At 39.2% G+C, this 271,543-nt stretch overlaps 1 protein-coding gene, 1 non-coding gene and 2 pseudogenes across 4 annotated transcripts; 1 reads left to right on the top strand and 3 right to left on the bottom strand.

The window, feature by feature from the left end:
- Window positions 1-50,848: 50,848 nt before the first annotated feature.
- On the bottom strand, window positions 50,849-262,641 carry DOCK11 (dedicator of cytokinesis 11). Of its 3 annotated transcripts, XM_074323192.1 has the most exons (54): window positions 262,411-262,641; window positions 217,004-217,120; window positions 216,829-216,918; window positions 216,386-216,468; window positions 215,310-215,379; window positions 214,551-214,646; window positions 200,817-200,951; window positions 198,195-198,372; window positions 197,725-197,804; window positions 196,025-196,108; window positions 192,411-192,551; window positions 190,997-191,209; window positions 183,201-183,323; window positions 181,657-181,739; window positions 178,749-178,871; window positions 178,489-178,565; window positions 171,826-172,010; window positions 171,659-171,724; window positions 169,792-169,884; window positions 167,681-167,804; window positions 164,007-164,128; window positions 163,422-163,508; window positions 161,850-161,939; window positions 149,201-149,319; window positions 147,565-147,634; window positions 147,361-147,486; window positions 146,359-146,430; window positions 145,354-145,500; window positions 142,466-142,549; window positions 141,189-141,300; window positions 138,329-138,507; window positions 130,041-130,157; window positions 127,871-127,946; window positions 127,157-127,269; window positions 124,846-124,957; window positions 114,788-114,854; window positions 113,141-113,188; window positions 111,653-111,795; window positions 110,299-110,414; window positions 105,495-105,632; window positions 102,467-102,649; window positions 100,132-100,245; window positions 97,160-97,375; window positions 97,018-97,075; window positions 84,841-84,947; window positions 77,375-77,497; window positions 65,414-65,527; window positions 64,750-64,896; window positions 57,675-57,885; window positions 57,114-57,304; window positions 56,580-56,680; window positions 55,190-55,328; window positions 51,459-51,476; window positions 51,160-51,299 (listed from the first exon to the last, which is right to left on the bottom strand). In XM_074323192.1, the coding sequence occupies exons 1-53, from the start codon at window positions 262,510-262,512 to the stop codon at window positions 51,471-51,473; spliced, it is 6,111 nt and encodes a 2,036-aa protein (XP_074179293.1). In that variant the 5' UTR covers window positions 262,513-262,641; the 3' UTR covers window positions 51,160-51,299; window positions 51,459-51,470. The 3 variants fall into 3 exon arrangements, with proteins under 3 accessions (XP_019572594.2, XP_074179294.1, XP_074179293.1); XM_019717035.2 differs by lacking the exon at window positions 51,459-51,476 and having other exon boundaries at window positions 50,849-51,299; XM_074323193.1 differs by lacking the exons at window positions 51,459-51,476; window positions 200,817-200,951 and having other exon boundaries at window positions 50,849-51,299.
- Window positions 52,694-52,801, top strand: LOC141569839 (U6 spliceosomal RNA). Its single transcript, XR_012493619.1, has one exon. It is a non-coding gene; the product is annotated as a U6 spliceosomal RNA (small nuclear RNA).
- LOC109437658 (PC4 and SFRS1-interacting protein) lies at window positions 91,382-96,094 on the bottom strand (annotated as a pseudogene).
- LOC109437657 (SKA complex subunit 1) lies at window positions 119,102-120,947 on the bottom strand (annotated as a pseudogene).
- Window positions 262,642-271,543: the final 8,902 nt, after the last annotated feature.

The following is a 271,543-nucleotide window of genomic DNA, read 5'->3' as shown; positions in this document are numbered from 1 at the left end:
ACTTCCCTGGTCACGTCTCCTCTGACTCTGACCCTACTGTCTTCCCATTTAATTTATAAAAACCCTGTCATTAGATTGGACCTACCAGATAATCCATGATAATCTCCTCATCTCAAAACCCTTGATTAATCACATCTGCAAAGTCCCTTTTGCCACGTAAGAGAACATTCACAGTTGTCTGGGATTAGGGCATGGACATCGTGGGTGGGTGGGGCATCATTCTGTCACTACCCCCAAAAAAGTGTCTGTCTGGATGAATGATGACACCCAATAACTGAAGTGTATTTTGGTTGAATGAAACCAGTGTATACTCCTGAAATATGTTGCAAAGAATATAGCAATTAAAATGCTGATAATACACCTTGTCTAGACCTTCCCCAAAGGGCATGGGGATGTTTAACCTATCCAGAACTTGCTCTTGGAATTAAGGCCCTCAAATTCAATAAATAGTTATTGTCCTTCCACGAACTGTGGTAGACAGTCGTTAAAAGCTGCAACCAGTGTGAGGGGCTATCATAAAAGCAAGAACAAGGAACTCTGGGACACAAGGAAGGGGCACATTCTGGGAATGGAGGAGCAAGGCAGGCTTCCAGGAAGCAGGCCTGCCTGTGCTGAATCTTCGGACATTGAATCCTGCAGTTCAAGGTTCAGCATAAATCCTTGCCTGCATATATTATTGAACAAAATAATGTTTATGAAAACACTTTGTAAACTGTCAAAGCCTATCGAACTGACAGATTATTTCTCAGTTATCGTTTCTTATACTGTAATTTCTAAATCCCCCTGCAAACAGGACAGCCGCCACTCTGTAACTTAAGGCCTCCCTCCCCCATCACCACACACACGCACTTGTTGACATTTGCCATAAACATATAATAAGTTTATAATAATGTTTCCAAAATGATTATGTCATCTGCCTTTAAGAAGTCTCCAGTTGGAACAAGAGTCCTTGGGGACTGGCTGACTGCCATTGGGGGCACTGTCTGCATAGACTGAGCAAGTGCTTAATGAAAGAACAGTAATGGCAGCAAATGATTAGGAAAATAAGGGTCACAGGTTGTCGTTAGCTTCCAGCACGGACCCTGAGAATTTGAACATTGTGAACAAAAGGACAAAGGACGGCAGTGTGGCCATGATAGTTCTGGCCTGCTGTCTGTGAGTAAGACTGTTATAGTCAGTTCCACTTCCTCTCAACGCTAAACATAAAGCAACATTTTTTTAAAAATGTGAAGGGGGGTGAAGGTTAGGCATGCTGTTTCTTGGACATCAAACTTTTATTTGTAATTTCTGTGTACTTTTATTCAAAGAGCATCTTGGATGGAATTAGGCCACTGTCCTGGTCTGCAGGAAGATGAAGATAAATGGAAGGCTTTCCAGGAACTGCCATAAACACAGAGCTCTCATTTTGCCTTTGTGTAATCGAAGTCATGATGAGTCAACATCAAGTTTAGCTTTAACCCTTAATTCATTGAGCCCTGACAACTTGGGTGTGAGACTACCAATTCCCGTTCCTTTGCACTTTGTCCTGAGGTGGCTGGAGTTCTGGGCTGATCTGTCTACCTCAGCCACTCTAGGTGGCTTTTCCGACCCCCTCCCCGCCCTTTCTCACTAGGCTTTCTTCTTTTCTGTAAGTGAAGTTAGAAAAGGGAACAAACAAGAAAATATCTGGGAGGAGAGAATAATGTCTCTCTTTCCAAAGTCAGGTCTTCTTCCATCAGTTAGAAACACCCTCCTGTATTCATAAAGGGCACAGACACCAGCATAAACCACAGGCTTCCCTAAGAATTCTGGCTCCTAGGTAAGAATCCCACAAAGTGTCTCCTACCTTTTATTATGCAAAAACTGAACAGATCCTCACGGCCACTGCAAAGACAAAAAGGGAAGAAGCAAATAGGGAATTTCCCTCCTTCTGACACTAGAGCAATGGTTCTAATGGGGTGATTTTGCTTCCTCAGGGGGCATTGGGCAATGTCTGGAGATACTTTTGTCATGACTTTGGGTGGTGGGCGTGCTACTGACACCTCGTGTGTAGAGGCCAGGAATGCTGCTAAACATCCTACTATGCACAGGATAGTCCCCCACCACAAAGACTTATTCAACTCAAAATGACAACAGTGCCAAAGTTGAGAAATCCTGAGCTACTGTACTCTTTGTTATCTTTTGTACTTTGCCCCTACCCACCCATTGTTCTAATGCCCACTAAAAATTTGTGAGACATTAATTCTAAAGGTACTTATCTTTGACACCTCTTTTCCTTGTATCAAGTGCTCCTAGTTTCTCCACCCCACCATCTAGCCCTGCAGTCACTTACATCATAAGACATCTCTCAGATGTATTCTCTACCTTCTTCACTTCCACTGTTCAACTCAGGGCCTTTTCACCTTTCCCTTATAGTATCAAACTGGTTTTCAAATCCGCCCTCCCCAAAACAGATCTTCTCAATGTGCAAATCTGATCATTTCACTCCCAGCTTGTTTCTTAAGTGACACCCTTACCTCTCAAATGCCACAAAAGGAAATCCCACTCCTTTGTCTGCAGGATTGCTTCTTCATGACAGATTTCCCTAACTCTTCCCAGCTTCATCACCAGCCAGGCTACCCAAGTCACTCAGAACTCTCGCACTCCTAGCCGAATGGCCACCTTTCAGCTGAATGTCCCTTGTAGGCAATTTTGTTCGGCCCGCATCAAGTTTAACTTTATTTGGATTTAGATGACAAAAATGAAAAAAAGAAAAATCAGGAGATTTTGCATAACACCCCAGATTTCCAGCTTTTCCTAAGAAATCAGAAGTTCTGGTAACATTAGAACTGTATTCCAGTATACCAACAGTCAGCAGGTGCTAAACAGGGGTGGCCACCTTAGCTACAGGGCACGCGCTCCCTGGCCTGGCCTGCTCCCCACACTTACTACTTGCCTGGCCCCTGTTTATCACCTCTGATATTTTCTGACTCCAAACCTTTCCTCTTGCTGTTCTCTTTGCTCAGAAAGCTTTTCTGTTCCTCAAGTGTCACATGTTTTGGGCTTCTTTAACCCCCAAATGCAAAATTATTTACTCCTTCCTACATGTGTGCTCATGGCACTTGACAAATCCCTCTACCATAGCAAATAATACAGAGGTGTGTGTGCATATCTATTTCTGCCACTGGATTCAACCTCCTGGAGGCCAGAGACTCTGTTCAGAGTGACTCTAGGATTTCCACATAGGAGGAGCTTAGGGGCAGTCATCTAATTGGAAGGGACAACCACGGGCCTTGTCTTGAAGCCATGCATGTATAGCAAGCACACTGCTCTTACTTAGATTCTAAGTTCATTTGGGGCAGCTGGAGTGAAGATACCAAGTGGCACCACAGAGAAGATAAAGATGAAAGTCACATGGTCAGTGACATACCTTGCCTTCAATGTGCAGGCTTAATTAACTTAATTGAAGGTTCTTGTTCTTCAGCAAGTGGTGTTTCTACAAGTTTGGAAGGGTCACTCAAGGCAGTGCTGTTTGCTCAAGAGGTCTGTGACAGGACCCTTTGGGTTTAGCCTGAGGCAGAGTAGCGTGGTGCTGGGGTATCTGGGTCAGTGTTCTGAGCCCTATTGACCTCTAGGTCTCCAAACTTTACAGAGGTTATTAAATTGACTCTTAAATTCAACAAGGCACTCCTCTGCTCAGAACTCTCCAACACCCCCCAAGGCCCTACCCCTTTCCACCTCACTAATCTCTCCTTTCTGTTCTCCAGCTACACTGACCTCCTGGCCATTTGTCACAACAGCCTAGTACAGTCTTGCCCTGCCTATTTCCTTTGCTACTTGCTCCCCCCTCCAAAAGAGCCACAGATCTCACTCCCTCCCATCATTCAGATCTCTCATGGAGGCCGTCTTGGCCACTATATCAAAAATTGCAAGCCCCATCCACACTCACTCATTATCCCCCTTCCCGGGTGATTCCATCTCTCAGCATTCGAATGGAAGCTTCATAAGGGCAGGGATTTTTTTCTGATTTGTTTCCAGCTGTATCCCCAGCACTCAGAACTGTCCCTGATACATAGTATATACTCAATAGATACTTTAATTAATGAAGAAATCATACTTTGCTAGGTGCTATGAGGGATACCAACCAACCAACCAAAAGCAGCAGTTCTTGTTTCCCTTGGGAAACTTCCAATCTAAGTGTGAAAAGGTATATAAAGCAGTTAGAGAAAATGAAAAACAAAACAAAACAAAAAAAACCCAGAAACAATAAGAATGCTCATTTGTGATACAGGTTTCAGAGAAAGGTGAGACAGACCAGTGTGGTTGGAATTGCTTTTAAAGGCTTCTTGGAGTAGATGGAGTTAAACTAGACCTTGAAGGACGACCAAAACTGAAACAGAGAGAGGTGAGCAGTGAGCAGCAGTCAGTTTATGGCTAGATCTCAAGCAATAAGGAATCACAGCAGACTTTTATAAACAAGGTGGTGACATAATAAAAGTGGTATTTGGGAGATCTGGTTTCTAAGATGAATTACCAAGACTTCCTTAATTCTTGCCCAGTGGCAAGAAGGCTAGGGAAATACCCTTTGAGGTTTTGGCAATCGGCCTCCTAGACAGTGGTTTGCTGTTACCATCAGACCCCAGGGCTGTGATGCTGATTCTTCTCTGGGCCCGAGGACTTAGGGTGCTACTCTATAAAACAGCACACCCCTGCGGCCTGAGACCCCTACTCTCTCTTGCTCTCCTGAAAGCATTCAATATCCCCTGCAGTTGCTCTGTGGCCTCAGTCCCTTCAGGCTGAAAACCTTCCTCTCCAAAATTGGCCCTATTCTGCTTTCTGACACTTTGGTGTCTGAAAGAGGAAAGGGCCTCTGTGCATCAGTCAGGGCTCCCCTCTTTGGCTTCTGGTTGGAGTGCTGTCATTGCTGCCACTACCCCAGCACCTCAGCCAGGATACCATGACACCTTTTCACAACACCCTCTCCACCCTGGATCTACAGCCTTACATATGTAGGCCCTATCCTCTTTTCCCTTTCCCTGCCCAGTTGCACACTGTCAAGGGCAGCTTTTAACAGCCCTGTTAGTGCCACACCATTCAGCTTCCTCATGTCTCTCTTTCTTTCTCTCTCTCTCTCCCCACTTTCTCCCTCTCTCTCCCTCTTTTTCTCCCTCTCCCTCTCTCTCTTTCTTCCTCAGCCTCAAGACTCCTCAGTTTAAAGATTCAAATGTATCATTTGCATGTTAGTAGCCTACACCTCCTTGCCCTGAAAAGTCTCCATTGTTTGTCTTGAATGTGTAGGGTGATTAATATTTACATCTGAACATAGAAACCTCCAGTCAGTCTCTCTTGTCTCTTAGGTGGCCCCTCAATCCATAAAGCCTCTCTGAGGAAGGGGCTCTTTGCATAGCTGTGACCTTGCCCCAGGAATCAAAGCTCTAATTTGCACATCCCCAGAAGTCACTTTGCCTATCTGCCTGTTGCACAGTTCCCTCTGCAAGCAAGGAATTGAGGCCTCACTTGGTAAACACTGGGCTTGGGGGATAGTGAAGCAGCAAAACCTACTCCAGTTTAGTCCCTGAATTACCTCATCTCTCCCACAACCCTTCACCTGGATTGCCCTTTCTGGTTCTGTGCTACTTAGAGCAAGACAACTGCAGCCCGACTTCATTGGTAGCATCTCTCCTGCTGTGCTGTGCTGTGCTGTGTGCGCCCTGGACTAAGAACTAGAGGCCAGCCTCACCACTTCTCAGCCACAGCAGCAAAGGCTAGTCATTTAACCTCTCTGCAGCCTCAGTTTCCAGGATGGTACCAGTCCTCATGAATTGGATGAGCTCTGTTTTGTGGCACAGATTTTTGTAAATGTTCCATGAGTCTCTGAGGAAAATGTATATTCTCCAATTATTGCGCTCAATATTCTACATGTGTCCATTAAATCAAGTTTATGGATAGTGCTGGTCAAATCAGTATACTTGCTTATTTTGTTGTTGTTGTCTGTTGGACCTATTAGTTGCTGAGAGACATGTTAAAATCTCCCACTATGATACAATGATAATGGATTGGTCAAGTTCTCTTTATAATTCTGTGTGTGTGTGTGTGTGTGTGTGTGTGTGTGTGCGTGTGTATACATAGATGTACATACATATATATATATATATATATATATATATATATACATACACATATATATATATATATACATACATATATATATATACATACATATATATATATACATATATATATACATATATACATATATATATATATATATATATATATATACATACATACACATAGGTATATGTATATATGAGGTCTGATAATTAAGTTCACAAACTTGTTGCAACAATGTTGCTAACGTTTTTTTTGATATCACAGGGATAAACCAACTGGACAAACAGTTAACCAACTTTACTATTTGAAAGCGCTGAAAAGGATGTGTGAAAAAGTTGGATGACCTGAACTTTTCTCCAACAATTCATGGCTCTTGCATCACGACAATGCTCACATGGCACTGTCTTTGAGGGAATTTTTAGCCAGTAAACAAAATGGAACACCCTCCCTACTCACCTGATCTGGTCCCCAATGACTTCTTTTTTTGCCCAAAGATAAATGAAATATTGAAAGGGAGACATTTTGATGACATTCAGGACATCAAGGGTAATACGATGACAACTGTGATGGCCATTCCAGAAAAAGAGTTCCAAAATTACTTTGAAGGGTGCACTAGGTGCTGGCGTTGGTGGATAGCTTCCCAAGGGGAGTACTTCAAAGGTGACCTTAGTGATATTCAGCAATGAGGTATGTAGCACTTTTTCTAGGATGAGTTCGCGAACTTAATTGTCCGACCTCATATATGTGTGTGTTGGTGCCAAAAATGTCTACACATTTTGAGAAAGGAAAAAACTATATTAAAATTGTAATACTCAATATATACCAATAACAAAAGATGAATACAAGTCATGTTTGACTTCTAAAATTACAAAAGGTGCTCAAAGTGGTTACCATCAGCATCCAGACATTTCTGATTATGGTGAACTATTGCTTGAGCAACGTTGACCAAAGTGTCCACTTGTATACATTTTTTTTGGCATCCCAGGTATATGATTTTTGAGACTATTTCATCAGATGCATGCAAATCTAGAATTGTTACAGCTTCATAGTGAACCAAGTCATTTGTCATTATGAGGTAACTTTCATTAACCTAGTAATGCTTTGTGCCTTAACGTCTATTTATTTGAACTAATATTATTATAACTTCATAAGCTTTCTTGTCATTTGTATGTGCCTGGTGTGATTTCCCACATCCTTACTTTCCTGTCTTTACCATTATGTTTTAGATGTGCTCTTCTAAATAACATATAGTACAAATTTGTATTTTCTAGCTGCTAGGCAATCATTATATTTTAACTGGGGAGTTTAGTTTTAATATATTTATACTTATATCTGCCATCTGATTTTGTGCTTTCTACTTGTCCTATTTTTTTTATCCTCTCCACTCTTGACTTCTTTTAAATGTTGTGGGGAGTTTTGGGGTCTCTTTTCATTGCAAGAGCATTTTTGTCTTTTGTAAAATAGACATCACAATAGTGTCTATCACAGGGTTTGTTCTAAGGATTGAATGAGATGAAGAAACACATAAAATATGTATCCAGTGCCTAGGACATACTAAGCACTAATAAATGGGAACTGTTATTAGAAGTTCTAGGAGAATGACGTCATCAAAATGGTGGCGTGAGGTGAGCCTCTGTAAAGCTCCCTGGAATTTACAACGAATCGAACAACAGTAACTGCACAAAGGACTCCCTGCACAGCAGACAGGCAAGACGAAGAGGCCCACTATTGAATACACCTAAAGGTGGGCAAACTGCGCAAGCGGGGGGAGGACGGAAGGGAGAAGTACGGAGATGGAGGGGCGCTGGCGTAGGATGCAGACCTAGCTCAGTGCTTCGAGCTTGCTCCATCCCAGAACTACCGCAGCTGCGGGAGAGGGAAGAACTCGGACTGCTAGGGCTCCGCTTATGGCCCACAGGGCTGAGGGGGCAGCATGTAACACGCCTGAACCCAACGCTCACGGCAGAGACCTCGGAGAAAAGACTGAGGGAAGAAGGCTGAAAACGGTGGTTTAAGCGCTCGCTGCCGAGCAGAGAATGGAAGCCTCAGGCACTGAGACTAGCCGCCCCCTACCTACCCTCCCAGAGCTCACACCGCACCCAGCTTCCCGGTGCTAGAAACGGAACAGTAGCAGTGTCAAATCAAAAGAACAGAATATTTGCTGTTCTGAGAACTGTGGACCGCAGAGAGATGCGCAGCCCAACTAGTTCCGGCAAAGCGGGGGGGGAGTTGTGGAAGAAGGACTGGCTGTGGAGGTGGACGCTGCCATTGCTCTGGGCCACCTCTCACAACTCACCCCGTCCCTGGCCCCACCTATCTGGGAGGATGCCTGCAGGAGAAAACAGAACAGCTGAAACATACAAGCTCTGAATCTGGTGCAGGAAGACTTTTGGAACTTCAAAAGCTCTCCGCATACCCACACGGACACTGCGCCCTGTGACCCAGGCGAACTATTAACAGAGGAGAAGCCCGTCTCCCAGGGAATCCCCCCATTGTGTGAGAAGCTGGAATAGTGCAGAGAAAACATAGCACTACCGTGTGAGAGAGAAAAAAAAGGCTGCAGTCAGAGAGAAAATAAAACATTCTACCAACAAGTACTGGAAAACAAAAGAAAGACCTCTTCCTATCAACCTGTTGCAGAAGCCACTCCTGTAGATGTCTAGGAAGAGAAATAATAAATCAGTAATTGCCATGAATAACCAAGGCAACAAGACAGCTCAGAAAGAAAGTGAAAAGTCTCCAGAAAAGGAACTTAAAGATATGGAAATATGTGACTTAAATGGCAGAGAATTCAAGATTGCAGTTCTGAAAAAAACTCAACGAGATTCAAGAAAACACAGAAAGGCAGTTTAATGAACTCAGAAACACAATCAAAGAACAACATGAGCATTTTCTGAAAGAGATTGAAATTTTAAAAAAGAACAAAATAGAATTTCTGGAGATTAAGCACTCAATAGAAGAAATTAAGAATGAAATAGCCAGCTTAGGTAGTAGAGTTGACCAGATGGGGGAAAGAATCAGTGACATTGAAGATAGAAACCTGGAAATGACACGGATGGAAGAAGAAAGAGACTTGAGACTTAAAAGAAATGAAAGAACTCTACAAGAACTTTCTGACTCCATCAGAAAGAGCAATATAAGAATAATGGGCATACCAGAAGGAGAAGAAAGAGAGAAGGGAACAGAGAACATATTCAAACAAATTGTTGATGACAACTTCCCAAACTTGTGGACATAACTGGATCCTCGAATCCAAGAAGCAAATAGAACACCTAGTTACCGCAATCCCAACAGGCCTTCTCCAAGGCACATTGTATTGAAGCTGTCTAAAATCAACAACAAAGAAAGAATTCTCAAGGCAGCCAGGGAAAAGAAGACGGTGACTTACAAAGGAAAGCCCATTAGATTATCATCAGATTTTTCAGCAGAAACTCTACAAGCTAGGAGGGCATGGAACCAAATATTCAAACTATTGAAAGAGAGAAATTATGAGCCAAGAATATATATATCCAGCAAAGATATCCTTTAGATATGAAGGAGGAATAAAGACCTTTCCAGACATACAGAAGCTGAAGGAATTTTCTAATACACGACCTGCACTACAAGAAATACTAAAGGAGGCTATTCGACCACCATCTACAGGGACAATTTGTGGCAACCAAAACTCAAAAAGGGGGAGAGTAAAGGCCTGAACCGGAATATAGGAATGGAGAAAATAAGCGTGCTGAAGAAAATGGAATCCTCTAAATATCAAACTTACTTTTACATAAATTTAAGGGTAACCACTAAAAAAAAAAAAAAATCCAGTACTGAAATATATACTGTAATAAAAGAAGAAACAGAGGGAAACATCTTAGAATACCACCACACAAAAATAATAGACAACAACAAAAAGGCAAAGAAACAATGGAGACACAGCCTTACCAGAAAATTAAAGATAGAATGACAGGAAATCCTCACATGTCAATAATCACCCTAAAAGTAAATCGACTGAACTCACCAATAAAAAGGCACAGAGTAGCAGATTTGATCAAAAAACTAAACCCAACCATATGCTGTCTCCAAGAGACACATCTCAGCTACAAGGACAAGCATAGACTCAAAGTGAAAGGGTGGAAATTGACACTCCAAGCAAATGGTACCCAGAGAAAATCAGGTGTAGCCATAATGATATCAGATGAAACAGACTTCAAGGTGAAAAAGATAACAAGAGACAAAGATGGACATTTCATAATGGTGAAGGGGACTATACAACAAGAAGACATAACAGTCATCAATATTTATGCATCCAATCAGGGAGCACCGAAATATACCAAGCAACTACTAACAGAACTAAAGGGAGAAATTGACCAAAACACAATTATACTAGGGGACTTAAATACATCATTGACAGCTATGGATAGATCATCCAAACAGAAAATAAATAACGAAATAGTAGCCCTAAATGACACATTAGATGAAATGGACATAATTGACATTTATAGAGCACTTCATCCTAAAACATCAGACTATACATTCTTTTCTAGTGTACATGGAACATTCTCAAGGATAGACCATATATTGGGACATAAAATCAGCCTCAGCAAATTTAAGAAGATTGAAATCATACCAAGCATATTCTCTGATCACAAGGCTTTGAAATTGGATATCAACTGCAAAAAGAAAGCAGGAAGAAACACAAATACATGGAGACTAAACAACATACTTTTAAAGAAGGACTGGGTCAAAGAAGAAATTAGAGGAGAGATCAAAAGATACATAGAAACAAATGACAATGAAAATACATCTTACCAAAATTTTTGGGATGTAGCGAAAGCAGTTTTAAGAGCAAAATTTATATCATTACAGGCCTATCTCAAGAAACAAGAAAAATCCCAAATAAATAACCTCATGTTACACCTTAAAGAACTAGAAAAAGAAGAACAAGTGAACCCAAGATCAGCAGAAGAAAGGAAATAACAAAAATCAGAGCAGAACTAAATGAAATAGAGAACAAAAAGACAATAGAAAAAATGAATGTGACAAAGAGCTGGTTCTTTGAAAAGATTAACAAAATTGACAAACCCTTGGCTAGACTCACTAAGATAACAAGAGAGAAGACACTAATTAACAAAATCAGAAATTCAAACAGGTAAGTTATCACGGACACCACAGAAATATAAAAGATCATCCAAGAATTCTATGAAGGACTATATGCCAGAAAATTCAATAACCTAGAAGAAATGGCCAAGTTCTTAGAAACATATAGCCTTCCAAGGCTGAACCATGAAGAACTGGAACATCTAAACAGACCGATCACCAGTAACGAAATTGAATCAGTCATCCAAAACCTTCCCAAAAGCAAAAGTCCGGGACCAGATGGCTTCACTAGTGAATTCTACCAAACCTTCAAGAGGATCTAATACCAGTCCTGCTCGAACTCTTCCAAAAACTTGAAGAAGAGACAATACTCCCTAACTCATTTTATGAGGCCAACATTACCCTGATACCAAAACCTGGTAAGGACAGCACAAAAAAAGAAAACTACAGACCAATATCTCTGATGGATACAGATGCAAAAATCCTAAACAAAATTCTAGCAAATCGAATACAACAATGCATTAAAAGATTATTCATCACGACCAAGTGGGGTTCATCCCAGGGCACAAGGATGGTTCAACATCCAAATCCATCAATGTGATACATCACATAAACAAAATAAAGGACAAAAATCATATGATTATATCAATTGATGCAGAAAAAGCATTTGACAAGATACAACATCCATTTATGATTAAAACACTTAATAAAATAGGTATAGAAGGAAAATACCTTAACATAATAAAGGCCATATATGACAAGCCCTCAGCTAATCTCATAATTAATGGTGAAAAACTGAAGCCCTTTGCTCTACGTTCAGGAACACGACAGGGCTGTCCCATCACCTCTGCTTTTCAACATAGTGTTGGAAGTCCTTGCCAGAGCAATCAGGCAAGAGAAAGAAATAAAAGGCATCAAATTGGGAATGAAGAAGTTAAATTATCACTCTTTGCAGATGACATGATGCTATATATAGAAAACCCTAAAGACTCCACCAAAAAGCTATTAGAAACAATCAACGAATACAGTAAAGTTGCTGGCTACAAAATCAACGCACAAAAGTCCATTGCATTCCTATATACTAACAATGAAATCTCAGAAAAAGAAATACAAAAAACAATTCCTTTTGCAATTGCAGCAAAAGAATAAAATACCTAGGAATAAACTTAACCAAGGATGTGAAAGACCTATATGCTGAAAACTATAAGACATTTTGAAAGAAATTGAAGAAGACACCAAGAAATGGAAAGACATTCTGTGCTCATGGATTGGAAGAATCAACATAGTTAGAATGGCCATATTACCCAAAACAATATACAGATTTAATGCAATCCCCATCAAAATCTCAATGGCATTTTTTAAAGAAATAGAACAAAAAATCATCAGATTTATTTGGAACCACAAAAGACCCGGGATAGCCAAAGGAATCTTAAGAAAAAGAACAATACTGGAGGTATCACACTTCCTGACTTTAGCTTGTACTACAGGGCTACAATAATCAAAACAGCATGGTATTGGCAGAAAAGCAGACATATAGACCAAAGGAATAGAATTGAGAACCCAGAAATAAAACCACATAAATACGGACACATAATTTTTGACAAAGAAGCTAAAAACATACAATGGAGAAAAGACAGCCTCTTCAATAAATGGTGCTGGGAGAATTGGAAAAGAATGAAACTGGACTGCTATCTGTCACCATGTACCAAAATTAATTCAAAATGGATCAAAGACTTAAGCATAAGACCTGACACAATAAAGTGCATAGAAGAAAACATAGGTACTAAACTTATGGACCTTGGGTTCAAAGAGCATTTTATGAATTTGACTCCAAAGGCAATGGAAGTAAAAGCTAAAATAAACGAATGGGACTATATGAAACTTAAAAGCTTCTGCACAGCAAAAGAAACCATCGACAAAATAATGAGGCCCCCTACTGAATGGGAGAAGATTTTTGCAAACAGTGTCTCCGATAAGGGGCTAATATCCAAAATATTCTAGGAACTCATGAAACTCAACAATGAAAAAACAAACAACCCAATTGAACAATGGGCAGATGACCTGAAGAGTCATTTCTACAAATAGGAGATACAAATTGCAAACAGACATATGAAAAAATGCTCAACATCACTAATCATCAGAGAAATGCAAATAAAAACCACAGTGAGATATCACCTCACCCCAGTCAGAATGGCTATCATCAACAAGACAAATAGTAACAAGTGTTGGAGAGGCTGTGGAGAAAAAGCAACCCTCATACACTGTTGGTGGGAATGCAGACTGGTGCAGCCGCTATGGAAGGCAGTGTGTAGGTTCCTCAATAAATTACGAATAGAATTACCATATGACCCAGCAATCCCTCTCCTGGGTATCTACCCCAAAAATCTGAAAACACTTATCCATAAAGACACGTGTGCTCCAATGTTCATTGCAGCTTTGTTTACGGTGGCCAAGACATGGAAACAACCAAAACGTCCTTCGATAGATGAATGGATAAAGAAGTTGTGGTATATATACACAATGGAATACTATTCGGCTGTAAGAAAAGATGATATAGGAACATTTGTGACAACATGGATGGATCTTGATAGTATGATGCTAAGGGAAATAAGTCAGACAGAAAAAGCAGGGAACCATATGTTTTCACTGATATGTGGTATATAAACCAAAAGCAACAAAAGAAGAAGACAAACTAATCAGAAACAAAAACTCATAGACACAGACAATAGTTGAGTGGTTACCAGAGGGTAAGGGGGTGTTGGGGGTGGCAGATGAGGGTAAAGGGGATCAAATATATGGTGATGGAAAAAGAACTGTGTCTGGGTGCTGAAGACACAATGGGATTTATAGATGATGTAAAAAAAGTTGTACACCTGAAATCTATGTAATTTTACTAGCAATTGTCACCCCAATAAGTTTAAAAAAGAAAGAAGTTCTAGTACGCTTTTATCTTTAATGTTCCCTCATCTCTTGCAGTTCCGCTTCTGTTGTTCTCTTTTCTGCTGACATTGTCCCATTTGTTCACAGTCCTTTTTCTTTCATTTCTCCTTTACTGCCATTCAATTTCCTGTTTCCTCTTACCCTTTCATCTTCAGGCCAGTTACGTGTGCAAGCTGCAATGGTGAAACCTCTTGGGGAAGAGAGGGTGGAAGGGTTTGGTGGCATAGCAGGGGTCACTCTACAAGGTGACAAAGATACTGCCCAACATGCGGCCAACTCTGCATGTTACCCCCGGCTGATGAAATTGATTCAGCTGGGATCATTCGTTTTTGTGAAATGGGTGATAAGCCAGAGAACTCACCAGCTATGGTACAGTTTAATTCCTTAGCACCGTCGCCTATAGAATACAGCTGGATACTCACTGTTCCCTCTCAAGAAGGAATCATGCTGTGGGAGAGTAGGTGTCACCTCACTAGGAATTTGTGTATGTAGAAACCAGAGCCCGGAAAGAGGAACCGTTTGTGCTTGAACACATTGTGGTTAGAGGAAAATTTTGTCATCATTGTTGTGACAGAGCTACAACTAAATTTAGCAAGGTGTGTGTGTGTGTGTGTGTGTGGTGCTTGGAGAAAGCAACACAATATGTTTCCAAAAAGCAAAAAATCCCCAGAACAACAACAAAAATAAGTCCTCTTCTAATTTGGTATTTGATTACCATGGCGATTCCTTAGTCCAGTGACTTCAGATCTTTGCTTTTTCTGTGTCCTTTGTAGCATGATATTCTTTCAAGACAGATTGTGTCACTGAAGGAACATTGTCATGTGGTGGACTTTTGGGTGTTTTTCTGTCCTCTGGTGGTTTCCACACTTGGATTGAAATAAACAGAGGTGTTGAACTTCCATATTTCAAATGAGCCTCAATTGAATATGAGTGTCTAATCTTTTGATGGCAATTAATCATATACTTTTCTTCACAGTAAATTTTAAATAGATGTTATTGGTATTGTTTTAAATTTCTTTATTACAAAAGTGCAATTTCAACTTATAGTGTAGATAAAATGCAATACATTCTTGACTATTTGCATAGTACAATAACAAAATGACTTTCCATGATTCAAAAATTCTAAAATAACTGAACTATATGTAATGTATCTGTCTTCATTAAAGAGAATGCCAGCATGGAGACAGGAGCAATTTAATTTTTCTTAATACATGGAAAGGATATGGAGCAGAATGTAAGATAAACATATGCTGCATACAGGGTTGCAGAATGAAACAAATCTAAGAGGGGAGAGAGTTTTAGGAAAGAGTGGGAAAAGAAACAGAGGGGAGATGGATGAGGAGAGAGAGAGAGGTAGGAACTGGGAGACAGGGTCTTCCAAGTTTAGTAGTCAGATAAATATTTGATTTGAAGTGACTCTGAGGGGGTTTTACCTCTTCTAGTATGCTCTAGACCAGTGGCTCTCAATTTTATTTTATTTTATTTTTTAATTTCAGGTCCTTTTAAATTCTTAAAAATTATTGAGGACCCAAATCCTACTTTCTTCCCGTCTTTCCCACAGGTATTCATCCCAAGGACACCCCTTAGTTAACAGCCTGCATTCTAAACTCTGTCTCAGAGTTTCCATCCCAGGAACCTTACCTGTGATAAGTGCCTAGCACAGAGCCCACCATAGTTACGCTTAAAGCATTGAAGCACTAGTTTCCTCAGTTTAAGGTACAATTGACTTTACACAAACTGAATTTAATAACTTCTAGACATGTCGGGATTCTAGATTTTATAATCACATTCTTTCAATCTCTTAAGGTATTTATCAGATAATAGGATTTATTTTAAAATGAGTTATAATCATTAGGGAAATGCAAGTCAAAACCAATGAGATACCATTTCACACCAACTAGGATGGCTATAATCTTGAAAAACACAGAAACTAACAAGTATTACTGAGGATGTGAAGAAGATGGAACATTTGTGCTTTGATGATAGGGTGGAAGGGTTTGGTAGCATGATAGGAATGTAAATGGTACAGCCACTGTGGAAAACAGTTTGGCAGTTCCTCAGAAACTTAAACGTAGAAGTATCGGACGTCATAGAAATGGCGGCATGAGGTGAGCCTCTTGAAATCTCCCCTGGAATTTAAAACAAATTGAACAATTACAACTACACAAAGGACTCCCTGCACAGCAGAGAGGCAAGATGAACAGGCGCATTACTGAATTCACCTAAAGGTGGGCAAATTGCACGAGCAGGGGAGGAGGGAAGGGAGAAGTGCAGAGATGGGGCCACGTGGGCGCAGGACACAGACATATATATCTCAGGGCTCTGAGCAACATCCCAGAACTACCGCAGGTGTGGGACAGGGAAGAAATCAGACTCCTAGGGCTCCATTTATGGCCCACAGGGCTGAGGGGACAGCATATAACACTGCTGAACCCAACGCTCATGCAGAGACCTTGGAGCAAAGACTGAGGGAAGAAGGCTGAAAATGGTGGTTTAAGCCCTCACTGCCACAGAGAACGTAAGCCTTAGGTACTGAGATTAGCCCCGCCCCCACCTGCCCAGTGCTAGAAGCAGAACAGTAGCAGTTTCAGATAAAAAAAAAACAGAATATTTGCAGTTCTGAGAACTGTGGTCCGCAGACACAGATTTGCAGCCCAACTAGTTCCAGCAAAGGGGAAGGAACTGCGGAAGCAGGACTGGCTGCGGTGGTGGTCACCGTCATTGCACTGGGCCACCTCTCACAACCCACCCCGCCCCTGGCCCCACCTATCTGGGTGGATCCCTGCAGGAGTAAACAGAATATTGAAACACAAGGGCTCTGAATCTGGTGCAGGGAAGAGCTTCAGAAGCTCTCCGCTTCCCCACATGGATGCGGTGCCCTATGACCCAGGCAAACTGTTAACAGAGGAGAAGCCCGCCTTCCAGGGAATTGCCCCATGTGTGAGAAGCTGGAATAGTGCAGATAAACTATAACACTACAGTGTGAGACAGAAAAAAAGGCTGCAGTCAGAGAGAAAATAAAACATTCTACCAACATGTACTGGAAACAAAAGACAGACCTCTTCCTATCAACCTGTTGCAGAACGCACTCCTTTAGATGTCTAGGAAGAAGAATAATAAACCATTAATTCCCATGAATAACCAAGGCAACAAGACAGCTCAGAAAGGAAGTGAAAAGTCTCCAGAAAAGGAAATTAAAGATATGGAAATATGTGACTTAAATGACAGAGAATTCAAGATTGCAGTTCTAAAAAAACTCAACAAGATGCAAGAAAACACAGACAGGCAGTTTAATGAACTCAGAAACACAATCAAACAACAACATGAACATTTTACCAAAGAGATTGAAATTTTAAAAAAGAACGAAATCGAATTTCTGGGAATTGAGACCTCAATAGAAGAAACGAACAATGAAATAGCATGCTTAGGTAGTAAAGTTGACCAGATAGAGGAAAGAGTCAGTGACATTAAAGATAGAAATCTTTTTTTTAATTTATTTTTTTTTAATATATTAGGGTGACAATTGTTAGTAAAATTACATAGATTTCAGGTGTACAATTCTGTATTACATCATCTATAAATCCCATTGTGTGTTCACCACCCAGAGTCATTTCTCCTTCCATCACCATATATTTGATCCCCCTTACCCTCATCTCCCACCCCCCACCCCCCTTACCCTCTGATAACCACTAAACTATTGCCTGTGTCTATGAGTTTCTCTTTCTCATTTGTTTGTCTTGATCTTTTGTTGTTTTTGGTTTATGTATCACATATCAGTGAAATGACATGGTTCTCTGCTTTTTCTGTCTGACTTATTTCGCTCAGCATTACACTCTCAGGATCCATCCATGTTGTCACAAATGTTCCTATATCATCTTTTCTTACAGCCGAATAGTATTCCATTGTGTATATATACCACAACTTCTTTATCCATTCATCTATCGAAGGACATTTTGGTTGTTTCCATGTCTTGGCCACCGTAAACAAAGCTGCAGTGAACATTGGAGCACACGTGTCTTTATGGATAAATGTTTTCGTATTCTTTGGGTAGATACCCAGGAGAGGGATTGCTGGGTAATATGGTAATTCTATTCGTAATTTTTTGAGGAATCTCCACACTGCCTTCCATAATGGCTGCACCAGTTTGCATTCCCACCAACAGTGTATGAGGGTTCCTTTTTCTCCACAGCCTCTCCAACACTTGTTACTATTTGTCTTGTTGATGATAGCCATTCTGACTGGGGTGAGGTGATCAAAGATAGAAATCTTAAAATGAAACAGATGGAAGAAAGAAGAGACTGGAGACTTAAAAGAAATGAAAGAACTCTACAAGAACTTTCTGACTCCATCAGCAAGAGCAATATAAGAATAATGGGCATACCAGAAGGAGAAGAAAGAGAGAAGGGAACAGAGAGTATTTTCAAACAAATATTCGACGAGAATTTCCCAAACTTGTGGAAAGAACTGCATCCTCGAATCGAAGATGTAAATAGACCACCTAATTATGTGAACCCGAACAGGCCTTCTCCAAGGCACAATGTATTGAAGCTGTTTAAAATCAATAACAAAGAAAGAATCCTCAAAGCACCAGGGAAAAGAGGACGGTAACCTACAAAGGAAAGCCCATTAGATTACCATCAGACTTTTCAGCAGAAACTCTACAAGCCAGGAGGGAGTGGAACCAAATATTCAAACTATTGAAAGAGGGAAATTATGAGCCAAGAATAATATATGCAGCAAAGATATCCTTTAGGTATGAAGGAGGAATAAAGACCTTTCCAGGCCTACAGAAGCTGAGGAAATTTTCTAATACACAACCTGCGCTACAAGGAATGCTAAAGGCGGCTATTCGACCACCATCAACGGGGACATTTTGTGGCAACCAAAACATAAAAAGGGGTAGAGTAAAGACCTGAACCGGTATATGGGAATGGAGAAAGTAAGTGTGTTGAAGAAAATGGAATACTCTAAATGTCAAACTTTGTTTTACATAAACTTAAGTGTAACCTCTCAAAAAAACATCCAGAACTGAAATATATACTGTAATAAAAGAAGAAACAGAGGGAAACATCATAGAATACCACCACACAGAAATAATAGACAACAACAAAAAGGCAAAGAAACAATGGAGACACAGCCTTACCAGAAAACTAAAGATAGAATGACAGGAAATCCTCACATATCAATAATCACCCTAAATGTAAATGGACTGAACTCACCAATAAAAAGGCACAGAGTAGCAGATTGGATAAAAAAACTAAACCCAACCATATGCTGTCTCCAAGAGACACATCTCAGCTACAAGGACAAGCATAGACTCAAAGTGAAAGGGTGGAAATTGACACTCCAAGCAAATGGTACCCAGAGAAAATCAGGTGTAGCCATAATGATATCAGATGAAACAGACTTCAAGGTGAAAAAGATAACAAGAGACAAAGATGGACATTTCATAATGGTAAAGGGGCTTATACAACAAGAAGAAATAACAGTCATCAATATTTTTGCCCCCAATCAGGGAGCACCGAAATATACCAAGCAACTACTAACAGAACTAAAGGGAGAAATTGACCAAAACACAATTATACTAGGGGACTTAAATACATCATTGACAGCTATGGATAGATCATCCAAACAGAAAATAAATAACGAAATAGCAGCCCTAAATGACACATTAGATGAAATGGACATAATTGACATTTATAGAGCACTTCATCCTAAAACATCAGACTATACATTCTTTTCTAGTGTACATGGAACATTCTCAAGGATAGACCATATATTGGGACATAAAATCAGCCTCAGCAAATTTAAGAAGATTGAAATCATACCAAGCATATTCTCTGATCACAAGGCTTTGAAATTGGATATCAACTGCAAAAAGAAAGCAGGAAAAAACACAAATACATGGAGATTAAACAACATACTTTTAAAGAACAACTGGGTCAAAGAAGAAATTAGAGGAGAGATCAAAAGATACATAGAAACAAATGACAATGAAAATACATCCTACCAAAATTTTTGGGATGCAGCGAAAGCAGTTTTAAGAGGGAAATTTATATCATTACAGGCCTATCTCAAGAAACAAGAAAAATCCCAAATAAATAACCTCATGTTACACCTTAAAGAACTAGAAATGAAGAACAAGTGAAACCCAAGGTCAGCAGAAGAAAGGAAATAACAAAAATCAGAGCAGAACTAAATGAAATAGAGAACAAAAAGACAATAGAAAAAATTAATGTGACAAAGAGCTGGTTCTTTGAAAAGATTAACAAAATTGACAAACCCTTGGCTAGACTCACTAAGATAAAAAGAGAGAAGACACTAATTAACAAAATCAGAAATTAAAAAGGGGAAGTTATCACGGACACCACAGAAATTCAAAGGATCATCCAAGAACACTACGAAGGACTATATGCCACCAAATTCAATAACCTAGAAGAAATGAACAAGTTCTTAGAAACATATAGCCTTCCTAGGCTCAACCATGAAGAACTGGAAAATCTAAACAGACCGATCACCAGTAACAAAATTGAATCAGTCATCCAAAACCTTCCCGAAAGCAAAAGTCCGGGACCAGATGGCTTCACTAGTGAATTCTACCAAACTGTCAAAGAGGATATAATACCAATCCTGCTCAAACTCTTTCAAAAAATTGAAGAAGAGACAGTACTCCCTAACTCATTTTATGAGGCCAACATTACCCTGATACCAAAACCTGATAAGGACAACACAAAAAAGAAAACTACAGACCAATATCTCTGATGAATACAGATGCAAAAATCCTAAACAAAATTCTAGCAAATCGAATACAACAATGCATTAAAAAGATTATTCATCACGACCAAGTGGGGTTCATCCCAGGGGCACAAGGATGGTTCAACATCCACAAATCCATCAATGTGATACATCACATAAACAAAATAAAGGACAAAAATCATATGATTATATCAATTGATGCTGAAAAGCATTTGACAAGATACAACATCCATTTATGATTAAAACACTTAATAAAATAGGTATAGAAGGAAAATACCTTAACATAATAAAGGCCATATATGACAAGCCCTCAGCTAATCTCATAATTAATGGTGAAAAACTGAAGCCCTTTGCTCTACATTCAGGAACACAACAGGGCTGTCCCCTATCACCTCTGCTTTTCAACATAGTGTTGGAAGTCCTTGCCAGAGCAATCAGGCAAGAGAAAGAAATAAAAGGCATCCAAATTGGGAATGAAGAAGTTAAATTATCACTCTTTGCAGATGACATGATGCTATATATAGAAAACCCTAAAGACTCCACCAAAAAGTCATGAGAAACAATCAACGTATACAGTAAAGTTAATGGCTACAAAATCCATGTACAAAAGTCCACTGTATTCCTATACACTAACAATAAAATCTCAGAAAAAGAAATACAAAAAACTGTTCCTTTTGCAATTACAGCAAAAACAATAAAATACCTAGGAATAAACTTAACCAAGGATTTGTAGGACCTATATGCTGAAAACTATAAGACGTTTTTGAGAGAAATTGAAGAAGACAAAGAAATGGAAAGAGATTCCGTGCTCGTGGGTTGGAAGAATCAACATAGTCAAAATGGCCATATTACCCAAAGCAATATACAGATTTAATGCAATCCCCATCAAAATCCCAATGGCATTTTTTAAAGAAATAGAAAAAAAAAATCATCAGATTTGTTTGGAACCACAAAAGACCCTGAATAGCCAAAGCAATCTTAAGAAAAGAACAATACTGGAGGTATCACACTCCCTGACATTAGCTTGTACTACAGGGCTACAATAATCAAAACAGCATGGTATTGGCAGAAAAACAGACACATAGACCAATGGAATAGAATTGAGAACCCAGAAATGAAACCACATAAATATGGACAGAAAATTTTTGACAAAGAAGCAAAAAAACATACAATGGAGGAAAGACAGCCTCTTCAATAAATGGTGCTGGGAGAATTTGATAGCCACGTGCAAAAGAATGAAACTGGACTGCTATCTGTCACCATGTACCAAAATTAATTCAAAATGGATCAAAGACTTAAGCATAAGACCTGACACAATAAACTGCATAGAAGAAAACATAGGTACTAAACTTATGGACCTTGGGTTCAAAGAGCATTTTATGAATTTGACTCCAAAGGCAATGGAAGTAAAAGCTAAAATAAACGAATGGGACTATATGAAACTTAAAAGCTTCTGCACAGCAAAAGAAACCATCGACAAAATAAAGAGGCAACCAACTGAATGGGAGAAGATTTTTGCAAACAGTGCCTCCTATAAGGGGCTAATATCCAACATATACAAGGAACTCATGAAACTCAACAACAAAAAAAACAAACAACCCAATTGAAAAATACGCAGAGGACCTGAAGAGACATTTCTCCAAAGTGGACATACAAATGGCCAATAGAGATATGAAAAAATGCTCAACATCACTAATCATCAGAAAAATGCAAATAAACGCCACAATGAGGTATCACCTCACTCCAGTCAGAATGGCTATGATCAACGAGACAAATAGGAACAAGTGTTGGAGAGGCTGTGGAGAAAAAGGAACCCTCATACACTGTTGGTGGGAATGCAGACTGGTGCAGCCGCTATGAAAGGCAGTGTGTAGGTTCCTCCAAAAATTACGATAGAATTACCATATGACCCAGCAATGTTTCTCCTGGGTATATACCCAAAAAATCTGAAAACATTTATCCATAAAGACATATGTGCTCCAATATTCATTGCAGCTTTATTTGCGGTGGCCAAGACATGGGAACAACCAAAATGTCCTTCAATAGATGAATGGATAAAGAACTTGTTGTATGTATACACAATGGAATACTATTTGGTGGTAAGAAAAGGTGACATAGGACCATTTTTGACAACATGGATGGATCTTGAGATTGTAGTGCTAAGCGAAAAAGTCAGACTGAAAAATCAGAGAACCATATGATTTCACTGATTTGTGTTATATAAACCAAAATCCACAAAAGAACAAGACAATCAAATGAGAAACAAAAACTCATAGACACAGACAATAGTTTAGTGGTTATCTGAGGGTAAGGGGGGCGGTGTTGGTAGATGAGGTTAAAGGGGATCAAAGATAAGGTGATGGAAGGAGAACTGACTCTGGGTGGTGAATACACAATGTGATTTATAGATGATGTTATACAGAATTGTACACCTGAAATCTATGTAACTTTACTAAGAATTGTCACCCCAATGAACTTTAATTGAAAACAAAATTATCATATGATCCAGCAATTCTACTTCTAGGTATATATTCAAAAAAAGTGAAAGCAATGACTTGAATAGATATTTGTGCATCCTTGTTCATAGTAGCATTATTCAGAATAGCTAAACTGCAGAAGCAGCCGAAGTGTCCATTAATAAATGGACAAACAAAATATTGTATTTACATACAATGGAATACTATTCAGCCTTAAAAAGGAAGGAAATCCTATCACATGCTACAACATGGATGAACTTTGAAGACATTATGAAAGTGAAATAAGCAAGACCAAAAGACAAATACTGTATTATTCCTCTTATGTGAGGTGTCTGGAATAGTCAGTTTCATAGAGACAAGAAGTACAATGGCGGTCACCAACGGATGGGGAGAGTGGGAAATGGGGAGTTATTGCTTCATGCATACAGAGTTTCATTTAGGAATGATGAAATATTTCTGGACATGGATGGTGGCAATAGTTGCACAGCAATGTGAATGTACTTAATGCCACTGAACTGTACACTTAAAAATGGTTAAAATGGAAAATTTTTATGTTATGTATATTTTGCCACCACAAAAGAGTAAAACTTTTTTTAAAGTATAAATATGTCTGAAATATTGCAATACATTAATAAATTGGTTGCACAAAATAGTTAATGAATCATTCCTTTTTATTGCCAAGGAATAGTTCATTGTACGGGTATACCACCTTGAAAATACTATGCTAAATGAAAGAAGCTGGTCATCAGAGACCAAATATTGTCTGATTGCATTTATGTGAGATGCTCAGAAGAGGCAAGTCTACAGAGAGTGAAACTGATTTAATGGTTCCTTAGGGCTGGTATGAAAAGAGGAATGACTGCTAATGGTGCTAATGGACACGGTCTTTTTTGGAGGCGGCAAGGGCGGGTGATGGAAATATTTTAAATCGATTGTGGTGATGGTCATACAACTCAATGGATATACTGAAAATCATTGAATCACTCGAAATGAGTGAATTATATCTCAGTAAAGCTGTTGTTGACCAAAAGGTTAATGAAAACCAAAATAAAAGACTCTCTTGAGGAATATCCTTCCTGATTGACCTAGGAAATTTAACTTTTATGCCTTCGTGTGGAAAGGTTCATGGGTTTTCTTGCATTTCCTTTCAATCATTCAGTATATACTTATTGAAAACTTTCCATGGGCAAATAACAGTGTTGAAGTTATGTAGCAACCTACAAAAAATATTGTCTTAAAATACAGAGTCTGCCTTTCAGAAGCTTGCTCTCTGATTAAGGAGACAAGCCATACACACATGAAATTAGATTAATTAAGGCAATGCCATGTTGGAGGTCAATTATCAACTTGTGTTAATGATTCCACTTGCCACACACAACCAACCAAAAGTACTATTATTGTAACATTAATAATACTGAAAATAAGATTTCATAGTGGTTAAGAGCAAGGGCTCTGAAGCCAGACTGCCTGGTTTGAATCCTGGCTCCATCATTCCCTAGCTGTGTGACCTTGTGCAAGTTACTTCTCTGGGCCTCAGTTTCCTCGTTTTGAAAATGCGGTAGGCAACCTTTCATTTAGTCTCCTCTGCCAGTGGAGAGGCTTTTTTTTTTTTTTCTAATTTGCCGTTTCACTGAGGGAATATCTAATTAAGGGTCTGGGACTTACAGGAGGTTTTTGTCCCCAAGGCCTTGGCTCCCCTCTATGTATGTACATTGTCCTAATTATTATTAGGTTCAGCTGAGTGCAACAGGGCTCCAAACTAATAGTGGCATAAACAAGAGGAAAAAATTGTTGCACATAACCGTCCAGAGGAAGGCAGTTCAGGCTGGTATGGAGTGTTTGTCCCCACCACGCTCTCAGGCACTCAGGCTCTTTCTATCTTGTTGCTCCTCTCTATGTGATCCCTGTTTCTCAAGTCACCTCATGGTCCAAGACGGATGCTCCAGCTCTTACCTTCATTTTTATATTCCAGCCAGCAGGAAAGAGTAAGAAGGGGCATAACTGCTGAATTTGAAGGAGGATTCTCAGTAGCTTCCATACGACATTTGCTTTTATATCCCATTGGTCACAAGTTAGTCACGGTGGTCTTTATTTTGGGTGGCTGGCTATTTTTCCAACTAAAATATAGCAGTTCTGTTGCTATGGATATAGAGGAGAATGGATATTGGGGGTGACGAGTATTCTTGGCTGCAGTGATTAAATCTCAAATCAGTAGAACACAGGTTATTCGAATACCACTATAGATCTTAGTTCTCACATCCTTTCTGACACTTTATTTTTTTGCACTTTCAACTGTGCCTTTTAGCCATTCATTTAGTGTATTTTTATTGAGCATCTTCTATGGGCCAAGAACTGTTTTTGGAGCTGGGGTTATAGTGATGAACAAGACAAAGACCCTGCCCTCATGAAACTTACATTCTAGTTGAGGGAGACAAACCATAAACAAACCAGAAAATGCAATACTATAATGTCAGAGGGTGTTAATTGGTATAGAGAAAAATTAAGCAGGGTATAAGGGGATGGGGAGTGCTGGGAGTGAGGTGAGCAGTTATTATTTCAGGGAAGGCCTCTGTGATAAGGTGACATTGAATAGAAACTTGAATGAAATGAGGAAGAAAACTATGGTGTTATTTTGGACAAGAGCATTCCACAAGAGCATTACAAGAGCAGAGGTAAGAGCAAGTACAAATGCCCTGAGGTGGAAGTGGACACGGTGTGTTCAAGGAACAGCAAGGAGGCCTGTGTGGACTGGAGCAGAGCGGGAAGTGGAGAGGAATTGTAGCCGTACTCCACAGGTAACAAAGTGCCAGATCAGCCAGGGCTTTGTAGGCTTTTGCTTTTATTGGAGTGAGAAGAGAAGCCATTGGGAGGTTTGCATAGAGGCATGGCATGATTTGCCTTATGTTTTAAAAGGATCAATTCTGCTGTTGAGTTGAGAATAGACTCTAAAGTAGTAAACTGTGGATGAAGGGAGATAAGTTACAAAGCTATTGTGGTTGGCCAGGCAGTTTTCATCCCAAGTTATTTGGACTAGGATAGTAGTAATGGAGATGGTGAGAAAGGGTAAGATTAGAGGCATATTTTGAAGGTAACAGCCAAAAACAATTGCTGAAGGATTAGATGTAAGGTGTGGAGAGAAAGAGGGTCTGGGAAAAGAGCAAGTTTGGGGGATGGAAATTAAGAGTCCTCTTTGACCAGGTTAAATTTGAGATACGCAAGGGGAGAGGTCATTGTACAATTGGGCATAGGATTTTTGAGTAGAGAAATCTGGTTGGAGATACAAATTTGGATGCCATCAGCATATCCATGGCCAATAGGTTGGATGAATTCACCAGGAAAGGCAGCAAGGAGGCTGGTAGACTTGGCAACCTGGAGGATGAGGGCATTCTCTTCTGAGTCCCCCTGTTTTTTGTTTTTTGTTTTTGTTTCTTCAGTGAAATCAGAAGAAAGACCATTTGCTGACAGTGACATGGTGGTGAGGAAACTGGAGGCTTGAGGAAAGGGGAATGGTATGAAATAACCTATTTGTGATATAATATTTTATAAAATATTTCTAGGTGTTTGTATGGGAAGGATTTTTGCATTATCCAATGAGCAGTTAGCTATCATAGCTCACGTAAACAGTTGAAAGAATATTTGGTAACATATAAACACAGTCCCATCCATTTGCTACATATTGTCTATAGTAAAGGCAGACTTGAGTAGTTGCGACAGAGACAGAGAACACAGGAAGAGAAGCACGTTCCTAGGGAAGAGATGGGGGGCATGGTGATCGTGAGGTGCCTGTGGGTCCCCAAAGGGAGAAGCCCAGCAAGAAGCTCTAGAGCTCAGGAAAGAGGCTGGGCTAGAGAACGTGTTGGTGAATAGTGTTTGCTCTATGTAAAGCTTTAATTTCTTATAGAACCCTAAAGTTGTGGCACAAAATAGATGAAGACTAGAGAGAGGCTTCTAAGAATTTATTTGAGAAACTGGAGTTATGTTCAGTTTAGTCTCTAGTCTTACCAGAATGTAAGGCCTTTTCTTGTTTAGATTACAGCTAAACGGTGGGGAAAGGGCATAAGGGAATCTTTTGATTTTGTTGCTCTAGGTTGTGCTTAGACAGAGAGGAGAAAAACAAAACCAAAAAGGCAGTATTTTTTATTCCTGAATTCACATGGATTCCTTCTGAAAACAGTTGTTTTTCACAATACAAAAATAACATTTATTCCTCTGGACACCACTTATTTCATTGGTTTGAACCCTTTTGCCCAAGTCAAATGATCTTAGGAAGCTCTGATATCGTGTTTCCCCGAAAATAAGACTGGGTTTTATATTAAGTATTGCTCCAAAAGACACATTAGGGCTTATGTTCAGGGGATGTCATCCTGAAAAATCATGCTAGGGCTTATTTTCCAGTTAGGTCTTATTTCCGGGGTAACACGGTAACAGAGACAGAGTGGGGATTGCAAGGGACTAGGTGTGGCTGGAGGAGGCTGGGTACCATCCAGCAACTGCCTTCCAGTGTTGGTGAACTGAATTTTCCCTCCTCCTTCCTTCTTTCTTCCTCTTATTTTCCTGGATCTCTCTTCTTTCCCCCTTGATTCCTCTGTGTGGTGGTTAAGAGCATGCATTTTTACACCAGATTCTCATATAGATTTTTATATACACATGGATCTATTCTGTTACATTCTTCTGCCTATTTGTATATTAGTAAATGCCCAGGTTTTTTAAAAAATTTATTTTAAAGGAACCTTCACACAGTGTTGGTGGGAATGCAGACTGGTGCAGCTGCTCTGGAAGGCAGTGTGGAGGTTCCTCAAAAAATTATGAATAGAATTACCGTATGACCCAGCAATCCCTCTCCTGGGTATCTACCCAAAAAATCTGAAAACATTTATCCATAAAGACACGTGTGCTCCAATGTTCATTGCAGCTTTACTTACGGTGGCCAAGGCATGGAAACAACCAAGACTTAATTTGTTTAGAGCAGTTTATGGTTCGCAGCAAAATTGAGGGGTACAGTACAGAAATTTCCTCACACATACGCACAGCCTCCCCCACTACCAACATCTCCCACCACAGGGGTGCATTTGTTATGACTGATGAACCTACATTGACACATTGTAATCACCCAAAGTCCATAATTTATATTATGGTTCACTCTTGGTGTTTTACATTCTAGGGGTTTGGAGAAATCTATAATGACATGTATCCATCAGTATGGTATCATACAGAGCATTTTCACTGCCCTAAAAATCCTTTGTGCCCTACATAATCCTCCCTTCCCACCCCCAACTCTTGGAAACCACTGATCTTTTTCATGTCACCATAGTTTTGACTTTTCAAGAATGTCATATAGTTGAAATCAGACAGTATGCAGCCTTTCAGAATGGCTTTTTTCACTTAGTACTATGCATTTAAGGTTCTTTCATGTTTTTTCATAGCTTGACAGCTCATTTGTTTTTAGCACTGAGTATCAATATTCCGTTGTCTGGATGTACCACAGTTTCCCCATTCACCTATGGAAGGACATCTTGGTTGCTGCCAAAGTTTGGCAATGTTGAATAAAGCCGTTATAAACATCCTTGTGCAGGTTTTTGTATGGACATATGTTTTCAACTCCTTTGGGTAAATACCAAGGAGTGCAATCACTGGATCACATGGTGAGAGTATGCCGAGAAAGTGCCAGTCTGTCTTCCAAAGTGTCTGTGCCATTTTGCATTCTGACCAGCAATGAATGAGAGTTTCTGTTGCTCAACATCCTTTCCAGCATTTGGTGGTGTCTGTGTTCCAGATTTTGGCCATTCTAATAGCTGTGTACTGGTATCTCATGGTTGTTTTCATTTGCATTTTCCTGATGACATATGATGTGGAACATACTTGTAAATGCTGTTTTCTTTATTTGCAAATATTTTCTCTTAGTCTGTACCTTGTCTTCTCATTCTCTTGACATTGTCTTTCACAGAAGTTTTAAATTTTAATGAAGTTTAACTTATTATTTCTTTCAGGGATCTGTTTTGGGTGTTGTATCTAAAAAGGCATCACTATATCCAAAGTCATCTAGGTTTGCTCCTGTTATCTTCTAAGAGTTTCACAGTTTTGCAGTTTACATTTAGATTTGTGATACATTTTGAGTTAATTTTTGTGAAGAGTGTAAGGTATGAGTCTAGATTTATTTTTTTGCATGTGGATGTCCAGTTTTCCAGCATCACTTGTTGAAGAGACTACAGGGTGTGATCAAATGACATGGTGAATGTTTAAATTTAAAAAAAAATTATTACAGTAAAAGACATTGCCATTAATCCACTTCAAAATACTCCCCTTCAATTCGAACATGCTTATCCCATCATTTTTGCCACTTTCTGAAGCAGCTCTGGAAATCCTCTTTCATGAGTGTCTTTAGTTGTGCTGTCATGGCTGCTTCAATGTCCTGAGTCCATTCAATACATTTACCTTTCATGGTCATTTTGACTTTGGGGAAGAGCCAGAAGTCACACGGTGCCAAATCCCATGAATAAGGTGGATGAGGACACACCGTAATATTTTTGTTTGACAGAAATTGCAGTATACCAGAAGTGATATGTGACACGGAGCGTTGTCATGATGGAGGATGATTTATGGTACATTTTAAAACACACTTTCTCTCAAGCGTAGCTCACATCTGACTGACTGCACCAAACAAGTTGAAACTTGTCACACACTGTTACTAAGGTTCACGTGCTTCTGCCCATATTGAAGATCCCTCCCTTTTCATTGGATGTCACTCAGCAGCAGCATTCACTGTATTTTGTGATCACAATGGAAAGGTTCTGTGTCACACATCACATATGGCAATTTCTGTCAAATAAAGACATTATAGTGTGTCCTCAACCACTTTATTCACTAGATCTGGCACCGTGCGACTTCTGGCTCTTCCCCAAAGTCAAAATGACTGTGAAAGGTAAACTTTTTGAAATGATTCAGGACATCGAGGCAGCCACAACAGCACAACTAAAGACACTCATGAAAGAGGACTTCCAGAACTGCTTCAAAAAGTGCCAAGAACGATGGGATAAATGTGTTCAATATGAAGAGGAGTATTTTGAGGAGGATTAATGGCAATGTGTCTTTTACAGTAATAACTTTTTTTTTATTTAAACATTCACCATATTTTTGGATCATACCTCATATCTTTGCTCCATTGTATTGTCATTGCTCATTTGTCAAAGGTCAGTTGAGTATATTTATGTGGGTCTATTTCTGGGTCCTCTATTCTGTTCCATTGATCTATTTGTCTCTTTTTTCACCAATACCACACTGTCTTGGTTACCGTAGCTTCGTAGTAAGCCTGGAAGTTGGGTAGTGTCAGTCCTCCAACTTTGTTCTTCTGTAAATGCCCTTTCTTAAGTAGCTGTATCAGTCATTTTAATGTCTGCTAGGGCAAGCCTTTGTTTCTTAATCCTCCTGTGGGGACAGAGCCCCAGAAAGTAGTTTACAGGCTCTCGGCCTCACGTGGAGGAGTGCTGGCTCGGGTAGTAGATGGCCGTCAGCTGTGGCTGATTGGCCGTCAGCTGTAGCCAGTTAGCCAATTAGCCGCTAATATAACTGCTGCGGCTACGGAGGAGAGTGGAGGAGAGTGGAGGAGAGTGAAAGAGAGTCGTCGGTGGGTTGCAGACAAAACGGACAGCAGGTCGCACGTCCAGTGAACCCAGCCTCCAGTGAGACCGTAGTGGTATGACTCCCCTACCGATGGCTCCGTGGGTGTTCCTTTTTGGCCTCACCATATCCTGCGTTCTTGTATGGGGAGCGGGAGCAGAGACCCTGCAGGCCTCCCCGCACGACAAATGGCGCAGCGAGCAGGGTATGGCGGCGGCCAAGGCTCTCCGAGGGATGGTAGAGCAGTTTGTGCGTGTGAAAACGCAGTCTCAGGAAGTCCATGAGGAGCCGCACCAGAGAGGGGGAGCACAGTCTGCCTGGGAGAGACGTGACCCCTCGGTGAATTGGTGGTCCTCTCGAGCCTCCGGATGGCATGCCGCCCTGTTGGCCATAGTAGGCATTACCGGCTTTTTGGTGGGCGGCTGCTGTAGGCTCTGAGGGCTGTGGACATCTTACATCGAGGCCTCCACCCACTCAGACACCTGGCACGGTGAGCAAGATTCCGACCAGGTAGGAATGGCGTCTGACTCTGGGCAGGAGGATGTATGGCCCCCACACAGTGTGTGGTGTCCGGTGGCCACTGTTCTCAAGGGTTGGACCCCCAAGGAGGGGTGGGAGGACATGGACGGCTCTCCGGCCAGCGTGGAGAGGGCCCTGCAGGCTCTGGCTGAGCAGTTGCCAGAGGAGGAGAAGGCTACAGCCGGCCGTGTGGGCTGGATGTTCCTCAAGGCCTTGAGTCTCAACATGGAAAATGTGCTTAATGAAGTGGCCCGGGTGCCTGACCAGGTGTCCCGGTTGGAAGCGCTGGAAGCCCGGGTCCGCCTGTTAGAACAGGGGCCCCACAGTGGAGACTCTGAAGCAGAGGCGGAGGAAGCAAGTGGAGACAATGTAGCTCCCAACCCCCAAGCCCAACCCATCTTGAAGCAAAGGGTAAAACGTGAGCAACCTTTGGGCCCCGGGGGCATTGCTGCCGGCAACCCAGCTGTGACTGAGTTCACAACCTACACCCCATACACTCCCACTGAGTTGCAGGAGCTGGGGAGGCGGTACAGACAGCGCCCTGGAGAGCCAGTCTCGGCTTGGCTGTTACGTTTATGGGATGAGGGAGCAGACAGCATTCTCTGCTCCCCAGGCGAGATGGAAAAGCTAGCCTTCATGACAGTGCATCCGTCCCTGCGACAAAGGTTACAAAACTGCCATAGGTTGGCCAACAACCAGGGCAACCATTCTCTAATGGCGTGGCTCACGGCTGCGGTACGCACCGTATGGGAACAGGCTGGCGAGCTGCCAGACACTGTGAGTCAATGGCAGTCATATACAGAACTTACGCAAATAATCCGTGAAATGGGTATGAGACATGCTATTTTTAACCTCAACATGCAGGGCCCAGATGATGAGCTTTTTACTGCCAGCATGAGAGATCTGGTTTTGGACACTGCACCTGCAAGTTCTTTTGGATCCTTGGTTGCTATTCTTACACCGTATGTAGGGCGATGGATCCATGAAGTTACAACTGCCATGGCCACCCTAGGGGATGTTGAAAGCCAGAGGCGAAGGAAGTTAAGACAGGAGGTCCGCACAGTTGAGACCTGGAAGCCCAAACCAAAGGTAAAGGGGCGAGGTCGCGGGCCTCAGAGAGTAACACGCGCACAGATGTGGCGTGATCTCGTGGCAGCAGGGGTCGATAGGAAGAAAATAGACCGACAACCCAATGCACTCCTGCTTGAACTTTGGAAACAGTTGCGTCCGGAACAACAATTCCGGAGAAACATAAAGGAGGAGTCTGGGAAAGCGCGACCCGTGTCCCTCCAGGACTTCATGCAGCCGCTTGAGGCCGACTCCTTGCAGCTTGATTAGGGGTGGGGCCAAGGTACCCGGTCAGAGGGGACGAGCAGGGACCGGAGGCCCCACGTGGAACTGTCCATACATTGGTCCCTGTCTAATGTGCAGAGGGTTTTGGCTCTAGTTGACACTGGCGCTGACTGCAGTCTCGTTTATGGGAACCCAGAGCTGTTCCCCGGACCAGCAGTCTGCATTGATGGCTATGGGGGGAAAAACTGTGACTGTGAAAGCCGTTTCCTTACCACTGGGTATAGGAAGGCTCCCTCCTCGTACCTACAAGGTTTATGTCTCCCCCGTTCCGGAGTATATTCTAGGGGTGGACGTGCTACATGGCCTCAGCTTACAGACGTCGGTAGGAGAGTTCCGTCTCCGGATCCGGGTGGTGAAAGCGGTGACACGCGGGCATGCTCACCACCCTCCTCAAGTGTTGCCACAGCCCTGGCGCGTGGTTACAGTGCGACAGTACCGCCTGCCAGGAGGACAGGAGGAGATTGGTCGTACAATATTGGAATTGGAAAAGGCACATATTGTGAGGCCAATGCACAGTCCCTTTAACTCCCCAGTATGGCCTGTCAAGAAGCCAGATGGGACCTGGCGAATGACTGTGGACTATAGGGAGTTAAATAAGGTGACGCCACCCTTGCACGCTGCAGTGCCTTCAATTCATGATTTAATGGATCGTCTGACTGTCCGCCTGGGGACATATCACTATGTAGTGGACTTGGCCAATGCTTTTTTCTCCATTGACATTGCACCCGAGTGTCAAGAGCAGTTTGCTTTTACTTGGGATGGGCGTCAGTGGACTTTTCAAGTCCTTCTGCAAGGATACTTGCACAGCCCCACTATCTGCCACGGGCTTGTGGCCCAGGATTTGGTACAGTGGGATCACCCATCCTCTGTGGCCTTGTTTCATTATGTTGATGACATTCTGTTAACCTCAGATTCTCTTTCTGATTTAGAGCAAGCAGCTCCCTCTCTTCTCCGCCACCTGAAGTCATGCGGCTGGGCGGTGAATGAGGAAAAAGTCCAAGGCCCTGGCTTATCCGTCAAGTTTTTGGGTGTTGTGTGGTCGGGTAAGACAAAGGTTATACCTGAGACAATCATTGACAAAATACAAGCCTTTCCCCGGCCGACCAAGGTCTCCCAACTGCAGACGTATTTGGGTCTGCTAGGATATTGGCGGGCGTTTGTACCCCATTTAGCACAAATGGCAAGGCCCTTGTACAATATGATAAAAAAGGGGGCCTCATGGGATTGGACTGAGGCTATAGAGCAAGCCTTCATTGCCACAAAACGGGCAGTGCAGCAGGCACAGGCTCTGCAAGTAGTGGACCCAGGCCGCCCATTTGAACTTGATGTTCATGTAACCCAAGAGGGGTATGGATGGGGCCTCTGGCAACGGCAGGAGCGTCTCCGGTTGCCAGTGGGATTTTGGTCCCAATTATGGAAAGGAGCGGAGGTCCGCTACTCTCTAATAGAGAAACAGCTGGCTGCTGTGTATGCAGCCCTAGTGGCCACAGAAGCCATCACAGGAACGGCACGCGTGTTGGTTCGAACAACCTATCCTGTCCAGGGGTGGGTCCGTACATGGACCCAGGGACCCAAAACGGGGGTGGCACAGACCACCACCCTCGCCAAGTGGGGTGCCTACTTGGAGCAACGTAGCACCCTTAGTTCAAGCCCTTTGAGCACAGAGCTACAACAGGTCCTGGGGCCTGTGGAGCTTGTAGCCCAGGCTGAGCCAAGTGCTCTGCCTAGAGGGGAGGACTTGGAGCCCTCGCCCTACAAAGAAGGACAGTCCCCAGTACCTGAGGATGCCTGGTTTACCGATGGTTCTAGCCGAGGGGCTGCAGCTGTTTGGACGGCTATTGGTGTGCAGCCCAAAACAGACACCATTTGGTTTGATACTGGAATGGGCCAGAGTAGCCAGTGGGCTGAATTACGGGCTGTGTGGATGGTGATCAGCCATGAGCCTGGGCCCCTAGTTATTTGCACTGACAGCTGGGTGGTGTTCCGGGGCCTAACGCTGTGGCTGCCTACATGGAAACACCAAAACTGGTTGGTGGGACACCGTCCACTGTGGGGTCAAGCCATGTGGCAGGACCTCTGGGACCTAGGGCAGAAAAAGGAGGTGACCTTAATGCATGTCACAGGTCACTCCCCCTTAGTGTCCCCAGGTAATGATGAAGCAGACGCCCTAGCACGGGTACGATGGTTAGAGCGGGCTCCTGCCACTGATGTGGCCCATTGGCTGCATAGGAAATTACAGCACGCTGGAAGCCGAACCATGTGGCAGGTGAGCAGACGCTGGGGCCTGCCTTTGAAATGGCAGGAGATAGCAGATGCCTGCTATGACTGTGCCGTCTGTGCCCAGGACAGCCCCCAAAGGCGGAGGCTCCCCTGGGAGACACAGCAGATTACGCGAGGGAGGGTGCCCCTCACTCGCTGGCAAGTGGATTACATTGGACCCCTGCCTAAGGCCCGCAATGCGATATATGCATTTACAGCAGTGGACACTGCTACGGGGTTGATGTTTGCTTGGCCCTGTCCGGCTGCGGATCAGCGGCATACAGTGGTCGCCCTTACACGGCTGTGCGCCCTCTATGGGCGCCCCCAAGTCATTGAAAGTGACAGGGGTACCCATTTTACGGGGCAAGAAGTGCAGCGCTGGGCTGCCAGGATGGACGTGCAATGGTTGTTTCACACCCCGTACAATCCACAAGCAGCTGGCATGATTGAACGTTATAATGGTCTTTTGAAGCAAGGTCTCCGGGTGTCAAAACACCCTCCCACGATGCGTGACTGGGCCTCGCGTCTATGGGACGTCCTGAGAGTCCTGAATGAGAGACCACGGAAGGGAGGGCCCGCGCCAGTAGAAGCTCTGCTACATCGAACGGCCTCTCCCATTCAATTACAAGTTACCACCAGTGAGACTCTGTTAAAGCCAGGCTACGGCAGAAATGGGAACATATTGCTGCCAGCACCCACATGCTTGAAAGCAGGGAAACGGCAGCAATGGACTTGGCCCTGGCAGGTCAAAAGCCCCCACTGTCGGTGGTTGGGTCTGATAGCCCCGGTTTGACTCATGATTTGCAAGTGACGCCAGGGGTGGTGGCTGAGTGGCCACCTCAAGTGACTGTAGTATACAGAGGTCCCGATACCGGGATGATTTTGCGAGGAAACTATGTGCTCTCACTATGGCCTATTATGGGGTCCCCTGTTCTGTTACATGTTGAAACTATGCAAGGGACCCCAAGCACTGCCATAAAGGTCTGGTACCACAAACCGGGAAAGGTGCCAGTGGCAGCAACCCTCCTTTCCCAGGACAAGAAGCTGGCATGTATCCTCCCAGATGGAAGGGATTTGCCATTGTTGGTTCCTAAGACTACCGTTTCTTTTCGTCCGTAGGTGTCAGTAGGCTAATATGGCACAGGGACCCTCGTGGAAGATGCTTGTCACCTAGATTGTGAGGCGAGAACCTGTAGGGGTGGAGTGTGGGGACAGAGCCCCAGAAAGTAGTTTACAGGCTCTCGGCCTCACGTGGAGGAGTGCTGGCTCGGGTAGTAGATGGCCGTCAGCTGTGGCTGATTGGCCGTCAGCTGTAGCCAGTTAGCCAATTAGCCGCTAATATAACTGCTGCGGCTACGGAGGAGAGCCGAGGAGAGTGGAGGAGAGTGAAAGAGAGTCGTCGGTGGGTTGCAGACAAAACGGACAGCAGGTCGCACGTCCAGTGAACCCAGCCTCCAGTGAGACCGTAGTGGTATGACTCCCCTACCGATGGCTCCGTGGGTGTTCCTTTTTGGCCTCACCATATCCTGCGTTATGTGAGGAGCGGGACCAGAGACCCTGCAGGCCTCCCCGCACAACACCTCCTTTTTGGGCATTAGCTATTTTGACATCATTATGCTTTCTAAACTTTAGGATCATTTTGTCAAGTGACCCAGCAATCCCTCTCCTGGGTATCTACCCAAAAAATCTGAAAACATTTAGAGATAAAGACACGTGTGCTCCAATGTTCATTGCAGCTTTGTTTACGGTGGCCAAGACATGGAAACAACCAAAATGTCCTTCGATAGATGAATGGATAAAGAAGTTGTGGTACATATACACAATGGAATACTATTCGGCAGTGAGAAAAGATGATATAGGAACATTTGTGACAACATGGATGGATCTTGAGAGAGTAATGCTGAGCGAAACAAGTCAGACAGAAAAAGCAGAGAACCATGTGATTTCACTGATAGGTGGTATATAAACCAAAAACAACAAAAGAACAAGACAAACAAATGAGAAACAGAAACTCATAGACACGGACAATAGTTTAGTGGTTGCCAGAGGGTAAAGGGCGGGGAGGTGAGGGTAGGGGAGATCGAATATATGGTGATGGAAGGAGAACTGACTCTGGGTGATGAACACACGGTGGGATTTATAGATGATGTAATGCAGAGTTGTGCACCTGAAATCTATGTAATTTTACTAACAATTGTCATCCCAATAAATTTAATTTAAAAAAAAAATCACTTTGGGGTTTTGATTGGGGTGGCACTAAATTTGCAGATATTTAGAAGTCACATCTTTATAATTGTAATAAGGTATGTTTCTTCATTGATTCAGGACTTTATTTTTATGTCCTTTAATAGATTGTTTTCTTGACCTACTGCTTTTCCTTCAGGGCTAATATCTTAGAGGTCTTGGATTTTGTTTTAGTAAAGGTATTAGGTGGTACCAGCAATAGAATTGGAATAGTCTGGCCCAGTTAGCAAATTGGAAGATTGCTAGTAGTGAGAAAGAATTTACGAGAAAGTGGAAGTGATAGCTAAAGAAATCATGAAGCAGACCTTGAGCATCCTCAGGTATAACCAACCTGCAGACTAAGTGCTGAGTTAGAAATGAAGGTCAGGCAGACCACTACTGCTTGTGGTATGCAAGCATGCAAGGGGCAGATAGTTGCAATTGAAACATCCATTAGTAGGAAAGAGACATGTTCCAGTGGACTTATTGATGGGATGAACATCAAAAGGGTCCTTGAGGACAAACCATCTAACCATCTTATGGAGTAGCCATCCGGGAGTCCAGTGAGGCAGACAGTCCTTCCACAGCATGTCTCAACTTCTGCACTACTAACATTAGGGGTCAGGTAAATTTTTGTTGTGGGGGGCTGCCTGTGCATAGTAGGGTATTTTAGCAGCATCCCTGGTCTCTACCCACTAGATGCCAGTAGCTTCACCACTTCCCAGTTGTGATGACCAAAAATGTCTCCAGACATTGGCAAATGTCCCCTGGGGGAGCAAAATCATTCTCAGTGAAGAACCACTGCTCTCAGGGACCATGGAGCTTACAAATAACCAAAGTGAGCATGTGAGATCAGCTAGCAGGGTACCAGCGGTGAAGGTTAGGGTCTAGGCAATTCAGAGTCTTGGGCAATTGGCCTCTTGGAAAGAGGAAGTACAAGATACCCACTCCCACTGTACCACATCCTGGGAGAGGAGGCAGGATGGTAGGGTAGCTGACTTCCTAGGGCCATCCCAGCCTCAGCAGGAGGTGGAAGAAGCAGAGCAGGGCCAGAGACTGATTGGCTCATGGCCATCTGAAGGAGGGAGACTGAGGGCAGAGAGGTATCCGTCTCTGAGAAATATACCAGATTTTGAGTGGAGAGGGGGAAATTCTAGTTAATTCCACTTCAATACTTTTACTAGGAGGCTTGCCATATCCTGACTAAATGTCAGTTTCTTTGAGTTGCAGCAGCTGAAGAGACTTGTTGAAATGCCCTTAGGTGAGATGGGCTAGAGATATGCGTTGTGGTGGTGGAAATCGATTTATCCACAGTGGGCATTGGGACCCTTGTTGTTAACAGAATGCACAGCACAGGAGTATGGAGGTGCTCCTGGAGAGATAAAAGGACTGAGTGGGGGAGGGCATTGGGAGGTAGGGGCCAGTGCTTTACTAGACTGCAAGGAGGAGAAAGACAACTCTAAGCCCCATCACCTAAAGTGAGAATGAAATGTCTGTAAACAAGATTGGTTGGGCAAAGTTTCCCCTAAAGGGTTCTATAGCTACAGAGATATGGGCAGGAGATGGGGAAGGGGAACTCTGAAAAGCTTTCTGATCTATTGTAAGAGAGCTTGTGGGGGCGGAGCCCCAGAGAGTAATTTCCAGGCTCTCGGCCTCACATAGACAGGTGCCTGGCTCAGGTAGTAAATGGCCAACTGTGATTGCATGGCCATCAGCTGTGGCTAGTTGGCCGTCAGCTGTAACCAGTGAGCCATTGGCCACTAATATAACTGCTGTGGCTACGCTAGGAGAGAGGAGGAAGGGAGAAGAATGGAGGCTAGCAAGAAGATGGCGGCTGGGCTGGCAAACGTGGATGGCGGTTTGCGGACAGTGTGAATCCAGCCTCCAGTGAGAGTATAGTGCCGCCAGAGAGAATATAGTGGTATGACTCCCCTATCTATGGCTCCTTGTGTGTTCCTTTTTGGCCTCACCATATCCTGCGTTCTTGTATGGGGAGCGGGAGCAGAGACCCCGCAGGTCACCCTGCACGACAAATGGCGCAGCGAGCAGGGTCTCCCGCATGACAAATGGCGCAGCGAGCAGGGTCTCCCGCATTACAAATGGCGCAGCGAGCAGGGTATGGTGCCGGCCAAAGCTCTCCAAAGGACGGTGGAGCAGTTTGTGCATATGAACACTGAGTCTCTGGAAGACCAGGAGGAGCAGCTGCCGGAGAGCTGGACCCCCGTGGAGGGGTGGGAGGATGTGGACGGTTCTCCCACCAGCACAGGAAAAGCCATGCAGCTGCTGGAGAGATGGAGCCCCGTGGAGAGGTGGAAAGATGTGGACGGTTTCCCAACCAGCACAGGCCGGAGAAAGCGAAGGTCGTTGCAGCCCTGTGGGCCGGGGAAGATCCTGCTCAGGCAGCCCGGATGCAGGACTTGTAGTCCCAGGAGGTAACGCTTGCTGAGTCCTCTGTGGGAGATGAGGGTGAGGTCAAGGTCGTCCCTCACCCCCAGGACAGCCCTGGTGAATGACTATGGACTATGGGGAATTGCCTTCCATCCCTAATTTAATGGACCACTTGACTGTGTGTTTGGGAACTGTTGTTAGTGGAACTGGGGGATATTTGCTTTTGTCTCTTGACTGGCCACCATTGAGAATATGTAAGCACCTTGATTGTGAGTCGCTGTTGTTCCAGCAGGGTACCCTGAGAGGCACAGAGAGAGTGGCAGTGCGCTGAGAGGTCTGGCTGTGTCCAGGAAGTCTGGCTGAGCCCTGAAGATACCCTGGCTGTGCCCAGGAAGTCGGGCTGTTCCCAGAGAGAGTGGCAGTGCCCTGAGAGCCCTGGCTGTGTCCAGGAAGTTTGGCTGAGCCCTGAAGGTACCCTGGCTGTGCCCAGGAAGTCGGGCTGTTCCCAGAGAGAGTGGCAGTGCCCTGAGAAATCCTAGCTGTGCCCGGGGAAACTAGTGGTACCCTAAGAAGTCCAGGAAGTCTGGCTGTGCCCAGGAGTACTGGTGGTGCCCTGAGAAACCCTGGCTGTGTCCGGGAAGACAGGTGGTACCCTAAGAAGTCCAGGAAGTCTGGCAGTGCCCAGGAGTACTGGTGGTGCCCTGAGAAACCCTGGCTGTGTCCGGGAAGACAGGTGGTACCCTAAGAAGTCCAGGAAGTCTGGCTGTGCCCAGGAGTACTGGTGGTGCCCTGAGAAACCCTGGCTGTGTCCGGGAAGACAGGTGGTACCCTAAGAAGTCCAGGAAGTCTGGCAGTGCCCAGAAGCACTGGTGGTGCCCTGAGAAACCCTGGCTGTACCCAGAGAGCCTGGCTGTGTCCAGGATATTGCATTCACCCCCAGGCTCCTCGCACAGGTCCCCTCGCGGAAGACGCTTGTCGCGTAGATTGTGAGGCGAGAGCCTGTAGGGGTGGAGTGTGGGGGCAGAGCCCCAGAGAGTAGTTTCCAGGCTCTCGGCCTCACATAGACAGGTGCTGGCTCAGGTAGTAAATGGCCAACTGTGATTGCATGGCCATCAGCTGTGGCTAGTTGGCCGTCAGCTGTAACCAGTGAGCCATTGGCCACTAATATAACTGCTGTGGCTACGCTAGGAGAGAGGAGGAAGGGAGAAGAATGGAGGCTAGCAAGAAGATGGCGGCTGGGCTGGCAAACATGGATGGCGGTTTGCGGACAGTGTGAATCCAGCCTCCAGTGAGAGTATAGTGCCGCCAGAGATAATATAGTGGTATGACTCCCCTATCTATGGCTCCTTGTGTGTTCCTTTTTGGCCTCACCATATCCTGCGTTCTTGTATGGGGAGCGGGAGCAGAGACCCCGCAGGTCACCCTGCACGACAAATGGCGCAGCGAGCAGGGTCTCCCGCACGACAAATGGCGCAGCGAGCAGGGTCTCCCGCACGACAGAGCTATTGTGGGGACAGAGCCCCAGAGAGCTGTTTCCAGGCTCTCGGCCTCACATAGAAAGGTGTTGGCTCAGGTAGTAGATAGTCATCAGCTGTGACTAGTTGGACATCGGCTGTTACCAGTTAGCCATTAGCCACTGACAAAACTGCCGTGGCTAAGCTAACAAACTGTGGCGTGGTGGTGTGGTGTCCTGGCGTGGCGTAGTTGTGTCCGAGTGTGGATTGTGGATTGCAGAGAGGCGGATTGCAGCTAGCAAGTGAGTTTGGTTGGCAGAGACACGTGGATGGCAGGTTGCGGATCGTGTGGCTCCTGCTTCCTATGTCTCCAACCCAGCCGCCAGTGAGAATATAGTGGTATGATTCCCCTACCTATGGCTCCATGGGTGTTCCTTTTTGGCCTCACCATGTCCTGCGTTCTTATGTGGGGAGTGGGACTAGAGACCCCAGAAGAGATCCTGCCTGTCACCCTGCATGACAGCTATAAAATAGTTATCTGTGAGTGCTGACAGCAGAAATCCAAATGAGAGGTATAAATTAAACTCGGTTGAAGGAGGCTGTGTATATCAGAGACTCTATAGAGGGAATACAGAGGGAGCAAGTCCCACCATTTCAATCTCAAATCCAAAACCACTGTGTAATTTTGATAGTGGAAGGAAGTCGGAGGAGGTGCCGGTAAGCAGACAGACCCTACAGTTGAGGGGAGGGGCATAAGGGACCACTGGTCAATGCTCAGATGTGTATGGAACCTATGAAGATAAATAACTGGCTTCTGTTCAGGAAGACAGACACAGAAGCAGGGCTAATATTTAGCCAGGATGCACCAGTATGGCAGCACCGGTTCTTAACAGCTAGTATCTATGTATATTGGCTGGTGCTCATACCATAAAGAAAATACTGTTGCTCCATGAGGCCAAAGATCTCCATCATATGGTGAGATACAGTGAAGCCAGAGGTTATCTGTGGAATATCAAATGATAAAAATGGCCTGACCTCGACCCATCCATTTTCCCTCCTCCACTTATACCTGGAATGGTTGGATGGGTCCAGAGACATAGGTGTGGTGGCTGGCAAAATTCTGCCATATTTTGGGGTTACTTGTATATAGATGTTAACTACTATACAGATGTGCCAGGCATTGTTCACTATGTATTACATATTGAATTTTCACAATAATGTTAAGAAGCAGGTACAATTAATACCTCCACTTTCAGATGAGAAAATGAAGGCAGAGAGGTTAAATAATGTGCCCAAGGTACCACACTTTGATAAGTAACAGCTGGGATTCTCACCCATCCAGTCAGCTTCAGAATCTGTGCACTTAACTACTAGATGCTATATAGAATTAATGCCAAAACTCTCAAAATCAGAGTCATTAGAGAAAAGCCAAAGCCATCATGCCAATATTTGTTAGCTTAGGTTAGGCTATGTTAGGTTCGTTTTTTTATTCCCCTAATTTCCTAATCTTCTACATTTAGAGGAAGAGATGTGCTTCTATATTCATGAATGTTTATGAATGAACATCGTATGGGACCATTATAACTGGACCCTAAGGAGACATGTTCTTGACATAATTCATTATCAATGATCAGCATTCTCTTTGGGTTGATTGGCCATGTCTTTATCATCTCCACATCCTATAGAACTGTTCTTATGAAGAATATAGTCAGGACACACACACGCGATGGGGACCCTTAACTAGCTCACCCCTACCAAAAAGCCTCATCTAGAAGCACAGAGTTATCATGAAATACTCTGGGGGAGGGGGCATCATGGGGGTGGCAATTCAAAGAGAAATGAGAAACATCACAAGATGTTTAAATCAATGGGGATAGCTTTGGAATTTTCCATCCTGAAGATTCTTTCCAGGGCTAAAAGTCTGACTGAGTTTTGTTTCTATAACAAAAGTGGTGGTGGTGGTGGTAGATTACCTTATTTTCAAAAACGTTCTTTGTAAACATCCAAAATTATTTCCATGAAAATTGTTTCTCTTACATGTGACCTCAATTGTACTCAGCTGACCCTGTGACTACTTGGAGTTCTGGTGGAACAAAGTGCAACAAAGTTTCCTCCTGGAAGTCTTTCATTTTCATTGTATGAGGTGTGATAAAAAATACAGTGAATGTTTAAATAAAAAATTTATTACAGTAAAAGACACATTACCATTAATTCCCCTCAAAATACTCCCCCTTGCTTTGAACACACGTATCCCCTTGTTTTTGCCACTTTCTGAAGCAGTTCTGGAAGTCCTCTTTCATGAGTGTCTTTAATTGTACTGCAGTGGCTGCTTTGATGTCCTGAATCAATTCAAAAAGTTTACCTTTTGTGGTCATTTTGACTTTAGGGAAGAGCCAGCAGTCGCACGGTGCCAGATCCGGTCAATAAGGTGAATGAGGACACACCATAATGTCTTTAGTTGACAGAAATTGGTGTATACCAGAAGCGATGTTGGAGCATTGTCATGATGGAGGATGATTTACGGCACACTGTAAAACACACCTTCTCTCAAGTGTAGCTCACACCCAACTGACTGCACCAAACAAGTTGAAACTTGTCACACATCATTACTAAGGTTTGACACGCAGCTTCCTGTGTTGAATATCCCTGCCTTTCCATTGGATGGCACTTAGCAGCAACATTCACTGTATTGTTTAATCACACCTTGTACTTATTCTGATGGAGATATTTTTGTCAGTTGAGCACATTTTCCTCTCTCATCCTTTTATTTTCTGTGTCTAGCTTTAGTTTGGGATGAGGGAGGACCAAGTACTATTATTATGAAATTACAGTGGCTCTGGAGGCCTCGCAAATCCTGACTATGACACACAAGAATTCTGAAATAATTCACTGCAGGAATACTATAGGACTTGGTCAGCTTTGCATTGAACATAACTCCACATCTATATTGGCTCTGCTTTGCTTCTCAATATTAAATGTTCAAATATGTCAGTGCTAGGCACTATTATTTATATCCCTCAGAAACATATTTCTCTTCAAGGATGCAGCATTCAGAAGACTCAGTCCAGTGAGTGACAGAAAAAGACTTCCCTTGGATTATCTATGAGATTATAATAGTTTATCTGCAAATCTGCTCACTGAATACTGCCTCAATCATTCATATATCTGGCTCACAATGGGTAATCAACAAATGTGTGATGAATGGTCTACAATTCCCAGATTGCAGCCCTAACCTGCTCATGATAGCTCCCAGTAGTCTTCTATCAAAGCCACATGTGGTCAGTGTGCAGGATGAGTCAAGCCCTTAAAACTCAACTCTAGAAGACCTACTGAAGCAGTTATTACAAAATGCTATAATACACAAAGAACAAAACTTGTACATCAGAAACTGAAGTTGTCTGAAAAAGTTTTCTATTGGGGGAATGAAGCAAATTGAACCTAAGTTTTCTGGACAAAAAGAAAAGGCTGATTTACTCAGTTTGAGTCTAAGACCAAAGAATAAGTCTGAGAAAAACAAGATGTTACCTGATCTTATATGCACGCTATGATTATTTTTGCTTTGCATGTCCCTTGTAATAGTGATTGGTTTTAATGATCAGCTCATATAAAAATTAAAATGAAGAAGTACATTTTTTAACTCCATGTCAAAAATTCTGCCTAAGGTACTTCCTCAAGACACACACGTTACTTGCTACCCGTCCTTCAAGGCTCTGTTCATGCCCGTCTCCTCCACAAAGACTTTTTTGTTCTACACCTAGAAAGGCTCTGCCTACTCAGGCAGTTGTTATTACCACCAATTTCCTATTATCAGACCTCTTCGTATTATCTTCTTATATAACTAGGTCTTATCTCCCCCTCAACCACAATCTCTCTGAGGGCTGGAATATTGTGCACATTCCCTTGCACATAATAAAGGCTCCAGAAGTATCTGTCTAAACTGGCTTTATTTCCTTGAGACTACAAGCACTTATTCTGTGTCAGGCACTTTTAGGTTCCAGGGAAAAAGAGGTGCAAAAATAGACACAAACCCTACCGTTATGGAGCTTACCTTTTTAATTAAAACATGGAAGGGATGAACCTTTTTTTGGTCTCTCTAGAAAGTTGCAGCAGGAGACCATAGGAAATAGTATAAAATAGTTGAAAGCACTGTGGAGTGTGAGTCAGGATACCTTGATCTCATCTCTAATTTGATGTGTATCTTGAGCACATTTCTTAAACATTTGTCATCTGTTTCCCTGTATGCCATATAGGAATCATATGGTTACTGGGAAAACTGAATCAGAAAACAGATGCAAATCATGTTGGAGGGAACTTTCTCAACCTGATAAAAAGCATCTATGAAAAACCCACAGCTAACACCATACTTAAAGGTGAAAGACTGGAAGCCTTCTTCCGAAGATCAGTAACAAGACAAGGATGTCTGCTCTTACCACTGCTATTCAACATTCTACCGGAAGTTCTAGCCAGGTTCTAAGTAAGAAAATGAAATAAAAAGTATCAAGGTTGGAAATGAAGAAGTACTAAAACTATCTATTTTCAGATGACATGACCTTACTTAGAAAATGCTAAAGAATCCACCCCTACCCCCCGCCCCAACAAAACTACTAAAGCTAATAAGTGAATTCAGCAAGATTTCAGGATACAAGGTCAATAAGAAAAAAAAAGTTGTATTTCTATAAACTAACAATGGACAATCTGAAAATAAAATTAAAAAACAACACCATTTATGATAGCATTAAAAAGAAATTAAGGAATAAATTTAGCAAAGAAGTATAAGACTTGCACATGGAAAACAATAAAACATTGTTGAAAGAAATCAAAGACCTAAATAAAATTTTTAAAATCCTGCATTTGTGGGTTAGAACACTTAGTTTTGTTAAAATGGCAGTACTCCTCAATTTGAATTATTCACAGCAAATGCTACAAAAATCTCAGCTACCTTTTTTCCTGCAGAAATTGACAAGCTGAGTCTAAATTTTACATGGAAATGCAAGGAACCCAGAATATCCAAAACAATCTTGAAAAAGAGGAACAAAGTTGGAAGACTCATACTTCCTAATTTAAAAACTGACTACAAAGCTACAGTAATCAAGACTATGAGGTATTGGCATAAAGACAGACATATAAATCAATGGAATAGACTAAGAGTCCAGAAAAAATCCATGGTCAATTGATTTTTGATAAATGTGCCAAGACAATTCAATGGAAGAAAATAATCTTTTCAACAAATGGTGCTAAGACAACTGGATATCCACATGCAAAAGGATGAATTTTGAAACCCTACCTCACACCATATATAAAAATTAGCTTGAAATGGATCACAGATGTACAAATAAGAGTTACAACTATAAAACTTGAAGAAAACATAGGTGTAAATCTCCATGACCTTGGATTAAGCAATGTCTTCTTAAATACAACATCAAAGCACAAGCAACAAAAAAAAACAATTGGATTTCATCAAAATTGAAAACTTTTGTGAGCCTACCTGGTGGCTCAGGTGGTTGGAGCACCATGCTGGTTCGATTCCCATGTGGGCCAGTGCGCTGCACCCTCTACAGCTAAGACTGTGAACAATGGCTCTCCCTGGAGCTGGGCTGCCATGGGCTGCCAGGGGCTACCATGTGCTGCCAGGAGCGGCCGGTGGCCAGCGTGAGCGGCCGGTGGCCAGCGTGAGCGGCCGGCAGCTGGCGAGAACTGCCGTGAAGTGCTGTGAGTGGCCGACAGGTCCAACCAGCAACCGACTGCCTCAGCTGGGGGGAGCACAAGGCTCATAATACCAGCATGGGCCAGGGATCTGTGTCCTACATAGCTAGACTGAGAAACAATAGCTTAAACCGGAGTGTGGGGGTAGGCGGAAGGGGAAAATAACAACAACAACAACAACAAAAACTTGTGTTTCAAAGGACACTTACAAACTGAAACGGCAACCCATGGAACAGAAATATATGGAAATCATATATCTGATAAGAGACTTGCATCTAGAACAGATAAAGAACCATGAAAAGATAACCCAATTCTTAAAAAATCTGAATAAACGTATCTCCAAAGAAGATATAAAAATGGTCAATGAAGCACATGAAAGGATGCTCAGTATCATTAGCCATCAGCGAGATGCAAATGAAAACCACAATGATACTTCACACCCACTAGGAAGGTAATAATCAAAAAGGCAGATAGCAAGTGTTGTGGAGAATATTGAGAAATTGGAATCCTTATATACTACTGCTGGGAATGTAAAGTGGTGCAGTTGCTGTGGAAAATAGCCTGGCAGTTCTTCAAAAAGTTAAACATAGTTACCATGTGACCCAGTAATTCTACTCCTAGGTAATGCCCAAGAGAACTGAAAATATGTCTACAGAAAAACTTGTACCCAAGTGTTCATAGCAACTTTAATAATAGCCACAAAGTGGAAATAACCCAAATATCCATCAACTGATGAATTGATAAAATGGGGTGTATTATACAAAGGAATATTATTCAGTTGTAAAAAGGAATGAAGTACTGATACATGCTACAATATGGATAAACATTGAAAATATGCTAAATGAAAGAAGCCAGTCACAAAAGGCCACAAAATGTATGATTCCATTTACATGAAATGTCTACAATAGGCAGATTCACAGATACAGGAAAGTAGATTAATGGTTGTCAGGGGCTGGGAGGTAGTTGGTGGGGAATGGGGCGTGACTGCTAATATGTATGGGGTTACTTTTGGGGGTGATAAAAATATTGTAAAATTAATTGTGGTAATGGTTACACAACTCTGTGAATATACTATAAACCACTGAATTGTGCATTTTAAATGGGTAAATTGTATGGGGTGTGAATTATCTCAATAAAAATGCAAAACAAGAGAAAAAAAGCATGTTGGAAAAAGTTTTAAAATGTGTTTTGGTAACTGAAGTAGTGTACTGTTAGAAGACTGAGACTGAAGCTAGCCCACCATTTTGTGGACCAGAAGCCTGAAATATATCTCTGATTATTAATATTTTGAAGAGTTTGGAAATTCCTATTATTCCAATGCATTGCTTAGGTTCTTCATCTCAGATAAAACTAGTATTTATAATAAAAAGCTTGGGTTTTAATTATGCTGGCTTATTTAGTTTTTTAATTAAGCAGTGGGTCCATCTGTCGTTCTATGATACGTTGGTCAAGGTTCCAAGGCTGTTGCTACCACTGCCGCTTGCTATTTCATTTTTTAAAAATATGTTTACATTATTTATATAGGCAATCAAATCATATAAATATAGGTAATGATAACAATTCCATTGATAGACATGATGCAGTGGTGCAAGTGTTTACTAGGAAAATTTGCATGGAATTATTTTCTCTACGGGTTATCACTGTAGTGATAAACTAAGACTACCAGTGGTGACTTATTCATTTTACTATGTTCAAAGACTACCAAAACAATAGCTTCCAGGGGAAACTGGATTCAAGCTTAACTGCAAAATAATCAGTATAGCAGAAGTATATTCTCTGATGTGAATTAATTTGTGGAGGCCAAGTCACTTCATGAAATCAAACTGTATAAACAGCAATATATACCTAATATATACATTGTTTCAAAACACATTTACCATTCTCTAGTCTAGCCCACCTTGTTCTCTATAGCTTTCTGCTGTCACTCTGAAAGTTGGTGAAATAAATCTAGAGAAATTGTCCCATGACCTGGAGACGTCACTGGCCACAGGACACAAAATTATCTTTTCCCTTTTTCTTCATAGCCATCAGTAAGTCATGTCCAGTCTTTCCACATAGTATCTTTTTTGTTTTCATTTTTAGCTGTATTTTATTTAGCATTAGTAAATCTCAGTCTTACGTTTTCATTTGACACTACTGCAATACATATCCAGTTCAATGCTCAAATCACCTAATATCTCTTATATTTGTCCTTCTTCTCCATTCTCACTCACATGTAGGGTTTTGTGGATGCATAACTAGAATACTGCAGTAACTGATTGGTTTCCATATTTCCATCTCTCTGCCTCAAATACGTTTGGTAGCAATATAAAGGACTAAATCTCTAAAACTAACATTTAATCAAGTAATCTTTATTTAAAAACCTTGACTGGCTCCCCCATGTTTACTGAGTAAAGTCCAAATACTTAGCCTGGCATTCAAGGTCTTCCAAAATCTAGGGCCACGTTTTCTTTCTAGATTTATCCACCATTCCCTTGAACAACACTAGTTTTCTCACCATCCCCTGAACTTCTGCTAATTCTTTTTGTACCTTTGCTCATGATGTTCTTCCTGTGTGGAATCCCTTCTCATTTTGAAAGCCTGTTCAAGGCTTACTTTTGCCCATGAAACCATCCTTGAACATTGCAATTCACAGTGACCTCTCATTCCTTGAATGTGAGTAAGAGTTACGGACAGCGTTACTCATTTGGCAATGCTCATATGCAACTTTTCTTGTCTTATATTGTCAATTCTTGTACTATTTCATTTTGTGTATATCTTGCCTCCTCAACTAGATTGCAAGTTCCTTGAGGGCAGGGGCCATTTACTATACTTTAAATAATTACCCACAGTGTACAACACTATGCTTGGGGATATGACAGGGACTAATTATTGATAAAAGAGCACTACATTTTCCCCAAGATGCCTCATTTTCATATGGCAGCACTCACTCTATGTGATGGTTCCTTACACATCCATGCCAAATATAATCACTTTAAAGGTGAAACTAACTCTATAGGTTACTCCAAGATATTAAGGAATTACAAACTGCCTCTGAAATTTCTGAATCCCCTATTAAAAGACAAAATTAACCTTCAACAAATAATTTCACGCTCCCCTGAAAGCTCAAAGATGACATGCAAAGAAAAATGGCCAAGCCAGGAGTGTAATCTCTAAGATTTAGTTGATCACAAAGTATTTAAAAAGCCAGGGTTCCATGCAATCCATTTATATTTCAGTGTTTGTTTGGTTTTTTGTTTTTGTTTTTGGTCTGTAAAATAAGCTAAAATACATAAGAAAAATAAGTGAAACTTAAAAGTTTACATGAAAGGCAGCCAAAATTATCTGGATAATCCAAGCTAAAAAAGGTTTTCACATCTTGGGTTTCTCTTGAATTATTTAGGCAGTCTGAGATTTCTTCATTGTTAGAAATGTAATCCCTAGCTTGCAGTTGCTAAGCCTGTGGTGATTATCTATAGTGACCCAAGAAATACTGCAACCATCAAGTTCTATCAAAATGCTTGTTAACCTTGGAAACTGAAGAAAATAATCATTACGCATAGGCGCCTACCTCAGACTCTGTTCCTATAGCTTTCAAGTTGCATAGTATATACTGACTGCAAATTCTCAGAAACGTTCTGTTTGGCTTTATGGGTCGCCTCAGATGATAAAGCTCTGGCAATAGATGCTGCTTGCTAGGGAAACCTATGCCACATGTGAATCCTTTGTCTTGTATGTCAGAGGAGACCGACTTGATTACCTGACATCATCAGATCAAAACATGAAGGAACGGTAGGCTTGGTATTTCTACGTATAACCTTTCTTTGTGAAATTTTCCTTTTAAAATAATACTTTTGTTTCCTTTAGCCCAGCCTTGACTAAAGATTTCAAACTATCTCCTCAATCTGAAATATCCATGTTTTATGAAATTTGATCATTTTTACTCCAAGGATTAGTATGATAATGAATTGAGCTTTCTGTCAAGAAAAATGCTAAGTTCAAAGTATTATTTCCTTCACTTCTAATTACAAATAAGTTTTACCTTTTATTGTGTTCCATTAAACAATTTTACATAGTACCATTATTATTTTAAGCAATAATTAAGCAATGTTTTTTATCTCTACTTCTCAGTATATAGATTTACCTAAAAAAGTATAAACCAAGGACAGTGGTGCAATTTTACAGGCACTTCCAAGTTGCTTAAATATTTACAAATACATAAGCACCCTTTTTGAAAGCATTAAAATTTTGGTGTCAGGAGGAAACACTCCATGTATATCAAATCTTTGAATTTTAACATTTGCACAGCTCCAAATATTCCTGAGAAAGGTCAGTCTCGTCACTTCACATCTGCATGTCCTCATATTTCAGCAGAATATCTTGGGGAACCATAACCTCTGTCACTTGATGTACCACTAATTGCACAAAATACATGTAATGTGTTGCTCATCCAGGGAGAATGCATTGTGTCTTCTTGTAATATCTAAAACAAACAAATAGAAAATCTGCATGTTTATCATGAAGCAAAATAGCCACTGCCAAAAAAGTATGTGTATATGGAATTACAGGCATATTTCAATTCACCACTGACACTTAGCTATGTAAAATGACATAAAGCAGAAAGAGCAAAGAATAACATTACCGACTTAGGTCTTCAAAGCTGTATTACAAAGGCAGCATAGCAAAAAAGCAGAAAAGATCTGGTTACTCATTAAGAAAAATGAAAGACGGTAAAATGCAAAATTCAATAAAAAGTGACAGGTAATGCAATCTTTAAAATATTTTTTAACACTTTTTAACACATGGTCATAACAAGAGCTCTAAACAGTGGACTCTTTGAGTTTATGGACCATCTTCTAACACAGTGGTTCTCAGGATCACCTGTGGGGCTTTTCAAACATGCAGATACTTATGTGCCTTCTCTGGAGACTTGGGAAATAATATTAAATGAACAGAAAAGTCATAAGTGCATATTTCTAAAGATGCACTATAATTATATAAGCTAATTGATACAGAAGATTTTTATGGAAATGAAGAACTTCAAAAAATATATTTTATATCTCATAAGTATATAAACATATTAATACATTCATATTAGTATAGATATTTTTAAATTATCCATTTTGTGTGATCAAAAGCAACAGAGATCTTATGTTTGGATTAGATGGAAGAAAAGAACAGCATATAAATCACATCTAACCTCTTCATTATATAGTTCCAACTTAGGTCTCAAGCTTTCAATACTTGGTTCTCAAGTTAGCTCTGAAATTTCAGTATTAAGCCTGCGAATTGGTCTATGGTGGCAGTAATGCATCATATCATTTATGTTCCTATAAATCATGTTTTACATAAAGTACATAATAAATTTCCTCTTACAAAAACATCACTCATGCACGAATCTGAAAGCATACGATGTTTCCCCGAAAATAAGACCTAGCCAGGTAATCAGCTCTAATGCGTCTTTTGGAGCAAAAATTAATATAAGACTGGTATTATATTATATTTATTATTATATTATATTATATTATATTATATTATATTATATTATATTATATTATATTATATTATATTACATTACGTAAGGCCCATTCTTATATTATAGTAAAATAAGACCGGGTCTTATATTAATTTTTGCTCCAAAAGACGCATTAGAGCTGATTGTCTCGCTAGGTCTTATTTTCGGGGAAAACACAGTAGTAGGTTTAAGAGATGACTGATTGATTATTCACACCTGTCAGATGTGACAAATGAATAGGGTAAATCATTGTGAAGAAAATAAAACATATCAAAGAGACACAATGGCCACCACCAAATCTAAGAAACCTGTAATCAATAGTTGTAAGACAATATAAATCCCTGTTGAAAAGTCAAAAGCTTGTGCTCGCTTCGGCAGCACATATACTAAAATTAGAAGGATACAGAGAAGATTAGCATGGCCCCTGTACAAGAATGACACGCAAAAAGTCAAAAGCTTGAAGAAGTTTTAAAAAGGAGTGTATATTTTGGTATACTGTAACAGATTACATTGAAAAGAAATATCCAGGCCATATATTTTTGTTAAATAATCATTTATGGAGCTCAACAGAATAATCCATATTCTAGTACACACAGTTTATTTTATTTTGTATTATTATATTTTCCTTTGGGAAACAATGTGTCTCAATGTGTATGGCCACAAAAGCATTCTTTTTTATATGAGAATCTAATGGGAAATATTGATATATAAAAATTCACTATAAAGTCAACATTTGCCCAAAGTAAGGCACATCTGAAAATGATACATTATGACAGGAGAGGTTGCATAAATATAAACCAGTAGAAACTAATTTTTTTTGGTTAGCTAACAATATATAATACCAATGGTCTAAAATACTGGTCTCCACAACTAAATAAAATAGCCATGGTTTATGGGAATTAAATGAGACAGGTGGGATATATGAGAGCAGATTTGTAAAATCTATGCTTCAGAGAAAAAGAACTTTATAAAAATGACTGCTCTAAATATCCTAATCACAGTAATAGCAGTAAATTGAATAATCTGTTTTCAATTTGAATGATTTAGAGTTCATGCAGCTGGGTCATGCAGCTGCATGCAAATTAAATAATTTTAATATAGTACTCATTGGATTAAATGAAACGTGTAATTATTTTATATCTTTTGTGAAGGAGGAGCTTTTGCTGTTTTTTTCTATGGAAAAACAGAAACCCATAAACTTGCCAGTTTCTAGGAACGAATTATGTCATCTACTTGATAAAAGTATACCTCAGAACAGTGATGGTCCAGAAAGGTACACCCCACTGTACTAAGCTTGAGATAGACAATAAAGGAAGTGGAATGGTTCCCCACCTTCCTAGTCTCAACCACCTGACTGCTATGAGGAAACAAAAAGGGCCTCTGAAAACTGAGCAGCAAAGGGAGGCCTTGGAACAGTTTGAATGGGCTCACTCCTGAATGGGCTAATAGAAATAAAGACGGCAAAAAGAAGAAACAGAACTCTGATTCCAGACTCTTCAAGCCAACAAGAATCCCAGCCACAGAGAATGGGTGAGTAGGAGACTGGTCTGGCTGACTGGATTCTCCATACTAAGAGGACAACAGTTAGAAAATTTGACTCCTGATCACTCAATGCAGCCCTGAGCTAATTGTAACTAAATTTGCCATAGCTCTTTCTTAGAAAAAGCAGACAAAATAAATTCAGAGAGGTAGAATTTGATTCAAAGTCAACTAGTTCTTATTTCTCTAGAAAAACTCTTCACTTCTTTTCCCCATCATTACACTGCAGTTCTTTGGATGCTAACCACTGTTGACCTGTTTGTAAGTATACCCTTTGTGTGACAGCCTCACACAGGCAAGTGCCTTCAAGCAATCCCTGAAACACAGCAGGACAGATGAGGGTCTCATTTCTGGAGCCAGATTTAAGAATAAGAATGTGTTCTATAAAGGGTTGTAGTTATCCTCGTTTCTTTTAAGGAAACTTAATTTCTTAAAAATTGAGAGTTTGAAGAGTTTCTGAAGCAAATATTTATCTTATTGGGTATTTTCCTGAGTAAGGAAATGAAGGAGATTTTATCATAAGCTTAATACGCTCAGTCACTGAGGGACCTGACCATCATGCTGTGACTTTTACAAACGTGTTTAAGATGTTAAAATACTTAAGTGACACTCCATGTATAGCGTGGCTGTAAACACAAATTTCAAGACCACCAATATAGGAATGAAGTTTACCAGGATAATCCAGGAGTACAGCAGTTTTAAGGTAAGCAGGTATATAAAAGTCATAACTACTTAATAATGACATAATTTGGCCATAAGTGGTGAACAGGTCTTCAGTCTTCACTTCTATGTTTTTCAGGTTGTGTTTCACTAAGTTAGGTGTAATTGTTATTACCACTCAGTTATAGATTAAAATACTAAGGAGTTTTATGAGAATGGGAAGTTTTGCAGGCCGTATGGGTAGTAAAACAAGTCCCAAATTTTATAACTCACTCGGGATCTCACCAAAATGACAGTATCTAGTTTCTTAGGGATTTGGCTATTGAGCCAATCATTCCACTTCTTTAGGACCCTTCTTGAGATACTTTTATCCACGTTCACCGATCAACTCAGACTTGCTCAGCTAGTCTCTTCTAATGGCATTGTGGCACAAAGAGGATTATGATTTATTGCTGATAATTGCTTTAGCAATTGCCTCAGATGATTGCTTCAAATTTGATTTGCATTATGTCACTTAAATGATTAAAGATAATACAAACAAATTTTAAAATACAGACTGAATAATTTTAAGGTAATGCACTTCGAACTAATAGATTTTGCTAAGTGACACTTTAGGGACCCCAGATCAGATTTTCATTTTCAACCACCCTAATACTTGCCTGCTCATGGATAATGTCAGACAATTCTTTCACCATTTCTCTGAAGTTTGACTTTAGCCCTTCATGGTACTCAATTTGATCCTCTTTAATTAGTCGCTCATTTAGTTCAAGTGCAATGCTGCATGCTTGTATGAATTTCCTGTTGATGAAGATCAAAGATAAAGTTTCTGTTATTTACTCCCAGAAAGTCTCACTGACAATCAATTTGATATTCACTTTAACCATGGCTTACCTAGAAGGAAGATTAGAATCCTGTATTTTCTCACTGTGCCTTTGCTAATGCTACTCCGTAAGTCTGAAATACTTTTTCTTTTCTCTCATTTTCTTACCACCTTTAAAACCTGGCTCAAAACATACACCCCCTAGGAAGCCTACTTGCTCAGTCATTTACTTGATATTGTATCAGCTAAATTTGTGCTAACATTAATTTGTGCCTGTAGATAATGAGTCATTCATTCAAAAATAATTTATTTGGGGCTTACTATGTACCCAGCACAGTGAAGTATATGTCCTGGATTGGTAAGAGTAGGGACAGAAAGTTGATGACTTATCGTAAAAGTATTTTTTCCATTATTTCATGTGTTTATGTTTAATGTCCATAATTAGAATGTAGGTCTTAGGAGACAAAGTACCTCATGGCCCATTTGTTTTGTATCCCCATCATAGCAACTGGTAGAATCTTTTCGTACGTGCCAGGCCCTAATAAATATTGGTGAATGAATGACTACTGGTTACTCTGTAACCTGGAAGAGCTGATTAACACTTAGACAGGAAAAGTAAATGAAATAAGTCAGGAGCAAATGAGTGGATAAATTATAATCTTTCTCTTTAGTCTATTTTACTCGACTGTCTCTCATTCTGAATGTAAACTCTTTTTATATATTAAACAGATTTTTTTCTTTAATGCAAGACCATTCAGACGTGCCTTTAGTTACAGGGATGCTCACTCAAGACAAGCTGCCTAGGCTGGCAGAACCCAAGTGGAACTAAGGACACAGGACAGGAGCAAATCTCTCCAACCCTTCCAGTTCCACCTTTATTCCTACCCTAAACGGTCTGAAATGCTGTAACGTGAGGTCAGTTGGGCAAAGGAGGAAATCTCGTCACGAATTTAGGCTTGTGTTTGTGTCACAACATCCAAAGCAATGAAGTAAACTGGTATATTTCATCCCTTGGGTCACTAGGACATTGTCAATGAATGCCCTGCAGCAAGAAAGAGATTCGATGTTTCCTCACTAAAGTACTATTAGGAGGGCACTTAAATATTGTAAAAGAAAACAGAGAATATCCTTTTTTGGAGGGATATTTGGTGAATATTTTGGTTTCTTTTAAGAAAAAAATGGAGTGAAAGGACATACTCGGTCTGATCTGAAAATGACAAAGCACTTACCTGAACATGTCTTTCAACTCATTGACTTTTTTAGGTGGATACTTGCTAGCTTGACTGTCATTTAAGAAAGTCCTTGCATATGCCAATGGACCAGCATTTACCTAAATTACAAAAGGAGAAAAATGAGAGTTGGCAGAATATAATCAAAAAGTAATTTTTGCATTTCTCTTTAAAAAAAAAAACCAAATAGGTTAAAAATCTGCATCTGAGAAACATATTTACAATTCTTACTGTAAGTTTATTTGAAAAATGATTAACTAAAGCAAATAATCAGCAAAAATGATATTCTAATAACAATGATTTCTGATATGTAAATATGGAGCTTGGCTAGTCAGAGGGATTTATGTTCAAGTCCTCTGACATAACACAAAGTATATAGAAACTGAACAGAATTTCTTTATTGAGTTAATAAAAAATAATGCACAGGTTTTTGCAGTCAATAAGAGTATCACACAATTATAATTAATGCTGTGTCCTTAGGAAAGCAAGAGGAACATCAAGAAGCATTTAATACATGTACGGCAATCAACATACCTGCACTGAAACACAGCCCTGCAATTTAAGTTGGAGCTGAATCATGTCCACATCAGCAGAAGAGCAAAGCTTTTGCAGCTCTGCAGTTTTATCTTTTATTTCATCCGTAGCAACATCAATTGGCTTTAAATTAATCTGCTGTTCATAGTTTATAGGGATCCTCTTCTTCACATATGGAAACGAGTTCGAAGCTATTAAAATGTTAAGATTGATTTATTATCTTAAAAAATCATTTGTTCAAACAGCCAAATTAACAAAAAAAATCCATTGTGCTTAATTCTCCCCATGGTTTCTCTAGATAATAATTTAGGGCACCGTATTGCACCTTATGACTTCAGGATTGAAGGAGAAATTCTCTATGAAACATCTTGGAGCAATCACGAATTACATATGGGAAAACTATGGTTTATAACACAGCCATGTTTATGGAAGCTAGTGACTGAACAGCAGAACAATGAATGATTAAAATTTCAGTTACATTTTCGAGCTGGTCAGCTGCTATTTGTGTTTATCAAAAAAGATCAAGTCAAACAAGAAGTTATCATACAAAGTCCTACTTACTAGTCAAGATTGTACGGCGTTTGCACTGTTCTTCTATACAGCCTTGCTTTTTGCCTGATAATGTATAAGGAGCCTCAAAAACAAATTTGTTGATATTATGGTTTCTTTCAAACTCGGTCTTTCTTTCTGTGAGTTCTTTGTCATCAAAATAAGGCTTCACATATGTGACTTGGATATGAGCATATTTTGGATCAAGCTCTTTGGCATTTACCTATGAAGTAAGGAAGTTTTGTTTTTTATTCAGAGGAATGGAGAAGGGCGTACAAGTAAGCTGGTCTTTTGAGATCAACTGAGTAACACTGGCATCATGATTATGTTCCCAATGGAACAGAGACCGGAGGAGGTCTCTGTTCTTTTTTTTAAAAGGATCATTTCCTTCTATTATAAAGAAGTTATAGAAACTTATTTGGAGATTACAGAAAAGTAGGAATAAAAATCCTATTAAATGTAATCCTAACAGTCAGCAGTGATCATTACTCACATTTTCATATATTTCCTTCCAATCTTTTTTCTATGCACATATATTTACAAAACTGACATCATACTGAACACGGATTTGCAATCTGAATACTTAAAAATATATTAAATGAAAGGACAACAACTTGACTTGGAAAAGTCCCAGAAGTACACACTGTTCCCCAATAAAGTCCTGTTCCCCTTCCCCAATAAAAATCTTAATATATTAAAACGGTTAATTGTACATTTGAATTCCACCAAAATAGAGAGGATTCTGAGAAGATAGCAAGCACCAGAAATCTACCTTCCTACCTATACAACAGTTACACTGGCAGAATCTGTCTGATGTAACTATTTTGGAAGTGAAGAGTCTATTGAAGGCTTGCAACTTTCAGAGGAAGGCTTGGGCAGAAAATTGCACTTAATTTCCATTTTGGTCAGTTTTAGCCCTTGGCACAATGGCAGCTACCCATACCCTACCCTTCAGCCCCATATCAGGCAGCTGTGCACATGTACCCAGGAAAGCATTACTCACAATAGTGAAAACGTGGAAGCAACCAAAGTGCCCACTGACAGATGGATAAGCAAAATGTGGTGTATACATACAATGGGATATTACTCAGCCTTAGAAAGGAAGAATATTCTGCAGTGTGCTACAACATCAATGACCCCTGAAGACATTCTGCTAAGTGAAATAAGCCAGCCACAAAAAGACAAATCCTGTATGATTACATTTATATGAGTTATTTAGAGAAGTCAAAATCATAGAGACAAAGTAGAATGATGGTTGCCAGGGGATGAGGGGACGGGGGAATGAATTATTGTTTTCGTTTGTTTGTTTTAATAAACTTTATTGCGGTGACAATTGTTAGTAAAGTTACATAGATTTCAGGTGTACGATTCTGTATTACATCATCTATAAATCCCATTGTGTGTTCACCACCCAGAGTCAGTTCTCCTTCCATCACCATATATTCGATCTCCCCTACCCTCACCTCCCCCTCCCCTTACCCTCTGGCAACCACTAAACTATTGTCCGTGTCTATGAGTTTCTGTTTCTCATTTGTTTGTCTTGTTCTTTTGTTGTTTTTGGTTTATATACCACATATCAGTGAAATCACATGGTTCTCTGCTTTTTCTGTCTGACTTATTTCGCTTAGCATTATACTCTGAAGATCCATCCATGTTGTCACACATGTTCCTATATCATCTTTTCTTACCACCGAATAGTATTCCATTGTGTATATATACCACAACTTCTTCATCCATTCATCTATCGAAGGACATTTTGGTTGTTCCCATGTCTTGGCCACCATAAACAAAGCGGCAACGAACATTGGAGCACATGTGTCTATATGTATAAATGTTTTCAGATTTTTTGGGTACATACAAGGAGAGGGATTGCTGGGTCATATGGCAATTCTATTCGTAATTGTTTGACGAACCTCCACACTGCCTTCCATAACGGCTGCACCAGTCTGCATTCCCACCAACACTGTATGAGGGTTCCTTTTTCTCCACAGCCTCTCCAACACTCGTTACCATTTGTCTTGTTGACGATAGCCATTCTGACTGGGGTGAGGTGATATCTCATTGTGCTTTTTATTTGCATTTCTCTGATGATTAGTGATGTTGAGCATTTTTTCATATGTCTATTTGCCATTTGTATGTCCTCTTTGGAGAAATGTCTCTTCAGGTCCTCTGCCCATTTTTCAATGGGGTTGTTTGCTTTTTTGTTGTTGAGTTGCATGAGTTCCTTGTATATTTTGGATATCAGCCCCTTCTCTGAGGCACTGTTTGCAAAAATCTTCTCCCATTCAGTTGGTTGCCTCTTTATTTTGTCGATGGTTTCTTTTGCTGTGCAGAAGCTTTTAAGTTTCATATAGTCCCATTCATTTATTTTAGTTTTTACTTCCCTTGCCTTTGGGGTCAAATTCATGAAATGCTCTTCGAACCCAAGATCCATAAGTTTAGTACCTATGTTTTCTTCTATGAATTTGTGTCAGGTCTTTGATCCATTTTGAATTAACTTTGGTACATGGTGACAGATAGCAGTCCAGTTTCATTCTTTTGCACGTGGCTATCCAATTCTCCCAGCACCATTTATTGAAGGGGCTGTCTTTTCTCCATTGTATGTTTTTTGCTTCTTTGTCAAAAATTATCTGTCCATATTTATGTGGTTTTATTTCTGGTTCCCAATTCTATTCCATTGATCTATGTGTCTGTTTTTCTGCGAATACCATGCTGTTTTGATTATTGTTGCCCTGTAGTACAAGCTAGAGTCAGAGTGAGATACCTCCACCATTGTTCTTTTTTTTAAGATTGCTTTGGCCATTCGGGATCTTTTGTGGTTCCAAACAAATCTGATGATTTTTTGTTCTATTTCTTTAAAATATGCCATTGAGATTTTAATGGGGATTGCATCAAATCTGTATATTGCTTTGGGTAATATGGCCATTTTAACTATGTTGATTCTCCAATCCATGAGCACGGAATGTCTTTCCATTTCTTTGTGTCTTCTTCAATTTCTTTTTAAAATGTCTTATAGTTTTCAGCATATAGGTCTTTCACATACTTGGTTAAGTTTATTCCTAGGTATTTTATTCTTTTTGCTGCATTTGCAAAAGGAATTGTTTTTGTATTTCTTTTTCTGAGTTTTCATTGTTAGTATATAGGAATGCAATGGACTTTTGTACGTTGGTTTTGTAGCTGGCAACTTTACTGTATGCGTAAACTGTTTCTAATAGCTTTATGGTGAAGCCTTTAAGGTTTTCTATGGATAGCATCATGTCATCTGCAAAGAGTGACAATTTAATTTCTTCATTCCCAATTTGGATGCCTTTTATTTCTTTCTCTTGCCTGATTGCTCTGGCGAGGACTTCCAACACTGTGTTGAAAAGCAGAGGTGATAGGCTACAGCCATGTCATGTTCCCGAACATAGAGCAAAGGGCTTCAGTTTTTCACCAACAATTATGAGATTAGCTGAGGGTTTGTCATATATGGCCCTTATTATGTTAAGGTATTTTCCTTCTTAATGGCTATAAAGCTTCGATTTTACAAGACAAATAAGTTCTTAAGATGGGCATTGGTAATGACTGCACAACCATATGAAGTTAATATCACTGCAATGTACACTTAAAATAGTTAATATAGTAAATTTTTTATGTATTTTACCACCATAAAAATGTGGTTACTATAGTTCTATATTGTAGTCATCAACATGAATTTAATGGCTATGTGCATAAACATTATTTATTGGACCAATATCTCATTAATAGACTCAGGTTGTTTTCTAACTTTTTTTTAAATTAAAGTTTATTGGAGTGACAAGTGTTAGTAAAGTTACATAGATTTCAGATATACAATTCTGTATTACATCATCTATATATCACATTGTGTGTTCACCACCCAGAGTCAGTTCTCCTTCCATCACCATATTATTTGACCCCTTTTACCCTCATTTACCACCCCTCTCCCCGCCATCCTCTAGTAACCACTAAACTATTGTCTGTGTCTATATGTTTTTGTTTCTTCGTTTGTCTTGTTCCTTTGTTGTTTTCAGTTTTATATACCACATATCAGTGAGGTTATATGGTTCTTGACTTTTCCTGTCCTGTTTCCCTTAGCATTATAGTCTCAAGATCCATCATACGTATGAAAAAATGCTCAACATCACTAATCATCAGAGAAACGCAAATACAAACCACAGTGAGATATCACCTCACCCCAGTCAGAATGGCTATCATCAACAAGACAAATAATAACAAGTGTTGGAGAGGCTGTGGAGAAAGAGGAACCCTCATACACTGTTGGTGGGAATGCAGACTGGTGCAGCCGCTATGGTACACAGTGTGGAGGTGCCTCGAAAAATTTTCTAACTTTTTGCTCTTGCAAATAATGCTGCGATGAACATCCTTGCATTTAAAACTGTGCAATTTTTTTATGATTTATTTCTTAGGATAAATTGTTAGAAGTTTCTTAGTTAAGATATTTACATGGTCTTAAGGATTTTGATATATATTACCCAATTACTGTACAGAAAAGCTAACCAATTTGTATATCCACAAGCTGTGTTTGACACTGTAAGCGTGGGTACTCTTGACTGCATTATGGAGAAAGGGGACCTCATTACATGAAGAGCCTAAATTCCGTGTTAAGAAGCTATGCTGCTGGAGGGAAATCACAGAATTGTCCTTATTAGAGTTTCAGTTTGTGGGCTCTAACACATTCCTCTCCAGCAATCTGTCCATTAACTCCAGATGATGTCCAGGGCACTCTTTCACTGTTTAAGTCAACTAAAGTTGTACCTTGGATGTTGGTGACTTTGTCAGTATCTTTGCAACTTATGATAGTCAAACCCTTTTGTGTTTAGTGTAGGAAACAAAAAAAGTGAAAAAAACAAAACAAAACAAAATCTTCTTAAGAAACAGTCCCTGTATCCTTTATGTTTCTCCACGTATACAGGAAGACAGAAAGAGATAAAGTTTCTTAGCATCTTTTAATGTCTCCAAATCCATCCTATTTGTTCTTATATAAAAACCTAAAAGCCTATCTACAGAAACCTTAACCTTCTTTTCTCTCCCATCAGAAAAGCTAGATTTCTCCAGAGAGCACTCAGGAGATAGGAGGTAATTATCTGGCGAGATACATACGATAGAAAAATAAAAGTCAAGCCTGATTTTAGCTTTATAAACGTAAAATATGTATGTGGTAAATCATTCAAACAGTAGACAAGGGTATTTATGAAAAGTAAAAAGTTTCTTTTTTCCCATGTAAGTCCCTCTCATCAAGGGTAAGCATGGATAATAATTTTGTATGTATCATTCCAGGAATTTCCTACACATGTACAAGTGAGTATATGTGAATATCAGTTTTTACACAAATGTGATCATTCAGCCATACTGTCCCACACCTACTCTTTTTCTCTCAATACTATATCTTGTTAGATTTGTGTCAATATGTACCTATCTCAGTGTTTTTAACACCTAGGTTACTATATCCATTATAATATGAGTATGGGTAACATCACCATTTCTTTAGTCATATGGAAATTTAGACTGCTTTCAGGTTTTTGCTATATAAACTTTGCAACAATAAACACCTGTAAACATACATCTCTATGTGTGTACATGTACAAGATAAAATCTTAAATCTGAAACTGTTATGTCCAAGGACACACACAGTTTAAAATATTGGAATATATTATCGAAATGCTTTTTACATTGTCTGTGCCCTTAAGCAGATTTTGTTCTTTGGCAAGGTAAAAGACTGTTTTTATTTTTTACTTTCACACATTAAGAAATAAGGATGTGAAAAGTAGCAACTGCTTATTACATCTGTTGCGCCTGGGGAAAGACTAAAATATTGTGCACACAAATAATGTCAGGAGTCTAGCTGCCTGGTGGTGGTTTGTCACTAGTACATGTTGGCCAAGATTTCAGAGATAGAATAAAGTAGAAAACTGTATGTTGTTCAGCAAGCCTGGCTTTCCATTAAGTTTCCATTTACAGTATCAGTAGTGTGGCAGCAAGCCTAAGACTACCTGGGTACAAGGAGATAAAATCTTCTGGGGTCTTGATTCAATAAAAGAACACAAAATAGTAAAACTGGTAGTAGAAGTTAGGAAGGTTGTGCCAAAAATTGATAAATTTTGGACCGATCAGCAAATCTGTTTTTAAATGTCTAACATATACATACGTTCAAGATAAAACTATCTCCAAGAGACGTATGTCAGTCTACAATGAAGAGATCATTTTCACAGTAAACAACAGAGTCTTCACCATTGCCAGAAGCCTTTCCCTCGGGCAAAGCTGTTCAGTGCTTTGCACAGCACCATGCACATCATGGTGCACAGGAAATACTGCTGTGGCCTATAGATCGTAAGTGTATAGGTCCTTTCGACCTTAAAAATCAGTTCTCATCCTGGGTGCTTCCATGGCAACTAAGGATGGTCAGGCATTCCTACTGTGCTTTCCCCAAATTCTGCCTGTAGGGAATTATTTCCTAGCAAAGGGCCTCTCTTACTGGAAACTTTTTTATCCTGCCTTGGCAGGGCCTGGTGGGATAGATAACCTTTAGAGTAAGGCCCAAGGCATCTCTCCTACACCCACTTCATTGCAAATGTAAATACTGAACTAAGAATATCTTAGAATAAAATGTGTGCCCCAAGGTGATTTTAATCATACAGTATAAAACTGAGAATCGTGATGAACAACAGCATTCACAATAGCAGCTAACCTTTATTAAGCATGATGGCTTATATTATTATTAATGTTTTTTACGTACCAGGAACCCTATCACTTTCCATATATTAACTCATCTAATCCATATAAACTCCGTGAGGAAGGCACTATTATTATCTCCATTTAACTAATGAGAAAACAGGAGGCAGAGGGAGGTTCAGTAACTTCCCCCATGATCACAAAGCTAGCAAGTGACAGAGAATGGAGATGTGAATCCTACTCTCTCTGACTCCAAAGCCCCTGTCCTTTCTCTCACTATCTGGAAAAGCTCTATTTCCATGCTTCTCCTCCACGAGCTAATAAGGAAAAAATTCAGGAACAATGTACCATGCTTGGAACTAATAAGTAATGATTTCACAATGAAGGCTATAGTTACCTTGTCTGAATCCTGAATTATTTTGACATTCTCTGTACCAAATTTTTCACCATAAAGTTTAACAAGTCTCAGGGAAATCTCCGAGAGGCCGGTGAGCTTTGGCTCTTTGTAGATGTACTCCTTTCCATCCTCTTCTTCAAAAAAAGCCTATTGTAAAGTTAAACATACAATAATTTATAAATAGTATGACCAAATAGCATTTAAAGAAAATCTCAGTAGCTAGTAATAATGCATTTGAAATACATTTTAAATAATAGTACTAAGAGCCACATTTTAACTTCAGATAAATGAGAATTTTCAAATTCAGTCATATGAACATATTATTGGCCTGAAGATTTCCACACTAGATTTTTCTCATTCCCTACACACTTACCTGTTTTTTTTTATTTGAAAGCTTGGACTACTAGATATTAAATGTATACCTTTAGAAGTTTAACAGAAAGTGAAAGTGAGGGAAAATTTCAAATCTTCTATATTGTACTCTGACCTAATGGATTTAGATATGAGAATCAGTGAACTTTACACTTACAAAAGAGGCCTCCTGCTGTTGTGATAGGCACTCTAGACAGAATCTTAGAACCAGTAACTGCTGCTATAGTAATCTAATAATTCAAAGGTGAATGCTTAAAAAGAAAAATAACTTTATGAACTAAAGTATACTTACTTGGCCATAAAAAGCAACTCTGAAGAAAGTGCCTAAAAGTCTTTTTTTTGTGTGCATAACCTCCAGAATTTTTGTGTAAGCTCCATGAAGAGTTCTATAAACTTGAGTAAGTTTCTGAAAAATGAGAATATACAAATCAGCTTTGTCTATTAGCTCGTTATTAAATGTCTTTAAGGTAAAAGCACAGAGGAAAAAAAGCAACAATATTTCCTTTTCATAATGATTTTGGTGGGGGTCATTCACGCTCCCCTCCCGAAAAGTCCTCAACAACTTTAGGTCTAAGGATAGAGTTGAAATTGTTAAAAAATGCTGTACTTCTAAGTATCATGCTTTATTTCATGAATATCGCAATGGTAGTACAGACTTTGAAAATACTATATTATTGACTACTATTTTTGATATGCCTGAATTACTTTAACTGAACAGAAACAAAATGCTTTGCTTGAGCTCTTAGGTGGAGATGAGAATAAACAATTCATGCAAAAACTTTTGGAGATGAAAATAAAATGCAGATACAAAAGTAAGTAATAGTATGAGCCTCAGTGAGGACTGCTTTTATACAAGTTCACAGACGTGTTCAAAGAATAGATTCTTCTGCTCACCCAGAAAAGGAGAGGCACATTGTGCAAATAACATTATCAAGAATGTGAAATGGCAACATAAAGAATGGGAGAAAAATAATTGCAAATCACAGATCTGATAAAGGTTTCATATACAGAAAATACTTAGAACTTTCACAATTCAACAAAAAGACAAACGCCCAATTTTATTTTATTATTTAAAAAAATTATTAAAGTTTATTGGGGTAACAAATGTTCGTAAAGTTACATAGGTTTCAGGTGTACAATTCTGTAATACATCATCTATATATCACATTGTGTGTTCACCACCCAGAGTCAGTTCTCCTTCCATCACCATATATTTGACCCCTTTTGCCCTCTTCTACCATTCATTCCCCCTACTTCCTTACTCTCTGGTAACCACTAAACTATTGCTATGTCTATGAGTTTTTGTTTGTCTTGTTCCTTTGTTGTTTTCAGTTTTATATCCCACATGTAAGTGAAGTCATATGGTTCTTGACTTTTTCTGTCTGACTTATTTCACTTAGCATAACAATCTCAAGATCCATCCATGTTGTCGGAAATGGCACTATTTCATCTTTTCTTATGGTAGAGTAGTATTCCACTGTGTATATATACCACATCTTTTTTAATCTAATCATCTATCAAAGGTGACTTTGGTTGTGTCCATGTCTTGGCCACTATGAATAATGATGCAGTGAACACAGGGGTACATGTATCTTTACAGGTAAATGTTTTCAGATTTTTTGGGTAGATACCCAGGAGAGGGATTGCTAGGTCACGGAGCAATCCTATTGTTAGTATTTCAAGGAACCTCCATACTGTTTTCCATAGTGGGTATACCAATTTACATGCCTACCAACAGTGTATGAGTGTTCCTTGTCCTCCACAGCCTCTCCAACACCTGTTATTATCTATCGTGTTGATGACAGCCATTCTGACACGTGTGAGGTAATATCTTATTGTGGCTTGGGTTAGCATTTCCCTAATAGGTAGTGAAATTGAGTATCTTTTCATGTATCTGTTGGCCATTTGTACAAGTATGTCTTCTTGGGAGAGGTTTCTGTTCAAGTCCTCTGCCTATTTTTTAACTGGATTGTTTCTTTTGTTGTGGTTGTTGAGTTGTATGAGTTCTTTATATATTTTGGATAATTAGCCCTTAGCAGAGGTGTTCAAACAACCCAATTTGAAAAATGGGCAAATCAACAGGTACATGAAAAGATGCTCAACATCACTAATTATCAAGGAAATGCAAATCAAATCCACAATGAGATATCACCTCACACCTGTTAGAATGGCTATTATCAAAAAGACAGAAACACTGTTGGCAAGGATTTAGAGAAAGGGAACTCCTGTGCAGAAGTATAAATTGATGCAGTCACTATAGAAAACAGTATAGAGTCCTCAAAAAATTAAAAGTAGAACTACCAACTGATGCAGCAATTCCACTTCTTGGTATTTATCTGAAGAATACAAAAGAACACTAATTTGAAAAGTAATATGCACTCCCATGTTCACTGCAGCACCATTTACAATAGCCAAGACATGGAAACCTAAATGTCCATCGATGGATGAATGGATAAAGAGGTGGTACATATATACAATGGAATATTATTCAGCCATAAAAAAGAATGAAATCTTGCCATTTGTAACAACATGGATTGACCTTGAGGGCATTATGCTAAGTGAAATAAGTCAGAAAGATAAAGATAAATACCATATGGTCTCATTTACATGTGGAATCTAAAAAACAAAAAACCTGAGCTTATGGATATAGAGACCAGATTGGTGGTTGCCTGAAGCAGGGGGTGGGTGGTAGGCAAAATGGGTGAAGGGGTCAAAAGGTACAAATTCCAAGTTATAACATGAGTAAGTCATGGAGATGTAATGTACAGCAGGGTGACTATCATTAATACTGTATTGCATATTTGAAAGTAGCTAGAAGAGTGGATCTTGAAAATTCTTATGATAAGAAAAAGAATTTTGTAACTATGTATGATGATGGATGTTAACTGGACTTATTATGGTGATCATTTTCCAACACAAACATCGAATCATTATGTTGTACATCTGAAATTAACATGATGTTATGTCGATTTTACCTCAACAAATAAAAAATATATATAACAGAAAAAATATTGGCAAATATACAAATGGCCAACTAGTACATGACAAGATGTTCAAAATCATTGGTCATTAAGGAAATACAAGTCAAAACCACAATGTGATACCACTTCACATCCACTAGGATGGCTTCAATACGAAACCAAAAACAAGTGTTGGTCAGGATGTGGAATGTGTACATTGCTGGCAGGAAGCTAAAAGAAAAACAGTTTGGTGGTTACTCAAAAAGTTAAACACAGAGTTACCATATGGCCCAGCAATTCCACTCGTAGATATATCCCCAAGAGAAATGAATACATATGTCCACACAGAAACTTACACACAAATGCATACAACAGCACCATTCATAATAGCCAAAAGGTGAAAACAACCCAAATGTCTGTCACTGGATAAATGGATAAACAAATTGTGGCATATCCACACAATGGAATATCATTCAGCGACAAAAAGGAATGAAGTACTGATACATGCTACAACTTAGATGAACCTGTAAACATTATAATAATTGAAAAAAGCCAGACACAAAAGTTCACACCTTGTATTAATCCTTTTTTATGACATATCTAGAATAGACAAATCCATAGAGACAGAAAGCACATTAGTAGTTACTGGGAGATGGTGGGTGGGGTGGAGAGTGATTGCTTAATGGGTATGGGGTATTTTTACCAGTTGATAAAAACATTTTGAAACTAGAGAAAGGAGGTGGGTGCACAATGTCATGGATGCACTAAATGCCACTGAATTGTGCACTTTAAAATGGTTAACTGTATGTTATGTGAATTTCTCCTCAGTTCAAAAAGGGGGGGCATAGAGGAAGTTCTTTCACTAAAATCTTTCCGTATTATTTCCTGCAGTTGAACTGCATTTCAGGGAAATTTTCCTTACCTTTATGGCAGCCATTTCTGACACTTTTCAGCCCATCCGATAAAGATCCATTGAAAAATTATACATCGGCATCCTAGAAACAATTACTTCATCTCATGCAGAATGCTAGGAGATCTATGCAGACCCTACACCCCTATAAGGAAATAGGAGTAATTCCCCTATAGAAAATTTTGTTTCCTTTAATGTGTAGGGAAGATATATTTTCCTTTGTTCCCTAATAGTTGACTGAGTAGCAAAATGCTCCTTGGTTTATATACCACTTATCAGTGAAATCATATGGTTCTCTGCTTTTTCAGTCTGACTTATTTCACTTAGCACTATAATCTCAAGATCCATCCATGTTGTCACAAATGTTCCTGTATCATCTTTTTTTACCGCCAAATATTATTCCATTGTGTATATATACCACAACTTCTTTATCCTATATGTGGTATAAAAAACAAAAAAAACACAAGAACAAGACAAACAAATGAGAAACAAAAACTCATAGACACAATAGTTTCGTGGTTACCAGAGGGTAAGGGGGGCGGGGAGTGGGGGGTGGGAGATCGAATATATGGTGATGGAAAGAGAACTGACTCTGAGTGGTGAACACACAACGTGATTTATAGAGGATGTAACACAGAATTGTACACCTGAAATCTATGTAACTTTACTAACAATTGTCACCCCAATAAACTTTACTTAAAAAAATGCTCCTTGGGTTTCTAATAGCATGATCTGCAACCTAAGAGTAAGAAAGTGAAGGAGGAAAAATGGCAGCGTGAGGTGAGCCTCTGTAAAGCTCCCCTGGAATTTTTACCATGAATCAAACAACAAAAACTCCACAAAGGACTCCTTGCACAGCAGACAGGCAAGACGAAGAGGCCCACTACCGAAGTCACCTACAGGTGGGAGAATCGCACGACCAGGGGAGGAGGAGGGAAGGGAGAAGTGCGCGGAGACGGAGCCACGCAGGCGCAGGACGCAGACCTAGCTCAGTGCTCCGAGCTCGCTGCTTCCCGGAACTACCGCAGCTGCGGGAGAGGGAAGAACTCGAACTGCTAGGGCTCCGCTTATGGCCCACAGGGCTGAGGGGGCGCCATATACCACGGCTGAACCCAACGCTCACGCGGAGACCTCGGAGAAAGGACTGAGGGAAGAAGGCTGAAAATGATGGTTTAAGCCCTCACTGCCGAGCAGAGAACAGAAGCCTTAGGCACTGAGACTAGCCGCCCCCTCCCTCCCCTCCCAGAGCTCGCACTGCCCCCACCTGCCCGGTGCTAGAAGAGAAACAGTAGCAGTGTCAGATCAAAACAACAGAAAATTTGCTGTTCTGAGAACTGTGGGCCGCAGACACAGATTCGCAGCCCAACTAGTTCCGGCAAAGGGGAGGGAGCCGTGGAAGCAGGACCGGCTATGGTGGTGGTCACCGCCATTGCTCTGGGCCACCTCTCACAACTCACCTCGCCCCTGACCCCACCTATCTGGGCGTATCCCTGCAGGAGTAAACAGAACTGCTGAAACATAAGGGCTCTGAATCTGGAGCTGGAAGAGCTTTGGAACATCAAAAGCTCTCCGCATACCCACCGGGACACTGCGCCCTGTGACCTAGACGAACTACTAACAGAGGACAAACCCATCTCCCAGGGAATCCCCCCATTGGGTGAGAAGCTGGAACAGTGCAGAGAAAACATAGCATTACCATGTGGGAAAAGAAAAATAAGCTGCAGTTGGAGAAAAAATAAAACATTCTACCAACAAGTACTGCAAAACAAAAGAAAGACTGCTTCATATCAACCTGTTGCAGAAGCCACTCCTGTAGATGTCTAGGAAGAGAAATAGTAAATCAGTAATTGCCATGAATAACCAAGGAAACAAGATAGCTCAGAAAGAAAGTAAAAAATCTCCAGAGAAGGCAATTAAAGATACAGAAATATGTGACTTAAATGACAGAGAATTCAAGATTGCAGTTCTGAAAAAACTCAACGAGATACAAGAAAACACAGATAGGCAGTTAAATGAACTCAGAAACTCAATCAAAGAACAGCAGGAGCATTTTATGAAAGAGATTGAAATTTTAAAAAAGAACCAAACAGAATTTCTGGAGATTAAGAAGTCAATAGAAGAAATTAAGAATGAAATGACCACCTTAGGTAGTAGAGTTGACCAGATGGAGGAAACAATCAGTGACATTGAAGATAGAAACCTGGAAATGACACAGATGGAAGAAGAAAGAGACTTGAGACTTAAAAGAAATGAAAGAACTCTACAAGAACTTTCTGACTCCATCTGAAAGAGCAATATAAGAATAATGGGCATACCAGAAGGAGAAGAAAGAGACAAGGGAACAGAGAATATATTCAAACAAATTGTCGATGAGAACTTCCCAAATTTGTGGACAGAACTGGACCCTCGAATCCAAGAAGCAAATAGAACACCTAGTTACCTCAATCCCAACAGGCCTTCTCCAAGGCACATTGTATTGAAGCTGTCTAAAATCAACGACAAAGAAAGAATCCTCAAGGCAGCCAGGGAAAAGAAGACGGTAACTTACAAAGGAAAGCCCATTAGATTATCATCAGATTTTTCAGCAGAAACTCTACAAGCCAGGAGGGAGTGGAACCAAATATTCAAACTATTGAAAGAGAGAAATCATGAGCCAAGAATAATATATCCAGCAAAGATATCCTTTAGATATGAAGGAGGAATAAAGACCTTTCCAGACATACAGAAGCTGAGGGAATTTTCTAATACACGACCTGCACTACAAGAAATACTAAAGGAGGCTATTCGACCACCATCAACAGGGACAATTTGTGGCAACCAAAACATAAAAAGGGGGAGAGTAAAGGCCTGAACCGGAATATGGGAATGGAGAAAGTAAGCGTGCTGAAGAAAATGGAATACTCTAAATATCAAACTTTCTTTTACATAAACTTAAGGGTAACCACTCAAAAAAATCCAGAACTGAAATATATACTGAAATAAAAGAAGAAACAGAGGGAAACATCATAGAATACCACCACACAGAAATAATACACAACAACAAAAAGGCAAAGAAACAGTGGAGACAGCCTTACCAGACAACTAAAGATAGAATGACAGGAAATTCTCACATATCAATAATCACCCTAAATGTAAATGGACTGAACTCACCAATAAAAAGGCACAGAGTAGCAGATTGGATAAAAACTAAACCCAACCATATGCTGACTCCAAGAGACACATCTCAGCTACAAGGACAAGCATACACTCAAAGTGAAAGGGTGGAAATTGACACTCCAAGCAAATGGTACCCAGAGAAAATCAGGTGTAGCCATAATGATATCAGATGAAACAGACTTCAAGGTGAAAAAGATAACAAGAGACAAAGATGGACATTTCATAATGGTGAAAGGGACTGTACAACAAGAAGACATAACAGTCATCAACATTTATGCCCCCAATCAGGGAGCACCAAAATATACCAAGCAACTACTAACAGAACTAAAGGGAGAAATTGACCAAAACACAATTATACTAGGGTACTTAAATACATCATTGACAGCTATGGATTGATCATCCAAACAGAAAATAAATAACGAAATAGAAGCCCTAAATGACACGTTAAATGAAATGGACATAATTGACATTTATAGAGCACTTCATCCTAAAACATCAGACTATACATTCTTTTCTAGTGTACATGTAACATTCTCAAGGATAGACCATATATTGGGACATAAAATCAGTCTCAACAAATTTAAGAAGATTCAAATCATACCAAGCATATTCTCTGATCAAAAGGCTTTGAAATTGGATATCAACTGCAAAAAGAAAGCGGGAAAAAACACAAATACATGGAGATTAAACAACATACTTTTAAAGAAGGACTGGGTCAAAGAAGAAATTAGAGGAGAGATCAAAAGATACATAGAAACAAATGACAATGAAAATACATCCTACCAAAATTTTTGGGATGCAGCGAAAGCAGTTTTAAGAGGGAAATTTATCTCATTACAGGCCTATCTCAAGAAACAAGAAAACTCCCAAATAAATAACCTCATGTTACACCTTAAAGAACTAGAAAAAGAAGAACAAGTAAAACCCAAGGTCAGCAGAAGAAAGGAAATAACAAAAATTAGAGCAGAACTAAATGAAATAGAGAACAAAAAGACAATAGAAAAAATTAATGTGACAAAGAGCTGGTTCTTTGAAAAGATTAACAAAATTGACAAACCCTTGGCTAGACTCACTAAGATAAAAAGAGAGAAGACACTAATTAACAAAATCAGAAACGAAAAAGGGGAAGTTATCACGACACCACAGAAATACAAAGGATCATCCAAGAATACTATGAAGGACTATATGCCACCAAATTCAACAACCTAGAAGAAATGGACAAGTTCTTAGAAACATATAGCCTTCCAAGGCTGAACCATGAAGAACTGGAAAATCTAAACAGACCGATCACCAGTAACGAAATTGAATCAGTCATCCAAAACCTTCCCAAAAGCAAAAGTCCGGGACCAGATGGCTTCACTAGTGAATTCTACCAAACCTTCAAAGAGGATCTAATACCAATCCTGCACAAACTCTTCCAAAAAATTGAAGAAGAGACAGTACTCCCTAACTCATTTTATGAGGCCAACATTACCCTGATACCAAAACCTGGTAAGGACAGCACAAAAAAGAAAACTACAGACCAATATCTCTGATGAATACCGATGCAAAAATCCTAAATAAAATTCTAGCAAATCGAATACAACAATGCATTAAAAAGATTATTCATCACGACCAAGTGGGGTTCATCCCGGGGCACAAGGATGGTTCAACATCCGCAAATCCATCAATGTGATACATCACATAAACAAAATAAAGGACAAAAATCATATGATTATATCAATTGATGCAGAAAAAGCATTTGACAAGATACAACATCCATTTATGATAAAAACACTTAATAAAATAGATATAGAAGGAAAATACCTTAACATAATAAAGGCGATATGTGACAAGCCCTCTGCTAATCTCATAATTAATGGTGAAAAACTGAAGCCCTTTGCTCTACGTTCAGGAACACGACAGGGCTGTCCCCTATCTCCTCTGCTTTTCAACATAGTGTCGGAAGTCCTTGCCAGAGCAATCAGGCAAGAGAAAGAAATAAAAGGCATCCAAATTGGGAATGAAGAAGTTAAATTATCACTCTTTGCAGATGACATGATGCTATATATAGAAAACCCTAAAGACTCCACCAAAAAGCTATTAGAAACAATCAACGAATACAGTAAAGTTGCTGGCTACAAAATCAACGCACAAAAGTCCATTGCCTTCCTATATACTAACAATGAAATCTCAGAAAAGAAATACAAAAACAATTCCTTTTGCAATTGCAGCAAAAAGAATAAAATACCTAGGAATAAACTTAACCAAGGATGTGAAAGACCTATATGCTGAAAACTATAAGACATTTTTGAAAGAAATTGAAGAAGACACAAAGAAATGGAAAGACATTCCGTGCTCATGGATTGGAAGAATCAACATAGTTAAAATGGCCATATTACCCAAAGCAATATACAGATTCAATGCAATCCCCATCAAAATCCCAATGGCATATTTTAAAGAAATAGAACAAAAAATCATCAGATTTGTTTGGAACCACAAAAGACCCCCAATAGCCAAAGCAATCTTAAGAAAAAAGAACAATAATGGAGGTATCACACTTCCTGACTTTGGCTTGTACTACAGAGCTACAATAATCAAAACAGCATGGTATTGGCAGAAAAACAGACACATAGACCAATGGAATAGAATTGAGAACCCAGAAATAAAACCACATAAATATGGACAGATGATTTTTGACAAAGAAGCTAAAAACATACAATGGAGGAAAGACAGCCTCTTCAATAAATGGTGCTGGGAGAATTGGATAGCCTCGTGCAAAACATGAAACTGGACTGCTATTTGTCACCATGTACCAAAGTTAATTCAAAATGGATCAAAGACTTAAGCATAAGACCTGACACAATAAACTGCATAGAAGAAAACATAGGTACTAAACTTATGGACCTTGGGTTCAAAGAGCATTTTATGAATTTGACTCCAAAGGCAATGGAAGTAAAAGCTAAAATTAATGAATGGGACTATATGAAACTTAAAAGCTTCTGCACAGCATAGAAACCATCGACAAAATAAAGAGGCCACCAACTGAATGGGAGAAGATTTTTGCAAACAGTGCCTCCAAAAAGGAGCTAATATCCAGAAAATACAAGGAACTCATGCAACTCAACAACAAAAAAACAAACAACCCAATTGAAAAATGGGCAGAGGACTTGAAGAGACATTTCTCCAAAGAGGACATACAAATGGCAAATAGACATGAAAAAATGCTCAACATCGCTAATCATCAGAGAAACGCAAAGCAAACCCACAATGAGATATCACCTCACCCCAGTCAGAATGGCTGTCATCAACAAGACAAACAGTAACAAATGTTGGAGAGGCTGTGGAGATAAAGGAACCCTCATCCACTGTTGGTGGGAATGCAGACGGGTGCAGCCGTTATGGAAGGCAGTGTGGAGGTTCCTCAAAAAATTACGAATAGAATTGCCATATGACCCAGCAATCCTTCTCCTGGGTATCTACCCCCAAAATCTGAAAACATTTAGAGATAAAGACACATGTGCTCCAATGTTCATTGCAGCTTTGTTTACAGTGGCCAAGACATGGAAACAACCAAAATGTCCTTCGATAGATGAATGGATGAAGAAGTTGTGGTATATATACACAATGGAATACTATTCGGTGGTAAGAAAAGATGATATAGGAACATGTGTGACAACATGGATGGATCTTGAGAGTGTAATGCTGAGCGAAATAAGTCAGACAGAAAAAGCACAGAACCATGTGATTTCACTGATACGTGGTATATAAACCAAAAACAGTAAAAGAACAAGACAAAAAAATGAGAAACAGAAACTCATAGACACAGACAATAGTTTAGTGGTTACCAGAGGGTAAGGTGAGTGGGGGGTGGGAGATGAGGTTAAGGGGGATCAAATATATGGTGATGGAAGCAGAACTGACTCTGGGTGGTGAACCCACAATGGGATTTATAGATGATGTAATACAGAATTGTACACCTGAAATCTATGTAATTTTACTAACAATTGTCACCGCAATAAATTTAAAAAATAAATTTAAAGAGAAAAGAGTAAGAAAGTGGATATTTTGAAATCTTTTACAAAGGTTCTTCGAATATAGTGCTTTACTAGGAGGGGTAATGCCCATTCTTGGCTCACAGGCTATTCTTTGCCATCTATATGACCTAGAGTTATGTATTTAACTCTTGCTTATTAATATAATCACTTAAACTCCACTATGATTTTTCAGGCATGCCCTATATACACCAAAATTATGGCAAAGAGAGAAAGACCCAGAACGTAGGAAGGAAAAGTGAGTGATCTGAGCCAGTTTGGAGCAGAGATTAGAATACATCCAGATGATTTTAAGTACCTGTGTTTTCACTCTTGGAAACTTCTTCAACAATGAAAGACTACGTGCCATTTATTTTTCCTAACTATCCGCTATATTTAAGTATAAATTGCTTTGCTTTTTTTAAAAAAAATGGCTTAAAGCCTAAATCAACCCTTCCCAGCACAGTAGGGGTAGAAATTATAACATGGACTCAGAGACTCAAATATAAAAAATTCATGTTCAGTGCTTTTGACAACTGTTCATTATACTATCATTATTATTTATTAACTACCTTTTATCAACAGTTTTCTCTGGCAAACTAAACTGGAAAACCTCATAATAGGGCTATTACTAGTGCCTTATTACTTCCCCCACTGTCAGCTGCCAGCACTTTTAGTCTCCCACATCGAACTGCAAAGAATAGAATGAAGTCTATACCTCTTCTACATGGAAATTCAATAGCATTTTTTAGGGAAGGTTTAAAGAAGACAGCATTGATTTTTTTCTGTGTGCCCTGAGGGAAACTGAGGACATGACTAGACTAGAGAAAACCACTGGTATGATCTAAATTTCAATTTATATTTTGGATGTTTCACCCTTAATTTCTATTGAGAAATTATATGAATATAAAGTAGGATTCTAAGGATTGAACAGCATTTTTAAGGATTGTAACTTTCCAACTGGACAAATGTGTCAAAATGATATATGAGGTATTTATATTATATGATAAAATACCAATGTCATATAATTAACCATCTATTCTTCAGAGGTCACACAGTAGAGTGATAGTAACATAACCATATTACTACTTTTACTAAGACAAAAATAAAGTATTAAATCACAGATATGATAAAGGCTTAGTATCCAGAAAATATAAAGAACTCTCACAATTCAACAACAAATAGGCAATGATACAAATGTTTAAATTACCTACCTCAAACTCACGACGTTTCTCGTAAATTGGAATGATCAACTTGGAAATCTCAGAAATTACTTCGTAACGTTCTGCTTTCCATAAGCCATCCACACATTGTTCTAGCAACTCCAGCAAAACTTCCTGCATTAAGAGAAAAATGCAACCAGCAATTAGAAATCATTTTAGAGCTCTGGGCAAATAAATTGTGAACCATTTCAAACTAATAAAGAATAAACAGAATGTACTAATTTTAAAGAAATGCACAGGAGTATTCTTGTGTAACTACAGTTTCTAAATCAAATACTTGAAATATTTGAAACGGAAACCATTCTTAAAAATATGAAATTAGGGCAGTCAGTTGGTTCAATGGTTGGAGCGCAGTGCTCATAACACCAAGGTCACTGGTTCGAGTCCCACATGGGCCCAGTGAGCTGCGCCCTCCACAACTAGATTGAAAACAAAGACTTGACATGGAGCGGATGGATCCTGGAAAAACACACTTCCCCAATATTCCCCAATAAAGAAATTTAAAAAAATATATGAAATTAATGCTCACAATAATAAACTACATCCATTTATTTTGTTTATTCATATAATGAGGATGTTAACTATACTTACAAATGGTAATATATCGAGGATTACCTTTAAAAGGGAATAAGTTGTTTGTTCCAAACTGAGAATGTTTGAATGTCTACCAGTAAATTTCACTAAGCCCATAAATGTTCATTATTTTTTCTTTACATTGAAATTATAGTATATACATAATAAGAATCTTAAGAACATTTGACAACTTTTAAGCTGTTGCATTAGTGATTAGGTGTTTATTAAATGGATGTGATTTTGGTAAATAATGCTTCCTTCCTGACTGTTGGTTCTAAAATTAGTGACAATGATAGGATAATAGCTCAAGATAGAGATCTCTGACCTTGCCAGAATGATTAACAGCTGCTATAAAACAAACTATGTTGTGAACCATCATCTCATATTCTCAACAATGAAAAGATGAAGCCAATTACTAATGCAATCTGTAAGTCTTAAGAGTTTATTTCTACCTTAAAGAGAAACACTTCTGAGCTGTAGAACTGATTGTTAAATGGCTCTTCCTATATGTTCTGTAGGCAATTTTGAACTCATCTTCTTTCTAAACTAGCTCTTTCTTATGTTTCCTATCTGGCCAGTGGCAATACCCTACAAATCCTTAGCTAGAAAACTAAGAACAATTTTGACTCTCTTATGGGTTGAACTGTCCCTCAAAAAGTTGAAGCCTAACCCCCAGGACCTCAGAATGTGACCTTATTTGGAAATAGGGTCATTGCAGATGTAATTAGTTAAAGTGAAGTCATACTGGAGTAGAGTGGGTTCGTAATCCACCAAGACTGGTATCCTTAGAAGACAGAGTCATACAGGGATAATACCATGTGACTACAGAAGCAGAGATGGGAATAATGCAACTACAAGCCAAGGAATGCCAAAGAGCAACAGCCACAATCATCAGAAGAAAGGAAGAGGCAAGGAAGGATTCCACCCAGAGTCTCAGAGAGAGCATGGTCCTGATGACACCTTGATTTCAGGCCTCTAGACTGTAAAACTGTGAGATAATAAATTTCTATTGTTTTATGCCACCCAATTTGTGTACTTTGTTATGGCAGCCATAGGAAACTAACACACTCTCTTTCTTTACTCATCCTTTAATCAGTTCATCACCAAGTTCTAACAGTTTTACTTCTTAAAATTTCTTAAGTCTGGGCCTTCCTCTCCATCTCTACTCACATTGCTAAAGTTCAAGACCTTGTTATTTTTCCTAATTGATCTTCCTGCCTCCAGCCTTGGCACTTTCCAATCTATTCTCCACAAAGCTGCCAAAGAGTTCTGATTAAAATGCAAACCAGACCATGTCCCTCTCCCTCTCTTAAAATCTCACGATGGCTGCCCATCATTCATAGAACAAATGACAGGTTCTTTCATTTGGCATGTGAAGCTTGCAATAATCTGGTCAATACTTCTGTCTCATCACACCCAGCCTTTCACTTTATGCTCCAATAGCAGTGAATGACTAGCATTAATAGGTCCCCTGAAGCACCATGATGTTGTGTTAACTTGTGCCTTTGTTCATGCTGTACCCTCTTGTCTTTTAATCCCTTTCATTTGGTTAACCCCTTTTAAACAGCTTAGGTATCACCTCTTCCAGGCTCCTTCTCCTGATCAGCACAGAGCAGCAAAATACTAGACACCTTATTTCCTACTCTGATAATTCACTGAATGGATGTTTATCACTATACTTGCCCATTATGTATCTGACTTTCTAAATAAGGTGTAACTTCAAGAGTAGGGAACAATATCTTTATATTGGTGTCTTCACTTGTGCAGTGGCAGTGCATAGTAGATATTGATTACATGTTGCTACTTGAACAAATGATCTTATATTAATGTTTAATAGCTAAATTAAAATTTCCACCAACAGTGAGAAGAAAGAACTTCCAAGGAATTAAAAATCTGTTACAAAATAGTGAGGTTTGTCCCAGGAATATAAACTTGGTTTACAATTGGGAAAAATTCAATGTAATACACCACATAAATAGAATAAAAGAGAAAAATGATATCTCCAGCTATAGATGCAGAAAAAGCATTTGAAAAAACTCAACATCCCTTCATAATATTAAAAAAGAATTCTCAGGAAACAAGGAATAGAAGAGACCTTCCTCAATCTGATAAAGGTCATCTACTAAAAACCTACAGGCTGAATGAACACTCTTCTCCTAAGTTTGGAAAAAAGTCAAGAATGTCTGCTTTTACCAGTTCTATTCAATTTTTGTTGAAGGTCCTAGCAAGTGCAATACGGCAAGACAAAGACAGAAAAGGCATACAGATTGGCAAACACAAAACTGTCTTTCTGTGCGGATGACATGATTGTGTCATCCGCACAGAAAGACTAATAAGCAGATTTAGCAAGGTTGCAGATTATAAGATCAACATACACAAATCAATTGTATTTGTATACACTAGTAACAACAAACTTAAAAATAAAATAATAAATCAAGCAGTACTTTTTACAGTAGCATCAAAACATCAATTATCTAACAATAAATACAGCAAAAGACTTATATCCTGAAAATCTCGAAATATGACTGGGAGAAATTAAAGAAGACCCCAATAAATGTTCATTTATTGAAAGGCTCAAGGATGTTAAGTGCTTCATTCTCCATATAGTGATATATAAATTTAACAAAATCCCTAAAAAACTTCCAGCAGGCTATTTTGAGGAAATAGAAAAGATGACTAAAATTATATGGAAATTCAAAGGATGTAGAATAGCCAAAATGACTTTGAGAAAAACAAAGTTGGAGGGCTAACACTACCTGATTTTAAGACTTATAAAGAGGAAAAAAAAAAAAGACTTATAAAGATATAGTAATTAAGACAATGTAGTACTGGCATCCAGATGGACAAATAAATCAGTAGCACAGAACTGAGTCCAGAAATAGCCCACACATATATGAAGAACTGACATTTGAAGCCAAGGTGCCAAAGTAAGTCATTGGGGCAAAAGGAAAGTCAGATTTTTCACCAAATGGTATGGATCATCTAAATATCTGTCAGAAAAACATAAACCTTGACCTCTATCACATTCCATGCTCACAAATTAATTTTAATAGATTATAAAACTAAACGTAAAACTCAGAAACAAAGTTTATAGAAGAAAATATAAGACGATAGCTTCACCATTGTGAGGTAAGCAAAAAGTTCTTGGACCAGACACAAAAAAGAACAAACTATTAAATGGTAAATTGGACTTCATCAAAACCAAAACTTTCTTCTCAATCAGACTCAATTAAGAAAATGAATAAACAAATCAAAGACTGGTAAATAAATTTGCAGCACATTTATCTGACAAAGGACATTTATCCACAATATAGGAAGAACTTCCACAAATTAACAATTAAGAAAAATAAACAATGCAATTTTTAAAAATGGGCAAAAGACTTGAACAAACATTTCATAAAGGAAGATACATGAAAGGCAAAGGAGCACATAAAAAAGTACTCAACGTCATTAGTGAAATATAAATAAAAAACACAATGGGATACTAATTCATACCTAACAGAATGGCAAAAATTTAAAAAGACTAGCAACATCATATGTTGGTGAAGATGTGGAGCAACTGAAACTCATCCACTGCTGGTGGGAGTATAAAATGGTCCAACCACATTGAAAAATTCTTTGACAATTTCTTATAAAGTTAAATATATAACTTCCCTAGGATCCAGCAATGTCACTCCTAGGGATTTACCCAAGAAAAATAAAAGCATATGTCTACAAAAGGTCATAGATAAGAATGTATAAAGCAGCCTTATTCATAACAGCCCCAAACTGGAAACAATTCAAAATCCATCAACAGGAAAATGAATTAAAAATCATATATCAATACAATGGAATATTATCTAATAATTAAAAAGAACAAACTTTTGATATACTCAACATAGATGTATCTCAAAAACATTGGGTTAAGGAAAAGAAGCCAGACACAAAAGGGTACGTAATGAATGATTCCATTTTTATGACACCAAAATACAGGCAAAACCAATCTGTGATGATAGAAATCAGATAGTAGGGGTGTAGAGACTGACTGGCAATGGTCACAAGGAAACCTTCTGGGGGAATGGACGTGTTCTATTTCTTGTTTCTAGTGGTAAGTTACATGGGAGCATACAATTGTCAAACGTCATCAAATTGTTTCAGTTAAGATGTGTGCATATTATTGTATGTTAATTTTACTTTTAAAAACTCCTACAAATCAAAAGTCAAAAATACAGTTTTAAAAACAAACTAAATTTCATTATTGGTTTAACTAATGTATTTAAATACAATCACTAAATGGCCAACCATTTGTATTGTTCATTTCAATAAACTTTGGAAATCAATGTCATTTATTTTACCATTAGTTAGGGCATAAGGAAGAAGCCTTATTAAGTAAACTAAAACATAAAATGGTACTTTGTAGAACATGACTCCATCTGTATATGTCAAATAAAAAGGATGTATGAATTATTACTGTGGAACACAAAAGAGTTCTAACAAATGTGTTTACAAAGAACACTGCTTACAGTTCTTGACTAATAAGAAACATTACCACTCTCCCTGAGAATCTTAATAAGGGTCAGGCTTAAGGCCATTTCTATGAATGAGTTGAAGTGGCTTTTTGGAAGGCAAGATGTAACTTCGGTTGTGCTGATCCATTTATCTCCCATGAACTCCCATGAATCTTTCCACTGCCAAACATAAAAACTGGAAGTCAATGGGAAATCATCTAAGATCCAAAACGTGAATTAATGAAGATTTCACAAACAATGAATTGGGATTAAAATTCAAATACCTTGATTCTCTGTTATGATTAACTCAGCAAACATGTTTTAAATATCTACTCTTCTAGGTTCTAGGGCTAAAAGAAAACCTTACTGTCAAGTAGGTCTGTGATAAAGCCTGACATTTATGTAGTACTGAATGACTGATAAAGAGCCTTTTTATATTTATTGTGAAGTGACCAGGACAGTATGTCTTCATTTTACTGATGAGGAGAGAGACCCATATAGAAATAGTAGGTAAAGCTTCGAGGCATGTATCATGTTAGCTAAATGAACTAGAGCTAACTTGAGATTTGCTTGTATTTTAAAAAAACAATTCATAAAGTATTTATAAAGTGTGTCTCTATCTTTTTTAAAAAATTTATTGGGGTGACAATTGTTAGTAAAATTACATAGATTTCAGGTGTACAATTCTGTATTACATCATCTATAAATCCCATTGTGTGTTCTCCACCCAGAGTCAGTTCTCCTTCCATCACCATATATTTGATCCCCCTTACCCTCATCTCCCACCCCCCACCCCCCGCCCCCCTTACCCTCTGGTAACCACTAAACTATTGTCTGTGTCTATGAGTTTCTGTTTCTCATTTGTTTGTCTTGTTCTTTTGTTGTTTTTGGTTTATATCTGACTGATTCTTGTGTTTTTTAATACAACTTTAAAAGAACGTATTTCTGTGGGACCCCTTAAATCTCTCTGCTTTTGATGTTTGTTTGTTTCTTTTTTTCATCTTCCCATTCTTTAATTGGGAATTTCTCTATGGTTCAGTCCTTGGTTTTCACTTGCTGTATTATCTCCCATCCTCACTCTGCCTTGATTCTCACACAGATATGACTTCCAGATGTGGCATCTCCAACACTGATCTCTCTGCTTAGGTTCAGTTCTGAATTTCTAATGGCCTGATAGTTATTTCCATTTCAATAACCTTTTACTTCAAATTCAACACACATTAAAAACTGAATTCATTATCTTCCCTGTAAAATCATCTGTCATTTTTCTGTAATATCCACACCCCAAATCTCAAGAGTTCCTTTTGACTCTTCCCCTCTCATAGCCAGCAAGTCTTCCTCTTTTCTTCATAACGTTTCCTGAATCTGTTACTATCTGGGTTTTAGGCCCGGACTGCCTCATATCTGGACTCTTAGGGAAGCCCCCTCTCTAGAATCTGCCTACAGCCCCTATCCATCTACCTCCAATAAATATCCTACATTACCACCAAATTAACCTGTCCTCTTCCTTGCTTTCATCTTGTCATTATTCTGCTCAAAAACCTTTGACAGCAAATCAACATTCTACTGAATAAAGCCCAAACATTCATAGTTTCTCAAAATCAGACCTCAACTACTACTCTTCTCTATGTGAACTCACTGGTCTAGTCAAAAGGATCCACTCACTTGTGCCCCAAATGTGCCTTATTACTTTCCCACCTCTTAACTTTTGTCCCTGCTATTCTCCTTCTGTTAGAATGCGTTCAGGGTGTCCTCATTCTTCAAATCTCTCTCTAATCATACCTTCTCTGTTCTACCTCAGCTCAAAGGCATCTCTGTCACCTTTGACTTTACATGGAACATACTGTCTATATTATTGACATGGCACTGCCTTGCTTATTTCCATTTCGTGTAGGTATCTTATCTCTTCAGGTAGACATTGGAGGTCAGAGATCAGCTATATCTATTTGATAGCTCCTATATCACCACTTGTTCATAAGTCAGTGCTCAGTAAATATTTGTTGACTGAGTGACAACTGAAGCTGTTCGCTATCCATATGAAGTTTAGAGTAGAAATTTTCCATTTTTAAAATATTTGTATGCATACTCTGCTTAGCTGTTACTTGTTAACTGTATTTTTTATGGATATTTTCCCAAATTATGTTGACCCTAATCTGATTACTGGGATGATGATTTGAGAATGATAAATGTTGCATTTCTAAAATCATACAACAGTTCCAGAGATAGGGTTCCACATTCCAAATAGGAACATCTTTACCCAAGGTAGCTTTAATGCTTACATATCATCAACCCATAAGTTACCTTCCAAATTAGGTTAGCTGTAATATATTTTTTAATATAAATAAATTTTAAGAAGTTAAATTTATGTAACTGGCAATGGAGGCCCTGGAATCTTACTTCACTATAATGGACATCCATCATTCCAGCATCTTCTTTCATTGCTCCTTCTTCATCTATATTGGGAGTAATTTTCTTGAAGGCTGAACATCCATTAGGGAATAATTCTGTGTGAATAAAAAGCAGTGATGTAAATTTATTTTTTTTAAGTGTTTCGTATACAACAGATAGCCTTACAGGGATAGGTTACTTATAAAAATAAACACATATATTTGTAAGAATCAAAGTCATAAATTGCAGTTATAAAAAAAGAATTTAACAAATTATTTCCATCTACTAGATATTCTACCCGTCTTTTTCCCCCAAAATGAGCTCAACTTATTTACAAATAAGTCTCATTCTCATTCAAATAAGCATCATCTTTAATAGCTAGTACAGTAAATGTTTCCCTAGTGTGATCTAAAAATTGTTACAAACACTTTGATCCTACGTATGTTTATGGTCTCTCACCTAGACAAGGGGGGCACATACTTTTCAGGTAACCACTGAATGAGCTTTTGTTACCATCTCTAGTTCCTGAAGAATTAGGGTGAAAAAGTGGGTTGTTGGGGTAAGCATAGCCTAGGACTTGTAAGACAGGCAAAAAAATAAAACAGATGGTAGGCATGTAGCACCCTTGGAGAAACAGGATGGGGCACTGGAGGAACCAGAGCTTTTGGAGTTAGATGTACCCAGCTCTATCACTTATTATGTGATTTTTAGACATGTTTATCTCTCTAGCACTGTAAAAATCTTCATTATCTGTAAAATGGAGATAATAGCTACCTTATGAGAATTAAATGAAATGTAAACTCTTTACAGAACCTAGCACATAATAAGTGTGCAATGAATTATTATTACCAAACAAAGCTACCAATAAATAAACTAGCTTTCCCAAGATAGACTAAGATAATTGCTGCTAGCTGGTGCAGTAAGTGACTCTGAAGCTGGACCCCTGGGAGGTAGGAAGTGAACTCAAGCTGAGAACGGCTGCTGTAGGACTCTGGACCAAATTGTTACCGTGAAGCAAGAGACTGGGTATAGAAGACCACATAGCTGCCCTACAGGTTCTGGACAGGGGAACATGTCCAACTACTTCTGTTGTAGCTACCTTTACCCTTATGTAAGTAGGCTATAATTTTAGAGTTAAGGAAAATTCAGCCTCCTTATAAGAATCTGCTAGTCAGCGAAAGTGGCTGGTTACAAGGGAACAAATAGCTTTTGCAATCTATTGTTCTACAGTATCTCTAATAGTGATGCTTACAAATAATGACCTACTCACAACTAAATATCTGGTAAGCTCCCTGGAGTTAGAAGGTGGGGAAGGAAGAAGAAAAGTTCAAGAAAGCCAAACTGCATATTGAGGAGATTTCTCAGAATTCTGGTGGAAAAAGTTCATGTATCAGGGCTTAGATTTTGCCAATTCTTCTTGTCTAAATGAAAGCTAACTAGAAATTCATATTCTGGTAAGACGCTTGACAGAACATGAGTTATCAAATAAGCACCACATTTTAATAAGAGAGATTGAATTGTGGTGAGGAAAGACGGGGTTATTTTGAAGTATTTTGTCAAGAACAGAGAAACACATAGGGAGTGGTCAATGGATTTCCCTTAAGGCAGAAGGAGAGGCAGAAATGCAAATGAGATTCACATTGACCCACTGGACTTTAGAACTGTTTTTGATCAAGGAAATTAGGTAATAAAGAACACTGAAGAGAGAGCATGACACACTTCATTTCCAAAGATAAACATGCCTAAAAGGGTCTGTTATAGACTTCTGACAGTTCTATTCAAAGTACTGGGCCATGATAAGATAAGGAAGCTGCACCAGAATGTAAATCAATTCGTCAGTTCCTTCTTCAACAAAGTTTTTTTTTTTTTTTTTTTTTTAAAGTCAGCTGAACAAAACATTGTGCTCAGTGACACAGTTGATTTACATTCAGGATAATACTCCTTATCTTGTGGACAAGTAAACAGTTCTCCGATTGGCAGCTGATACACGGGCCACTCTTGAGTAATAGTGCATTAGGAGAACTTTTCAAAAATTAGTAGAAAACATCTCTATGAAGTCAAGAGCTAACTTGAGTGAAGAGATAAAGAATGTATCCCTTAACAGAGAAAAGGATCAATTCCTGAAGGCCTAGGCCTCTAGGTAAATGACTGGGGAAACAAATTCCTGTCTGCTGTGAGGAATTTTAAGTGATTCCCAAATCTAGGATTTTTCATTATTCTTTATTCAGTGATGTATGCAGATTGCTGTGATTTAGGGGAGGACAAAAAGAGGCACCTACGCTCCTATGCCTGTGATCAGATGAGGCTAAAGCATCTTGGGAGTCTTCTGGGGGGCATTTTAAGTAGAAGTAGGGTAACTATGTTTCTTCTCAGAAAGGTCAACACCTACTTTCGGAAGTTGTATCTGCATCACCTGGTACTGACTTCTAGTGTGGACTTTCAGCTTCAGAGTCCACTATTTTTGCTGCAGTATGTTATCTTGGTTCCTATGCCTGATGACATCTCTTTACCTGAGAAGTCTATATCCTCTTGTTTATCAACACCCACCAAACTATCCAATGATATGAGGAACATTTTGTTTGTTGGAGTCTTTAAAATACTTTGGGGAAAATTCTGATTCCCCTTTGTCCTGGAAAGATTTTCAAATGAAACAAGTTACTGAATCTAGAAGTGGCAAGTGTATATATCCCAACAGAGGGAGACATATATTTGAGGGGTCTCACATAATCCTATGTAACATTACATAAGGTGGTCTTGAGAGTCTGCTATCAACCTTTCTGGTATGTGACCTGGATTCCTGACCTCACCTTTCATAGCTGTAGCTTCTGTATTCCTGACTGCTGTCCTAGGGAAAGCAACATGCAAACTGTCTAAGTAGAGATCACTACGTTGAGCACAAATTATCCCATGAGAAAAGTGGGGAGGACTTTGGAGTATGGGGAAGCAATCCAACCTTCATAAAATAACACTGCTAGTCAGAAGAAGGGTTAAGAGGTAAGAATCCTGAGGGGAGGGCAAAAAGGAAGCAAGGTGTGATTGGAAAGGAACTGGGGGATAAAAATCTTTGTAGAACTTAAGCTATCAGATCCTGAGTACAAAGACTAGGGAATGGGATCATCATTACCCTACAAGGAATGAAAAGAACGAACTCTCTGAGAAAGGAAATTTCTTTTTCAGGGTTGATGAGGGCGCCCTACAGGCCTGAAGCTTTGCTGAACCTCAGGCGCTGTGTGGTGGTAGAAGAATGCAAAAAGTGACTCGTGTCATCCCTGGGGGAAAACAGCTGTGCCCTCTCTCAGGAAGAGAAGAGGGAGAGGTACATAAAGTGTAGCCTCCGGAGAATGAGATCTAGAACACTGTGAGGTTCTCAGACAAAAGATAAATACAGAAAATTTAGATGTTTATTTTATAATTTGGGGGGTGGGAGTAACTAACACCCAGTATCAGCACTTCGAGGTAACTTAGGTAGAAGGAAGAGAATAATAATCCTTTAAGGTCTCTCTGGTAGAAATAGCAAGAGCTCTGACTGCTTGATAGAAGTTTGAGGCTAGGGTAGAGGGCAGGGAGAACTGTACACCTCACTCCCCTTTCCCTTTCAGTTCAGTGCCTGAAACACGATAAAAGGGATCTAGAAATGGCCCCTCACTGGTGTTCTATAGCCACCCTTGGGGGCAGAGGACCAAACCCCCACCCAATGGAACTAACCATTTTTTTTCTTAAAAACTGCACACAAAAGAACAGCTGTCTCCGATGTGTGAACTAGTAAGTCAGTCATATTTCATTACATCATGATTTTTTAAAATGCTATATTATAGCTTTAAGAGAAATGGCATAGGACTTTAAGAAAACAAAATTTTTGGCAATTGATATGCAAGAGATTTATAACATATCTTAATTAACTCTTCTTCCCTTTTGTATTCATTACCAAAGGACACTTAATAATAGAAAACAAAGGGTTCCAGAATTGAATTATTTTTGTTAAATAAGTTTGTCTTGTGTTAAATAAGTTTTTCAGTTCTGCACTCAAATGTACCTAAAAAAAATTTTTCTCATTCTTTTCTTTTTAATTTTTTAAATTAGTTTCAGGTGTACAAAAACAATGTAATAGTTAGACATTTACACCCCTCACAAAGTGATAATCCCCTCCCCAATGTTCTACCCCTCTGACATTGTATATAGCTGTTACAGTTCCACTGACTCTATTCCCTATGCTGTACTCCACATCCTGTGACTATATATATATATATATATAGACAAAATTATAGTTGATATTCAATATTATTCAGCTTCAGCTTCAGGTGTACAGCACAATAGTCAGGCATCAAAGGTATTTCTATTTACTCTGTGAATATTGTCTTATCTAGATCATGGAGTTCTCAGATTGGATGACAGGTTAACAGATTGAGTTTTTAACTTGTTTTAAATTAGTAGTCTACTTTAGTATAACAATTATAGTTTAATCAGCTAATTAACAAAAGAAGGTATTTTGATAGAAATATTATTTAATCAAAACAAGTTTACATGTTGAAACTTACGGCTTAACTAGAATAACTGTCCAAATTTTAATTGTATTAAAGACCAAACAGAAACAACAGCAAGAGTTCCCTCAAAATAGTGAGTCCTATACCACATAAAAAAAAAACAAAGCAAAACAAAGAAATAGTGGGTCCTAGGTTCAATTATAAGGCCTTTCAAAAGCAAAACTCCAGTTATTTAAATCATTCGAACTTTTCATCTATAGATGAAAACAATTACCTGAGAGGTCACGACATATACGCATACTACACATCACATGCAAACACTGAAGTATTAAAATCCTTTTTCCCATATTCATAGTTTCAAAACATGACAAGTACCTTCTAGCTACTAAAAACTACCAACTGACCTAATCAAAATATCTTAGAAATGGTATCTGTTAAGGTACTCTTAAATTTTGTGTTAACCTTGGTTCACCCTAATTTAGTCCATATACATGAACATACAGACTATCAAAAAGTACTTCTTTACTTTGTCGACTGCCTCAGAGCACTGTTTCCACTTTTTATAATCCTGTCATGTGTGTGATACAGAAATATAAATTCCTTTCTAATACAGCCATATTTTCAAATAGACTAATTTCCTTACATAGCATTTTCTTTTATTTACTGCATAAGCATAATGGATTGTTTTCCAATTTTAAAAAAATACTATTTAGTGACTTTCTTAATGGGTGTGACTTTTTAAAATTTTCAGAAATGTCTCAAAAATAAGCTTTTATCATTTTCAGTTTCAGCTACTAGTGTCTGTAAAGGATCTTAGATAGCTGAACCCTAAAGACAGATCATTTCTATATACACCCATTCTGCTCTCTGCACTGAATTCCCAGCCACAAAATTAAATTACCTTCAAAAGTTAACATGAGTTTCGTACCTTGTAGAATTGTTATTAATAGTTCAGTGGCAGTTGGACATCTATGCCATACAAAAAGGCATACAGACCACACATTGTTGCAAATCAGTAGGACAATGTAGCACAATATAGACTGTGAGAGTGACTTTACATAGAAGGAGCGAATACTTGTATAGAAGTAACATTTTACCTACTGTAAAAATGCTAACTTCCACAAAACCTAAAAACAGTGAAAAGACAGTCTGGTAAATCCAAGATTTGTAAAAACTATGCATAAAACCCATGGTATTTGGGAAAAGAGGAAACGTTTGTACACGTAACAGTTCTAAAAATGTAACTTTTTTCCTAGAATCAATTACGCATTAATATACACACACTAATCGAAAATATATTGCAACCAATGTCTGCAAAAGCAGTTGAACATTTCCTAAATGGATATTCTTTCATATTTACTGTATAATATAGTTGTTAATACTGCATAAGCACTGTTTAATTACTTTTAAACAAAAATAAAGGAATTTTCTCCCACAAAACAAGTTTTAAATATCAAAACTTATGCTTATAAAATTTAAAACTTGCAAATGAAAACCATTACAAACTTCTCAAATGTTCCTTATATTCCAGGTATGTCAACCTACTCATCTAGCATAGAGTCCTTCAGAGATCCTTCAGTCTCTCTCTTCACTGGATGGCTTTTTCTTACCACTGGCCTCACCTGTGCTTTCCTCACTGCCATCTCCATTATGTTGTGGTTGATTACTGTCTTGAGCATCAGGTCCTCCATTTAGAGTCTTTGAACCTGTCTGTTCCTTTTTCAGCTTTTTGTTTGACCCTCTCTTCCCTTAATCTTTGGTTTTATTTGCTTTGTCATGCCATGCCATCTTTGTTCCATAAGATATTTATTTAGCATTTATGTGATTACAGAAATTTCCTTCACCAACCAAAAACATGTTCTTAAACTTGTTATACAACATTGTAGACTTCTCCATGATAATCTGACTCACTTTGAATTGCTGTATTTTTTTCAGTGTTGTAATCATCTCTGTGTGTTTCTGAGCTTGTTACCATGTGACCTGAAGTGAAGCAAGTTCATCCAACGCCTCAATACATCTGTTCACATCAAGATTATCAATTTTAAGTGAATTTTTAATTTCAGCATGTATTCGAGAATCCATTGATGTTTCTCGCTTCTTTTTTTTTTTTTTCTCTCTCTCGCTTCTTTACTTTCTTAACTTCTGGCTTCCTTCCATCATCTTATTCTGCTGCTCAGTTTCCATTTGTCCCTCTCGCTTCCATTTTCTATCTGCTGCTTCTTTCTCATGTTGGCCTCTTAGTATAGTCCTTCTATAAACAGTCTGAACATTTCTTCCACTTTTTCTTTTCTTTTCAACTTCTTGACCATCTCCTTCCTCTTCAGAATCAGAGGGTGATGTAACGCTTGTTTTAGCTAAAAAAAATTTTCAGTTCAACCTCTTTCTTCCCCTTTTTTGTCTGGCTCTTTTCTTGGCTTATCTTCTTCCTTCTGGCCTTCTTCATCATTTTTAAGCTGTTTTTTTTTTTTTTTTTTCCAGTTTTTTCCCCCCTCTTGCCCCTTTTTCTTACCTTTTGTCTTCCTCAGTTACTGTGTCACTCTCTGAAGGACAAGTCTGTTTTACCATTTGGAGTCTGTCTCTTGATTTTGGAATCCTTACTTCTGTAGTTGCCGGTCAGCCTCTTTTAGGACTCACTTTTAGATTAACAGATGCTGTTGCTGTCACACTACTCCTGCCTCTTCGGTTTCTACTTTCTGCCTTTCTCTTTCTCCTTCTCAAAAGAAGGTATTTTGGATTATCTGAATGATTGAATCCAAGGGGGAAAAACCCTGAGGATTTTCCTACTGCCACCAGTTTAGAATAAGGTTTTCTACTTTAACCAAGTACAATTTTCCAGGTTTAAAAATAAATGGAACTTATAAATAAATATGTAAACTTCTCTTAAATTTAACATTAATTTTTGTTTAAAATGCAAAATGTCAATTTTTCCTAACCAGAGAAAGCCTCTTTGATTTCTATGAAGGATAAAGTCTAAAAAATCTCAAAGGCATTATGAGATAAATATGTAAATAATTAGTTTAAATCACTATTTCCACTTGTTGAAACACGTTACATTATTTGGTGTTCAGGCTAGCTGCCTCAAGCTAACATCCAAAAAACCACAGCAATATGTAAATTCTATTTTAGTTGTTATTTTGTCTAATCCTGTAGTCATATATCTAAAGCTTAAAGATTGATAATGGAGATAAATAATTCTTGACTTTTGCTTAGCTTTAGGGTCTTTGCACTTGTGGAAAAATTCTAGGGAAATATTTTAATATTTTTAACTAAGTTCAATATCTAAAGGGTACTGTGGACATAAAACTCATATTTCAGATTTCCATTAATTAATTAGATTAGAAAATATTAACCTAATTTATCTGAAAGATAACAGTAAAAATTTATTTAACCGTATTTTGGGTTCTGGTATTTTTCAGTTTATTTGGAATTGCAGGTGTTCAATATTTAGTTTTACTGTAATATCAGAGGCAAGCCAGTAACGTACAAAAAAACCTCAAATGGGGCCTTCTTTTGATAATTAATCTTTTTCTCCCTTTTAAAACCACATAAGTACTAAAAGGAGAAAACTAGAGTATACCAATTTCAAACAAATGGATGGTTCAAAAGAATTTCAGTATCAAACAGAAAGTGTTAATTTAAAATATAAGTAAAATGAATCTACATTTTAGTCATGATACCATGTTTGGGTTAGAAAAAGATTCTTCACATGGGTGGAATTATACGAGGCAATCAGACACTGGGTCTTAGATGTGAAATAAAAGATATAACTTAATTGTAGGAATTCTGGAATTAAAAAACAAAATAATACAAACAGGGTTGTGTTCTCATAGCCAAAACCAGAGTGATATGACTCCTACTAGATGGCTTCATTTTGACCTAACATTACTCATTCAACCACCTTAAAGGAAGTAACTTGGCCATTATGATAGATAGTGGGAGATTTCCTTGCAATGTCCATTGCCAATCAATTTTTGATATATAACACTATAAGTTTAAGGTGTTGATTTGAACATATATATATGTATGTATATATATATATATATATATATATATATATATATATATATATACACACACACACACACACACACACATACATACATATATATATATTTATATTTATATATGGCAAAATTAATATAGTAGTGTTTCTCACTACACATGATTACCATTTGGGGGGGTTGAGAACATTTAAGATCTACTCTCCTAGCAACTTTCAAGTATGTAATACAGTATTGTTAACTATAATCACTGTGCTATATATTACGTCTCTAGAACTTTTTAATCTTTTAAGTGGAAGTTTGTGCCCTTTGAATAACATCTTATTTCCCCCAGCCCCTGGTAACCACCGTTCTACTTTGTTTTTACATGTTTTGCTTTCTTCAATTCCAAACATGTAAGTGAGATCATACAGTATGTGTCCTTCTCTGTCTGACTTACTTAGCATAATGCCCTCAAGGTCCATTCATATTGTCACAAATGGCAGATTTCCTCCTTTTTCGTGGCTGAATGATATTCTGTTGTATATATGCACCATGTCTTCTTTATCCAGTCATACAGATCATTTTCACATGTTCTCATGTTACTAATTAGCATCCTCTTATCTCAGCTTGAAGAACTTTTTTCAGCATTTCCTATGAGGCAGATCTAGTGGTAATGAACTCCTTCAGCTTTTTTTTGGGGGGGGAGGGGCTGGGAAAATTTTTATCTGTCCTTCATTTCTGGATAGAGTATTCTTGGCTGGCAGTTTTTTTTTTTTCTTTCAGCTCTTTGAATGCATCATCCCACTCTCTCCTGGCCTATAAGGTTTCTGCTGAGAAATCTGCTGATAGCCTTACGGGGTTTGCTTGTAAGTTACAGCTTCTTTTCTCTTACTGCCCTTAGGATTCTTTGTCTTTGATTGTTGACAGTTTCATTATAATGTGTCTTAGAGGAGATCTCTTTATGTTGAGTCTGTTTGGGGATCTCTGAGCTTCATGAACTTGGATATCCAAACCATTCCCCAGATTTGGGAGGTTCACAAGCCATTATTTATTTAAATATGCTTTCTGTTTCTCTCACTCTCTTTTGGGACTAGAATAATTTGTACATTGTTTCAATAGCATCACATAAGTCACATACGGGGTCGGACAATTAAATTTGCAAACTCATCCTAGAAAAAGTGCTACATACCTCATTGCTGAATATTACTATGGTCACCTTTGAAGTACTCCCCTTGGGAAGCTATGCACCGATGCCAGCACCTAGACCACCCTTCAAAGCAATTTTGGAACTCTTTTTCTGGAATGGCCATCAGAGCTGTCGTCATATTACCCTTGATGTCCTGAATGTCATCAAAATGTCTTCCTTTCAATATTTCCTTTATCTTTGGGTAAAGAAAGAAGTCATTGGGGGCTAGATCAGGTGAGTAGGGAGGGTGTTCCAATAGTTATTTGTTTACTGGCTAAAAACTCCCTCACAGACAGTGACATGTGAGCTAGTGCATTGTTGTGATGCAAGAGCCATGAATTGTTGGCGAAAAGTTTAGGTCATTTTCGTCTAACTTTTTCACGCAGCCCTTTCAGCACTTCCAAATAGTAAAGCTGGTTAACTATTTGTCCAGTTGGTACAAATTCATAATGAATAATCCCTCCGATATCAAAAAATGTTAGCAACATCATTGCAACAAGTTCGCAAATTTAATTGTCATACCTCGTAGGCATTCTTCACTCTTTTTCAGTCTTTTCTGTGTTCTCTGGATAATTTCAAAGGTCCTTTCTTCTAATGCACAGATGATCTCTTCTGCTTGATCCATTCTGCTGGTAATGCCCTCCATTGCAATTTTCACTTATTCATTGTATTCTTCAGCTCAAGTATTTGTTTTTTTCTATGATTTCTTTTTCTTTAACTTCATTTTGCTCGTGTATAGCTTCCCTGGTTTCATTAAATTGTCTTTCTATTTTATTGTAACTCATTGAACTTCCTTAAAAATAGTTATTTTGAATTCTTTATTAGGTAAATTACAGATCTCCATGTGTCTGAGGTTGATTACTGGAAGGTTATTGTGATCCTTTGGTGGTGTCAGGTTGCCTTCATTTTTCACATTCCTTGAAGTCTTGCATTGCTGTCTTCACATTTGAAGTAGCAATCTCTTCCAACCATCCCTACTCACTGACTTTGGGAGAAAAATACCTTCCATGTGCCCTGTTAGGGATTCTGAAGCTTTCATAGGCCTTCCAGGGATACATCTGCTCCACACTTCTTGTTCTCTCTTGTGGCAGAATTCTTACGCCTCTATGCCTTCTCTCTATTATGCAACACACCAGACCATAAGCTAACAGCCTCCCTTTCTTGCTTTCCCAAGGGTGATGCTAAAGCTCAAGTTTGTGTTCTCTTCCTGGCCCACAGATTCTGGCAGGTGAATTTCTGCACATGCTCACTAACCATCTAACAAAGCTTGCTCTCACAACCATCAGGAACATGCACAGGAAGCCAGCTACAGGATGGGGGAGTGTGGCTGAGGTGTGTGGAGCACTAGGGGTGTTTATGGGCCAGTTGGAGGGATCTGTGGGCTAAGTGTCCCTAGCACCTCGTTGGCAGGCTTCTTGACGGAGTCTACAATGCCATTAATAGTAGGATCCATGTCTGTTTAATGCCTTCTGAGAGTCCTACCTGCCACTTTCCCAGCCTCTTTCCGCCCCCCAGTCAGGAAGCTCACGACTCAGTACTCTGGATGGGGCAAGAGAGCAATGGGCCTTTTTGGCAACATCCTGTACAGCTGGGGAAGCCAGGTGCCCATTCATATGGTCTCACTTTCCTTGCAGAAGAAATCATGAGTGAGAAATTCTCTCTTGGCTCTGAGCTATGTATGCCACCTTGGGGAAGAGGTGACATGAGTAAAGTCAAACGGTTCCTCTTGCCCTCTCCAATGCATCTAAACTTGTATTTTTTTCTGCATCAGCATTCTGGAATTTCTCCACTGGACTCCTGGACTCCCATCAAGGTTCTCTTGCCCACAGGTGATTATCTAAGACTGTTCTTCAGGGATTCCTGGACTGCAGCTGAGAGGGGCTGGAGCCAGTTCATAGGCCACTGCAGAGTCCACAGCCAGGACCGAGGTCTGTCTGCCTCTTATCTGATGCACAGGTGGATGACATTCCTCCCAGGTCCCTTGGAATGTGGTGCTGGATTTCACAGCCCCCAAAAAGGTATTTTTGTCCATGGATAGATGCCAAATTGTTGTTGGGGGTGGGATACGAACAAGGGCTGTCTTATTTGGCCACCTTCCTGATGTGCTGACTCCCTTTAATACCAAGGTACCATTGCACTAAAATGGCTGTGGAGATATAATCTGTGGGCAGCTGCTGGTGAACTTGAGGCAGATGACAGGAAAGTAAGTGACTGGTATTATCCAGAACTTCTCATGAGCTCTGAGAAGAATTTAATCTGTGGCAGTCTTCCAGGGAGACAGTCTTGGAAAATAAACACTGGACATCAGGCCTGGCCCTGTGCTATTTAAATTATTCTTGTACTCTTAACGAAAGCAGAAGGCAAAATGAACTATCCAGTTTTTTTAGTAACAGCTTCTGTTTAACACTGAATGCGGCTAAAGGTGAACATATTTTTCAAAGCTCAATTATATCACATTTGCAGTTGCATACTACAAAGATAAAAACTATTGTGCTAACTGAAATTCTCCCCATCTCTAACAACAGAAATATCTTACTTTTTCGATGAAGAAACTCGGCAACCAAAGCTGCTACATGGACATAACACATTGCCACCTGAAAAAGGATGACAAAGAACTATAAGGATGTGTTCCAGCAGTTTGGTAGGGTTGTATTTAGAACAAAGCTTTAAGTAATCACCTCTGAAAAATCTCCATTTTTTACATGAATCTTGGCCATGCTATCAAGCCAGGTTTTCCTGAGCTCTGGGGTACTTGCATAGGACTTGGCTAAGCTATACTGGAGATCAATTAGCATCTCAGGGTCTTTCTCATGCTCCTTCATTTGTGCAGTGGCCATAAGAACGGTACGGATTCTCTTGGTCAAGTCTTTGACTTCTGTGGGAAAAGCAGTTGCCTAATTTCAAAACAAACAAAAGACATATTTATCAGTATCATCAAAGTGCTCTAAGCCTTGGCATTCAATCCTGGGAATACCCTGTTTCCCCCGAAAATAAGACCTAGCTGGACAATCAGCTCTAATCTGTCTTTTGGAGCAAAAATTAATATAAGCCCCAGTATTATGTTATATTATACTATACTACATATTATGTTCTATTATTTAAGTCCCAGTCTTATAGCAAAATAAGACTGGATATTATATTATATTATATTATATTACATTATATTATATAAGACCCAGTTCTATATTATAGTAAAATAAGACCGGGTCTTGTATTAATTTTTGCTCCAAAAGACGCATTAGAGCTGATTGTCTGGCTAGGTCTTATTTTCAGGGAAACACGGTAACATATGATTTTTTCCTCCTTGTTACTGTTCTTGGTATTTGGTTCTTAGTTCTTGGAATGTGGCATGTCTAAAGAGATTTAATTGTTTTTAAAATATACTACTAGCTCAGACTTCAAAGGCTCTAAACTTGATGGCAGTATATTCACAATATAGATAAGCACAGACTCTGGAGCCAGACTACCTGGCTTTGAGCCTCAGCTCCTCCACTGTGAATTCTATAGCCATGAGAGTCATCTATATTCACCTTATTGTGTAACTTTAGTTACAACAGTAACTAAAAATTGACAGCATAATATGTACCAAGCAGTGGTCTGGGTGCTTTACATGTTTTAATTTTTACAACAACCCTGTGAATTAAGTATATCATAATTCATTTTACCAACGGAATAGTGAGGCACATAGCAGTTAAGTAGCTTGGCCAAAGTCTCACAGTTGGTAAGTGGGAGAGACAGGATTTATGCACAGGTAGTATGGCTCCAGAGCTAATGATCTTAGCCACTCTTCCATACCGACAAGCAGACCTATCCCACCCACTGACTACCATATACAGAAGTGAAAACCATACTGCAAAAGTGTCCACTTATACAAATAAAAGAGGTTATGAATCACAGAACACTCTAAAGAGGTTATTAACCTCTCCCAAAGTGTTGGTTTATGTCCTCCAAAATCCCTAAGTTACAGTTTCCTCTTTATTCTGGCCATTAAGATAGTCCTATCACTTCCTCTTAACCCCACTGGAGTAATCACAATTACCTGTATGATTCAAAGAAGGTGAATAAGAGACAAGTGTAGGGGTTGACAGAGCTTTTCAATGTGACTATAACCAAATGTGGAGAAAATGGTTTACAGAAGTGCCTTCTTGATCCCTTTAAAAAGAATAATTATATACATAAAGCCCCTTCTTATACATTGAGAGATTCTGTTTATTGAGGGAAAGGCATATGTTGTAGCAGGGTTTATTGGTAGTAACTGCCTTGTCAGAATAAAACTGTCATTTCAGAAATGAGTCATGAAAATGATTTTCTTATCAAGGAGAGCCAAAACAGACTCCATTTATTTTGAAAAAGTTACTACTCCAACTTTTATATAACATGGGATTAAGGATGATAATAACTGGCAAAATAAACTCTTAGAATATGAATAAAAGATCCTAAATGACAGAGGTTGCTTTTGTACTCATGGGATTAGTTGGAACATATACTGATCTCCTGGGGAACCAGCAGAACTGGCTGGAAAGCAAACTTTCCCAGCCTGAGGACGGCTGGCACTACTCATGTTTTTTTCAGTCCAAGCAATGTTCCTGTGGGAATTTCTTTGTTTTTGTTTTTGCTACATGGAGTCTACACATTCCAAACATCAAGTATGCTATGACTGTGAGCTTTTTTTTCAGATTTTATACAATATTGTCAAATTATGCTGGAAGTTGACCTTTCCCAAGAATGGGGATAATTCCTCTGGGAGGAAAAGTCCACTATTGGCAAAGGATTCCTCTTCTTTTGTACACATGTAGCACTGAAGATCAGAACCTGCTCTCCATGCAACAAAACAACAAATGAATTTTGACAATGTTAGAGGTTTTAAGCAGAGAGGTAAGAAAGAAGAATGGTGATCTTTGGGTGTGCCAGTAAGTATCTAGAGCAGGGGTGTCCAAACTTTTTTCAACGTTTTTCACCAAGGGCCATATGCGGTAAAATACACAAACAGCCGGGCCACTCACTCAAGGTGAAGTACGTATTGCCTCACCTGGTTTATTTAAGTAAACTAAATATATTTTTGGAATTTGCTGCGGGCCAATTAGAAATGGATTGCGGGCCGCAGTTGGCCCATGGGCCGCAGTTTGAACACCCCTGATCTATGGCAACCCACAATTAGTTAACAGATGATTCTTCAAACTCAGAAAGCCATCAAATAATGAATCCCTTCTGGACCATTCCTCATCTGTTGGCAATAGAGCAGGCAGCTCTTAGCTGCTCTAAGAAGTGAAATTTTGTGAAATTTCAAATTCAGTGCTTAATTAACCAATATTATAAAATGGTAACAACTGCTAAGAAAGGATCCATTTATTTTCTGAGTAAGTTTAGAAATCAAGCCCAGAAAAAAACTTCAAATCCTACTAGCCATAACTGTGGATACACAGTAGAGTCAATCATCTAATATTAAATATCTGCTATGTACCAGGGCAGTGCTCTAGGTGCTAAGAGATACAGTGCTCTATAATAAGACAAAGTCTTGGCTCATGAAGCTTACATTCTATACACGCTATTCTATCAAAAGTTGTGAATCCAATGATAGTTTAATTTTAGGAGTGTAAACTTCCCTGACAGTGGAGGTAGTTGTAGTTTATTATTTGAAGTGAAAACATACCTTCATAGGTCTGTCACTATTTGCAAAATTATTGATAATGAATAAAGACTCCTGAAATCTCGAGCCTCCACTCAGCGCTACATCAGCGATTAGCTGGCTTACAGCAATTATTATCTGTGGAAAGAAGCAAACATTGTTTTTCAAATGTCTTTTGAACAAATGCTGTTCGTTTTCATCATTGTATAACCCCATAAGCACTCACATGAAATGAGTCTTTTAAAGATTCTACAGAGTTCAATCATAATCTATTTTCTTCAGACATGAGGGGTTTAAATTATTCTACTGAAATAACTTCTAAGGTCCCAATTTCAAATTTCATTGGGACATTTCCTGGATAGATGTGGAAGTTTTTTCAAAACTCACAGTACAGCTAGATCCAAAACTGTCTCATAATAATGAACTGAAACAACAGTGGTCAGCTCTCCATTCTGAATATGCTGCTAGGTAGTAGCTATAGTAATGTTGGGAACAAATGACATTTTCTTTGATGGTTTCTCATTCCTTTTCACTAGTCTACTTCAGTGTGCCAGACTCCCAACTCTAGTACCTCAGCTCCCTTCTTTGTTTCTGACTAGGACCTACCGGTTTAGACAGTATACATAATGGACTTTGACAGTTCTTTTTCATCTCTCAGGATCCCTTGGAGGAATGCCTAAATGATTCATGCTAAGGTGCTAATGGTTGGATGCTTTACCAGAGTCCTTGGGAAGCAGGATACTGTAGGAGCTATAAGTACAGGCTCTAGAATCAAACTGCCTCAGATTCAAATCTTGATTTTATCAATTCCTCACTGTGTGGCTTTGGAAAAGTTATTTCATTGACCCTTCTGTACTTCATTGTTATATGGGAATGATAATACCTGTTTTATAGAGCTGTGCTGAGGATCAAAGAGATTATAATCATAGCAATACTAGTTAATCCTTTATCAAGCTCTTACTATGTGCCAGACATGGTTCTAAGTCTTCACATTTATTAATTCATTTATATTTTAATAAAGGACTTGAGAGAACTGACCCTAATAGGAAATCTCAGGCATACTGGCACAATTGCAGAAATGTTTTGGAGGAAGATGGTAGTCAAGCGACACCTCATGTAAAGGTGAAGTGATATAAAAGCCCTAACATGTAATGCTGGCCCTCACATCCGAAGTAATTATATTGCAGATTTTTACAGGAAGAATATACTTTTATCGGAATTCCACATTACTGTTGACATTTCTAAAAATCTGCTTATGGCTGTTTCCTCATTTATAATCCAATCTCCAATAAACAACTCCAATGGGACAGACCATGGCAGTGAAGATATAAATATGACCAAGGATTTCCCATATTACAAAGAGGTCTTTTGAGCCAAGAGGTCCCAACTATGGTTCAGAGATATTTCATCAAATAAGCAGAAAAATATGCAGATGCTGAATAACAACTGTCATGTACTAAGTGTCTATTATGTGCTAGGCATTTTGCCTCACACTGCACACACTTTATTTTTATCCCTCATGATAACGCTGCAAGGTAAAATATGCTTGGCCTCATTTTACAGATGAGGCAAATGGTTAAGACAGATTTAGGGTTTTGCCTAGAGTCACACAGTAAATAACTAGCTGAGCTATAATTCAGCTTAAGCATGTCTGATTCTAAAGTTCATGCTTTCCACTACACCTTGAGGCTTCTCTCATTTTTCACTTACTGGGCATGCTAGAACACGAGAAACACAAACTGTATTATTACCTGTTATGGAATATTTAACAAGGGTTTTATTTGTTATTTAATCATCTCATTTAATCCTCGCAACAATCCTATGAAGTAGGTACAAATATTTACCACTATTTTACATATAAATGTAAACTATTTTACATATAAATAAACTGAATCACTGACAGACTAAGGAAGTAACTTGCTCAAGGTCACACACTGTGCGGTACTTCTGGAATCTGAACTAGAGTCTATGTTCTTAATACCTATATGCTAGAGCAGCACTGTCCAATAGAAATATGATGTGAGCCATGTATGTAATTTTAAATTGTCTAGTAGCCACATTAAAAAGACACAGGTGAATTTTAATATATTTTACTTAACCCAATATATCCAAAATGTCATTTCAACATATAGTCAACATAACACAATTGAGATATTTTACTTTTTTTGGTACTTAGGCTTTAAAAGCCAATGTGTATTCCATATTTATGGCATATCTCAATTTAGACTAGCTACATACATTTCAAGTGCTAAATGGCCACATGTGGCTAATAGCTATTGTATTGGACTGAGTAGTTCTGAATCTTGAACTAGAGGCTAAAGATTGAGTAGAAGAAAGGAGAGCTTTGATTTTCACTGACCTGCAGATGTGTCCTCAAAAAGGTTTTCCTTTTGGTATATTCAAAGTTGTTTCTCATCAGAAGATACAAAAGTGCAGATGCTTCATTCCTGGTTGAGCTAATCTTCGAGGTGCAGCACTTTAAAACCTCATAGCAAAATGCAGCACACATGTTTACCCTTCCTTTGAAAAAGGCTGAAGGAAACTAAAGAACAGGAAAAACATAAATAAGTATCTGAAAACCCAATCATAAAAATCAATCAACTATCAAATGCCTACTACATTCTCACCTAAACTATACTAGGTGCTTTGAGGATACGTAATGAACATAAGACTAGGGCTCTGCTCTACAGAATCTGAACTAGTTAAAAATGTAAAGGCAAGCATGTGTCAATGACAGAACAATTCAAGTCAGTATACAAATCACTACAAAAATGTGAGGTACTGACTATAAAAGCCATAGATCTGAGAAGAACTGATGATGGTCTGGAAAAGATGATAAGTAGGTTCTCCATAATATATATTAAGTTAATGAATGGCTGAAATGATAAATGATAAGACAGGTCTCAATTTGGGCCTTAAAAATGGGAAGGATAATCTGCATTACTTACTCTTCTGCTTTATATTTAAACAGTTCCTTATATTATTAACTTACAAATTCTGATTAAAAAATTATAATGGGAATCTATTAAGCAAGTAAACTTGATCTTTTAACAAAATGGGGTATAGATGAAGTGCACAGACACAAACATACACACCTGCATCCTCATAAAATAGTATTAAGATATATTTGATATGGGGGAAATAGTCAATATTATCGTGATAACTTTGTATGGTAACAGATAATTAATAGACTTACTGTGGTGATCATACCTAAGGAATGTAAATATCAAACACCATGTTGCACACCTGAAACTAATATAATATTGTATGTCAACTGTAATTTTTTTTTAAAGACACATTTTGGCATAGAAAAACAATACAAAGTGACTACCTAATCCTCAAAACAGCTAAGTAGCTGTTACTTTCAAAATGTATTCAGCTTTACTACAATGTCCCATGCATTGCTTGCTTGTCTAGGCAAGCAAGTAGTAAGCTGCTTCGGGGTACACAATAGATTTTTTTCCCCCCAGGGAGTGTGAAGCTAGAGGGCCAACCTTTTCAAAATAATTTCTTGGGAATCTTGAATTTAAACACATGTTATAGGAAGCTATCTTCCTTTTATCATCTTAACACCAGTGCAATGTTATACAGATAATGAATGTTTACTAAATGTGTTCTGATTGGCAATCAGGAAATTTCATCAACAGTTTCTCCGGATTAAACCAAATCTTGCTGGGCAAGATGTTCTAGTATGAAAGTAAAAGTACGTGGGAGGACATAGCTGTAATGTAGTTAATCCACTATAATAAGTCTTCTACCTACATCACTTCTCTGTGTGGGCAATGGCCAAAATCATCAATGACCTCCTGTCAATTCCAATGGACTCCCTTTCCCCCTTATCTTATTCGACTACTCTGTATCTCATAATGTTGACACTCTTTTCTCCTTTGGTGTCCATGATATCCTTCTTTTTTGTCTTTCTTCCTACTTCTGTGACTGTTCTCTCTCATCTCTACAGATTCCTCTTCCAACCCCATCCACGTTGTTTTCCTCCAACATACTGCTCTTGACCTTTTTGTTGTTATTGTTCTTCCTCTACATACTCTGCAGGGAAAATTAAACCACTTTCACGGCTTCAACTACCACTCATGTGCTGATGATCTCCCTAGTTCACTATGCTCCAGCTAGACTGGGCCTTTTAGTCCCCAGAATTTCAAGCTCTCTCCCACTCCAGGTCTTTCCATATGCCTGTGCTTCTTCTCCCCAGAGTGTTTGTCCTTGGGCTTTTCAAATGGCTGGCCCCTTTTCATATTTCAGGTTCTCATTTTAAAATTGACAAACCTATCTAAAGTAAGGAATCTCCCACAAATCATTCTCTATCTTAGCACCTTGGTTTCTTCCTAGAACTTGTCATAATTACTGTTTTATTTACTTGTTTATTTTCTCTCTCCCCCCTACTAGACTGAAAGCTTCATGAGGGCAGAAACTATGCTTTTTTTGTAGCTGTACCATTGTATCTCTAGGACAGTACTGGACAGAGAAGGTGTTCAATGAATGTAGTATGTATGAATGGATAGATGATGACTCCACATCTAGTTCTCTAAACCTGATCTCAAATCTAGCTCTATAACCCCTATCTCTCTCCAGAGCAAAGATCTCTATATTGAACTGCTAATCCCAGCAGCTCTAACTGGATGTCCTTTAGGCACCTTAAATTCAACAGAGCCACAAAACAGAACTCATTGATGTCTTTTTCCTACATTTCTCATCAGCCACCATACCCCACCATCCAATCAGTGAATTGATGAACAAAACATCTTGGTTTATTAAACGTTTTATTATGTTTAAAAGTTATCAAAAGCAGACCAGAAAGAAATCTTTGCTATCTGTTTTAGTCATATTTATTCCTAGAAGTCTAGCCTGAGGTGTTTGATTAGATGAGGTAAGTGCCCTGAAAATTTACAGCCCACAGATACAATTAGCATTGAAAGAAAGGGTTCATTTACTTGACTCTCTATTGAGTGTCTACCATTTGCAAGATATTACACAAGACTCTGGAATTATAAAACTTGGTCTCTTCTTTCAAAGTACTTATACATGAGTGCACTAACAGATTACGTATCTCCAAAATGATAGTACTTTAAAAAGAAGCAAAACAGAAGAAAAACTGGCAACGTTGGTAATTTGAAAATGGGACTCTTCAAAGGAGCCAACTGAAAAAGGAAGGAACGACAAGGTGAAATAAAAAGCACGTTCTGATTTTAGGGGATGCTTGGTCAGATCCTCTTTATGTATTTGGATATTCTGTATGTCTATTTCAAAAGTAGTACTAACTTAATGGCATCAATATCTGAGGTTTGTAGATATCATCACAATGATCCTCCTTCCCATCTTTACTTCTTGCCATGAAGTGAGCCCACTAGCAGTTATACAGCTTTTTTCCTTACCTTACTAATGAAAGCTCTCAGTGAGGCAAATACATGTTTCAGCGACACTTCAGATTGTCCATTCTTAAGAAAAGCAAGATGAATGTCGAATACTTTTTTCATTAATGGGTTGTGGCCATCGTTATTTAAAAGTTGGCTCTACAAAACGTGGAAAAAAAAAACATTTTATAGAAATAGTTTATGCCACCCATCCCCCAGAATGAGAGAACTGAATTTACCAATGCCTGTTTGTCAAACCTACTGTTTGAAAGTTTCATAAAAATAAAAAGTTTAATTTTAAAACATCTGTGCCATCTTTCAACTTGGAAATCTCAAAATGCTACATAAACTACATCTATACATCATTATATCATTTTAAACACATGAAAAAAATTATTTTTCCAATGTAACATACCAATATAGAACTAGTATGGAAAGAGTATTTTCTTCTAATCTAACCATATTACTTCTCTACTAAGAAATCAGTACATTTAAAATGGATACAAGGTAACCAGACTTTGTATTTACCTGAGGGAGACTAAATAATGTAAGAATTAAGGAAAATCCAATCCTATATTAAAAGGCTATTATCTAATTTACTTTTTAAAGTATGTTTAGTTAGTGTATGTTTAGCCACTGGGGACAAATTAAACCCACTATGAGTAGACACAATAACAGTTATCACAATTGAACAGACCATATAAATTATTTAAATGCTTCTTGTAAAGATAGACATAAAAGATTTCCAGTCAAGATGGCAGAGTAGGTAAATGCTGTGCTCACCTCTTCTCACAACCACATCAAAATTACAACTAAACTACAGAAAACTCATCATTGAGAATTACCTTAAGTCTGGCTGAACAGAAGTCCTACAACTAATGGCATACAGAAGAAGCAACGTCAAGACTGGTAGGAGGGGCAGAGACGTGGAATGGGCTGGTCCCGCACCCACGTGTGACCATTAAAAATTGGCAGGGTTATCTCAGCTGTGGAGGTTCCCCCCAGACGAGCGAGGGGTCCCAGCCCCACACCAGGGTCCCCAGCCCAGGTTTCCAGTGCTGGGAAGAGAAGTCTCCACAGCTTCTGGTCGTGCAAACCAGCAAAGATTGTGGCTGAGTGAGATGAGGGGACTGCAGTCCCAGCTGTTCATCTTAAAGGGACCACGCACAGGCATACTCACTGATGGACTCACTTGCTCTGAGCTCCAGTGCTGGGGCAGCAGCTTGAAAGATGCCAGGGTCTTACAGGGACTCTCTGAATTGTCTGAGTTATTTGGCTTCAGAGTGAGGGCTGGAGGGGCAGCTTTCTCCCAGACAGAAATGTTTGCAGAATCCATTGTTTCTTTGTTGAGCCCTCCCCCTTCCAGGTGTGCAGAAACAAGTGGCCACCATATCTGAGTCTCCATCAACCTGACTAACTTCAGGTTCATTCACGTTGCCATGGTAATTCCCCAACCCACCCAACTTGTGGTCTGACCAGTGTCGCTTCCAGTGGCCTTGGGCAGGACACAGGCTGCGGCTGAACTTGGCTTGCTGTGGGGCCCCTCCCAGGAGTAAGGTGGAGCATCACCCAGCTGCCTCCAAGGACAACATACCCAAAGGGCAGACTGGGCAGGCACCAGAACCTGCTAAAGCATACAATGCCCAAGATGTGGAGGCAGCCTGGCTGTCCATCAATGGATGACTGTATAAAAAAGAGGTGGTACATATGTACAATGCAATATTACTCAGCCTTTAAAAAAAATGAAATCTTGCCACCTGCAATAACATGGATGGACCTAGAGGGTACTGTGCCGAGTGGATTAAGTTGGACAGAGAAAGACAAACGTCATGCGATTTCACTTACATGTGGAATCTAAAGAACAAAATTAATGAACAAACAAAACAGAAACAAACTCACAGATACAGAGAACATTTTGATGGTTCCCAAATGTGAGCAAGGTTGGGGGATGGGTGAAAAAGAGGGAAGGGATTAAGGAGTACAAACTGGTTGTTACAAAGTAGTTGTGGGGATGTAGGGTATAGGTAAGGAATACAGTCAATAATATTGTAATAAAACTATGTATGGTGTCAGACTAGCCTGAGGTTTTTGATTAGATGAGGTAAATGGCCTGAAAATTTACAGCCCACAGATAACAATTAGCATTGAAAGGGTTCATTTATTTGACTCTGTATTGAGTGTCTATCATTTGCAAGATATTACACAAGACCCTGGAATTATAAAACTTGGTCTCTTCTTTCAAAGTGCTTATGCATTAGTACACTAACAGATTATATATCCTCGACATGATACCGTGTTTCCCTGAAAATAACACCTAGCTGGACAATCAACTATGGTGCGTCTTATATTAATTTTTGCTCCAAAAGACACATTAAAGCTGATTGTCCGGCTAGGTCTTATTTTTGGGGAAACACGGCAGTATTTTAAAAAGAAGCAAAACAGAAGAAAAACTGACAAAGTTGGTAATTTGAAAATGGTACTCTTCATAGGAGCCAACTGAAAAAGGAAGGAATGACAAGGTGAAATAAAAAGCATGTTCTGATTTTAGGGGATTCTTGGTATAACAACTATGTATGGTACTAGATTTATTGGGGTGATTAGTTCGTAAGTTATATAAACCTCTAATCACTATGTTGTACACCTGAAACTAATATAACATTGTATGTCAACTGTAATTGAAAAATTAAAAAAAAATATTTTAGAGAAGAAAACATTATCCGTCAGGAAAAGCTGTTTAAATAAACTTTAGACTGACATTTAAAAAGAGTCAGTTCTCCTTCCATTACCATATATTTGATTCCCCTTGCCCTCTTCTACCATCTCCCCTTCCCCCTTTCCCCGCTGGTAACCACTAAATTGTGGTCTGTGTCCATGAGTTTTTGTTCTTTATCTGCTTGTCTTGTTCCTTTGTTGCCTTCAGTTTTATATCCCACATATGAGTGAAGTCATATGGTTCTCGACTTTTTGTCTGACTTACTTTGCTCGGCACAATAATCTCAAGATCCATCCATGTTGTCACAAATGTTCCTATATCATCCTTTCTTACCACCGAATAGTATTCCATTGTGTATATATACCACATCTCCTTTATACAATCATCTATTGAAGGACACTTTGGTTGTTTCCATGTCTTGGCCACCATAAATAAAGCTGCAATGAAGAACTGACTCTGGGTGGTGAACACACAATGTGATATATAGATGATATAATACAGAATTGTACACTTGAAATCTATGTAGTTTTGTTGACCATTGTCATCCCAATAAATTTTAATTAAAAAATAATAAAAATAATAAAAAGAGAGAGAGACATAACAGAAATAACAAATTGTAGAGAAATATCTATTGGTTTGTCAACCTTTTTTTTAAAGCACTGGTTAACTTTTCCTATCCCTCAAGACACTAGCAGGTTACCACTGCTTAACCAAAACCAACAACAAAAAATACCCCAAAATAATATGCAAAGTTGTAACAGATCTAATAGTAACATCAACAACCAGAATCCCTGAATGGTTTCAGATTTTTATGGCTCTTTCCTTAGTCTACTTCCAAGCATGGTGCAGTGGTTAGAAGCATGGACTCTTGTGATAACTGGCCTAGATCTGAATCCTGATTCTGCACTGACCAGCTATGTGACATTAACCTCCCTGTTTCCTCATGTTAAAATGGGAATAATAGGACTAAAACTGAGTTCATATTTGTATTTTTAAGTTTACTGAGGTATAATTAACATGCCATAAATTTTACCTATTTTAAGTGTACTATTCAATATTTTTAAAATAAATTTACAGAGTTGTGCAATCATCACAATCCAATTTTAGAGCATTTCCATTACCTCAAAAACATCCTTGGTGCCCATTTGCAGTCACTTCCGTTTCTCTCCCTCACCCCAACAATGAAAAAACTGAGTTAATATTTGTAAAGTACTAAGGATAGTGCCTGACATCTACCGATAGGTATGTTTGTTAAATAAATAAGAAGTATCTGAATAGAAGGAAGAAATACGATGCAAGCCTTGAGAACAAATATCCTTCTTATTTATTGGCACAATGAGAAATGAATTTGGGTTACATTTTAATGAGAACTTAATACTTCATAAAGGAATTCTGAAGCCTATTTCTTATTAGTATCTAATTCAGTTTTCCCTTGTGAGCCTCTCTGAAAAAGCACAAAGGGAGGAGATTATGTGTGTAACTCAGGTGAAAGCAAGCAAGATTTTTCACTTTTGAGCTGTCCCACTAATGTTACACTACAGTGATACAGTTTGTACTTTTCAAAGCACTCTTAGGTCCATTACCCAGTTACTCTCTCAGCAACCCTGCAAGATCACTGCTTTTTGCCTTATCCTTTTTAATAACAGCAATGATGATTTGTACTGAGAAGCAAACATCTAAGGAAAAAACACTAAGTGCCTGACTGGGGAAGACAGCCAGCCTGTCTGGACTTCATCCAGCCTGAAAAGACACCTCATCATAACAGCCATTTGGGAACAATGATTCAATCATAATTTGGGCTAAAAATTTCTGGATATTTTAATAAAAGTATGAAAGAGAACTGTTTTTAAACACAAAAATAAAACAACAGAATGTAAGAGGTAGAAGGGAGCTTAAGGGAAAATTAGTCCAATCCCCTCACTTCCTGGTTATCGCAAGTGAGGCTCAGTAAATTCCCAAGGACACACAGTAGCCAAACTCAGTCCACCATCCAAGCTTCCTCACTGCTAATTTGGGGCTTTTTCACTACACTAAGCTTCATCTGATTAGTTACCTTTTGTATAATATTTTCTTTGCAATGAGGTCAAGTGAATTCTAAGTGTTCATTTTTACCTTGAAGCACTGGGTGAAAAACGATATGGTATCTAGTACTGTTAGAGAAACTTCAGTAGCAATATTGCCTTCAAGCAGTGCCTGATGGAAAATGTCTGCTTCAGTTGTTGTAGAACCTAGGATTTTAAAAAAAGGTAAATTAAAACTGCCTAACACAGCAATTCATGTAAGTTTTGAATGATTTTTCCCCAAAAAATCCAGAGACAAGCAAGAAGCAAGGAGGCTCTCAATACTTGCAGACCTAGTGAATTTCACTGTACTTATTCCTTAATCAACTATGGTCTTGGTTAATGAAGTCTACTAATTTTTACTTCAACTCTGTATCAACAGCTCTACAACACATAATTAGGTGCCCACCTCTTTAGAGACAAGATTTCAGTGATGGAATATGGTAATGTAACTAGGAAATAACATGTGAGGCATTTTAGGCCGTGCTACTAATTACGTGTGCAAAAATGAGAAACTCCTAGAAATTCGGCTACATTATACAAGGTGGTGCCCTATGGCCAGATATTTTCAATGATGCCAATGATATACGACTTGTTTCTAAATCAGAAGGAAAACAAAGCATGAGTCAACTGAAGGAAGTAGGTTTATTAAATTTTTACAAGTGAGAAGAGCAACGCTGAAGGCTGTTAAGATTTGCATATTTTTTAAAGGTCTTGAGTATATATGCTCAGAGCCCATCTGCTCAAGACGTGTTTTTATTATTACTTCTTATCACAAGGCCACTTTTGCTGGCCCTCTCCTGTGCAACCTCCAGAGGACTGCATGGAAATGAAAGTTTTCTTACTCTTTGACTTTTTATTAATATTTGCTTTTTAGAGGATAGCTTCCATTTATATAACTCTAGGTTCCCTAGCTGGGCAAGATTTCTCTCCTTGTCCTATTTGCCTTGTTAATACTTCAACCTGTGTGAAATATACCTTTGTCAAAATAGTATTGACAGTTCTTTATTTTTTGCAGTCAGTTCAGCATGTGTCAGTCCTTAAAATCACTGAATAATAACTCTAAACAAATGTATACAGTTTTATTAAGATGCTGTTATTTGCATTAAAGTTTAACAGTAGCAATGAAGGATATCTAACATAAATATGATGAGAACAATTCAGTGGGAAAAATTAATTTCTTTAATACTGAACTAAGAAAAAACCACCATTACCTGAAATTGCTGAAAAATCCATGCATGTTATATGATAATGTATGATGAAATGATTGTATACAAACACAGACACATATATAGATCTATGTATGCAAAATCATTTTCAATCGTTTTGCTTATTTTAGCCAGGTCTTTTAGCTTAGCATTACATATCTGTTTCAAATGGGTACCCTACACACATTTTTCACTTACTGTGATTAAGGGTAAACGAACTTTCCAGGCTACTAAGATGTTGAAGCCGGGCCTGCATTACTCCTGATCTGTTTCGAAGAGCTGGCATGGTTTGCGATTTTCGGTCTACTCCAAAGTGTTTTGACAGCCAGACATCATGTACCCTAAAATAAATTTTAAAGTTAGGAATTGGAGTGCTCTAATAACATCTCAATGTTAGATGTTTTTTCACTAAAAAAATGATTAGGTTTGCACATAAACACTATACTATGCTCAAGATTCTTCCAACTATTACTTGGCTTAAATGAGACATCACTGGATATTACATAGAGTTTTAATGTGTATTTTAAAAAGCTGATGCTATAAGAATATAATTAAGGAATATAGAGTTTATTTCCCTCCTTTTCCTCAAAAACATCAGAGTAAAGTGAACAACACTCTAATAAATATTCAGTCTTTTCTCAGGAGGTGAGGAAAGGCAAGACTCAGAAAACAGTGAGAGGGCTAATCAGAGTTGAAATGGGGTTGGGGGAGAATTCCCAGATGTTCAAGAATGAGTGCCAATCAAATGTTTCTGGACTTGAGCTAAACTTGGGACCATAAATTTTTACTCTGTAAACATGTCTATGTTAGGATTTACAAATTTTTCTTTGTTTTCATTTAATTTTAAGGTTCCACTAAAAAAAATTACAACTGGGTCATACAGGAACAAAGGAAGAAAAAGAGTCTTGTCTATTCTCTAGGAAACATAGTGGGAGGGTCAGCAGAATCTTAAGAGGTTAAGGATCATAGTGGCAGTTACCATGCCAGCTTCAAGTCATGGGGAAAGACAGTGTAAATCGTCACCTGAATTACCTAATATTAGGGATGTTCCTGAGACTCAGCAATTATAAACACCTTCTGAACAAGCCTCTTTAGTTTTTGGAAGTGACATGGAATTTAACTTTTAAAAAAGAGAACTCTATTTGAGTTCCTTTAATGACTAACTCTACCCCTAAAATATATCTCATTGAAATAAGCAAGTAATCTTTTCCTTAGGAACCCGCAAACATTTTTTAAAGTATTTATTTCACTAAGATTTAAATAGCAAAAAGAAAAGACAGATAATATATAATACATATCCCAATCACTGTTGGGGACTTCTGTTTACCTTAATAACTGAGATGTGTATTGGCAGGTTATAGATAAAAGTACAGACCTTATCGTTATCCTCACTTTATGGTTTCCTGCCTTCACCTGGATCTAGCCCTTTCTCACATCCTTCAGAAAAGATAGCATCTGTTCTAGGATTGGAACAGAAGCTCTGTGTATCAGGCTAACCATCACCCTTTCGAAAACTTAAATATATCAATTCACATTAGTTTAAACTTTGAGGTGAGACATAATAAATCATGGGTTGTCTTAACGTTAATTCAAAATGAATAATCTAGATTTTACATGGCATGATCAAGACTGCCCTCTGTTGGAGGAAAAGGGAAAAAGTGGAAATTGCAGTGCTATGGGAATTACCTTGCTATGTTTCTTTTCCCCATATATCTAAAGTGAAACAAACATACTCTAGAAAAAAAAACAAAAAACAGAACAACAGCATGTTAGTAAAGTATTGCCATTCTCTGCAATTTCACAAGTGATTTTGAAAAGTCATGTTTTACAAAGAATACCTATTTAAATCATATTACAACATACGTTTTGGTAGACAGAAATAAATATACACACAACTACTTGCAGGCTTATCATGTACCTTTCTATGTCTGCTACAATTACATCAACATCAAAAAGCCCCGTGTCTTCATATACAATTTTAACATGTTAAAATAAAACATGTCAATGAAAATCATCCTTTGTGCTCTTTAATTTATCATAGGAAAGGTCTCTAGTTTAGACATTAATACCTAAAAAAGGTTCTTAAGCCTAAAAATTGGGACACATACAAAAGTAGATAGGATAGCATACTAAACTCCCACGGACCCAGCACACACCAGCTTCAACAATTATCAACTCGTGGCCATTCTTGTTTAACCGCTTCCCTGAACAGGTCCCCTTCTCTCCCTCCACCTCCCATACCTCCTATATTTTTCGAAGTAAATCCCCAACATACGTAATACATTTTCATTAGTAAATATTTCAATATAATTAGTTTACTTTCTTTTTAATCTTAACTGTTGTTTTGTTTGCAGACACTTTCTGCAAAGTTTTGAAAGACTTTAATATTTATGCATTGATTATCCTCTGTGTTTTGGTAGACATGCACATACAATATCATATATATATACAATTTATTTGAAATTTTCGTAGATTTCATTCTAATTTTTCTTTGTTTTTAATAATGTAAAAATAGTTCAGCATACAATATAGAACTTCCCACCTCTACTTAGGAAAACAGACAAGATTTTCCCCCCAGTGCCTTGGACATTATCTATTATCTGTATCTCTATCTATATACCTGTATCTGTATACCTGTATCTGTATCTATTAGATACAGATACAGGTATATAGATATATATGCACTTAAGTGGGTAGAATTAGCTCTGCATAAGAGCTAATTCTAAGTTCCAATAATTTAAGCTGTCCCATTAAGCCAGCATCTGATCAAAATGAATGATTTAGGATAGCTGATGCTACTTCTCGTTTTCCAGGATCATAGAAAGACTCCTGCTGGGCTGTAAAGATGGTCTATTATTACCGTGTTTCCGTGAAAACAAGACCTAGCCGGACCATCAGCTCTAATGCATCTTTTGGAGCAAACATTAATATAAGACCCGATATTATATTACATTAGAGCCAGTATTATATTATATTATATTATATTATATTATATTATATTATATTATACCCGGTCTTATAGTAAAATATTAAGACTGGGTCATATATTAATTTTTGCTCCAAAAGACACATTAGAGCTGATGGTCTGGCTAGGTCTTATTTTCATGGAAACATGGTAGCTAGTGTTTTCACAAGTATTCCATCTCCATGTTTTCCTTGTATGTGTGAAGAACCTGTATTTCAGCCTCTACATTACCAAAAGAGTTTAACATTTCCTACATTATTAGCAAATAAGCTGTTGAAACCAGGACAAAAGGTAATATTTTATTATGTATAAAAATTAAGCTCCCCCAAATAAGGGGACAATTAAAAAAATAAATTAATATAACTTACTCCAGAAGTATGAGAATGTTTATGAGCTCCTGAGGAGAAACTTTATTCCAGTAAGTTAAGAGAGTATCTGAAAATAGAAAAATAAAGTGTTAGATCTTGAAAATAATTATAGCAAATAGCACTGTGAACTTTAAGCACAAATAACTTAGCTTCAACAATCATCAACTCATATCCAATTCTGTTTCATTTATATTCTCCTCTCCCCTCTCACTGCCCAGTACACACATTGTATTCTTCTGAATTAATCCCAAACATATCCTTCAATCTGTAATTATTTCAACTTCAACAATTATTTTTATTTATTTTGTAAATGTTCTTCTGTATAGCTTATCCCAATTTCATATCATCCCTGAAGATGAAGGAAGGGAAGCAGACCTGGAGTTTTTAATGAAATTCCTTTTTTTTTAATTTTTGCAGATATTTATTCAAATATAGCTCACATAAAATGCTGTATTAGCTTCAGGTGTACACCATAGTTATTCAACACTTATATACCTAAAGAAGTGATCACCATAGTCCAGCAACGATCTGACACAATACCACACTATTACAATATTATTGACTTTATTCCTCATGCTGTACATTATATCACCATGACTCATTTGTTTTATACCTGGAAATTTGAACCTTTATTCCCCTTTACCTTTTCCCCCTCTTTTTTAATTTTTCAATTACAGTTGACATTCAACATTGCATTAGTTTTAGGTGTACAGCATACTGGTTAGACATTTATATAATTTAAGAAGTGATCTCCCTGACTAGTCTAGTACCCACCTGGCACTACATAGTTATCACCATGTACACCAAGTCTGCCTTACTACACATTCAATGCAATACCCGCGAAGTCCATCCATGTTGTTGCAGATGGCAAGATTTCATTCTTTTTCTATGACTGGGTAATATTCCATTGCATATATGTAGTACCTCTTCTTTATCCATTCATCCATTCAGGGACAGCAGGGACACTTTCATATCTTGGCTATTGTAAATAATTCTGCAATGAACATATGGATGCATATGTCCCCTTGAAGTAGCGTTTTGGGGTTTTTTTAAGATAAATACACAGAAGTGGAATTAGTAGGTCCTTCTTTGTCTCTTGTTAAAGCCTTTGTTTTGATGTCTATTTTGTATGGTATAAATATTTTTTTTTGCTTGTTTCTATTTTCATGAAATATCTTTTTCCATCCCTTTCCTGTCGGTCTAAGTGTCTTTCAATCTGAAGTGAGTCTCTTGTAGGCAACATATGTGAGTCTTGTTTTCTTATCCATTCAGCCACCCTATGTCTTTTGATTGGAGCATTTAATCCATTTATACTTAAAATAATTGTTGACAGATATGTACTTATTGCCACTTTATTATTCATATTTTTATCTTTTTTTAATCTTAAAGCAGTCTGTCTTAAGATTTTTTTTTTTACTATTGGATTGGTGGCAATGAACTCCTTTAGGTTTTTCTTGTGTGGGAAGCTCTTTATCTGTCCTTCTATTCTAAATGATAGCTTTGCTGGGTTGAATAACCTTGGCTGTAGGTCCTTTCTTTTCATCACTTTGAATATTTCATGCCAACCCCTTCTTGCTTTCAAAGTTTCTGTTGAGAAATCAGCTCACAGTCTTATGGGAGCTCCCTTGTAGGTAACTGCTTCTCTCTTGCTGCTTTTAAGGTTGTCTTTGTCTTTAACCTTTGGCATTTTCATTATGATGTGTCTTGGTGTGGGGCCTCTTTGGGTGCATCTTGTTTGGGACTCTCTGTGTTTCCTGGGCTTGAATATAGGGAAGTTTTCTGTCATTATTTCTTCAAATAGGTTTTCAATTCCTTGCTCTCTCTCCTCTTCTAGTACCCCTATGATGTAAATGTTGATACACCTGATGTTGTCCTAGAGGACCCTTAATCTGTCCTCATTCTTTTGGATTCTTTCTTTTTGCTGTTCTAACTGGGTGTTTTCTGCTACCGTATCTTCTAAATGGCTGATTCAGTCTTCTGCTTCATCTAATCTACTGTTGATTCCCTCTAATGTATTCTTCATTTCAGTTATTGTATTCTTCATTTCTGACTGGTTCTTTTTTTTTAATGTTTTCTCTCTCCATTTTTATGTTTCATATCTCTTTGCTGAAGTTCTCCCTGAAATTACTGAGCATCCTTATAACCAGTGTTGGAACTCTGAGGCTGGTAGATTGCTTGTCTCCCTTTTGTTCACTTCTCTGGAGCTTTGTTTTCTTCTTTTATTTGGGACCTTTATCTTTGTCTCCATATTTTGGCTGTGTCCCTGAGTTTGTTTCTCTGTATTATGTAGGGCTGCTATGCCTCCCAGTCTTAGTAGAGCGGACTTATGTAGTAGGTGTGCTGTGGGGCCCAGTGGCATAGTCTCCCTGGTCACCTGAGCTGGGTGCTCCAAGTGAGTCCTTCTGTTGTAGCTGAGCCGTGGTTGCTGTTTGCATGTCAATGGGAGTGACTGACCCTTAGGCTGATTGGTTGTGAGGAGTGGCTGTGACTAAAGTGGAGTAGCAGGATTTCCTTTAGCAGGGCTCTGGTGCCTGCCCAGTTTGCCCTTTGGGTGTGATGTCCTTGGAGGCAGCCGGGTGATGCTCCAGCTTGGTCCAAAACTGGCCACCAGGCGTGCCAGCTCTAGGGCATCCTGGGAACGTACCTGCTGCAGGGCAAGTTCAGCCCCAGCCTGTCCCCTGCCCAGGGCCACTAGTATGAGCCACAAAGCAATCTGCAGATGGCCACCACCCACGCTGGACTTGGAGGTGACTCAAAGAAGCCAAGCTGCGAACCAAGGCTGGGTGCTGCTAGTGCCGGGTTTACAGCTGCTCAGCCAGAGGTATGGGACATGCTGGAGCCAGATGCTGCTTGTTTCAGCTTTGTGAACCTTTGAGAGATTGTAGGCAAGTCTGCAGCAGGAGCCAAGGCAGACAATTTTTATGGAAAAGCCAGGGGGAGCAGCTTGCGTGTGCCCAAAAGTTGGGTGGGGTCTCAGGGAGTCAGGGCCAAAGAACAGTGTTACACAGGTTGTTGGAGACTCAGATATGGCTCCCGCATGTGTCTCCACGCTAGGTGGGGGGAGGGCTCAACAAAGGAACAATGGTGCCTGCCAGCACTTCTGTTTGGAAAAAAGCTGCCCCTTCAGCCTTTACGCTGAAGCCAGACAATTCTGTTCCTCTCCTTACGGTCCTGGCACTTTCCAAGTTGCTGCCCCCGTGCTAGAGCTCAGCACAAGTGAGTCCATCAATGAGTAAGTCCATGTGCGGGCCCTGTAAGAGGAGCGCCTGGGACTCTAGCAGCCCTTTGTCTCACTCAGCCACAATCTCCACTGGTTTTCACAGACATAAATTTCTGGGGACTTCTCTCCAAGGCACTGAAACCCTGGTGTGAGACTGGGACCCCTCGCTCCACGGGGGTTAGGGGATCTCCACATCTGAGATATCCCTCCTGATTTTCAATTGTCACATGTGGGTGTGGGAACAACCCATTCCACATCTCTGCCCCTCCCACCAGTCTTGATGTGGCTTCTGTATGTCCTTAGTTGTAGGGTTTTGGTTCACCTAGACTTCAGGTGATTCTCAATGATGGCTGTTTTGTAATTCAGTTGTAATTTTGATGTGGTTGTGAGAGAAGGTAAGCATAGCATTTACCTACTCTGCCATCATGACCGGGAATCTGAACTTCCTAAAATTTTATGCAAGATGATGCATTTATGTGATTTTTTGGGGGGCTCAAGTGCCTTTACCTGCTACTCAAAGGGCTCTCTGAACCAAAAAGTTTGAGAACTGTAAACTTTAGCGGAAGAAACAAATAATTTTTTCCACTCTTTATATTTGGATTGTAAACTCTGACGTCCTGGTAACACACACACACACATGCACACACACCATTTCAGATACAAAAGTCCTTTAAATCTATCACATGTACTTCTCTTTCTACCTATTTCTTTCTTTCTTGTAAAATATATGTGCCTTATTTTAAAGAAGTTTTATTTTTACAAGAAACAATGACAACAAAGCTAAAGAAATCACATATAAAAAACTACATATAAGGGAACTATACAAATAGCCTCTATACCAGGGGTGTCCAAACTTTTTTCAATGTTTTTCACCAAGGGCCATATGTGGTAAAATACACAAACAGCCGGGCCAGTCGCTTGAGGTGAAGTACGTATCGCCTCATCTGGTTTGTTTAAGTAAACTAAATATATTTTTGGAATTTGCTGCGGGCCAATTAAAAATGGATTGCGGGCCACAGTTGGCCCGTGGGCCGCAGTTTGGACACCCCTACTCTATACCCTACTGTTGGCTGGTTCAAAAGCTCCCAAGGGCCTCAGATCATAATGTATCGGGTGAGTCCTCCTCCTTGGATCTCTGACAGCCTCCTGCAGTGTCACAAGATACTCAGTATCACATGAAACCTCTTGTCAACTTTCAAAAGTGTGAACTCCTTTATGTCAGCTTCCACTAAAAATTAATGAGCTTTGGTGTCCTTTGTTTCTTCATCAATAAATCTGTGATAGAGATTTCTGGCCACAGAACTTGTAATAGACTTTTTTGGTTCATGTAGTAGGATCTAATAATTACTAAGTACTGCCTTGTAGATTTCTTTAATAACATCATCAATTTGACAATAGGTTAAGTGAAATTTCATGTATGCAGGAATGCCATTAAACTTATCTGAAGTTATAAAATGCATTTCTTTAATATTTCTTTGTTTTTTAGCAGGCTTCTTTGTGCACACAGGTTCCTCAGCTTTGACTGTGTCTTCAGGGTCAAGAGCTGATACATTAACAAAGTTCTGGTTACTGTTACTTGAGGCAAATGGGGAGAAGTATTTTGAAATGTTCCACATCTTTACAATCTCCAAGACATTCACAGAATTCCAAGAATTATTTGGGAAATCCTTATTTTTAGTAAGGTTCAATTCTATTGCTCACCAGCATGTACAAAGAAATACCTGAGGAGCTCTGGAGTCCTTTATACTTGAGTGAACTGGTAGTTAGTTTGTTTATTTCAGTTACAGGTGAGATTTAGTATTATTTTATATTAGTGTTAGGTGTACAGCATAGTGTTTAGACCTTTATATAATTTATGCAGTGAGTCTCCCTGGATTATTCTAGTACACCCTTCACGGGATACCTAGTTGTTGCAACATTGAATGTATTCCCTATGCTGTACTTTACACCCCCATGACTATTTTGTAACTACCAATTTGTATTTCTTAATTAGTTCACCTTTTTCACCCTGCCCCAACCCCCTTCCCTCTTTGTTAGTTTGTTCTATATACTAAATTTCCAATTCCTAGTTTGTTCTTGATACTGAATTTCCAATTCCAATTTATTTAGAAGTTCATTTACTACAGTGATCTCATCTCCTCTTTTATTCAACATAGTATTCAGGGTAGGTTCCTGACCTTGTGAAGGTCTGGGAGCAAACAGCCCATTCAGAGCTGAGTTGCAAGCCACACAAACCCTGGAAGCCCTCCATGTGAGACGCGACTCCGGGAGCGAGATTCAAATTGCCTGGCAGGACTCACACCGCACAGGCACATTCTTTTTTACCTATTTCTTTATTTCCAACATACCTACCTATGAAGATTAAAGGGGAAAAAAAGGATATTGCGACCACTTAACTTTGTAGGTATCACGTAAGTAGGAAAATTCCCAAATTGCTAGCCTAGTGAGAACCTCCTGAAGATACCAATGGAGGACAAGGCAATGTGGCCCACATGGAGGGGGTCCGTAGGAGGGGTGTGTGTGAGAGTTTCGACTTTACTTCCAATTGTTTTTAAGACTATGAGTATGATGGTTTACAATGATTATAAAATACTGATCATCAAGAATAGAAAACGCTAGAATTGAGTCAAATTAAATTTGTTTAAACAAAAATAAAGCTAGCAGTGACTTCTGGTCTCCCCCCGCCTTCGGGTGCTTTTCTACTTAGAGAGGCCGGGTCTCCCAGAAGTCAGTGGGTTTCCGGCCTCTCGTCAAACGGGAGCTTGAAGGTGCCATCTTCCCTCCCGCACATGGGCTCCTCCTGCCAAAAGGTTGGAGCCTCCTTTCCACCCCAAATCCAGTATCTTCTATCCATTCGTCAGCCATCTGTGAGCCGTCCAACACCAGCCCAGTGCCGTGAGGCAGCTTCACAGAAGTCTGTAAAAGGGCTAAAGGGCACATCCCTGCCGCAGCACAATTCTAGTCAGCAGTTCTTCTGACTTTTTCACGGCAGTGGTGTTGTCAAGCCGCTGGCCTCACTCAACCTTGTCCAAATCTCCAGTGAGACATGATGCACGCAGGGAGCGTTGGTGGAGACAAGGGAGGTGATAAGAAACCTCCAAGAAGAGATAAACTGCAGTTAAGTGCATGTGACACACCCACTAATGATTTTCAAAATGCCTGGCTAACACTAAAGGAGCTCCACGACAAAGAGCTACACCATTTACAGGCAAAATTAACCAGTTTGAGGAAACAGCGATTGGCAGATGGAAGGTGGACAGGCTCCACAGCCAAAATTAAAGAGTTGACTGAGCAACTAAAAGTCCTCAGTGCCACCATTACTGAATTGCAAGATAAGTTACGCTCAAAAACATGTGAGCAGTGTACAGTGAATAAAACATACAGGAGTACACTACAGCAAGAATTTTATGATATTCAACAACAAAATCTTAAGTTAATTGCCGAGCTCACTGCAGAAAGGAATAAATTAAAAGAAGAAAATAAAATGCTTTCTGCAAAACTGAAATTGAATCAGCAACAGTTTCATCATTTTTCTGATAGTGATGATGTCTTCATTCCTTGTTCTCAAAGGACTATGCCAGTTTTTTCAATCATGGAGCCCGAGCAAGGATATCCGGCATATCTGCCTGTGCAATTGACAAAGCAATCAAATACTGAACAGATGAAATCTGGAGGAGAAAAGGAACAGCAAGAAAGTCCAAAGTTTCCAATTCCATTTCACAGTCAGGACCTCTTTGATGTGCCGCAGACCTCTTTTGAGAAGATTTCTCCTAATAGCAGTAAGCCTACCCCAGGAGGCATTTCCGACACAAAGGCATCTGCAAGTTTTCCCTTAATATCTGCACAAAGTCCTCAAAGGGAGCATGAATTTCAAGTTGTATCAAACCTTTCAGAAGACAAGCCTGGCCAGCCAAAAAGGAAACAGACCATCACACAGAAGACCTCCTCACAAAAGTCCGGAAGTCAGAAGGACTTCTCCTGGAGCCTTTCCAGTATTTCTACAGGAAAAAACCCAACTATTCAAGTAGTATCTGAAACTTCAGAGGAAAATATGCCTGATTATACTAGCTCATTTCCCTTTCATACAGAGAGAAAGGAAACACTCTCTTCAAATGTATTTCCTTTTGACTATACTTTAAGTGGGAAAAGAAGATCTTCAATTGGTATTCCTCGTTACAACACTGGGTTGAGAGATGGCAATATCCAGATACCTTCCAATGAACAATCGACTCTGAGGAAGACTACTAATGAATATACAGGTGCAGCAGGGTATGGTACTGATAAGCCTCAAGGTGATCCCCACCAGAGTCCTGTTTTTGGGTGTAGGATAAAGAGAAAAGCCAGGATGCAGTCAGAAAGAAGGAGGAAGTAGCTTTCCCTCACCCTCTTTCTTAAGGAAACTGCTTTTCTTCCACAAGAGGGCAGCCTTCCTGCCAACTGACACTATGTTTTGACACTACGTAACTGATAACCCCTGACTGATTCCATTTCACTGGACATGATAAACAAGATGCTAAGACCTTAAAAAAAAAAAGCTTGGCACGTGTATAAGACTTTGAAACAGTGAACTACTGCCAGTTAATAAAACACAGCTATAAAGAGAAAAGGAAATTCATTCTTCAAAATCCCTCTACTTCCAAATAAAAGTGTAGAGGTCTACCATCTTTTTGCTGAAATTAAGTTGCTACTGTTTTTGAACCAATAAAAAAGAAAGCCAAGATAAGACCTGAAAGGGGTGAACTTGTAAGAGTTCAACATTTAAATGCATATACAGTGACTAAAATAAAATATTTACTGGACAAGACAATTAGAATACATCCATTGACAAGGATCCAGAAGCCGACATTCTTCAGAATAAAATGAATATGACTTTACAGATACCATACAGCATGACTTTATATGTACAAAAGATAAAAAAGAGATGTGACATAGACTGTATACTAGTTATTTAAAATGTGCTTTTAAAAAGCAAAAGCAAAAGAAAGAAAAACCTAATTAACAAAGACCAAATATTTAACAACCAAGGTCAACGTTTAGAAGACAAGGAGGAACTATGAAGATTACAAGAAACAAAGCAGTCATGGTTTTACCCGTGACATTAAAGAAGCAGCCAGAGGTCACTGGTTATCACAGGATATGGTATGTGTGTGTGTGCTTGTGTGTGTGTACACATATATTTACGTGTACTGGAGTGGAAGACAGAACTAGTCAGCAATGCATCTCCCCTTCCTCCTTTCTTCTCTCCCTCCCACCCCAATCTTACTTTCCCTGGCAGCCAGAGGCTTGCCATTGGTTATCACAGTATAAGGAAGGTTGTGTGTGTGTGTGTGTACACACATGTATGCATGTGTACTGGAGTGGAAGACCGGAGAACCTGTCAGCAATGCATCTCCCCTTCCTACTTTCTTCTCTTCCCACACCTCAATCTTACTTTCTCTGAGCTGTGGTAGTATTCAACTATTTTATTTTCATGTGGCTATTGAGGCTTCTTTGTTTTAAACAAATTTATTGAGAAAATGTATGTACCATAAAACTCACCCATTTAAACGGTACAACAGTTTGTAGTATATTCAAAGAGTTGTAAAACCATCACCACAGTTTTAGAGTATCTTCATCACCCTAAGAAGAAACCCCATACCCATTAGCAGTCACTTTCCACTTTCCCCACTTTTCACCTTGTGGGAAGACAAAAACAGTGAGTTGCGGCTATAGTTGCTAACTAATCCATTATCTCCTGGAACAAAATACCACTGAGCTGAAAATAATCTCCCCTTTACTCATTTCTTTCCCAAAACTTGGAGGCCCATCACATAGCCTTAGTATACTCTTTGACTTTTGCTCTAAATCATACATTCTTAGAACTTAAAGATTATACTTATTTTGTTACTGTTTATTAATGTGCTTTAGAATTTATTCCTATCTAGCTATTGATTTGTCTTAATGTCTCTCTAGCTAGCAACTTGTTTTTATATCTTGCATTATTACAAAAAAGATTTAAAGTAATATTCACTAAAAATAGAAAATAAGTAAAAGATAACGATCAGAACCCAGGTGCTTTTATGTTCTTCATTCCTGCATATATATATATATATATTTTTTTTTTTTGAGTGAAAATATTCAGAAAAGGAGGAAAAGGGAGGGAATTGTGTAAGTAAATGTGGTATTTGGGAATAAGATAACTTTCTGATTTTACTTCCAGAGGACATGTAGTTTATGAAATCCTTTGGTTTTATTCTATCATATACTGTGAAGAGGAACTGGTAATACTAGTACGGTTATATTCTATCATATAATGTAAAGAGGGACTGGTAATACTACTAGTAAATATAATCACATACCAAGGGAAAAGAGCTTGAAGAAGAACCTGACGCCATACAGTGGTACAGCGAAGATAACAACGACATTCCTTACCCTCAAAGAACTCTTCCTGTCTTTTTGTTTGCTTCTGTTTTTCCAAATCCTGGGTTAAATAAAAGCTAAAGTATTAAATATTACTTCTGGTTATTGTTATTTCTTTCTGTTTACATTGGTCATTTAATGCATTATATGCTCTGCTCGAAAAAATGTTTAGCACTTCTAAAACTATTGGCTCATTTTGGGAATTAACTTTTAAATTTTTTAAAAAAGGTTATTTCAAAAAATCAAACCTATATGACCAAAATGAACCCATTTTAAGTTAAAATACAGGAACATTTTTAAGGTCAGATTCTTCAAAGATCTATTTCTAATGAGTATGTGTTCTATATACAGACGATGGTGAAATATTTATTGCATGAACATATGAGCCTGTGAGGGTGGATATCTAGTAGAGTCCAGGCTTAATGTGCTGGTAACTCACCTTCAGAAATCATTTTTACTATATACAGGTAGCACATCAAGAGGCTTCTGATTTCATACTGATCCAATCGGTTATACTGGGATATACTGCTCCTTGTAGAACTCTGTCGGGTCTGTAATATAAATACAGAAGTTTTGTAAACAATATTATCACTGTAGTTTCCCATAGCCTTTAACTCAATAACTATTTTTATGATTAGTCCTGTTTGGGAAAATTCTAAGCATAAATCCAAACTTTATATTACACTTCTAAGGCAATTTGTTGCTACGGAACCTAGTAATATTACTGGAAATTACCTTGGGTCTTCATCAAGATATAGCCATGAATACTGTGTTTCATTCCCATACGTCCTGTATTTTTGTAGTAAAAATTTTAACTAACATATGACTATTCCAGGGAAAAAATGTTTGAGGAGGAACTTAACTAAATTACGTGGAAGCATAAGAAACATTTTAAACTCTTTAATTTGAATCTTTCCTTGGAGTTTATTAAAATCCAAACTCCAAATAACAGGTCAGAAAATCTATCCTTAAAAAGGCTAAGGAAGGAGGGGGGCGTGGTAGAGGAGGGTAAAGAGAATCAAATATACAGTGATGGAAACAGAACTAACTCTGGGTGGTGAACACACAATGTGATATATAGATGATGTAACACAGAATTGTGCACCTGAAATCTATGTAACTTTACTAACAATTGTCACCCCAATAATCTTTAATAAAAAAAAAGGCTAAGGCTATTACAAGATCATTACACTAAGGAGGAACTAGTAACACTTCATGACTAGAGCGTGTACAAGTAGTGATGTTCCTATTATTTGATTATTTTTGTTAATCAGTTGTTAAGCATGACAAGATCTGACCTATTTGGGGATTTATATGAATAGAAGAATAACCTCCTAAAGAATTCACGCTTGTTAAAAACTAGTCCTCTGAGTTGAGCTAAACTGGGCTGGGGATCTACGTTTACTAAAGTAGTATTTACTAAGAAAGAACTTTCACTTGGAGCAAAACATGTAGGTTTTGAATGCCTGCTAGCTGTGTGACTACCGTATTTCCCTGAAAATAAGACCTACCCCGAAAATAAGCCCCAGTTAAGATCGTCAGCCAAACGGACGCATTTAGTACATTATGATGATGTTCCAGAAGAAGATGACATGACTGCATTTGAATAAATGTAGATTGTTGTACATGAAAAAATAAGACATCCCCTGAAAATATGCCCTAATGTGTCTTTTCAAGCAAAAATTAATATAAGACCCGGTCTTATTTCCGGGGAAACAAGGTACTAGCAAGTCATTTAACCTCTGTCCTTTACTTGTGTCACCTATGAATGTCTGTTGTCTTAATTCTAAATGGTGTGAAACAGAAACCTTTGTGAATAAATTACTATTTATCCAAAGGCTCAAGGATGTATAGTCCAGGGGTTCGCAAGGGGTGGTTCCCAACCAGCAGCATCAACATCACCTGGGACCTTAGAAATACAAATTAGCAGGCCTCATTCCAGACTCACTGAATCAGAAACTTGGGGGCCGAGGCCCAGTGTCTATTTTTATTAAGACCCCCAGGTGACTCGGATGCATACTAAGAGTACCATAATATTGGAGGAATAGTGCTGGAATTAGAAAATCTGGGTTCAGGTCTGGCCCCGCCAGAGCTGTGTGATTCTCCTAAGTCACAATCTTAGTTTCATTTGGAAACTGAGAGTTGAAATTTATTATTTTTATGTACCCTTCTAACTAATTTTATATGACTCTATGATTTTACTTGTACGTAGCAGCATGACAAGGCTTTACTGGTCTAAAATGAGGTTTCTCTGACTCAAGGCAGGCCTATCCCACAAACTTTAATGTTAGGCTTGAAAAAATGATGGAAGAGTTGAAGAATATATTCTGATGAAGTGATGCTGAGATCCTCAATTTGAGGACCTAAGTTTCTTTCTCCCAAGTTAATGTCATTACTTTATTACAAAAGAATGAAAGGCTGAATCAGTCCTCCCAGAAAGTTATGTGTTTTAAGTGAAAAGGTACATCAGATATTTAAAACTTTTCCTCTCTAGAATAGGTTGCAGTGCAGTGTGCTAGGGTTAAAGGAGGTATTGAGTTAGAGCTCTTACAGATGAATGTCTTTTGCCCTATAAACAGTTTAAGACATTCAGGTAGCAGTTGCCAGGATAGGAAGCAACTGCTAAAATATCCAAAAATTATGGAATGGTCTTTACAAATCCAGAGCAGAGAGCCTCTTATTTACATGAACAGAAAGAGTGTGGTAGCCTAACACATCCCTAGGGTTATCATATTTACTTAGGTTCTCACATTTTCACCAGTGCTGCCCTGATCTGGAAATCCTGTTGCTCCTTCTGGGATGAGGGAACCTCTTGAATCTTCTCTTTTAATTCCATGATGTCCATTTTGAAAAGACCCATAAGCTGGGGAAAAAAAGCCAAGTCCTTGTTAGCAATAGGAGGAACTGTCAAAAGTATCTTTTAAATAAGTACTGGGTCAACTGAAGTGAAGCTATATTTTAGGGATTAAATCTTGGTCATCTAAAATTGTGAAGTTTATATATTATATCAAAACATGTATAAGAAACCAAATGAAGAGTAAGCATTTTTTTTTTATTTTTTTTATTTTCTTTTTACCTCTTGAAACACTTTGTATGACACTACAAGAAATCTCTGGAAAGTCATCAAATAAAGCCACACAATTTGAGAGGTAACTTTACAGATAAGCAAACTTTGGCCCAGAAAAGGGAGGTGTCTTGTCCAAGACTGGAGACAGATAAAAGGATTACAAGCCAGTGTTTGTCTCATTATCCTCTACAATCTTAGTATACTAAACTACATTTTTAACAAGCTTAGACAAGAAAACCTAAGCAAAGAAATGTGGCTGTAAGTGTGAGTTAGATTTTAATTGGACTTTAGTAGAGATCATGCTATGTAGTTTCTATTATGAAATATTTCAAAAACTACAGAGGAAAGGGTACATTTCTAAACAGCCATGCAACATATCTTCACAGGACTTAATTACCTGTGTCTTTGTCAGTGCTCAGACTCCCTCTATTTGTAGGTGAAGTGAAGCCACATGCAAATTCATCCCTGGATGCCTGTAACACAATGTGATACCTCTGTGATTTAAACGAACTTGTGCACTAGGGTAAGAAATTGGAATTAACAGAATAAGATGTTATTCTGACTTTACACAAAGTTCACTGTGAAAGTCTAAATCAGGTATTAGTACTGGTATTTAGGTGACAAATTGTTAGGCACAGCCGGAGGAATGAATCGCAGGAGACCAAAAATTGGTCAATTAGAATTTATTTGGCATGTTTGAGCTGCGGGAGGTCAGACTAGAAAAGACCATAACCTCCCCGAGCAAAAAGGGATATGGAATTTTATAGGAGGGGGTAAACGAGGTTGTTCCCCCTTCAATGTTTCAGGGGGTTCTCGTTGCATTGTCTCTAGCAACCAAGGGTTTCAGGGCATGACCAAGCCCTCCGGCTCCACACCCTGACCCCCAGGCCTCCTTCCGGATGCCAAGGCTTGCCCAGACCCACTGATCACAAGCCCCTAGGAGACAAAGTACAAAGCAAGACAGGATACGATGGTTTCTACATTCCAGGTGGCTTCTCCAGGCCTAAGGCAAACACAAGCCAGCAGGTACAAAGCAAGACAAGATTGCTTTTAAGATAAGAAGATCCCTGTTCCTGGCCTAAGTATGGCCTAACACAAATCTTTATAAAATAGGTACTAGCAAAGCCTTGTAACCATGACCTCTGGCTAAGACATATAACTCTAGATGGCTGGTGAAAGCTGCAACTGGTGCAGTCTGGTTCAGTTCTCCTGCTTGGAACCAGGGGCAATGCTAGAAGGAGGGGTGTGACCAGAAGCCCTAGGTGAACTTGAGCTGCAAAAGAAAAACCAGAGAAGCAAAATATTTCCAAATATCACTGTCAAATGTCGTGGAACAAGTATATGCATGAGTTACTGTGTGAAGAAAGATCAGCCTGATACCCAAGCAGGTGATATAATCAGGAGCTACAGGCAGTCAAGTCATCAGGGAGGCTTAAAAGTATCTTTCTCAGGAACCTGAGAAAACATAAATCGGGGTAGGCTTGACAAATCGAGATGGGGGGATTTCCAAAGAAAGTTGTAAGGAACACAGTTTAACCTGCCACCCAACGAGGTGACATGGCTATTTAAAGTGTGAAGGTGGTTCTGGGCCATACAGAATGGAGGGGAGGTGGGGCAAATGTTAATAGTCCCACTGGGCAGACTATAAAGTGTACAGTTCTGAGCACCACATTTTAATATGGTGACTGGGAAAATGGAGCCAATCCAGAAGAGTAAAACCAAGAATGGAAAGGGTTTGGAATGACAAATGATGAAGAGGACATGGCTGGTCTGGAGAAAAATTTAGATGGCACATGTGTAAGGGGTATCATGTGGACGTGGGAATAGATTGTTCTGTGTACCCTCTCTAGAAGGCAAAACTAGGACAAGTAGATAGAAAACCTTTTAGGTCTAATGTGAGAAGGAACGTTTTCATTATTACAATGGCAAAAGCTTTTTGTTTTGTTTTGTTTTGTTTTGTTTGTTTGTTTGTTTGTTTTGCCAAATGGGAGACTGATCACCTACAAAGTTCCTCTCAACTCTAAGATTCTAAGCGGAGAAGAAGGCACAGACTGCTTGTGATGTGCTAAAAGCAAGTCATCAAGAAGTCTGAAAGGAGGTTGCCAAGGGAGGGGAGAAGCAGAGGCATACAGTTCAATCCCTGGTGCCTAACATTTTGGAGGTGAAGAATCTGTTGTTCAGTTTCCAAGTTAAATAAATATATGAAGACACAGAACAACAGCAAATCTTAAAACACTGGGTGCAAAGGACTCTGGGTCTTCTCTTGGACTTTGTCATTCAAAGTGTGGTCCTTGGACCAGAAGCAGCTCAGAGCTTGTCAGAAACGCATCATCTTAAGCTCCACCCAGGCCTGCTGAATTAGCATCTTTGTTTTAAAAATTTCCCCAGAGGATTCATATGTACATTAAAGTCTGAGAAGCACTGTTCTAGGAAAAAGTGTAAATGTACTCGTAAAAAGAAAGAAGAAAAAAAAAAAGAGTGAACCATTAAGATTGAGACCATACAGCATATGATCCCAATTTCAAATACATTTGATAAAACGCCCATAGAAATACATGACTACTTACAGAATTAGGTATGGCTGCACAAGAATACAAGTTATCACGTCCTGCTAATCGCTGTATATTTTCCAAAAGCAGTCCAACAAATGGGAGGTACAATTGTGCTATCTTGGCTTGCTGGTTCTGAAAAATAATTATCAAAAGCTTAATAGGTATAAAATATGTATCTATTACAAATCAAGTTGGCTCCATCTATCAGTTTAAAGACTAAAAGCGAGCAAATACCCATAACAAATTAGTGAAACATGAGTCTATTTATACTTATATTCTCAAAACTAATTACCACAGAACGTTCTTGGTATTTGGATTTATATACAATATGGAGTCAAATCCCATCCCTCAAACATAACTACATCAAGGAAAAAGCAAAAGTTTAGTTTTTTAAATAGCAGTAGACCTATAAAGCAGATCACATTAGTCCCATTCTTTAACTCCAGTGAGGGTTAAGTTTCATGACAGTGGGGATAGTGTCTATCTTAGTCACTGCTTCATCCCCAGTGCCACGACACAGAGCAGATGGCCAATATACATTAGCTGAATGAATGGAAGAAGTGAAAAAACAATAAATTACTCTATTCATTCAAAACCATTTTTTGCTTTGATTAAAGCTTCAATTAAAATAATGTGATCTTGGCCCCCTAAATCAATTATAAGACTTGGGAGACTTATAGGGAGATTGATATATTTATAAATATGTAAATAAAGCCAGCCACTAGCAGTCTTAACTAATGTGGTAACATGTAATTTATTTCTTGCGTTTAAGTCAATATCAACATTCATCTAAAAAGGCACATAAAAAACTACACTAAGTGGGAGTATGTTATTATAGTTATAATGTGACAAAAGCAATGCAAATTGCAGAAAGTAATAAATACATCTGAAAGCTAAGGAGTTTAGCAAAATTTGTAAGAAAAAATTGTAATTAAAGAAATATAACTAGATGTAGCTGGTACACATTTTCTATTTATTAAAGACAAGTGGGAATACTAAGAAAAATAATAAGATCCGTCTTCAAGTCAGCTTTCCAAGTGATTAGTATAAACAGCATAATTTTATTTAATTTGAATGTAAAAATAAAGGGATGAATTATTAATTATAAAACAATATGTTACTATATGTTAGAGATGCCCAAACAGCAACTAAAACTGTGGTCTTCACACACAGACCATGTGTAATATATGTAAGGTTTACAATCACACCTAACCTTTTCTCAACAAGAAGCAAAACTTCATATTACATATATTTTTATTAGTTTCAGGTGCACAAGACAAAGTAACACTTGGACGTTTATCATTTATATCCCTCACACTGTGTGAACCCCCCTCCCCCCATTCATAATCCCTCTGATATCGCACAGAGCCATTACATTTCCACTGTCTCTATTCCTAATACTGTACTCTGCTTCTTGTAAGTATATACATACATATATATACATATATATACATACATACATATATATGTATATATACATATAAAATTATATTTGGCATTCATTATTGTTCAGCTTCAGCTTCAGGTGTACACTGCAGTGATCAGGCATCTACATCATCCCTGAGGTGGTCTCCCTAATGAGACATGTATCCATCGGATACCCTACAAAATCTTTACAACATTATTGATTACATTCCCCAAATTAATTTTCAAAACCCCGTGGCCATCTTGTGGTTACTGACTGTTTTCTAATCCCCTCACCTTCCCCTTATCCCCAACCCGCCTCCCATCTAGCAACCCTCAGGTTTTCCTCTATGTCTCCAAACTGTTTCTGATTAGTTCATTCACTTATTCTTTTCTTTAGATTCCACATATAAGTGAGATCATATGGTATTTGTCTTTCTCTGTCTGACTTATTTCACTTAACATAATGTTCTCTAGGTCCATCCATGTTGTTGCAAATGGTAAGATTTCTTTCTTCTTTATGGCTGCGTAATACTCCATTGTATAAATGTACCACAGTTTCTTAATCCAGTCTTCTACCGATGGGCATTTCAGTTGTTTCCATGTCTTGGCTATTGTGTATAGTGCTGCAATAAACATAGGAGTGCATAAATTTTTTTGAAGTAGAGTTTTGGATTTCTCGGATAGATATCTAGGAGTGGAATTGCTGGATCATAAGGTAGTTCGATTTTCAGAATTTTGAGATACCTCCTTACTGTTTTCCATAGTGGCTGCACCAATCTGCAATCCCACCAACAGTGCACAAGCGTTCCCTTTTCTCCACATCCTCGCCAGCACTTGTTGTTTGTTGATTTATTGATGATAGCCATTTTGACTGGGGTGAGGTGGTATCTCATTGTGGTTTTTATTTGCATTTCTCTGATGGTTAGTGAGGTTGAGCATTTCTTCATATGTCTGTTTGCCATCTGTATGTCCTTTTTAGAAAAATGTCTCTTCATGTCCTCTGCCCATTTTTTAATTGGGTTGTTTGTTTTTTTGGAGTTGAGTTGAGTGAGTTTTTTTAATAAATTTGTGATATTAACCCTTATCAGATATATCATTGGCAAATATCTTTTCCCATTCAGTAGGATCCCTTTTTGTTTTATTGATGGTTTCCTTTGCTGTGAAAAAACTTTTTAGTTTGATGTAATCCCACATGTTTATTTTTTCTCTTACTTCCCTCGCGTGAGGGGATATATCAGTAAAAATCTTACTCCGGGTAATGTCTGTGAAGTTTCTTCCTATATTTTCTTCTAGGAATTTTATGGTTTCAGATCTTACATTTAAGTCTTTAAGCCATTTTGAATTTATTTTTGTATATGGTGTAAGGAGGTGGTCCAGCTTCATTTTTTTGCATGTGTCTGTCCAGGTTTCCCAGCACCATTTATTGAATAGACTGTCTTTACCCCACCGTACATTCTTGCTTCCATTGTCATAGATTAAATGGCCATATAGGCATGGATTTATTTCTGGACTCTCTATTCTGTTCCATTGATCTATGTGTCTGTTTTTATGCCAGTACCATGCTGTTTTGATTACTGTAGCCTTGTAGTATAATTTGATGTCAGGTATTGTTATACCTCCCACTTTGTTCTTATTTCTCAAGATTGCTGAGGCTATCCGGGGTCTTTTATGGTCCCATATAAATTTTAGGATTATATGTTCTATTTCTGTGAAAAACATCGTTGGTAGTTTGATAGGAATTGCATTGAATATGTATATTGCCTTAGGCAGTATGGACATTTTAACTATATTAATTCTTCCTATCCATGAACATGGTATGTGTTTCCATCTATTTGTATCTTCTTTCATTTCTTTCTTCAGTGTCTTATAATTTTCTGAGTACAGATCTTTTACTTCTTTGGTTAAATTTATTCCCAGGTATTTTATAGTCTTTGAAGCAATTGTAAATGGGATTGTTTTTTAATTTCTCCTTCTGATGTTTTATTATTGGTATATACAAATGCAACTGATTTCTGAATATTAATTTTGTATCCTGCTACTTTACTAAATTCATCTATCAGCTCTAATAGTTTCTTGGTGGAGTCTTTAGGGTTCTCTATATATAGTATCATGTCATCTGCATATAATGACAATTTTACTTCCTCCTTACCGATTTGGATGCCTTTTATTTCTTTTTCTTGTCTGATTGCTGTGGCTAGAACTTCCAGCACTATGTTGAATAGAAGTGGAGAAAGTGGGCAACCTTGCCTTGTTCCTGATCTTAAGGGAATGGTTTTAGCTTTTCCCCATTGAGTATGATGTTAGCTGTGGGTTTATCATATATGGCCTTTATTATGTTGAGATATGATCCTCTATTCCCACTTTCTTAAGGGTTTTTATCATAAATGGCTGCTGGATTTTATCAAATGCTTTTTCTGCATCTATTGATATGATCATGTGATTTTTATTTTTCATTTTGTTAATGTGGTGTATCACATTAATTGATTTTGGATGTTGAACCACCCTTGCATACCAGGGATGAATCCCACTTGATCATGGTGTATGATCTTTTTAATGTATTGCTGAATTCTGTTCGCTAATATTTTGTTGAGGATTTTTGCATCTATGTTCATTAGAGATATCGGCCTGTAGTTTTCTTTTTTGTGGTGTCTTTGTCTGATTTTGGGATCAGGGTGATAGTGGCTTCATAAAAAGTGTTTGGGAGTCTTCCTCCTTCTGGATTTTTGGAAGAGCTTGAGGAGAATAGGTGATAATTCTTTTTGAACGTTTTGTAAAATTCACCTGTAAAGCCATCTGGTCCAGGGCTTTTGTTTGTTGGGAGATTGTTGATTACTGATTCAATTTCCTGGTGGTAATCAGTCTATTCAGGTTTTCTGTTTCTTCTTGAGTTAGCCTTGGAAGGTTGTATGCCTCTAGAAAATTGTCCATTTCTTCCAGATTGTCAAATTTGTTGGCATATAGTTGCTCATAGTAATTTCTTAAAATTTTTTGTATTTCTGTGTCTGTTGTCACTTCTCTTTCATTTCTGATTTTATTAATTTGGGTCCTCTCTCTTTTTTTAATGAGTCTGGCTAAAGGTTTGTCAATTTTGTTTATCTTCTCTAAGAACCAACTCTTGGATTCATTGATCTTTTGTATTGTTTTTCTGGTTTCTATTTCATTTATTTCTGCTCTGATCTTTATTATCTCCTTCCTTGTACTCCTATTGGGCTTATTTTGCTGTTCCTTTTCCAGATCCCTTAAGTGTGAAGATAAACTGTTGATTAGTGATTGTTTCTTGTTTCTTTAGGTAGGCATGCAATACTATGAATTTTCCTCTTAGGACTGCTTTTGTGGCATCCCATAGATTTTGGTCGTCATGTTTTCATTTTTGTTTGTCTCGAGATGTCTTTTGATTTTTTCCTTGATCTCCTGGTTGACCCATTCATTATTTAGTAACATGTTATTCAGCCTCCATGAATTGGTGTGTCTTCCAATTTTTTTTTCCTGTAGTTCATTTCTAATTTCATAGCACTGTGGTCAGAGAAGACAATTGGTATGATTTCAATTTTCTTAAATTTATCAAGACTTGTTTTGTGGCCTAACATATGGTCTATCTTGGAAAATGTTCCATGGGTGCTTGAGAAGAATGTATTCTGCAGCTTTGGGGTGAAATGCTCTGAAAATATCGATTAAATCCAAGTGGTCCAATGTGTCATTTAAGGCTGTTGTTTCCATATTGATTTTCTGTCTGGAAGACCTGTCCCTTGTTGTCAGAGGTGTGTTGAAGTCCCCTACTATGATAGTGTTACTGTTGATCTCTGTCTTTATGTCAGTCAATATCTGTTTTATATATTTAGGTGCTCCTATGTTGGGTGCATAGATGTTTACTAGGGTTATGTCCTCTTGTTGGATCGATCCCTTTATTATTATATAGTGCCCATCTTTGTCTTTTAATATGTTCTTCATTTTAAAGTCTATTTTGTCAGATATAAGTATTGCAACTCCAGCTTTTTCTCATTTCCATTTGCATGAAATATCTTACTCCAACCCTTCACTTTCAGCCTGTGTGTGTCTTTTGATCTGAGGTGAGTCTCTTGTATACAGCATATACAAGGGTCTTGCTTTCTTATCCACTCAGCCACCCTATGTCTCTTGATTGGAGCATTTAATCCATTTACATTTAAAGTGATTATTGATAGGTACATAGTTATTGCCATTTTTAAATTTGTAGTTAGATTGTTTTCATCTTTCTTCTATTTACAGAAGTCCTTTTAGTATTTCTTGCAATGCTGGCTTGGTGGTAATAAATTCCTTTAGCTTATTCTTTTCTGGGAAGCTCTTTATCTCTCCATCAACTTTAAATGATAGCCTTGCTGGATAAAGCAATCTAGGTTGTAGGCCTTTGTTTTCCATCACTTTGAGTATCTCCTGCCACTCCCTCCTGGCCTTCAATGTTTCTGTAGAAAAGTCATTTGATAGTCTTATGGGAGTTCCCTTGTATGTAACCCTCTGTCTTTCTCTTGCTGCTTTTAGGATTCTCTCTTTGTCTTTAACCTTTGCCATTTTAACTATAATGTGTCTTGGTGTGGACCTGTTTGGGTTTATCCTGGTTGGAACTCTCTGCACTTCCTGGGCTTGTATGTTGGTTTCCTTCATCAGGTTAGGGAAGTTTTCGGACATTATTACTTCAAATATGTTCTCAATCCCTTGCTTCCTCTCTTCACCTTCTGGTATTCCTATGATGCATGTTGTTGTGCTTGATGTTATCCCAGAGGTCTCTTAAACCATCTTCATTGTTTTTATTCTTTTTCTTTCTGTTGTTCTGTTTGGGTGATCTCTGCTAACTTGTCTTCTAAGTCGCTGATTCGATCCTCTGCTTCATCTAACCTGCTGTTAATTCCTTCAAGTGAGTTCTTTATTTCAGTAATTGTGTTCTTTAGTTCTAACTGGTTGTTCATTATGATTTCTACATCCTTCTTTATGTCCTCTCTAAGCTCCTTAAACATTCTTATCATCAGTGTTCTGAACTCTGTCTCTGATAGGTTGGTTACCTCTGTTTCATTTGGTTCCATTTCTGGAGGTTTCTTCTGTTCTTTTATTTGGGACATGTTTCTTTGTTTCCCCATTCTGGCTGACTCTCTGTGTTTGCTTCGATGTATTAGGTAGATCCCCTAGAGTTCTTAGTTCTTGCTGGGTTATCTTATGTAGTATGTGTCCTTTATATTTTACTTGCACTACTTCGTTCTTCTCCCCTGCATGTGCTCCAAAAGTGACTCTTGTGTTGTGTATATTGTCCTGTTAAAGAAGATCTTTAATTGCTTTTCACTTGTGAGTAGGTGGGGTTAACTCCTAGGCTGACTAGTTGTGATACTTGGCTCTGCCCACTGCAGGGTGTTCTGCTGCGTGAGAGTTGACCACTTAGATGTGGTTTAGCCTCTATGTGCCTGTAAAGATTCCCCTCTGGGTGTGTCACTTGTAGGTCAAACCCGGTAGTACTCTGGTTTGGTCTGGAGTTGGCCTCTGGGTATTTTGAATCTTGTGCCTCTTAAGCTGGGCCCTGGTAGGGCAATATCAGAACAAAGCAAATCACCAAGCACAACAACAACAACAAGGAAAAAATCAAATACATTCACATGTAAAACAACCAACAACCCCCACTCAACACAGGCAAAGATATCAAATATATAAAGACAAAACAACACAAAACAAAACAAAAAGCAGCCCCAGTCCTGTCTTAAGCCCACCAAGTAATCTCCAGGTTGTCCTTTGCTGTACCAAAGAATCCTCTGTGTATTGTGCAGGCAGAGACAGTCACCTCGTGCCCAGAGTGATGTTGGGACTGCAGATTTAGATGCTTGGGCTGAAGGGTCTGGATGGTAGTTTCTACAAAATCAGTCCAGTTTCTGCCCTTGCCTGCACATATGTGCACTGAGAGTAGCACCAGCCCTTTGTCCAGTTCTCCTCAGTTCAGGGGCCAGTTTAAGTCTCTGGAAGGGCGGAGATAGGATTGGAAGCGGGGAGGGGGGAGGGGCCCAGATATGGAGTTTGTGTCCTTTGTCCAACCTAGAGCCCAACTGGCGGTCTCAGCTGAGATTATTGCCTCAAATTCTGGATATGCTGCCCCCTCGGCGGGAGAGATCAGCTGTGGGACCCAGGGAAACAGCCCACCTCCTGGCTTTTGTGTTCTCTGTTCCATCCTGGGATCCCCTGCGTCTCTGCAGCTGCGGATGCTGGCCGCATTTCCACCGCTGCAGGTGCGGCCGCATCTCCACTCTGCTCCCTTCCCTCTTGCCCTGCTCGCCCAATTTCCCATCTTCAAGTAATCCTTGCACGAGTCTCTTAGCTGTTCTGCGTGATGAGCAGAGAGTCCTTTGATGGGTTATAGATGTCCCGTTTGTGATAAGATCCGGAGGAGAACTCAAAAAGTGCACCCTGCTGCCGCCATTCCTATGACGTCACTCCTCATATTACATGTTTTTATATTTGACATATTAACATGTCTTTTTATTAATCACTTAATAGAATTTGTTTAGGGATATATACATATTTAAGGATATATATTAAGGTATATGTTTGAAAGAGTACACATGGCTACAGCTGTATGTGATTTTTAAAAATTTTAATCTGTTCATGTAACAAATCATGAAGCAGTTATGTTGTTCTTTATTTTTGTTTCTTTCTTTTTATCTTGTTTTTTTCCGCTTGTTGTTCTTTAAACGTGATCTGAGAAACCAGTGTTTTTCTTTAACAGTTAACTTAACAGTATTTTTGAAACCTAATTATTTGAAACAAAAAAACCTTATTTGCAAAAATTAGTTTTCAATGCTCATATTATATGCCTTACTGAAATCTCCATCTTTAATGTAAAATCTTAGTTACTAATGTGACATTGATGATTATATGGACATCCTTACCTTGTGCTGATATCTAGTGTCAAACGCATGTTTTATCAAAAGATTCTTTATGACAGAGATAGCTGTATATCTGATTTCATAATTGTCTTGAAGAGCAATGGAGGTTTCCCTCAGAAGTAGACCAACCAGGAAATGATGCTTGCAATACTCATCTGATAAACTGTATTCAAGATTTGAATCTGTAGTACAATGAAATTTAAAACCCATTAATAAAAATATTCAAAATTTACTTTAACATTAAATACTGTATTTATTATTTGGTAATATATAATCATGCTAGCAAGAGGTATACTTTTATTATTAATGAACGAGAACAATTTTTTATCATACAGAATGAGCATGCAAAATTTCACAAGACAGAAGCACTCATAATTAGGGCTAGATCATAGCCTTAATGATTATTTCAGTGGGTAGGATATTCCCTAGATTTTTTATTCCTAGATTCTTTTTTAACTCTTGGAAATATTAGGATAGAACCTAGAATGAAAGAATACTAAATTTAGCAATGTGTCAACACATTTCTTTATCATCTGAAGAGATTTAGTTATAACTACAAATTGGAGTAATTCTATATAACAATACTTGATTCACTTTTCTAATTATCCTGTAAAGTAGGGGAGAAACTAGACAACTGAATTATTCTAGCAGTACTAACTATTGACTGTTCTAGTAAACGTTACATATTGGCCTGAACAAAATGGGATATGAGAACAGTAGGAAAAACAGCCTCACCTCACTCCAATTATTACACAAACACAAATCTCTTATTTCATAAAATCACCACTTCAAACTATGTTTTTCACTCCCTTTTAGATCCTCCGTCCATTTTAATTCCCAGCTGCTAACATCCTAGTTGGGACCTCCCTTATAACTAACTACTCAGCAGGGATTGCAAACAAGTTCAGTAACTTCTACTGTAAACTTCTACTGTATTTCCTCTTGTCTACCCTTTAATTTAGTTCGATCATAAAGCCAAAGGATATGTTTTCTATTTCCTTTTTGGCCTCTATAGCACTTAAGATAATGCTACGTATTCAGTTAGGATTTCATAAATGTTGTGAGTAGTCAGATATAATCCTAAATCCTGATGATCTGTCCACAGCTTCTTTTCCCTGACTTCCTCATAGCTATCAATAAATACGGGGGAAGTATTTGATCTGTATGTTCAGAATCTAATAAGGGATGGTTGAATAAGGGTGCTTGAGTTTTTAAAGATTTTTCCTCCATTTTCACTGGCTGTAATTCAATCACTAAAACCACTGCTCAGCAGCTACTCTCCCAGAGACCAGGGCAGGTGCTTTTCTTCCTGTCATTGGTCATGTTCTTTTGTGAATCCCAGTCACTGTCTATGGACAGGAGCCAGTACTGACTAATCCAGGTGGCCTTAACTGGGGAGATTTTGCAATGGTAGTCAAGTTTTTTACTTTAGTGATTTAAATAAATCCAAGCAGATGGTTTCACCCACACCTTCAAAACTGTGGCCAAGCAGTCATGACAGAGATAGAGAGAAGTGAGACAAGCATGGGAGAGGATACACACTTAAAGAACAGCTACTCTCCAGCCCCATGCTGGCTTGAGCTGGAACTTGTTTCCTGAAGACAGTGTTTTAAAGTTGATTCCTCTAGCAATCAATGCTCAAGCTTATTGTAAAAGCAAAGAAATACACCGCCTCCTATGTTTTCTGGGTACATTAACTAAAGCCTCATTTTGACTAGAGAGGATTTGAAAAGTAAACATAGTCCCAGTCCACCTTAGCCATTCATCAAGTCAATTATTATTAAGAACAGCAAACTACTTTATAGTGAACCGAGTTAAACCTACCTACTGAAGTCAAACGGTCCACCGCAAATGAAAAAAAATCTAATTAATATATGAAAAGAAAAGGGACAAATAAAAAACACAGTAACATAAGAATAGTGCTACACAACAAAGCATTCAATAAAACTAGCAATGGAGATAACTGAAGGCATTTCACAAATTTAATACATGCATGCGACTATTTTACTCTGCCTCTATACTTTTTTTTTTATAATATTGCTCTTTATTTTTTAAAGATCTTATTGGGGGAGGGGAACAGGACTTTATTGGGGAACAGTGTGTACTTCCAGGCCTTTTTTCCAAGTCAAGTTGTTGTCTTTTCAGTCTTAGTTGTGGAGGGCACAGCTCATCTCCAAGTTCAGTTCCCATTTCTAGTTACAGGGAGCATAGCCCACCATCCCTTGCGGGACTCCAACCAGCAACCTTGTGGTTGAGAGGACGCACTCCAACCAACTGAGCCATCCCGGAGCTCAGCGGCAGCTCAGCTCAAGGTGCCGTGTTCAATCTTAGTTGCAGGGGGCGGAGCCCGCCATCCCTTGCAGGACTCGAGGAGTTGAACTGGCAACCTTGTGGTTGAGAGCCCACTGGCCCATGTGGGAATAGAACTGGCAGCCTTTGGAGTTAGGAGCATGCAGCTCTAACCGCCTGAGCCACCGGGCTGGCCCCTATACTTTTCTTTTGATGCTCCTTTGAGCAGAAATGCATCTATATGTGTGTTTTTTCAATTCGGTCTCATACAAAACTCCAAACACTACTAGAGAGAACAATTTTACAAGTATCTGACATCTGTGTTTAAGCAGTAACCTTTGTAACACACCCAATTTCTTCATACTATGAATACTATCACTGACACTATGAAGAAAATGCAGAATATTATTAATGAACCTATCTTCAGATAGTAACAGTTCTGAGGTTACCTTTAAATTGGCTGGTTTAACTAGAAAACATTATACTACACTAGCACTAGCAAAAGAGAGAGAGAGAGAGAGAGAGAGAGAGAGAGAGGATACAATTCCAAATGATGCAAAACACAAATACATACCTTGAACTCGCTGAAGTTTAGGTTTTGCAAATGCCATTGGCAAATTCAGAGGAATGTAATGTTCATGACTACAAATTGTCTGCAGGAATTCAAACTTATATTCAGCTAGAACCTAAGTGAAAAGAAATTATACATGAACTCATATTTAGTAGGCATTTAGCATTTTATGTTTAAATTAAATTTATTCGGGTGACAGTTGTTAGTATAATTACATAGGTTTCAAGTGCACAATTCTGTAATACATCATCTATATATCACATTGTGTGTTTACCACCCAGAGTCAGTTCTCCTTCCATCACCATATATTTGATCCCCTTTACCCTCATCTACCACCTCCCTTTCCCCCTTACCCTCTGGTAACCACTAAACTATTGTTTGTGTCTATGAGTTTTTGTTTCTTTGGCTTGTTCCTTTGTTGCTTTCAGTTTTATATCCCACATATGAGTGAAGTCATGGTTCTCGACTTTTGGCATTTACCATTTTAATAATTAAATACAGAGCATTAATTTTCAAACCAGAAGTGTTTAGTATTTGAAGGACACCTGCAGATGTGACCTGTGCAGGAAACAGTTAACATAGCAGGGCCCAACATTACTTTCCTTAAAAAGGCCGGTTTGCAAGGTTGGTCACTGGTTGACATTTGGGAAATTGGATTTTGAAATGTTCCCTACATGATAAGGATATACCTTCTGTGCCAGCCTGCTCAGACTATTTGCACAAACAATGCAATTTATGGTGAACATCTGCTTCCCTTTCCTTACCAAGACACTGGAATTTGGACCAGCCTCCAATACTTGACCAGCCCCAATAACAACTCTAAATCCCAGTCTCAAGTGGGCTTCACTGAACAGAAATATCGCATATGTGTGGCTGCATATGCACTGCTAGAGAGAAGGTGTGCTCTGTGTGACCCTTCACAGGAAGAGAGCATTCAGGAAGCCGAGACAAGGACTTCTAAAGACTCCATTTGAGTCTTTTCCCCTTACTAATCCAGCTGAGCATCCCTGCTGCATCACTATAATGGATCCTAGCCATGAGTACGACTATATGTTGAGTCCTATGGGTCTTTCTAGTGAACCGCCAAATACGTGGGTGGTCTTGGGGGATCCCCCCCAAACGCAAAACACTACGCAGTATTTCTTTTTTTGTGGTAAAACTACACTCAAAGTATCTAAATGAAAACAGCAGTTCCAAATCCTCTAGAGGACAATAAATGTCACCCTTGGTCTCCCATTCAAATGTCTGACATCCACTACAGTCACATCCTCACACTTTACCTTAGGATCTTTGGGGCTGAATCCAGATATGTAGTCATTTATTAAATTGAATACAAATCCTCTGTCCATTAGTGTCAAACAGCGCTATAGAAATCAAATAAAAATGAATAGTTAGTTGCATAATTCTAAAAGTCTTTCAAGTATAAGTTTCTTTTAAATTTTTTAATTTGTTCCACATCTAGCAGATGACATTCTCTCTTTTACAGGGAATAGAATAATAGCTTTCAGAGCTTTAGGTAACCTTAAAGAAAGAGACAAAGGGCAAGTGACGTATCTTTGGAACTGGGACTCAACTGTACAATTTTTAAGATTATGTATATGTATGCACATATTCAAATACACATGTGTATCTATATATACATACACATATATGTATATACATGTGTGTGTATATATATATATACACATATGTGTGTGTGTGTATATATGTTTATATATACATATACAGTGTATTCAGCTACACTGTCTCATTTTGGTCAATTCTCAAAGCTCAAAGTGGAGTGTAACGTGGTCAGTTAGCTAATGAAAGTGGGGCTTGCCTATGTAAACATTTCAGACAAAAAGGTAAGTTTTTCTTTGTGCCGTGAAGTCTTGTCTATTAAAACATTCTTCCTCTGTGATGGCCACATTCAAGGACACTCACAATCTTGTCCCAACCTACTTTTCCAGTTGCATCTCCCAACATAGCATAGTTCCTCTATTTATTACCCTCTCAAGATGCACTGTGTAGTCCCACTTCTGGGTCTTTGCTCATGTCAGGATAGCTAGCAATTCCATGATTACTTCTACCTAATCCTGCCCATTCTTCACTATTCTGATGAAGTTCCATCTTCCTTAACCACCTTGGTCCACAGCTCCCTCTAAACACTTTATTCTATACTAGCTTGTATTGTACTTATTATTTTCCTGTGTTTTCACCTAGATAATAGAAACGATCTCTTTTTCTTTGTGTTCTTCAGAGTACCCAGAATATTCCTGTGAAATAGAAGGAACTACTTGTCTCTCACTTCTCACCTCTCCTTTCAACTTCCACTGCCACTACCACTACTCTAGGGCAGACCCCCATCACCTCTCACCTGGATTAATGATGCAGGCTTATATTTATTCATTCATCCAACAATTTGATGACCTACTGTATTTGAGACAATGTATTACATTCTAGTGAATAAGACATGATTTCTACTCTTGTCCAATGATAAAGACAAATAAGCAAAAAATTAAAATACAGCGCAATAAGAAGTCCCAAACAAGTATGTAACAAGTAAACAACAGAAGGGGTGATCAACACTGCATGGGAAGGTTGAACCTAACAGATGAATGGCCTCTGCCAGGTAGATAAGGGGAAGGGATTGATTTAATTGGCTGCTCTGATGCTGGTGTTTTCCTCACTTCTTCCATCATACCAGCAATAAAATTATCCTCAAAAATCTTTGGTGTTTCTCCATTGCTTATGGATCGAAATGTAAATTTCTTTGCCTGACACTCAAGGCCTTCCATCATCTGGTACCAGATGACCTTTCCAGCTCGACCTCCACACATCCTAAACTCTCTGTTATACTCATCCCTAAACAATTCCTGAATGTGCTTATCTCATGTTTGCCCATGGATCCTCTATCTGCAACACCCTCATCTCTTGTCTTGGGGAACGTCTAATCTCTGTTCATACTCCCTGGTCATAATCCCTCCCTTTCTTGTTTTCCTATTTTATTTTGTTGGTACTTTCAGTGTAACCGTATAACATTTATCGTGTATACACATTTGAATATGATTACAGAGACAGCCTGTTGCATCTTTAAATCCTCACATAGAAGATGGACAAATATTTGTTGACTTAAGGAAATACTGCTATTAAATTGACTATGTTCTAGTCCTTTAAATAGTATACTTCAAGTTTAAACTCCATGGAAGAAAGTGAGATTTTAGATTTCAGACAGTCTCATCCTTAGTTTACTTAAAAAGATCTGTGAATGTTTGATTTTTAATACACAGAAAGGCTTACACAATAGTGTTCAAACTTTATTTTAATTCTGGCAAAGAGAGGTCTTATATCAGAAAGTCATACTCTGGAGATCCGAAATCTGGCTGTGAATTTTTAATACAAAAATGAGGGTACTAGACATTAAAACTGTTTGAATGGATTATTGACCATCAGGTTTTTAATGGAAAGTTGATACATGATGAAGAGTGGGAGTGAAAAGAAGCAAAAAACAAAACTAAGTGTATTACAAACCTATGCCCCTTCTCTGCAACAAATCAAATATCGTTGTCACCCACTTTATAGAACTACATTGTAACATTGCCGCTTACATACTGATAATAACAAAATATAACAGTTATAAATGAACTGTCTTTCATAACTATAGGAGTTTCTGGTATCTCTCAAAATAATCTCACTGGCCAAAATTAACAATTTTCACTTACATATATTAGCAACATGTAGACTGTAATTACATCAGCAAACAGGTTGCTTTAATTGAAGAGTTGCAAACTCAAGGGCCAGCAGGAGTCAGAGAAGCAATTTAAATGCATAGAGAGTCGGGTACACTAAGGAGTGGTGAGGATAGTGTTAACCTATAAAGTACAGGCCCCATCTAAAGGCACTCGAATTAATGTATTTGAAAAAACATCATGTGAAACAAGCAAAACATGCCTTCTAGCTAAGCCACCTGTGTGGGATCGCTGATTTAATTAATTAGCCATTTCAGTGGGAGGAAAAAAATCAAACTTGGCTGTTTAACTAAACTGATAAATCAATTCACTCACAACTTTCTCTAGCAGCCTTATAAAGACCTAGCTGAGTCTTTAGAAAGTGGGTTATTTTCCTTTGGCTTTAAAGACGATATTGGTGAAGAGTAATTCCTTATCATGTTCTGGCAGCCTTTACTCACCTTCAGGAAGCTAGCCAAACTATAATTGACATTTCTGGACTCATCAGGAATCTCCGCATAGCGAATAGTCACATGGGGAATTATTGCAAGAAGCAAGGAATGTAAGACATGATGATATGACTCAGGAAATCTCTGACCTCTGGGAAGCTTAAATTAAACAAGTATAGAAAAAAGTCAGAGTTGCAAAAGGTCAAAACAAATTGCCATATTTATTTTCAAATATATTCTATACATAAATGTGTTTTTAATTGGAGTATAATTTTTCTCCCAACTTAAAAGTGACACATTTTCGATCATTATAGGAACTATCTGGACTTCTAATATAAGCAGCTGAAATCATCAACAAGAGTAGGTCATTCTGACCTAACTTTAGAATCATGTCCCTGAGATGCAGACACAGCCCAATTTTTCATTCCATTTTTTTCCCGACACACAAAACATAGATGCATCCGTTCATTGCAATTTCAGTCAACCCATTCTATGAAAATTGTGATAAAAATGATGCATATGAGATGAATATTTTTTATTTCACAAGTCTTGGTTACAGTTTCTATAACTAAGAAAATTTATTTGTACCTCAAAACAGTTTGAAAACATAACTAAGTGTATACACCATATTCCAGGAACACATCTATTGCATAAAGTGTTTTTATTTTATTACTTATTTGATATTTGTTCATCTTCCAAATGAATGTTTTCAACATAGACATTTTTAAACCACAAGACAAAAGGAAAGCATTTTCCCTTTTCAAAGATAATACATTTTACATGGCAAATAACTAATATGAAAGAATCTAGGTGGAAGAGTCTCTGAAGATTAGACTTTAAACAAAAAGAACTGTCAATGTCAGCACTCAGATTTATGTACTACACCCATTTTTTAAGGAAAATTGAAAAAGCTAAGACCTAAGAGCTCTTATATATAAGGCTTTGCATGTCATGGCTATCTGTGAATATGATTAGTGGTCTCTATCTGTCTTAACTAGTACTCTTGAGCCTACTTACCTTAATTTTATTCTCTTCCAACAAGTACGTGGCCATAGATTTCGCAATAATTTCAAAGAAAAACCATGAGTACTAAAATAAACAAACAAAATAAATCTTTAATAGTTACCCAAATCTTTGAAGTTTAGCAAAATTTAACAAATCCATGTCTTATCTCTAACTTTAATAACATTTTAAAGTGTTCCCAATTCACTATCAAAGTCCCGCAGAATAACTTCAAATGGTGTTGGCAGAAAGATAATGTACCTCACAGCCGACTGTGATGTACAAAGGGCTTTTAGTGAGAATGTTTGCCTCAGTGGAAAGGGGTGTTTTATCTCTGACATTGTTTTGAATTGCCTACACGTGGTAGTAAGAGCAAAACAACTTTTAGTTAATTTTATCATTGCTTTTAAATTCTCTACAGACAATAAATCTCATTACTGCCTGCACCCAATAGGAGACACAACCCTGCCCTTGGTACACTGGGGTCAGCTCAAGTAGCATAGATGGTGGCCTACATATTGTAATTTAAAGGACACAGAGACGCTTCAAACAGACATATCCTAAGATACCTGAAATCGAAATTCTACCATTAATTATGGAAATTGTGAAAATAATGACAATAATAAGAGCCACCATTTGAGTGCCTACCATCAGCCAGAAACACTGTCTTAAATGTTTTACTTGTATTTCAGAAATGAGGAATTGAAGGCTCAGAGATGCTAAATAACAGGCCTCAGGTCACAGAACTATTATGTGGTGGATACAGGATTCTAACCCAAGTCCACCTGATCCAAAATTCTTTCTGTTACACATTCGACTGAGGGCAGGTGGGTGGGAAGGGTGAAGCAAATGGAAAATGTTCTTTGGAGAACTTGAGGAAAAAGGATGCATAGGCAAAGTGACAAGGAAAGGGAGGGCCATGTGAGAAAATGATGAAAGACTAGAACTCAAATGGGAGCATATCAAACAAGTATATCTCTTGCTGCTTTTGTTCCCTGGTCTGTCCTGTTTCCTTACCTTTAGCAGTTTGTTTATTGCTAAAAAGTCTGCAGACTGTTTCAATATTGCTATCATCGTGGTAGCCAGAGTTTCGTGTATGAGCTGGGCATGAGGAGCACTTGGTTTTTCAGGTCGGAAGCTATACTACAAACAAAGAAAATGAACTGTAAGACAAATTCTTACACAAAACAACTGCTCAGAAAGCAACCTCACTCCACAAACCTTTATGAATGATCTTAAATAACTCTCCAAGCCTTCTTCATGGCACTTGGACACGATATGTAAGAGAACCCTGAAACAACATTCACAAAAGTCAGCGTATCAGGCTATAAGTTATTACCATAGTTTGACTGTTAGGCTAAGACAACCATGTCTAACCCTAAAAATACCTATCATTGCCCGAATAATTAAAGGTGAGATGATTGCAGAAGATATAATGGTAGTTCGAGTCGAACAAAGATTTTGGCATCTAGCAGGCTCAGGGCCTTATAAAATACACTTCCTAGTTCAAAAGAAAGATATTTTATTTTGGCAACCCAGATGATTCATCTCCTTTCTGAATCTCTGTATACATTTGAAGTATAGTCATAGCTACGATGTAGTAAAAGACCTCAAATAAGATAAATATTGGGATCCCCTCAAGTGAGAATAAAAGGAAAAGCACAGAAAAATAAAATGAAAAGCATGTCAACAGATGGGGGAAAGGGAAGGGAGAGACAGGACAGGTATAATGACATGACCTAAAATTGGAAGTAAATATAAAAGTCATAGAAAGTTTTAAAGTTAAGAGAGTAGCAGTGCTTCTCTAACATTAGTATGCACCAGAATCACCTCGAGGGCAGACTGCTCAGCCTCTCCTCCAGAATTTCTGATTTTTTAGGTGTGGGGTGAAGTTCAATGATTAGCATTTTTTAATAAGCTCCCAGGTGATACTGATGCTGCTGGTTTGAGAACCACATGTTGAGAACCCCAGGACTACAGTAATGCTTCTTAAATTTTCAATCAGACTATCTCCAACAACAGATAAGAGCAAACTCTATGCAGGTGTACGAAGCTTGAGTCATGATGGGAAAGGTTGTGGCAACAGCAGAAGCAGCAAAGCCAGAAACATCCAGCACTGAGCTCATGATTTTTTTTGAAGTTTCCTGTTTTAATTTCAAAATTCTGGTGCATTCTGTGTTCTACTCTATAATATATCCATATTTGTTTCATATAAAAATTACACTCCCTTACTCTTTCAATTAAAAAATAATGGCTTAGGGCTACTCTGTCCAGTGTTAGAGCCACTAGCTACAAGCGGCTATATAAATTTAAATGAAATACAATTAAAAATTTAGTTTCTCAGTTACACTAGCCACATTTCAAGTGCTCAATAGCTAAATGTGGCTAATGGTTACCATGTTGGACAGCATAAGTGTAGTACATTTCCATGATTGCAGAAAGTTCTTTTGGACAGCGCTGGTCAAGGGCAATGGTTCTCAAACTCTGTTGCATTATGGAATCACCTGGGAAACTTAAAAAAAAAATACTAATGCTGAGTTCTACCTACAGAGATTCTGGTTTAATTGGTATGAAGTGTGGTCTAGAATAGAAAATTTTAAAAGCTCCCTCGGTGACACTTACATGCAGTAAACTGTTAGAACTCCTGGTCAAGAAAAACATTAAGTTTCTCCTATGGCTCCTGGTACCATCTAACCCTGGGGATACAAGTCCCCCAGTCTGAGACACATGTAACTAGAGAAAATTGGTATTAAATTTGACTTTTGGGTGCTCATTTGGAAGACGAATTTATATTTAAAATGAAGAAACGCAAAAGAAAACAAAACTTGCTTCTTTGTATTACAACACCAGAACTCACATGGTGCAGTTGATAGGAACGTCATCTTCGTGGGTCATATTTGTGAGAACTCGGAAGAGTTGCATAAGAATTACAGGTAGAAACTGTATCATGACTTGGATCTCCATGGCATGCAAACACTAAAATAAGTCATTATTAGTTATGAAAACAAACAGAAATATGATATAACTTGCAAATGTGAAACAACAAAAAATTAAGTAATGAGAAATATATTCACTAGAATATAAGCTCACTTAAATGTGAACTTCATGGAATAGGGGACTCTGTGAATTACTTATCCAAATCTGCATTTAATCACTCAGATTTTGTTAGTTTACTTAATATTAAGTGCTTTACTGAAGAAAACAAGTATAACTGGGATAAACAGGTTTTGGAATAAAGACGACCGACTCTCAGTAAACAAACAATTAAGGAGAGTGTGGATGTATTTGGAGGTACTGGAGACAGGCCTACAACCACAGCACTCAGTGTATTATAGAAGGGAATATGTCCCATCAGCTAATCTGGTGAGAAGTGGGACTCAGTAAAGTATGTTTCTATATATAATTGGTTTTACACTGGCACCATCTGCAAAACTGTGGTAGTTTCTGCATTTTAATAACCTCATAATAAACTTCTTCAAAGTGCTAACACTCTGCCTCTAGTGATAGGTGTATTAACATCAAAAAGAAGAAATGTGTTCATATACACATAGAAATGATACATGGAATAAAATTTGTAAAATTTCCTTCTTCTTCCAGCCTTTCTCTCCACATTCATTCATTCACACACTCATTTAATCAACCGGCCAACCACAAAATGAAAACAAAGCTTCCTAAGCACCTTCTACATCACTTCAATGTTTGATGCTACGGGAAATACAGAAATGGATGAGAAAAGCCTCTGTGCCTAAGGAACTCAATATTTATCTTTTAATCTCCCTGACTTTTGCTCTATCTTGCCATTCTTACACTCGCTATCCCTTTGCAAGACACTACCATTTATTTTTTTTATTAGGCTCAGGTTTACAAAACAATGCAATAGCTAGACATTAATCATTTAGATCCCTCACACAGTCATAATATCCCTACCCCATCTACTACCTCTGTGACATCGCACACAGCCATTACATTTCCACTGTCTCTATTCCTAATGCTGTACTCTTCTTGTAACCATATATATATATATATATACACACACACACACATATATGTATATATGTACATACATATATATATATATATATATATATATATATATATATATATATATATATATATATAATTATAGTTGACATTCATTATTGTTCAGCTTCAGCTTCAGGTGTACAGTGCAGTGATCAGGCATCTACATCATCCCTGAGGTGGTCTCCCTAATGAGACAAGTGTCCATTGGATACCCTACAAAATCTTTACAACATTATTGATTACATTCCCCAAATTGACTTTTGTATCCCCGTGGCAATATTGTGGTTACTGACTGTGCTTTCTAATCCCCTCACCTTCCCCCTTATCCCTACCCCCCTCCCATCTAGCAACCCTCAGTTTTTCCTCTATGTCTCTGAGACTGTTTCTGATTAGTTCATTCATTTATTCTCTTCTTTAGATTCCACATATAAGTGAGATCATAAGGTAATTGTCTTTCTCTGTCTGACTTATTTCACTTAACATAATGTTCTCTAGGTTCATCCATATTGTTGCAAATGGTAAGATTTCATTCTTTATAGCTGCGTAATACACCACTGTATAAATGTACCACAGTTTCTTAATCCAGTCTTCTGCCAATGGGCATTTCAGTTGTGTCCATGTCTTGGCTATTGTGTACAGTGCTGCAATAAACAAAGGGGTGCATACATTTTTTTGAATTAGAGTTTTTGGATTTCTCCAGATAGATACCTAGGAGTAGAATTCCTGGGTCATAAGGTAGTTCCATTTTCAGGTTTTTGAGATACCTCCATACTGTTTTCCATAGTGGCTGCACCAATCTGCAATCCCACCAACAGTGCACGAGGGTTCCTTTTCTCCACATCCTCGCCAGCACTTGTTGCCTATTGATTTCTTGATGATAGCCATTTTGACTGGGTGAGGTGGTATCACATTGTGGTTTTTATTTGTATTTCTCTAAATAGTGAGGTTGAGCATTTTTTTCATGTCTGTTTGCCATCTGTATGTCCTCTTTAGAAAAACGGTTCTTCATGTCCTCTGCCCATTTTTCAATTGGATTGTGTGGTTTTTTTTGGAGTTGAATTGAGTGAGTTTTTTATAAATTTGGGATATTAACCCCTTATAGGGTATGTCATAGGAAAATATCTTCTCCCATTCAGTAGGATCCCTTTTTGTTTTATTGATGGTTTCCTTTGCTGTGAAAAAAACTTTTTAGTTTGATGTAATCCCATGTTTATTTTTTCTGTTACTTCCCTTGCCCGAGGGGATATATCAGTAAAATCTTACTCTGGGTAATGTCTGTAAAATTTCTTCCTATAATTTCTTCTGGAGTTTCATGGACATTTAAGTCTTTAATCCATTTTGAATTTATTCTTGTATATGGTGTAAGGAGGTGGTCCAGCTTCATTTTTTTACACGTGTCTGTCCAGGTCTCCCAGCACCATTTATTGCATAGACTGTCTTTACCCCACCGTAAATTCTTGCTTCCATTGTCGTACCTTAAATGACCATATAGACATGGATTTATTTCTGGGCTCTCTATTCTGTTCCATTGATCCATGTGTCTGTTTTTATGCCAGGACCAAGCTGTTTTGATTACTGTAGACTTGTAGTATAATTTGATGTCAGGTATCGTGCTACCTCCCACTTTGTTCTTATTTCTCAAGATTGCCAAGGCCAACCGGGGTCTTTTATGGTTCCATATAAATTTTAGGATTATATGTTCTATTTCTGTGAAAAATGTCCTTGGTAGTTTGATAGGAATTGCATTGAATCTGTATATTGCCTTAGGCAGTATGGACATTTTAACTATATTAATTCTTCCTATCCATGAACATGGTATGTGTTTCCATCTATTTGTATCTTCTTTAATTTCTCTCTTCAATGTCTTATAATTTTCTGAGTACAGATCTTTTACTTCTTTAGTTAAATTTATTCCCAGGTATGTTATAGTCTTTGAAGCAATTGTAAATGGGATTGTTTTCTTAATTTCTCCTTCTGATGTTTTATTATTGGTATATACAAATGCAACTGAGTTCTGAATATTAATTTTGTATCCTGCTACTTTACTGAATTCATTTATCAGCTCTAATAGTTACTTAGTGGAGTCTTTAGGGTTCTCTATATATAGTATCATGTCAACTGCATATAATGACAATGTTACTTCCTCCTTACCAATTTGGATGCCTTGTATTTCTTTTTCTTGTCTGATGCTGTGGCTAGAACTTCCAGCACTATGTTGAATAAAAGTGGAGAAAGTGGGCAAACTTGCCTTGTTCCTAATCATAAGTGGAATAGTTTTAGCTTTTCCCCATTGAGTAGGATGCTGCTGTGGGTTTATTGTATATGGTCTTTATTATGTTGAGATATGGTCCCTCTATTCCCACTTTCTTAAGAGTTTTCATCATAAATGGCTGCTGGATTTTGTGAAATGCTTTTCCTGCATCTATTGATATGATCACATGATTTTCATTTTGCATTTTGTTAATGTGGTGTATCACATTAATTGATTTGTGGGTTTGAACCACCCTTGCATACCAGGAATGAATCCCACTTGATCATGGTGTATCTTTTTAATGTATTGCTGAATTCTGTTCATTAATATTTTGTTGAGGATTTTTGCATCTATGTTCACTAGGGATATCGGCCTGCAGTTTTCTTTTTTTTTGTAGTGTCTTTGTTTCATTTGGGGATCAGGGTGATAGTGGTCTCGTAAAAAGTGTTTGGGAGCCTTCCCTCCTTCTGGATTTTTGGGAAGAACTTGAGGAGAATACGTGATAATTCTTTTTTTAATGTTTTGTAAAATTCACCTGTAAAGCCATCTGGTCCAGGGCTTTTGTTTGTTGGGATATTGTTGATTACTGATTCAATTTCCCTGGTAGTAATTGGTCTATTCAGGTTTTCCATTGCTTCTTGAGTTAGCCTTGGAAGGTTGTATGCTTCTAGAAAATTGTCCATTTCTTCCAGATTGTCAAATTTGTTGGCATATAGTTGCTCATAGTAATTTCTTAAATTTTTTTGTATTTCTGTGGTGTCTGTTGTCACTTCTCCTCTTTCATTTCTGATTTTATTAATTTGGGTCCTCTCTCTCTTTTTTTGATGAGTCTGGCTAAAGGTTTGTTGATTTTGTTTATCTTCTCTAAAAACCAGCTCTTGGATTCATTGATCTTTTGTATTGTTTTTCTGGTTTCTATTTCATTTATTTTCACTCTGATCTTTACTATCTCCTTCTTTGTACTCCCTTTGGGCTTATTTTGCTATTCTTTTTCCGGATTCCCTAAGTGTGAAGATAAACTGTTGATTTGCAATTTTTCTTGTTTCTTTGGGTAGGCCTGCAATGCTATGAATTTCCCTCTTTGAACTCCTTTCACTGCATCGCATAGATTTTGGTTGTTGTGCTTTCATTTTCGTTTGTCTTGAGATGTCTTTTGATTTCTTCCTTGATCTCCTGGTTGACCCATTCATGATTTAGTAGCATGTTATTCCGCCTCCATGTATTTGTGTGTCTTCCAGTTTGTTTCCTGTAGTTGATTTCTAATTTCATAGCACTGTGGTCAGAGAAGACAACTGGTATGATGTCAATTTTCTTACATTTATCAGGACTTTTTTGTGGCCTAACATGTGGTCTATCTCTGAAAATGTTCCATGTGCACTTGAAAAGAACATGTATCCTGCAACTTTGGGGTGAAATGCTATGAAAATATCGATTAAATCCAAGTGGTCCAATGTGTCATTTAAGGCCGTTGTTTCCATATTGATTTTCTGTCTGGAAGACCTGTCCCTTGTTGTCAGAGGTGTGTTGAAGTCCCCTACTATGATAATGTTACTGTTGATCTCTGTCTTTGTCAGTCTGTTTTATATATTTAGGTGCTCCTATGTGCATAGATGTTTACTAGGGTTATCTCCTCTTGTCGGATCAATCCCTTTATTATTATATAGTGCCCATCTTTGTCTTTTAATATGTTCTTCATTTTGAAGTCTATTTTGTCAGATGTAAGTATTTCAACTCCAGCTTTTTTCTCATTTCCATTTGCATGAAATATCTTACTCCAACCCTTCACTTTCAGCCTGTGTGTGTCTTTTGATCTGAGGTGAGTCTGTTGTATACAGCATATACAAGGGTCTTGCTTTCTTATCCACTCAGCCACCCTATGTCTCTTTATTGGAGCATTTAACCCGTTTACATTTAAAGTGATTATTGATAGGTACATAGTTATTGCCATTTTTTTATTTGTAGTTAGATTATTTTCATCTTTCTTCTGCTTATTGAAGCCCTTTTAATATTTCCTGCAATGCTGGCGTGGTGGTAATAAATTCCTTTAGCTTATTCTTTTCTGGGAAGCTCTTTATCTCTCTGTCAATTTTAAATGCTTGCCTTGCTGGATAAAGCAATCTAGGTTGTAGGCCTTTGTTTTTCATCACTTTGAGTACCTCCTGCCACTTGCTCCTGGCCTGCAAATTTTCTGTAGAAAAGTTATTTGATGGTCTTATAGAAGTTCCCTTGTATGTAACCTGCTGTCTTTCTCTTGCTGCTTTTAGCATTTCTCTTTGTCTTTAAACTTTACCATTTTAACTATAATGTGTCTTGGTGTGAACCTGTTTGGGTTTATCCTGGTTGGAACTCTCTGCACTTCCTGGGCTTGTATGTCAGTGTCCTTCACCAGGTTAGGGAAGTTTTCGGTCATTATTACTTCAATTATGTTCTCAATCCCTTACTCCCTCTCTTCTCCTTCTGGTACTCCTATGATGCACATGTTGTTGCGCTTGATGTTATCCCAGTGGTCTCTTAAACCATTTTCATTGTTTTTTATTCTTTTTTCTTTTTGTTGTTCCGCTTGGGTGATCTCTGCTAACTTGTCTTCTAAGTTGCTAATTCAATCCTCTGCCTCATTTAACCTATTGGTAATTCCTTCAAGTGTGTTCTTTATTTCAGTTATTGTATTCTTCAGTTCTAATTGGTTATTCATTATGATTTCTCTGTCATCACTAAGCTCCTTAAACATTCTTATCATCAGTGTTCTGAACTCTGTCTCTCATAGGATGGTGACCTCTATTTCATTTGGTTCCAATTCAGGAGGTTTCTTCTGTTCTTTTATTTGGGACATGTTTCTTTGTTTCCCCATTCTGGCTGATTCTCTGTGTTTGCTTCGATGTATTAGGTAGATCCCCTAGAGTTCTTAGTTCTTGCTGGGTTACGTTATGTAGTATGTGTCCTTTATATTTGACTTGCACCACTTTCCTATTCTCCTGTACGTGTGCTTCACAGGTGACCCTTGTTTTGTGTATATTGTCCTGTTAAAGTTGATCTTTAATTGCTTTTGTCTTGTGAGTAGGTAGGATTGACTCTTAGGCTGACTAGTGTGAGACTTGGCTCCGCCCACAGTGGATGTTCTGCTGCGTGAGGGTTGACCTCTTAAATGAGGCTTGGCCCCTATGGGCTCTTGTGCCTGTAGAGAATTCCCTCTGATTGTGTCACTTGTAGGTCAAACCCAGTAATACTCTGCTTTGGTCTGGAGTTGGCCTCTGGGTGTATTGAATCTTGTGCCTCTTGGGCTGGGCCCTGGTGTAGGGCTATTGGAGAACAAAGCAAATCACCAAGCACAACAACAACAACAAAGAAAAAAACAAATTCACTCACATGTAAAAATAACCAATAACCCACACTCAACACAGGCAAAAATATCAAAAATACAAAAACAAAACAAAACAAAACAAAAAAAGCAGTGCCAATCTTGGCTTAAGCCCACCAAGTAATCTCCAGGTTGTTCTCTGTTGTACCAAAGAGTCCTCTGCGTATTGTGGAGGCAGAGCCGGCCACCTGGTGCCCAGAGTGAACCTGGGACTGCAGTTCTAGATGGTTGGCTAAGGGGTCTGGATGGTAGTTTTTACAAAGTCAGTGCAGTTTCTGCTCTTGCCTGCACATATGCGCACTGAGAGTAACACATCCAGCCCTGTGCTCAGGTCTCCTGAGTCTTAGGGTACTTCTTCCGTGTGTGTGTGTGTGTGTGTGTGTGTGTGTGTGTGTGTATGTGTGTGTTGTGTATGTGTGTGTGTGTATGTGGATGATGCCAGATTTCTGAGCTGCTGAAAGCCCAGAGCTGCCTCTGCCACCTGCTGCTGACCCCTGGGTGTGTCTCTGCAGTTGTCTAGGCAGGCCAGAAATGGTGGGGGCTGAGGATAGAGGAGTCTTCTGTCTCCTAGCCCATCAGTGTCACACTCTTCCCAGCCTCATCCCTTGGTCACAGCAGCTGCAAACTGGGTTCTCCCAGATCCTGAGGGCTATTGCTCCTGTGTAATTGGACACTACTCCTCAGTTCAGGGGCCAGCTTGAGTCTCTGGAAGGGCGGGGGTAGGATTGGGAGGGGAGGGGGAGGGGCCCAGGTATGGAGTTTATGTCCTTTGTCTGACCTAGGGCCCAGCTGGAGGTCTCAGCTGAGGTTACTGCCTCCAATGATGGATATGCTGCTCTCAGCAGGAGAGATCAGCTGTGGGAGGCAGAGAAAGAGCCCACCTCCTGGCTCTTGTGTTCTCTGTTCTGTCCTGGGACCCCCTGCGTCTCCACAGCTGCAGATGTGGGCTACGTCTCCACTCTGCTCCCTTCCCTCTTCTCCTGCGCGCCCAGTTTGCCCACTTTCAAGTAATCCTTATAAGAGTCTCTTAGCTGTTCTGTGTGGTGAGCAGAGAGTCCTTTGATGGGTTATAGATGTTCAATTTGTGGTAAGTTCCAGATGAAAACTCTAGAAGACCACCTCGCTACTGCCATTCCTATGACATCACTCTCAACACTACCATTTATATCTGAGTCATTTCAACAGGGACCTCTTAGATCTCTGTGCAGCTTCTCTTCAATCAAATGCATAAGGGAAGATACTGAGCTCAAGGAAATCATAGGCGATCCTTCAAGTTTTTCCTTACTTTTGCCCCCTCTTTTCTATCCTTATTACCATCATCCCTTTTCATGACCCTCTAACCTATAGCCAAAACAGTCTAATAATTTTCTAGGAAATCTCTGTACAGTTTATCTTTATTCCCAGTATGTCTCTCATTTCCTAATTAATCTTCCTAAATTACTGGTTACATCAGACCACCTCCTGTCAAGATTTTTTTTGATGCCTCCCCATTATCTAGGGCAGTGGGTCTCAACCAGGAGCCACTTTAATCCTTCCCTGCCCCCCCCAACACACACACACACACACACACACACACACACACACACACAGGACATCTGAGAACATGTGAAGATATTTTGAGTTGTCACATCTGGGGGGTGCTACTGACATCTATTGGGTAGAGGCCAGGGATGCTGCTAAACATCACACAATACATAATCCAGCTTCTTACAACAAAGAATTAGCATGCCCAAAATGTCAGTGGTACCAAGTTTGAGAAACTAGGACCTAGGATATTAAGTCCAAGTTACTTAAGAGCCAACCTACATTTTTAGCCTTAATACTCATTATTCTTCACAAGACCAAACTGGTGTCTTGAGTGATCCTTGAATGTATCATATGTACTCCTACTTTTGTGCGCTTGTTCACAGTTTTTAGCCAAATCCTAGCCACACTTCCAAGTCACGTTCAAAGCCCCACTTCAATGAAGCTACTCATTCACTCAATGAAGAAAGGCGCACTGAATGAACTACCAGTTGCCAAGCACATCTAAAAAAACATGGTTCCCGCCATCAATCCATTCCCAGTCTATGGGGGAAAAAGACACAGAACTAAATCACTGCAATACAAACTGCAAACAGTACAATAGTGGTATATACAAAATATACAAAGGAAGAAGCAACTGAGTCTGCAAGTGGGCATGGAATGTTCGATAAGGCTTCAGAGAGGAGGAACATTAAAACATAAGCATGATAATGTCCAAGAGAAAAGAGAGGTGGGCATTGCATGCAGAACTCATCTCCCTGCACCAGTCTTGCTCCTCTCTCATTTATTCTCAACATAGCAGCCAGAGTGTTCTTTATGAAAGCAAATTCGATAATGTCATTTTCCCCTAGTGAAAAAAACAAATCAAACCACCATGAACAAAAAGCTTTCAAGGGCTTCCCATGCCTACAGGAACCCTGCCCATCTCTCCAAACTCATTTCATGCCATCGTCTCCCCTCGCTGCTCACTGTGCTCTAGTCACACTATCTTTTCTTTTTCACAGTCCTTCAAACATGCCATTGCAAGGGCTTTACACCTGCTGCAATATTGTTATCCTTTTACACAGCTTTATTACTGATGCACGTCTTACTCTAGTCAGTCTCTTTTCAGCTTAACACATCATCTCTTCAGACAGGCCCTCCCTGACAGCTCTATCTAGAATACACTCCTGCTTATGTGAGATCCCATTAACCTGTTCTACTTTCTTCATAGCACTCATCTCTATCTAAAATTACTTTCTCAGTAATAACCTCTTTACCCCAACTAGAGCAGGTATGTTGTCAGAACTGTTCCCCATTATATTTCCAGCACCCACAGTAAGTGCTCAATATTTGGTGAACAACTGAATAAATGAATAAAATCGGGAACCATAAGATAAAGATGGGAGCCTCTAGTCTTGGTGGTTCCTCAGTTCACTGAACCCTTTGCACTCATACCCTGTATCCTGCATTTGACATTTAATCACATATTGCTTTGAACTGTCATTTGTACTGATGACCTATATTGCCATTTAACTTCTACGCATTCTGTGTCTCCAATTAGGAAATAAGATCTCTATGGAGAACGGCCCTGAGTTATTCGTCTCTGCAAGCCTCACAGCATCTAGGAAAATATTAAATACATAAAAAGAGCTCCACAAGTAGTTGTTAAATGAATTGAAAAACAATGTCATTTACAGGGACAACAGATAGCAAGGTTTGGTAGAAAGAATACGGAACTAGGAGTCAAGACACGTGTCACAGGCTCGGCTCAGCTCTGCTACTAACCAGCTGAATGACTACAGGCAAGTCACCTCTACTCGGGCTCCAGTTTTCTCATCTGTAAAAAAAGAAAACCTCTAGAATCTCCTTCAGCGCTAGCATTCCACAGAGCTGGTCGGCTTTCTGTAACCATATTGGCATTTCACTCACTGTCACTAGAGGGAGAGAGTGGGTCGCAAATGTCAGAAATTCCTACACCCTTAAAAGCACAAACATGAGTATTTTCTTTTTTTCTGTTTTAACACGTTGCGTACGGCGGGGTTTAAATCCCTCATACCCCTCTGTTCTGGCAGGTTTTTAAAAGAAACTACTTTAAAATGCACTCTTCTCTTTAAAGCGTAAATGCTTCTATGTCATTTATTATTTTTCTATGGAATTTTTTAGGATTTACTCACCTATGATGTTAGTAATCCCTCCTGGTGTGATACTGCAGAAAGCAGCTTCCTTTGTTATTAACGAAACACAAATAATTCAATAAAATGTGCAAAGTAAAAAGAGTCAACAGTAAAAACGAGAATTCTCATTATCCGTCCTTAATGCATGGCTCAGAAAAAAACGAAGATTCTCGTGATCCGTACGCAACGTGTTAAGAATACCAGTATATAAAAAGGATGTCTTGTTCCATTTCATTCTATTAAAACCTTTACAAAGCTTCCTCACTGGATGAAAAGCCAAGGATCTTAACAGGCTAAGCATTCATATATAGAGCTGGAGTTCTAGACATTACCCGAGGGAAGGATTTGAAAGTTAGATGACTGTTATACTTCTTAGTGATAATTAAGAATGATAGCCACCATTTATCAACTATCTCCCTGCTTCTACCCTTCTGACAATGTATTTCTATGATAAGCAGAATGATACTTTAAAAACCAAAGTCACAGATGTCATGCCTTTTTTCAAAGCCCTACAAGGTTTCCCATCTCGTTCAGAATACAATCCAAACTCCTCACCATGGCTTATGAGGCCTTACCCAAACAGCTCCCCAGCTACCTTTCCAATGTGATGTCTTATCACTCTGCAACAACCACAATGGAATTCCTGCTGTCCCTTGGACGCAGCAAGCAAGCTCCTCAGAGTCTTTGTACTTGCTATTCCCAGCTCTCCGTCAGAAATCCAGAGTTGGTGCCCTCATTTCCTTTAGGTCTCTGTCAAATGTCACTTTACCAAAGAGATCTCCTCTGGCATTTGATCCTAAAGAGCGAACTCTTATCACCCCTTATCTCCCTTCACTATGTTTTGGTTTTCCTTATAGAACTTATTACCACCTGACATGATGCATCTATATTGGTATCGATATATCTATATCTACACATATCTATCTATATCCGTATACCTCTCTCTCTCTCGCTCTCTCTCTCTCTCTCTCTCTCTCTCTCTCTCTCTCTCTCTCTCTCTCTCTATATATATATATATATATATATATATATATATATTTTTTTTTTTTTTTTTTTTTTTCCCGTCCATCTGCCTCCACAAGAAAGCAAGCTCCTTGACCACAGGGACATTGTTTTCTTCACTTACATTCCCAATGCTTAGAATGATGCCTGGCCCATAGGAAAGCACTTCAGAAATAAGTATGGAATGAACAATTACTATACAGCAGATATATTATCTCACTTCGGCCTCATGACCACCCTAAAAATTGACATTATTGTTATCCCTATGAGACCGATGAAGACACAAAGGCTTGGAGAAGTAAAGTAACTTGGCCAAGGTCAATCACCAAGTTACTAAGTGACAGATCTGGGACACAAACTCAGTCTGTGAGTCCAGAACCCATACATGTCATCTCATGTCATACTACCTCTCTAAAAGAAATGAACAGTTTTGTTTCCTGAGAATAATAAGCAATAACAGGTCCAAAGGGAAATCCTATAGAGGTGTCATTTAAAAATCAAAATTCCTAGTGGTGTAAATGTCTATTACATTGTTTTGTACACGTGAAACTAATAAAAAGAAATCAAAATTCCTTAGACTTGCCATGTCTGACCTACTAAAGGAGCAACCAAAAGAAGAGAGTCACTATCAGCTAGGTCTTATGCTGTGCACTTCAGTCCTAGCACACTAGGGACTAACTGTAGCCTTGGGTTCTCAATACATTTGATAAGATATGGTAGTTCTTAAGACTCTCTCCTATGCAACATGCAGAAACTAGGTTTCTTTAGTTGACCCTTTTGATAGTCTCTCATGCACAGACACAGGAACCATTTTACATTTTATCCCAAACAAAAGTGATTCTGTTTCTCCTGGCCCTTTTCCCTATTGCATTCTCCACCCTTCCTGGGCAGTCAGCAGGAAGAGAAAAGACCTGAAAAATCAATTTGTGGAACTGAAATAAACACTGTCAGGAGATTTTCCAAAACATGTCATCGAATTCTGGCCATAACATTTTCTTCCTAATATAGCAACTCTGCTGCCTGCTTCTAAACAGCCACTTGATGGAAAAGTACATAATAAAAAGTATTGTCTCGAGGATACACAGCCAAAAGTATTTTAAAGTATTAGTTTGATTCCCCCTCCTACCCCACATCAAAATGTGGCAACAGAAAGACATAAAAAACAAACTTTTGCCGAAAGCTGCTGTTCATTTACCTTTAAAAATTTAATGAGCTCCCCTGGAACTTCTTTTGAGCCTGATTGAATCAGCTGGCAATGATGGAAGAATTTGTGCACATGTAGATCCTGAAAAACAGATGGACACAGCCATATGAAATTTGATTCATTACCCACAGATGCTGGCTCTCTCCCTCTTCCTCCTCCCGCATCTTGCAAACCTCTTTATCTGGGTATTCTAATGCCCAGACTCGGCAGCTGCAGCTACCAACATGTGTGTCCATGTCCAAGGGGCCTCCTGACCATCACACAAAGCAGCAAGACCAGGTAAATTCAGCATGGACCTGCGCACAGCAGGTAGGCCACAATTTATGCCCAACTAGTCAACATTCATTTAATTCCTTTTTTGCCTGGTAGTGTAGTCTGTGAAGTTGGGCTGCTTCTACATTTTAATGAAATGAGCAGGAACAGAGGTCAGAACTGACAACTGAAGAAAAGATAGCAAGCAGGGGTTACCAGAACAATAGTCTCAGGCATTCAGTGCCCAATTTCCCACAGCACTTCACCGGTGAGTCCAGAGGTCCTCTATGGTATCTATATACACTGATTTTGTGGACATCGTAGACTATATCAGGAATTCGAAAAACGAAATTTGGATTTTGATCTGCTTCCTCTAATTATGACTTGTGTAACCTTGGGTAAATCATCTAACCTGACTGAGCCACAGTTTCTTCATCTATAAAATGGTTGTGTGGGCAGCGGGGAGTGAAGAGGACCTTGGAGGCCACACCAAGGAGCGTGGACTTCATCTTCTCCATCCCTGATTTTCCACACTGGGCTTCAGGCTTCCCACAGATGTTTGATTGCAATTTCATGGGTGCTGAGGCTAAGAGTCGACTGTTAGCAGCTAGCCACCCATGATCCACTGACTTCAAATTTCTGTGTTCAACTCTAGTCTAGCCAGGAGAAAATCATCAGACAAATTCCAATAAAGGAGCAGCCTACAAAATACCTACAAGATACTAGTAACTCCTGAAAATTGACAAGGTCATAAAAAATAAGGAAAGTCTGAGAACTTGTCACAGCCAAGAGAAGCCTGAGGAGATATGACAACGAAATGTAATGTGCTATCCTGGATAGGATCCTGGAACAGAAAAAGGGCATTAATAGGTAAAAAGTAAGGAAATCTGAATAAAGTACAGATTTTAGTTAATAATTATGTATCAATATTGGTTCATTAATTGTAACAAATGTGCCAGACTGATGTAAGAGGTTTGTAACAGGGGAAACCAGGTACAGGATATAAAGGAACTCTCTGTACTCGTCTCACAATTTTTCTGTAAATTTAAAACTGGTAAAAAAAAAAAAAAAAACTTTAAAAAATGGTGACAAAAGCCTCCACATTCCTTTCAGAGTTTTGTGAGGCTCAAATTAGTTAATGGGAATAAAAGGATTTTATAATTTATGATTATTATTAAGAATGCCATTACTACTAATGAGAAAGTCCTTCAGGATGCTTCTCTAAGGCTATAGGAAATCAAACATAGTCTATTTTAATCAAGAAATATACTTGAGTATTAAAAATGACAAAATTCAATTGATACAACTTACTTGAGTGTAGATGGTAGACTCTAAGTGGCTTTTAATCTTCAACAAAGGCTTTGCACCATCTACCCACTTAATATCTACATTAGATTGCTGTGAACAGAAAATACATGTGAATTTCTGTAACATAGCGATGGACAGATAAGCAACATAGCACACCTCTATCATTTCAAACTTTTTTCTTCCCCCAGAAATGAATGTGTCAGTTTCACACAGAGGGAATTATTGGAGAAAATAACCTGCCTTTAGAATAAATGTATCCTAGATCATTTTGAATTTCCAATCCTTTGCAGATCAATCAATAAAAATGAATCGCAAAATAAGTGAATTTTTTAAAATAATGCACAAAATCCAAACCCCAGTTTTTTAAATGATTATTACAATCAAGAGACATGAGGTTACTTTGTCAGACTATTATAAAGGCGTCTAATCACTCATTTTCCATACTTACCTTTGTTGTGAACCAGCACCAGTCCTCAGACCACACTTTGAGTCACTATCAACTAGACCAAACTATCAACAAGGCTGAAAGAATTCTACTTTTTCAACATTTCACATGATTACGTGAACAAATGCAGATAAATATCCTACCCTTCTTAATTCTGCTTCATTCAGGTTCAAGTAGCCTGGGGGAAGATTGGCTGAAACTGGCAGCTGCTGCTCAAATGTGATGATTCTTCCATCCTTCAGCAAAGGTACCCAGGCAAAGCCAACTGCCAAGACAAGAATCAACCATGATAAATGAAACTGCAAATACCATTAGCTACATGAATATCTGACTGCTGAGGAGTGGGGCACGGTGGTAATGTTTCTGTGGGTCTGCATGCGGGAGTCCTTACTGGCCATCTGAGTACTGGGGAAGGAACAATGACTTTGGGTTGCTTCTTAATCCCAGCCTGGCCACTAACAAGTTTTTTACTCTATTTCCTTGACTATAAAAATGGGTACAACAATACACAGTCTCTCCATCTAACAGAGTTATTGAAAGACCAAAGTGAGATAATGTATGAAAACACTTTAAAACTTGAAAAAAAAGTGCGTCGATATTATTACCTTTACTTTGGGGGATAACTTTGGGTACACTTATTTTTTAAAGATTCAGCTCTCTCTCATCAATCCTTATTAAGACTGCAGTCTTATATCTGAGAATACCTCAGACAGCAATCACCAGGGTCCAACATTTCTTACAGCAACCCTAAGGTAAGGGACTATGGAAGACTAGTCACAAGTCAAGGTTGCATTCCATATTTACACAAGGCAGTACTTAGCTGGGCAGTTTTCCTGATTACAGAAGGAAGAGGTGTTGTAGGAGAATGCGGTAAGGGTACAGTGTTTACAACTTGAATCCACTGAGATTTCCCCCAGTCTCTTTACAGTTCTACCCAAAAGAGCCTCTTGGCTTTCTATTAGAAAACTCTTCATGTTCTAGCTAAAAAAGCCAGAACCATCTGTGTCAGTATTTCCATTATAGAGATTACTCTGGGCTTCAAGTGTTTATAACTCAGTTAAAAAAAAAGAAAAAAAAGCTTGCTCTGGACCAAGTGTTGGCATACGAGAGGGGGTGCTGGCTGGAGAGCACTTTTAAAAGCCATTGCTTTCTGATTCTTTAAAATTCTTTGCGTGAGTGTGTGTGTGTATGCATGTGTTTATACTGTGAACACAGAAGTCAACACAAATCTAGTTAGAATGTTTTCATTCGCATATTAAATTTGGCAAATGCTTCAATTCTTAAAAGAAGATAATATGTTGCTTTCTCTAAGTAAACTAAATGGTTTTCTCAGATTCTGAAACACGCCTGAAGGGCATGTGTACTAGTACAACTTCAGAAATGCTTTACCCAGAGCTCTTTTATAAAAGGCACAGGAAAGTAACATGAGCAAAAGAACCATTCAAAAAGACTCTGTCAAAGTCGTTAAACTGAAAATTAGACAAATGACAAAAGGTTTCTAGCCCAGAACATAGGAAAATTAAAGGAAAATATATTTCTCATTTTGGGCAACATTTTTTTCCTCATAGAAATTTTTATTGAGATATAATTCAGATACCATACAATTCATTTATTTAAAATATACAATGGTTTTTTTACTATATTCACAAAGTTGTGCATCCATTGCCACTACCTAATTCCAGAACTTTTTCATCACCCCAAAAGAGACTCCATACCCCTTAAAAGTCACTCCTTATGTCCCTCTTCCCCCAGTCCCTGGCAACCACTAACCTACTTTCTGTCTCTATGGAGTTGCTCAGGCAACATTCCTGCACTGTGAATTCATCACAGCATGGCCAATGTGTCTCTCTCAGTCAAAAATCACACAGAGCACCTGGAAGCTGTACAGGTACAATGTCAAACACATTCCATCTGACTCAAAGGTGTGAAGCCACTTAAAGGATGGACAGTTAAAAATGATGAGTGGCACATAGAATAAATGTCTCATGCTCCACTGAGCATCTTGCCCACTACTGTCTACAATTTGGATAAGGAAATAGTATAAAAAGTTGTCTTTTCAGAGGTATACTGTCATGGGTTTTCATTACTCTGCCAGATTTCTTCTCAACCCTCAAGGTCCCTGCCCTGACCACACTGCAGTTTCTATGGGGATACAGAACAGGACCACACTATCCACAAAGGGAACTTACTAATATTCCTCCCAGGCATCACTCAGATGTCTCACTAGCACCTTAAACTCAACATCTGTCCAAAACCTGCCATTCCCACCCACAATTCTGTTATTTGGCAACACAGTTGACCCTTGAACAACGTAGGGATTAGGGGCACCGATGGCCCAGGCAGTTGAAAATCTGCGGATAATTTAAATTGGTCCTCTGCATACACGGATTCCCAACAACCAGTTGACCTTTGAACAACACAGGTTTGAACTAAGCGGGTCAACTGATAAAACTCCAGTGTAAGTGGACCCGTGCAGTTCAAATCCATGATATTCAACGGTCAACTGTACCTTCTTCCCACTTTTGAAACTTCAGTGCTAACTCTGAATCAACTCTCTAGTAGCCAATCATTTGCCAGGTCCAATATATTCTTATTCTGCAATTCTCGTTTTCTCCATTCCCCTGCTACTGCCATAGTGCACCCCCTTTCTTTCCTGGTCTTTTGAAATACCCCCTAACTGGTGTTTCTTCCTTCCTGCTCTAGCTTACCTCACCCATAATATTGCTGCCCGATTGGAATTCATATAAAATAGCCCTTACTGGTATTTATAATCCTTCAATACTTCCATATTGGTGACAGAATAAAATCAAATCCACAGCCTGGCATTCAGGGCTTTCCACAAACTGACGCCTCCTTTCCAAACTGGCATCCTATGATTCCCCTCCCAGCACCTTGTGCTTCGGTCATATTGAACTACTTGTGGTTTCCTGTCCCTACCCCTCAATACTCAAAGCCTCACTCAAAACATCATCTCCTCCTGGTAGACTTTCCTGATTCCCAGCCACTTGTCCCTCCTCCGGCTGAAGTAGTAACTTGCTCTTCTCTGAGATCACATAGCACCACTTTCGGGGTAACTACTACTTTGTATCATGTATCATAGTTGTCTACACAGGATTTATGCCCCCTACCAGATCATATGCTCGCTGAAGATGAGATTATGTTTGACTCTCTGCTGTATTCTCCACAGTACAACATCTTGCTCACAATATGTAAAATGAATGAATTTAAGATTTAGCCAGTTTGGATATGACTCTTAGGGCATGCTGACATTTATACAGTGGGTGTGACACAGGCCATGTTTATAGGGACTTCTATGTTCTCCAAGGATGTTTCTCATTGATTTATCTAAAGCCTTGCAGAATAGGATCAGGACTGGGACTTACTCAAATTCATTAAATCTGTTCTATTAGAACCAGGCAGCCCCCAATCTCCCTCAGGCTCAAAATTGCCCCTAGCTCTGGGCTCACTTCCCTCTTCCTTAGTGAGCAGAACAGGAAAATTCTGGTTGCTGGGCTCTTCTTCATAAAAGAAATAATACAAATATTATACCACAGTATGTATTTCTCTCTGAGAATGGCAATATTACTTATGTTTCTTATGGTGGTCCAAGAACATTGGCAAGCATTTGGACATTTGGTTGAAATGATGAAAAAATGAACATATAATTCATCTTTTACTAATGAACTTTTAAACTCAGAAATTGACTTTATGGTGAGGGGAAGTAGTAAGTGGTCTGTAGCTTGATAAAAAGAGTTTATGTTCTAGACAGTTCCATCTCAAATAGCTAGAGAGAGAGACATTGAAAGCACACACGTACCTGGAGTTTCGACTGTGTCCTGCTTTTTGGTTGTTCCCTTTGTGTTAATTTCACAACTTACATGATAAAAAGTGAAAAGCAAATGATGTTTCTGATGCAGGTGAATGGGAAGTTCAATTTTAATCTGAAATGACAGCAAGATTACACATAGAATTTTGTTTTAATGGTCAAGCTGGACTGTCAGTCCTTTAGTTCAGTTTCATCATACTTTTCCAATGACATACTTTTCTAAATGACAGTCCAAGTGGTCAAATAGATATGATTTAAATGTTTTCCAAATGTTTTCCTGGTCAGTTTCAGTTTGACAACAATATTCTCCTGGGTTGTAAGAGCCAATTGATTACTTTTGTGGGAAAGTTCAGTGGATTCTCCTGGCTTCAACTTTGCTTCAGGATTTTCTAAAACACTGGATCAAAACTACATACTCACAGCCCCAGGATGCTATGTAACTCATTCTGAATTAGTGAATGCAATCTGTCTAAAATGGACACTGAATTTGAAAGGCTACTTTTTTCTAAGTTGTTGTCCTCCTTTGCATGAAAAAAAAAAAAGCTTTGCAAATAAATGTGCAAAAAGTCACTATGGTATTATGGTATCCATAAATTACAGTTCACACAGATGTCTTCAGAACAAAACCACAACTTTAACCTTGAATAAAGATATAAAAATTGTCACTGCTGACACATGAATTTAATCCTAAAAATTAATACTTTAATAAAGCATCTCAAGTAATTTTCCAATCAGAACTTAACGGAATGTTTGCAATGCTTTTTAGAAGTATGTGAGAGACAAAGTACAGATTTAATTGATTTAGTGCACACGCATGTACATGCACAGGAACAGACACACACACACACACACACACACTCTCCTGGTCAACACATAGTGAATGAGTGAAAAGCCTGTTTATTTCTGACATCCTAAAGATAATATGGATTACTTACTACAGGATCAAGTTTTCTGTAGTGACTGGCATTGGTTATATATAGGGACACGTTGAACAGCTTTGGTGAGGGACATCTGGCCTAATTACCATTCACTCAAGGCATTGCTCTGGTGTCATAACTAATTTCTGTTGTAGGTATATTTCACCACAGAACATGACTAGTCACAGTATCCAAACCACCTGGGTATCTAATGCTCTGCTGTATGTAAGTACAGCCATACTCCCTCCCTAGGTGGCAAAAACACAAGGCCACTATCCTCCTGTCTCCCATGAAACTAGGGGCATTGGATTAAGAAAGAGATAAGCAAGGTCTAAGGTTGGGGTAGAAGGCGTCCACATGACAGCAGGCGGGCCTGGGGACATCGTTGACAGCAGGGGTGATGGTATCAGATCAAGCCAGGAACGAAGACATGAGGCCCGAGAAGCAGAAACAGCAGAGCTTGTGGCCTTGGATGCACATCCAGGTGCCATGGAGACATGGGAATCAAAAGCAGTGTGCAGATTTGGATAAACCAGGTACATACAGACTAGAGGAGGCTATGACAGAGACACTAAGAAAGCTACCAGGAAGTACACAGAGACACAGACTCAGAGAAGCAGGAAGAAGGAAAGAGAGGCAGATACAGGGTCTGAGGAAGGGAGCACAGAGACTGGGAGACCATGCTACTCAACACTGCACAGAAGCATTTAGTGCAGCCAGTGGAATTCTGGTGTCTCAGCTGTGCTGCTGTCTCTCGAAAAGCATTTCACTCAGAGAGGCTGCACCCTCCCACACAGAACTGCAGGAGGAAAGAGCTATAAGAGCCTTCAGGAAACCTCTTCCGAATTTCTTATTTTAAAGCTGAGGAAATGGAGACTCAGAAAGGGGAAGTGACTTGATCAAAGTCACAGAGCCAGTTGTCAAAGCTAAGGCTTCAATCCCAGTCCCAGTCTGATTGTTTCCTGTATTGTTACCTCACCCCAGAGCCCTTCCATTTGTAGGCAAATCTTCCACAGTCATCAAAGGGCACCAAGCCGGCAGTGACCTTTGTTTTGATGTGACAGTTTCTATTTTCAAGGCATAAAACATTCAGGGATTGAAAGTGCAGATAAAATGAAGGAAATGACTCCAAAAGAAAAAGAATAACCACTGTGTTTTATACACATCAGAATAATGTATTTTTACCTCATCGTAGAACTCTGGATTCTGATTGTGATGTGAAACAACAGCGAATGCATTTGCGGTAAAAACAGACCCTGCAGGTTTTCCATAAACGCACTGCAAAAGAAGGAAACAGAGTCACCACTCTCAGTGCAGGTCTTCAAATGTGATGCTATGGAACCACATACAGTTACAGGCATCTGTGAGCACAAGGCCATGGCCAAGCCCACCTGGCTCTCCCCATGAGCTTATAAATTCCAAGACATTTACAGTCACTCGACCTCACCACAGACATCACCTAACTTGGCTGAATAGATGCTTCTGAATTTCCAGCCATCCAAGAAATGCAATTCCAAACTAGCTGACAGTAAGAAGTCGAACACAGCTTATCATTTGGAAGGGAAACACTCTCAAACCTGGCCTGGAAAGCTTACTTCTCTCATGCTATTTACGTTTCTTAGTATAAGAAGCTCTCACTCAGCCAGTCAGCACCTTATGCTGAAAGCTTGTTGTGCAGTGGGAAAGGTGAGGAGTTTAAAAAGCAACAACAACAACAAAAAAAAACACAACAACAAAACCCACACCGAAAAAACCAGCAGATACATTCCTAGCCTAAAGGAATTAAAAATTAAGCTACAGACAATTTACTGTTCTCTCACTTTATAAGCCACATTTTAAAAGTCACTGGCTTTCTGTAATACCAATAAAAATAAATGTAAGGCTTTTTATGGTTCCGTGGAAAGATCCAATTTCATTTCTAGTATGAGTTTTTCACTTCCATAGGCCTAATAAGCTCAAGGATGAATATGGAGCCGGCATGCCAAGGTACTAATTGCCTCACTCTGTGAGTTCAGAGCCAGCCTCCAGACCAGCTAAGAAATGAAATTAAGACTCCATGTGAGTACAGAGCCAGCTCTTCTTAAATATGGTTACAAAGGCAATTTGCAGAAACTGCTGAGAGGTAACCTAAGACTCTTTAAGTATACAAAAGGATACTGCATAGGGGAAAATGAGCCGTTATTCTCATTTCCACTGAAGGGAGAATCAGAGAAAACAAATTTAATTTGAGCAAGCTAATCCTTAATTTAACTTAGGTTTCTCTGTGAAAAAAAAATAAAAATCTCTTTTAAATGGTAGGGGCTATTAAACATTCAACAATTTAGTCAGGGGCATTCTAGCCTCTTTCCCTAGGCGGTTTGAGTGAAAGACTAGCCATCCATCTGTCTGACTGAGGCTCAAGCTAGAGAAGTGGCAAGCCAGATGAACACTCTGTGATGACTAAATGTTCCGATTTCTCTTTCAGGCCTATGATCAATGGGCTAAAGAGCAAAAAGTAAAAAGCAGCTATAAAGAGTGAGAATGTAAAAGCACTGTGAAGTCACAGGTATTTAAGGATTGCTCTATAATACTAAGATGCTGCTTTTCACATATCACTAGTCCAAGTCTGGAGGCACCATTTGGCCAGTCAGAGAGTACAAGTCATATCTCAGATCAAAGCAATCACGCTGTGCTTCTGTCAGCTCAAAGCCCGTTCAGGTTTCAAAAAGAAGGGAGTTTATACTCCCCTGATGGTACCATTATAAACTGTCAGGTCATAGGAGAAAATGACCTTGTGCTTGGGAATCCGTGAATGCAAAATCAAAGTGGAGCAAAGGCAAAAATCTGGTATGTGAAGCTTACTCATTTTTAAAGCTCCTCCCTCATTTTGTTATTTCTTAATATTTAACTAATCCTTCAAGTTAATGTGTGAGAATAGAGAAGGCAATGTTACATTTTTCACTTCAGTACATTTTCTTTTGGACGTTTAACCAAATTAAACTTAGCATATGAAACTACCAAGTACCAGAATCTCTAGCTCTACTAAAAATGCTTATCAGTGTCGTAAACAAACCTTTAGAGCTCTAGCATCACTTTCATCTGAATCTCGGAATTCCACACAGACCGCGATGTTCCTCGCCTAAAATGATTAATCATTCAAAATGAGTCATAGAATGAGAAGATTATAAATAACATTAAGTAACATTTTATACCCCCAAATGTACAGTTTACATTGTTTACCTTGGCAAATGTTTTCTGGCTATCGTATTTTAACTGCAACGGATACACATACAGATGGTTTTTGTAAATAGTAAATGGATAACAATATTTTGTCATTTCTGGAACAAACTCTTCAACCTCCACAGTAATATTTTGACAATTCTTTTCAAAAGGCTTCAGGGGCACATATGAAGAAGTAATACAATCTATAGCCAAAAAAAGTACAACAACAGAAAACAGGCAAAGATAATAAATTTAACAACCATTAACACATTCCTACATTTATAAAAATATACATTGATTGTGTTCTCAAAGAGTGATTAAAAAACATAATTCTTAGTGATTGACAAAAAGTCACACAACCCCTTTAAGAACCCAAAAGGACAAGTAGGGTAAACAGATGCCAGTTTCAGTGGAACCTCTCAAACAAGACATGGATTTCGATTTCATTCTCAGTTAAGATTACAGTGATTTGCCAAATATAACACATCATAATTTTGACTATTTAAACTCTGCAAAGAAATCCATTACATTTTTTCTCCTATGCCTGCAATTTCGTTTTCACTGCAAATTTTTATTGGTATCAGGGAAGTAACAGTAAATTTATGCCTCCAATTAGCTCAGGTCTAGCCACTTTTAAAGAATTAACTTGGTGCACATGCAAATTTTCACCTAAGAAGTAATTGAAGCCTTTTGAAACTACAGATCTGATGATGTGTTACCAACAATAATTTCATGGGAGAAGTGTCTGTTCAGGTCCTCTGCCCATTTTTTAATTGGATTTTTTTTTTTTATTGTTGAGCGGTACAAGTTCTTCATATATTCTGGATATTAGCCCCTTTTCAGAGGTTTGTTTGCAAATATCTTCTCCCATTCGGTTGGCTGACTATTTTGTTGATGGTTTCTTTGGCTGTGCAGAAGCTTTTTAGTTTGATATAGTCCCATTTATTTAATTTTGCTTTTACTTCCCTTGACTTTGAGGTCAAATTCATAAAATCCTCTCTGAACCCAAGGTCCATAAGTTTAGTACCTATGTTTTCTTCCATGCAGTTTATTGTTTCAGGTCTTATGTTTAGGTCTTTGATCCATTTTGAATTAATTTTGCTACATGGTCATAGATAGCAGTCTAGTTTCATTCTTTTGCACATGGCTTTCCAGTTTTCCCAGCACCATTTATTGAAGAGGCTGTCTTTCCACCATTGTATGTTTTTAGCTTCTTTGTCGAAAATTATCTGTCCATATATGTGTGGGTTTATTTCTGGGTTTTCAATTCCATTCCATTGGTCTCTGTGTTTTTTTCTGCCAATACCATGCTGTTTTGATTACTGTCACTTTGTAGTATAAACTGAAGTCAGGGAGCGTGATACCCCCAGCCTTGTTCTTTTTTCTTAGGATTGCTTTGGCTCTTTGGGGTCTTTTGTGATTCCATACAAATCTGGCAGAGGACCTGAATAGACACTTCTCCCAAGAAGACACACAAATGGCCAACAGATATATGAAAAAATGCTCAACTTCACTAGCTATTAGGGAAATGCAAATCAAAACCACAATGGGATATCACCTCACACCTGTTAAAATGACTATTATCAATAAGACAAGTGACAACAAGTGTTGAAGAGGCTGTAGAGAAAAAGGAACCCTTATACACTGCTCATGGAGATGTGAACTGGTACAGTCACTATGGAAAACAGTATGGAGGTTCCTCAAAAAATAAAGAATAGAATTACCATATGACCCAGCAATCCCTCTTCTAGGTATCTACCCCAAAAATCTGAAAACATTTTTCTGTAAAGATGTATGTACCCCGATGTTCACTGCAGCATTCACAGTGACCAAGACATGGAAACAACCAAAGAATCCTTCGATAGACGAATGGATAAAGAAGTTGTGGTATATATACACAATGAACTACTACTCTGCAATAAGAAAAGATGAAATACTGCCATTTGCGACAACATAGATGGATCTTGAGATTACCATGCTAATCAAAGTAAGTCAGACAAAGTCAAGAACCATATGCCTTAAGGCAACAGCAATCTTGAGAAATAAGAACAAAGTGGGAAGTATCACACTACCTGACATCAAATCATACTACAAGGCCATAGTAATCAAAACAGAACAGTATTGGCATAAAAACAGACACATAAATCAATGGAACAGAATAGAGAGCAGAGAAATAAATCGATGCGTATATGGTCATTTAATCTATGACAATGGAAGCAAGAATCTACACTGCGGTAAAGACAGTCTATTTAATAAATGGTGCTAGGAAACTGGACGGACACATCCAAAACAACGAAGCTAGACCACCTCCTTACACCATATACAAGAATAAATTCAAAATGGATTAAAGAGTTAAATGTAAGACCCAAAATCACACAACTCCTACATGAAAACATAGAAAGTAACTTTGCAGACATTACCCTTAGTAATATTTTTACTGATATATCTCCTCAGACAAGGGAAGCAAAAGAAAAAAGTTATGTGGAATCACATCAAACCAAAAAGTTTTTCCACAGCAAAGGAAACCATCAATAAAACAAAGGCTTTTTCACTTATATGTGGTTTTACATCAAACTAAAATGTTTTTTCACAGCAAAGGGAACCATCAATAAAACAAAAAAAGGCATCCTACTTAATGGGAGAAGATATTTGCCAATGATACATCTGATAAGGGGTTACTATCCAAAATTTATTTAAAAACTCATACAATTCAACACCATAAAAACAAAGAACCCAATTACAAAATGGGCAGAGGACCTGAAGAGACATTTCTTTAAAGAGGACACACAGATGGCCAACAGACATATGAAAAACTTCTCAACCTCACTAATCATTAGAGAAATGCAAATAAAAACCAGAATGAGATACCACCTCACTCTGATCAGAATGGCCATCATCAATAGATCAACAAACAACAAGTGCTGGCGAGGAGGTGGAGAAAAGGGAACCCTTGTGCACTGTTGGTGGGATTGCAGATTGGTGCAGCCGCTATGGAAAACTGTATGGAGGTACCTCAAAAAATTGAAAATGGAACTACCTTATGATCCAGCAATTCCACTCCTGGGTATCTATCCAAAGAAATCCAAAACACTAATCAAAATAATATATGTACCCATATGTTTATTGCAGCACTATTCACAATAGACAACACATGGAAACAGCCAAACTGCCCATTGGTAGATGACTGGATTAAGAAACTGTGATACAACAGTGTGAGGGATATAAATGATAAATGTCTAAGTTTTGCTTTGTCTTGTGCACCTGAAACTAATTAAAAAAAAAAAAAAAAAAAAAAAAAAGAAACTGTGATACATTTATACAAAGGAGTATTACTCAGCCATAAAGAAGAATGAATTCTTACCATTTGCAACAACATGGATGGACCTGGAGAATATTATGTTAAGTGAAATAAGTCAGACAGAGAAAGACAAATACCATATGATCTCACTTATATGTGGAATTTACAAAACAGAAACAGACTCAGAGATATAGGGGGGAAAAAGTGAGGATTTCAAGATGGAGGGGAGTTGGGGAGAAGGTAAATGGATTAGAAAGTACAAATTAGTATTCACAATATTGCCACGGAGATATGAAATACAGTTTGGGGAATATGATCAATACTGTTGTAAAGATTATGTAAGGTGTCAGATGGACACTGGACTTATTAGGGAGAACACTTCATAGACTGGGTAGATGCCTGACCATTGCGCTATACACCTGAAACTGAAGTTGAATAATATTCAAAGCCAACTATAATTATATATATATATATATGTGTGTGTGTGTGTGTGTATATATATATATATATACATATATATATATATATATATAGTCACGTGATGTGAAGTACAACATAGGGAATAGAGTCAATGGCATTTTAACAGCTATATTTGATGTCAGAGGGGTAGTAGATTTGGGGAGGGTGGTTATCACTTTGTGATGGCTATAAATGTCCAACTATTACATTGTTTTGTACACCTGAAATTATATACATACACACACACACACACACACACACACACACACATCCTGAAAGCAATAAAGGTACAAGACAAAATAAAAATAAGAACTCATGGACACAGACAACAGTTTAATGGTTACCAGAGGGTAAGGGGGGAAGGGGGTGGTAGATGAGGGTAAAGGGGATCAAATATATGGTGATGGAAGGAGAACTGACTCTGGGTGGTGAACACATAATGCAATATATAGATGATGTATTACAGAATTGTACACTTGAAACCTATGTAGTTTTACTAACCAATGTCACCCCAATAAATTTAATAAAAAAGAATAATTTCAATACTTCCAAGCATGAAAAACAAAGCCTTTGAGAAGTGTAGCAGTATACATTATTGAAGTGGCCACTGTAGTAAAGGTTATTCATATACTTAAGGGGCTCTAAGACTGCTTGTCCTTGTTGCAGAGCCATAATGATGGAGAAGGAAGACCCAGGGAGAGTCAGACCTGAGGACACAACATTTTTTGTTGGGTTTGGTTTTCGCTGATTATTATAGTGATACTTACAATAAAATATCTGGAGTAAAGGTACACAGACACAAGTGATGATTCCATTACCAAGAGATAACTACTGTTAATATTTTGGTATATTTTCTTCTGTTTTTTTTCTATGTATGTTTTATATAAAAACACAAAAATCCTACTATATGTATCAAACTTTATCCTTGTTTTTTTAGTTATTTTCAGGTGTACAAAACAATGTAATAGTTAGACATTTACACCCCTCACAAAGTGATAACCCTCCTCCCCCAATCTACTACCCCTCTGACATCGTATATAGCTGTTACAGTTCCAATGACTATTCTTTAAGCTGTACTCCACATCCTGTGAATGAATATATATGTATATATATATATATATATATATACACACATATATATACGTGTGTGTGTGTGCATATATATATATATATATATATAAAATTATAGTTGACATTCATTATTATTCGGCTTCAGCTTCAGGTATACACTGCAGTGGTCAGGCACCTACGCCATCCATGATGTGGTCTCCCTAATAAGACAAGTGTCCATCAGATTATCCTCGTTTTGTTGGCATTTTATGTGTTATTCCACAAACTCTTTATAAACATCATTTTTCATGGCTGCATAAAGTTTCATGGCATTGTTGTACCATAATTGCGTTAACCACTCTGACAGCGTTGGACTCTGGTTGTTTCCAATTTGTCTCAATGTAAACAATGCTGCAAAGAACATCTTTATGCATGATCTGTCTATTTCAAATTATTTTTTTAGGAAAAAATAATCCATTGTACTCAAATGTTTTAAAACAGAAATTGCTACTCTGCTGCTTACAATCCTTTAGTGACTTCTCATTGCACTTGGAATAAAATCCAATCTTGTACAGTTACCATGGTCTATACAATTCCCTGCAAGATGTGACCCTTTTCTACTTCTCCTACTTTAACTTCTATCCCCATTGTTCCCATCACCTGCCATATGCGAGCCATACTGGCTCCCTTTCTGTTCATAAAAACCAAGCTTTCTCCCACCTCAAGATCTTTATATATGCGAGACCCTCAGTGGGGACTGTATAGTCCCAACCACTGTGTGCTGTTTGGCCCACCTTTTTAAAGTAGCCCACCCCAATCACAAACTGAAATTAGTCACTTATTTGTTTTCTTGTTTATTGTTTGTCAGATCTTCTTGACTTTAATCTCCATAAAGCTCCTAGTATATTCAATAAATGTTTACTCAAAGTGCTTATTCAGCGAATAAATGGATAAATAGAATGCCTAATTGTACTACTCATGATAGGTGATGGTGCCTAGCCAAAACGTAGCCAGAATTACACAGCTACACTTTAAAACATTTTCGTAAATTTGATAGATGAGCAAAAGCATGTTGCTATTTTAACTTGCATTAGTGGCACTATTAGTAAGATTGAACATTTTTCAAATATTTATTAGCCACTTCATTGTATTTCCTGCAAAGTGTCTTTTGCGTCTTCTGCTCATTTTTCTCCTAGGATCTTAGATTCTTATCTGCAGACAAGAAAGAACTTCTCCTTTTTGACTACTTAATTGTTGAAACTTATCCAAGCGAAAAGGTAGCAGAAAGTAACTGGGGAACACTCACAACATCATATATATGAAACCGCATCTGATAAAATAAACTTCCTGTAACTATTCACCATGTGTACTGGGTTGAATTAGTGTCCCCCCAAAATTCATGTCCACCAGAACCTCAGAATGTGACCTTATTTGGAAATAGGGTCTTTGCTGATGTAATTAGTTAAGATGCGGTCATACTGGATTGGGAGGACCTAAATCTAATGACTGGTGCTCTTAGAAAAGGGAAGATGGCATGTGATGATAAAGGCATAGACTGGAGAGATGCAGCTACAAGCCAAGGGCTGCCAAGGACTGCCGGGAGCCAGGAGAAGCTAGGAAGAGGCAAGGAATCATTTTTCTTTGACGCATTCAGAGGGAGCCTAGCCCTGGTGACACTTAGATTTTGATTCTAGCCTCCAGAAGCATGAGAAAATAAACTTCTGTCATCTTAAGCCACCCATTTTGTAACATTTTCCTACAGCAGCTCTAGGAAACTAATGCACCATGTAAACCTCAAGAAAAATATTGGAAAGATAAAAATTTCAGATTCAAACACAGCTTTTAAGGTTTGTTTGCAGTAAGAGAGTTCTTACTTGACAAATCCACAGGAACACATTCTACTGTGATGTTTAGCTGCCCAGGAATAATCTGCAATTTGGTCTTCTCTGGCCTAGGTGTAAAATAAGAATATTTTATACTTAAAAATTGTGATTACTAAATACAATGTTTACCCTGTATGCAAACTTAAAATCTTAATCATTCAGTTTCTCCCATATAGGACTCACATTCATCATTTTAAGAAATTATAATTCAACTATGATATTGCTTTCCTTCAGTAACTCCACATACTTACTTCTTGTATTCTGAGAGCAACTTGAGAATGTCTTCATTTGAAAGTTTGCTACTGTCTTGTTTATACAAAGGAGAAAATCTCCCATCCAGATCCAGAGAGCCTTGAATATCTTTGAAAATGGGTCTAAAACAGCAACAGAAGGGTTGTTTTTTTTTTTGGTTTTTTTTAAATATCAGATTGATAAATACCAATAAAATTAGTGCTAGTGGGAGTATAAAATGGTGAGACTACTTCAGAAAATAGTTTGGCAGTTTCTCAGGAAGTTAAGCATACACCTACCCTATGATCCTATAATTCCACCCCTAAGCATATTTCCACATGGTACATAAACGTTGATAGCATATTTGTTATAGCCCCAAACTGGGAACAACAGATATTCATCAACAAGTGAATGGATAAACAAACCATGGTATATTCATACAATGGAATACTACTCTAAATGAACAACTGATACATACAATATGGATGAATCTCAAAAACAGACTGAACAGAAGAAACTAAATGCAACGGTATGTACTACATGATTCTACTTATTATGAAGGTCTAGAATAGATCACAGTCATCTACAGTGATAACAATAGATGGAGTGGAGGTGGGATGGCTGACTTGGACAGGAACATGTAGAAACTTTCTGGAGTGATTGATGTTCTCTGTCTTGGTTGGGGTGGTAGTTACATGACTATGGACATTTGGAAAAATTCATCAAATTGGACATACAAAATGTGTATATTTTCATCAAAGGTAAAGTACATCTCAAAGTTGATAAAACTTAAATTAGATCTTTAATATCAATTTATACAGAGTTTATAATACATATGTAGAGTTTCTAATATGAATCTGAATTCTCCCTCACCCTCCCCTTCTCCCATTTGTAAGCAGCTATTTTACTGCAAAAATGGGAAGTAATGTGCAAGTATCCAACACAGCAGAAGCAGCTCTAGCCAGAAACATAATTCCCCTGGCAGAGCCTCTGAAGATGTAGTTATAGGCATCAAGCACTGTCCCTACTTCTAAGCATACCTCCTTTATTTTCGGTAAACAGGGGTTTATCATTTACCTTTTAAATACCCCATCCAAGCCTCTAGAGTGAGTTCCTGCCACTGCTGACAACCAAAATAATTCAGGAAGGGAAAAAAAACACAGTATAATTCCTCATCAGAACTGGGGATCAAAGCTTCTAACTTTGAAGATTTTAAGATTAATTTTTCTACTGGCAAAACAGCATCAAGCAGCTACTACTATGGCCTGAAAGGGACAGTGTGGCCCCGTGGTCTAGAGTCACCAGCCATGGGTTCTGATCCCTGCTCATACACATGCCGTGTAAACTTGGGCGAGATTTTTTTTTTTACTTCTGTGCCTCAGTTTTCTCATCTCCAAGATGGGGATAACAGTACCTACCTCTTAAGAAAGTATACATTAAGCACTGAGACCACTGCCTTGTACAGAGTTAGCACTCAATTACTATAAATATTAATAACAGCAGCAGCAGCAGCAGCAACTGACTTTTCAGGCTGGAGCATCACTAAGTAAGCTTATATTTACAAGCCACATCTCACTCTCTGTCTCTGTAATGCCTAAACATACCACCCTCCGCTACTCTTTGCCATTCACCTATCCTTGGTTATCTTTTTTTTTACCATTCTGTATAACAAGGACAATGTGCCTTTTTATCTACCAACATACAATGCATTTTGAGACCTTCCAAAAAATTAAATGATTATAAATAGTGACAGAAGAATCAATTAACTTAGAATCTCCTACCCTCCTACTACTCCCCAACACCCGCTGAACTTAATTGATTGAATTATTCAGAACACAGTGCCCTTCTTTCCCCAGAAGTTCTAGTGAGCTGTACTGGTTGTACCACAAACAGGTGATGAACCCATACTGCAAAGGTGGGATAAGCAAGAAAAACATTTTAAGTCATTACTGTATGTAGACTTGCAAGATTTGGAAAAAAATCCCATAATCTACCATAAGATATGTGGTATAGATAACATGCTTCCAAATACACAACCTTTGAAGAGTTTGCCAAATCTGTCATCAGAAAGCAAGAAAATCTATTAATTAATTACACACTTGCACTTAACAACTGCATTCTTTGCATGTTTTCCAGAATTATTCTATGATAGCTTTTCAAAGCATAAACCCAGCCAGCTCTGAAATAGTACAGAGTTAGCACTCAATAACTACATAATTCACTACAATTTCTGTTTTTTTAGAAAAAATTTCCATCACTTTAGCAAATAAGCTCTGCTTTCAAACGCAATAAAATCAAGTGTGTCGGTCAGATCAGAAACCCAAGCCAAAGTAAACTTCCCTCAAGCAACACATATGAAGACATGAAAGGGTCTTTAATGCACAGCAAATTCTAAGAGAAAGAATTCTTATATCCTGTTATGAACTAAATGTTCATTAATGTTGTATCCCATACCCCCCTTCAAAGTTCATATGTTGGAATCCAATCCCCAAGATGATTACATTAGGAGGTGGGGCCTCTGGCAGGTGATTGGGTCATGAAGGTGGAGCCCTCGCGAATGGGATGAGAGCCCTCAAAAGAAGAGGCCAGAAAGCTTGTCAGCCCTCTTTCTGCCATGTGAAGACACAAAGGGAAGTCAGCTAACTCCGACCTTGAAGAGAGTCCTGACCAGAACCCGACCATACTGGCATCTTGATCTCAGGATTTCCAGCTTCCAGAATTGTGAGAAATAAATGTTTGTTGTTTAAGCCACATGTCTGCTGTCTATGGTAATTTGTTAGAGCAGCCTGAAGGAATTAAGACACATCCCAGATGCTCCAAGATATAACTGGCTTGTCAGAAACAGACTGCTGAATACTGCTGGCAAGGGCGACAGCCTTCAACTTCACACATGAGTATGGGTAGGGTCAGGATTGTATATGTACAAACCTGGCAGCCCAGGCAAAGGGCATTCTGTATTGTCCAAGGCGGCTGCACACTTGCTTGGCTGTCCTGTGTACCTTCTGGGCCGTCTAAGGTCAGAAATAAGAAGATAGGCTCATATTTGTTCAAACTACCAGGGACTCACCCAGAAAAATAATTTCCCCAACTTACTGACTGATATAAAACATCAAAATATATAAAAAATATACAGAAACACCTACAAATAAAGCACAACACACAATGGCTACCCAAATTCCAAGACCAAAGTAGTATTTCTTAAAGGTTTTGTGTTTTCCCATTAACAGAGCCTTCATCAAGATATGTAAAGACAGACAATATAGATGTAGGGCACGTTTTGGACTAAATACCCTACTGGGAAAATCTTAAACAGTTTTAACGTGTATTTCCTTTTACATATGAGCAAGCAGACTCTCATCATGCTTGGGAGAAGTTTGTTCTCAATACAGTTGACCTTTTTACTCCTAAGGTAAAAGCCAAGTGACCAAGAATCAATGCCATTAGTTCAGTGTGGGCAGGGGCCTCTGTATGCACAAGCACTGGGAGGTGACAATGCCTAGAGAATCTCAACAGGCTGTGAAATGCTGGCTGCACAATTATCCCTAGGGATAAAGAATGCTCGAGGCTTTTATCAATATCGTTGAGACATTTCTTTTCTTCAAAATTAGTCACATGTCTCCTCAGCACCTTCCACTTCATAAATGCTATTCAGATTCACAACTAAATGTCACATAGAGCAGATGGACTCTTCATAAATACGCAGGAGCAGGAGAGCTAATGAACTGTGCCACAAACACTTTCCCTCTCCGGGCAAGTCTCAGTTTTCTCATTTATAAAATGAGAGCAGAAGATTCAATCAACAATTTCTGTAAGTTTAGATTTCAGGGTCCAGAAACTTGGATGATTATATGGGTTGCAGACTTTTAATGTTACTATTTGAAAACATGAACCAGTGAAAACAATACCTACCACTTGATCTACCAACATTTCATGAAAGTTAGATAGGAGTGACATTCACCAAGCAGGAAGGGCAAAAATTTCAGAATAAAGGGCACCCTTCGACCTGAATATGTTTAGCTTCATGAAAGCTCACTATCTTGTCTTTTCTCACTTCATCATCTTACAGGAATAAATTTGAGTACAGACTGGCACTTGGGAACTACAGGCCTGGATCATCTTTCCCCTGCCAGCTCCGACGTTCTAGGGCTGTCTGTAAAACAGGGTCGCCACCGCCAATGAGACAGTGTCAATGAGCCGATGTTACTGAAAAACCTTTAGTTCTCATTTTCATAAGGCAGCAGAAATCAGATTATCATGTCAACAGACCATAAAAAGTCATGTTCAATCATTAGCATGCACACTCACCTAGTACACAGTATTTTCATGATATACTCTGTGGTAAGACAGTAAGTTTTAGGTTTTGGTTTTTGTTTGTTTGTTTTTGAGGGGTCATTGACAATCCCATTTAGGATATCAGTAAAAGGCAAATTCTACATTAAGCTGAAATGCTCATAAATGATCTTTATAAATACCTTTGCTGGGTCTGAATTTTTGATGTAGGGCTCCGCACAGTGTGCAATGTTTCCCTGGAGCACCTTTTCAATTCGCGCAACTAGGAAAATTTCAGGATGTGGGTTCGTCACTGAGAAAATTCCCTGGGGAAAAAAATGACTTCCATTAGACTGTTTTATATAACCTCATACAGACAAGTGTTTGATTAATGATTCCTAGTAGTGTTTAGCATAGACTGTTGATAGTCAACAAAAGATCATGTCCAGGACCCTAAGAAGTAGATAGCATTTGATTTCATACAGTTTTCCAAAATCCAGACGTTCCTTTCAAAACGGGATGTTTTTTTGGTTGTTTTTCTTTTGTCACCAACTTCACATCTATTAGTCCCCAAAGTGCAGGTGTCATCCTTGCTACTTAGCCTCTTGTGTCTGGCTGTGTTTGCAAGTTGCATTCTTGGACCTAATTAACACAACGTGTACTGTTTGGCTTAACTGGCATGTACTAAAATAGTATGCTTTTCTCAAGTGGAGCTGGAGAGGCATTCACTCACAATTAATACTAATCGCAGCTAAGAGGAAGAAAATACGTTGTTGCTCTGTGTAACCGTTTTCAAATTGCGTAACATAAAAACTAAATCATCCTATAGTAGAAAGCATTCCTTTGTGGCAGATAAAGAGCTGTGGGGCTTTCAATGTAAAGGTAGGGGAGAGAGGATCCAAACCTTATTTTGTTCCTGGTCGCTTTATTTAAGGGTACTAATGCAGATGCAACCAAAGTTACAGAAGTTTTCTTTGAATGTATGTGGAACAACCATGCCACCCCGTCTAGCTCAGCTCCTTCCAAATAGCCTGTGAGTTGATTGTGTCCGTTGTTTAAAGGAGCACCACACAAAGGAATGCAAGAGGAACAATCCATGACTGGGACACTAGCTACCAAGTTTTGTTTTTCCATTTGGTGTACTACCAACTGTGTTAATATAGTCTTTCCAGTTTTCAAACCATTTCAGACACATGATCTCATTGTTCCAGATAAAACCCTCTGTGGTAGACAGGGCAGAAGAGAAAACTGACTATAAGACACGAAGTAATTCCTTCCACAAACCAACAGCTTGCAAGGATCCCAGGTAACGGCTGATCTGAGTTTGAATTCTCAAGCAGCAAGCATGAAACAAAGTGGTTAAAAACTCTCAGGAGCCAAATTTCCTGGGTTCAATTTCTGGCTCCACCATTTATGAGTTCAGGCAAGTCACATCTCTACGTCTCAGGTTTCTCATCTATGAAATGGGGATGATGATACTACTAACTACTGCATAAACTTCCCATGTGGATTAAATGAAGTCATACCCATTAGGTACCTGGTTATTACTACAGTGGCCCAAAGCATCTCAAGGTCACAAAACTGGATTTCTGGTACTGCCAGGAACGTGCTCGGGCTGTGAGATGCAGCTGGCAGACTGCCTTGAGTGTAACCTCAGGCTTACCGATTGTCACATAACTGTGCTAGGTGGTTTTCGTGCATTGCCTCACTTAGTCTTCATAAAAACCCTCAAAAGCAGGTACCAAGATACACACATTTTAAAAGTCAAGAAACTGAGGGATGAAGGGGTTTATGCAGCAAGTAAGTGGGTGAAGAAGATTGTGGCCAGGGCTCCCAGACTCTATAGCCCATGCTATGCTGCTTCTCAGCCTTGAGGCCCGTGCAGCCAACATCTCACACAATGAGGCTGGATGAGAAGAGTAATACTGATTACTGCTATAGCTACTGTCCACTGAGCACCTATGGCTCCCCAGTCCCAGACTCTCGGCATTTCCATACACCGATGCCAGCAATGAGTATTATAATTTAAAACAATTTGACAATTGATAAAAGCAAGCTGCTTTCACTTGTTTATCTGTGATCACTATTACTGCTGCCCCTACTAGCAGCCACACAGTATAGAGCAAACATGGTGGGCCTGGTCCAGTGCCCAGTGGTTTCCAGCACCCCTTGTCTGAGTCTCTCAACAGCCCTGGGACAAGGGTCCTAGCATTGCCTCCAGTTTATAGACGAGGATGCCGAGGCATGCAGATGTTTATTTTTTAACTGACCAGAGATTACAGTGTAGGAAGATACTCTTTGGAGTTGTTTTGCTTTTTTTCCAATCAATTTCTAGCCTTGCCCTGTCCCCAAAACACAGAAGGGTAGCCAGAGAAAGCCAAGGAGGCCCACTCCTGAGGGCTGGGAATCTGGCCCTTTAGGACAAGGCCTCTAGCCGAGCCCTTCTTCCTCACCAAGGAGGCATGGATATACCTGCCCCCCACAGGGTGACTCTTACCCACTTCAATGCACCCTCCCTCAAAAGAATGGCTCACCCCCTCCCAGTTCCCAGCACTTATATAGCCCCGTAGGGCATGGCAAGGCATGTGGTGGGGGGCTCTGCACCCTTTCACCAGCCCAACAACTGCTCCCCTCCAGCAAGTCGCCCACAGGGTCACAGAGAGGCACACCCCCAAGAGTCAGCAGCTCCCAACCCAACCTTGGGGAACAGGGCATCTGGGAAGGAAATGCCAGGAGGCTGAGAGTGAAGTGACTGTCACAGGGACCTTTTGGTGTCAGGGAGGCAAAACTATTCAATGGACCCAACTTCCTCAATTTTCTGTGGTCACGCTGTTGCTCCTCAGGAAACCACTGAGAGAAAGACTCTGAGGAGCAAATGGGGAGGGCCTAGAATGGCCCCAAAACACTCACCGTCAACCAAGCCCTGGAAGCTGCCTCTTCGTATAGATAATGCTGCCACTTGAATAGCCTTGCTGGAAGGGATGGGACTGCCAGACAGCCCTTTCCAGCAGTGCTGGGGAACAGGGTTCTTCCCTCTCTCTAGGGTGACATGAAAGGAGTACAGTACAGGGGTAAAAACCTGTGTCTTTTAGGGAACCTGCTAGACCTAAGTTCAGGTCCTATTCCTCATCTTATTAGCTCTGTGACCTTGGGCAAGCCACTTGACTGCTTTTGTGCCTCAGTTTCCTCATATGTAAAATGGGGATAGTAATAGTACCTACCTATTTTCAGTCTGTCTCCTACACAGTACTGTTTCCTAGTCCTAAACAGGAAGAAGTTGAGAAAAAGACTCCTTCAAAATGAAATGTTCGACTCTTTGAAGTAAATGACCACTTCCTGGTATCTTTAGCTGATTTGAAAAAGGGTGCAAAATGATAAAGCCAGTAAAGGCCACTGCCCATCATTCTCACCTGTCCAGTTCTCAGCTATTCCTTTGAGGCCTCTCATAAGTCCCACATTTTTTTGTGGCGTCTTCTAAGTTAACTCCCGACCACTGACCACGCCTCACATTCCAAACTCTTCTACTACCATTATGTTATATACTTCAGCACTTAATTACATTTTGACTAATATTGTTGACTGAGGTCTTTTAAACAGACCTAGGTTCAAATCCTGCCAGCACCACTACTGGGTATGTAATGGTGAACAACTTACTTAACCTCCCTGAACTGCAGTTTCCTCATCTGCAAAACAGCAATGATTATACTATTTCACAATGATTATACATATTTCCCATGATGATTCCATGAGACATCAGAGGAAAATTCTGGCACACGAGATACTCAAAAAATGTTGATTTTCTTCCTGACTTAGATTACAAGTGGGATGATACCTGAAACCACAATTTAAACTTTTTGCACTGAACCTACAGCTGAGTACATTGAAGTAATATAGTAAATACATTGGCTTAAAAGGACTTATTTGATAACTACGTGGGAAATTTTAAACATATGATTCAAAAGCAGATTCACAAAAATTTGTAACACTGAACATGCTCGATCTCTCTTTCACTTTTAATCTATTTTTCATGTTTTATTAGTTTCAGGTGTACAAAACAATGTAATAGACATTTATCATTTATACACCTCACACAGTGATAACACCCCTCCCCCATCTATTACCCCTCTGACATCCCATACAGCCGTTATATTTCTACTGTCTCTATTCCTAATGCTGTACTCCACTTCTTTTGACCATATATATATATATATATATATATATATATATATATATATGTAAAATTATAGTTGACATTTATTATTATTCAGGTGTACAGCACAGCGATCAGGCATCTACACAATCCCTGAGGTGGTCTCCCTAATAAGACAAGTGTCCATCAGGTACCTTAAAATATCTGTACATTATTGATTATATTCTCCAAACTGTCCTTCGTATACCCAGGGCAATCTTGTGGTTACTGACTGTGCTTTCTAATCCCCTCAACTTCTCCCTCATCCCCAACTCCCCTCCCATCTAACAACCCTCAGTTTTTCCCATATGTCTCTGATACTGTTGCTGATTAGTTCGTTCATTTATTCTTTTCTTTAGAGTCCACATATAAGTTAGATCATATGGTATTTGTCTTTCTCTGTCTGACTTATTTCACTTAGCATAATGTTCTCTAGATTCATCCATACTGTTGCAAATGATTAAGATTTCATTCTTCTTTGTGGCTGAGTAATATTCCATTGTATAAATGTACCACATGAGATACCACCTCAATCTCTCTTTTAAAAGCATAGGATGGGAGAAGAGGGTAAGGGGGATCAAATCTATGGTGATGGAAGGAGAACTGACTCTGGGTGATGAACACACAATGGGATTTATAGATGATGTAATACAGAATTGTACACCTGCAATCTATGTAATTTTACTAACAATTTTCACCCCAATAAATTTAAAAAATAAATTAAAAAAATAATAAAATAAAATAAAAGCATAGGACACTGTAGTGGAATGTTCACATATGTGACAACTACCATGTGAGTAACAAACTAAGGGGCCATAAGGGAACAAGGGACAATGTGGGAAAAAGCTACCACAGACCTATAGTCCAAAGAGGGTAGTGACAGCACGTGCAAAGTCTTCCCCTACCATTTGGCAATCTGTATCAATACTGTGTTTCCCCGAAAATAACACCTAGCCAGATAATCAGCTCTAATGCATCTTTTGGAGCAAAAATTAATATAAGACCTGGTATTACATCACATCATATTATATTAGACCCGGTCTTATATTTTATAGTAAAATAAGACTGGGTCTGATATTATAGTAAAATGAGGCTGGGTCTTATAGTAAAATATGACTGGGTCTTATATTAATTTAATATAAAGAAGCATTAGAGCTAATTGTCCGGCTAGGTCTTATTTTGGGGGATCCACGGTAAGTATAATCTTTGACCCTGAAAACCTCAGTGCTTGGAATTTATTCTAAGGAGATAATTCAACAAATGAGCTAACATGTACACACATGGATGTTCAATGCAGCATTATTCATTACATCTAAAAATTAGAAATATGCTATCTAAATCAATGGAATACCATATTAGCCTTCAATAAGAATGTAACTGATCCAGAAAAATTGATATAGAATGATAACTATATTAAATAAATATAGTAGGTATAAAACAGCATGAATATGATACACATTAGGTATACCCTTACACAAACTGTATGTCTTTATATGTGCAAAACAGAAATGTCTAGAAAGATGTTCACCAAAATGCTAATAGTTGTCATCTACGGGTGATGGTTTTTACTTTCTTCTTTATACTTTTTGTATTGATTGAATTTTCTACATAATAATGTATTTATCTTTATAATCAGAAAAAAAGAAACATTTTTATTTTTTGAAAACTAAATCTCCTTACAACTCGAGCTGCTTTGTTCTTATGCCTCTTCCTACTTTAATTGTATCCACACTCTAGTTTCCTTTCAGTTGCAAACGTCTGGAAGACAATCAGTAGTGATCTGCCTCACCTCTTTGCCGCAGGTCTGGTCAGAGGTCAAAATGCCAGAACTATTAGGCTCTTTCTACAGGGGTTCTCTGCACCAGGTAGGACAGCACAGAGCAGTATTACACCTGTGACACAAGCAGTTCCCTCCACTGCTTTTCAACCAGAACTGTGTCTGAAGAGCTTTTATGCTTCATTAAAATTACATTCTCATGGTGGAAATGGAAATTAGGAACGGGAGGTTATTGTAGGGTCAATTTTTTTCCTCAAAGAATCAGTCTTTCAAGCACCTATTGCCTTGCTCAGAAGAATGGGTGTACGAGGTCTGACAATTAGGTTTGCGAACTTGCCACCATGCACTAACTTTGGCAGCACTGTACAAACAGCTTGGTAAGGTTTCACAACTTTGGTATATCAGTGTCTCACAGCTGTGTTCCTGTTGACGTGTGGCGGTGTCTTGCTGAGTGGCATTCATTATTGTTGCTGTGTGTTTTTGTGTGCCGTCGCGAGAATGTCTGAGCTTGAATTAGAACAATGAACAAACATTAAATTTCTTGTTAAACTTGGAAAGAGAGGAAGTGAAATCAGGGACACGTTAGTCCAAGTTTATGGGGGTAATGCCATGAAGAAAACAGCAGTGTACAAACGGATGAAACGTTTTTTTTGAGGGGAGAGAACAGGTCACTGATGAAGAGAGGTCAAGGCGGCCAGTAACGAGCAGAACCGACGAAAACATTGCAAAACTTCATTGAATTGTGCGTCAAAATCACCGGCTGACTGTGAGAAGCATAACAGACCAAGTAAACATCGATAGAGAAACAGTTAGGAAAATCTTAACTGAAAATCTTGGCATGAGAAAGGACTGTGCAAAAATGGTCCTGAAGGAGCTCACTGATGAACAAAAGCAAGGGAGAGTCAAAGTTTGCCAAGACCTTTTGGAGAGGCAAGATGATGTTTTGGGCTGTGTTATCACTGGTGATGAAACATGGGTGTACCAGTATAACCCTGAAACAAAGCGTCAAATTGCACAATGTAAGTCAGCCAATTCTCCATAACCAAAAATGTTCCATCAGTCCAAATCAAGAGTCAAAACAATGTTGCTAACCTTTTTTGATATCAGAGGGATTATTCATTATGAATTTGTACCAACTGGACAAACAGTTAATCAAGTTTGCTATTTGGAAGGTTGCATGAAAAAGATGAAAACAACCTGAACTTTTTACCAGCTCACACGGTGCTGTCTGTGAGGAAGTTTTTAGCCAGTAAACAAATAACTGTATTGGAACACCCTCCCTACTCACCTGATCTGGCCCCCAATGACTTCTTTCTTTACCTAAAGGTAAAGGAAATATTGAAAGGAAGATATTTTGATGACATTCAGGACATCAGAGCTAATACGAGGACAGTTCTGATGGCCATTCCAGAAAGAGTTCCAAAGTTGCTTTGAAGGATGGACTAGGTGTTGGTGTCAGTGCATAGCTTCCCAAGGGGAGTACTTCGAAGGTGACCATAGTGATATTCAGCAATGAGGTATGTAGCACTTTCTCTAGGATGAGTTCACGAATTTAACTGTCAGGCCTCATGTGTGTATGTGTGTATGTCTCTGTGTGTCTGTCTATGTGTGTGTCTGTGTTTGTGTGTCTGGTGTGTGTCTGGATCTGTTGTCTCTGCGTGAGCCTGTGTGTCTGTGGCCATGTGTGTGTCTATGGCTGTGTGTGTGTGAGAGAGTGTCTGTCTCTGTGTCTGTATCTGTTTGTGTATCCGTTTCTGTGTGTCTGTTTGTTATCTGCATTCCATCTCAGAAAATACTTCCTTTGAGATTCACATCATGGTCCCAGTGAAAATGTTACTTCGCCAGTGTATTACTAGCATATTTGCTGTTTTCCATTTTTTTCCCTTCAACTTCTGTCACTAGAAAAACACCTACATACAGATCTTACAAGAGACGGAATGCCCATGAAAATACTGACCTACATGATGAAATAACCCAAGGGTTTCTCTGTTTTTCATTCTGAAGGCACTACCAAAACTGAGATCATTCTTTACCTGCTTTATGTAGCATAACTGAGATTCAGCAATTCCGTGAATGAAAGATTCGGGTGACGAGCTCTTTGCGTTTCCATCACTGGCCAGTTGGGTTGAAGTGCCCCACAGCATTTCACGGACACATGGGGGATTCAGGTCTACGTGGAAGTCAGCTGAAATCTTACAATTGTTCTTTACATCAAATAAAGCAAGACTGATAAAAAAAGGTTCAACCTGGGAATGAAGACAATTCCATTTTTAAAAGAAAACTTTTTTAGGTGGAGTTGCAGGAGGGACACAAATTACAAAATAATATTTTTTTCATCCATCAAGTTTCTGTGATTCAGTTTCATGCTGAGTTCAACATTTAGCTAAAATTGCATTATAGCTTATTTGCATAGAAGAAAGAATATTCTAAATAACAGGCTATCAAATTTTAACTTTTGTCAGGTATAAATAATGTCACAAGTTATAAATTTTTTTAAATGATGAGTAGAAATCAGAAGCCAAATTTAAAGAACAACACCAACTGTTCTACGAATAAAATTTAATTCTCTATTGGTTTACTGAAATTACCCCAAAATAATGCCATTATTATAGAGTAGAAGAAATAAATCTTCCCTTTTGTTATGTTACAGCTTACTGGATTATACATTTCATAAGAGCTAATATCAGTCAACATCAAATTACTTGACAAAAGCTCTGTTGCCCCATCAGCAGTTTTGGAAGACGTGATTTCTCTCTACAGATGGCATTTGAAAGCTGGTCACAAAGAGAAATTTCATGCCAGATGGCATAAAGATTAACTCTTTACACACAGAAAGTCTCCTAGTGCATTTAAGCTACTTTGTAAGGGAATAAATCATTGTGGATGTTTTCCAAAGATAAAACTTGAACCAAAAAATCAAGATGAACATAAAATGTAGTCTCTCTAGCGATATTACATTTATAGTTTCAAGTGTTTCTGAGCAACTCAAATGATCTGTGATAGCTAATAATTAGAATTTTCTGTGCAGCACAAAACGAATTCACTCTGAGAACAGTGAGTGAGGCTAGCTGACTGCACAGCATCTGTACCTCTGCATGGCTTTGGTGTTCATTACTCATGGCTATGAGCCAATTTCACAGAAGTCATATTCTCTAGTACAATTCACCAATTTGAGGATTATCCAGGTTCTGGGGACAGATCCCTCTTGAATGCGAAGAGCCTACTCTTTCTATTTTGAATAGGTAAGACTTTCATGAATCTTCTCAAGAGGACTATACATTCATATTTTGGCAAAAGAAAGGCATGTATGAAATTCTTCCATGTCAAATTTATTAAAACATATAGTAATGGAATTTTCACCCTGTAAGTTAGTTCTCAGCGATAACAAAGAAAGGAGTTTCCATAATACACTGGTTTAAGGGAGGTAAAAGGAAAAGTTATACATACATTTGTGGGTGGTCCTTTTGCATTGTCTCCAACTTGACCCAAGATATTGAAAGTTAAATCATGGCAATTTACCAGGAAACGTTTATTGCACTTTTCTTCAAATGGCTTTATATCAGGTTCAATTCCTGAAAAGTCCAACCTCTACAAAACAAATGATATGAATCATTTCCAAAAGAAAATGTGATTCATATTAACAGATCCACAAGCAAAAATTGCAGAATCCAACAGTCTTCTGTCCATTCTTCATTTGAATCCTTTTTATTTTTCATTCAACAAGCCTTTGTAGCGCTCTTAGACTAAGGTTCACACACTGATAAAGAAGTTCTGGAGGGAGATGACTCTGATCTAAGGCAATGGAAAAATCACAAGTCTGTACCTTGACCTACAAAGCCCTACTCATATATGACATGACTTCCTACCTCCCCCCATTCCTCTGACCTCATCTCCTACAACTCTTGCCTTTCCTCCCCACCCTCTGTTCCAGCCACACTGGCATCATCAGTTATTTCTCCCGCAAACCAAGTACACTCCCACCTCAGGGCCTTTGCACTTGCTGTTCTGCCAGGAACTCTTCTTCGACAGATAGACACATGGCTTACTCCCTCATTTCATTCAATTGGCACTTCTAGACCTTCCTTAACTCAATTTAAAAACAAACAACAACAACAAAAAATCCGCACACTGAAAGTCTATACTCGCTTTCCTTGATTTAGTATTCTAACATTACATTTTTATATTTACTTAGTTGCTTACTGTTTATCTTCCCCACAAAATATATGCTCCAGGATGGCAGAAGTTTTTGTTTCCTTTATGAGCTGTGCAGGAGGCAAAACTGACATGAATGGATATGGGGGGGGGAGCATCGAAAATGACACAATGGTCTCTAACTTGGAAGATTCGGTAAATTGTGATGTTATGAACTTAATTGTGAAATAAAAATGAATAGCAAATATGGGGGAAGAATGAGTATGGATGATGAGTTCAGTTTGGGATGTGCTGAATTTGAGGTGATGTTAGTAAGTGGTTGGAAAAATAGGAGAGGTCTGGATTGGAGACCTGGATTTGGGAGTTGGTGGCAACTATAGGTTGAGAAGGAGGGAGGACAAGGCTAGAACTCTGGTGACCACCTACATTTAAACGATGAACAGAGGGAGAGGAGAGGCGTCTGCTTAGGAAACTGATAAACACTGAGCTCAGCTTCTAACAGAGCTGGGGGATGTACCCTGGCTGTAAAAGACGTGTGTGTGTGTTCACTTTTTGGTCTTTCAAAAAATTTTTAAGTTTTTTAAAAAGATATTTTGAGTGGAGGAATTCCTCTTAGCAGGGAAGGAATCTGTCCTTCCCCAAAGAAACTCATAGAACCCTCCTCCTGGGCTCACACAGCTCAGGCAACCTAAGTTCAACTGTTCATTCTGAATGTCTGAACAGACTAATATTCTGTTCACAAATGAGAGGAAGAGTATAGATTGTGGGATAACTTACTATACTTTCATTAAGACCAGAGACATGGTAGATAGGAAATGATTGGGTGAATCTGAGCAAAAAATACTGTCAATATGGAAAACGCAAGCCAAGAAACATAAGAATTTTTCTCAATTGCCTAAGTAATTCAAGCCAAAACAGGTATTGTGCCTGAAGCATCTTGGATAATTATAGCCATTCTAACCTAACCTGTATCACTAACAAAATCCTCCTTAAAAGGGCCTGAAATATAATACTTGTACCCGAAAGCACAATTTCCTCCCTGAGTCTATTTATCTACAGAAATAATACAAATGTGTGGGACTAGATAGCTCCCCCTTTAATACTTATCTGTGGAGCCAGAGGAGGCAAATCATTGCCATGGAAATCAATTCTAATTTCCGCCCATTTATCTGCTCTCCTTTCTATCTTACTCTGACAGTGGAATGTGAAGAAAAACTAGACTAAACCACTCCTGCCCCCAAGTTTTTTTCCTTCTGAGGTCCGTGAATGCAAATGTTGGGACATACAGCCTTTCCCAGTAGTTCAAAGTTGGAGCCACCCCCTTCAGTCAGTGCTTCTTTACTCTCTAAGGTCAATCATCTAGCATATTTCTAAACACTGAAATGTGGCCTAAGAGAAGGCTGGTATTTTAGGATACCTGGCACTTCCCCTAGAAAAGGTACTCAATATATACAACATGGATTTCTCTGTGGTGAGACTGCCTTCCATAATCAACATTAAATTCAATTTTTTGTCCTTAAACTTTCATTGCAACTATGTATTTTCTCTCACTTATAGCTCACTGATAAACAATTTAAACATAAAATCAGTTCAGTTTCGTGACCACAAAAACACCACACCACAAATTTTTAAAGATACTGGATTGAGTTCCAACCACAGTCAATTGGCTTCTTTGCATACCATGAAAGGGGTTGCCATGTCTAATTAAAGCCCAATCGTGGGGTGGTGAGTTAGGGGCGAAGTGGAAATCAAAGGCTCAGACAAATATGGAACAAAGAAATTTCTGAATATCTTAGAACTAACATTCCTGAGGTCTGCTATAATTTTTTAAAATCATAACTTACACACATAACGTAATAATGATATGGGGGGAAGGAAAGAGGATACATTTGAAACAAATTTTCCCCAAATAATTTTATTTTCTCATGTGATATTTTTCTTAGGGAAAAATTTCTGTGTTATTTACAGACTATAAACTTTTTCCATTTCAAACAAAAAATGTAATTAGGAAACTTTCCTAGGTAATTAGGAAAAGTATGAAGCAAAAAAAACCACACAAAATCAGTCTTCCCCAAATTATTTTATATTTTCATGATATATTTTCACTGAAGAAAAAACTGTAATGCTTATCTAATGAATACTTTTCTATTACCCCCCAAAAAAAAAAAACAAATCCCAAAGATTTTAATTAGAAATCTCATGTACAAAAAGTAAAAAGAAAACAAAAAAGTGCTCTTCCCTCAAATAATTTCATTTCTCATAAATTTTTTTCTGTTAGAAAAAATATTTGTAATACTCAAACACTGTAGAATTTTTCACTTAACCAAATCACCAATTTAATTAGAAAATACCATGAAATTAAATATTAACTGCCTGTCTCTTAGTATGAAAAGTGCCTAACTCTCACGAAAAAGGTTAAATACACATGCATATACACCTGCACTTTCCTACACCAACTTTCCATTTAAAGCGGGATTAAGCCAAACATGAGAATTATCCAAGTTCTACAGGCTTACATCAAAACTGGAAAATAAATCATCTGTCTTATATGACCTGGTGTTCTTTTACACTGCAGATACTCACTGCTACTAGACCACAGTTGTACTTAATATGTGTGAAAAGACCACTGGCACCATTTTAAGGATTCTTTAATTCATCCATTTTGAGGCATGAGATGAAGTGAAAATAGAGAACTGAGAAAGAAAAGCATACATATTCAGTCTCAAACTATCTGCATATGTGACAGTTCTCTTGAGTGAAGTTAGTTAAGTTACCTGTTCAAAGTGAACCAGACAAATACAAAGCAATCAGTAATGCCCAGTGTGCAAAAATCAATGATTTCAACATTTCACAGGTGTTTTTTTCCGAGTAACAATTTTAAGATTATTTAAAAAATATGTTATTAATACCTGAACTTCCGAATCAAAAGAAAAGAGGTTCTGTCTTCCGTCTCCTCTACTGAGCTTGTTTAGCTGTTCAGTTTCTCTTCCATACTAAACATTTAAAAATATATATTTATATATGCTCATACACACCAAACATTATTTCCTTCAAACCAGTATTAAATTATCATTTAAATATATGGTTTATGTGAAACTAGCAATCTGACACAGCTTCAAAAATATACCACTCTCCATTTCCATGTACTTAAGATGGCAAAAAGTCAATGTCACTGTGACCCACGAGCTATGGATCAGGTTCTTAGACTCTCTGTGTTCCTCTCATAACATCAAGAATGTTGTTCAACCCATAGTAGTACAAAAAAGGAATCCAAGAGACTCTGGATGTAAAAGATAAATAAATAAGAGAGAAAACACTATCTTTTACATATCCATGGTGTTAGCCATAGGATATTATACACAATTCTGATTCTGTCACTTTAGGAAACACATAATGGGCTGTACAGTCTGGAATGACAAAGAGCCAGAGGGGATACATTAAAATCTATAAAATCATAGAAAGCCTAGATCAGGGGATCATGAATATATTCCTAAATTTTGGAAAATAGCTTTGAAGCTTAAGAGAAAGATAATTTTAAAACAGAAAATAGTAACTTCTAAATCTGTGTAACTTAGTAGTCCAGGTAGAGGAATAAAGTAAAAATAAGTAGGTTTGACAAGTATTTAAATAAATGAATGGGTTATTAAACCTACTAATCTATTATAGTACAGAGACCACAGAGTTAAGTGTGATAATCACCTTTATACTTTCCAAATTGGCTCACCTAAGACTCTAAAGAGCAGAGTAATTAACACCAATGATATCCGTTCACCAAATCTTTTATGTAATGAAATTATTCATGTATGTCATATACATATGTATTTACATATAGAGAGAACATATGATTTGCATAGGAAATTAACATATACAAATCATTAGATTGAAAATCATGTTCAATCTATACCAGTAGCCTCTTGAAAGAAGAACATGTATTTTTATGAATGAGATACAATACAGTCGACCCTCCATATCTGCAGGTTCTGCATTCGTGGATTCAATCAACCACAAATCAAAAATATATATTTCTTAAAATGTTACATTTTTGTGGAGGTGTTCCATGTAATTAGTCCTTCAGTGGTTGTGTCTGTACTGAACATGCACAGACCTTCTGGTCATTACTCCCTAAACAATACAGTATAACAACTATTTACATAGCATTTACATTGTATTAGATATTATAACAATCTAGAGATGATTTCAAGTATACAGGAGGATGTGCATAGGTTATATGCAAATACTATGCTATCTTATATAAGGAACTAGAGCATCCTCAGATTTTGGTATCCCCGGGGGTCCTAGAACTAATCCTCCTAAGATACTGTAATCAAACTGAACAAGTAGTAACAGATAAAATTAATAAAGTCACCAGGATCTAGAAATACCTTCCTGGCATCTAGGAAAAAAATAAGATTTTACCAAACTGTTAGTTGGCACTTATAAGTCCAACTTTAAGAGTGTAACTTTTCTTTTAAAATCTCTACCTACTTCACTCATTTGCTGGGGTTTTTAACTTAGAAATGACATTGCCAAATGGAATCCAGTATTAAAACATTAATAGGTAATCCTGCATTGTCTCAGCTGAAGGCAAGTTGCCATAGGAAAGAAGTACCTTCATCAGTTCCGGATGCATGCTCCTTTCCAAACTGGCCATAATGTTCTCAGCTTTTCCTTGGCTGCTAGTTTCATCATCTGCAAATTCATTAAAAGTAAATGTTCCTAAGCACACAGACCACTACTAATCACCTAAGAGGAATATCCTAACTATCTCTCCCACCCCATCCTCTCCTACTAGATGTATTGGGAAGAATTTTGATTATGAAAGCATAGGGAAAACTTTAATGGACTTTTGACAATCTGCCATGAATTCCCTATCAGTTTTAGTCTGGTTATATTTCAGAGCCCATGTATTATAACATCAACTCTTAAAAATAAAATCTATCGACCTCCTTAGTCACTTTTAACGAAGAAGTAAGTCAACCTTCAAGATTAAGAGTCCTATATTCACCCTGCACAACAGACATTCCCATGGATTAAAGACAAAGGCTTTACCTCAATAATGAATCATTTTAAAATTCTGACCTTGTGCTGTTTCTACCGTGTCCTTTTTCTCTTGCACTAAACTGTCAGTGTTGATTTGAATAATCTTTTTCAAAGTTATCAACCATTCCTCCATCTCCTGCTCAGTTTCAGCAGCCAGATAATGGCTATACTTATCTAACATCTTGAGTTCAAAAGCATGACGGCGCATTTTGGGGCACTAGAGGGGGAAAAAAAAAGCACATGTTCAGTTAGTTTAGTTGCCTTTTTCTGTCTTTTTTAAATATTAAATTTATTGGGGTGACAATGGTTAGTAAAATTATATAGGTTTCAAGTGTACATTTCTATAACACATTATCTATATATTGCATTGTGTGCTCACCATCCAGTCAGTTCTCCTTCCATCACCATATACTTGACTCCCTTTACCTTCTTCTACCATCCCCTCTACCCCCTTTACCCTCTGATAACCACTAAACAAATGAATAAGACAAATGAACAAAGAAACATAAACTCATAGACACAGACAACAGTTTAACTGCTCTTTTAATGTTAGATTTCATTAGTTTATTTTTTTACCTCAGCGTACCACATATGTATGTCAATAATTTTATTAAAGAATTGCTTCTTTCAACAGGAAATAGAAACCCCAAGACAATCAATGACCATGTCAAACATATCTTTTATGTTCCCTCAGTACTGAGCACAGTGATATATACACAAATTTGGCATAAAATACTACTTGTTTAGGGCCATTTGACATCCTTCACATTTACATAAACCACCACCACAAAAGTAAGCAAAAGTTAAAATTTCCAATCTCCTTAAAGTTTTCTTTGCACATTTATATAGGTTTTCAAAATCAGCCATTAAAAACAAGTTTCAACGTGACCTAAAATAAATCTGGTATTTGCTTTGTATCATACCATAAAATACAGTTACAATACCTAATTCACTTTATCACACATAATACGCATCATGATAGCTTTAAAGAAGACTGTAGTTGGTTTACATTCCATGTGGTTCTCAGCAAAAAACATGGAAATGGCCTATGCTGAATACTAGCACACAAGGCAAATAAAACGCTCCTCCTTTCCTCAAATATGACGACACTGTCTTTTATATTACCACCTTCTCTGTCATGACAAAAGACATGACACTCTCCCTCTCCTGAATACCTCAGCATTAATTTTAAGAAATGCTTATGAATCAATAATTTTCACTGTACAATCATTATTCAAGAAGGAACCAAGAAATATCCTCCTAATTTTCAATGTGTAGGAAAACAAAGGATAACATTAAACTGCTGTTGCAAGTCATAAAGTCATAAAGATTTATATATTTGAAAATATTTGAGAGGAGGGATCATAAACAGATGAGGAAAGCAGACCCTGGGAATACTATCAAGAAAGGTCAATCCAGACTAGAGCTAACTGAGAAAATCTGGGACTTGCGTATATTCTCTTTCTTCCAGTAAGGTAAGAAAGCAAAGACATCTGGCAGTCACATAGATTTTCATATTCTTCCAAGTGTTTTTTCATTTGATCCGCATGATAATCTTGTTTGATCAGGGAAATAGACATTATTAATCCCACTTTACAGTTTTGAAAATTAAGATTCAGGTGTTGAAACCCCAGTGCTCCCTCTTGTCGACCATGGCACACTGGCTCTGTAGTTATGGCTCCTATCCCTTGGTCAATCAACATCCTATTTAGTAGATCATCTCTCTGCCCTGTTTCCCACCCCATGTTTGTCCATGTCCCCTCAGTAATTCAAATCAACAAATATATGTTAAGCCACTACTGTGTGCAGAACACTGCTCATTATTATAGAGGACATAGACATAAGTAATCCAAAAATGAATGTGCAGAATTACCCACAAATTAGAGTATGATTCACAAATTAGAGTATGATAGAAGAAAACGCAAAGCAGTCACACAAGGGAGAGGGAGCTTAATTTCACTTAGTGAAATTAAGGGCATAAGGCTGAGGAAGAAAATAGAAAACATTTCATGGTAGAAGTGCTATTAGAACCAAGTCTTAAAAGATAAGGTTTATACAGGAACAGAAGGTGAACGTATATGTCAAGCAGAGAAACAAACGTAAGAAAGGCACATACGTGTGAAACTCTGTGGAGGGCTTAACCTGGTATGTATGACTAGAGCGCAGAATGTGTAAGGAGATGCAGGCGGGATGAGGTTAGAAAGCTGGGTAAGGCCCAATCACTGTGGGCCTACTATGCCATGATAAGAGCTTCAGATCTCACTCTGCAAGTCGTAAATCAAGAGCCAAATGGTTTTGAATAGACAAGTGAAGGACCCCATCTATGTCTTAGGAAGATGGAGTGGGGCAAGAGAAATCATAAAGCAGGAAGGCAAGACTCTAGGCCAGAGAGGAGAAAAGGGAAAACCAGAGGAAGGGCTGCGAGAATGGAAAAATGGTAAGAGATTTAAGAGGGCTTTGGGAGTCAGACTCCAAAGGACTGGGTAAACACTTGAATACTGGCACAGAGCAAGAGTGGGGCAACTACATAGGATTCTGAGGTGTCTAGTATGAATATTTTGGTGGATAAGATGCTGTTAACCAAGAGAGAAAAGGGCTGAGGTTCTGAAGAGTTGATCAATAACCCTCCTCAAGAAAGAAAGATTACCTCTATAGCCCTACCTGAACAACGTCAATGCAGGCGTCCAAGTAGATGCAACCTTTAGATTCTTTCGAATTTTTCTCATCTTTATAGGAATTGAGAATATATGAACCATCAGGAAGTTGAGTTAAGTAAAAATACCGTCTCTTGAATACCTATAGGGTGAAAAACCAGCAATGAATGACACCTTTGTTACATATACATTTCATTTGAAGAGCTTCTTTGAACTAAAAACCTTGAAAACCTAGCCACAGGCATTATACCCGGACAATCTTCAGACAACTCTGAAATTCATTAGGAATTATAATTATCTTCATTTTTTTAGTGGAAAATTTGAAGTCAAGTGATTCACTCTCAATTAGTCAAATATCTAGAGAAGAAGTTTTAACACTTTAAACTTTATAAAATATTTTTGTATTTGAATCCAACTATCCATTTCACTATAGCATCTTTTCCGATTTAATTGCAAACCATGACTCAATTCCTATAATTTCCATCACATCATCACAAATCCACGTATAAACATAAACACACACACACACACACACACACACCTCTATCATATATTTACATCTCACCCGCACATCTTACTGCACTCACCTATGCTGTTCCAGTGTCCCCACTTCTGAAAGCCCAGCTTATAACACACTCACAGGGAAACACTGAGTCATTAGGTATCTACCAGTTATTGTTGAGTGCCCTGAATGCTGAGATTTGAGACAATAGGCCCAATGGGATTCTGCCACTCATTTGAAATTAGGGATTCACAACAGTTAAGGAGGAGCCTGTTACTACAACTCACAGCACAACTCACAGGAATGGGGAAAAAGAGGAAGATAGCCTGATTCATTCATGCTGCCCCTCCGGTCTTCCCTAAAAAGAATCTTGGACCTGATAAAGAAGGTGAGAAAAGAAGACTCACAGCTCTCTAATGAAATGATGCTTCTTTCAATAAGCTGCCAACTGCAAGCTGTGTCAAGCCAAGCATTTGTTATAGTAAAATTCTCCAGGATGCTGTATATAAAATCATTTCAGGGAATGGGAAGATAGACTAGGAAGTAGACTGTTGGTGATTATTGAGGAAATAAATGCATTCCAATGCATCTTGTCTTACTCTCAGACATTCACTTTAAGATTTAAGCTTGTCATTTTCAATCACACATACAATGATCCAGTATGATGTCTGACTATTTTAAAAACTTTAATTATGGAAAGATTACCATTTAGCAAGATCATTCTTAAAAACTACTTCATACCTGGCAAAGTACCTGAAATATCAACAATTTATTTCTCTACAGCATGAGTAAACAAAATATAGACACCTGTTAAGAGGCATTTCTTTTTAGAAAAACCAGTAGAAAGAAATAATATGCTTGCAGTTATTTTTGACTTGTTTAAATATCATTGATTTTGCAATTAATGACAAAAATATACCAATGTGAGGAACACCCTAACAGGTTAGACTGGTAAATGCTACAGCTTCTTTTTCAGGGAGTGACCATATGGGCTATGTGGTATCAATAGAAAGAAGTTCAAGCAGAAAATATCACTTTGTTTTTCATTGGCAATCATGTAAATATTACTGCATTAGGATACAAAGGGAGGGAGGGAGGGAAAAAAAGAGGGAGGAAGGGAGAGAGGGAGGAAGAGTCACATAGTCTCGTATTTGACTTACCTACGTTCAAGTTTATTGGAGCTATAAATTGAAGAAATCTAAATTCATGCACAAAGAAATGTTAACCATAATGGTGAGTGAGTGTGAGTGAGTGTGTGTGTGTGTGTGTGTGTGTGTGTAAACATACATACGTGTATGTATATGTTTGCTTATTTTCATGACAATGGTTCACATGTTATTAAAATGATGCAAACAGAAGACCTAAAGTTACATACTGAACCTAATTAAAAATGAACAAAACACCACTTTTTAAAAAGTTATTACAATAATTATGTATCAAAAAATTAAAATATGTTTTCCAGGCAAAAATTAATATGAAAAAATTACAACCAGATTAGAATCTGAACTATGATCAAATCTAAAACTTAAAGTCTATAGATTCAGTGGTACAGTCTGTAAAATCCACTTGCACAGTCCATAGCCTGCAACAAAGAGAGGAGCAGAGGAGGGGAAAATACAGAGCAAACATTTGTGGCACACAGACAAATTATAGTCTGGGAAATTTTTTTCATGTACAGCTGCCTCACCAAGCAAAGATATTTGTGGTAGCTGCCACTTCCAATATTAGCCAAGCACATCATTACAAAAGCGATGGAAAGGGATCTGAAATTACAGTAAATCATTTCCTATAACATTGTAATTATGTCTAAATGTGACACTGAGGTAGGTAGCTCATGAATCTTGGGAGAGAGGAGATGCCTGAAAGTCATATGATCTTAACTCTCTTCTAGCACTCCTGCTCACCAGTAGTGAAATTTTCCTCAAGACTCTGCTTCTCTCAGTTTCCTCAGTCGTAAAATGATGGGACCAGACCAGGTGATCTATTTGTAGATCACATGATCTACAAATAATTTTAGTGAAACTGAATGAAGAACACAGCAGCTTTCCTAGACTGGAGGCTACCCTCCCCAAGAGATTTCCTACAGGCTAGAAGCACACAGTTTGTACAGTAAGGAAACTGTTGTTGTTTTTCCCTCTTAAGTCATTTCTATAGAAATCAGACTCTGCCCCAAAAAGAGGTCTCTAAGATCTCTTCTCATGATGTATGTTAGGTTTCAACTTCTGGGGACCTTTTAAGGTGCCTTTCAAAGAAAGGAGTAACCTAAAACTCTCATATGGAACCAAAATGAAAATCAGAAACATGACTTCCTTGACATTTTTTAAGGGATGTTGTTACTTTGGGTACAGACCTACATTGTTTTTTCCATTTCAAAATAATGACTATATAGAACAGTGGTAACTACTCTATATCATACCTTACATCTGAAGGCCTCAAGGCCTTTGTAACCAATTACTAATTCTTTTAATGTCGCTTGGGAATCAGGACCATAATCCACATTTTACCTAACAGCAAACTGAGAGACCAAGAGCTCACTCAAGTTCACACAGGCAAGTCAATGGTGGAACTGGAATCAGAATCATGTGACAGAGACACAGAGCATCTTGCCCACACCCTCAAATGTCCTCCCATCAAAGTTAAAATAAGACCCCAAATCCTCACCATAGCCTAGGATGATGTACATGATCTGGCCTCGAACTAGCTCTTGGACTTGAATTACGCTGCTTCAGCTACACTGGCTTACCAGGTATTCCTCAAACACCCCAAGCAAGCTCCTTCAGGCCTTTACATCTTCTATTCCCTCAGCCTGGAATCCTCTTCCCCACCTATCCATATTCTTCACTCTCTTCTTTCAGGTCTTTGCTTGAATCTTACCGCCTCTGAGCGGCCTTCTAGGACGACCTACCCTCATCGTAGCACCCTATTTTATTTTTTCTAGAATGATCACCATCCAAATAAATTTTATTAATTTATCTATTTGCTGTCTGTCTCTTTTAGACCAGTATCTATAACATATGACAGGCTGGAATCAAACGTTTGCAAAATAAATGATGAATGAATGAATAATCCATTCTCCAGTGTAGATTCTCTAGCAGTTTCATCCAATAGAATGGTGTTTAATTGTAATGCCCATATTCTTCCTCCTCCTCCTTCTTTTCTCCTTTATTATTTTTCCTAGATGGTGAACCCAGCTGAAAATTCCCCACCTTACTCAATGAGAAGCATGAATCCTGATGAGGGGCCCACTCAGACCACCAGGAGAATTAAACAGAGAGGAAGCCAGAGATCATTCTGAAGGCCCTGAGCTGTCTGGATGACTACTTTTTGAACATTTACCACATGACCCTTTCTGGAGCAGAAACAAAGGCCTTCTGTCACTCAGATGAATCAAAGATGGAAGGCAAGAAGTTTAAGCACTTAGTATCCTCAAATTAGAAAGCCTTTTATTATTTTATACAACAAATCTCAAGAGTGTTTCCCTATGTGTGTTACCTAGAAGTTAATTATGTTCGGCTCAAAATTAATGAATCAGGAGCCCTGAGAAAGGATGCTGTAAAGGCTTTCAGCAAAGTAGACAGGCAAAGTAGGTAGGCCAAGAGCAATGTAGAAATGGGGCCAGGGAAACTTATTTGACTAATGTCTCAGACAGAACAGAACGAAGAGGCAGCAAGGAAAGGGAGAAAGCTGGAGAACAAGAGACACACTTGTCTCAGAGATGTTCTGAGCAAAGATGAAAGAAACAATAGAGAAGAAAACCCCACAACTTACCAGAAAACTGAGTTGCGGTTTATTATAGATGAATGTCAGAAACTTCATCCTGCTGATGAACCTCTACCAGTAGGTTGGCAATCTAATATATCACTCACCTCTCTCCACCATATCATTTTACAGACCACCAAGTTTTAATATATCACATAGGTCTACCCTCTGGGAAACTGGTTTACAAAAACTGGTTAAGCTTTTCGTAAATAATTCTACCAACCATATCTGGGCACTGGAGATTTTTAAACTATTTAGCTAGAGGCAAAGTCTAGTAGGAGGGTCTATGATCCATCCTTCTCATTACAGACAAATTGTTTTATCAGCTTTATTTTCAGCATATCAAGACCCTGCTCAAATTTTCAGTGACTCTCAATTACCCACATGGTAAGGCTCACATGCCTGATCTGGCATTCAAGGCACTCCCACAATTCTACTAATAATATAAAATAATAATTACTGTCATCTGTGGAATGCTTACCCCTTTACACTCTGGCTAAGTGCTTTCCTCATATTATATCATTTAATTCTCTTAACGACCTTGTATGGTAATTACTAATATCATCTCCATGTTATAGAGGACAAACTGAGGCACAGGGAGATACCAAGCTCCAGACCAACTCTCACGACTACCCAACTTCTCCTAACACCTGTCCTACACATATTGCCTGCCACACTCATCTCCTTTCTGAGTCCCTTCCTTTGAGGCCCCACCTCCTTCAAGAAGCCTTCCCTGATCCCAGATCCCAGTGATCTGAACTCATATAACACTTGGTCTCTGTACTACCTTTAAACAATTCATTATTTTTATTGTGTCTCATCTTCCCAAATACGTTTTAAGCTCTACATACTATTACACTTCTCTTTAATCTCCACAATGCTAACACCTTGTACTAGCATTCAATATATATTTGGTGATGAATTCAGTGATTCCTGATAGTATCTGGCACATGAGAAGCCTCTAATAAATGGTTTGAAACAGTCATCAATGAATAAGGGAAAACAAAACATAAAAAAACAAATTCATGAGAAATCTCTTTCCCATAAAATGAGTGTAATCCATTTGTTAGCTGTGAGAGACAGTGTGGTAGACTTGGGAATACAATGCAGTAACACATCAAAGATAAAAGATTTTCTCTTCTTTTAGTTCCAAACAACACAGTGACCTTGACCTCCCAACAATTATTTTAATAGCATGTGTTTTTTAGGTAAAATCCTCTTTTGATTTGTTATTCTCCCACTGCAGAAGAGGGGGGAAAAAACCCTCCCCTAACAGTCAAAGAGTAAGTGAGGACTTTTAGCCTCTGCGTATATAACAAATGACTCTCTTTAGTGAAAGAAAGGAAAGAAAGAGAAAGGGCACTAAAAGTGAGTCATACATCAAACAGTTGAACTTGCAACCCGATAACATACCCGGATACTTCAATGTTGAATTGCTGAGAATGGGGAGAAGAGAGCTAGAGGAACGTGACCAAACTGAACTAAGAAGATGTATAAAGGTGGGTGTCCCAACGGTTGGCCAAGAATCTGCAACAGATTTTTTTTTTTAATAATGAAAAACCACCCTCGAGAGCAGATTCTTCCTTATTCCATGTATCACTAAATCCCTTAGGAAAAACAGTTCTAAATAATAGGGGAAGGTCATGTCCAGTATCAAAGCTATCTAGTCCACATCAAATTCCTTCACTGATATGGAAAGAAGTTGGAAAAAAAGAGATGTTTCTAGCAGCTACTTGAGAAATAGAGAATGTGAATGAATAGGTTTCTGTGAGGACTGGAGTTTCTGTCAAAGGGGATCATTGCTTTCTAATGATATCTTAAATTTATCTCCAAAAATTTTCTAGGAATTGAAGAGTGGCAATGGGGTGTGTTCTCATTAACTAGAAAGTACAAATTGAGGAAATTAATCACCTATGACAAAGCTTGTCTTGTTTTAACATGAACACCAAGAACAAAGCAAATTATAAGCTTTGGGTGAAGTGGTCACTGCGCCCAGACAACCAACAGGGCTTCTGCAAGAGGTACATGATACTACCAGCATCCTCCTCAGTGAAAGGACCTGCTCAGGCACTGAGACTGTGACTTGTGGAGTGATACACATCATTAGCCACTGTCCTCAGTTCTCAGCCAATAACAGGGATGCTCGGCAAGCACTTCTGGGGAAATAATGACAACTGCAGAAAGTGGTGAACACTCTACCCTAACAACAGATTAGAGCTGGGGGGAAGGTATATACTGGGGAAAATGCAAATTTATTCCCTAACTATTGGGTTGTATAATCTTCCAATATGAAGAACTCAGCTTAGTTCTTTCACCAGTCTCTTTTTCCTAGAGCCCATCATCACTGACTTTTCTTGAAAGCTTTCTGGCAGCTAGCTAGGGAGGTTTCACTTTCTAAAGCAGCCCATATATGAATTACTTTGGCTACATTATTCACATCCCATTACAGTTCACATGGCTGCTTTCTCAAAAGATCTTATAAAGTAGGAGTCTTCTGATTCCCTTTTATCTATTGGATTTTGCTGAACCTCTTCTAACCCTCTTTCCTTCATTCTTTTCTCCCTACCTTCTCTCATAATTTTAGTTTTCCCCTTCCTTGCTATTACATTCCCTTATTTCTGACAGTCAAAATGTCCAGGGAAAGAACTTGGACTTGTTTATAAAACACAGTTTAAACTGGTTGTGCATCATTTCAAATTTGCCAAAGGTCTGATTGTACATAATTTTAAAAATCCAGAAATTTTTAGATGAATAAAGAACCTTAAACATGCACCTCACTCTAAAAGGCACCAAGCTGCACTACTTTAATCCCTGTCAGCCCCAGAGAGATATACAGGCCAATGTCAAGCCATAGCATATCAAGGAAGCAGAGATAAAATAGGACGGAAGATAGCTCCTGCAGGCTGTTATTTGCCAATGAGTCATGATGAACATCCAAATCCTTCTGCTGTAGCTTCCTGGTTAGTCTTCTGTGACTTTGCAGGGCTATCAAAGCTTGAACTTTCTGATGGAAAAGGTTCTCTGCTCTCAACTCTGTGAATGCTAGCACTGCGGTGCCCGTTGCTAAGGCTACCAAAGCGCCTCACCAGTGTGGGCTGAAGGTCTTAGCAGGCAGGGGACTCCAGATGCAAGGGTAAAACTGCCACCAGTATCAGGAAAATGACTCAGGTAATGGCATACCTGAATCATCTTCCCATTTGCTTGTGAGACTCATTAATATTCTTCACTTCAAAGACAACATAGTTCCTTTCAGAATGTCTCATAAACTCTGTCAGCCCTTTGCCTCAGTGCTTTTGCCTGTCCCTTTCCCAACTCTCCAAGAGGTAGGTCAGCCACTCACCCCACCTTTAGGTTTAGCCTTTCTCCTAGGCCTGAGCCAATCCTGGCCAAAGGCGGAGGAGGGTATATGACCCATCACCCAGTAATAGGACACCTAAGGGTACAAGCCAGAGTCCCACAATGCACCTTAGTTCATAGGCCTGGACTTCTGCTTTGGCCCTCACTCCAAATTCCAACTAGGCGACTATAAAACTGCTACCCACACCCAATCCTCTCCCTGTCTGCTCCACACATTCACATGCCCTCTATTTATATACAGAAAGAGTACAGTAAATACTGTAAGTTTCAACTAAGTTAGACAATGCTGAACTAGATTTAAAAAAAAAAAGAATTGTGTTTCTTTCTCCCTCCTTCTTTTGCCTCCCCCAACCAACTCCAGTTCAAGCCACTGTTTCTCAGTCTAATTGTGTAGGACACCGCTCGCTGGTATTATGAGCCTTGCAGCCCCCACCCCCGCCCCCGGAGGCAGTCGGTTGCCGGTCATCAGTTGGCTGCTCACAGCAGATCACGACAGCTCTCCTGGCCACTCACGCTGGCCACCGGCCACTCCTGGCAGCACACAGCAGCCCACGCTGACCTCCAGCTGCTCACAGCAGCCCAGGTCCAGGGAGAGCCATTGTTCACAATCTTAGCTGTAGATGGCCCAGCTCACTGGCCCATGTGGGAATCGAACGGGTGACCTTGACTTTGGGAGCATGTTGCTCCAACCACCTGAGCTACCTGGCCAGCCCAAGATTTGTGTTTTAACTATTGTCCTTAGTAAATTTATTGGGGTGATATTGGTTAGTAAAATTAGAGGTTTCAAGTGTACATTTCTATAATACATCACCTATATATAAAACGCAATTCTTACAAGAAAAAAATATATTGGCAAAATCCCTCAGATACCTTAAAGAAATCTGGCTGAACTTTCCTCTTATGCTCCTTCTAGCTGTAATAAATCCTGAAATACAATACTACTGCTATGGCTTAGGAGGTGAAACCAGAAGATATAGGATATATATTCAGCTCCCAGAAATCCACAATGGAGACCCATAATCCATAATGGAGAATAGCTGGGATAAGTGAAACCCATAACCAGAGATAATCCCCAAGTCTCATTATAGCCTACATATCTCAAATTATTCTCTATTCACTTTTTTAAAGAGGTGTGTAGCACATATCAACAATTTGGTTTAGCCTTCCTTTCCTTCTGTTGCCTACTGTTTGGTAGAGGTTTTAAAAAGCAATAAGAGTTTTTCTGGTATGTGAATTATATCTCACTAAAAACATCAACTCACCAAAATATGAACAGCTAGGGATAAAAAGAGGAAAAGCAAAGAGTCTAGCTCAGCAGCAGCAGAGCAACAATTAGCTGGAGAAAAGCAGCATTTGTGCCCTTCAGCCAGGCCACGTGATCACCAGGGTGCTTCAGACTCACCACCCACTTCATGCACAGTTCCTGGCTGGCCCCTGTAAGTGATGGAGTTTGCAACCTCAGGGATAGCTAATACACAAGCTGAACAATCAACCTTTAACTAACTGAATTTGTTTTCTACTGCCATTGTAACAAATTACCACAAACTGGCTGAAAACAACACAAATATATTACCTCACAGTTCTGTTGGTTAGAAATCTGATATGGGTCTCACTGGGCTAAAATCAACATTGAAAGCAGAGCTGTTGTCATGCAGGGTGTCATGCGGGGTCTCTAGTCCCGCTCCCCACATGAGAGCTCCCCACATAAGAACGCAGGACATGGTGAGGCCAAAAAGGAACACCCACAGAGCCATAGATAGGGGAGTCATACCACTATAGTCTCGCTGGTGGCTGGGTTGGAGACACAGGAAGCAGGAGCCACACGATCCGCAACCTGCCGTCTGCTTCACTGTCAACCAACCAACCCCTTACTAACTGCACTCTGCTGTGCTAACTGCAATCTGCGCTTGCCAGCCACCATCTTCTTGCTAGCCCCCATTTGCTGCTAGCATATAGCCACAGCAGTTATATTAGTGGCCAATGGCTCACTGGTTACAGCTGACGGCCAACTAGCCACAGCTGATGGCCATCCAATCACAGTTGATGGCTATTTGCTACCTGAGCCAGCACCCTTTAGTGTGAGGCCGAGAACTGCACTCCTGGCTCTGCCCCCACACTCCACCCCTACATGGTCTCGCCTCACAATCTACGCAACAAGTTGTCTTCCGCAAGGGGCCCTGTGTGAGGAGCCTGGAGGTGAATGCAATATCCCGGACATAGCCAGGCTCTCTGGACACAGCCAGGGTGTGGGGGCAGAGCCCCAGAAAGTAGTTTCCAGGCTCTCGCCCTCACATAGACAGGTGCTGGCTCAGGTAGTAAATGGCCATCAACTATGATGGGATGGCCATCAGCTGTGGCTAGTTGGCCATCAGCTGTAACCAGTGAGCCATTGGCCACTAATGTAACTGCTGTGGCTATGCTAGCAGAGGAGAGAGGAGAGAAGAATGGGGGCTAGCAAGAAGATGGTGGCTGGGCTGGCAAGTGTGGATGGCGGTTTGCGGACAGTGTGAATCCAGCCTCCAGTGAGAGTATAATGCCGCCAGTGAGAATATAGTGGTATGACTCCCCTACCTATGGCTCTGTGGGTGTTCCTTTTTGGCCTCACCATATCCTGCGTTCTTGTGTGGGGAGTGGGAGCAGAGACCTCGCAGGCCTCCCTGCACGACACAGGGTTTCTCAGGGTACCACCAGTCTCCCCGGGCACTGCCAGGGCTCTCAGGGCACTGGCACTCTCTCTGGGCACAGCCAGACTTCCTGGACTCAGCCAGGGTTCTCAGGGCACTGCCACTCTCTCTGGGCACAGCCCAACTTCCTGGGCACAGCCAGGGCCTCTCACATATTCTCGACAGCGGCTGGTCAAGACACAAAAGCAAACATCTGCCAGTTCCACTACATGGTGATACGTTCCCAAGCAAACAGTCAAGCAGTCCATTAAATTAGGGATGGAGCCCACTCCCCATAGTCCACAGTCGTTCACCAGGGCTGTGAGCCTCACAATCTGTGCCCCCTCCGCAGGGCGAGGGCTCCAAGTCCTCCCCAACCTGGGGGTGAGGGCCTCAGCAAGCACTTCCCAGCTCACAGAGCAGCAATAACCTTCGCTTTCTTCGACCTATGCTGGTCAGATAACCGTCCACGTTTTTCCACTCCTCCACGGGGGTCCAGCTCTCCAGTAGCTGCTCCTCCTGGTCTTCCTGAGACTGAGTGTTCATACGCACAAACTGCTCCACTGCCCTTTGGAGAGCTTTGGCCAGCACCATACCCTGCTCGCTGCGCCATTTGTCATGCAGGGTGTCATGCGGGGTCTCTGGTCCCGCTCCCCACATAAGAACGCAGGACATGGTGAGGCCAAAAAGGAACATCCACGGAGCCATAGATAGGGGAGTCATACCACTATAGTCTCACTGGTGGCTGGGCTGGAGAAACAGGAAGCAGGAGCCACACGTTCTGCAACCTGCTATCTACTTCTCTGCCAACCAACCAATCCCTTGCTAACTGCACTCTGCCGTGCTAACTGCAGTCCGCGCTTGCCAGCCACCATCTTCTTGCTAGCCCCCATTTGCTGCTAGCATAGCCACAGCAGTTACATTAGTGGCCAATGGCTCACTGGTTACAGCTGACGGCCAAGGAGCCACAGCTGATGGCCATCCAACCACAGTTGATGGCCATTTACTACCTGAGCCAGCACCTTTTAGCGTGAGGACGAGAGCCTGGAAACTGCACTCCTGGCTCTGTCCCCACAGCTGTGTTCCCTTTTGGTGGCTCTAGGGGAGAATCCATTTCCTGGCCTTTTTCAGCTTCCAGAGGTTGTCCACATTTCTCAGCCCATGGCTTCTTCCTCCACTGTCAACACCAGCAACATAGCACCTCTCTTTGACCCTGCTTCTGTCCTCCCCTCTCTTTCCCTAACTCTCTTCAGCCTCCCTCTTCCATTGTAAGGACCTTTGTGACTATACTGGGCACACCTGGATAATCTCCCTATCCGCTGATTAGCAATTTTAACTCCCCTTTGTCATGTAAGGGAACATTTATAGATTCCAGGGATTAGGACATGGACATCTTTGGGGGAGAGGTTATTCCTGTGTTTCCCCAAAAATAATTCCTAGCCAGACCATCAGCTCTAATGTGTCTTTTGGAGCAAAAGTTAATGTAAGATCCGGTATGATATTATATTATATTATATTATATTATATTATATTATATTATATTATATTATATTATACCCGGTCTTATATTAAAATAAGACCAGGTCTTATATTAAAATAAGACCAGGTCTTATATTAATTTTTGCTCCAAAAGATGCATTTGAGCTGATGATCCAGCAAGGTCTTACTTTCAGGGAAACACAGTATTCTGCGCCTACCATATCAACCAATCTGTATTTAACAAATTATGAAAGAAAATTTAAAGCATGCACTTTTTATAGGCAACTGTATTTTTATTTTCAATATATGAGCTCCCACAAAAGATATGTATAGCAAATTATAATTTACAGGCATTAGAATAACTCACCATTGAAAGGAATCCTGTGGTGAATTGTTTTGTACAGATATTAATTCCATAACGTCTTATTTTATGAATCCAGATTTCCATACATTATATTTACTTAATGTTGGGCTAAAGTTCAGGTATGGATAAAACACCTAAATATTTTGAGAACGTTAGGGGAAGGGAGTGCAGTCAAAAACTACAGAACCATTTTATGACAACCTGCACAGAATTACCACCCTCACACACGCATTTCTGAACCTGACAACTCTGATATAGGAGATATAATAAAGATTTGAGTCTCACTCCCTCAGCTAGTGAGCACCAATGGTGTGCTGGTTAAGAGCATAGGGTCAGGCATCAGCCTGCCTAGGTTCAAATCCCACCTCTGAAAACTTGGAGCTGTCGGACCTGGGATTAATCACTGAATTTCTTTGTCCCTCACTTTCCACATCTATAAACTAAGAATAATACAGTACCTGTAACATGGGGCTGCCATGAGGATCAAATGAGACATAGAATATAAAACATACAGTATGATGCCTGGCACTTATTAAGTCCTCAACAAATTGATTCTCTTATCATCACCATGTGTGGAGGTCCTTGATTAGGTACAGGAGACACACAAGAATCATCCTACAACTTTGATTCGTTATTTTCAGAGCTTGAAAATGAAAGTGAGAACAGGACATAACCACTAAACGGAAAGCAGCAGGCAAAATATTAAATTAAGATAAAATTTGAGTCTTCCCTTGGTAGACACCCATGGTTTCTGCTTGCAGGCAATGGGAAAGATAGAATGACCTTCAAAATGTAATGGAAGTATGAATCACCCTCAGCAAACCACATGATCTTACATTGAATATCTGAAAGAACGGTTATATTTGGTATCAGGGAATAATTTGTTTCTCTGCTCAGAATCTTCAAGTAGCTTGTTAGTCTTACTTCCAATTTTAATAGCTCTTCACAGCTTTCCAAACAAAGCCAACCTCATGTCTGAGGTATTCAAAGCTCTGTACAACTTTATCTCTCTGTTTCTACCTTTGTCTGACACAAACCCCTTACACAAACTCACTATTCTGGCCAAACTACAAAGCTCTCTAGCTCTGATAGTATTAACGTACTGCTTTATATAGCAGTTAATCTGCCATGTTTCTTATCCAGTCTAGAGGCTATGGAAGGACCGGGACCCCATCTTACATAACCATTTTTTTCCCCACAGTGACCAGCATGTAAGAAGCTCTAATTAATTTTTGCTAGACAAATGGATTATGCTATCCTTCTAGTAATTGCATTCATTTCCACATAGGAACCTTTGATGCCGTTTTCTTTCAAAGCTCTTTTATTCATTCAACTGACAGCCTCCTTTTTAAACTCATTGATTCAGAAGATAATAATTACATTTCTTTAAAAAGTTGCACTTCTAAATTCATCCTGAGGTTTCAGATTTTTACAGTTCCACGCATCTGTGAGAATCCTCTCATTAAAGTTTTGTTTTTTGTTTTTTTGTGTGTGGGGTTTTTTTTGTGTGTTTTTTTTTTGCTAGCGCTCATCTACGATTTTTTAGAAGACATGTTTCTAGACAGGCTACTCATGAGACTATCCTTAAAATGATAAAACAACATAACTACTTCTTACCTTCATGGTAACTGTGATGGTGCTATTTACATTTGCTTTATGCAACCAGCCCTGTTTTATCACACCACCCTTCTGAGAACATAAGGAAGATGAATCCTGAAATAAAGCAAAAACCATCAGTGAAACAGCAGCCAGCCATCTAATTAAATATTTGGTGGGACACGAACTAGGCCCCACCCCATTTTCTAATTAAAGCATAAAGTTCCCTTTTCCTCCGTGAAGATGTCTGATTAAACTTGAAATTTTTGACTATAGAATGACAGGCTTTTTGCTGCACAAACAGTAGGCACTCGATATTTACTAAAATGTATGACCCATTTTCTGGGAAAGTCTTCTGCATTATGTAAACAGGCAAACTGCATCTCAAAAATGTCACATCCAGGCCATCTGTCCTATGAGGGATCTATCAGGCAGGAGAGTCCAGATGAATCACCACACCACATGCCTACTGCGGGAAAAGCAACTCCACAACCATGTCCCACAGGTGGGAAAACATGTTTATATAAAAATCACAGCCCATTTCACTTGATTTTTTTCTCAATTCCATTTGGAAACACAAATATATATATATATATATATATATATATATATATATATATATATATATATAATTTTTTTTTTAATTTTGAGAAACACTCATTAGTTTGAAAGCTGGCCACAGATCATTCAAAAACATGTCTTTCCCTCATCTTTTCTCAAGGAAATCTCTCATAGCAGAAATGATTTTGAAAAAACCAGTATAGTCGCCCCCATCTTTACCTCATCTTTCTCACAGTCCTCATCAATTTCAAATACATGATTGGGAATCTTTTCTGGTCTCAGAGACTTGCTGAAAATGCAAGAGAATTGTCTTAGACACTGAACAGAACAAACAAAACAAGATGAGCAGACTTCTTTCTTTCACAACCAAGAAAATGCCAAGACATGAGGAGGAAAAATTCTTTGCTCCCTTCCAAACTCAGATTCTCCCCTCTGACTAAACTTATATTACTTTTTATATAAAAACTCCCACATGTGCAGCCAGCAGCAAAGACATAACTAAGCCCAGATACTTTGTCAGGGGAGGGCAGAAATTGCCAAAGGATGTGTGCCAGAGCTGTTAGTGGTGGCAGAACCTTAACTTTCACCAGGTCAAAAAGCAACATAGTGTATGTAATTCTGGCTCTTCCATCTGTTTGCTGTATGACCTTGGGCTGATCATCTTAGGATTCAGTTTTAAAGGACATCTTTAAGACTCAGGTTTCTCCTCTGTGAAAGTGCTTTGAAAACCACAAAAGCCTACACAAAGTCTTATTTCTCCAAAGCATATCCTTTGAGGCTGGTAGCATTATGGACAAGAAAAGGGAGAAAAGTGAGGGCTCAAACAATTTGAGTGACTGGCCCAATGTCATCTAGGTAGTATGTGGTAGAAATAAGATCTGAACCCTGACAGTCTGGCTCCTGGGCTAGTGTGCTCACAGCAGTTCTTCAACTCAACTGAAAGAGATGCCCTTTTGTCAAGAGCTGTCTGGAGTCATCAAATCGAGCCAAATAGCTTTCTCATTGACACCACGGAAATGCTCACTAAGTTACCCAGAATCAAATAAAGATGATTTTATATATCAATATAGATACACCAAAGCCAAAAAGTGAACTCACGCATTTTGGAAAAAGTTTCAGCGAGCAGAGTTAAAACATATTCAATTACCCAAAATACTGCATTTATGAAATATGCTGGTTGGTTTACGTTTTGCTTTACCATAAATTATAACTAACAAGTTTCACAAGTGGTTAAAAAAAAACTAAAATGTTTCATAATTCTCCTTTTGAAGGTTTCCCTTGAATTCTGAACTTACCATGGCAACATTCGAAAGTCCCCAGAGAAATCTTCATACTTGTAGTTTATCACATGCCAATCTGTGCTGTAGGTTTTAATACACTGAAAGAAAAGAGGAATCGTAATTTGATACGTAGAAAAGTACACATATATCCACTTTTTAATCATTTGGGAAATGTTGGTACTGGGATCTTCCTCTGGGGATTAACTGTGTCTCCCTAAACCAAATGGCAGCACTGAAGTACTGACTCCAAGTGCAGACCGTATTCAAATCCAAAAGAAAAAGACTAAGAACACATGCTATACCTGTGAAAGTGTTCAAGCTGTATCCTCTGTATCACATCATAGAGACTTGTTATGTAGGTCAGTTAAGATACAGCAATTTTTATTTTTCATTTACAGTAAAGGAAGAATAGTTTAGATATATGATGAATATTCCTCTGTGGACTTTGAGCCTCTTACCTCTTTGACAAACAAACTCTGGGCCCTTTTCTCAGCGTCTTCTGGTACAGTGGACTGTACCGTTCTGCGCTGACGACTTATCACCGAGATCTACAAGACAAGGAGCATTCTTGCTGTAAGAATTGGCTTGGCAAATGCAGGGTTTTTTTCTTTTAAAAAGTTCTTGTGAACTCACGGATATATCTTCCATTGGAAACATAAGCAGGTCTCTCAGGGGGTCACTGAAAATCTGGGTTTTTCTTTGGTTGATGACATTCTCATAATCCAAGGGCTCGACCACTTTGGTCTTCTCCTTAATAAGAGACAAAAAGAAAAGTTAATGTGGGCTAATGCCCATGAGTCTCTCCACGTGCTAAAGATACATTATTTCACAAAAGAAGGGATTACAGATGATAATAAGCACTTAATGGAGACACTTTTTACAAAAGAAATAGTCCCCATAACTAGATGCACACACCAAACACATACATACATGCACAGACTTCTCTGCTAAAGACAAGAGTTCTGATGAAAGAGCACTGAATTCTGCTTATCCATGTGCCTTCCAAAAATATACTGAATTTAAAGTAAAGCGAAAAGTGGTATATTGGAAGCCTGTCAGTTGATACTGACTGTACATGTGCTATTCACTGGGTAACTGAAGGGGAGAAAGTATCAACATTCATATGCCTACTCTGTACCAGGCATGCTGTCCAAAGGATGTATCAAGTTCCAGCACAGTGGAGGCAAGCACCCGTATGGCATACTGGAGATGTTTGATCCAGTGGTCAGGGCATAAAAGGGTGAGGTTCCAGGTGGCAAAGTCAGCGGATCTCTGTTGGACTTCCAGAAGACCTGACCACTGACAGGCTAAAGTTATAAAGAGCTCAGTCAGTGACTCTGAAAAATCTAGGATATGATTTATTAATAAGAGTAATAGTGTTTACTGAGCACTTTCTATATGCCAGGCACCATGCCAAGTGCTTTCTCTACATTTGTTCATGTAATACTCATAGCAACTCTATGAAATGAGTTTAATTTTTGTCCTCATTTTACAGATGAGGAAATCCTGGACTCAATTCAGGTTAAGTAACTTGGCCACCTTCAGAGCTGGAATTCAAACCTGGGTCTATGACTACAAAAGTTCTGTTCTTTCTAGCTCATGCAGCCTTTCCTCCCCTCAGAAATACAAGAAGATACTAATGTTCAAGATACAGAACTTGGAATAAGGTACCATCACCTACCTTCCTATCGTCTTTTCCCTCACTGAACTTAACCACGATCTGATACGCCATCTATTTCACCTCTCTGTCTATCTAAGGGCAGGGATTTTCCTTTATTAATTAGTTCACTGCTCTAACCCCAGTACCTAAAACATTCATTAATTGTTGAATGAACTTTGAGATATTCAAATTGAACCAGAGCCATGTCTCAACACACTATTCTAAATCAAGGTGTGTGTATGTGTGTGTGTGTGTATATATATATATATATATATATATATATATATATATATATATATGATTTCTAATAATAACATTTTACTTAAATCAAACTAAACTATTTTTTCTTAAAAAATTTATAATAAAAACTGTAGAAAGATAACTTGAATTTTAGATATATTAAAACTTATCACAATGGATGAATTTAAGATACATTAAAACTTAGTATCATAATGGAATAGGGGTTATATTAATATTCCTGTACACAGTACTTGAGGCAGTCTCCAGTACACTGTATCCACACAATCCTTTGAGGATGGTTTTTACAATACACAGTGCCCAATAGGTTACAGTGATAGTGCAGGTCCATATCTGAAGGGCATCTCAGATCTTCCTCCATAAGATTACTTAAAAAAATTAGAGTAAACCACATGACCAATAAGAATCAATGGTCAACAGGTCTAAAAGATCGAAACAAAAATGGTATGGAGGTTTCTCTAAAAATTAAAAATAGAACTACTATATCATGTAGCAATCCCACTTCTGGGCATATATTTAAAGGAAACAAAATCACTTTCTCGAAGAGATATGTGCACTCACATGTTCACTGCAGCATTATTCAAAATATAGAAACAACCCAAGATATAGAAACAACCTAAGATACAGAAACAATCATGATATAGAAACAACTTAAGTGACCATCTACAGATGAATGGATAAAGAAAAATGTGTTTTCTATATATAATGAAATATTATTCAGCCATGAGAAAGAAGAAAATTTTGTCATTTGTGACAACCTGGGTAAATCAGGAGGGCATCATGCTAAGTGAAATAAGCCAGACAAAGACAAATACTGTATGAGCTCACTGATACATAAAATCTACAGAAAAGTAGAATGATGGCTGCCAAGGGCAGAAGAATGAAGGAAAATGGGGAGATGTTGATCAAAGACTTTCGGTTATGAGTAAATTCTGAGGATCCAACGTACAGCATCGTGACTAGAATTAACAACACTGTTTTGTGTACTTGAAAGCTGCTGAAAGAGTAGACCTTAAAAACTGTCACTGCACACACAAAAAAGGTAACTATGTGAAGTGATAGATGTGTTAAGCAACTTGATTGTGGTAATCACTTTGCAATCCATACATATATTAAATCATCACACTGTACACTTTAAATATATACACTTTTATTTTTCAATTATACCTCAATAAAGCTGGGGGAAATATCCTAACAAAGATATACTTCATTTCAAGTCCTAAATTTGGATTTGTAGAACCATGAGATCAAATCAAGCAGATCATCCCCATCATGTTTGTGAATACTTGTGCAAAATGAGTCAAAATAGGAAAATGAAATCCTATGTGGGGAACTCAGAGAGTTTCTGATAAGAAAATTGGACCCCCTTGTCCCATATGTAACATGTTCTCGTGGACCCAAGTAAAAAGAAACTGTGACTGCAGCTTCCAGCTCTAACACTCAAAGTCTGTGATCAATTTCTCAGAGCAGTTAAATTATTTAAGCCCCATCTAAGAAGGCAAGCTTTAGGCACTGAAAATAATTCCAAAGTCTTGCCGTTGTTGCCAACTATCCCCGCAATACAGATTGCAAAACAGTCCTCAAATTTCAATGTTTAACCTGTTAAATTAGCATCTATTAACCTCTCTGTACAATAATTTCACAAGCACCTGCTCCAAGTAACTTTGAGAAAGAAAAAAAAAAAATGCTCCTTCAGCTTTGTAATGTAGTTGACAAATTAATATGGAAAAGCATATATCAAAATGAATCACTTATTTAAATGCACAGTATATACCCTCTAAAAATGAAACTCACAGCTCCCCTTGTCTTTTGAAGGCCATATATTCATGTTATATAAAACAACGTTTCACTTTTCATTTTAAACTGAAAAAACTAAGCATTCTGGGTCTTCATTCCTACTTCCTTTGTCAGGGGTAACTCAATTACAGGAAAGGTTGGGGTGGCTCTCTGGGTCTCACAAAGCTTCCCCTAATAGAAGATCTAGGCCTGAGCCACTAGCCTATCGCACCCCTGATTCCAATCCCCATTTATTTCTCCACCCCATCCCAGGGAATAAAAGTACAATTCAAATATATGGTGATGGAAGGAGAACTGACTCTGGGTGAACACACAATGTGATATGTAGATGATGTATTACAGAATTGTACACCTGAAACCTATGTAACTTTACTAACAATTGCCACCCCAATAAACTTTAATTAAAAATAAATAAATAAATAAATAAATAAATAAGCACAATTTAAACTAGAAGTGGGAGAGGAGTCAGTCCCAAAAAACTGCACCCTACATTTCCCTTCCAGTAGGAATCTTGTAATTCTGTTGGCATTAGAGACAAGGAAACCTTTGACTTCTTGAATTATCATGATTTAATGGTGGTTCTGCCCTGCAGTCTAGAACATATCCCTTATCGAACCTTCCTATCTATCTTTTATTATTAGACTTATACTTTAAATAAAGCTTCTATCACACACAAAAAGGGTCATATCTCAGGTCTGTAATTTTCTCTTCCTGCTAGTTTGTGCACTGACTAGCCTGAAAGGTGCTTTTTCATAATCAAGAAAACTGTCTTGTAATAAATGGTACTTTATAAACACTCAAATAATAGCAAAGTCCCACTGTGCACTGCTATACAGTTCTGTAGCAGTGTTAAGTAAAAGGCAAAAACATTTATACAATCTGGACTGAAGGAAGCATATGTTTCAGACTTCCCTTCCTAAGTAGTGACAGGAAAACTGTCAACTGAAATTTGGAACCTACTTAGTTTTCACCATGAAGGAAAATTTTTTAAAAAAGGTTTACCTTTAAAAGTTCTCATTCATTGATTCCTAATGTCTCTTGACATACTTGCTAGTCATATTATTCATTTTCTGTTGTTGAACTTTCAATATACATTCTACCTATTTCACACTAAAACCTTTCCAGTAGACAAGGAAAATACTGTCATTTCAACTTTATACATGAAGAAACTGGCTCAAGGCTTAAGATCAACTGTCTATATTTAGTAGCAGAACCAGAATTCAAATCTAGGTCTTCCAGTGCTGATCCTTTTTCTTTTCTTATCAGTGTTCCCAAGACTTGACTTATTCACATGCAATATTCAAGATTTTTGGCACAACTTCTGTATTATCATACACTTCATTTTTTTCTTCAAATCAAATCTCTTTATTGAAATACATTTACTGAAACAGTAAGCTTACATCATCCCCATAAAATAAATCAGTATTTTCCTTATCTCTAATAAAATAAAATAGAAAACATCATCTTTATGCCATGGTTCGGGGCACAGTGCACTCTTCTAGGCTTACTCCGGTCGCTAAGGACCAAATCTAAATGAGCTTCCATGTGTAAACCCTAAAACTGTGAAGAAATGCTCAATTCCACAGACTGAGATAACTGTCTGATTTTTAACATAGAGTGAAAGGACAGAGAATGAAACAGGAAACTTATCAGTACAGATTTCGTTACAGTCTGCTTCTTGGTCCAAGGAGAAGGAAACAAGAATCCTAAGTAGTCACTAACAGCATCAAATCCTTAGATTTAGGATTTTGTGGGGGTTCCTGTGCATCCTGTACAGGATGACTGATCCTTAATCATAACTGTATCTGTATAAATATAAAACCAAGCTGGCAATCCTAGAAGAAATATGTAGACATTCACCCATCAACCACTTATGTATTTAAAAGCACACATGACTAGCAAGCCTATTTATGCTATCATTAGAAACTTAACCATATAATTTCAATTTCATTTAAAACACAATAACAATCACAAAATATTTCTTTGTCAACAAGAAATCAGCCTGGGTCACTTCTGCTTACATATCAGACCAAAGGTCATGAGTTTACCGGTGAATCTTTTCCTTTAGAAACGAGTTCTCCTTAAGAATTCTAAGAATGTCTCTTCTGTAAGACTAAAGTGAACACTGACTTCACACAATCCCTCCTGAAGCACAATCGGAGGGAGACCAGAGGCAGACAGAAAGCTTGGCAGTGGGGCACAGGGCCATCCCAAAACTCTCCCTACACCACCACCACCACCACCTCATTCTCCAAATTAATTTTCAGTGCAAAAAAAAGCATGGCAACAACTGGTTTAAGAAAGAGAATGATTTAACCCAAAAATGAGAAGCGCATTTTCACAATATTGCTGTCACACTACTGTTTCAATGGCATCTGAACATATTCTTACTGAAGATAAAACACTCTTAGGAGAGAAGTAACATACCCAAAAAGAGAGGGTTACTCGATGAGTCTCTCCTTCCCATCATTCCTCCACCTCCCTCCCTTGGGTATTTCTTCAGACACCCTGGGCATTCAGCTCCCCTTTTGTTTCAGGCATTTGTAGCAGAGTTTGAAGTGCTTTCGCCACAGAATATCTTAAAATTAACACTTTGCATTCAAAATGGCCACTGGGGACATGCAATTTCTGGGAAGGCAGACAAGAAAGTGAGTTTGTTATAAGGCACATTTATCAAGTCCCTGCGAAGGTCCAGGCTCTCTGCTAGTGCATGGTAATATCGAGATGAAAAAGAACCAGACCCTGCCCTTGAGAAGCTCAGTCTAATGGGGGGGGGGCAGATAAACCCACACCAAGCCATTAAGTTGACCACTGAAGCTGTTGTAAATTAAACCCCATTTGGCTTCCCTGCATCTGACACAACCTCTGATAGCCACATCTTGTTCCAACAAAGCAAGTGAACAAGTGTTTTTGCATGCTAAAGTGTGTGAGCCCATCTATTCACATTTATTAGAAGGATTTCCCTGTATGGGTATGTGTGGTCCCCAATCATTTCATCTTGTCTTCTACTTTTGTTGAAAAACTCCTTTAAGATCAGAGACCAGGTAACTGTTGAAGAGTGGTGTGTGAGGATGAGGAGCAGCAAAAGTTGTGCTGTAACTAACAGAAGTGAGAAATGTCACTACTGCAGACTGGAGATTTCTAGAGGAAGACCCTACACAGCTTGGCAACAAACCATAACTAAGGACCTTTTTCATAAGGTTCAAATGAACAGTATTTCACTTGGTTCTGACCCTTTCTTTTCTAAATCATGTGATTACCTTCACCAACTAATTTCTTTCCTTCTTTCCCAGTTAGGAACTCCAAGTACTGAAGCACCTCTGAATTGATATAATCTGGTGATGATGCTAGGGGAGAGAAGGCCATCTTTTTAATTAGCACAATCCAACTTGGCAAAATAGACGTGAACATATTTCAATAAAGATTGTTTTTTGGGCCAAATCTTGGCACAAAAACCCACCTACAAACTTCATTCAAGACACTAACCTTTCTTAAATCTAACTAAGGGAAAAATCACACTTTTCATGATACTGTTGGGTTATGCTTATCCCCAATCCATACCTTGGCTTCTGCTATTCCTCTGACAGCCCGACCTCCAACCTCTCTCACCTACGGCCCTCACTGTCTTCACCGACCACTGTGGCATTTACTCATATATAGCACGGAACTGCTTTGTGGGTAGCTTGCTTATTAGTCTCCTTAGGAGGACTACACTCATACTTTCTCTGCCACTTACACTGAACATTACTATATAACAAGTTAAGCATTTTTATATCTATTATTTCATTTAATTCTTTCAAAAACCCTGCAAGGGAGCTTTTATTATGCCCATTTTACAGATGAGGAAATTGAGAATTAGGCAGGTCCAGTGTCACACAGTGTATTTGATGGACTCCAGAGCCAGTGCTCTTAACCATGGTATATATAAACCTATGTACAGTGAACTTAACAAAAACAAAACATTTCCCCACCCTTGCTCCTACCATATTTCATTTCCTTGGATGGATTTTGCATTTTGGTATTTGTTAAAGCTTCCTCAAACTATGCTATCATTTCAACCAAAGTGAGATCTTGCCTTCTCATCACCCTGTTGTAATTGCACAAGGAGTTTTGCATTTCTAAGCTGTTGCTTCCACCTTAGCATTTGTCATCAATGAGTAGGAATTAGCACATTAGGTCTTTTACTTTGGGAAAAGGAGTTGGCAGATTCAATTTCAAGTGGGTAAAAAATCAAATTACACACACACACACACACACACACACAAGGAGTTGGCAGATTCAATTTCAAGTGGGTAAAAAATCAAATTACACACACACACACGAAAAAAAAACAACAGTAAGATATTGTCAAGTGACCCTGTCTAATTCATCTCAGTATCCTCCACAGAACCTAGAAGACAGCCATGAGAACTACAAAGCCAGAAGCTCTTGTGATTCATGAGGGATAACTATCTGAATAATACATGGAGACTGATCTGACATGTATGCCTGCCAAGCCCAAATGGCAGCACACAAAGAGAGAGGTATAAGTCATTGCTAAGGCTTTCAGAATTAATTTTCAGATCCCAGCTTTAATTTAGGAAGAACTTACTGTTCTAAGAATCAACAAAATGAGATTTGAAAGGTATTTCAATCTAACATAGAAACATTGAGGAAAATAAAATGCATTTTTGTCTTCTAGAGTTTTCGCACAGGAAGGGAATCTTTTTAAATGCCATATTACTTCCCTATCCCAAGTCTATTTAGCAACTTATATAAACTGAAGAACTATTTTTAAAAACCTACAGCGAATTTATATTATTTTTTTAAAGTCATGAAATAAGTCTACATGCACATTATATGATTAGTTCCAACTGGGTTAACAAGCGCTTTTCATTACAGCCAACTCAAATATTATGCAAATAATCTAGGTTATCTACAAATGAATAAATTTCAATGAATGCTATACCCCAAAATTTCATTTTAACCAATAATTACAATTGTATTCAATATGCTTTCTGACAGGTAGGAACTCTGATTTGAATTCAATCACTCCTGACCTTTTATGTTCCCTTTGTGCTAATAAGCATTTATATGACTCAAAGATAAGACAAAAAGAAATAAAAATGAAAAGAAAGGCTTGAATAAATTGAGAGAATGGCAAAGTACCTTTTTAAAACTAGAAGAACATTGTTTCTAGTCTTTAGCAAACCCTTATTAACAAAATGAAAAAAATGTGCCTTGGTTATACACAATGGCTTTCTAACAAACCAAAGAACAAGTTCACGTAGATGTATGCTCGTACAAGATTACTGCAGATAATTCGTTCATACAAGGAGAAATTAGACGGTATTCATTATGTGCCCACCAACTGATTTATAACCTGAACCTCATTGATTTTTTCCTGAATTTTATCAACAGAACCATAACATACCTTGCATTCTTAAGCAAAGCAAAACATAAAGTGCACTGGTGTTCTATAGGTATGTGGATTTACCAAGCTGGTTTACTTGCACTCAATGAAAATATAAAAACCTAAAGGTCCTGTGTGTGTCCATTTGAATACAAAGCAATACAAGCCTATTTAGTTACAAAATCTCAGTAATCTATAAAGCAGCCACACATCATTTCCTACACTGGATCCAACCATTGGTGTACCCATCCCATTAATCTGCTCCTGATAATGGAGCAATGAAAATTGATGGGCCCCATTTTGAAAATCAACCTTTACAAGGGCAAAAATGCATCTTTTAAAAATATTTTCATTTTCCATAATTGGTCGTATTGCATCTTTCCATTCATCTAAATTCTCTCTGCCTTTTTTGAACCTACCAATACTTTCAGTCTACACCGTTTCATGAGATAATATATGAGTATTCTAAAAGCTATTTAAAGCAAATAAGTGATAGCTCCTTTGATTTTTCTTAAGATTGCCTCTTTAAAATGTCAGGAGATGCCGCAGTTTTTGGTAAAATATTCCAGTATATGGGGACCTGATTCATGTACATCCCATCTACCCACTCAGGATTAAACAAGTATACATACCCTCTTTGGCTAGGTTCTGTCTTTTGGTGAGGTGAGACAGGAGTCTATAGATGGTTGCCAAAGTCCTATTGGCAACCCCATTTTACTGTCCTGTTGGCCCTAATACATCCTGTGCAGACTGCCCTCAGTGTCCAGTCTACGATCACTCTTATGTTCCCTTTAGCTGAGTATAATCAAGTTCAGAACTTATTCTCCTATTAATGAGTTTCAATCATTTCCCCAGCTCTTGTTCATCCAGAAACTCATCTCGCTTTCCTTCCCACATTATCCAGCATTATGGGGTTTCTCTGTGGTACAGCTCCTGTAGTTTGGCCTTTCTCAACTCTTAGGAAAGGGTGTTAGACCAGCATCGCTGGGTAACCATCCCTTGGCTATTCAGCTTTTTTACACATTTGTCTCTAAAAAAAAAAATGCCTACCCTATCTATACTCTTTCGTTTTCTTTTTAAAGCCAGTTTCCTCCCTATGACAAACCTCCTGTCACCAGAGATACCATTTGAAAGGAGAGTCACAGGTGTTGACCCTTATGAAAGTTTTTTGAAAGTCTCAAGTAAATAACCGTGATGAAAATGTTCCAAAATTGACTGTGGTGATAATTGCTCATATCTGTGAATATACTAAAAACCATTGAAATATACACTTTAAATAAGTGAGTTGTATGGTATGTGAATTGTATCTCAACAAAGCTACTAAGGAAACTAAAAGAGAAAAAAATAACCTACCCAGTTTCACTTCCTTATGGCTAAAAAAAAATCCCTCCAATATTTAGTAAGAGATGAGTTCCCAGTAAAAAACAAACAAACAAAAAACACCAAAAGGGCTCCTCACTAGAATCCTTAGGTGTCAATGTCTAAGAATCCTACACTCTAGCATTAGATCCCACTGACTGGCTGGTTACAAAAGTGACACTTGCTCTGCCATCATTCCCTGAGTGCTCTTCTGGAGTGTTGTTTTTGTTTTTTTCTTTTTTAAGTTTCAAAACAAGATGATTAGACATTTACACACCTCACAAAGTGATAACCCAACAAGTCTACTACCCATCTGGTACCATACATAGCTATTAAAATACCACTGACTATATTTCCTGTGCTGTAGTTTACATCCCGTGACTATATTTTTTTTTTCGTTATAGTTGACATTCAATATTATTTTATACTTGTTTCAGGTGTACAGTGCAGTAGTTAGGCATTTATATAATTTATGAACTGATCCCCCTGACTAGTCTAGTACCCACCCGGTACTATACACAGCTGTTACAATATTATTGACTATATTCCCTATGCTTTACATCCCCATGACTATTTTGTGACCACCAATTTGTGCTTCCTAATCCCTTCACCTTTCTCTCCCATCCCCCAACCCTCCCTCCCATCTAGCAACCACCAGTTGGTTCTCTGTAACTATGAGTCTCCTGTTTTGTTTGTTCGCTTGTTCTGTTCTTTAGATTCCACATATAAGTGAGATCATATGGTATTTGTCTTTCTCTGTCTGACTTATTTCATTTAGCATTGTATACTCTAGGTCCATCCATGTTGCTGCAAATGGTAAGATTTCACACATTTTTATGGCAGAGTAATACTCCATTGTATAAATGTACCACAATTGTTTTTATCCAATTGTCTACTGATGGGCATTTTGGTAGATTCCACATCTTGGCTATTGTGAATAGTGCTGCAGTAAACATAGGGGTGCATATATTTTTTTGAATTGATGTTTTGGATAAATACCCAGAAGTGGAATTGGTGGGTCATAAGGTACGTCTATGTTTTATTTTTTAAGGAAACTGCATAGTGTTTTCCACAGTGGCTGCACCAATTTGCAATCCCACCAACAGTGCATGAGGGTTCCCTTTTCGCCACATCCTTGCCAATACTTGTTGTTTGTTGATGGAGCTCTTATAAACAGAAATCCAAAACATACGGCTTAGTTCCACACAGTCACAGAGCATCAGCCATGTGCCAGGCAGTGGGCTACAAAGCCAGGAAAACAAAGATGGACAAGATGTGGGCCCTGCCCTTCACTAACTCATGGGCTTGAGGGGAAGAAAGACCCCTAAGAGTTAAAATATGATGAAGTTAGGGCTAGCACAGGGGACACAGAGAGTGCTATGGGGATGCAGGTAAGGGAGAGATTAATGCCACTCATGAAGGAGGGTCAGAGAGAAGGTGGCAAGTGTGCTGAGCCTTGAAGGACTGAATAAAAATACCCATGGCAGGCAAGGTGAATAAAGGCATCCAGGCAAAGAGAACATAAGTATCAGCGTGGAGGAATAACAGCATGTGCTCAGGGAGTCTGAAAATGAACAGAATAGGGAGAAATGACCAAGATGAGCTGGAAAGGCATGTTTATGGAGGGTCCCGTATGCCAAGGCAATGAGTTTGGACTGTTTCCTAGTGTAAGCGATGGGGAGCCGGCAGAGGTTTTAAAGCAGGGAAACGACATGAACAGATGTTTTACTCATATTTATTATGCACTGAAAGCCAAAAGGTCAGCATTAATGGAAATTAATCCATAAAATGACAGCATAGGCTGAAAATTTGCCCCACTGTCTATATTTTCCAGGAGCAATACACTGAATTATGGAAAACTACTCATTAGAGTTGCATACAAAACTATTGAGGAAAATAAAGTGTCTGTGAAGGGCCTTTCATTGAGAGCAGAATGTTTGCATCTTCTTTGTGTGACAAAGATTAAATTGGCCTGAACATTTCATTGTGAAAAGATCAGCTGCCAATCTGCACTTGTTTCCAACACCTTTTCAATGGCTAATTTGACCCAACACGGTTAAACTTTTGATGAAACATACGTTGGACCACAGTATTCCTTTATTTAAACCTCTCCAATGGCTCCCCATAGCCTGAAGAAAAAAAGCTCAAACTGTTCAAGGCTTTTTTGATCTGGCCGCCACTCCTAGCCTCCAGCCTGTGCCCTCCAAGCACAGTGGGCAGATCTCCTAATAGGGCCCTGTTATCCCACCTTTGCTGATTCTGACCGCTTCACCCAGTTCTCCCCCCAACTCCACCGCAAGATTCCATGAAGCTAACACTTCATCTAGATACAAATGGCCACTCCTGCCTTCCCAGTGCTCCCCACTTCCTCAGACCCAGAACTAGTACCTGTACTTGCTTCCCCATTCTAGACCTGTCATGAGTTGCTGAGGTGGAGTGCCTGTCCATTTCCTTTTCTGTTTCCCCCTCAACTAGAATGAAAGATCTATGATTACACAGTCTTTGTCTTATTCATTGCTGTGTGCCCAGCTCCCCAAAATTCTATCTTGAATGACTGAATAAACAAACTACAAACCCACTGTCAATATCTTTCTAGCCCTCAGCATTAAGACTTTCTGCCTCTCCCAATTTTTCAAGATAACCACAATCTACAAAATCCTGAAATGCACACATCTGGGTAGCTGTCCAAAGGAGCCCTGCTATTGAACACTTTAATGACATGAATCATCATCCATTAGTTTCTCTTTTGGTAAATTCACAATGTTATATATGAAACTTTTATAGAACCAGGCACACCCACACCAAGAAATGTCAAGTATCAGGAGGTAGAAAATCGTGTTCGTTAGGCATTCAAATTAAAGCAGAGAGAAAGTTGATGACTCAAGCAAAACTCCATTTGTGCTGGTAATAGTTTACCCATTGCCAAACTTCCTCCTAAATAGGCACTCTGTCTCGATCCCTCACTCCTTCCAGCTCACATTTACTCTCTGTGCTGAATGTGGCCACAGGTACATTTTCTTGCTTCTTCCCCTAAAAGTAATCCAAAGTGTCTCCCTGTTACACATGCCCAGAAGCACTAGCAAGAAGCACGCTCCCCACACCCTAATCTAAGCATTTTGCAATGCTAACCCTCATCCCTTGCAAATGCCACCAAGAGACCTTAGACTTACAGGTCTGTACAGGTCTCTTCCTAGAGCATGTGGCTGAACCACTGAAACAATAACAAAAGTATTCCTTTCCCAGAAAAGAATCTCTACACTTTCTCCCCAGTACATTCTCCAACTATACTAACATAAGCCATTCTCTCAATATGACAGTGTATTCCTGTCTTGCTTTCATTCTCAATTTAACCTGGATTCCATAGCAGATAACCCTCTCAACTAACTCCGTTATTCTGAACCACATCCACGCCACTCCCCAGCCCTGGATCAAACCCCCTGCTTGTTTTCCTTTGCTGTTTCTGGAGAAAATCCTGACTGGGTGTTCAGGGGCTTCATTTACACAGACACAAATCCTATGCTGAGCTAGGTTCTCAGTCCCAAAGCTTTACTTACTCTTGATTAGCTCCCTGTGGCCTACAGAAAAACAGGACACTTGAGGTTTCACAAATGGAAAATCTCTTACAATGGCACTGATTGATTTGCATAGTCTTACGTAAGGGCTGTGCTACTGAATCAGATGTCCCCACATTGATGTTAACAACATACATATAACTCTTCATCCTTCCACATTTATTTGGCGGCCAACCCCTTTTTGGGTGTCACCTTCTCCATTCCTAAAGTGGTTCCTAATCTGGGGTCTTAAGTGATCCTTGGATGGCCTACATGGGACATGAAACTCTAAAATTATATGGAAAGTGTTCTGTGTACATCTTTGTAGGAAAATGCTCCAGAGCTTTCCAGAATCTCAAAGGACTCTGTGATGCAAGTTTAAGATCTACTGCCTTACTAACTTCATATAAACAGGTTGTATTATTTTTATATAACATTTATTGGTTTGTATAACTATAAAAGCAATATATGTTCACTGAAAAAATTTTAATCTGGGGGGATAAGAGTGATGGTGTTTAAGGGTAGAAACATATAGTGAACAGTAAATAAGCCACAGAGATCTAATATATAGTATAATGAATACAGACAACAATATTGTGCTATAATTATATAATTAATATGATAAATACCACTATATCAGCAATCATATTTCAACATATAAATGTATCTAACAATTGTCACCCCAATAAATTTAATAAAATAAAAAAATAAATAAATAAAATAAATAAATAAAAAAAGTATCAAAGTAAGGCATTGTATACCTTAAACTTACACAATGTTAAACATCAAATTTATTTGATTAAAAAAAAGAAAAACTGGAAGAACTGGAAAAAATAACACTTCTACTCCAATGTGGGGGGAAAAAATTTTAATCCAAAATTGAAAGAAGAAAATAAAAGTCACTTAGAATCCAAAAAGAGAAGTCATTTAGAATCCCACCATCCACAGATGACCACTGTTACCATTTTGATGTTCCTACATCTCTTCTATTTTTTTTTCTCCTTCCACATTGGATTCATATTGTCAATTTCTGGTAGTTAGTGTTCCAAATAATATAAGAGAAACTTCATGGTACAAAGAATTTGGGATTAGTGTTCAAAAATCCCCTTAATTTCCAAAACACATTCACCAACAAGTATTTATTGAACACGTGCTATGTGCAAGATGTACTACTCCAGGGGTAGCCGGATGGCTCAGTTGGTTAGAGCACAAGCTCTTAACAGGGTTGCCGATTCAATTCCCACATGGGATGGTGGGCTGCGCCCCCCTCCCCATCCCCACCTCCACAACTAGATTGAAGGACAACGACTTGACTTGGAACTGATGGGTCCTGGAAAAAACACACTGTTCCCCAATATTCCCCAATAAAAATTAAAAAAAAAAAGATGTACTACTCCAAAAATAAAAGAGAGAAATCCTTATCCAAGATCTCACACAAGGTGTTTAAAAATTCTAGGGATTTCAATAGGTTATGTGAAGCTACAGCCTAAGAAAGAGAATCTTTTAGCTTAAAATGGCTGGACCCCTATCAACTGAAGGGGGGGGGGGAAGGCAGATGGCAATGATGTCACTGTAGACTTGGAGAAATGCAATTAAACCACCAGAAGTCAGGTTTAAAAAAATGATAGTTTCCCTTTATTACCAAAATGCAGACTCTCATCTAATGATAAAAAAACATACATGATAAAAATAAATACATGAGATAGGACTATATAGTAAAGGCTCTGGTCATCTCATATGACCCCATAAACTTACTCTAGGGTGAATTCCCTATATTTTGAGCAATGACATTAGGGAGGAGTTGTGGCCTCCTATGGTGGTGACTGTTCAAAGGACAGCACTTGTTTGAATGTGGAATTCCACTGTGTTTGAGGAAGATCGGTGTAATTACTGCACTGCCACTGCTTACATATTTCAAGATAATTCTGGCAAAACAGGATTATTGCTTCTCTGCTTTAAATAAACAATACTTATAGCAGAGGATGGGCCAACTAAAGGATTTCTTGCCATATAAATCCACTCTCTCCAATGCAATTTTCATCCAACCGTTAAATAATATCCCATTTTCAAGCAGGAAAGCAAATGAATCTCTTTCTAGAATTCAAGGCAGAGTGCAGTGAAATGCTTAAGAGCTTTATGTATTCCTTGCTAAACCATTGAGCCTTTTCTTCTTTCTTCTGATCACTGGAGGTTTCTCGGACAGAGCAATCCAGGCCTAGCCCAGTAAGAGTTTCCTGGAATTTGGGAATGTACCAGCATGTTCTGTGGAAGCCACAGTCTCTGGCCACATTAAAGGCATGCTCTGCTTTCCCATAAACACCACAACCTAAGAGCAACTGCATTCAGACTGTAAGCAAGATGGTCATTAGGTAAATAGGCAGAGGCAGCCCCCTTGTGATGCCTGAGCATCTTTCTCTCCCTCAGGGACCCGTGGCCAGAGCTCCTTTTGGAAGTAGACAGAAGGGCTGAGAGTGGACACAAGAGATAAGAGCCACACTCGGTGTAAGAGGGACTTAAATGATGGCTAAATGGGATGCTGCTCCAGTGGTCAACGCGTAACAAGAGAATGACCAAAGACTTTCAAGCCCCTTTATATACTTTTCATAAAACTGTAACTAGAAGCCAGACCTGCTGACCCTAGGCCCCTGTGCTCTTGCCAGCAGCTGTTTCCACGATGTGGTCATGGCCTGAGAACCACTGCATGGCTGAGGAAAGACTTTGCAACAGAAGGCCTGCCATGGCAGCTATGGTTTTCACTACTCTGAGGCCTTTACTTGTTTATGGATTGTTTAAGGCACCAAATTTCACCGAGGAATGTGTGGGTGCTACTGTACCAGCTATACAGGAAGTGGTAGAAAGAGACTGTCATTTTTATTGACAAGGGGAGAGTAGTTGGAAGTAAATGTGGTCAAGTGAAAACATTATGTATTCTGAGTGGTGGAATTATGGGTGACTTTTTCTTTCTTTTTCCTTTTCTGTTTTTCTAGCACAAGTATTGTTGTTATAATGCAAAAAAAACATAATCACTTTTTTATTATGGTAATGTACATAAAACCTACCATTGTAACCATTTTTAAGTGTATACTTCAGTGGCATTAAGTATACTTACACTGTTCTGCAACCATCACCATTACTCATTTCCAAACCCTTTCATCATCACAGACAGAAACTCTGTACCCATTAAACACTAATTCCCCCATCCCACCTCCCCACAACCCTGATAATCTCTAATCTACTTTGTCTCTGTGAATTTGCCTATTCTAGGTATTGTATGATTCTCATACGAATCATACAATATTTGCCCTTTTGTGTCTGGCTTCTTTCACTTGCATGATGTTTTTAAGGTTCATCCATGTTGTAGCATGTGTCAGAATTTCATTCCTTTCAAAGGCTGAATAATATTCCATTGTAGTATATAACATGTTTTCTTTATCTGCTGATGGATATTTCATTTGTTTCAACCTTTTAACTATTATGAATAATGCTGAGATGAACTCCTGTGAGCAAGTATCTGTATGAGTCCCTGCTCTCTGTTCTTTTGGGTATATATGAGGTGTGATCAAAATTTTAAAAAAATTATTACAGTAAAAGACACATTGCCATTAATCTCCCTCAAAATCTCCCTCACTTTCAAACACACTTATCCCATCATTCTTTCTGAAGCAGTTCTGGAAGTCCACTTTAGTTGCACTGTCGTGGCTGCCTCAATGTCCTGAATCAATTCAAAACGTTTACCTTTCATGGTCATCTTGACGTTAGGGAAGAGCCAGAAGTCGCACGGTGCCAGATCCAGTGAATAAGGTGGATGAGGACACATTCTAATGTTTTTATTTGTCAGAAATTGTCATACCAGAAGCAATGTGTGACACAGTGCATTGTCATGATGGAGGATGATTACGGCACACTCTAAAACACACCTTCTCTCAACCGTAGCTCACACCCGAATCACTGCACTGAACAAGCTGAAATTTGTCACACTGTTATAAGGTTTGACACGCCACTTTCCATGCCACTTTCCATATCGAAGATCCCTGCCTTTCCATTGTATGGCACTCGGCAGCAGCATTCACTGTAGTTTTTGATCACACTGCATACCTACAATTGGAGTTGCTGGATCATATGGTAATTCTGTATTTATTTTTTGAGGAACTTGCCAAGCTCTTTTCCCCCAGGGCTGCACTATTTTACATTCCCCCCAGCAATGCACAAGGGTTCCAATTTCTTTACATATTTTCTAATTCTTATTTCCTTTTTTTTTTTGTAACAGTCATCCTAATTGGTGTGAAGATGTATCTCACTGTGGTTTCGATTTCCATTTACCTAATGACTAGTGATGTTGAGTATCTTATTGGTCATTTACATATCTTCTTTTCTTCAAGTTCTTTGCCCATTTTTAAATGAGGTTGTTTGTTGAGTTGCAGGAGTTCTTTATATATTCTGGATATTAATCCTTTATCAGATATATGTTTTGCAAATATTTCTCCCATTCTGTGGGTTGCCTTTTCACTCTCTTGACAGTGACCTCTGCTACACAAAAGTTTTTAAGCAACTCTTATTTTTTAAAAGAAGATACAGGTAATATTTTCAGGGAGCAGGCAAACAGCCTAAAGTATAAATAAAGAAGGGAATCCTTATACCTCTTTTTAAGCTTCCCTTCCATGGATAAAGGAAGAAGAACTGAGGTCTTCTCAATGAGGTAACAACCCATAACTCCTACCCCCCACTTGGCTCCTCCCTAGGCAGCTACTGCTATAGGACGCTTGTGTGCTGGTGAGAGTCACAAAAAGGGAACTCATGCTGGGTGTGGTAGGTTAGCCCAGTGGGAGTAGGCAAGATGGTGGGGACATGGGATCCTGTAGTCTTTTAAGGTGCCCCAGTTTCATCAGACAGACATTTCATAAGCTACCCTTTCTCTGGCTGGGTCTTGACTACACACATTAAAACTTCCAAACTTCTCACAGGGAAGATAAACTTGTTATTACTGAATGGAACAGACCGTTATGTTATTATTGTGAAAAGTGACCCCCAAGTTCAGTTCCACCCTGAATAATCAAACTCTCCAGAAGTGATTCCCTTTGTTTGAAAACTGGAGGCATTGCCTTTTTTGTGTCTCTGCCCTTTGTTTCTTTGCTTTCCCCCTCCCATCACCCCTCCCCCCTCCCACCAGCAAAATGGGGCTTCTAAACAACCACTTGTCATGTGGGAATTTATTTTCCAAGTATTTTTGAAGTATGATCAATTTCTACAGGCAATGGGAAGAAGCAACATATACTCATTTTCTTCTAGGGATGGCCCTGGAAGTATCAGGGGCTAGACATCAAATCCCTTGAAATGGCTGTGCCTTAGCCTATGCGAACAAGGAATCTAAATTTCAGGACTATTGTGAGGCTGAACTGTCAAATATCTTTTAGACTGAACGTTAGAAACCCACTGCAGGTCCTATAAATTGATATTTCCTCCTCTACAAAAGTAAGCATTTGTCATCAAAGGTATTCTCAATTACAGATCACTGATCTACCAGACTGCTTTTTTTCCTTCATAAGTAGACTAATAACTGCAATTTTTCCCTTAACTGGGAAACATACCTCAAACCCAGGGCAGGGAGGGGCATGAACTGAATCCTGCACATACATTCATTTACAAAGAGTCAAGTTAGAAGGATATCTGTAGGAAGGCCTTCATCTACATATTCCAAAGCAACTGGCTTAAAACTGTTAGTGTTAAATAGCCTTTATTCTTAGGAAATCCTTTCTTTGTACTTCAATGATTAAGAAAAAAAAACCTCAACTCCTTTAACATATGCTCACGTGCTCCACCTTCAAAGCCATTTCATTATTGGAGTGAGAGCCAGTGAAAGGAAAGAGGAGAGAAAGAAAAAAAGAAAAGTAGCTCTTCTCTACCACAGGTCTAACATTTAGTAAAAGCCTTTATTGAAAGTGAACATTTATTGAAAACATTTATTGCTAAGCACTAGGTGCTGTGGTAAATACATTACATGTGTTATCTCATTTAATTTCACAATAATCCTACGAGATAGAAAATACTATCATTACTCAGATTTTATCAATAAGAAAACAAAGACTAAAAGAGGGTAGGCAACTTGCCTAAGCGAGTGATATAGTCAGTGTGGTAGGCAGAATCCTAAAATTCCTACCCCCAGTCTACTCACCCTGTATAATCCCCTCCCTGTGACTGTAAGTAGGACCTCTGAATATTATGAGATGTCATTCTCATTACATTACTAATAAATCGCCTCTGAGTTCATCAAAAGGGAGATTATCCTGGCCTAATCAGGTGATCCCTAGAAGAAGAACTGGGCCCTTCCTGGAGAGATTCACTTGCTGGCTTTGCAGTAGCTGACTGCCATGTTATGGGAGGCCCACAGGGCTAGGACCTGAGGGTGTCCACTAGGAGTTGACAGCCACCCCCAGCTGAGAGCCAGCAAGAACACCGACCAGTTGGGGCGACCGGATGGCTCAACTGGTTAGAGCGCGAGCTCTTAACAACAAGGTTGCTGGTTCAATTCCCGCATGGGATGGTGGGCTGCACTCCCTACAACTAAAGATTAAAAATGACAACTGGACTTGGAGCTGAGCTGCACCCTCCACAACTAGATTGAAGGACAACGACTTGACTTGGAGCTGATGGGCCCTGGAGAAACACACTGTTCTCCAATATCCCCAATTAAAAGGAAGGAAGGAAGGAAGGAAGGAAGGAAGGAAGGAAGGAAGGAAGGAAGGAAGGAAGGAAGGAAGGAAGGAAGAAAAAGAAAGCTGACCAGACAATCTTATAACCACAAGGAACTGAACTGTGTCAACTTGAAGAAGTTTGGAAAAGGCCCCTGAATCTCCAGATGAGAACACAGTCCTGCCAACACCTGTGAAACCCTAAGTAGAGACTCCCGCTGAGCCCTGCCCATACTTTGGACCCAGAGAAACTGTGAAATAAAAGGCTGCCAAGTTTGTGATTTGCTACACAGCAACAGAAAACTAATAGTCAGGATTCAGACCAGGGCTGTTTAACTCTGGTGTGCATCTCAACCACTTCACTAGTTTGTGTAGCAGTTTCACAAATTCCTAACCATTTTTAACTCTTCAAAAAGAATAGAAATGAATTTCTATTGAACAGTGATGGTTATGGTCTTTTCCTTTTCTGATGCAGTTTTCAAGTTTCAGAAATGTTTTCATCACATTCCAGTATAGAAACATATTTATTGATTCAAAAGAAAACTGCTCAAATACAATGTGATAAGGGGTAAGTAGTGGAAAAAAATCAGTAAGATGGAAAACATAAGATTTTATTTACCAAAAACACCTTGTTAAAGCAGGCATGACTTTGGGACGGGCTCCAGGCTCAGGCTGTGCTACTTAAGAATACTCCTGGACTATTGCGGGACCTACACGATCCATCATCTGGTGCCTCCACGGAGATGACAACTCATCACCTCTTTTAACAGGGCCTGAGTGAAAACTCACTGAATAGAAACCAATGAATTCTCTGCTTAAGTGAAATCAACTTAAAAGAGAATCTGCCAAAATCAAACCATGCAGTTGCTTCTTGGAGGGCGGCAGTCAACTCATGTTTCACATTCTCCTTTCACATACAAACACACACACAAACTAGACATGGCAGCAAATTGGATGACTAATAATAGCTAACACTTACTGAGCTGATGCCAGGTGTTTACCACAGATTACTCATTTAGACCTCACATTTACCTTACGAAGTACCTATTATTAGCACCATACTCCCATTTTATAGGCAAAGAAACTGGGACTTAAAAAGGTTAAGTAACTTTCCCAATATTCCACAACCAGAAAGTGGCATTTCAACCCAGATGCTGACATCAGAATTCACATTCTCAGTCACTTTGTTGTATCAGCCCTACTTCTGCTGCTCTCCAACTAGATAGTTCTGCCATTTTTCACAGTACCTAGCAACGTGCCTTCACATAGGAATGCTCAAAGAATGTCTGCTGATAAGGATAAAGAATGAGGCCTGGGCCTGAGCGTAGGTAAGGCTTCCAGGCCATTTATCATTGTGAGAAGAGAGAAGGCATGGAGAGGGCAGAAGTTATTATGGGATAAGGAGCAGGCTGAAGGTAGTGTCCCTCCCACTTATGTGGGTGCCAATCTAAAAGTAAGTCAATAGTATCATACTACTGAGAACTCCAAATATATGTTGACTAACCATATACAGGAATATTTGATTCTGGCCCTAATATCATAAAAAGAAAAAAAGAAAACGAATCCAGTTTTCCAGAGTTTATTTCTTCCTTTTGGAAAAGTTACTGCTACACATCTGGAAGTGATTTTCTAACACACCAGTTCCAATGAGTCATCTACAATATTAAGCAATGATTCCATAGGGTGAACCCTGATCATATTTTTCCATTAAGTGGCAACCACTGAGGTCAAGGAAAGGCAAAAGCCGACCCAGACATGGAGAACCTCACCGTCGATGGCCCCATTTTATACTGTGAAGAATATGACTTTTAAGAGGTACAGGAATGCAATCTATCCATCACTAATGCAAGAGTTGTTCTAATACACTCAGTTTCCTTTCACTGGCCATGTGCATAAGATGGATTTAAAGGTGCTTGAGGGGTCAGCAACCCTAAGTAAATCTGGCAGAAGAAACATTACGGGGCCATATGTAAACATGGGGCAGTCAGAAATGCAGGGGCTGGGGGGCGGGCAGAGGGCCTTCCTGAACAAAAGAGTAAGGCAACCTATGGTACACAGAGTATGGCCAGAGTTCAAGACCCTTAAAGCTGGCAGCAAAAATTTCCCCAAGGAATATTCTAGAAAGGATTGCCAATGCATCCCTTGCCCTTTCAGCCACATCCTAATATAGTGACTCCATCTATCAACTTTTAACCAATATCATATTGGTTTCTGAATACTTCAAACCTCTAGTATTGATGTCTAGAAGTATAAGTTAAGGCCATTTCCCAGTGTCTTCTGACACTTGGATTTCTTTCAGATTACAATGAAAGAATGAGTCATGTTCTTTCAGAGGCTGAGGAGCCACTTACAGAGATATTTTAAATCTTTCAGGTGACAAGGGTGTTATTTAGTTCCCAGAAACAATAATTGACTAAATGGGTTCCTCGGGGTTCAAGGAGTTAATGCAACTTCCCCAGAGATTCTTCTCTGCTGGCCCTAAAACAATGGATTTAAAATGGCACAGGAGTTATAAAAAAACTAATATTAAATCCTACTTTATAAAAGATACAAATTAGTGGGTGGTCATTTACATTACAAAGGATTATTTGCCTTGCCAAAGGATTCCAACCAAATTTATTAAAAAATCAGATTCCCCTAATTACAATAAATGATACGATTTGCACATGGGTGTCATAGAGCAAGCACAACTGTACTAAAGCCTGAATGTGATCAGCAGGTACCTCTACACCTTGTTTTCAGTGGTTCACATACCCATTTCATCAGTGGGGTGCATTGCCTCCAGAGCCATACAGTGAGGAGCCTATCTTAAAATTTCTGACTCACAAGATAGGCTCCTCACTGTATGGCTCTGGAGGCAATACACCCCACTGATGAAATGGGTATGTGAACCACTGAAAACAAGGTGTAGAGGTACCTGCTGATCACATTCAGGCTTTAGTACAGTTGTGCTTGCTCTATGACACCCATGTGCAAATCGTATCATTTAAATTTGAAAAATAAATTAAAATTAAAAAAAAATTTCTGACTCACTCCCCCCCTCTAACAATAAAATTGCTTTGCTTTTACCTAGCACTTTTCATCAAAGCCTTCAAAGTGTTCAATGCACATTTGCTAGTCTTCATAATTATGCCAAACAAGTTGGCCAGAGAGCAGGAATGTAACCTTCCAAACTACCAGGTATGGGGACAAAAATTAGGACCACGGACAGGCTGAAAAATTAAAGGTCTGTGTAAGCACAAAAGAACTACATTTAAGATTTTTTGGTGTTTGTTACCATCGATGAACCTGCAATGACACATTATCATCACCCAAGTCCATAGTTCAAACTAGGGTTCACTCTTGGTGTTGTACATTCTACAGGTTTGGATAAATGTATAAGGACGTGTACCTACCATTAGTCTCATACAGAGTAGTTTCACTTACGTAAAAAGCCCCTGTACACTGCCTATTTGTACCTCCCTGGCCCCTATTTTTTAAGTTATCAAGAGAAAATACCCAAAAATCAGTTTAAACACAATAAATCTATTTTTATATATCAGTTTTATACTATAATCAGAGTGGGGTTTGGAAAGAAAAGGATGGAGAAATGTAGTGGGGAGAAGACAAACAAGAACAGAAGCAACAAAAAAGAAACAAACTCAAGGATGTGCATGCTGACACAAAAATAAAGGCACACAGCAGAAAGGGAATAAATGAGACCCTGCTTACCAAGAACTGCACCAGAATCTAATTATCTTAAATGTCAGAGGCAAGAATTTCCATTTCAAAGCTCCTAATTCATCAATAATTCTCCCATGCATTTGTTTTTAAATCCACAAGAAGTCTAAGATTATTTTTAAATAAAAGAAAAACTACAGCAAATTCAGGAAAATTGTGACCAGAAATCCTTACAATATCAACCCATGTCATCTATTAATTAACTTTACTTGAAATTTAAGTCCCTCTAGTGATTTATATTATTACCGTGTTTCCCCAAAAATAAGACCGGGTCGTATACTAATTTTTGCTCCAAAAGATTTATTAGGGCTTATGTTCAGGGGATGTCATCCTGAAAAATCATGTTGGGCTAATTTTCTGGTTAGGTTTTATTTTTGGGTAAACACAGTAATGGCAGCAAAGGATGACTACAGTAGCAACAACATGAGACACATTTCACATGCAAGAAAGATGAGAGCAATTCTAATTTACATTTCAGAAAATTCAAGATAGGCATTTCTAACTCTCAAAAATTGTAAACATAATATGAAACACTAATTACATACCATGTTTCCCTGAAAAATATGACCTAACCAGAAAATAAGCCCTAGCATGATTTTTCAGGATGACATCCCCTGAACATAAGCCCTAGTGCATCTTTGGGAGCAAAACTTAACATAAGACCTGGTCTTATTTTCAGGGAAACACAGTAGATAAATGTAGACATACAGGCATATACAGTGTGTATGTGAGTATGGGGACAGAGCCAGGAGTGCAGTTTCCAGGCTCTTGCCCTCATGTGGAAATGTGCTGGTTCAAGTAGTAAATGTGATTGGATGGCCATCAGCTGTGGCTAGTTGGCTGTCAACTGTAACCAGTGAGCCATTGGCCACTAATATAACTGTCGTGGCTATGCTAGCAGCAAATGGGGGCTAGCAAGAAGATGGTGGCTGAGATAGCAAGAGCGGATTGCAGTTAGCACGACGGATTGCAGCTAGCATGCGAGGTTGGTTGGCAGAGAGAAGTGGACGGCAGGTTGTGGATCATGTGGCTCCTGCTTCCTGTGTCTCCAACCCAGCCAGCGAGACTATAGTGGTGTGACTCCCCTGTCTATGGCTCCGTGGGTGTTCCTTGTTGGCCTCGCCATATCCTGTGTTCTCGTGTGGGGAGCGGGAGCTGAGACCCCGCATGACACCCTGCATGACAGTGAGTGTATATACATATACATGTACCCTTTGAAACTTCATTTTATAGAGAACGCATTGTGATCAAAATTTGGGGAATACTTAAGCAGATAGGAATGAAGAGCAAATGGCAATTGAAATCTCTAATTTCTAGACTATCCTAATTTTACTGATTAAGCAGACAAAATGTGAGATGTGCAAAGCAATGGGCAAGAAGCTACAGGACTACAGGGTAAATTATCTTAATAGCACCATGCTAATTACCATATAGATACTGTATGTCATATACGTGTGTGTATGTACACACACTGTATTTTGCCATGTATAATGTGCACCCATGTTTTTGGCCCAAACTTTCAGGGGAAAGAATCTTTCATTGTAATTTTTTAAATTCAAATTTGTATTTGTTTACATTTAGGTACGTGTTTTTTGTGTTAGAAAGGAATTTTAGCATTTATTTTTTAACATATTATCATACAAGAAATTTTATGTAACAAATAATTACAAAATGTTAGAACAGATACAAGGTACAAGAAATTTTATGTTCTGGTTAACAAATTTACGTTATTTAAGCATCACAGAAGGCCAAGAACTCTTCGTTGCTACAAGTTCATCTTAAGTTCAACAAAACCAATTATCGTTTTCCAGCATATTATTTTGCATACAGATATTGTTATTCATTTCTAGAGTTACACTTTTAACTCATAAGCATAAATGAAAGAATTAAAAATATTTATATAGATATGGAATTAGTAGTACCCAACTATAATGTGCATCCTTATCTTTCCCTCACAAATTTGGGCAAAAAGAGTATACCTTATACATGGCAAAACATGGTATATATCTCACATAAATATAGCCAACCTAAAAAGTATGGAACATGCCTTGAATGCTACTTTTTCCAATTATAAAAATAATGCATGCTCAATGTAAAATAAATGAACATTTTAAAATAGAAAATATAAATTATAAAATTTACTCATAATCCCACCATCCAGATACACACTGTATATACACACATACAATGTGTACACACACGCACACACACTCTTTGAGAATGTTTTCTTTGAATGTAACAAAAATACCAATAGCTAATATTTATTCAGTGCTTCCTATGTTCCAGGCATTGTTCTAAGTGCCTTACTGTATTATTTTATTCAATCCTTACAACAACCCTGTGAGGTCAGTACTATCATTATCTATATTTTACAGATGAGGAAACTGAGGCACAGAGTGGTTAAGTAACTAAATTAGCATATATCACATGTGCATTATTTTACTAAAATATGATCATACTCAGCATGCTGTTTCATAACCTAAGCTTTTCTCTATGTTAATAATAAATATAGATGCCATTTTAATGACTGCATAGTTTTCTGGTGTATGGATTTAGATTTGCCCAGTCCCTTACTTTTGAACATTTAGCTTAAGTTTGGGAGTTTTGTTGTTGTTTTACTATTATAAACAAATCTGCAAGGTTGACTGAAGTCAGTATTATTATTTCCATTTTACAAATGAGCACAAGGAGGTTCCACAAAGTTAAATAGCCTGCTCAAGGTTGGCAGGGGAAATGCTGGGACCCCTGATATGCTGACTACTATGCATTAGCTCCTTCCACTCTCCTGCCAGCTTCTTAAGGCATTCACTCACTAATGGCCAAGAGAAGTTGTCAACAACTACAGTTATGAGACTAGTGAAATCAATCCTCTCTAACACTGAAGAACTAGCATGATAGGCTGAAAAACACCCCCACAAAGATATGTCCCCATCCTAATCCCTGGAACCCAGAAATGTTCCCTTATGGCAAAAGGGTCTTTACACAGGTGATTCAGTCATAGGTCCTGAGATAAAAAGGTCATCCTGGATGATCAGGGTGGGCCCTAAATGGCATCACAAATGTCCTTGTAAGAAAGAGGCAGGAAATTTGTTACAACTGAAGGGGACAAGACAATGTGACCACAGAGGCAGAGACTGGAGTGATGCAGCTACAAGCCAAGGAATGCTGGCAGCTACCAGAGCTGGGAGAGGCAAGGAACGGATCTTTCCCTAAATTCTCCAGAGGAAGTGTAGCCCAGTGATACCAATTTCAGATTTCTGGCCTCCAAATCTGTAAGAGAATTAAATTTGTTGTTTTAAACCACCCAGTTTGTGGTCATTTGTTACAGGAGCCACAGGAAACCAACACAACTAGGAGGAGGCTATAATCCTGCAAAAGGAGTAATTTGCTCCCAACTGAGGTGGAGGGGGCATTTAACCTAAGCCCTGAAAGACAGATAGGATTCCCTTTAGCAGGGAAAGGGTTGGAGGGGCATTCAGGAAAGAGAGGTCAGCATAAGCAAAGGCATGGAGGTTAGAAAGTGTACAGTGTGTTTGGGGAGCAGCAAAGGGCTGGTGTTGACTAGAGTACAGGCCACAGGAAGACATGTAGTGGGAGAAGAGAATTAAAAGATGGGACACGCCTTCCTGGTGGAAGGAAGGAACAGGAAGGCCTGCTAAGAAATCCAGGTGCTTATTCATGGTACTGTAGAGTCAATGCAGATAGAGTTGGCATCCTTATGGGTTTGGAGATTTGGGTATTTTCCCTCATCCTCTCCTAAGAGACAGCAGAATGATGGTCAGTCTCTAGCTATAATGACAGTAACATTTTTGCTTGCTGTCAAAATGATCCACTCTGATTTGTCAAACTCCTAGGGACATGTGGACAAAATCGTACCTGAATGATTTATCCAGGGAAGGGGCAAAAAAAAAAAAAAAAAAAGGCAGTGGAATAGACCTGCCCAATTCCACCTGGTGTTAACTGGGAGGATGCTCCTGTCCACCCCCTCTCCCTCCTCCTCGGAAGACCAATTCTGAAATGTACCTGGCTGCTCTGAACTGGGCATGGCCTCTGCCAAATAATTACCTCAACAAAGCAAAATCCTCCATTGAATTGAGCCGCGGAAACTTCATTTGTCTCTCACGCGGAAGGTTTAACTTTTGAAAGGTCTACTAAGCCAAAGGCCACTCTTTCCCACCTAATTCCAGCAGAAAAAACAAAGTGACAAAAACTGGGCTCTGTAGTTGTAATTATATCACTTCTTAAACTCTTCATTCTTAGGCTATGACTCCACAGATAGAACCTCCACATCTTTGAGTTGGAACTAAATCCAAAGCCACGACATAGGGAACAGCCTTGCCAGATGTGTAGCTCCACAACATGCCCTTAGCATCTAGGCCATTGGACTTTCAGAAAAGACACCCAACCATCACTAGCTCAGGCCTTTGGAATTTTCCATCCTTGGCTAAAGAAAAGGTTAAAAAAAATAAACACAGTGATGGCCCTGTCCCATGGAGAACACTTTTTGGCCACACACTGAAATGAGAGGGAAGGAAGAGTTGAGAAAAGGAGAAGGGGATAGTGAGAATGTGCCCACAGTGGAATGAGCAAGCAAAGGGGCTGGCTATAGGAAAGCTATGGAGGTGAGATTGGACCAGGTAGACAGATATACAGATTTTCCTGAAAGGTGACAGTGCAGAGAGGTAAACACCAAGATCAGCCATTGAGGAGAATCAGGGGGAAACAGTAAGGGATAGTAGAAAGTGGAAAAGGGAAGAAAGCAACTTAATAGGGAGAGGACACACTAAGAAGCCAGCACTAGTGGGGGCCACTCGCAGAGGGAGTCTCAAGGGCTCAGAGGGGAAGCCTCTATTGCTATCATTCCTGTCCAGCAGGGTTTGTTGCCTTGAGAAATGTGGGTCTGGATTAGGTGTGAGCTGTTGCCCCCTTCCACTTGAGGATGGAGGAAGCGAGGGCAGGCTGATGTGACACATGAGTCCCTCCACCCTATTCTCCCCAAAAGAAATCTGGCCTTTACAGTTTTGGGGTGGTCGCAAGTCTCCGTTCTCCGTCTAAATAGGAGAATTGAGGTCCAACTATCATATACAGTGGAGAACTGCATGCTAGTACTCTCTACGTTCCCTACCTAATTCATTTGGGATCTTAAAATTACTCAAGTTGACAGTGCACTGCCTCCTTCCACTAAATAAATGTCTAGTCACCCCTTCGGTCCCAGACAAAACTGTTCCATTTACCTAGTATAATTTTTAAAGAGTTTGATTTCTTCCTGTCTGAATCTAAAAATATACTGCTACCTTCATTAAATATTGTTAATATTTTAATCTCTGGTTTCTTAGTATGTTACAATGAAAAAAAAAATACTTCCTTCCATCTTACCTTTTTTATCCTTTAGTTTCCTCAGTTTAAGTCCTTGTCTTGCCTTCCCCTATCCCTCCTCCCCCACGCGCAACCTTTCTCTAAATAGATTTAATCCATTAAAAAGAAATCAGTGGAAATAGATTCTCTGCTTTTCAATTCAAGCAAGTTCTAAAAGTATTTCCATTAGGATTTGAGCACGAACTGAATAAAGTATCTATTTCTTCCTCCAGCCAAGGCAGCTCTCGTCCACCGCTCAGCACACCTTTCTGTCTCTAGCTCACTCTCCAACAACACTTGCTTTCTAGTTCCTGCTGGTATACACCACAGCCCCAGATGTTCGAGTTGAAAGTCATCAACTCTGTCATAAAGCTCATCAATCAAATGCATACCACCCAGAAGCCACGAAGTGCAGATGAGGGCCAGTAAAAAAGTAAAAAACCCAAACAGAAAAGTAGTAAATTGTGGTCACACAGCAGCCTAGCCGTTTGTCCCCTCCAATCTTTCCTTAGGGAAAGAAAACTTTGTGGGACTGTCCCTCTTTGGGGTTGAGTTCATTTATCCTAAGTCTCTCTATTTGGTCCTTGTAAGCTGGGTCTGCAGTCAAAGACGAGTAATGATTCCTCATGGGAGGAACGACTTAAGCCAGACGGGACCCCATTGGGACCCCCATGAGTTAACATAATAAAAGTCAGGAGGTAGCCATACCCCTCCTCCTCACCATTATGGGAAGCTGCTAATGCATGCCCCAATTGTCCTGCACTCTGCTATGCAAAGGACTTCTTAGAGTGATAAGATATCGCTCTTCCTGCTTAGCTCATGGGATGGTTTTACCTTGTGAGACTTGCTCCCCCAGGGGGTTGAACACACCCACCTTAGTCGCCTGGGGACAATGAGCATCGGTTGCTTTGGGACAGATATCTGGGAATTGGAAGAATTTTAAGGTGTGGTATGAGAATTTCACGGACCCTGCCTTTAATCTTGTGATGCTTATTGTAAGAAATCAATAAATACCCACGACGACCAGATTCGGGGCTCCAGTCCCTTGAGGCTGCGAGTCCCTCGGTCCTCTGTGATTTAACTGTATTTGAGTCTCTGTCTCTTTATGATAGTTTAACCCTCGCCGCCTCCCTCGCCTTCCCACGGTTTGTGTTGTGCAGGTCGCAACAGTAAATCAGTAAAATAATATGAAATAAAATATAATAAAATAAACCAGGTTGAAGGGAAAGAGCCTACCTATCATTTGAAGAAAATGAACACCAGTTTCTAAAACAGACTTAAATATAATGGGATTACAGTTAATAAATACTTCCACATTTTAGAAATTAGCAGTATATAAATCCATTAGAAAAAATTTTAGCATAATCCCACTTAAAACATCTGAATTTGTTAAACTGAGATGGCTTATAAGCAGAATTGAAATTGTTTTCCTATTGAGGTGAAAAAATGAAAAATGGAACAGTAGAAACTGAAGATGAGTAATGTATATTTTGTCTGTACAGAGTTTGAAACAAAATCTGGGGGCTTCCTAACTTTTTACATGATTTTCAGTGCATCAAAACTGGGTCAGTCATCTAAGGGCCTGAAAAAAAAGATAGGCCAGGCCTCAGAGAAATATAGCCATGACCAATTAGAATTGATGTAAAAATAGAAAATGCAATCCACATCTGTGATAGAGTACTTCTTCGGGGCAGTAAAGTTCTCTGCCATCAGCTCATCCTGCGTATTTTACTGGCCAGTGTGAGGAGGGCTGGTGCAAATGTGATCAGCCAGGAAGCTTTTGTGGTGTCTCTAAGATGGCAGTGGCTGGATTTGGTGAAGAGAGGAAGTTTCAATTTATCTCTCAGTTGAAATCACCATGAAGCCAGAAGTAATCAGAGAGATTTTCCATTCCTTCTCTCTGCTTCACCAATCATGTGTTTTAGAAACCCATTTCTGGGAAAGGATCCTACAATTACCTTGGAAATGCAGGGGGGCCATGCCCGGTATAGCTTGACATTCAGAATGGGTGAAGTATCTTTCACACAGGATACATGAGAGGTGTCTTGGGGCTTGTCAGCCAAAGAGTTATTCTCTGTGATGTGAAACCATCCCTTTCTCTTTTAAATACACATACACACACACCCCTACCTCTTTTTTCTTTAACTGAGGCTGGAAAATTCCATAGGCCTGAGCTGGCTAAGTGCCTGCTAAATGTCTGGCCAGCTTGTATCCTGAAACACCTCAAGTCTGAAAGCAGTGCCTACTTACAAGAACTCTAGGCCGAGGGAGTTTTGTGTGGGGGAAAAAAATTAATTATGAAGAATTTAAGAAAACATCCAAATTGAAATTGCAGACTACAAACCTGTACTGCTTTCTTTCAGCCAAAATTCTCAAAAGGGATTGTGCTTACTCATAATTCTGTGAAGACTTCTGCACCTGGCTAACAGTTTGCCAGTCTACCAGATCCCTGTCCCTCCTCCACCAGGTCAGCATCCATGTTGGGAACCCATCTGACTCTAGGATTTTACCATTCTTCAATCTCCAGCAATGCCTGAGCAAGTAGGCAGAATAATGGTTTCCCAAAGATGTCCACATCTTTGACTATGCTACATTAAACGGCAAAGGCGACTTCGTAGACGTCACTGAGTTAAGTATTCTGAGGTGAGATTATCCTACATTATCCAAGTAGGGCTAATGTAATCATAAGGGTCCTTGTACATGAGAGAGAGGCAGAAGAGTCAGAAACAGAGGAGATATGATGACAGCAGCAGTGTCAGTATGATACGATGACACTTGACCAGCATGATAAACTTGAAAACGAGAAAAACTTGACCAGCCATTTCTGCCTTGAAGATGGAGGAAGGGGCCATGAGCCAAGGAATGAAGGCAGCCTCTAGAAGCTGGAAAAGGCCAGGAAACAGATTCTCCCCTAGAGCTTCTGCAGGGAGTGAGGCCTTGCAGACACCTTGGTGTTGGCCCAGTGAAACCCATGTCAGACTTGTCACCTCCAGAACTATGAGATAACAAATCTGTGTGTTCTGAAATACTAAGTTTGTAGCAATTTGTTTCAGCGGCCACAGGAAGCTAATAGGCCATGCATCTAGTCTAATCCTCAACTAGGCCACTGGCTGAACTCGTCATCCCAGGCATTCTGCCTCCTCTGAGTTCTCTAAGCAGACACTCAACTCCTTCAGTCCACAATCCCACCCATGCTGAGCTCAAGCTGTTATAAGATCAGGTGAGGGTACGACAGCCATCCTCAGGACCAGCAACAAGGCCAGACCTCACTCTTAGAGGAACTGGGCCACTGGCCAGAAAACCGAGGCATAGCGTTAGATACAGGGTAAGGGGTCAAAACTAGGATACAGTGACTGGGACAGCGACACAAAGGGACAAAAGAGAAGATAAAACCCAGTGACCAGAAATGGGTTTTAAAGACAGGGCAGAACCAGCAGCCTCTAGGACTTGGGGCCCAGAACCTGAGCTCTGAATGTGAGAGTGCTCTGATGTCACCTGCATAGACCTGGGCTGGTCTCTTGACCCGGGGTGGACCTGGGGCGATACAGAGCTGGCTCTGGACATCAGAGTAGTTCCAGCTACATGAAGAGAGAGGGAGATAGGCAGGGAGAGGGAATGGGGTTTCAATTAAAGACCTGAGCCTTATACAATTCTCTTCTGATGAGAATTCTGCCAGACCATTTTGTTTGGAAGGGGCCGACAGAGGCCAAGTTCCTCAGCAAGCAGTCATGTCGGTCACTGGTAGTGGAGGAGCAGTTCTCCCCTGGGAAGCAGGTTAGCAGAGAGAGCCTCACTGCTCTACAAGCAATAGAGCATGATGTAAATAACACTCTGTAGGACAAAAGGAACGCTACTGGCCCCTGTGAGCTTTTAAATAACGATTTAGTTCAATTTTTGTAACAGTTGATTCCGAGCCCTACTGAACTTGTTATTTCTCTGAGGTAAATTAGGTATCTTAGAAGGTGGTATTCCCTCCTTCAGGTCTCTAGGAAACCATTTGATACACCAAACCATTAGGAACTTTTTCACCTATGAAAATAAACTGGTTGTTCCAACAGCACTCTTCCACTCACACCATGAACACTGACAACAGGTTCTGCAAGGCATAAAGCTGTCAGTTTCTCAAGTGGGAAACTGAACTACTAATATAAAAGGCATGGAGAGAAATATGTATGTTGTTATGTTTGGACAGTATTAACCCACTTGAAAAAAAATGATAAAAACAATTCCATGAACATGATCCCAGGTACCTCTGCAGAGTCAGTATTCTGGAGAATTTTTTTTCCATATAGATATTCAAATAACAAAGAAAGGAAGAATGGCCAATTGCAAACAGTTCTCAAAATCCTTAGGTTTACTTTGGCAAGGAAAAATCTATACTGATATTGCCCACATTTCTCAATAACAATCTCATCCCTCTTTTTTTTCCTCTCACTTCCTAATTTCCCACTAAAAGACCTAAGTTTGTTCAGAAATAAACACTATTTCCCAATAGAAAGACGTCATCACCAAAACCACACAAAAAGAGCTTCCTCCACCTGATTTACTGTGGAATCTGGCCCAGGAGCCAGTGCTTCTTTACCTAATTACTCCAAAGGAATTGAGACACCTGGAGTTCATTACCTGTTTTGTCATTTAGAAAATATGGATAACCTACAGCTTGCCTTACTTGAAACCATGCCTGTTTCCCCAGTTATAGAAGAGAGGTGACAGCAATGCAGTATGTGTTTAATAGTGACTTGTAAGAACATTCAAGGCCACAGGCATAACAGCATTTTTTTAACTGTTCATAAGACTGGGGCTATAAAAATACAAGTTCTTGTCATCATCTAAAAAACATTTCCTACAAAGGCATTCCCCAGCTTCCTGACACACTTCACTGAAACACTTCAAATAAAGATGTTTCTGTCTCAGAGGCTTGGAAGAACACTTGACTTCTTAGTCAAGTCTCAGCCAGTAGAATATTTCAATCATTAGGGAAAGCAACATGATGGAAAAGCTAAAGTACCAGAATATCTTCAAACATTTCTCAGCAGCTTGAAACATATACAATCTGACATAAGCTGTCAGGAAAGGCAAAAATACAGCTTCCTGTGAATGATAAACTCAATGGGCAATAAAAAAAGTGGAGAAGAATTGCAGGAAATCATTAATAGCAAATTTAGGTGTGATCGTGTGAATTCCGCACAGACAACAGGTAAACCACGTCGCTGGAACAGTTGGCATATTTTCTGCAGTATCGACTTAGCCGTACACACCATTCCTAACATAACTTGTCCTGCTGCCACAAAACCAGAATAACCAAATATAAAAAGTACATTAATTTCTTAGGAGACCTTTAGGCTTGAAAATTTTCCCACTAAAATACATGTTTCCAAAATAGAACTTTAAAAAGTCATTCGAATTTCAATAGTCACTTGATTTTTTGAAGTGAGGATTAATGAGTGGAAGGGATGTCAATAAAGTTTTGAGAAGGAAAGGAAAGAGTGCTGAAGTTCTAGTCATGCAGAGACTTAGCTCCTGCTCCCCACACAAGAACGCAGGATACGGTGAGGCCAAAAAGGAACACCCACGGAGCCATAGATAGGGGAGTCATACCACTATAGTCTCGCTGGTGGCTGGGTTGGAGACACAGGCAGGCTCCACATGATCCGCAATCTGCCATCCGCTTCTCTGCCAACCAACCCAGCCGCCTGCGAGAACAGTGGTATGACTCCCCTATCTATGGCTCCGAGGCTGTTCCTTTTTGGCCTAGCCATGTCCTGCGTTCTTGTGCAGGAAGAGGGACCAGAGTCCCTGCATGACACATGGCGCAGCAAGCAGGGTCTCAACCAGCATGGGGAACAGGAAACGCAATCTGCCTGGAGAAACATGACCCCTCAGTAAATTGGTCATTCTCTCGAGCCTCCGGATGGCATACCATCCTCTTGACCATGGTGGGCATCGCCTGCCTTTTGGTGGTCTGCTGCTGCCATGGGCTCCTCGAGTTGTGGACATCTTACACGGGGGCCATCACCCACTCAGACACTTGGCACGGCTAGCAAGATTCCAGCTAGGTAAGAATGATGTCTGACTCTGGGCAAGAGGACATGTGGCCCCCACACAGTGTGTGGTGCTCAGTGGCCACTGTTCTCAGGAGTTCGACCCCCGTGGAGGGGTGGGAGGACGTGGATGGCTTTCCGACCAGCATAGACAGGAGAAAGCAAAGGTCGTTGCAGCTGTGTGGGCTGGGAAGTGCTTGCTGAGGCAGCTCAGGTGTGGGACTTGTAGTCCCAGGAGGAAACACTTGCTGAGTCCTCAGTGGAGGATGCGGGTGAGGTCAAAGTCGTCCCTCACCCCCAGGTTGGGGAGGACTTGGAGCCCTCGCCCTGTGGAGAGGACACACATTGTGAGGCCAATGCACAGCCCTGGTGAATGACTGTGAACTATGGGGAATGGGCTCCATCCCTAATTTGATGGACCGCTTGACTGTTTGCTTGGGAACGTACCACCATGTAGTGGAACTGGTGGATGTTTACTTCCTGTGTCTCGCCCAGCCGCCAGCGAGACTGTGGTGCAGGAAGACCCCTTGTTGGGGTGCAGGCAGATGTTTGCTACCTGTGTCTTGCCCGGCTGCCATCAAGAGTGTGTGCACACCTTGGCTGTGAGCCACTATTGTTCCAGCACTGAGAAACCCTAGCTGTGCCCAGAAAGCCTGGCTGTACCCAGGATATTTCATCCATCTCTAGGTTCCTCGCATAGGGCCTCTTGTGGAAGACACTTGTTGCATAGATTGTGAGGCAAGACCCTGGAGGGGTGGAGTGTGGGGACAGAGTCCCAGAGAGCAGTTTCCAGGCTCTCGGCCTCACATGGAAAGGTGCTGGCTCGGTTATTAGATGGCCATCAGCGGTAATCAGATGGCCATCTGCTGTGGCAGGGTGGCCATCAGCTGTTATGGGTTAGCCATTAGCCACTAATATAACTGCTGTGGCTACACTAGGGGGTAGGTTGGTTGGCAGAGAAGAGGACGGCGGATTGCGCATCAGGTATCTCCTGCTTCTTGTGTCTCCAACCCAGCTGCCAGCGAGAATATAGTGGTATGACTCCCCTATCTATGGCTCCGTGGGTGTTCCTTTACAGCCTCATCATATCCTGTGTTCTTGTGTGGGGAGCGGGACCAGAGATCCCGCATAACAATTCTATTTTTCCACACAGAACCCAATTCTCCTTTATCCACCCTTTTGCATAAACCACACTGAATAGACTGTCAGAAAGGTGACTGCTTCTGCCAGAGGCCACACATGCAAGTTCCCCAGACCGGAGGACCTGCTTCGCAGTCATAGGACTGGGTGTTCCTCCCCACTTGAGGATTAGACTTCCCACTTGAGTATTCCTCAGATTAATCTGAAGACGAGAATTGCCAAAGACCCAGAGCCCTAGCTCACATCCCCTGGGCTCTTCAATATGACCAAGCCCAACTGAAAATGGATACTACCAAGAACCTAATGGAGAGGGGTCTGCCAGCTTCTTTTTCCAGGAAGGGTATGACTCTTGGCTCAGCCATGTAGCTAATCCTTTGGCGCAGGATTTGGAGCAAGGAAATAAAATTAAAAAGCAAGGGTATCTGCTTCCCTTCCACAAGTTTACTTTCATCTGTTGACTTGTAAGGTACACAAAAGACGTCTCCTGCCCACCATAAAGCCTGGGAATAATAATGAGAGCTAATAGTCACCGAGTGCTTCCCATGTGCCAACCCTTGCTCTAAGTGCTTCGCATGCAACAATTCCTTTAAGCCTTTTTCAACAAGCCCACAAGAGGGTTTATCAAGGCACAGGAAGGTTAAATAACTGGCCCAAGTTCACCCAGCTAGTAAGTAGCTAAGCTGAACTTTGAACCTGGGCAGTGTGCTTCCAGAGCCTACTCCTAAGCACTCTGCTCTAAAAAGCAGGAGCTTCCAAGCAAATTCCAGCCAAATAAGACTGTCCCTTTCCAAATGAGACAGCTCTGGGAGTCTCCAGGGTGGGGCCCTGCAAGAATCAACAAGGCGTCTGGCTCTAAGTTGATAGTATAAGCAGCAGGCCAATGTTAGCCATGAATCCTTATGCACTCCTGACAAAAGCTAAAGGAAACCAAGATCTAAATCCCAAAGAGATATGTATCATAAAATTACCATTAGGATTCACAGAAAAGGGGAAACAGCTCTCGTTACTTTTCCCTCCTGTGGTTTCTGGCCTTCCTTTCTGTGTTTAAAATAAATAAACAAACAAACAAATAAATACTTTTTCAACATGCCTTACTGACAATTCTGTATCTCAGAAGAAAGCAAAACCAGGTAGGTAAATAAATGACTCCTCTGAATTCCAACAAGCAAGGTACAGAAGGGGTCCTGAAGTGGAGATCTGGGGATTTGGGATGGTAATAAGCACTTTGTAGTCCACAGAGATCAAGTAAAGGAATGCCAAGGTGACTCATGTGTACACTATATATGAATTTCTCAGTGTTATACCTACCATTTAGTTTCCCATTTAAAAGGGGGGGGGCACTGTAGTCAAATAAATGTGGGGAAAATGCCACAGATTAACACTGTTCGTTAGCAACAGTTAGCAAAGGCCTACTGAACACTGTTGAACCCAGAAAGGACCTAACTCTTGAAAAACATTAAGGATCACAAAAGAGCTTGATATTGGGCGACAGAGATGTTGTAACTAACTAAGCCTAGAAGGCAGAAGCACCAGCCTCCTCCTGTGCTTCTATCTTCTGTTTGTTCTTTGCACACATCTAATTTCCTTTCCTGGCTTGTGAGTTCAAATGCATAAACATCCTATTCAGCTTATTTCGGCACAGCGGGGGAGTGCGGGGCACTACTCATCTCCACTGCTCAAACCCTGGCAGGGGAGCTGCCCAGGGGTGACCTAATTTACCATCAGCTCTCTAAGTGGAAGTCTGGGGCTGGCCTCCACACCATTGCTCCATGCCCTGCCTCCCACTTCCCTAATTACCCGCAAAGGTACAAACTCCTTCAATCAGCTAATTTCACCTACAATTTTCACCTTTGTCGACTCAGCCCTGGCTGTTCCTCCCCTTCCTGATCCCACTTGGAACACTTTCTTCTCTCCCCTCAAGAACCTTAGTCTTTTGCCAAAACACAACCCTACATGCTCAGCCTTCCCCTGAAATGTTCTCTCCACTGCCTTGCCTAACTGAAACCTGGTTTTGCACTGACAACCCTCACAAGTTGAGGATGCTCATTTTCTTTTCCCTTCCTCTAGCACCAAACATGCTCTTCCTCCAGTTCACCCAAGCTGAGAAACCTGTCATCTTGACCCCACCTCCTCTCTTCTTCTCTTCCTCCCACTTCTTCCTTCCCCCTTCTCCTCCCTCTTCAAGAGTCACCAAATCCTGCTGCTTTGATCACTGAAACATCTCTTACATCTTACCCCTTATCACCATTCTCACTGCCTCAGTTAAAGCCTTTGTTCTCTCTCTGTCTGGAACTATATATTTTAACTAGTTATGTACCTGGCCTCCAGTCACCCAACATCCCATCCATGCTATATATTGTTGCCAGTGCACTTCCCGCTGAGTACCTCGTGCATCCCAGGTACTGGGTGAGGCACTGGGAATAGAGATGAATACACAGCTCCTGACTTCTCAACTCATATACAAAATGAGTAAGAAATATTGTCCCATCCCCCATTGTATTCTGATAGTCCCTTCCAGAATACTTCCTCTCCCCAGCAGATCTCTTTTTTTAACCTTTATGCTTCACTTATACATCAGACACTTTCCATCATTACCTTCTTTAATCCTCACAAGAACTCCAGAGGTAGGTACAACTATTTATCCCCATTGCAGAGATGAGGAAAATGAGATCTGGTTACTTGCCTCATTTCACAATGCAAGCATGCGACAGAGATCAGATTCAAGCCCAGGTCTGACTCTTGAGCCTGTGCTCGGACTCCCACCTTTTAAATAGGACATTGAGACCTTGGAAAAGAGCCCAAACAGGGTGACCAGAATGGTGAAGAATCTTGGAACCAAGTCACATTAGGAATAAAGGAAAGAAATGAAGGCTCTTTGGCTTTGTGAAGGGTGAATTTAAAAATGACATACATGGTGGCTGTCTCCAAATATTTGAAGGGTTGTCATGTGAAAGAGGAAGCACACATATTGTGTGTGGCTGCAAACAGCAGAGGTAGGCTAGCCATTTGTGGAACTTAAGAGTAAATTTCAGCTCAAGATGCCTTTCTAGCGTAGCCCTCTAAAAAGCAGGGAGTACGTGTAGGGGACATTCCTGTCTCGAGTGGGCAAGGGGTCTAATCAGCATTTCTGTGCACATCAGAATCACTTTGGGTATTTTTAAAAAATACAGATGCCTGGCCCAACCCCAGACTTATCGAAACAGAATCTTGGGGGTGGAGACCGTTATTGCAAGAATTACAAACAAGGCAAGTCCGTAAGACGGTTCACTCAAATCCTCAAAAGAAGAAATAAGAATGGCTAATCAACATACAAAAAACCTGTATGTTTTCAACTTCAAGAGTTCTCACAGAAATGCAAGTTAGAACCACGATGCACTATTTATCTTGTATCAGATTGCACAGATTAAAAAAATATTACTATCCAGTGTTAGCATGGGAGAGGAAAAACGAACACTTGTATATTCTGCTGGTGAAAGAGTAAATGGCAACAACTTTCTGCAGAGCAATTTAACAGTATGCTTAAGAAGAATTTTTCACACTAAAAATGTATGTAATGTCTAAGCAAGCAATTCCAATGCCGGAAACTTATCTGAAAGGGACAATCTAGCAAGTTTGAAAATGCCTGCCTAGAGATGTCATTCACTTAATGTTTCTAGCCGCACTATCCAAAAGAACTTTCTGCAATGATAGAAATGTTCTGTCCGTGGTGTCCCATATGGTAGCCAGCAGCCACATGAGGCCATCAAGCACTTGAACTGTGGCTAGTTAATTTAGGAGTTGATTTTTTAAATTTTTTAATTCATTCAAATTTAAATGTAAACAGCCACAGGTGGCTAGTAGCTAATGTATTGGACAGCTCATGTTTATAACACTACAAAATTAAAAATGACCAAAATATCAAATAAAGAATGATTACCTATGGTACACCCATAGTGGAATTTTGGCAGTCATGAAACATGATTGTGTAGATTTATATTTATTGATGTGAAGAAATGTTCATAAGATATTGGTAAGTGAAAAAATTAAGTTCATATATTTATTCAATCCATATTTTCATATATAAGCACACACAAAAGAGACAGTTTTAATGTATATATATATATATACACACATTAGAATATTAAAAGTTCCCTGAGTGATAGGTGATTATTCTTTTGTTTTTCTAACTCTTCTACAATAAACGTGTGTATTACATAACAAAGCAATAAACGTTTCCAAAAGAAGGCTTACTGATATTTAGACTAGGAAAAGAAACAATTCAGAGAATACAACATGAAAAAAATTCTATTTGGTGCTTCAAAAAGGGTCCAGTGAGACCTGTGGTTTCACAGCACTCTCCACTGAACTTTTGGACAGATCCTCCAGGAGTGGCTTGCGGCAGGCCCTCCCAACCTGGAAAAGCCGACAGGAATAGTGAGACTACTCCATGTTTAGGCACTAAAACTCAGGGCAAATCGCCTGACTCAGTTCATTCAGATCCAAGCTAAGTCTCTGAACTGGAAACGCTTGGCCCATTGAAACTGGCTTTATTCCGCTGTGTCCGTTGTTTTGTTCTGTATTAAGTACTTTCCACAAATTCCCCAGGGAAGAGGGATCAGGGGCGCTGATTGATTTCCAAGCCTTTCCTAAATTCCAGCCTAACAAACATTCTATGCAAAGGTAGTTGTGTGTGCTGGGTGGGAGGAGTCAACAGTTGCAGAAGCTTTGCAGCCTTTTCAGCTTTGGGGGAGTTTTTCCTCTACTTGGAGTTAGATGAAATCTGGCTGCTGCCAGTCAGGGGACACTGCACTCATTACCCTGCCTCAAAGGGCTACAACCTGTAACATCTATCAAGTCTTTCCTGATCCTTTGGTGCACACGGAGTTGAGGGTAAATTCAGCAGCAGCAAGCAAACAGTATTTAAACACTTTGCCCAGGCACAGTGACTCCTCTTAAGGAGAGCCAGAATACAACAGGTTTATCAAATGCCTTTGTTCTCCCTGAGACACAAATACCTACTGTGTTTCCCCGAAAATAAGACCTAGCCAGACGATCAGCTCTAATGCGTCTTTTGGCACAAAAATTAATATAAGACCCGGTATTATATTATATTATATTGTATTATGTTATATTATATTATAGTATAGTATATTATATTATATTAATTATAAAGACCCAGTCTTATAGTAAAATAAGACTGAGTCTTATATTAATTTTTGCTCCAAAAGACGCATTAGAGCTGATTGTCTGGCTAGGTCTTATTTTTGGGAAAAACACGATATATCCTGAATTATAATTAAAACAGCATTAAAACTCTGCATTTAAAACATGCATGTATGTAAACATTTCTCAGTTAATCACATATACTCAGGTTATAATATTCCTCCCCAAGCAGCCTCTCTTGAGAAATCTCTGCCAACGGTTAATTCTCTAGTAATTATCCCTTTCCCTGGGTTAAAACTGACCTTCATAAAAATGCCAAACTTCCAGGAAAATGAAGCAACGAAAACAGTCTATATCTGCTTCATTATACAGGCTAATAGATTTGTAGAAGTACTAACAACTGAATGAAGGTCTGAGTACACAACTCTATGCTACACAGAGGATACCAAAAAAAAAATGTATACACATTTTAAGAAAGGAAAAAACTGCATTAATATATACCAATAACAAAAGATGACTACAAGTCACTTTTGACTTCTGTAATTACAAGAGGTGCTCAAAGTGGCAGACACTTCAGATTATGGTGAACTACTGCTTGAGCAATGTTGACCAAAGTATTAACATCTCTTAAAATGTTATACATTTTTCTGGCACCCCCGGTATATAGCTCACGCCTTCTGAATTTTTCAAACAGCAAGCAAAACGAAATAATGTTAGTGAAGGGAATTAAAGTTTTGCCACCCTGAAGCTGCCTTTTGGGTATATTGATTTTAAGAAACAAGACTCAGAAAGAAACTTTGACTGTCCCCCCTTTCCTGCCCAAGAGATGCAGACAGAAAAATCTGCTTCTGGAAGGAAATCTTAGAATGTTCACCTTAGCCTGATTTGAATTAAGTATGGCAAATATCAGGGTTCCAGGCAGGCGCCTGTTAGCAATAATTTTCCTGCCATGTATGTTCTGCTCTTCCTCAAGTACCTGTAAATCACCCATTCTCACTCCTGAAATCTAACACCCTACCCCACCCTTTTATCCTTTGCCCAAAATGTCATATATACCTACTGTTGCCTCACTATCTTTGGAATTTTCATGGGTATGTGAATTCCCTATGAGCATGTACTAAAATGTGATTATCTCCTGTTAATCTGTCTCTGTTAATTTGATGAACAGCCAAAAGAACTTAGAAGGTAGGAGAAAAAAATTTTTTTTTAGCCCCCACATTAGCAACATGCTAACAAAGGTATAATTATATATATATATATATATATATATATATATATATATATATATATATATATATATATGGTTTGTTTTTTTTTAAACCTAAAAAGGAAATATTGAATATTTGCCCAGCTTGGTGGGTTTTCCAAGTTCTAGTGAGAGATACTCGTACAGCAGAGGAAAGCTTGACCTACTGTGGTAATGACTCCATCTTGAAGCCCTAGTGCGAGTGTCACAGGTTTACAGCAGCAAGTGTAAATCCTACTTCAGATGTCCCTTAGAAATAGTTTAGGGCTTAAATCCGAAAAGAATCAGAAGTTACAGAGGCAGCTGCAATGTGGTCCACTGGTTCTCCAGCAACCCATCGCTTTGCTATTGATTAACAGCAATTTGTGTCAGAAAAGCAGGACTAAGAGCCATTTAAGAGGAGAATCCACTCAATTTAAGACTGTTTCCTTATTTCTTAATTGACGGAACTGCTTAAAAATAGCATTCACCAAGGTGCTAAGAACAATCTAAAATTGACTTGTGTATATAATCTGGGTGTTTTATTGACAAACACATACACACAGACCCAACCCAGGTTGCAACTAATGAAAACAAATGGAGGAAAAGTCATCCGCATTCACTTACAATTACAGGCTGTCTAGCATTGTGTCTTGCATGCAGTAGGGGCTCAACAGATACTGGTTGATTTGAGATTCCTAGAATCAGTTCTCCACCCCCAAAATTTCAGTGTGGATCACATACCAGAGTAGTAATAAGTATCATGCCTGTGCCTTGCCTAGTGAAAATCTGTGGCCTTGGTCCCAAGTAAGCTAGGCTGGTAGCATCTCCCAGAAGACTCTCCTCCCACTAACAGTTTTTCCAGCTTTGCCAGACTCAATGGTTAGGAAGGGGCAGATGCACCTGTGCTACACAAAATTCTTTTTAAAACCTAAAGACCTGGGCAAGAATGCTAATGTTAACTTTTTGCTGCTGAGGGTGGCGGGTCAAACGCTGGTGAAATCCCAGTGGAGGTTTGCTGAGTCCCCTTTATTCTCTTGAAACCGTCTATCCACTTTATAGGTTCCCTACACACGATGTGGTAAACCAGCCACCCCTGCTGAAGCAAGGTTTTCTTTCTTCCTTCCTGAATTTAGGAAAGTGTTTCTTGGGCTAGGCAGATGGAATCACTTGCTAACAAACACCCAAGAGAGAGACCTGGTATATATACCCTACACACAGCTTGTCTTCCTGTCGTAACTGGCTGTGATGACAATGGAGGTTCCAATCTGACCTAACAGGACTTCATTCTAAAATTGGAGAGACAGACAATAAACCAAGTCCACTAAAAGAACACTGAAGGTCTGGGTTTTGCTCTGCTGAAGAGCAGAATTAAACTTCCAAGGGTCTGGCCAACATAGAGAGATTTTTTTTTTTGTCACTTGGCTTAGCATAGTTGTAGCTTTCAGGGATCAGATCTTTATCGCAAAGGTACATATATTACCTTTGATCCGCCTCCAGAACTCACACTAATGTCAACTTTCTCCACTGTTGGGATCAGGCCTCTGGCCTCCCTTTAATGTTGCTTTTATCATAGATTCTACAAGACCAACAGAAAAATTACAAGGAAAAGCTGTAAAATTCCCTTCTGATGATAAGTTGTTTTAACAAAAAGATTGCCCGCTCTTAAGTGGTGAAATTTAAACACAGCAGGCGACAAGGTAAGGTAAAGGGAGTGGAGAGAGACAAAACACGAACAAACAAAAAACAAAAGTAACAACAAACACTCGTCAACCAGTCTATTGCCAGGAAATTGGCAACGAGTGTCATGAAAATAGAAGGGGCAAGTGCCAGTCAGCACCGGTCCGCAGTCAGACAATTCGGATGAGGCTAAGGGAATGATGGGAGGGTTCCCAAGGGGTCAGCGCGCTTTCAAATGCTCGTTCCCTAGCCCCGAATGGTGGGGCACTCACTACAGGTCCTCCATACCTGGACTGGTACACCCCCACCTTCCCCGAAAAACCTACAGGGCTCCCCATTCCTTGCCTCTGGAGAGCTCCCGGGTCCCAGGGGACACCCTCGCCCTGCCGCGGCCAACCCCGCGCCCACTCTCCCCGGAACCTCGTTGTTTCCAATCCCTTTCCTCCGCGGCAGCAGCAGCAGCAGCAGCACCCCTTCAACACCCATCACCACCCTCTCTCTCCCCAGTAGCAGGAGGAAGTCGCTCTACTTCCTCTGTTCTCACCGCCCGCCAGAGCTTGGGCGCCCGGGGTTTTTGGGTGGGGTTCTTTTTTGTGTACACGGTGTGTGTGTGCGCGCATGAGTATGTATGTGCAAAACGCTCATCTCATCCTTCCGCCCAGGCTGCCTCAGGTGCCGGCAGGAGGGAATAAGGATCTCGTTGTGCCTGGTCCCCTGGCTTTGTGCTGGGTCTCGGACACCTCAGAGTCCGCTCCCCAGTTCACACCCCTGGCTCGTGCTGGGGGTCCGAGTCCCCAAGGGCCCGCCGTCGTCCAGCCAAGCGCACGCCCCGCCGCGCCCCGCAGCCGCAGCGCTGTCAGCTGGCACTCCGACCCCGGCCCGCGGCGGTCAGCGCGCAAACTTAACTGAACCCGAGAGCGCACGGGCAGCCGCCTCGAGCGCCGTCCCTGTCCCGGCCCCCTTGCACGGGAAGCCACCCCGTCTCTCTCGCCCCGAACGCGTCCCCCGAGATGTCCCGTGCCCCGGCCACTCACCAGCACCACGGAGCCCCGCACGGCCTCGGACACGCTCTGCCGGAGCTCAGCCGCCGTGCCAGGCTTGCTGAGCCGCTTGGTGAACTTGCGCACTTCGGCCATGGCCGCGGGCGCAGGTCTCGGCGGGCGTGCTCAGTGCCCCGGGCCGAGCCGGCAGCGGCCGCTGCTACTCCCTGTTTACCCGCCGGCCTGCCAGCCACAAAGCTGCGCGGCGCCCGCTGCCCCTCCCTCCCTCCCGCGGCTCCTCCCTCGTCCCCTCCTTCCCTCCTGCTCTCGCCCGCTGTTCTGCCCCACCGCGGCGGCGGCGGCCGCTCCCTCCACTACAGAGCCCGAGCCTTGCGCGATACCAGCCCAAGGAGGAGGGCGTGTCTGGGAGGAAGGGTGTGTGAACCAGGAGGGAGAAGTGGGTGGGAGGGCGAGGTCACGAGGGAACAGGGGGGAAGTGGCAACTGCTCGGGCTCCGCCCGCAGCTGATGGTGCTGGTGCAGCCGCATCCGGGAGGGGAGAGCTGGCTGCAGCATATTTCTCGTCGGGGAGAGGGGCGGGATAAAGAAAAGTCTCCAAGTGTGGAGTGCGTTCCACCCCAGTACTCCTTTGCCGCCAGTCTGTGGTGCCCTCAGGAGGGCTGGAGACTCGCGTGTCAGCACCCCGCAAGCCCCCAGGACCCAGGCTTCCAGGGGCTGGGAAACAACGTGCAGCTACGCCTATTGTGTGCTCCGCGGAGGAGGGGTCGCGCCCTTGTCGAAGGACGAAGAGCGCGTTTCTGGCGGGAGCGGCTCGTCTGAGTCCTGTCCTCACCCGTAGCGTTTTCTTACTCAGTTGGTCCTCCTCACGGAGGCCACCCCGGGAGGCAGCAGGCTGTAAGAAGTGGAACTTGCTGTGGCAGAACCCCACCGCCACCACCACGGGCGGGAGAGCTGATGGCGGGGCCTGAGCCTGTGGCAGGTTGTCTAGTTAACAGGGACTGCGCGCCGGAGGATGAGTTAGGAGTGGCATTAGGAAGGCCATTGTCTGGGTTCTGGAGGACTTAACCAGTGTTCTAGAAGCTTTTACATGTGCCCTGCTATCACTTCTCCATTTCCTACTCCTTTCTTGATCCTCATCACCTTCCAAGAAATTGTTTTCCAAGAATCAAAGAACTTCTGACTACATGTAAAATAAACATTCTTAAGGCACAAATAAGGATGAGAATCTTGAAGTACTAGTGACTCTGTAAAACCTCCTAAGTGCAAAGTGGGAGAGGCTTCACTGGTGGTGGCAATTTCTGTCTGGTTACTACATTTTTTGAGAGTTTGAAAATAATTTCTGGGGAACCATGCAGCCTTTATAAGAGAATTCCTACCACAGCCAGAGGGCACTTCACTTTTCCTAATTTCAAAAGCCAAACAGTCGCACCTACATGTGGCACTTTGTTATGAAAACCCAGCAAAGGCCAAGTATCTTAGCAGGAAGCAGGTCTATTTCAGCAGCCATCACATTAGTCCTGATACAGCACAGATGGAGGATCTTAGAGGGCCTGGGACTGGAAGTCCTCTAAAGGCAGAGGCCTTGTATCACCAGTCTTTGCTTTACTGTGTGTGTGTGTGTGTGTGTGTGTGTGTGTGTGTGTGTGTGTGTAAAATTTGTTAATTGTTGGATGTGTGGATCACCATGAATTCATGCCTTCCATTTCATGAATGCTTGTGTGGCTTACGCTGTTGGTTAACCTCCACAGCAGCCATAACACTTTTTCCTTGATAAGAGCCCAAATATGCTTCAGGTATAGCACAGAGCCATAGGGCTTAGGGAAGGCAGGCCCAGCTCAACGTGATGAATGATGATTGGTTAAAAAAAATCATGATACTCTCACTCCCACTCAGTGTGGGCCAATGGAATATAAAAAGGAAGTGTGGGAGGACGGTTCCTGAGAGAGTTTCCACCATGATAAAAATGGATAGGCAGGAGACCTCAGCTCCCCCTGTCTTCCTGAGAGGGATGTTTTTTTGTGAGGCATCTGCCCTTGGCAGCAATTTTGCAAACACGAGGGAAGGCCAAGATCATCTCAGAGAAGCCAATCCAGAATCTGGACGGTATTGAACTATTGAACCTACCCTAGCACTACCTGCCTCTGAGTTCCTTTTTGTGTGATACAAGTAAACCCTTTTGGTTTATGCGACTTTTACTTGAATATTCTGTTACTTTAAGCCTAAAGCATACTTACAACTACAGACACTATGAGGTCAGACAATTAAGTTTGCAAATTTATCCTAGAGAAAGTGCTACATACCTCATTACTGAATATCACTACAGTCACCTTCCAACTACTCCCCTTGGGAAGCCATGCACAAACACCAGCACCTAGTCCACCCTTCAAAGCAATTTTGGAACTCTTTTTCTGGAATGGCCATCAGAGTTGTCATCATACTACACTTGATGTCTTGAATGTCATCAAAATGTTTTTCTTTCAATATTTCTTTTATCTTTGGGTAAAGAAAGAAGTCACTGGGGGCCAGATCAGGTGAGTAGGGAGGGTGCTCCAATACAGTGATTTGTTTACTGGCTAAAACCTCCCTCACAGACAGTGCCCTGTGAGCTGGTGTATTGTCATGATGCAAGAGCCATGAATTGTTGGTGAAAAGTTCAGGTCGTCTTAACTTTTTCACGCAGCCTTTTCAGCACTTCCAAATAGTAAACTTGGTTAACTGTTTGTCTAGTTGGTGCAAATTCATAATGAATAATCCCTGTGATATCAAAAAAAGGTTAGCAACATTGTTGCAACAAGTTCAAGAACTTAATTGTCAGACCTGTAAGTCTGAAGTTCAGGGAAGAGATCTGATCTGGAGAAGTAAATTTGCAAGTTGTTAGTATATAGATCTGTGCTGTCTAATACAGTAGCCACTAGCCACATGTGTCTATGGAACATTTGAAATGGGGCTCGTCTGAATTGAGACGTGCTATAAGAAGGATAAAATACACACCAGATTTCAAAGACTTAATACAGAAAAATGAAAGGGAAATATCACATTAATAATTATCACATGTTGAAATTATAATATTTGGGGTATATTGGTTTAAAGAAAATACATTAAAATTAATTTCACCTGATTCTTTTGACTTTTTGAACGTGGCTACTAGGAGATTTAAAATGACACATGTGGCTCACATTATATTTCTATTGGATAGTGCTAGTACAGATAGTATACAGAGCCATGAACACTGGATAACGTGGTCAAGGGAGTGAGAGGAGTAGCTAGAGAAGAGGTCCAAAGATTGAGCCTCCAGGCTTTCAGTCATGCCAGCATTGACTAAATAAATAAACACACACCTACACACACAGACACACACAGACACACACACACACACACTACTGAGCTAGAATTATAAATAATAAAGCACACTCATTATACAGATATATGTGTGTAAATCCATGTAACTACCTCCTTACTATATTTTCTTTTAATTGCAACTTAAATGAAGAAACCATTTGGAATAGATATAATTGGAGCAAAAGGAGGGACACAAACACCCTGTTTTACAATATTTAGGTACTTTTCAATTTAGCGGTTTCAGAAATTATTATTTCACTCTAGATAACTCCTGAGTTTTTAGAAATCAAAGACTAATTGTTTACATCCAATTGTAATTATTCTAACTCTCTCTGTGTTAGATTCAGACTCAGTTTGACCGTAAGACTGTGGTTTTTGTTTTTTGTTTGTTTGTTTATACCTTTTCTTTCAACCAAAATACCCTCTGGGAGTGAGGAGAATGAGTTTATATAGCTCAAGGCTACTTGCAGACTGCTGAACAGACTGTCCTTACACATCTCCAGGGGCTGCCATTCACATAGTCTAGGATGTGATTAGTGCTCTCTAGAACTGCTCCGTGGCTGGTGCATATGTTTAATATGTGATTCTGAATGACACAGAAACTGCAATCACTGGGGTACGGGGGACAATATATTTCAGTATGATGTTTAATTGGTAAATATTTCCTATGAATTAATTCCCTATCATGTTTTCATTCCCCTGATAATTTTTTATTGGCTTTCAGTAATTGTTGGGCACAGCACACCATTTTAAAAGGCAGGCTATCAAATCATAAGAACAATTGTATGAATGGTTCCCTTAGACATCATCCTTCCCAACACTCTCTGGCTTCATTGGCAGTCTTTTTTCTCATGAAACCAGCACACAAAAGTAGTTTAACAGGGTTTGATTACTTTAGACTTTTAGGAAATTTCTGAAAACAGACAATATTATATTGCTACAGGTTTACAAGCACAACTTCTCTCTTTATTTTTCATTATGCAAAATTTTATTGGGGTGACAATTGTTAGTAAAGTTACATAGATTTCAGGTGTACAATTCTGTATTACATCATCTATAAATCCCATTGTGTGTTCACCACCAAGAGTCAGTTCACCTTCGATCACCATATATTTGATCCCCCTTTACCCTCATCTACCACCCCTTCCACCCCCCTTACCCTCTAGTAACCACCAAACTATTCTCTGTGTCTATGAATTTTTGTTTCTCACTTGTTTGCCTTGTTCTTTTGTTGTTTTTGGTTTATATACCACATATCTGTGAAATCATATGGTTCTCTGCTTTTTCTGTCTGACTTATTTCGCTTAGCATTATAATCTCAAGATTCATCCATGTTACAACAAATGGTCCTATTTCATCTTTTCTTACTGCCGAATAGTGTTCTATTCTGTATATATACCACAACTTCTTTATCCATTCATCTATCGAAGGACGTTTTGGTTGTTTCCATGTCTTGGACACCGTAAATAAAGCTGCAATGAAGATTGGACCACACGTGTCTTTATGGATAAATGTTTTCAGATTTTTTGGGTAGATACCCAGGAGACAGATTGCTGGGTCATACGGTAATTCTATTCGTAATTTTGTGAGGAAACTCCACGCTGCATTCCACAGCAGATGCACCAGTCTGCATTCCCACCAACAGTGTATGAGGGTTCCTTTTTCTCCACAGCCTCTCCAACACTTGTTACTATTTGTGTTGTTGATGATAGCCATTCTGACTGGGGTAAGGTGATATCTCATTGTTCTTTTTATTTGCATTTCTCTGATGATTAGTGATGTTGAGCATTTTTTCACATGTCTATTTGCCATTTGTATGTCCTCTGGATAAATGTCTCACCAGGTCCTCTGCCCATTTTTCAATAGGGTTGTTTGTATTTTTGTTGTTGAGTTGCATGAGTTCCTTCTATATTTTGGTTATTAGCCCCTTATCGGAGGCACTGTTTGCAAAATCGTCTCCCATTCAGTTGGTTGCCTCTTTATTTTGTCAATGGTTTCTTTGGCTCTGCAGAAACTTTTAACTGTTATATAGTCCCATTCGTTTATTTTAGCTTTTACTTCCATTGCCTTTGGAGTCAAATTCATAAAATGCTCTTTGAACCCAAGCTCCATAAGTTTAGTACCTATGTTTTCTTCTATGCAGTTTATTGTGTCAGGTCTTATGCTTAAGTCTTTGATCCATTTTGAATTAATTTTGGTACATGGTGACAGATAGCAGTCCAGTTTCATTCTTTTGCACATGGCTTTCCAATTCTCCCAGCACCATTTATTGAAGAGGCTGTCTTTCCTCCATTGTATGTTTTTAGCTTCTTTGTCAAAAATTATCTGTCCATATTTATGTGGTTTTATTTCTGGGTTCTCAATTCTATTCCATTGGTCTATGTGTCTGTTTTTCTGCCAATACCATGCTGTTTTGATTATTGTAGCCCTGTAGTACAAGCTAAAGTCAGGGAGTGTGATACCTCCATTATTGTTCTTTTTTCTTAAGATTGCTGTGGCTATTCGGGGTCTTTTGTGGTTCTAAACAAATCTGATGATTTTTTGTTCTGTTTCTTTAAAAAAATGCCATTGGATTTTGATGGGGATCGCATTAAATCTATATATTGCTTTGGATAATATGGCCATTTTAACTATGTTGATTCTTCCAATCCATGAGCACGGAATGTCTTTCCATTTCTGTGTGTCTTCTTCAATTTTTTTAAAATGTCTTATAGTTTTCAGCATATAGCTCTTTCACGTCCTTGATTAAGTTTATTCCTAAGGATTTTATTCTTTTTGCTGCAATTGCAAAAAAGTTTTTTTTTTCTTCTTCTGAGATTTCATTGTTAGTATACAGGAATGCAATGGGCTTTTGTAAGTTGATTTTGTACCTGCAATTTGCTGTATTTGTTGATTGTTCTAATAGCTTTTTGTTGGAGTCTTTAGGGTTTTTTATATATAGCATCATGTCATCTGCAAACAGTGACAACTTAACTTCTTCGTTCCCAATTTGGATGCCTTTTATTTCTTTCTCTTGCCTGATTGCTCTGGCAAGGACTTCCAACAGTATGTTGAGAAGCAGAGGGGATAGAGTAGAGCCCTGTAGTGTTCCTGAACGTAGAGCAAAGGGCTTCACCATAAATTATGAGATAAGCTGAGGATTCGTCATATATGGTCTTTCTTATGTTCAGGTATTTTCCTTCTATACCCATTTTATTAAGTGTTTTAATCATAACTGCATGTTGCATCTCGTAAAATGCTTTTTCTGCATCAATTGACATAATCATATGATTTTTGTGATTTACTTTGTTTATGTGATGTATCACATTGACGGATTTGTGTATCTTGAACCATCCTTGTGCCCCGGGGAAGAACCCCACTTGGTCGTGATGAATCATCTTTTTAATGTATTGTTGTATTCGATTTGCTAGAATTTTGTCTGGGGTTTTGCCTCTGTATTCACCAGAGATATTGGTCTGTAGTTGTCTTTTATTGTGTTGTCGTTACCAGGTTTTGGCATCAGGGTAATGTTGGCCTCATAAAATGAGTTAGGTAGTACTGTCTCTTCTTCAATTTTTTGGAAGAGTTTGAGCAGGATTGGTATTAGATCCTCTTTGAAGGTTTGGTAGAATTCACTAGTGAAGCCATCTGGTCCCGGACTTTTGCTTTTGGGAAGGTTTTGGATGACTGATTCAATTTCCTTACTGGTGATCGGTCTGTTTAGATTTTCCAGTTCTTCATGGTTCAGCCTTGGAAGGCTATATGTTTCTAAGAACTTGTCCATTTCTTCTAGGTTATTGAATTTGGTGGCATATAGTCCTTCATAGTATTCTTGGATGATCCTTTGTATTTCTGTGGCATCCTGATAACTTCCCTTTTTCATTTCTGATTTTGTTTATTAGTGTCTTCTCTCTTTTTATCTTAGTGAGTCTAGCCAAGGGTTTGTCAATTTTGTTAATCTTTTCAAAGAACCAGCTCTTTGTCACATTAATTTTTTCTATTGTCTTTTTGTTCTCTATTTCATTTAGTTCTGCTCTGATTTTTATTATTTCCTTTCTTCTGCTGACCTTGGGTTTCATTTGTTCTTGTTTTTCTAGTTCTTTAAGGTGTAACATGAGGTTATTTATGTGAGATTTTTCTTGTTTCTTGAGATAGACCAGTAATGATATAAATTTCCCTCTTAAAACTGCTTTTGCTGCATCCCAAAAATTTTGGTAGAATGTATTTTCATTGTCGTTTGTTCTATGTAGCTTTTGATATCTCCTCTAATTTTTTCTTTGACCGGTCGCTCTTTAAAAGTATGTTGTTTAATCTCCATGTATTTGTGATTTTGCTACTTTCTTTTTGCAGTTATTTTCCAATTTCAAAGCCTTGTGATCAGAGAATATGCTTGGTATGATTTCAAACTTTTAAAAATGCTGAAGCTTATTTTATGTCCCAATATGTAGAAATCATCCTTGAGAATGTTCCATGTACACTAGAAAAAAATGTATAGTCTGATGTTTCAGGATGAAGTGCTCTATAAATGTCAATTATGTCCATTTCATCTAATGTGTCATTTAGGGCTGCTATTTCTTTATTTATTTTCTGTTTGGATGATCTATCCATAGCTGTCAATGATGTATTCAGGTCCCTAGTATAATTGTGTTTTGGTCAATTTCTCTCTTTAGTTCTGTTAGTAGTTGCTTGGTGTATTTCAGGGCTCCCCAATTGGGGGCTTACATATTGATGACTGTTATGTCTTCTTGTTGTATAGTCCCCTTTACCATTGTGAAATATCCCTCTTTGTCTCTTGTTACCTTTTGCACCCTGAAGTCTGTTTCATCTGATATCAGTATAGCTACACCTGATTTTATATGGATACCATTTGTTTGGAGTGTCAATTTCCACCCTTTCACTTTGAGTCTATGCTTGTCCTTGTAGCTGAGATGTGTCTCTTGGAGAAAGCATATGGTTGGATTTGCTTTTTTGATCCAATCTGCTACTCTGTGTTTTTTTTATTGGTGAGTTCAGTCCATTTACATTTAAGGTGATTATTGATATGTGAGGATTTCCTGTCATTCTATCTTTAGTTTTCTGGTAAGACTGTGTCTCCATGGTTTCTTTGCCTTTTTGTTGTTGTCTGTTATTTCCATGTGGTGGTATTCTATGATGTTTCCCTCTGTTTCTTCTTTTATTACAGTACATATTTCAGTTCTGGATATTTTTTGAGTGGTTACACTTAAGTTTATGTAAAAAAAGTTTCATATTGAGAGTATTCCCTTTTCTTCAGCACGCTTACTTTCTCCATTCCCATATTCAGGTTCAGGCCTTTAATCTCCCCCTTTTTATGTTTTGGTTGCCACAAATTGTCCCTGTTGATGGTGGTCGAATAGCCTCCTTCAGTATTTCTTGTAGTGTAGGTCATGCATTAGAAAATTCCCTCAGCTTCTGTATGTCTGGAAATGTCTTTATTCCTCCTTCAAATCTAAAGGATATCTTTGCTGGCTATATTATTCTTGGTTCATAATTTCTCTCTTTCAATAGTTTGAATATTTGGTGCCACTCCCTTCTGGCTTGTAGAGTTTTCTGCTGAAAAATCTGATGATAATCTAATGGGCTTTCCTTTGTAGGTTACTGTCTTCTTTTCCCTGGCTGCCTTGAGGATTCTTTCTTTGTCGTTGATTTTGACAGCTTCAATACAATGTGCCTTGGAGAAGGCCTGTTGGGGTTGAGGTCATTAGGTGTTCTATTTGCTTCTTGGATTCGAGGGTCCAGTTCTTTCCACAGGTTTGGAAAGTTCTCGTTGACTATTTGTTGGAATATACTCTCTGTTCCCTTCTCTCTTTCTTCTCCTTCTGGTATGCCCA

This window comes from Rhinolophus sinicus, chromosome X, assembly GCF_036562045.2.
Source record: "Rhinolophus sinicus isolate RSC01 chromosome X, ASM3656204v1, whole genome shotgun sequence".
NCBI classification, from domain to species: Eukaryota; Metazoa; Chordata; class Mammalia; order Chiroptera; family Rhinolophidae; genus Rhinolophus; species Rhinolophus sinicus.
This window is presented reverse-complemented; position numbering and strand designations above follow the sequence as displayed.

What these genes read in the sequence shown, in the direction of transcription:
- DOCK11 (XM_019717035.2), bottom strand. Translation starts at nt 262,512, where the DNA reads ATGGCCGAAGTGCGCAAGTTCACCAAGCGGCTCAGCAAGCCTGGCACG. An exon ending in CAAAAGGACCACCCACAAAT is followed by an intron (nt 191,210 to 192,410) that starts GTATGTATAACT and finishes CTTCATTCCCAG; the next exon opens with GTTGAACCTTTTTTTATCAG. An exon ending in GTTTGGCTAGCTTCCTGAAG is followed by an intron (nt 142,550 to 145,353) that starts GTGAGTAAAGGC and finishes TGATTTCTATAG; the next exon opens with CGCTGTTTGACACTAATGGA.